Source organism: Thamnophis elegans, chromosome 7 (assembly GCF_009769535.1).
Source record: "Thamnophis elegans isolate rThaEle1 chromosome 7, rThaEle1.pri, whole genome shotgun sequence".
Lineage (NCBI taxonomy): Eukaryota > Metazoa > Chordata > Lepidosauria > Squamata > Colubridae > Thamnophis > Thamnophis elegans.
Genome location: NC_045547.1, coordinates 13,238,157 through 13,472,754, shown reverse-complemented (window position 1 = coordinate 13,472,754; position 234,598 = coordinate 13,238,157). Strand labels below are relative to the sequence as shown.

At 42.9% G+C, this 234,598-nt stretch overlaps 1 protein-coding gene across 1 annotated transcript; it reads right to left on the bottom strand.

Annotated features, from left to right (window-relative positions):
• Positions 1-6,953: 6,953 nt before the first annotated feature.
• On the bottom strand, positions 6,954-189,927 carry EPS8 (epidermal growth factor receptor pathway substrate 8). Its single transcript, XM_032220802.1, is given in 23 exon segments — positions 6,954-8,327; positions 13,645-13,670; positions 13,673-13,708; positions 13,711-13,772; positions 14,500-14,680; positions 16,252-16,465; positions 31,694-31,831; positions 33,240-33,348; positions 40,503-40,537; positions 44,461-44,644; positions 51,460-51,608; positions 53,601-53,675; positions 56,522-56,610; positions 58,353-58,479; positions 61,888-61,961; positions 64,347-64,483; positions 67,263-67,345; positions 79,106-79,255; positions 80,319-80,480; positions 80,710-80,777; positions 91,463-91,536; positions 95,953-96,031; positions 189,704-189,927. Coding segments are annotated over 22 exon segments (2,337 nt in total). The 5' UTR covers positions 96,015-96,031; positions 189,704-189,927; the 3' UTR covers positions 6,954-8,225.
• Positions 189,928-234,598: the final 44,671 nt, after the last annotated feature.

Here is a 234,598-nt window from a genome sequence, read left to right as displayed (position 1 = left end):
ACACATACACAATGCCCCATTAGACCATGAATGTTTATGTGGGTGTTCCAGGCAGACTGGAATTGAACAACAGGTAGACAAGTACGCACACATTTTTGATTGGCCCCAGCATGTCATGTGAACAAAGGCTATTTTAATCGTGTGCATAAATTGCAGTCGTGTCTTTGGAACAACTGGTATCCAGTGCAGTATCTTTGAAAGAGGGAAAGTCCATATGGGTCATTGGAGGCTTTGAGTGTGGAAACAAGTACAAGAGATCCTATTTTCATAGGCTACTAATCTAATGTGGGCAGGGCCCAAAGGTGATAACATGGTGTATAATCGTAACAACCCTTCAACTACTGTACAGTTTAGCAATCGAGAAATGCCTTCTCAATGAGTCATCCAGTTACACACTTAACAACACCAAGAAGTACATGGGTAGCAACCACCCCATAGATAAGAGAGAACTACTAGCTTATCAGTCACATAAATAATCTACCACCAGCAATATTCAGCTAGTTTAGTTTAATGAAAAGAAGGACTAAGGGAGACATGATAGCAGTCTTCCAATATATCAGGGGTTGCCACAAGAAGGGGGAGTCAAGCTATTCTCCAAAGCACCTGAGGGCAGGACAAGAAGCAATGGGTGGAAACGAATCAAGGAGAGAAGCAACTTAGAACTAAGGAGGAATTTCCTGACGGTTAGAACAATTAATCAGTGGAACAGCTTGCCCCAGAAGTTGTGAATGCCCCAAAACTGGAAGTCTTTAAGAAGATGTTGGATAGCCATTTGTCTGACGTGGGTGTAGGGTTTCCTGCCTAGGCAGGGGGTTGGACTTGAAGACCTCCAAGGTCCCTTCCAACTCTGTTATTCTATTCTAATATATCAAACCATTTTCAAGCAACTTCTGTATACAGGACTATCCCAGGTAACCACGTGCAAAGCAGGTAAGACTGGAGGATCTATAACCCCTGACTGTCCACAAACATTTGTTCCCCAAACTCCTGTGCTAAGGATTCCTGGCACCATCACACAATGCCTGCAATTCCAAAGCCAAGCTGGAGAATTTCAACACTGCTTGCCGGGACTGAAGCTTCAAAGCGGAGAAGTCTTATTGTCTCTGCAAAACTGATTTGTTTTTAATTTGTGCAAGCAGGAAATTAGAAGCAGTCTTGGGGGAATAAGTATACATACTTATTTGGAAAGATAATTTGCCACACATTCCCTTAACTGCTCCATGAAGCCTATTAAATACAGCCATACAGACACAGAAGCTATACAGGGAGTCCTTGTACTTACAATAGTTTGCTTAGTGACCATTCAAAGATACGAGGCACTGGAAAAAAGTGAGTTGTGAGCATTTTTCACACTCGTGACCTTTGCAGCATCCCGATAGCCACGTGATTTATATTCAGATGCTTGACAACTGATTCACATTTATGACGATCCCAGTGTCTGGGGTCATGTGATCCCCTTTTGCAACCTTCCGTCAAGCAAAGTCAATGGGGAGACCAGATTCACTTAGCAACCATGTAACTCATTTAACGGCTGCAGTGATTGTTTAATAAGCGTAGCCAGAAAAGTTGTAAAACGGGGTCAAAAGTAACAAATGCCTCACTTAGCAACATAAAATCTGGGCTCCGTTGTGTCCCTAAGTTGATCACTACCTGTACTAAAGCATAGCATTAAAAAAAAACAATAGATAAAGCAGGGCCATTAAAGATCCGTATCTATTATAAATGTACCCCGTTTCTCCTAAAAAAAAGACCTCTCTGGATAATTAGCCCAATTGGGCTTTTGAACTCATGCGCTAAAATAAGCCCTCCCCTAAAATATTTAAACGTATGTGCAGCCAGTCCCCACCATTTCCTGGGAGGACAAGGGGGGTAACATGCCCCACATACACACCCTCCACACGGAATGGCCTCACGGAGGCTGCTCCCGCAAATCCTAGTTACCGCGTCCCTTCTCTTAGTGGCGGCCGCAAAGAGCGGCAGTCCCAGCGATGCTAGGGCTGGCAAGAGTGTGCCAGAAACAGAGACAGAACATCCGGCCCTCTCTGGATCAGCTGATCCACAGGCTGAGGTTAAGGGGCCTCCTGCACCTCAAAAATAATAAGTCCTCCCTGAAAATAAGGCCAAGCACGTATTTCAGGCGTCAAAAGAATAGCAATAGCAATAGCAGTTAGACTTATATACCGCTTCATAGGGCTTTCAGCCCTCTCTAAGCGGTTTACAGAGTCAGCATATTGCCCCAACAACAATCCGGGTCCTCATTTTACCCACCTTGGAAGGATGGAAGGCTGAGTCAACCTTGAGCCGGTGAGATTTGAACTGCCGAACTGCAGAATAAGACCCTGTATTTTTGGGAAAACACGGGTACTGGTTTCTTTCCCTGATTCATAACACATTAACGTTTGAAATACAGGATTTTCTACTTCCAGGTTTTTGCATAATTAGCATTGATCCACTAACAGAAAACTTGCTGCAGAAACAGGTTTCCCCAGGACTATTCTGGAACATAAATGCAACACGGATGTGTTTCCTCCCCCCCCCGCATTCCTTTGAATGAACACAACACTGAAAAAATATATCCTCAGCAGGTGCACAAGTAGATGCTGAAGCAAGAAAAAAAAAAGGAAACTTGAGAAGTTAGCAAAATTATTTTCGGTGCATCTGGTTTGACAGATTTTTGGAGCCGCAAAACTGCACGCACTTCACATTATTGTGAAAAACACCCGTCAGATAGCTTCAGTGTTTTTGGAAGAAAAATCCTGAGGAGGAGGGGGAAAAGACGAATCAATTAAATGTAGGAGAAACGTGATCTCTTTTGTCAAAATCTGCTCAAGCCTTATCAAAGGCATTGTTCTTTATTTGGAGAATGTGATTGAGTAATGAGGAGAAGGGGAGAGGAGGCAGAACGATTAAGGAGAACAGCTATCACTTTCAAAAGTTGTGAAAAAAATTGTGGAAAAAATAGAACACAAATATGGAGTGAATCTTATATTGGGGTCCCTCAGAAATAGAACATAGAATAATAAGAGTTGGAAGGAACCTCGGAGGTCTTCTAGTCCAACCCTTCTCCAAGACTCCAAGACCCCTCTCACAGTCACTGCTATTAAGCCTGGTTTCGCACAGTTTATATGTGTATTTTGGGGTTTTTCTTTACCTAGTGTAGGACTTTACTTTTTTATTACATTGAATTTCATTTTGTTAGATAAGAGCCAGCGTTCTGTCCATCTGTCACGATCCATCTGGTTGTTCAAAAGAGTATCAATGTCAGGGGCCAATATTTCCTCAGGGATGGTATTCCACAGGGAGGGAGCCACCACAGAAAAGGCCCTTCTCCTTGGTCCCACTAGATGGACTGCCTTAAGAAGAGGGGCACATCTAAATAATTAGAAAAATCTACACAAAAATCTTCTGAATTGAAATGGGTTGCTCTTACTTATTGGAATTGCTCCAATCTGGATCTGGGTACTTGAGAGACCGCCTACTTCCAATTACCTCCACTAGGCCAATAAGATCCCATAGATTAGGCCTCCTCCGAATTCCATCAGCCGGCCAATGTCGACTGGCAACTACCCGGAGGAGAGCCTTCTCGGTGGCTGCTCCGACCCTCTGGAACGAACTCCCGTGGAGATTCGTACCATCACCACCCTCCAGACCTTCCGCGTAGCCCTTAAATCCTGGCTGTCCCGACAGGCCTGGGGCTAAAGACTCCAACCCCACTCGAATAGTATGACTGTTGTGCCTTTTTAATGATGTATTGTCTTCAGGTTTGTAACTTGTTTGTCCTTCCCTCCCCCTGAATTGTGAGCCGCCCTGAGTCCCTCAGGGAAAAGAGCGGCATACAAATAAAGTAAACTAAACTAAACTAAACTAAACAATGTGAATATGACAAGGTTGTCTGCAGGATTTGGGGTGGGGGGGATACAAATAATACAGACGGCCATTGTAACCGTTCAATTTTATATGTGTTAGTATCAAATGCATCCACAAAGGGGGCAAGGCCTTGGGGAGTCAAGATCGCTATTTTTTAAAAGTATTTTATTTATTAGGATTTTTTTAATCCGATAAAAGACACATCTAAAGAGAGAGAAAGAGGAAAAGAGTAAGGAAAAAAGAAAAGTGCAATAGATGGAAGAAAGCAAAACAAAATTCAAAACATATATCTATCTATATCTATCTATATCTATCTATCTATCTATCTATATCTATATATCTATCTATCTATCTATCATCTATATCTATCTATCTATCTATCTATCTATCTATCTATATCTATCTATCTATCTATCTATCTGGTTTGTGTGTGTTGTGTGTGTGTCCTCTGATCCTTTCAATAGATATTTAAAAGATGATTCAGTCCCTTCCATCCCTTATTTTGTCCACGTCTTTTTCAATCTTATCACTATCTCGACATCTTTGCTTCCCCGAGGGCTGGTTCTGACAAATGTGGAAGGGCTTTGGATTTGAAGCAGCTCCACTTTCAGCTTAAGATAAGACCATTTCAAGCTCAGTTCAGAATTAAATGGAATGGGTTCACCTCACCACTAAGCAGTGGTGGGATTCAATTGTTTTTTACTACCGGTTCTCTGGGTGTGGCTTTAGTGGGCATGGCACAGCTTTTGTGGGCGTGGCATGGCTCGTTGGGCATGGCAGGGGAAGGATACTGTAAAACCCCTATTGCCTCTCGATCAGCTGGGACTCAGGAGGCAAATAATAGGGGGGAGGGGCCAGTCAGAGGTGGTATTTACTGGTTCTCCAAACTAGTATGAGCCGAGGTGGCACAGTGGTTAGGGTGCAGTACTGCAGGCCACTTCAGCTGACTGTTATCTGCAGTTCAGCGGTTCAAATCTCACCAGCTCAAGGTTGACTCAGCCTTCCATCCTTCCGAGGTGGGTGAAATGAGGACCCAGACTGTGGGGGCAATATGCTGACTCTGTAAACCGCTTAGAGAAGGCTGAAAGCCCTATGAAGCGGTATATAAGTCTAACTGCTATTGCTACTCAAAATTTCCGCTACTGGTTCTCCATAACTGGTCAGAACCTGCTGAAGACCATCTCTGCCACTAAGGTGAGGTGAACCCTTCTCAAACGTAGAATAACTGTTTTGAGCTTGAAACAGGGCACTGAACTCAAGAATTTGGAGTGTGAAATGTTTTCCAAGTCCTCTCAAAGTCCTCTAAGTACAGTGCTTCTCCAATGCTAAGATGTGGGGACTTCAACTCCCAGAACTCCCTGGCCAGCATGCTAGGTGGGGAATTCTGGGAGTTAAAGTCCACATATGTTAAAATTGCCTAGTTTAAAGTCAGGATCCAAAAGGATCTTAGCAGACTTGAACAATAGGCCCTACCCAACAAAATAAAATCTAATGTGGAGAAAAGCAAGGTTTTGCACTTGGGCAGGAAAAACCAAAGGTACAAGTACAGATTAGGCTCAAAAAAACAGTAAGTGTGAGAGGGACCTTGGAGTCCTAGTGGATGATCACTTAAATAGGAGCCAGCAGCGTGCGGCAGCAGCCAAAAAAGCCAACATAATCCTTGGTTGTATAAAGAGTGGGATAGAATCAAAATCACATGAAGTATTAGTACCGCTTTATAAATTCTTAGCAACGCCACACCAGGAATACCGCATCCAGTTTTGGTCGCCACATTACAAAAACGATGTTGAGACTTTGTTGAAAAAGTGCATAGAAGAACAATTAAGATGATTAAAGGTTTGGAGAGTAAAACATGTGAAGAACAGTTGCAGAATTTGGATATGACTAGACTAGAGAAAAGAAGGACTAGGGGTGACATGATAGCAGCTGCCACAAAGAAGAAGGGGTCAACCTATTTTCCAAAGCACCAGAAGGCTTATTAGATGGAAACTAATCTTTTCTGGATGGATGGAAACTAAGGAAGGAGAGGAGCAACCTGGAATTAAGGAGAAACTTCCTAACAGTGAGGACAATTAACCAGTGGAACAGTTGTTGTTGGTCCATCACTGGAGGTTTTTAAGAAAAGACTGGACAGCTACCAGTCTGAAGTGGCATAGGGTCTCCTGCTTGAGCAGGGGGTTGGGCTAGAAGGCCTCCAAGGTCCCTTCCAGCTCTATTCTATTGTATTCTAAGTTGGAGAAACACTGATTTCTAGCAGGTGCATTAGAGGGATCCTTAAAAAAGAACCTTCTGAACTGGGATTGGGAAGATTTTGTACAAAGTACAAATAAGTTTTCAAACTTGTGGTAGAACTACCTTGGGATGATTCCATCACTTTCTGCTGATGGTTTATGATTATTATTATACAATTGTATCACAGCGGCCAGTTGTTTCGCTGGATTTGGCATTGGTTACTAGTCGGTCCCCACCCAGGGGCCTAGGACGTTGTAACGTATTTTTGTAATATGCGTGCAGATCCAAGCAGTGTGGCTTTTGCATTTGACTGATGGTGATTTTGTCAATTTTTAACTGTTTTAAATGTAATTCCAGTGCTTTTGGAATAGCACCCAGTGTGCCAATTACCACTGGAATTATCACTGCTGGTTTGTGCCATAGTCGTTGAATTTCGATTTTTAAGTCCTGGTATCTTGCAATTTTTTCATGTTCCTTCTCGGCGACCCTGCTATCACCTGGTATTGCGATGTCTATGATTGTGACCTTATTTTTCTCAACCAGTGTGATGTCTGGTGTATTATGCTCCAGTATTTTGTCGGTTTGTATACGGAAATCCCACAAGATCTTGATCATCTGATTTTCGGTGATTTTTTCAGGCTGATGTTCCCACCAGTTTGTTGCTGTTTTAATATTATAATTTTTGCACAAATTCCAATGGATCATTTGTGTTACTGAATTGTGCCGCAATTTATATATTATTATTATTATTGTTATTATTATATTTTAAAAAGACACCTGCTCTTTGGAACACAAAAGAAAAACTTGCATCCTCTTTCTCATAACAGACAATGCAACCACTTCACGTCCATCAGTTCATGTACATCGGTGTTTATTGCAGACTTTGAGGAGTCATGAAAAAAAAGGCACCATGAAAATCAATACATCTCATCTAGGTTGGTCAAAGGATGGAATCCCCCCCCCTTATTTTGCCTTGATGTGCCATGTGACAGAAAAGAACATTTTGCACAGAAAAAAAAGTATATTCCTGTATTTACTGGAATATTTTGGCTAATTTTAAAAAAGATTTAAATTAGAAATCAAGATGGGATTTTGTAGCTTTAAAAAAAACATTTATAAACACCTTCCCCCTTTTTTCCCTTTCCTTTCCATCAGGTGAAGTGAAATATATTTTTAAATTAAAAAAAATGCAATGCTATTAAGAAATAATACTGTGAACTACCACATGGATATCAAAATAAGATCTAAATGCCCCTACTTTTTAAAATTTGTGCTATTGTTTATCATATTAGTGTTTTCCTTGATTCGTACTTATCCCTCCTCCCCAAAAACAGACAGATAATTGAAATGCAGAATAAATTACATTGCTATGTACACTTCCATTAAGAAATCATGACATGATGCCGTTAGAAGAATTTAATCTGTGCTTATAAGATTAGCGTGGTCATTGATCATATAATTAAAAATACATCTGGGAATTGCTACATAAATGTGGAAATCTTAAGTGCTGGAGGATAAGAAAAGCCGCAGTCCGTAATTATGGCAACCATATGGATGGCATGAATTAAAAGGAATGTTGTGCCATCATAAAACCCTTTGAGGTCCTGTTGATTTCAATGGCAGAGCGTTTAAATATCGGTTTCACTTTTCGTTGTTGAAATCAATGGGGCCTAGACAAGAGAATCAACGCTGGCCCGGATCGCGCCTTTTGGACTTTCTGCTTGACTGCTTGATTTCAACACCTTTCGTCAGATGGCTCAGTCTGAGGGCAACTCAAAAAAACCGCAATGTGACTTTGCTAGGCTGTGGAAAAAAGATGAGCAAAGCATGAATTTCTCCCAGGGGGCCTGGTTTAAGGAACCCCTCCAGGGAAATTATTCTCTCTCTATATATTTTTTTTCCGTCAAGGGAGAGGCAAAACAGCAATTGTATCCTCCCTCTTGGCTCCCAACTGCATGCTCCCTTAATGGCATGATACCCTAGTTACATAAATAGAGACAATCCCCCGACATTTCCCCCTCATGGCTTCCTAAAACAAAGCATGATGGAACAATGCCAAGAACAACTGGTTTCCCCCCCTCGACAATAACCACAAAATATTTGTAGACGAGTCTTATTAGTGACTGCTACTCATCGAAAGATTCGACCCCTGAATCAGTGGCAGCTGCGTTGAGTTTCTCCTTCCGCCTTTTCATGATCTCTTGAAGTTCGGAACTTTCACTGGAATTCTGTAGGAAGAGACAAAACGTATATATATATATATTTTGCAGAAATATACTCTTGAGTTACATCCAGTATACAGTACAAAACCTGGAAATCCCAAAGGTGCTTTGCTTGGGTTTTTTTCCTTTGAAAACATTTCACTTCTCACCCAAGAAGCTTCTTCAGTTCTCAACCGAACTGAAGAAGTTTCTTGGAAGACAAGCGAAATGTTTTCAGAGAAAAAACAAACAGGAAAATCCAGCCGTGTTTTGAAAAAAACACCTTTGGGACAACAATGACCTGGATGATTGAGACTCTCCAAAGACATTAACACCTGGAAATTTAATTTTATCCAAAAGCAGGGGTGTCAAGCTCGATTTCACTGAGGGCCGCATCAGGGTTTTGTTTGACCTTGAGGGACCAAGGGGGGGGGGGAGCTTGGCCAGAGTGGGCATGGCCAGCTTGACATCACTCATCTAGCTCTGTTTTCAGCCTACCCAGGCTGTTTTCAGCCGCGATGGCTTCCTTCAGTCCTCCACCAGAAAAAACGGAGCTTGGAGAAGCCGCACACAATCTCCCGAAGTTCCATTTTCACTGACAGAAGGTTGCAGGAGGCCATGGTGGCCGAAAATGGAGCCCGGGAGGGCTACACGCTGGCAGAGGCACTGTGGGCCAGTCCTTCGCGCCCGCGGGTCAGATCTAAGCACCTTGAATTTGACACCCCTGCTCTAAAGCAAAAAGTATGATAGTTACGTGTATGACTCAATGGGCTGGTTTAGATGCAACATTAAACCATAGCTTACTACCATTGTACATAGAAAATTCATATTATACCCTGTTTCCGTGAAAAGAAGACCTTCCCAGATAATAAGTCTAACTGGGTTTTTGAGCGCACGCACTAAAATAAGCCCTCCCCCAAAATATTGCAACACAGCAGCAGCCATGAGGTGACCACGCTCGTTGCCTCCTGTACCTCAAAATAATAAGACCTTGACTTCCGGGGGGCGTGGCCTGTTGCCGAGGAGGGCTCCACCGAGCTCCTCAGAGATCTGGTCTGTATATCTAAATAAGATCATAGATAGCACCCCTTTCTGGCTAAGAAAGGGGCAGGGAGAATAGCCCCGTAGGTTAGGATCTAATCGTAAACCACAGCCTTTTTCTTTTTTGGCTGTGGAAAGAGATTAGTTCCGGCCGAAGCTCTTATCTCCAGCCATTTCTTCTCAGCTGCCTTTTTTTTTGGCAGCCCAGACAGGCTAGCCCCCCCCCAGGACAAGACAAAGTTTTTTTTTCAAGCTAGAATTGATACGGGCGGGTCCCACCCCTGTGAGATTTATGTTTTCAGTACTATCGTAAATACCAGCACCATTCGTCTTAGAGACTTCTTTGTCTAATTAGACCTCAAAATGGCGATTTCTCTCCGTGGATGATTGATATACTTAGCCGGTGTTATCTTCCTGCAGACTGCTCCTTAAGAAAATAAATTTTTTTTTTGGAAATAGAGGGGAGCGAAGCTCTGCTTACTTGCTTATTTATTATGCCATCCAAATCAAAGAAGCGTCTTGCTACAAAAGAATTTAAAGAATTTTCATTGGAAACACAGCCTTTGTCTCCTATGTCTTCTGTTGAGGAACTTTTAACACAGGAATATCTCCTTAAAATGCTTAACGCTTTTAAGAAAGAAATCAGGGAATTTGTATTGGAATTATTTGATGATTTACAATCTAAAGTTAATCAAATGAAGGCGAATACTTTTGCAGCTGTGTCTGCCCTGTCAGATTACTCTGCTGAAATAGAAAACAAATTGGAAAGTCTGGAGAAGGCTAATTTTAATTTGACTACCAATATTCAAATTTTACAAGAAAAAATTAGAAATAACGAAGAACAGCTTATGATACTAAATTTTAATAGGAAGGCATTTGCAATTAGAGTCAGAGGATTCCGTGAAAAGAAGCAAGAGAATTTAAAACAGACCTTTGCTGAAGCCTTCAGCCACGCGCTGGGAAGCCCGGGACTTAACTTTGATTGGCAGATTCGGAAAATCTATCGCCAGAACTCATTGATAGCGGAACAGCGACAGCTCCCGAGGGATATTATATATTTCTCTACAAAAGAATCTAGAAACGCGATTGTGCAAAATTTTTATAATAACAGGCTCCGAATTGATGACCAGGAGGATTGTCTTCAAAGAGATTCCTTTCCAGATATTGAGAGCAAGAAGGGACTACGCCTTTTTAACTAAAGAGCTTAGGAGTCAACAGATTCGATACGATGAGGGAGGCCCCTGCCGGCATCACGGTTACATTTGAGAATCAAAGATTTCGTCTTAACTCTATTTCGGAGGCTCAAGATTTCTATTGTAGGATTCTGAAGGCGGGACTTCCTGACGCGCTCGGAAGAGAGGAGAGACAGCGGAAGGAGAAAGCAAACGGCTGGCCATGCGGCTGCAAGATGGAGGGGGTAGCCCCTCCTCCCTCGGAGAAGCAGAAGAACGCAGATCGAGAATTTAGATACTTCAAAAGACTTCCTAAAGTTGAGGACTGAATGGGGGTTTGAGACCTCTCTCGGTAGAAAAAGTGGCTAATTTTTATCAGAAGGGAAAGCTGGACGAAACTACTTGAGCTAGATTCTAAAGTAACGTTAGTACAAATTTGATAGTGGTTAAAAGAATGCGGAATGATTTATGTTGTTTTAAACTTTGTTAGATGGGACTATTTTAAAATAGAAGGTTAACTGACTCTTGCTGAAAGTATTATTTGAAAATGATCCATGCCTATTTAACTTTTATTTGAAGGGAAAGTTGGTTGTTATAGTTATTTTTAAATAAACGCTAGTATAAATTTGATAGTGGTAAACATTAGACAAGCAAGAGATGAGGGTAAAATGTATGTGGAATGAATTATGTTATTTGTGGTAATACCAGACAAGCAAGGGAAGAGGGCAAAATTTACGTTGTTTAAAGCTTATTAGAACAGGAAGCCGCTTGGGGATTATCTTAAGATAACTGTAAAAAGAATGCGGAATGATTTATGTTGTTTAAACTTTGTTAGAAGCGACTACCTTAAAATAGAAGGTTAACTGACTCTTGTTGAAAGTATTACTGGAATATGTGGAATGATTCATGCCTACAAATCGCTCTGAGCTATATTTTAAACAAATGTTAGTATAAATTGATAGTGGTAAATATCAGACAAGTGGGGGATGAGAGTAAAATGCATGTGGAATGAACTAAGTTATTTAAATTCTACTAGAAGGGGAAGTCGGTTGGAATATCTTAAGATAGAAATTGATTCCTGTGTAAAGTAATATCTGATCTATGTTGCTTAACTTTACTAAGAAGGGGAAATCTGGTTAGATTATTTTGAATTACGGTTTGAAAAAGGTGGTTAAAGAAAGATCATTCACGTTGTTTAAATTTACTAGAGGTGAAAGTTTGATTACTTGTCTGTAAAAGTTATATTTGAAATATGGCAGGAACTATGCTGCTTAAATCTCATTGGAAGGATCATGAGGTTTAGGAAGGGAACGGGAGAGTCTACAGAAGATCGGGGTAAATAGCAAAGAAGTAAGAGACGAGAATAAATATAGATAGAATGATTTATACTATTAAGCATAGATAAAGATGGGGGCTGAGATCAACACAAAGAATGGTTTCTTCTTTTTTCTTTTTTATATATTACTTTATTTTTTAATCCATATGTATACAGATATTTTAGATAGAAGGTAGTGCAGGTTGGGCCCTGGGAAGCCGGGAGGATTAGGGATGGGGATTGTGGGGGGTGGGGTGGGGGGGGTAACATAATCTAATAAGAACAAGAATGTATTTATACGGTGGTTCTTTTTTTTTATTAATATTATTATCTTTTTTTTTCCTTGGTCATTTACATTTATTAGATCAAACAACACTCGAATAAAGGCATACACCAAGGAGGGAGGTGAGGGAAGGAAGAGGGAGGAGTAAGGAAGGAGTAAGGGGAATGTAAGGAGTATGTAAGGAGGGTGTCTGGGGAGTAAGGTGAGAAGGAAGGTTTGAGGGGAAAGGGAAGTAGGAGGGGAGTGTTAGAGGGAGAAAGGAAAGTTGGAGGGGGTAGATGGGGTGTATGGACTGATGCAAGGGTAGGTGGGGTATGGGCAATGATGAGTTGTGTTTCCTTTTTATTTGTTTCGTTTTATTCCTTTTTTTCCTTTTTTTTTTTCTTCTTTTTTTATAGTAAATACCCTGTGTATAATGATTGCAAATGGAATGTGAAAATTTGAAAATTGAATAAAATATTTTACAAAAAAAAAAAAAAAAAAAAAAAAAAATAATAAGACCTCCCCGAAAATAAGGGCCAAGTGCTTATTTTGAGGGTCAACGCGGTACATAGGCTAAAAATTGACATTTGCCAACTGTGGGCTCGCTGTCTCCAAAGTACCTCTAGCCCACCTCATGTTTTTCAGCCTTTGAAGTGGATGAAGGCAGCTTTAAAACCTCCAAGACTTCTAAAAGCGAGTGCTCTCTTGAGGCACTTTATGGGGTAACATGAGTGTCTCTCTGAAACTTAACGTACCTTCTTCAACCTTTATCCCTCCCCTAAAAAAATGGGAAGAAAATCCTGGCTTCTGTCGCACCAATATCATTAATTCCCCTAGAGCAGGGGTCTCCAACCTTGGCAACTTTAAGATTTGTGGACTTCCACAAATTCCTCAGCCAGCTTTTGCCTGAGGAATTCTGGGTTGCCAGCAGTGGTGAGCTCCGGGTGGTACGGCCCGGTACGGGCGTACTGGTGGTAGCTGGGAGCAGCGGCCACCATACCGGAATGGTGGCTCATTTGGCCCATCTTATCGCTTTTTGATGCAAACGGGCCAGTTGCGCATGTGCGCACAGCGTGTGGCGCCTGCGCAACCTCCACCAAGCAGCTGAAGGTCGCTTGGCGGTGGCATGCACATGCGTGCGCAGCATGTGTGCCCGACGAGGACTCCCAGTCCCATTGCAGCATACCGGTTGCGACAGGATCCAGAACCCACTGCTGTTGCCAAGGTTGGAAACCCCTGCCCTACAGCCGTTAAGCCAGCTTTGCTGGCTGAGGAATTCTGGTGTTGAAGTCCACAAGTCTTAAAGTTGCTAAGTTTGGAAACTCCTGCCCTAGAGCCCTTAAAGGCTAAAAATATGATGGGTTCCCACACGCAGAAGGCTTCTTGCTCCCTGGTCTAAGGTAGGCAAATGCCCATCTTATTTATCATTGAATTTAAATGCCACTCAATTGTCTATTGAGAGTGGACTTCCCTCCACAAGCCCTTCTTTGCACAGGATGACCATCTCCTGTGCCACAGCGTGGGTAGATAAGTAACATGTTCACCACTTACATCTAGTGCCGCCTTCTGAACAGTAATTGGCTGTAGACTCGCGCTCCTTCTGGGCACACAGATTAAGTTCATCTTTGTTGAGGGAAAAGAGTTGTGCACCAGTCAAAACTCCAAGGCTGTTTACGGTCCTGCATGAGTAGTAATAATGTATGAGCAATGACCCTTTTACATTTGAAAGAACAGACACGAATTAATCAACAGAAGCAGACGGAGGAAGGAACCTGTGATCTTTCAGATGTGATTGTGCTATAATTCGTTATTCCATGTCTTAACTAACCAAGCTAATTGGGGAACGACAAAAATGGGATTCGGACAGCATCTAGTTCACCTCACGTGAACTTCATCCCATATTTTGGAGGTTCCTAAAGGGGCAGGTCTAAGTGAGCTAATGGGCCTATCGTCCCTGTCACATTTTAGGTTTTTTTTCATTTTATTCATTTGAATGTGCAATTTTTGTTTGATGAATAAGTAACTAAATAAATGGGATGTCAAACACCGGGGAAATCAGGAGATTCGGGCACTTCAAATGAGTATAAAGATTTCTTTCAAGTTTAAGCTCTCTACAAGAATCTGAACTACTAACAGTCAACGGGAAATGAGCAGGAGATAAGAAAGGCACGCAGGGACTCATGACGGATGACATGTTTGACCACTCCCTCAGGCTCTGCCTGGTAATCTCCCACGTGACAATAACTTCCCAGTCATATTGTGAAACAACACAATTACACATTCATGTAACTTAAAATAAAATCATTTCCACATTATATCCCTCAGGTCCAAAGTCATTTGTCTAATCATACATACAGCTGTTTGAAGAGCTGTATTCAAAAGAGCTGGTTACTCCTTTGGACTTACACTGAGTTGAATCCTTTGGCCTCTAGCCAAACCTTAATGTCTTCCGGAGAGGATTCGTAGTTGATATTGACTACGGGGGCACTGGAGCGTGGCACTTGGAACTTCTTTTGGGCAGTATTCCGACCAATGGTGAGACGGTGAATGAGTTCATCTTGAACTTCCTCCATCTGAGATTTCCTTCCTGGGAAGGTGGGACAAAGCAAGAGAACTGGAGGAGATTGGCAGTTCAAGTCAATGAGTCACATTCAATACTCCGTGACAGACAGGGTCAGATCAATCCAAAGGAAAAGAAACACCTACAGCAGTGGTTTTAACAGATTAACAGAGTTGGAAGGGACTTTATAGGTCATCTAGTCCACCCCCATGCTCAAGCAGGAGACCCTACACCAGTGATGACTAACCTTTTTGGATCGCGTGCCAAAGCGGGGGGAGCGCAGGGGGGGGGTCGTGCGTAGGCATGTCCACACCCATAATGCTATGCTCTCTACCCGTGCAAGACCCACCCATGCGCATGCACGCGCGACCAGCGCTCCCCCCGTTTTTGACACAGGTTTTTTTTTGTCCTCCCCAGGCTCTAGAGGCTTTCTAGGAGCCTGGGGAAGGTGAAAACAGTGACCCCCATCCTCCTGTTGGCCCTCTGGAGGCTTCACGAGCTTTCCTGAAGGCTCTGGAAGGCGAAAAATGGCCCTACAGCCAAACCAGAAGTCACTTCTGGTTTGCTCGTAGGGCTGTTTTTCGCCCTCTGGAGCCTTCAGGAGGCTAGACCCGAGGTAGCGCAGTGGTTAGGGTGCAGTATTGCAGGCCACTTCAGCTGACTGTTATCTGCAGTTCAGCGGTTCTAATCTCACCAGCTCAAGGTTGACTCAGCCTTCCATCCTTCCGAGGTGGGTGAAATGAGGACCCAGACTGCGGGGGCGATATGCTGATTCTGTAAACCGCTTAGAGAGGGCTGAAAGCCCTATGAAGCGGTATATAAGTCTAACTGCTATTGCTATTGCTATTGCTATTCTTGTCAACCTTGATCTGGTGAGATTTAAACTGCCAAACTGCACCTAGCAGACAGCTAAAGTAGCCTGCAGTGCTGCACTCTAACCACTGCGCCACCTCGGCTCGAATAACCACGAAGTTCTGGAGTCGTGCAAATATCAAGAGTGGGAATAACAGTCTAGGCAATGGGTTTGTTTAAAAAAAAATTTTTTTAACGTAATCTTTCTGGCTTCCTTCTGTTGGTAAAAATTAATCATGCACCTAGCAGAAATCATCGCATTTTCTCCATTATTACAAGGATTAGGAATCTGGCTTTTAAACAAAGCGGACATCCTCTGAATGTCATTTTTTTAAGCAATTTTTTCTGGATGACATTCAGTTGGGGAGGGAGGGAGGGAGGGAAGGAAAGAAGGAAGGAAGGAAGGAGGGAAAGAAAGAAGGAAGGAAGGAAGGAAGGAAAGAAGGAAAGAAGGAAAGAAGGAAGGAGGGAAGGAAGGAAGGAGGGAGGGAGGGAGGAAGATATTTCCTGCTTGCAAGGCAAAGAATTTCCCTCTCCTCTGTCAGACCTCCCTCTGTGTTATCAATGGAACCAGAAGTTGTGGGTGCTTGAACAATTGAGGTTTTAAAGAAGAGATTGGATAACCCTTTGTCTGAAATGGCTTAAGGTTTCCTGCTTGAGCAGGGGGTTGGACTAGAAGGCCTCCAAGGTCCCTTCCAACTCTGTCATCCTGAAAGAAACAACGATGAACCTGGAGAGAAACTCACGGTCAACAGGTGGAAGCTTCTGCCTCTGGCCATCCCGGCCACCATCGCTTGATGTGCTGCTCTGGCGGCTGATGGCCCCGGGGACCTTTGGCAACGGAACGGGGACAGGAGCAGGGACACAGGGAGGGAGAGGGACCGGAAGCGGCATCTGTGGTGGGGAAGGAGCAGCAGGCGTGGGGTCTGGTTGCTTTGGAGGAAACTCCGTCCTTTGTTTCTGCACAACAGAAGGGAAGATTCATTTACCAAAGTGGGGGTGGAGGAAATTAATTCAAAATCTTTTTTGGGGAAAAAAATATCTGCATTTCCCCAAACAGATGTTTGCTGTGTCAACCATCTGAACCGACTCATCTCCAGAGAAATGCAATAAGGTCACAAAACACTCATTTCTACAAATTTCAGGGGAAGGCAAAGAAATGAAATCCAAGCTGCTCTATTATTATCTCTTAAACACCCCTTTTTTAAAAAAAGAAAAAAGAAAGAAAGAATAGGAACCCATTTACAAGGTTGTCCTCACAAACAAATCAGGCTATAACTCCAAGCACACAACAGTTTCAAATTTCTTTGCCATGAATAGAGAATAATTATGTAAGCATTCGGCAATTTCATATGTTCACTTCCATTGGGGACTCAAAGTCTGAAATTGGAAAAAAATGCTATAAAGGAAGCAGAGAATGGATGTGATTAAATACAAATTGTTGGGTAGGATAAAAAGCTGCGGAGAGGTACTGTGAATCGTGTGGGGTCCTTGGTGAGCTCTCTCTTTTTTTCTCGCAGACATTTCATTACCCAAATAGGTACCTTTATCAGTACTAGAAGGGATAGGGTGTGCCCTCTATCTATATACTGCCCTCCCTCCAAAGAAGAGGGAGTCAAGCTATTCTCCAAAGCACCTGAGGCAGGGGTGGGTTTCTTGCCCCATTCCAACCGGTTCGGTGCACGCATGCGTACTAGCGTCTGCACGACGCTCCAGCTGCTCCTGGAGGATTGCGCAGGCGCTGTATGCGTCCTGCGCATGCGTGGAAGTGCAGAACTCGTCAAAACCGGGTAAGGACCGCGGGCGGGCAGGCGCGCCCTTCACCGTTCCCGGAACAGGGACCGCCACGAACCGGTTGAAACCCACCCCTGACCTGAGGGCAGGACAAGAAGCAATGGGTGGAAACTAATCAAGGTAAGATACAACCTAGAACTAAGGAGGAATTTCCTGACATTGAGAACAATCAATCAGTGGAACAACTTGCCTCCAGAAGTTGCGAATGCTCCAACATTGGAAGTTTTTAAGAAGATGTTGGATAACCATTTGTCTGAAGTGGTGTAGGTTTCCTGCCTAAGCAAGGGGTTGGACTAGAAGACCTCCCCGGTCCCTTCCAACTCTGTTACTCTATTAATTTCCTTTAATCAATAATATGCAATTGTTTGTCCTGTCAATGTTGGTGGGGGGTGTTTTTGGTGGTTTCTTTGATTAAGCTCTTGGCAGTTCCTTAACAGGGGTATTTTTTTTACTGCTTGGCATTAAATGGTTGTTGACTGCTAGTCAGTAAGTGTTGTGGTCTCTTTGCTTTTTGATTACCTCTTTTGAATGGTATGTAGATGTTTATTTCTATGTGTCTGTGGATGGCTGATTTAGGTGAATTTCAGGCTTCCAGGAATTCTCTAATAATTTTGGACTTAGCTTTGCATGGTGGAGTATTCTCAGAGATAAAGAATATCTCAACCCGACTCCTTTCTAGCATTGACGGCTGGGTAATGAAACATCTGCAAGAAAACAACCTAGCTCAGAGAACACGAAGGACCCCACATCCCTGTGCTACAAATATTCTCTCCTTTTGAGAGAGTGAACAGTGTTGGGAGAATGGCCCACAGCCAACTTTTGCTGCATGACAATTTTAACAATTCTTCTTAATTATTTAAAGTAAATAAATAAAACATTTTAATTTTTGCCATTCACATTTCATTCTGTCCCTCCTTTTGCTCCCTTTCTTTGATGAGTCTATTCCACCATTTCTTTGATATTAGCGTAACTCTTGTCCTGCAGCAAGTAGTCCTGCACCGAATTGGCTGTGGTTAATTGTCCTGAAGCGAGTTGGTCATAGCAAGTTGGCCATGGTGTCATGGATGACCCTACTGTTGGGATAAATTAGTTTTAGCTGTGATTCATTTTCTTTGACTCATGTCATGAAGGGGTTGTTTTTGGGTTATGACTCTGTATTTCTTTTATGAGCTCTGCCTACCAATGCTCCCCCTGAAATGTAAGAATAGGATAGGTATCAGGGGTGGGTTCCTGCCAGTTCTAACATCTTCTATAGAAGAAGTTCCACAAATCTCCAGTGCCATTTAGAACCGGTTCCAGCTCCCTCCCCCCCGCCCGTCCGCACATCATCAAGATGAAGAGCGAGAGGGGGAATTCTGGGAGTTGAAGTCCACAAGTCTTAAAGCTGTCAAGTTTAAACACCCCTGGGGGCTTTTTTCTAACAGCTTTAAGACTTTCATGCTTCAAATGCCAGAGTTTCTGAGCCAACATTTTGGTTGCTAAGCAAGAGCGTTGTTAAGTGAGTTTCACCACATTTTACAAGTTGGTCACGCCCACCCAGTCACATGGCCGGCAAGCCACTCCCACAAAGCAGGCCACACCTCCAGAAGAGGTTCTAAAAAAATTTGAAACCCACCACTGATAGATATGAATGTAAGCTGTAAGAAGTTGATTTGAGTGGAGACAGGGGAAAAAAAGATATCAAGAAGTCCAGCACACTTAATTAACAATCTTCTCCAAATCTTTTAAACATTTATCATTTCAAGCATTACCTCAGAGAGTTCTCCTAGTAACTGCTATGAGGGAAACAAAGTCAATCAATGCAAATTAGTCTTAACTTTAGAAAAGTTCCAAAAACAAACTTAAAACTGCTATCATAATTCAAACCACCTTTTGGCATTTTAAGGGATATTCATTAGCTCTTGATCATGGCGATTGCTTAATTTTTTAAATAGCAGTAGAAGCAAAATGAAACCGATATTGCCTATATCCCATAAGACTAAGACACAAAAGTAGAATGAAATGTTATGGTATATTGAACTAGCAATAGCAATTGTACTTAGACTTATATACTGCTTCACAGTCCTTTACAGTCCTCTCTAAGGGGTTTACAGAGTCAGCCTATTGCCCCCAACAATCTGGGTCCTCATTTTACCCACCTCAGAAGACTGGGAGGCTGAGTCAACCTTGAGCCTGGTGAGATTCGATCTGCCAAACTGCTGTTAGACTGCGATCAGCAGAAGTAGCCTGCAGTACTGCACTCTAACCACTGCGCCACCACGGCTCAGAGAATACAACCCTACCACATCCTGAAGTAATAAAACACCCTTTTCCCAGCCAAGCAGTATTATGCGATGCTTGCAAAGACTGTCAGTTGGGCCAATGGAAATCAAAACATTTTCAAAACAGAAGTGTTGATTTTTAAAAGGGGATTCAAGCAGTCCATGTGCAATTATGAAGGACACACATTCTCCTTCTTTATTCAAGAAGAGAAGGAGATGAATGCGTAAGTTAGGAACGTGATGGGTGTTCACTACTTGGATCAGGGATGCCCAATCAGAAGAATCTGGTGGCGCTTTTTACCTTCTGGCATATTTTTATTAAAAGGCGCCAACACTTGTGCATTGCAAGTCGCATCCTTGGAACCATGAATCTGGGGGCGCAGAGACAAAATCTCAAATTTATTCTCTTGTGCCACTTGCTGCCTCTTGAAATCTGCCAAGGGGACAGCGTCCAATCCCTAATACAACATAAGTACCCTTCTCAAATTTCTCTATACCACAAGGCTATTTACACAACACGGTTAACTGTGGCCTTGTTCTTGGTGGGGGAAGATAAACTTTGGATCCACTTCTCTTTGTAAGGGAATGATGGGAGTTGTAATCTGTTAGATGGAGAAGGTGCCAATCCAAGGAAAGCTGATTTGGAGGTAGCCTTTTCCACAGAAGCAACTCTTATTTACCTGTTACCTTTGTTTGTTTGTTGTTGTTTTTAAATAGGGGAAATTAAGAGAAGCTACCAACTAGACTAGAAGGATACTGTCTTCATCAATCCCAAAGGTGCTTTTTTCAAGGGGCAACTGAACTTTTCGGTTTTTCTTTGAAGATATTTCCCTTCTCATCCAAGAAGTTTCTTCAGCTCTGACTGGATGATCTATCTATCTATCTATCTATCTATCTATCTATCTATCTATCTATCTATCTATCTATCTATCTATCCATCCATCCATCCATCCATCCATCCATCCATCCCCCATACATCTATTTCTAATCCTACCTACCTACCTACCTACCTACCTACCTACCTACCTACCTACCTATATGCCAATTCTCTCTATCATCTCTCTCTCTCTTATCTATCATCTATCAATCATCTATCCATCCCCCATACATCTATCTCTTTCTAATCTCTCATATCCATTATCTATCTCTTTCTAATCCTATCTATCTATCTATCTATCTATCTATCTATCTATCTATCTATCTATCTATCTATCTCTCATCCACCCACCCACCCACCCATCCATCCATCCATCCATCCATCTATCATTGTCTGTCTGTCTATCTAATCTATCCATCCATCCTTCCATCCATCCAACTATCCATCTATCATCTATCTATAGAACTTAGAATGATAGGGCTGGAAGGGACCTCTGAAGTCTTCTACTCCAAGCCCCTGCTCAAGGCAGCAGACTTTATACCCTCCTGGTAAATTGGTTGCCAATGATGGAGCACTCTCTGTGATCACTGTGATGGACAAGGGAGTACTGGATGGAGTGTTCCATCCAGTGATGGAGCACCTACCTATCTATTGTACTGTACTTATATAGCCACCCATCTCACAATCAAATGCCTGTGGGTGGTACACAATAGAGTTTAAGAAATATAAGAAATAATATCAATTTTTATTAAAAACATCCTTAAAAGTACAAAACTAAAACAGAATATTTTTTTAAAAAGAGACTGGGCAAAGAGCAGGTGTTAACTACTTGGGAGCCATCTCAATATCTACCAGTTCTTTGGGGTCTCCAGACCTACTGACACAACTACATCATTGGCAACGTCTTCGCAACTGCTGTGGCCAATGGAAATAAGCCTTGGGTAGTCTTTCAGGCTAACACATTTCCCAGGCAGCTGAGAAAGAGGAAGTGAAGAGGGCATTTGGCAGTTCATGGGACTGGAGATGAAGTGTCCTGGCAGGAGATGTGGGCAAAATGTGTGAAAGAAAAGACTGTGTACCCACCAAGAGAGATTTACTGAAGGCTCTAAAGAACTTCAGGAGAATGTAGTGTCTTGGAGAAAGAAGACTCAACTTGGCATTCGCTGTTTGCCTGGAAGGACTTGTGGCCAAGGGTATTTGAGAGACGAATGGAACCAGTGCAAATCACAATTGTAGTTAAAGGAAGCCAGCATTTAAAGGTTCTGAAATAGTTTGTTGAGTTTTACACTGAGGGCAGTTTATGGCCTGTATCATTTTAATGAGCCTCCCTCATCCATTTCTCCTATTCTGATTCTACGTTTACTGTATTTTTCGGACTATAAGATTTGTGAAAAATGGGACATGCGGAGAGTTTGAGAGGCCTGCAAAGTGCTCCTAGGGGCTGGGGGGGTTATGACCCATATTTGAAGTTCCAATGGTCAGTTTCCCCTCATGGTCATTTGACTAGACTTTAGCTGGGGAATTCTGGGAGTTGAAGTCCACAAGCCTTAAAGTTCCCAAGTTTGGACACCCCTTATGGCCATTTGACTGGACTTTGGCTGGAGAATTCTGGGAGTTGAAGTCCACAAGCCTTAAACGTCTCAAGTTTGGACACCCCTGGTTTAAAACTTTGGTTGCCCAGGTAGGGATGGACTGAAAATAGCTAAATCCTCCATTTCACTGGTTCAGGATCCCGTCAGTCACAGCTCCTGGTAAAATGTCAGATTTCAGAGAACTATATCTGCACAACACTTGCTTGCAAACTATGCAAAGGGTCCGGAACAGACTACAATAGCTCTCTTTTTATCTAGCTCACATTAATTAAACAGCCATGCAGCCTGTTCATTCATTAGAATCCTTTGTAAAGGCTTGGTCAATAGGGAATGCCAATCTTACGGGGCTTAAAGGAAGAACATAAACTTTCTCCGCCCCCCCCCCCGCCTCCCATTCGCTTCCAATCTCTAATGACCCGTCAACGGGAAAGATGTAGAGCAAAGCGGGGGAGGGAGGGGAGAATGGGAGCATTTCACTGTAACTTTGGCACCTGATCCTTGTTTCTGGATTCGGGGGGGGGGGGGGGGCAAGAAGAAAGGAACTCAGCTCCTGCTGCTTCCCTGGCAGCATCCAGCGAATGGCGTTGACTGGGGAGAAGGCAGATTGTGATGGAATGAGAGGAAGTGTGCATCTGTGAAATTCTTCCCTTTCTGAGGAATACTCTGTGGTAGGCTGGGAAATGACAGATGGCTCCCCAGCCAGTTCTTGGTAAAGAATTTCAGGTAAAGTTAAAGGTTCCCCCTGCACATGGGAGCTAGTTGTTGCCAACTCTAGGGGTCGGTGCTCATCTCCGTTTCTAAGCCCAAGAGCCGGCGCTGTCCAAAGACGTCCCCGTGGTCAATGCCAAAGGTGCACAGATCACTGTTACCTTCCCAACAAAGGTGGTTCCTGTTCTACTTGCACTTTTATGTGCTTTTGAACTACTAGGTTGGCAGAAGCTGGGACAAGTAACAAGAGCTCACTCCGTTATGCGGCACTAGGGATTCGAACCGCCGAACTTCTGATCAAGCTCAGTGTCTTAGCCACTGAGCCATTGCGTCAATTCTTGACTCTAATTGTTAAAGTCAACCTCAAGAACAGCAGTCCCCCAACCCTTTGGGTACCAGGGACCAGTTCCGTGGAGAAAGGGTTTTCTCCCTTTCTGGAAGGGATGTGGTTTGGCATGCTGCCTGCATCCCGTGGATGGGGCTTCGCTTCTTTACGTGGCCTTGTGCCAGTCCATGGACAGGAAATTAGGGACCCATGCTTTAGAATGTGCCTTCCTAAAATAATAGATATTTCAGGTTATTTGTCATATATTTTAATAGCAATAGCACTTAGACTTATATACCGCTTCACAGTGCTTTACAGCTCTCTCTAAGCAATTTACAGAGTCAGCCTCTTGCCCTCAACAATTTGGATCCTCATTTTACCCACCTCGGAAGGACGGAAGGCTGAGTTAACCTTGAGCCTGGTGAGGTTTAAACTGCCAAATTGCAGGCAGCTGGCAGTCTGCAGAAGTAGCCTGCAGTACTGCACTCTAACCACTGCATTACCGTGGCTCATTAAGATCAGTGCAACGATTTTAGCAAGTTTTAACTCTGAATATATATTATTTGCAAATTATAATTAAAATACTGGTGTGGGGAGTGGGCGATGACTCAATGATTAAAGACACTGACAACCTGGGTTTGAGACCCAAGCCCGGCGTGTGAGCTCTTGTTTTTGTCCCAGTTCCCTGCCAACCTAGGAATTCCAAAGCATGCATATGCGAGTAGATAAATAGGTATCACTTCAGTGGGATGATAATGGCTTTCTGTGCACCTCGGCCACCTGATCATAGAAATGTCTTCGGACAATGCTAGCTCCCTTGACTAAGTAAAGGAGATGAGCGCATGCGCGCGCGCGCGCGCACACACACACACACACACACACACGAATCAGACACGACTGGACAGGGGAAAGCTTTACTTCTACTTTTATAAAAATACTAGTGAACAGTATTTCTCGGGAATAAACCAGCAAGATTTAGATGACATTGTTTTTCACAATAAGGTTTTGAGTCTTTTCCAGCGAGAATCTCTCATGCAAATCCCAATTCATAATTATGGCTGTGCAAGGAAGGCAAGAAAGAGAGTACCAAAATGTGACAAACGAAAGGAGAAAGCATCCAAGTTAAACAGATCAACACTGCCGAGATCTGACAGCCTTCCAACCATGTGCCTCATTTCACACATCAAATCAGGCACACAGAACAAGGGAAGTGCAAGCTGGTTCTCAGCTTCAGACAATGAATTTGTGACTTGCTTTAATTTATGGATCACAGTATGAGGATTGCTGACCTGGTTTTTTTTTTTAAATCATTCCTGCATAAATCTTCTGAATGTACTTTCTAATTTTCTGTTTTTTTAAATAGATAGTTAGCACTGCCTGGAAATAGTGAGGAAGGAGACAAAAAGTGGGGCTTTCTATCTACTGTTTAATGCTGTGCCCTGTAACAATGTACTTTATAGCTTAATCCCAGCCAATTTTTCACCGTAGCCTTATTAGGTTTAAAAAGCTTATTCTCACCCACACAAAATCACCAACCTTTATTATAACCCATCAATAGGCTCCCGCTTTCACTGTGTCCCATAAACTGGGTTTAAAAATAGTAACAGGTAGTCTTTAACTTATGGCCACAATTGAACCCAATTGACAGTTGTTAAATGAACTTTGTTTCCTTTTACGACCTTTCCTGCCACAGTTGCTAAGTGAATCACTGCAGTTGTTCAGTTAGCAACACGGTTGTTAAGTGAATCTGACTCCCCCATTGGCTTGTCAGAAGGTCACAAAAGGTGATCACATGACCCCGGGACACTGCAACCGTCATACATTTGAGCCAGTTGCCAAGCGCCCGAATTTTGATCACATGATCAGGGGAATGCTGCATTGTGTGTAAGTGTGAAAAACAGTCATTCTTTTCAGCGCTGTTCTAACGTCCAACGATCACTAAATGAAAGGTTATAAGTGGAGGACTACCTATACGCCTGCAAGAAGAAATTAAAAGTCCAGGACACTGGAACCAACCTAAATATGAATCCATTTCCAAGCATCTGGATTTTGACCATGGGGATGTTGCAACTGTCTGAAAAATGGTCATATGTTGCTTTTTTCAGTGCCATTATAATTTCCAACCGTCACTAAATGAAAAGTTGTAAGTTGAGGTCTACCTGTAATCATTTTAATACAATAGCAGAGTTGGAAGGGACCTTGGAGGTCTTCTAGTCCAACCCCCTGCCTAGGCAGGAAACCCTACACCACTTCAAACAAATGGTTATCCAACATCTTCTTAAAAACTTCCAGTGTTGGAGCATTCACAATTTCTGGAGGCAAGTTGTTCCACTGATTAATTGTTCTAAGTATCAGGAAATTTCTCCTTAGTTCTAGGTTGCTTCTCTCCTTTATTAGTTTCCATCCATTACTTCTTGTCCTGCCCTCAGGTGCATTGGAGAATAGTTTGAGTCCTCTTCTTTGTGGCAACCCCTGAGATATCGGAACCTTGCTATCATGTCTCCCCTAGTCCTTCTTTCCATACCCAGTTCCTGCAACCGTTCTTCATCTGTTTTAGCCTCCAGTCCCCTCATCATCTTTGTTGCTCTTCTCTGCACTCTTTCCAGAGTCTCCACATCTTTTCTACATCGTGGCGAAGTATGTCTGAGACCATTTTCTCAGACATGCTTCGGAGCATTGAGATATTTTTGATACAGAAAGTCCAAGATGTGAACTAAAGTGTACAGCATCCTCTAGCATGGTGGCCTGGAGAGGGGGGGGGAGAGAGGGGATGGTTTTGTGGGAGGGAGGGATGTGTGTGTGTGTGTGTGTGTGTGTGTGTGCAGGAGCACCAGCTGCTCATGTAAATGGGGCCAAGGGTGCCCGTGACGCGCATGCGACCGAGGCCCCAGGTGCCTGTGACGCTTGTGCGAGTGGGACCGAGAGTGTCCGCGAAGCTCATGCAGATGGGGCTCCAAGCGCCTGCGATACTTGTGCGACTGAGGACCTGAGCATCCCCAATGTCACATGAGTGAGTCAAGAGTCCCACGGACATCCAATTCACTGAAAAAAATAGAAACCAAAGCTGAGGAAATTCCGTTTGTTTCTCCTCGCAGGAAGAAAAACAGCTGAGGGAAAGAGATGTCTCTTTGGGAGACATGCACCATCTTGCCACAGCAGAATCTGAGAAAAACAGCCGCCTACAACAGGCAGACACCATTAAGTGTTACTTCCTGCAAGATGTGTCTATCGGAAGCAACCAACGCAGGACCTACTTCTCTACTCTGCAATGCCTTTTGTCTTCCCATAGTACGAAACTTTGTAAATCTTCTCTATTGGAAGGTTGCTTTAGCTGTGGCTTTTCTTGGTGACCACAAGGCCCAGGAAGACCGTTTCTCCAAAGCCACACGGACTCTGATGATAAGGATGCTAAGGATTGGATGGAATCCTTATTTATCCTTTTAATTATCTAGAAAGAGGACAAACCTTTCCTAAGTTTTAAGACTCCATCCAAACAAGAACAATGTTCTTAAGATATTGTCAGAATTTGTTGCGGCAATCACACACCCAGAAAGGACACACAGGTAACTGATTCAGCAGGATTCATTAACTTCTCTTTATATATAATATAAGGCATGAAATAAATATACAATACTAAAAACTAGTTCTTCCAACGTGGTACAAGCAAACACAGGCAGAGGAGAGAACAGTTTCAGTTTTAGAGCAGCAGACCAGTTTTTGAGCTCAGCACAGACTCAGAGCTATAGTACAGAAGTTAATCTAAGCCACGCCCAGGCTCCTTGCTGTCTCCTTGTTGCTCACACAGCAAATACTGTTTCTGTTTCCAAACAGCCCTCATTGGCTGACTTAGTTGCTACGCCTATCCATTGGCTGACCTTGTTACCATGCCTCTGCCAAGTCATGAACTCTCATGCACTGACAGATACGTCTACCCTATAGAAGTAGTCCTTGAAATACAACTGTAATCGAGGCCAGAACTATGGTCCTTAGTTGTGGTGGTCATTAAAAAGGTCGCCATATGACCACATTTGACTTTATGACCTTTTTTCCCCCTGTGGTTAAGCAATCGCTGCGGTCATTAAGCAAACCCCTTTTCACCAATGGACGCTTTTTGACAGAAATCAAAACAAAATGCCAGAAACTGGGGAAAAAATGTTGAAAATTGCAGTCATGTGACTGCGGGACGCTGCAAACGGCTGTGAGCCATTTGCCAAGCACCCACAATGCGATCACATGGCCGCAGGGTGGGTGTTGTGTGCAGCTGTCAGAATTTTGAAAACAAATCATAAATAGTTCCGGGAGAGGTCTGCTGTAACTCTGAATGTTTGCTAAGTCACTGTCATTAAACGAGGACTACATGTAAATAATCCTGTCACATCAAGAAGGATCAGAATGAAGGAAATTCCTGGGCTCAATGAACAAGACAATTTAATCTGCTTTCCGGAATAAAAGAAAGGTCGCATCTAAGTACAATCTGAACATTGTAGAAAATACATAACTTGGAAACCGAAGAACTTCCCGCAGTCCTAATATCTGCTTGGTAGATATTATAGCTATTAAGAAAAATATTCTCTTAAGAGGGTCATGGAGGTGCAGTGAAATAAGAGACACCTGGTGCGAGTAACCTTTGGCAAGGGAAATTTATTGGGTAAACTGGAGCCAGTCAGCCAAGACTTCCCCATAGAGGTCTTTGGAATAAAACTTGGGTAGGCTGAGAGGGACGCGGTGGTTCAGCGGCTAAGATGCTGAGCTAGTCGATCAGAAGATCAGCAGTTCAGCGGTTCGAATCCCGAGTGCTGCGTAATGGAATGAGCTCCTGTTACTTGTCCCAGCTTCTGCCAACCTAGCAGTTCAAAAGCATGCACAAATGCAAGTAGAAAAATAGGGACCACATTGGTGGGAAGGTATCAGTGTTCCGTGCGCCTTCGGTGTTTAGTCATGCCAGCCACGGAGACATCTTTGGACAGCGCTGGCTCTTCGGCTTTGAAACGGAGATGAGCATCGCCCCCTAGAGCTGGAAATGACTAGCACGCATGTGCGGGGGAACCTTTATGTTTACCTTAGGCTGAGAGAGGAGAGCAATAGGTCCAAAATCACCTAATGGGCTTCTATGATTGACAGTGGACTTGAATGGAAGTCTTTCAGGTAATGGTGCAATTCTTGAACCATTAGATCGGAAAGGGTCTTCTCTTTATTTAGATCCTGCTTCCAGTTTGGTACTTTGTGGAGGACCCACCCTTCCTTCCTTCCTTCCTTCCTTTCCTTCCTTCCTTGCCTCCCTCCCTCTTTCCTTCCTTCACTCTCTGTGTCCTGCCTGCCTGCTGCCTGTATGAATGTTCAATGCAGCAAATCAGTTCCAAACAATCAATTTGTTGATTTAAATGACTTACATGGTCATCTGTATTCAAACAATTTTAAATATTCAGCAATTCTGGGTGGCTCGCAACATCAATAAAACAATAAAGCAGAGCTGTCAAACTTGGGCCGAATGCGTCACATGCTGACCACGCCCTGTGGTGGGATTCAGCCAGTTCACACCTATCCGGGAGAACCGGTTGTTAACTTTCTAAGCAGTTTGGAAACTGGTTATTGGAAGAAATCTCTTTTTGTTTTTCCCCACTTTACAGGGCTAATCCTGTAAGGAAGGCAGGAAGGAAACATTCTGGTGTTGTTTCTAGCCTAATCCTTATTGCCCTGCTTACAGAAACTGCCTCTTTAACCCTTGCTACATTGTAACAGCTAAGGCAAAATCACCCATTGACGTGAGCGATGTTGAGTTGGCCTCACCCACCCAGTCACATGACCACTGAGCCACGCTTACCCAGCTGGTCATTAAGGCAGAGAACCGGTTGTTAAATTATTTGAATCCCACCACTGGCTACACCCACACCTGCTTTAGCAAAGGGGGAAAAAGTTGTGATACATCATGTGATGCCACCATGACAACAGGAGTTTAACACCCCTGCAATAAAGCAATAAAAGCCATTTTTTTCAAAAGAGCCCAATGCCTCAGCCATCCTCCTTCTCTGCACAGATACTATTTTAAAAGGCCAAATCAAGGCCTCACCAAACCAGCTCTGGTGTTCCAGTAAAACCAGCTTGATTTTGCTAATTGATCTGAACATTTAAAAAGGACTGATCTTTCAAGTGACTCAAAAGTTGGAACTGACCTGAATTCATACAATCCCTCTTTCTGTTCTAATAGTGATGATTTACTTCTGTTCAGAATATTCTGCCACTTCATTTCAACGCACCAAAGAATTAAAAAAACAAAAACCTGGTCATAATATGCGCCTTTTGATGGTACTCAAAACCTGCATATTATTACGAACCTTTGATTCAAAAGATCAAAAATTCTACAATCCTTTGTAGAGAATTCCACACCAATAGAAAAGCCAGCAACCTCACACCCATGCAAAGTGCAAGCGGAATCCACTTTACACACCCAAAAAGAAATTTGGGGAAATTGAATAGGGACAGTTTGGATGAAAAGGGGGAAAAAAAAACACCCTACCTTAAATAATTCAAATTCCTTCTTTGACATCAATAACTATCAAGACATGACAAGCATTTAAATGAAAAAAAAAAAAGGCATAAGCTGAATTAAAACCCAAAGCGTGGTAACAAAACTACAAATGTCAGCAGTAAAAAGGAGACATCGAAAGAGCAGAGACTCTGCTTCACGTTGCCAGAGAAACAATGCTGGGATTATTAATAATTAAATGAATTTATTTTGTATGCTATAAGATGCCTTTTAATAGAAGATCTACTTAGGTGCTCAAGCCCCTTGACTTTTCTGATATTTCTCTTGCTCATCATTTGGCCGTTACCTGATTGAACAGAAAGGCTCTTTAACAAGCTTCTTGGGAATCCTTAGAAACCCTTAGCACGAAGCTCAGATTGGATTCAGGCAATGCATCAGTTTCATCAATAAATAAACAAGTTAAATTAATAAAAGCGGCGCTTCTGAAAAATGGGCAAGAGGTTAATGCAGGCACGGAGAACGCGTGGTTCTTGCATTTGGGGAGCTTCCCATCAGCTAAATTCAGCCTAGCTGGTGGTAATAGCAGTAGTTGTGATCCAACTTTTGCTGAACTACAGGTTCTTACAATCCTCTTTTAGAGCTTCCATGTTGGGGCCCTCCCCTGCTTCACTTCCACCAAAGCGTCCATCTGATTTGACCTCATTTGTATCCTTGTCATGCAGAATTCAAACTCAAGACCAGCAGGCTATCTGGAATCCCAATTGGTTGTCTTTGCCTGCATTTCTTAGGCCAGTGTTTCTCAACCTTGGCGACTTTAAGTCCTGTGGACTTCAACTCCCAGAATTCCCCAGCGAGCTATGCTGGCTGGGGGATTCTGGGAGTTAAAGTCCATAGGACTTAAAGTCACCAAGGTAGAGAAACACTGTCTTAGGCTATCCTTCTGCAGAGCTGGATATCTAGATTCTCTTAGGTATCTCATAGGCCAGGGGCAGAGGTGGGTTCCTACCAGTTCGCACCTATTCGGTAGAACCGGTTCGTCAAATCTACCGAACCGGTTAGAAGAGGTTCCACCAGTGGACCCGGAAAGCAGGCCACACCTACAGAAGAGGTTCCAAATTTTTTTGAAACCCACCACTGGTCCTTGGATATGATTATTCTACACTATCATGCTCATATTTATAAAACTCAGTGCCTCTGTGAAAGGTAAGGATGACTACTGCGTTTGTGGTGCAGTCAGAACATTGCGTGTGTTGGAGTTGTTTTAATGCAAACCAAAGATGCCTTTTAAAAAACAAGTTTACATCCTATTCTTATGCATGCCAGTGCTGTGTGTGAGGTAATTTAAGGGGGTTCTGACAAGTGTCGTCGGCATCTTCATATCCGGTCACATGGGCGGCAAGCCACTCCCATCCGGTCACATGGGTGGTGAGCCACTCCCACAAAGGAGGCCACACCCACAGAGCAGGTTCGAACAATTTTTGAAACCCACCACTGTCCAGGGGTATCAAACTCAATTTCATTGAGGGCTTCATCAGGATCGTGTTTGACCTCAGGCGGGCATGGCTGGGGTGGGCGTGGCCAGCTCAATGCCATGCATGTCGTAGGCACCTGTGGTGGCCAAGTGCTAAGGTAGGACTTCCCTCAAACCGTCCCTCACTCTCATTATAATCTCCTTCCTTCCTTCCTTCCTTCCTTCCTTCCTTCCTTCCTTCCTCTTTCTTCCATCTTCAGTCTCCTTTCTTCTTCCTTCCCATTTTTCCTTCTTTGCTGTCTTCCCATCTTCCCTTCTTTTTCTTTGTCTTTCCCTTTTTCCCTTTCTCCTTTCATGTCCCTTCTTACATGGTCAAATGCAAAAGGGCAAACATTTCTCCTTTTGTTTTGTTTTTAGTTTGTTTTGCTAGCCCTCTGCCAGGGAAAATGGAGCTCAGGGCCCCCTCCCAAGCTCCATTTTGGCTGGCAGAGGCATTGCGGGCCGGTCTTTGTGGTTTCCAGAGTGGGCCTGCAGGCCAGATCTAAGCACCCCGTGGGCCGGATCTAGCCTGCATGCCTTGAGTTTGACACCCTTGTCATAGGCTATTCAATCTCTGAGGACAAAGTCCTGTCAACATGGTGCCTCATATTCTTTGCTTTAAAAGAACTGGAGATACCTGTATGGTGTGCATATATGCTGGCTCTGTACAGACACCTTCAGGAGTTCTGAGAGGTTCCAAGATGTTATTTGGCACAAATCCAGTCAATCCATTTGCATTCTGGACTTTCCACCATTGCTTTCTGTCATCAAGAATCTGGAAAAACAAACAAATCTTGTCACAACGAACCGGTCTGACTCCATAGTCCCATTTAAATAAAAGGTCACCGAAACTAAATAGTCACCTAAACTAAAAGGGATTCTGATACAGATGTTTTACTTCCAGAATGACTATGATCTGCATAGAAGAAACGTCTCAGGGAAGGAAGACCCACCTCCAAAGGAAAGGGAAGTGATCCTGTCAGAAGGATCCATCCTTTCATGGATATGTTGGCTTCCTTTTGCACAAATAATATACTTTCAGCAGAGGTGGGTTGCTAACCAGTTTACTACCGGTTCACTCGCACGTGTGCAACACTTCTGCGCATGCACAGAAGTGCCCAGGAAGAGCCTCCCGCCACCGCTACTACCGGTTCAGCTGAACCGGGCCAAACTGGCAGCAACCCACCTCTGACCCTTTCAGGGCAGAAAGCTCTTGCTAATAGTTCGATGCAAGTAGAGATGGATAATGTTATTATCCAGGCTATTCAGTGAATGGCCCTCCTGATATCAAAGTTACAGATTTCACGCGTGGCTTGAATTCAACCAGTTTTCTGAGTTATAACACGGGATGCTCAGCTGTTGGAATCACTATGATTATTCAACATAATTCATGGTTTAGTCTAGAGAAGCTCATCCAAAGCTCGACAGCAGAGGCGTAAGTCTACAGATAGCCCTTGACTTACACCCATTCATTTAGTGACCAAAATTACAATGGATTGAAAAAAGTGACTTACAAGCGTTTCCCACACTTTATGACCATTGCAGAATCTCCATGATCGTGCGATCAAAATTCAAACGCTTGGCAACCAATTCATATTTATCACGCTTCCTTGTGACCTTCTGACAAGCAAAGTCAATGGGGGAAGCCAGATTCACTCAACAACTCTGTTACTGATTTAACAAGTGTGGCGATTCACTTAACAACAATAGCAAAAGTCCGAAACCTTAACAACAGTCACACTTAGGAACAGAAATTTTGGGTTCAATTATTGTCGTAAGTCAAGGACTACCTTTCTCTGTCTGTCTGTCTGTCTGTCTGTCTGTCTGTCTCTCTCTCTCTCTGTGTCAGTGGTGGAATTTCAAATCTTTTCCTATCGGCTCTACGAGAGCGCACTTTGCACGAGCATGCATGCTTTGAATGCAGGCGTAGCACTCAAAGACCGCCCTCAGTGTCAGCGCTGGTGAGCTGAACTGTTTTTTAGCTCAGCTGAGGAGCGGCAATTCACTCTGCCGCGCAAATCAACTGAGCTAAAAAACAAGGGAATATAGGAACGGCAGGGGCGGGGCCAGCCAGAGGTGGTATTTGCCAGTTCTCCGAACTGCTCAAAATTTCTGCTACCGGTTCGCCCGACCGGCTGAATACCACCTCTGGTGTGTGTGTGTGTTTAAAGAAGCATTGTTACCTCTAAAATTTCATCCTTCAGAACAGAAAGTTCACTCTGGTTTCTTCCCACAAAGTCATACTTGGTTTTGGCGTATTTCTTGGTTGGGGTTTTATGCGCTTCATAATTTCTACAAAAACAAATAAGCCAAAACGTTATCCAGCTCTCCTGTTAGATTAGCATAGCCAAAAAGAGAAGAGAAGCCAGCTCTGCCTGTCATTGGTTATAATTAGCTCAGGATTGACTACCAGGCAAAAACTATTAGAGATCTATCACAATAGCAGATGGCTGCCCCGGCCAGCAGCCCTATTCCTCCATCCAGGCAGTTGCAAATATCAATTGGCCTGCTCACATCTTTGATGACATGCTTGATTTATTTATTCGATTTCTGTAGCTGCCCATCTCATGCGCGTGACTCTAGGCCACTATCATAAATATATAAATGCTTTTCTACAAAGCACGGAGTGCAATAGGAGTAGGTCTCAACTTGGTGTGGGCTGATTATATCACGGAACCTGTGGGAAATGATATGGCATCTAATTCAAGTATTTAAGGAAGCATAAAGAAATTACCTCGGAAGGATTTGCAGATGTGCCCCATTATCTAGAAGAGAAGCATACCCTTGTCACGATTTTGATTTCTTAGCTTTGAAAGCCGTAAGCCTGATCTTCTCATTTAAAAATTTAGGTGAAAGGAGGTGGTGATTCTTGGTGATAATTTGCCATTTATTGCAGAGAACAGGGTGTTAAAATTTGCAAAACGGTGGCCATGGTGCAGGAATGGGTTGCTCCTGGCATTACTGCCGGTTTGGTGCGCACAAAAAAAATTGCACGTGCACACCAGATGCATGCGCATGTGAGCATTTACACAAAAATAGGTCTGTGCATGCGTAAAATGTTTAAAAGGGGGGGAATTAAATTTGTGCAATTAAAATTGTTCCACGCATGTGCAGAACCAAAAATCAAGATGGCGGCCCATAGGAAAACTGGTTCGGGGATGTGTCGGCCTGGGTCACTGCCGGTTCCAGCGACCCAGGCTGCCAAACCATTACTGGTTTGGCCAAACCAATCCAAACTGGTAAGAACCGACCTCTGCCGTGGTGTCATGAGTGAAAATGTCCTCTTTTGTGTGTGCATTGTTGCACATAAAATAGCGGTAAACAGAGGAGTCTTTAAAACTCTCTGAGCTTGGTGATTTTCTGGCAGACATTTCATTACCCAGCTAGGTAATGTCATCAGTATTAGAAAGGAATGGAGTTTGCTCTCTGCTTATATACAAGTGGCTTGCCTTGTCAGTGTTGGTAGTGAAGCTTTAACTATGAAACCAACCTCATCATTGACAATATCTTTAGCTATTAGTAGCTGTGTTTACTCAACATAATCAGGCCACTAAAGGCTTAGCAGTTAAGATTCCTCCTTAGTACTACATTTGGATTTAATCGTGTGTAGGATTTTTTAAAGTCAGCATAAACCATGCCTGCTCTGTGAGTTTATAATTAATGGAGAATCCAGATTAAGTGTATCTTCCCAAACATGGTTCCTTTCAAGGGCATACATGTGAAATATATCCAGATATTCTATCAAACCAAAATATCCAGAAAGGATGCTTTGGTTTCATAGAGTTTTGATCCTCACTCAATCCAGGGGTAAAGCCAAAATCCAGCTTCTCAACATCACTAGATGTTCCTGTCCAAACAAGCTAGCAAAATTTCTGATTTTTTAGCAGCCCAATTCTCCTTTTATTAACACAATAAAAAGAAGAGTGGAAATGGAAGGCATCTGAGAAGGAAATTGCATCCATTTCCACCCTGAATTTATCTCACTCACCCCCCCCCCCAAAAGTGACTCAAATCCTGCCACTGAAATTCAGTCAACTTCTAGAGGTGAAAATGGGGTCCTTTCCTGTTCTTATTTCCCTCCTAAAATCCTGTCTTGGTCCCCAAATATCCTAAAAATGACCCATCCCAATGACATCATTAGCCTTTTGAGTAATGCCATCTGTATCCCCACAGGGGACAAAATTGTGGCTCCTTATCCACAATTGTCTTCCTTTTATGTGCATTCAGATTCAGATGGTTCAGACCGGTTTGGGCGAACTGTATGTTAATTTTACATCTGGTTCGCTGAACCAGTAGTTCCAAGGACTGGCTGGCCCCACCCACCCCACTCTGCCCTTCCAAGGAGTCTGCACGCAGCCTGTTTTGGATGCCAGTTAAGTTAAGGGCCCATGTGGAGGCTCTGGGAGAGCAAAAAACGGCTCCCCCAGAAGTTCCGTAAGTCCGGAAATGGACCCATTTCTGGCCTCCAGAGGGCCTCCGGGCTCCAGGGGAGGCCATTTTCACCCTCCCGGAGGCTCGAGAAACACCTTCTTAGACTGGGGAGGGTGAAAATCTGCCAAGTAGGCCACGCCCACCCAGCAATTTGGCAGAGAACCGGTTGCTAAAAATTTTCAATCCCACCCCTGCACAACACTCTATCATAGTGATGGTGAACCTTTTTGACACCAAGTGCCCAAATTGGAATGCGTGTGATTGCCAGAAACCCAAGACCAGGTGGCCGGTGTGCGCATGCGCACCGGCCAGCTGGTCTTCAGGTTCCCGGCAGACCAATGCGCGCGAACACCAGGTGGCTGGTGCGCCAGAAACCCAAAGACCAGGTCCCAAAGACCAGCTGATCTTCGGGTTTCCGGCACTTGCGAAGACCAGCTGGCTGGCGCATGTGTGCATGCTTGAAACCAGAGGAACAGCTGCCAACGGCACACAGGTTCACCATCACACCTCTATCAAATACAACTCTTTAATATCTAGATCACATGGTACCTAGATAACTTGCAAATTATACTGTTTTGCAATATAGTTTCCCACAGATTCAGTCAATCCTCGTGCACACATGATGAGATGTATCTTATATACTAGCAAAGGACACATTTTCACCAAGGAGAAAGCAAACACATTCTGAAAGCAGGCCAATGACCCATTAGCTCACTGTTGTCCTCTCTCTTTCCAGCTCCCGAGGTAAGCTTTTCTCAGCCAAGGATTGAACCCAAAATCTCCCGCTTGCAAAAGCACATGTTCTACCAAGAGTTACATCTTTTGATCCAGATCACAGAAGTAAGCTGAGGATTCTTTTCCCGCAACAGATTTTTGACGTCAGGGAAGGAGATTAGTTAGAAATTTAAAAAAATAGCCTGGGGCATTTTAGATACACTTGGCCTCATAAAGCTTTAGATGTGGCCCAGAAAGTCCCTTTAAAGAGTTGTTGCCAATTTATATTTTGTAATATGATAAGAGAGAAAAGGATGACAAATACATGGGAAGCAATCCTTAATTGCAATTAGTTCCACTTTTATTAGAACCTTGGCTTGGGAATTTTTTTTTTAAATCTTTTTATTTTCCAAGTTTAGCACACTCCATTTTGATTCATAGCCTTAGCTGTAAATGACTTTAGATTTGAAATTTTATTGACTGGGGCTATTGAAAAGCTGAAAATGATAAGCTATGCCAGGGGTGGGTTTCTCGCCCCGTTCCAACTGGTTCGGTTGGAACGGGGCCGGCGGCGTCCTCGTGCACACACACGGTGCACGCATGCGTACTAGCGTCTGCGCGATGCTCCAGCTGCTCCTGGACGATCGCGCAGGCGCTGTATGCATCCTGCGCATGCGTGGAAACGCAGAACTCGTCAAAACCGGGTAAGGACTGCGGGCGGGCGCGCCCTTCGCCATTCCCGGAAGTTACTTACTTCCGGGTTCGGCCACCAACCGGTTCGCAGGGACCGCCGCGAACCGGTTGAAACCCACCCCTGAGCTATGCCCTTGAAACTAGACTACAAAATGACCATGAAGCTGCTACATGATTATAAGCAGAATACAACAATATAAGCAATCACATTACAAAGACAACTTGTAGACTCTTGTTTTCTGTTTTGTATTTAAATATTTCAAACCAATTATACATTTCCCCCTTTTAGGTGCTTGAGTAACTAGCTAGTTGATTAGCTGTGGAGAACTGTCACAACTTAAAGAGAAGAGAAAAAGGGACACCACAGAATTACCACTGACCAACCACCAATTGATTATCCAAAATGCATGATTCAGCTCCAAAGCAATGGCTCATATAATCTATGCAGTTCCATCACTGTTTTCCCAACCTTTTTGGCTATTTATATACTCTGCGTTCTTGATCCTAAGCCATTTAGATAAATGAGGTTGAAATCACTGAGATTTAAGAAGACATAGCTGAGGATACAGAGATGCTGAAAGGGAAAAGCACATTTTGATGAGACAAGAAGGACAGGCACTATGTGCCCAAGGACTCAACCGATCAGAAATCCTGGAACATTTTACATGTTCACTGTTGCGCTCCAATAAAAATCGTTTATTTTACACATTGCTTTTGGAACTCACGTGATGTGATCCCTGGACAACTTTGCTCACAACTCATGAATATTTGCTTTTGCCAAAGGAGAGATTGGCCATGTCAGTTTAGAGGCCACCTAAACCCAAGATACATTGTGTCTTTTGGTTATGTTAGGACTACAATTTCCAAAATTTCAAGGTATTGAAAGCATATAAGATTGGAGAAAGCTACATGATTATCTGGATAGAACTCAGTGGAAAAAGAGGGTTGCATAAAATAAAATAAAAATCCAATGTAGTTTTCACAAGGTTGCTGTGATGTATACATGTATAACATTGCATTATAATGCAGAATGTAATTTAACCAATGCTCTAGTTTGCAAACTCCCAGTGATTCAAGAAGTGAAATTTACCCAAGGAGGTGCTTTATTAAACAAAACTTCAAAAGAAGGACAATCGATAATAATGAATTCTAATTGTTTCTGTGCCTTTGACTACCTCAGCAAGTCCCTGCAGTTTTCTTGAGAAGATTTCAAAGCCTTGCTATTGTCTTGTTCCTGGGGCTGACAGTGAGTGATTGACTGAAGTTTCCCCAGCTAGCTTTGTGCATAAGGCAAGATTAGAACTCACAACCTCTGGGTTTCTAGCCTGAGATCTTAAACACTACACGAAACTGGCTTTCAATGAATTATAATACCTGTTTACAGGAATGTTTATTTTCATGTAATCTGTCCCAGATTCACACATCTGAAACAAGCTGCTTTTATAATTATTAGGAGAGGCATTTTAAAGTTAACATTTATTGTTTTCATTTTTAAGGTTTTCTATTTGTTATTTGCGGAAAAGTATTTTTGTAGTTTGCTTTTTGCCTTAACCTGGGCAGCACCTAACTCCAATGGACTCTGGGTGACTCAGAGTGTAAACAACAAATATAAAAGGGCATATGAAAATAACTAGATGGTCGAAGCAGTCAACAACTCAAACATATCACACACACCAAAGGAGGTCCACCCATCCTAGGCCAACATCTGGGGGAAGAAACTAGAACTCAAGATGAACATGCTACAGAGAAGGCAAACTTCTATGTTCTCATAACAGTGAGAACAACATAACAGTGTTTAATTATGTTTATCTTCTACGTTTCCCAGAACTGTTAAGGCACTGCATTACATATGAAACCTCTAAACAACCATCCATCTATACATCCAACCAACCAACCAACCAACCAGCCAGCCAGCCAACCAACCAACCAACCAACCAACCAACCAACCAACCAACATTAAAAAGTCCATGTTGTTAAAATGGAAAGTTAAATCTAATACAGATATCTGCAGTTTATTTGACGTTGCTCGCTAATTGGGCATTGCTACATTTCATTTTTTAAAAGTGTAATTTCTCCCTGATTCCAATTCCCCAACAAATTACTTTCCTGGTCTAGAATTAGGAAAATACAGTCATGTATTTTCTAGGCCCATTGGTTCTAGGTGAACCAATGGCATGCATGCCGGAAGTGGCACAAAGAGCCTTCTCTCTGGGCATTCAAGCTGTCGCCCGTTGCTCTTCCGGGTTCCGGCATGCTGGCCAGTTGGTCTTCACGCACGTGGGAGTGCCGGAAACTAAAAGAGCAGCCGCCGGATGTGCATGCATGTGCCAGAAATATTATCTTCTGGTTTCCAGCGTGCACATATGCACCGGCCATCTGGTCTTCACTCACGCATGCATGCCACAAACCAGAAACCCAAGTGGCTGGTGCATATGTGCGTGCCGGAAACCAGAATATCATCTTCCCGGGGCACACCTGCTAACCCGGCGGCTGCTCTTACAGTTTCTGGCCTGCATGCACGCTTCCTTTTCAGCACTCGGTGCCAAAAAGGTTCACCAACACTGTTCTAGGCTTTTAAAGCAGTGGGGCACAGATGCTGAAGATGGGAGATGTGATAGAGTATAGCAAAACCATGTAATATATTCATGCACCATCAGGCAACAAGAAATGTGTTGTTTCTAGATGATATCTGAGTTCAGTTGTTTTCCTAAAGATGTTTCATTATCAAACTAGGTGACATCATTGGTGAGGGAGAATGCAGATTGCTGGTTGCTTATATATAGTAATTTATTTTGCCAATCTTGATGGTTCCTTCTCTATCTTCTTCCTTGATTGTCTGATACTGTTTCCTGTTTCTGGTAAATGGTATGTTGACGGGTTGATATATCTACAGGAAAACAGTCAAGCTCAAGAACACAAGGAACCCAACAGTTTGACACTAAGCTACATAAATTCTTACTATTAGACTCAGAAACGTACTGTCTATTAATAAGGCAGAGAAGAATCTTCTTGTTGGGGGTTATAAGACCATGGAAAATCCATGGACCTTAATCCTCTCTCCATTTGGTTTAACAGCATGGAAGCTGATTTTGTATGGAAAGCTACAGGGAGCATCTCTCTTCTGTGTCTCCTTTGGCAAAAGTGAACAGTTAAACCCACAGAGAAAATGGCCACCTCATGTTGACCTTGGCCAAGAACAAGGCAACTCCTTGTTTGTAAGTAGGAAAAGATTCCAAGCTCCAATTCAGACTTTACAATCCATTTCTGTTATCTCTCTTTATTTATAATAGCATGTTTAAACAGAACTTGTCAGCAGCACTTAGAGAAAGCAGAGTAAAAAAAAAGGAAGGGGTGGGGGAAGAAGTTTTAGTTTCAGCACAGAGAAGGATCTCTACTTCTATGGCCAGTGAAGAGTAACAGATGTATAAAGATAATGCCACCTTCATCCTAGAAGCCACCAGCTGGGACAGTTCTCCATAACTGTACACATGACATCCACGTAAAGTTACCTATCTACATGTCGGCTAACACTTTGCTTAAAAGCAGCCACAGCTGCCCCCTGGTCCGGCAGAGGCCCTCTTTTGTAAGCTGTGTTACTGAATGCATACCCTTCAGATGGAGGATAATCAGAGATGCTGGGATGCTGGAAGAAAGAAAAACAAACGAGATTAGTTGTCAATTACATAAAGTCTGCCAGAGATCTTTCATTGCATACTATGCATAGCCATTCTCTACACATCTTCCACAGAACTGTCATTGCATTGTTGCAACCTGAAAAGTTGAGTCCATACCATTTTTCAACATGGAATGGCCTGGATATTTTAACAAGGAAAAGCTATTGGGCAGATGCTCTGACTGGTACATGGAATGCAGTGGTGGGCGGGTTTCCATTTTTTTTTACTACTGGTTTGCTCGTGCATGCGATGCTTTTGTGCATGTTCAGAAGCGCCCGGGTGAGTGGGTGGAGCCTCTCACTGCCGCCACTACCTGTTCGCCCAATCCGGGCCGAGCCAGGAGCAACCCACCTCTGATGGAATGATATTCCCAGCTCCTTGCATCCCAAGAAATCTGAGCTAGAAATTGATGAATTATAAATTCATAAAAGCTTACAAACAACTGGGCAATACCACATTCAATCATCATTCCTTATAAAGAAGGAAATGTGTCCTACAGATCAAAATTGTGTGTGTGTGTGTGTGTGTGTGTGTGTGTGTGTATGTGTGTGTTGTGTGTGTGTGTGTGTGTGTGTTTTCCAGCATAACTCTGGAATGCCTCGAGCAATTTCAACCACATTTGGTACCGATGACTTACACTCTGGAAAAGAAATACTGTGGGGGTAAGGCACCCCTAATACCCCTTGGGGTGTGTGCTCTGTTAAGATGCAGCTTGTTGTGCCTTTCAATGGATTCTGCTGTACAACACATGGAGTTGTCATGGTAACGGCTTCCCAGTACTCCACAAGGGGGCTCCCTCTGGTAAGGGGGAAGATCCAACATTAGAAATTACGTTTGGTCTGGGCATTTTCTCCCTATAAATAAATACCCCTGCAACGCCGGGTTATCAGCTAGTCATCTATAAGTCTGGAAATCTTGAGTTTTTGAAGGCTACCCTTAGTAGTTTCATATGGGCTCAGATCTTCTGCAAGTAAAGCAGGGGAAGATCTGAAAAGGGAAGAGGGGGTGCCAATTGTTTTAGAAAGGGGGTTTGGGGTGTGAAAAAAACAGAACAAGCAACTCCTAAAAACAATTGTCCTTCGTACAGTTTCATACAGGAACTGATAAATAAGTCCCGCTATTTGCAATAGCAATAATAGCAGTAGACTTATATATAGGGCTTTCAGCCCTCTCTAAGTGGTTTACAGAGAGTCAGCATATTGCTCCCAACAATCTGGGTCCTCATTTTACCCACCTCGGAAGGATGGAAGGCTGAGTCAACCCTGAGCCGGTGATATTTGAACCGCTGAACTGCTGATCTAGCAGTAGCCTGCAGTGCTGCATTTAACCACTGCGCCACCTTGGCTCTTATTTGTATATGAGAACACTAGAATCTCCAGTCCATTTAGCTCTGAACGAAGTTTGTAATCTACTACAGTACAAAAATATAAATCTGTTTTTCTTTCCCAAAATGACAGAGTAGGCAAGAAAGGGAGGAGGAGGAGGGGGAGGAGGAAGTAGAAGTGAATTGGAAAGAAGAAGAAGAAGAAGAAGAAGAAGAAGAAGAAGAAGAAGAAGAAGAAGAAGAAGAAGAAGAGGAGGAAAAAGAAGCAAAAAAAGGGGATGAAGAGGAGGAGGAGGAGGAAGAAGAAGAACCACCACCTGGTGGGGCTTGTGATGCACCCACTTAAGGATATCTTTCCCATGATACTTCTTTACTCTAGCAGTATTGTTTTGAACCTGGAGTCTTTTGAATGTTTTAGCACTGAGCTATGATTTCCTTTAGAAGGGGAATTCAGAACCTGTCAAATTATTGGTCCCATTGGATCAAATGTCACACAGGTTGTTATAGTTACATAAACTAATTAGCCAGCCTTGTCAATGGAGGAATGGACATCACTCCAAAGACCGCAAACCACAAAATGATCTTAAATCATTGCAATAGGATTTAATACAATATACAATACAATACAATACAATAGCAGAGTTGGAAGGGACCTTGGAGGTCTTCTAGTCCAACCCCCTGCCTAGGCAGAAAACCCTAAACCATTCCAGACAAATGGCTATCCAACATCTTCTTAAAGACTTCCAGTGTTGGGGCCTTCACAACTTCTGGAGGCAAGCTGTTCCACTGATTAATTGGTCTAACTGTCAGGAAATTTCTCCTCAGTTCTAAGTTGCTTCTCTCCTTGATTAGTTTCCACCCATTGCTTTTTGTTCTACCCTCAGGTGCCTTCTCAAGCCCAGTTTATATTTTGATATGGCAAGGCTCAAATAAAACCTGCTCAGAAGACAGGGAAAAGGCACACAATGGAGCTCAACAGAGATTAAGCTAGGACTAATGTTCAAGAAACAGAATTTCCTAGATTTGAAGTCAACGCTTAGCTCTGCGCATTAAGCTGTGTAACCATGGCAGCAGTATGCATGCTGTTAATTCATTCAAAGATGCTTTTTTTCCAAAATAAAAAGAGAAAAGAATCTGTTTTCTTAGTAAGAACAAGGCATTTTTAGGAAATACCTAGAGTTAGAATACATTGATATTTTTCCACCATTCAATCACAGTACTCATGAGACTTCAGTCAAAGAATACCAAAGGAAGGCTAGAAAGCTTTTGTGTTGGCATTTTTCTGGTATTATTGATCACAAAGACAGGTTACAATCAGTTATCATAGACTACTAGTGCGGTATGATTAAGAAAATGTATGCTTATTTGTTTCTCCCATCCAAGATTCTCATGGGATGGAATGGAATAGAATAGAATATGGAATGCAATAGAATAGAATATGGAGTGAAATGAAATGGAATGGAACATAATATGAAATAGAATTAGGAAATGGAATCGAAAGTAGAATAGAATAGAATATGGAATGGAATGGAATAGAATATGGAGTGGAATGAAATGGAGTGGAACGGAGAATGGAATGGAATAGAATATGGAATGGAATAGAACATGGAATGGAATGGAATAGAATATGGAATGGAATGGAATAGGAAATGGAGTGGAATGGAATAGGAAATGGAATAAAAAGTAAAATAGAATAGAATACAATAGAATAGAACAGAATAGTCAGATCAGAACAGAAAAAATGTATTTGCCTTATTGGGAATATTTTTCCCCCACTACCCAATTCATTTTACAGTCCTGCATTTCAGATCCCCTCCATCCCACTCATTCCATCCAAGTGCCAATCAAGCAAGCTGCAGGGATTTTCAGACCGACCAAGGTTGCTTAACTGACCTTAATGCACAAATAAATAAATAAACAAAGGGGGAAGAAATAAGGAAGGCAGGGAGATGATAAAGCGTGCTGCTCTTCCTTGTCAGGTTGAATTTAATTTTCCTTTTCCAGCCCTGTCAAAAATGATTGCCCTATTGACTCTGAAGGACGCAAACATACTTATTTTTGATTTTAATCATAAACTAGGCTTCTCCGCTGAGTGCCTCCAGACACACCACGCTTGTTAACTCTCAAATTCTCAGCGTTCTCAGAACTCCAGTCCCATCTAAAAGGTGTCAGGCTGCAGAAGACACATACACACACCCCAAAAACATCACACAATGGTTTCAAGGGATTCACAAGTCAAGCCACACATTGGCATATTGTCACTTTTCAGGTGGCAGGTGCCATGGCACAAAAGCATGTGCTGGAGTGAGATGCTGAACTCCGAAAAGTAGCTTGTTTGTTTGTTTCTAATGAACCCAAACCTCATGACAGTTGAGCCTTCTTGCCAGAAACCTTGTGAAGGCTTGCAAAGGTTTGGTGGCCTTTTGAGATTTTATTTAATTCTGGGATGCCATAAATGCCACCCAAGGGTTATGTAAGCACCACACACTGTTGCTAAACTGCCCAGGCCTTGACATAAACCCTTTCTGCAGTTGGGCTATTGAGAATAAAATATATGGTTTTCCGTACCTCGATTGACAATCTTTTCATCTCTTGCTTCCTCTGTTGTTCGGCCACATTGGCCACCGACTCAGCCAACTGGTTGAGTTCTTGCTCATTTGGGGCCCCCATGAAGCTCGGCAAAGGAGGCTCCCAGCCGTTCCTGAATCGGGGCACATAGGGTGGGATGAAGTGCTCTTTGGGCCACTCAGCTCTGCATTTAAGACAAAGGAAAGTAACATCATAATTTAAAACCTTTACACCAGTGGGAGTAAAGTGACAATTGGATTACAAAACAGCAAGTCACACACACACACATTACGTTATACAAAGGAATGTTCTTTTTTCATGACGACAATCTTCCCTTACCTGATGCTCTCTATAAATATGTTGGGATGACAATCCCTGTTACTTTCAGCCATTAGTGATCATGACGGTTGGGTGTGGAGGGAGCATTAACCCAAAAGATCAGAAGACCATCCAGCTCAGGGGTCTCCAACCTTGGCAACTTTAAGACCTGTGGAGTTCAACTCCCAGAATTCCTCAGCTGAGGAATTCTGGGAGTTGAACTCCACAGGTCTTAAAGTTGCCAAGGTTGGAGACCCCCTGATCTAGCTGGAGAAAGCAACTCCACTCATTCTATTTCCTACAGAGGCTTCTGCCCAAGAGGTAAGGGAATTCTGAACTCAAGCTCTCTTACATACACAAAGGGCTACAGACATGAATTCCAGCATATCTGTAGCTCCAAATAGTATTTTTGGAAGCAAGAAAGAGGACCTTAAGGAAGCTGGCTCCAATTTCTTGTTACAACTGTATGGGTAGTCCCCAACTTACAATCTTTCATTTAGTGACCATTTGAAGTCACAACGGCACTGAAAAAAATGATTTACGGCTGTTTTTAACACTGATGAGCACTGCAAAATCCAGCCATTTGGCAAATGATTCATATTTATGACAGTTCAACATCCTGGGATCATGTGATCACCTTTTATGACCTTCTGACAAGCGAAGACAATGAAGAAGCCAGGTTCATTTTACAACTGTGCTACTAACTTAACAACTGCAGTGATTCATTTAAGAGCTGTGGCCAGAAAGTTCGTAAAATGGGGCAAAATTCACTTAACAACTTTCTCACTTAGCAACAGACATTTTGGGCTGAATTGTGGTTGTAAGTCAAGGACTACATAGAATAGACAACAATTTCCCTTAAGATCCCAAAAGTCTTTTACAACCTAAGATAGATTAGATAGATAGATAGATAGATAGATAGATAGATAGATAGATAGATAGATAGATAGACAGACAGACAGACAGACAGACAGACAGACAGACAGACAGACAGACAGACAGACGAGATAGATAGATAGATAGATAGATAGATAGATAGATAGATAGATAGATAGATAGATAGATAGATGATGTAGATAGATAGATAGATAGATAGATAGATAGATAGATAGATAGATGATGTAGATAGATAGATAGATATAGATAGATATTAGATATAGATGAGATAGATAGATGAGATAGATAGATAGATAGATAGATAGATAGATAGATAGATAGATAGATAAAAAGATAGATAGACAGATAGATGATATAGATAGATGAGATAGATAGATGATATATATGAGATAGATAGATAGATAGATAGATAGATAGATAGATAGATAGATAGATAGATAGATAGATAGGATAGATAGATAGACAGACAGACAGACAGACAGACAGATGATATAGATAGATATATGATATTAGATAGATATAGATGATATAGACAGATAGATAGATAGATAGATAGATAGATAGATAGATAGATAGATAGATAGAGATAGATAGATAGATAGATAGATAGATAGATAGATAGATAGATAGATAGAAAACTGATAGATTAGATAGATACAGATAGATAGACAGATAGACAGAGATAGAGATATGAGATTATCTAGCCTCATGATGGTAAAGCTACGGCAGGAGTGCCAGAAGTGGCACACAGAGCCATCTCTCTATTGCCTGTTGTTCTTCCGGTTCCAGCAGGTCTTCAGATACACAGGAGTGCCGAAAACCAGAAGAGCAGCCGCCCGGTGCACATGTGTGCATAGGGAAGATGATCTTCCGGTTTCCGGTGCATGCATGCTCACTATTCACCAGGTCTTCTAGTTTCTGGCATGCATGCGCTTGAGAAGACCAGCTGGCCGGTGCGCATGCCAGAAACCAGAAGATCATCTTCCCAGTGTGGGCATGCGCACTGGGTGGCTGCTCTTCCGGTTTCCGGCACGTGTGTGCGTTCCCATTTCGGCGCTTGGAGCCGAAAAGGTTCACCAACACTGATCTAGCCTTATATTCCCATTGAGAATACTGGGATCAGAAGGTTGAATACTGATAGAGAAAGAAATTCAGCAAGGACATTTTTGTGACTAAAGTCTGCCAATATTAGAGTACTCTAAGCATCTTCGGTCTACTACATCATTAGATATTTTGGAATGGAATGGGACTTGAATGCATTGGAGCAATAAATAAATAAATACAGGATGAGTTGAGAATGTATGCTGATGTTTGCGCTCAATTTATGGGAAAATAAAGACTGTACAGCCAAATGAAAAATGTGGCAATACTTCCACGTTTCTTATACTCGTGAGATGAGATTTCAACAGCTTCCAACTAGACAATTATTTCAGGAATCGGTGAAAAATATTCCATTGAGATCTACCCGCTCTTCCTACTCGAGGTTGTGCATTAGAAAGCCCAATTTTTTTTCCCTGATCAGAGGCCCTGCACAAAAATGCCATGGCATTAATTTATCCCCATCTTCAGATATGCAGAGCACTATTCTCAAAAATGAATCAAAAAGACAAATGCCAATTAGGCTTAAGGAAAAGCCCAAATTAATTGCATGCCGGCATGGCTTCTGTTCTTTTACAAGCGTGGATGGGAAGTTTGAGAAGACATTTTTAACTGTGGTGATTGCGTTTGATGGCAACGGGGGAGATGCCCTCTGGCCTCCAAGTTCATTCAAACGAATACAATTTCTTCAATAAAACTTTCATCCTCTCCTTATTCAAGGTAGTATGAAACTTCTCCCAGCAAGCTTAGAACCCTGGGGGCTAAACACACTCTGAAACTCTTCTTGAAATGGATTGAAATGGAAGCAACGCCTGGGAGAAGAACATCTCCCATCACCTCCGTACAGGAGAATATTGTTACCAAGTATGTGACAACCAAGGACAACAAAGAGATAGGGTGGGGGGAATCTTCTGTGTTCTAAAGTTCATTCCTGGCACATTTCAAAATCAGTATGTCAGCAGGAACTAAGAGGAAGTAGAACATTTTTCTTTCTATATATATAAAAATGACTCCCTGTGTGTGTATGTTCCAGTAATATTCAAGAATGCTTTGAGCAATTTCAACCAAGCTTGGTACACAGATGACTTACTCTCTGGAAACAAATACTGTGGGGGTAAGATACCCCTAACACCTCCCGGGAGTGTTTTCTGTTAAAGATACAGCCTGTTGTGCCTTAAAATAGCTTCTACTGTACTGCCATAAAATGGCTTCTATTGCACAGTGCAGTGAGTTGTCATCGTAACAGATTCACAGTACTCCACAAGGGGTCTCCCTCTGGTAAGGGGGAAAATCCAACATTAGAAATTATGTTTGGTCCGGACATTTTCCCCCTATAAATAAATACCTGGGTAACGCCAGGTTATCAGCTAGTAGAATATAAAATAAGAGAGTTGGAAAGAATCTCAGAAATCTTCTAGCCCCATCACCTGCTCAAAAAGGAGACCCTATATCAGAACATAGAATATGGAAGGGACCTCAGAAGTCTTATAGTCCAACCCCCTGTTCGAGCAGGAAACCCTATACTGTTTCAAACAAATGGTTGTCCAGTCTCTTTTTGAAAGTCTTCAGGGATGGAGCACTCACAACTTCTGAAGGTAAGCTATTCCATTGGTTCCATTGGAACAGAGCGGAGGTGGTGCAGTGGTTAAATGCAGCACTGCAGGCTACTTCAGCTGACTGCAGTTCTGCAGTTCGGCTGTTCAAATCTCACCGGCTCAGGGTTGACTCAGCCTTCCATCCTTCCGAGGTGGGTAAAATGAGGACCCGGATTGTTGTTGGGGGCAATATGCTGACTCTGTAAACCGCTTAGAGAGGGCTGAAAGCCCTATGAAGCGGTATATAAGTCTAACTGCTATTGCTATTGATTGCTCTCACCGTTAGGAAATTTCTCCTTAGTTCTAGGTTGCTTCTCTCCTTGGTTCTTCTTGACTACTATGAGGGACAAGAAAAGACTAGGAGATAAGATCTTCTCTCCGCTTTTTAAGTGGTCTCCTTAAAATGAACTTTCAATTTGAAGGGGAGTAAAAGCCTCAAAACACTGAGAACTTTCAATGCTATTCATATTCCTCTCTCAATAACCACAGCTCTGTGGGGATCCCTCAGCAAAAACCTCCCCAACAGATGGGCTTTGATTGCAACTCCCCAGGTGCCATACTAGCTTGGCATTCTGGAACATTCCAGATCAATAAATCCAGGGAGTAGAATTTGGGGCAGTTTGCCTATCCTCCCCCAATGAGGATTTCTACAGGATATCTCTGTATCAAGGACAGTTTTCTGGGTAGACAACATTAGGTAAAGGTAAAGCTTCCCCTTGCACATATGTGCTAGTCACTCCCGACTCTAGGGGGCGGTGTTCATCTCTGTTTCAAAGCCGAAGAGCCAGCGTTGTCCAAAGATGTTCTCCAAGGTCATGTGGCTGACATGACTAAAAGCTGAAGGGACACCCAACACGATTACCTTCCCACCAAAGTGGTCCCTATTTTAATGCTTGCATTTTTACATGCTTTCTAACTACCAGGTTGGCAGAAGCTGGGAAAAGCAATGGGAGCTCACTCAGTTATGTGGCACTAGGGATTCAAACAGGGGTGGGTTTCTCGCCCCGTTCCAACCGGTTCGGTTGGAACGAGGCCGGTGGTGTCCTCGCGCGCGCGCAGCGCACGCATGCGTACTAGCGTCTGTGCGATGCTCCAGCTGCTTCTGGAGGATCGCGCAGGCACTGTATGCGTCCTGCGCATGCGTGGAAGCGCAGAATTCGGCAAAACCGGGTAAGGAGCGGGCGTGGGTGCGCGGGCGCGGGGGGGGGGAGGCTTCGCCGTTCCCGGAAGTTACTTACTTCCGGGTTCGGCGACCAACCGGATCGCAGGGACCGCCACGAACCGGTTGAAACCCACCCCTGGATTCAAACCACCAAACTGCAGACCTTTCTGATCGACAAGCTCAGCATCTTAGCTACTGAGCCACCGCGTCCCTAAATATTACAGTGGAGTAAATAAAAAGAGGAAGCATCACAGGTAGTCCTCGTCTTACAGCGGTTCATTAAATGACTATTTGAAGTTGCAATAGCACTGAAAAAAGTGACATGACCATTTTTCACACTTACAACCGTTGCAGCACCCCTATAAATTACATGATCAAAATTCAGATGCTTGACAACGGTTTCAATTTATGACAGTTGCCGTGTCCCAGGGTCATGTGATCCCCTTTTGCAACCTTCTGACCAGCAATGTCAAAGGGGGAAGCAAGATTCACTTAACAACCGTGTCACTAAATTAAGAACTGGTGTGATTCACTTAGCAACTGTGGCAAGAAAGGTCATAAATAGGAGCAAAATTCACTTATCAAATGTCTCGTTTGGCAACAGAAATTTGGGGCTGATCGTGGTCATATGTCGAGGACTACCTGTATGCTGAAACGGCATGCCTACTGCACGAATTAAGAATTATGGTGGAAATTCTGTCTTATCTCATGCTTTTGGCTTTCCTCTTTTTTTTTTCCTGTACAGAAAACATTTCATTCCTTTTTGCCTGTGTTTCTTGCAATCATCAGTGTCAAGAATGGATCTATTTACAATAACCCTCAATCATTTCAAAATTTATTAATGGCTGTAATTACACACGCATAATTATCTATGTATGGGCCTGTTTTAATGCATGCTGACAATCATGTAATTATGATCACTGATTTGTGTCACTCTCCAGCCAACCGGATTCAGTCTTCATTATAAAAGCTGTGAGCATCTGCTCAAAAATGTCTATTGATTTGTGTGATCAATTAGCCGATAATGGCTCATTGATGTATAAGGAACCTCTTCATATCGAGAGGCTTTGCCAAGAGGCTTCTGAATTCTTGCATCGGGAAGAAAAAACAAGGAAACTGAAACATTAATAATTGAATTAAAAAAAAAAACCCCAACAATATAGTTTTTTTTTTCTTGAACTTATTTCATGATGGAAACTAATCAAGGAGAGAAGCATTTCATTTCATTTCATTTCCCTTTATTTGTATGCCGCCCTTTTCCCTGGGGGGACTCAGGGCGGCTCACAGTTCAAAAAGGGGGGGGGGGGAAGGACAAACAATTTTCCAACATGAAGACAATACAACATATTAAAAAGAAAACACAACAGTCACACAATTCGGGTGGGGTTAGAATCTTAACCCCAGGCCAGCCGGGACAGCCAGATCTTTAAAGCGGCGCGGAAGGACTGGAGGGTGGTGAGGGTCCGAATCTCCACGGGGAGTTCGTTCCAGAGGGTCGGAGCAGCCACCAAGAAGGCTCTCCTCCAGGTAGTTGCCAGTCTGCACTGGCTGGATGATGGAATTCGGAGGAGGCCTAATCGATGCGATCGTATCGGTCTAGTGGAGGTAAGCAAGCTAGAACTAAGGAGAAATTTCCCGACAGTTAAGACAATTAATCAATGAAATTACTTGCCTCCAGAAATTGTGAATGCTCCAACACTGGCTGTTTTTAAGAAGATATTGAACAACTATTTGGCTGAAATAATATAGGGATTCCTGCCTAATCAGGGGGTTGGACTAGAAGATCACCAAAGGTCCCTTCCAGCTCTGTTATTCTGTTCTATTCTAATATGAAGGATGTACAGATTGGTGGGAAAAAAACCCCAAAATGGAAGATACGCCCATGAAGTTTTACACAGTTCAAATATATGAATTCAACTCAATTGTTACCTGGCTTTGGTCCATGCATTCCCTAGAGATACCCAGAGTTGTCCTTCTTCACTTGTGACAATGCAACGTAAAAACTCGATGGTGTCTTTCGTCAGAAGGGGACTGAGCACTGTGCTAGCAAGCTCAGGTCCTCCTGTTGTCTGTACCACCTACAAGAAATAATAAACGTACATTGAGATAATGTTAATACCACTTTATAATGCCTTAGTAAGGCCACACTTGGAATACTGCATTCAGTTTTGGTCGCCACGGTGTAGAAAAGATGTGGAGATTCTAGAAAGAGTGCAGAGAAGAGCAAAGATGATTAGGGGACTGGAGGCTAAAACATATGAAGAACGGTTGCAGGAACTGGGTATGTCTAGTTTAATGAAAGAAGGACTAGGGGAGACATGATAGCAGTGTTCCAATATCTCAGGGGTTGCCACAAAGAAGAGGGAGTCAAGCTATTCTCCAAAGCACCCGAGGGTAGAACAAGAAGCAATGGGTGGAAACTAATCAAGGAGAGAAGCAACTTAGAACTGAGGAGAAATTTCCTGACAGTTGGAACAATTAATCAGTGGAACAGAAGTTGTCTCCAGAAGTTGTGAATGCCCTAACACTGGAAGTCTTTAAGAAGAAGATGGATAGCCATTTGTCTGAAATGGTATAGGGTTTCCTGCCTAGACAGGGGGTTGGACTAGAAGACCTCCAAGGTCCCTTCCAACTCTGCTATTGTATAAGTAATGTGGTTGCTTACAGAATAAAGCCAGTAGTGGGTATGCCCTGTTATTTAGCAGAAGTAGTTGGGTAATTAAGACCATCTCCTCCCACTAATGACTGTATGACTGTAACTTTGTGCTTGTATCCTTACGATTTATATTGATTGTTTTCTAATATGATTAAGTGTTGTACCTTATGATTCTTGACAAATGTATCTTGTCTTTTTATGTACATTGAGAGCATCTGCACCAAAGAGAAATTCCTTGTGTGTCCAATCATACTTGGCCAATAAATTTTTTTATTCTATTCTATTCCTGGTTTTCCTTTCAAAATCTATGTATATGAGGATTGGAGTTTTTGTTTTTGTGTATCTTAAAAGGGACAAGATCCTTTGCCTTGCATACAGGTTTTCCCAAATGTGTTTTTGCAAAAAGCAACTGGACTTTCTCTGTTTTTCTTTGAAGACTTTGGCTTCTCATCCAAGAAGCTTCTTCAGAAATGAAGAAGAACCTGAAGAAGCTTCTTGCCATGAGAAGCCAAAGTCTTCAAAGAAAAAACAGAAAGTCCAGTTGCCTCTTGAAAAAGCCCTTTGGGGACAACCATGACCTGGATGACTGAGAATCTCCATAGACATGCATACAGGTAATTCTCAATTTATGACTGGTCATTCAATGGACTGTTCAAAGTTAGGACAAAGTAAAAAAAAAAGTTTTATTTACAGCAGGTCCTCAAAGTTACAACTGCCACACAAACCCTGTGGTCGGGTGATTGCATTTCAAACACTTAGCAACCTATTTGCATGCATGACTAGTATGAATCCTGTGATCAGGTGATTGCATTTTACACTTTTTTGCTGTTTTCTGACAAAAAATACCGATTGGATGTTAGATTTCGACTTACCACCATAGGATTTAATTAACAACCACATGATTTGCTTAAAGACCAAAGCAACTTGCTTAAAGACCAATGTAAAAATGGTTGTGAAATTGAATGCGACCATGTGGTGACTTGACTTACCACTACGACCCATGACCAAAATTCCAGGCGTATGGAATGTTTTGATTTAGGATTAAAATTCTAAAAATTGAGGACTACTTGTACTTGGTAGATTAAACTCTGTAGATTAAATGTGAGTTTTAAGTTTTGAAATGTAAGCTCAAAATGTTGAACTCTTTCTTGATTCTGGGCCAAAGAAAACCCTTGGAATTGGTAAAATTGACTAAAATACCATCGAGGTGTTTAAAAACAGATGAGTCTTTTTTTTATTTCAATGTGGAGTAAGCTAGCTTTAAGGAAGCCAATAAAAAAAAATAAGGTTTTTATTTCCATGATATACACCCTACCCTCTGCATTCAACACTGCAAATTCATCATGGATTAGGCTGTGATGCACTCAGAGAAATAAACTGAGTCCCTAGATATTAAATAATATTTCAGACTTACCATATTTAGAGGAGTAAACAGAAAGTGAATCAGTTCAGGTGCACTGGGATTCTGGATGTGTGACTTTAATTTAGCCTGTGAAAGGTAAAAAGGGAGAGTTATGGAAGAGAGCTTAGGAGAACAAAGTTCAGCAATTCAAAAGGGCATTTGAAATATTTCAAACACAGTTCATGCCATAACTCAGTTATTGATAAAAGGTAATTTAAATTTTTATAATGATACGCCAGCTAAAATCTCAAAAGTTTATATATTGATACATATTCAATGTTGTTATAAATAAGTAAATAAATAAATAAGAGATAGATAGATAGATAGATAGATAGATAGATAGATAGATAGATAGATAGATAGATAGATAGATGATACATACATAGGTGATAGATACATAGATATATATGATAGACATATATAGTTAGATGATAGACAGACAGATAGATAGATATAGAGAGGTAGATAGGGAGAGATAGGTAGATAAGGAGAGAGAGAGAACTGAGATATAGATAGATAGATAGATAGATAGATAGATAGATAGATGACAGACAGACAGACAGATGATAGATAAGACTAATCTTCTGATCAATCTAATCTACTCAATCTAATCAAAAATTTCTTAAACTAAATAAGGATGTATTTAAGCCATAGTTTTCTGAATAAACCAAAGGAAATCTTTTAAATCAGCAATGCAGTCATGACTTGTTTATTGCTGATATTCTTTCTCTCTTTATTTTACCATTATAAAGAAAAAAGATGAGTGAATAAAAAGAACTAGGTGTAAACCACAAATAAATACGAATTCTTGACTTAGATATTGGAAAATGAATGGTTTATGCAAAGAAACTTTCAGAAACTAACAAAGGCTGGTTGGGTTATATCATTCTGATGCAGTACGTATGTTTTTAGGGTCAATTCCTTAATAAATATTATTTCAAGGTTTATTTATTAAAGGCAATATTTTCAAGAAAAAATTCAAGACTTTTTTTTTAAGAGTTAGCCCTGGCTGTCTCTCTTAATGTTTCAGTTCTTTGCTATCCACCCTGCAAATTTTAAATTAGGCATTGATACACAAATGAAAAGCAACAGGGATCTAAGGCAATTCAATCATTATGATGTATATTACTACTAAAATAGTCCTCTTTCTATGCTCTAGAACAGGGGTGTCAAATTCACGTTGTCACGTCATCACATGACATATTGCGACTTTCCCCCATTAGCTAAACCGGGGGTGGGGGTGGCCACTGTGTGAGGCATTCAGCCCATGGGCCATGAGTTTGACATCCCTGCTCTAGGATCAGTAACAGTGATAGTTTAAATCAGTGGTGGGATTCAAACAAAATTTACTACTGGTTCTGTGGACGTGGCTTGGTGGGTGTGGCATGGCACAGCTTGGTGGGCATGGGAGGGGAAGGATACTGCAAAATCCCCATTCCCTCCTGATCAGATGGGACTCAGGAGGCAGAGAATCAGAGGTGGGTTCCTACCAGTTCGCACCTATTCGGTAGAACCGGTTAGTCAAATCTACCGAACCGGTTAGAAGAGGTCCCACCAGTGGACCCGGAAAGCAGGCCACACCTACAGAAGAGGTTCCAAATTTTTTTGAAACCCACCACTGGTCCTTGGATATGATTATTCTACACTCTCATGCTCATATTTATAAAACTCAGGGCCTCTGTGAAAGGTAAGGATGACTACTGCATTTGTGGTGCAATCAGAACATTGCGTGTGTTGAAGTTGTTTTAATGCAAACCAAAGATGCCTTTTAAAAAACAAGTTTACATCCTATTCTTATGCATGCCAGTGCTGTGTGTGAGGTAATTTAAGATGGTTCTGACAAGTGTCGTCGGCATCTTCATATCCGGTCACATGGGCGGCAAGCCACTCTCTCAAAGGAGGCCACACCCACAGAGTAGGTTCGAACAATTTTTGAAACCCTCCACTGCAGAGAATAGATGGGGGCGGGGGCAGTCAGAGGTGGTATTTACTGGTTCTCCCAACTACTCAAAATTTCCGCTATTGGTTCTCCAGAACTGCTGAATACCACCTCTGATGTGCGTGCCAGAACACGGAAGAGAGCAGCTGGTGATGGCATTCTTGCCCACAGAGAGGGTTCGGCATGCCAGCTCTGGCCTGCATGTCATACATTTGCAATCCTGGGATTAGAAAAATGATGATCAAAAAGAGAAAGAATGCAGAGAACATTAGAACACCAGCAAGGAGGAGAGTTAGCTTAACAGTTTTAAATAGGATATTCTGCCTTAGAATCCATCGTGATTTTGTTCTTGTGCACCTCAAGAGTTATTCAGATGTGGGATGGTGCCCATCTGAATCAGTGAAGGAACTGTCAAATCATCAATGTGGTAGGGGAGCCTTCCTCTCTGATTTCCGATTATGAATGAGAACTTAGCAGTGGAAAAATAGAATGTTTATGGAGTGTATTTTTTAAAAGTTTTATTTACAAATTACAAATCACAAAATGAAGTTATTGTTTGCAGCAAAAGGAAGAAGAGGGTGAAAGTAGGAATATCGCAACTTATTTTTCATACTCTCTGAAGCATCCTAGAAAGATTCTTGTGTTGTAGCTTGAAAAACAATCCTACAAAAAGTCCTGGAAGCAATACTTTAGCTGAGTGTGATGAAATTTTTTAAAAACATATTTCTAAAGAAAGTGAGCTCTAATACCACTATATGATCACCCCTTTAGATCGTTTCCCTTTTGTTCTAAAACAAACAATTCAGAAACAGTTTGTACAATTGCCAAGAAAGTATGTTCCGTTAAGGAAATCTGAGTTGCAATTTACAGGAAAGCTGGTGAAATTCACGGTGGCAGATTGTAGCAACAGATTTAAAAAACAAATTGACTATTGCTATCAAGGCTTCAACAAAAACCTGGAATTGCTTGGTGTAGCCAGCTCATAGTCACTTACCAAAAGGTTGAAACCATGCTTAAATTTTTGCAAACAGTCCACAAATTCATCTGGAGATGGAGGCTTTGCACGGAGAGTTAAGACCCCCTCTGGTGAAAAATAAATAGAAAAATGAAAGCAAAATGACTTAGAGGAGTACCTATAGAAATATTTTCATCATTGGCAAAACAGGAGGATCAGATTCGAGACTGAATGGGATGCATAAACGGACTGTGTAGCTGCGAGTATCATTTTGCATGTCCTCAATAAACTATAGAAGCAATGGAGTCCTAGCTCAGTCCTTTGGCTAATGAGAGAAAGTGTTATCAGCAAGAAGCTTTTAAAAGTTGGCAGCCCGTTCTTCATATACATTTATTCTCCTGCAACTCACTCTGTAGAATGGTAATAACCAACCTGCCCCCAAGTTAGTATCCTCTAGGTGCATCTCCCAACTCCCATGACTTTTACATTCCCCAGTCAACACATATCCATCCTTAAGACACGAGAGGGGGGGATGGATGGAAAGACAGGAAGAGAGGCAAGAGAGAGAGAGAGAGAGAGAGAGAGGGAGAGAGAGGAAGGGAGGGAGGGAGAGATGGAAAGAGAGGGAGAGATAGCGATGGAGAAAGAGAGGGCGATGGAGAGAGAGAGATGGAGAAGGAGGGGGAGAGAGGGAGGGTGGGTGGGGGAGAGAGAGAATAAGAATCAGCTCAAGTCAATCCACCAAAGGATGAAGACTTTTTCATTGAAGATTATGGATGTAATCCACTACAACATCAGCAACTTTAACATGGACTTCAACTCCCAGAACTCTCCATGTGTCCTTCAACTCCCAAAATTCCACAGTCAGCATGCTGGGCTGGGGATTCTGGGAGTTGAAGTCTACATAGCATACTGGGGTTGAGAAAAACTGGACTATTGTGGAATAGTAAATCAATAATTTTCCACTTTGACCTATGGCTGAGAATGAATAACTGGCAGCTAGCACCTGTGCATGAATCTCCTCATTCCTGTACCTTTGCAATAGCAATAACAACAGTGTTTAGAATTATGTATCGCCCCTTAGTGCTTTTCAGAACTCTCTGGGTGGTTTACAATGTCATCATATTACCCCCATCATATTGCCCCCAACAATCTGGATCTTCACTTTACTGACCTCAGAAGGATGGAAAGATGAGACATCCTTGAGCCCGGTCAAGATCAAACTCCAGGCTGTGGGCAGAGTTTGCCTGCAATACTGCATTTTAACCCTTGCACAGATGCAAATTATTTTGTTCTGAAAAAATTTGCAAATCCCACTTCAAGAGCGGGGAACTCCAGCATGAGATTGACTGTTTGAAACATTTTTTTGAAAATGTAGGGCTTGAAAGAGATCATCTCTGTTCCCGGATGAAAAAAAACCCACTTCCAAAACACTTGAAAGAGCCCATTTTGCACTTGAAATGGAACATTTCACAAGATTTCATACTCCAAACTAACACACCCTGAATCCAGACAAAAGAGTTAATTGACTCAAGATGGATGGCTTACGGAAATTCCATTTTCTTTGTTCTGCTGAGTATGTATGCAAACGAACGACAGAATAGAGAATAGATCATCTGCCTCTTCTTTTCAACATTAGTCAAACATTAAGCATCAATCTGACCCCAAACACAACAGGAGTGTTACACTCCTGTCGTGTTTGGGGTCAGATTGATGCTTAATGTTTGACAGATAATGATTGAAGGGTAAGGTCTGTTGAACTCTGCCCAATGCTACTACTTATCTAACTAAACAGAGGAACTCTGAACAGTTCAGCCAAGTGAAATGTGATCAGAAAACTACTGAAAGAAGAAACAATTTTCTTCCTTACCACCTGGTCCTTTCTTCTTATTTTTCTTGCTTTTCTTCCGCTTTGAGAGTTCCGTAAAAGCTTCTGCTGCTTTTTGAAGCTTGGTGACAAAATATTCAATGTCATCCAGAATGTGATTCAGGATTTGCTAAGGAAAATAGACAGTTTATGAATGGAAGGAACGTCATCCAAAACGTTGCAGTGTTGAGTTGGGAAGAATGAGAAATCATTGCAGAGAACCTGCACATTTATCTACAGAAAGGGACACCTTGTAAAGTGGAGATGACCAGATATTACCATATCGCTGGAGTCTAGATTCTCTCCTTTGTTCTAAAGCTGGCATCAATAAAAGCTCTGTGCTTGGTTAAGATTAGAGAGTAATTATTTGAGATCTTCCCACGCACAATCTTGACTTAACTGTATTCTTTCTGGGGTGCTAGGGCAGAGATGGCTAACCTTTTTGTTGCCACGTGCCGAATGCGAGCACACCCATAATGCAATGCATGAGCAACCCCCTCTGCATGCGCCCCCTGTGCACAATCCCTGTGTATGAGCACAGCCCCACACATGCGCACGTCTCATGCATGCGCAGCAAAGACCTGAAAACCAGCTGGCTGGTGGGAGGCGCGCGCGCATACGCAGTGGAGCTGAGCTGGGGCGACAGCTCACATTCGTGCAGAGAGGGCTCTGCATGCAACCTGTAGCACGCATACCATAGGTTTGCCATCATAGTGCTAGGAAACCTTTTTTTAGCCTTATCTCAAGGCAAGCAATTATGAACTTACAGTATAAAACTATTTCTGCTCTAGTTAACAGTTGGGGTTTTTTTCCCCCCTACATGGTTATGAAATGAGAATCTGGATTTACTTAAAGTATTTTTAGCTCTCAGTACAAAGAGCAATTGAAGGCCAAGGCACATGCAAATATAGTTCTACTCCGCCTCCTTTCTTTTCATTCGGTCCTGAATTAAGTTTCTATAGCAGTGATGGCTAACTTTTTTGCCATTGCGTGCCAAAAGTGGGGGGGGGAGCGTGGGGGGGTTGTGCACACGCACGCGCACACCCATAATTCTATGCGCCCTCCCCCATTTGGAAATTGGTGGTTCGAATCCCTAGCACTGCATAATGGAGTGAGCTCCCATTACTTGTCCCAGCTTTTGCCAACCTAGCAGTTCAAAAGCATGTAAAAATGCAGGTAGAAAAATAATAAGCGTTCCAGGGAAGGTAACAGTGCTCCATGCACCTTCAGCATTTAGTCATGCCAGCCACATGACCACGGAGACGCCTTCAGACAGCTCTGGTTCTTTGGCTTTGAAATGGAGATGAGCACCGCTCCCTGGACCCAGGAACAACTAGCACATATGTGCGAGGGGAACTGTTACCAGCCAACTTTCCCCGCCCCCACCTGTATCGATCTTTCTCTGAAATCCACATCTGGAAAAGGAAATTGTTATAAATCATAGACTGCATTCCGAGTTTGTGTGGCAGCACCCTAAGTACACAAAGATTCCCAGTTCTTTCTTAAGTACAAGGAAAAGAACATGCTCTCAGGATTATCAGCAACATAAAAAAAAAAAAGACTTCCGGGGCAGATGCTGGAGAAGCTTCCTTCTGATAAGCTCTGATATGAAAACCGCTGTTCAAGGAAGAAAGTTCTTGGTTTTAAAGAACCTAAGCAAATTCACCTTCCTTTTTTCCCCAATATACCTTCAAATTGTTTTCATGCTACAAGACCAGCTCCATTACTTGGCCTACAGTAAGTAGCATTAGATGCTATATTAGCTACTTGTCCAATTGTTGTTGTTAGTTGCGAAGTCATGTCCGACGCATTGTGACCCCACGGACAACATTCCTCCAGGCCTTCCTGTATTTTGCCATCCTCTGGAGTTCATTTAAGCTCACGCCTACTTCTTCGGTGACTCCATCCATCCACCTCATTCTCTCTCGTCCCCTTCTTCTTTGGCCCTCAGTCTTTCCCAGCAGGAGGCTCTTCTCCAGGGAGTCCTTCCTTCTCATTAGGTGGCCAAAGTATTTGAGTTTCATCTTCAGGATCTGGCCTTCTAAAGAGCAGTCAGGGTTGATCTCCTCTAGGACTGACCGGTTTGATCTCCTTGCAGTCCAAGGGACTCGCAGGAATCTTGTTCAGCACCATAGTTCAAAGGCCTCAATTCTTTGGCGCTCAGCCTTCCTTATGGTCCAAATTTGACAGCCATACATTGTAACCGTACTTGTCCAGTAGGAAGCACTATGCTACACCTACTTATTGTGTGAACTGGAACTCTTCAGACATAGAAGAGTTCTTCTAACAGGGGCATTTAATGGTCATGTGATGCCTCCTACTGTTCAGTAGTTAATATAGCATCTGGGTCTTTCCACATCCTCTATACATCCTTATCAGGCGTACAGTCCTCCACCTCACTCTTCCTTACCTCAACTAACACCCTCCATGTAGTCATTCCTTAGTTCCAAGAGGGTGCCAGACAATCACACTGCAGTTGCTAGGCAACTGAAGGATGTCTTTTTCATCTGACTCCCAGGGTGGCTTCACACTTTTAAGAAGAAATTGTGGCAGGAGCAGGCAGCCTAGTAAACATAAAGCATGGAAAAACAGACCCGTTTCCCCCAAACTTAGCCAGAAATTATGCAGATCAGGATTCTTCACCTTCCTTTTTTTTTTTACACTCTTGACTGCTGAAAAAAACCTCAGTTTTAATCCAAATCAACACAAATCACAATATTGCCTGCTGTTGGACTTTTCTTGCAATCTGGGAAGATACCGGTTGCTTCCCACTGCTGGCCAGACCGGTAACGAAACAGAATCGGAGCCTAAAAATACTCAAGGGAGCAATCAATGCTGGGACTTGATTGAGAAATAAAATTAAAAGTCTCTGAAATAAAGCATGTTGCTCATTAGGGAAGAGGCAGGGAAGCACCTGAGACTATTAAATACTGAGCAGAAGCCAGCATGAAGAAAAGGAGGTAGTGGCAGGTGGTTATTTAAGCTCCTCTCCATAACTGAAGTATTGGGCAGCTTCTAGATGGAATTTTGGAATAAATGACCTTAAAGGTAAGGGTTCCTCTCACACATATGTGCCAGTCGTTCCCGATTCTAGGGGATGGTGCTCATCTCCGTTTCTAAGCCGATGAGCCAGCATTGTCCGAAGATGTCTCTGTGGTCATGTGGCTGGTATGACTAAATGCCAAATGTGCATGGAACACTGTTACCTTCCCACCAAGGGTGGTTCCTATTTTTCTACTTGCATTTTTTACCTGCTTTTGAACTGCTAGGTTGGCAGAAGCTGGGACAAGTAACGGGAGCTACGCAGCGCTAGGGATTCGAACCGCTGAACTGCCAACCTTTCTAATTGACAAGCTCAGCGTCTTAGCCACTGAGCCACCAGGAATAAATGAGTTTAGGAACCAGTAAATGACTTCCTATTTCACAGCCCTGAACTTTACTGTTGGGAGGAAAAAAATTGTGAATGGACAATATCTACAGCCCCACCCAATTTGAGGAACATCAAAACATCTTGCAAGCAATCTCTTTGGCCACTTACAACATCTCGGTCAATCTTGGCTGCCATCATTTCAGCTGATTCTTCATGCTCATGGTATTGCTTTGGTTTTTCACCTGAAGAAACAAAGAGATGAAGAGAAGCTTCCTCCAGGGGAGAGAAACTGTGGCTGTGATTGCCCCCAACAATTTTAACAAAGTTACTGAAAAATGTAGTGTTTGCACAACATACTAAGATTGATTGGCTTTTCTCTGAATGAAATAAGAAAGTCTACACCATTCAACAGATAACAAATGTGACTTGGAAGGTATTTTTTCTTCACTGGTATTGTGATTTGCAGCTTCTTCCAATCAACATCCAACTCAATGGATATCATGGAAGTTTTTGTCCTTGCATATTTTAAGGCCATTGCTTTGAACACAAATTTGGCCACCAATGTCAATTGTAAAAAAAAATGTGATGATTGTGGCTTAGGGTCTTGTGAGAACCTAGGTGATCGGATAAGCTTATCATTCAATCTCTCATGTGACCTGGAAAATATATTAATTCAGTAATGAATGAATCTGGCCTATGAAAGCTGAAATAGAACATCAATGGTTACATATTTGGAAAATGTAAATGGAATTGGAAGAAGAGAGCAGGGTCAAGTGCCCTACCCAAAATGCATACCCCATATTTAAAGAAGTATCGTAATAGAAGCCCTTGACCCTATTATACATCCTAGAGATTTCAGTTATTGGGGGAATACAGGAAGCAGGACCTTGTAGTCATCTTGAGAACATAACAGTTGCCTATCGTCAATAAAGAAATATGCACTCAGCTTGCTAAAGCCACAAAGCATAATTTTGCTTACTATTCTTGCAAAAAAAATCCACAAATTTCTATCTTTTAAGCCTGAATTGAAGCAATGGTCCCATTATTTTTGCTAGAAATCCAATTTCAATCTCCTTATTTAGGTCATCCAAATATGATGCTTGCAAAGAAGATTTTTGCTGCAGGCTTTGTCTAGCGCAGGGGTCTCCAACCTTGGCAACTTTAAGACTTGTGGACTTCAAGAGTCCACTGGCTGAGGAACTCTTAAAGTCCACAAGTCTTAAAGTTCCAAGGTTGGAGACCTGCTTTAGCCTTGATGCCTAAGATGGTTGAGATGGAGACAACTAGAAAGGAATGTAGACTTCCTGTGCTGTAAAGTATGAAATCCACACAAGGGACTGAGATTTGGGAAACAACATTTGGCCAAAGTCCAGCCAAGCTCAATGCCAACATCTATGGGTACATACTCAACAACATGATGGTTGCATCCACATGATATACTGAACCACGAAGTATCCAGCATTCATCTGAATCCTGCCTAGGTTTATGATTTAGCAAAATGTGAAATCCCATAAAATAGGTGTCTTAAGAGTAGATATCAAGACTACGGTGCTATTCAGGAATGAAAGTCTAATTAGAAAAAAAATTCTAAATCTAGTAAAAGCAAACTTGAAACGCTTGGTGATGCCCAATCAAAATTTGTCAAATTTTAAGTCTAACAGAGCTAGTGTTAGAAGTGCTATGTCAGTAAAGATTTGTTGTTTATTTTTTCTCCCATCGAACCCTGGTTTTACATTTTTAAAGTTGCCCTGATCACCATTTATGGCACTTTGACTGGTTCTGATATCTTATTTTATGCTCAAATATCGTAAAAATACCTTGGCATGGCTCTTTAGTCTTCATGTCAATTGCTATCTTTCTCCATACCTGATTTGACTAACAGCCGGCTTGTTCAAGAGTCTAGTCATACTCAAGACTAGACACCATGGAGTGACCTCCCATAGGTGGGTCAAAATATTTCTTTAAAAAGTAAACTAAAACAATAGTTGAAACATAAGCTAAATGAGAGTAGAATACCTTCAATTTATTCTACTAGGACAGTGATGGCGAAGCTTTTTCCCATTGCGTGCCAAAAGCACAGGGGGGGGTCATGCACCTATAATGCTACGCATGCGACACTCCACCCCTGCATGCACGCATGCACGTGCGACCCCTACTCTCCCCCCCCCCCGTGCTTTTGGCACGCAATGGACCCAATTTCTGCCCTCCTCAGGCTCCAGAGGCTTTCTAGTTGCCTGAGGAGGGTGAAAACAGCCCCCCCCCCAGCTTCCCTGAAGCCTCCGAAGAGCAAAAAACGGCCTTACGGGCAAACCGGAAGTTCGGGAATGGACTTCCGATTTGCCCATAGGGCTGTTTTTCACCCTCCGAAGGCTTCTGGAAGCCTCCTGAAGGCTCCAGAGGGCAAAAAACGGCCCTATGGGGACCCAGATGTGCGTTGGAGCTGACAGGGAAATTCCTCTTGTGCCCTAACAAATGGCTCCGCATGCCGCCTGTGGCACATGTGCCATAGGTTTGCCGTCATGGTACTAGGTCATTTACTGTATGAGAACGAGTCATATCACCCTAAGGCAGGGCTCCATAATGTCCAGAGCAGAACACCCACATCTCAAAGTCTTAGCAACACTCACTATCTCCCTGTTCAGCTGCCCACGCAGACCAAGCCGCCACCCGGCTGCGGACATCCACCTGTGTAACAGTCCCTGGGGGGACAGGAGCTGGGGCTCTGGGAGGTGGAGGAATGGCACTCTCTGATCTGGAAATCATCCTAGATAGGAAACAAAATAATGATATAACATTGAAACAACAAGAAAACAAGATCTCCTCTTTCAGATGTTGGTTAAGAGCTGTGGTGATGCAGTGGCTAGAATGCAGTACTGCAGGCTACTTCTGCTGGCTACAGTTCAATTCTCACCGGCTCAAGGTTGACTCAGCTTTTCATCCTTCCGAGGTCAGTAAACTGAGGACTCAGAGGTTGGGGGCAATAGGCTGACTCTGTAAACCGCTTAGAGAGGCCTGTAAAGCACTGTGAAGCGATATATAAGTCTAAATGCTGTTGCTATTGTTATTGGCCAATTTGTATTGCCATGACTGTCTGCCAGAAGCGGCATATAGCAACAGAGATCAATTGTCAGTATGTCCATCTGTCTGTCTGTTCATCCACCCACCTTTTGGTGAAGCTGAGTTTTAGCAATAGCACTTACTGCTCCATAGCATTTTACAGCACACTCTGGGTGGTTTACAATGTCAGCTTATTGCCCCACCCCCCCAAAAAATCTGGGTCTTCATTTTACCAAATTCTGTAGGATGGAAGGCTGAGACAACCTTGAGCCCCGCCAGGATCAAACTCCAGGCTGTGGACAGAGTTTGCCAGCAATACTGCACTTTAATCACTGCACCATTAGAGTTTTATATCCTTCCATTGCAGAACTGCCTTCTATTTAGAACAAAATAGCGTAAAAAAACAGAAGCTGCTTAATTGGATTTGACTAGGTGGCCATTCTTTGTGACCACATAAACAAACTTTCTTTGACATTAACACAACCAGTACAAGGAAAATAAAGAAAAATGTTTACCTTTCTCTTGACTATTTTAAATATTGAAATTTTCCTTCCCTCTTATGCTAGAGCAGGGGTGTTAAACTCACAGCCTGTGGGCTGGATGTGTCATGCTGGAGAGCCAAGGTGGCGCAGTGGTTAAATGCAGCACTGCAGGCTACTTCAGCTGACTGCAATTCGGCAGTTCAGCTGTTCAAATCTCACTGGCTCAGGGTTGACTCAGCCTTCCATCCTTCCGAGGTGGGTAAAGTGAGGACCCGGATTGTTGTTGGGGGCAATATGCTGACTCTGTAAACCGCTTAGAGAGGGCTGAAAGCCCTATGAAGCGGTATATAAGTCTAACTGCTATTGCTATTGCTATGCTCTGACCACGCCCAGGCCCAGTTTAGTGAAGGGGAAAAAGTCACGATACGTCATGTAACGACATGACAACGTGGGTTTGACACCCCTGTGCTAGAGGTATTAGTTACTGAAGTTCAGATTTCAATAACAGATGAGAAAGGCAGAGGCAATGTTTCAACAATGGGATTTCAGTTTACGCTTGTTGGTTTTAAAGAGCTCGTGGCCAAAACAGAGAAAGTGTCCACACAGCGTTTCAAAAGGCCCACGGAAGGACAATTCTGAAATTGTGCTGGTTTACTAAGCCAAGCAGAAACTGCACCAAAATGTTCGAATGCATTCTTAAGCATGACAAGAACTGTTGTTTCAAGGCATTTATGCAGATAACCATTTTTGCCTCTGCAATAACACAAGCTGTGTAGAGCTGGAAACAATGCATTTTAGAAAAAGGTAAACGTTCCCCTCGCATGTATATACTAGTCGTTCCTGACTCTAGGGGACAGTATTCATCTCTGTTTCAAAGCCGAAGAGCCAGCGCTGTCCGAAGATGTTTCCGTGGTCATGTGGCCGGCATGATTAAACGCTGAAGACGCATGGAACGCTGTTACCTTCCCACCAAAGGTGGTTTCTATTTTTCTACTTGCATTTTTACATGCTTTCCAACTGCTAGGTTGGCAGAACCTGGGACAAGTAATGGGAACTCACTCTGTTACGCGGTGCTAGGGATTCGAACCGCCGAACTACCGACCTTTCTGATGGACACATTCAGCATCTTAGCCACTGAGCCACCATGCCCCTATGCATTTTACAACTACCTTATTTCACTGGATTGCATAGGGGGGGGGGGGGTTGTTTAGTTTTACTTTGGCAGAAAAAGAGAGGGAGAGGCATAGAATAATTTTATAAACCTCTGGGTTCTCCCCAAGTGTGTTTCTTAATTAGTTACTTTTGGATCTGCTAGAATATAAGAAGAACCATCACAAGTCAGACCAAAAAGAAATCTGTTCGTTTTCAGCATTCTGTTTGTACTGTGACCAGCCCAGGCACCGGTAGGAAAGTGTAATGCAATGCCTGAGGACAATATATTCTTTTATTGAAGTGGTTAGCAAGAAATATGAAAGAGCTGCAGCTTCTGTTATTGGAGGTTTAACATACAGCAGGATTGTACGAACCTCTGAAGAGATGCCAGGTTTTGATGAAACTTTGGACTAAATGCTGTTCAAAGCTCCTTCAGCACTGGCTGAACGGCTCTCTCCTGCTGAGTTGCTTCAGCAAATGCTCAGCGGCTTCAGTGTGCCCAGCTGTGTGGCGTTGGCACACATTGCTACGTGCCGTCCCAAAGCTTATGTGCTGCTTTGGAAGCACTTCAGCCAATGAACTGGGAAGAGCGCTGAAGCCAGCTGCCTGCTCCCACACCACAGATCTGAAATAATTCGAGGCCACTTGATTTCCTTTGTGGAGAGAAGTGGGCTGATCTCTTTGCTTCATCAGAGTGAATCGTGTTCCCTTCACAGCCCCAATCACTTCATCAAAGTGAATCTATGTCACTTTCCACAGCCCAAAATATATTGCCTGCATGACCAGCTTTCTTAATGTACCCCTTGCCGGAAAGCGCTAGGAAAGATTTGCAAGGCAAGGCTTTGGTTTTACCTGAGTGTTTCAAGTCGCTGCTTTGCTTTCCCTCCTTTGCTATCGCCGATTGCGCTTTCGATGTCATCGTGGATAAAGTTGGCCTGAGCAGAAGCAGAAGCAATTAATTTGATGCACTGCTGAACGCTTGAGCAAGCAGTCAATTGAACGCACTGAGGCTTTAGAGGCAGAGTGGCCACCATATCTTATACCCGCAAATTCTGTAATGTTCGCTTTCCGCTTGTACTCTCTTCATCCATCCAGAAACAGTGGCCAATCAACTTCATTAGGTGACTAGCTGGATAAATCGACACTTATAGCTTGAAAACTAATGAGTAGTTACAATTGGCCTCTCCTCTCTCTCCCTGAGGCTTGCCCCACAGAAGTCTCTCCTCTCCTATCCCCCTTCTCTCCCTCAGGCTGGCCCCATTGATCCTTTCCTATGTCTAAACTCCCAGCCCGCAGGCCAGATGAGTCACGGGGTGGCCATGCCCATACCCAAGTGGCAGTTGGAACAGAATTCGTTTCAGGTGGGGAGGAGGAGTAGAACGTCTAACTCCTTGGCATCAGAGCGTGTTAATAATAATCTAAGAAATACTAATGATCTGATGTCATTTTGAAAAATCCTTTCTTAGCAAGCACCTGGAAGCCAAGAGGAACATACATGCCAAATTTCAAGTATGTAGGCTTTACGCATCTGGAGATTTTATGATGATGCATGAGTGGTATTTCACATATATAGATAGATAGATTTGGGATTTTAAATAACATGAGATGCAGCAAAGACCTTTCCTTTCATATTTTAGACACTTACGTGATGGCCACCCTAAGTATTTTTTTCTGTCCATGTTGAGTTAATACTATATTATATTAATAATATATTATATTATTTTTTTTTAATTATTTTTATTTTTTATTACACAGACAACAATGGGAAAGGGAGAGGATGGAATAAAAAAAAAGGGGGGGGGAACCCATCTTCACATACAATATGTATTTTAATCACAGGTGCATCCCTACTAAGTTTATACATCCCGTATCTCTCTATTGTATATTTAATAAGCACCACAATAAGCTAGGGTTTAAAAAACAAAAAACAACAAAATAAAACAAGGGAGAGAGGGGAAAAAAAGGTAGGGGGAGGGGGGGAGGCCAAAAAGGACAAAAAAAAAGTCCAAGAAGGAAAGGGGGGGGGGGAAAGAAAAAAAAACCCATCATCACATGCAGCATGTCGTTTGATTACGGTTGTTTTAACATCTACATCTTCAAATAATGTTTAGCATCTCAGATATTTCCTCTAATGTAACTATAGGTCTCATTTTCCTTCTACAATATATATTCAGTTAACATTAGCATTATTTTCCCCCAGAGAATATACTTCTATTCATTGTTAATCTTGCATTTCATACCTTCAAACAGAGATCTTATTCCTTCATTGTTCAACAAGGCATCGCTGCCTATATATACCAGTTTTCATTTGTTCCCCTATTGGAATTGCCTTATCAGCAGCGAAATATCATTATAATAAGTTCTTAACCTTATACATTATATCACCAGACCTTATATTAGTACTTCCTTATATCATTGTTGAATTATTTCACATCATAATTATATCATCATTTACTTTTTCCAATTAAGGCATAAGTGTATCATTTTTCATTTCCAAAATTTTGTTTTTTTTCCCCTTAGCCATTGATAAAACAAGTCCCATATCTTATAAAATTGTTCATCCTCTTGCTCTCTAATTTCAAATGTCAATTTACTCATTTCGGCACAGTCCATTATTTTTCGAATGATTTCTTCCTCTTTTGGTATTGTTTCATTTTTCCAGTTTTTTGCAAATACAATTCTGGCTGCTGTTAACACATTTACAATCAAATATTTTAAGTCTTTGTTGTAGGTTTCTGGTAAAATTCCCAATAAAAAGACCTCTGGTTTAAAGTCTATTTGTTTGTGTATCATTTTCTCCAACCACATGTGGATTTTAGTCCAGTATCTTTTGGCTTCAGTGCAAGTCCACCACATGTGGTAGTATGAGCCAGGTATCTGGTGACATTTCCAACACTTTTCTGATTTATTCTTAAACATTCTTGCGATTCTGGTCGGGGGTAGATGCCACCTGTAAAACATCTTATACAAGTTTTCTCTATATGCAGTAGACATTGTCATTTTATAATTTTGAGACCACAATTTCTGCCAATTCTCTAAATCAATCCCATACTTAAAATTTTTCCCCCAAGCAATCATAGTTTCTTTAACTTGTTCTTCATGCAATTTAAACTCCAATAAATATCCATATAGTTTTTAAATTACTTTTTCATCGGTACCTGTTAGAATTTTGTCTAGCTCAGTCATTTTATTATAGAGACCTTTAGTTTTTCTATCTTCATTATATCTAGATTGTATCTGTACATATGAATACCAGTTCATTTCCATCCCTTCTTGCTTCAACTCTTGACTAGATTTGAGCTCACCCTCTGTATTCAATAATTCTATATATCTAACTGTTTGTTCCTTTTTATGTATTATCGGATATGAGAATGCTTCAATTGTTGATGTCCAGACTGGAATTTTTAAATAATGTAATTTTTTAATCTTTTCCCAATTTAACAACAACGCCTCCCTTATATAATGTCTTCTAAAATAACCATGTGGTTTAGTTCCCTTATACCATAAGAGAGCATGCCATCCCAACAGCAAATCGTGACCTTCTACGTTCAATAATCTAGAGTTTTTTAATGATATCCACTCCTTAATCCACATCAGGTTTGCTGCCTGATAGTATAGCTCCCAATCGGGTAAACCAAAACCTCCTCTTGATCTAACATCTTGTAGTAATTTAAGCTTTATTCTAGCTTTTTTCCCTTGCCAAATAAATTTCAAAACTATTTTATTTAAGTCTAGAAAAAAATCCTTACCCAGTCTAATTGGGATTGTCTGAAACAGATATAGAATTATAGGTAGAATGTTCATTTTAATTGTGGAAATTCTTCCCATCATTGATAAATGCAAGTTTTCCCATTTCTCCAAATCGATTGCTATTTGTCGTTTTAATCTGGTATAATTATCCTCTTTAAGAGTGCTACATCTAGGTGATAAATGTATCCCCAAATATTTAATCTTACTTGTGTTTTGAATCTGCAACATTTCTGACAACTGATCCTTTTGTGTAGCTGGGATATTCTTTGTCATGATCTTTGTTTTATCTTTGTTTATTTTCAAGCCTGCTACTTCTCCATATTCCTCTATTCTTTCTAAGAATTTGGGTGCGGTTTCTAATGGATCTTCAAGAATGAAAACTAAGTCGTCTGCGAACGCTTGCAGTTTATACTCTTCTCTCTTAATTTTCATTCCTCTTATTTCTTCTTCTTCTCTGATCTTTCTATTTAAGACCTCTAGTGTTAGGACAAAGAGTAGCGGTGATAGTGGGCAGCCTTGTCTTGTACCTCTCTTTATTTCAATCGGTTCTGTTAGTTCTCCATTTACCATTATCTTTGCTGCTTGTTTCTGGTATATCGTTCGTATACTTTGAGTGAATTTCTTGCCAAAGTTCATCTGCTCCAGTTGCAAAAACATAAACTGCCAATTCACATTATCAAAGGCCTTCTGCGCATCGAGGAACATCAGTGCCAATTGTTTTTCTGGGTGGGCCTCATAGTATTCCAAGGTATTCAAAATTATTCTCATATTGTCTTTGATTTGTCTTTTAGGTAAAAAGCCATTTTGATCTGAATGGATGAAGCCATTTAAGTATTTTTTAAGTCTCTCAGCTAGTATAGATGCAAATAGCTTGTAGTCTGAGTTTAATAAAGAAATTGGTCTATAATTCTTGATTTGTGTTAAATCAGTCTCTTCCTTGGGTAGTAATGTGATATACGCTTCTGACCATGACTTCGGCATTTGGTTCTCAGTCATCACTTCATTCATGACTTGTAGAAGTGGGAGGGTCAATATTTCTTCAAATGTTCTGTAGAATTCCACGGGTAGGCCATCTGGTCCTGGGGCTTTCCCATTGTTTTGTTTTTTAAGAGCCTCTGTTAGTTCCATCATTGTTATTTTTCTTTCTAACATTGTTCTAGTTTCATCTGGTACCTGGGGGAGGTTAGCATCTTGTAAATACTTTTTGACTCGTCCCTCCTCCACCTTCTCTTGTTCATAGAGTTTAACGTAGTAGTCATGTATAATATTTTTTTTTTGGTATTTCCATATTGAATTTCTCCTTGCTTATCTCTTAGTTGAGGTATTTTCTTTGTTTCTCTCTCTTTTTTCATCTTATATGCTAACCACCTGCCTGGTTTGTTCGCATTTTCAAAATAATTCTGTTTGGCACCTCTAATTTTTTGTGCCAGTTCTTCCTTTTCTAATAGGTCCATTTTGTGTTTAATTATGTCCATTTTTATTTTAACATCTTTTTTTTGTGGTGCTCTCTGTAGGTCTCTTTCAAGTATTTTATAGTCATTGTCTAAAGCTTTATGCATTTGTCTTTTTTTTGAGTTTCTCTTCCTTGTGTAATCTATTGTCAAACCTCTGATAACAGCCTTCATTGTGTCCCAGAGATTCTGCAACGACGTATCTTCTTTCCTATTTTCTTTAAAAAAAAGGACTAGATCTTTTTCCATTTTTTGTACAAACTCTTTTTCTTTCAATATGGTGTTATTTAGTGTTCATCTAGATCTTGCCCTTTGGCCTTTCCATTTAATTAAAATTGGATTGTGGTCCGCCCAGGTACTTGCTTCAATCTCAATTTCTTTTATGTTGGAGCTCAACTCCGCTGAAACCCATATCATATCTATTCTAGAGAATGAAGAATGTCTATTTGAGTAGAAAGTATATTGTTCTTTTTTAGCATTTCTTTCTCTCCATATATCTTTTAAATTTAGTTCATCTGTCATCCTAAAAAAAGATTTCGGCAGAGGCTTCCTATTTAACTTTTTTGTTTTATGTGTTTTATAGTCCATATTTTGATTCACAATGCCATTAAAGTCTCCCATCATACAAATATCAACATAGTCTAGTTCCAAAACTTTTTTGTGTAGTTTTTTGTAGAATTCATCTTGTTTTTCATTGGGGGCGTAGATTCCAATTAGGAGTGTCTTTTTGGTATCCATAATTTCCACCATCAAAATTCTTCCCTCTTCCTCTGCGTATACTACTTTTGTTGGGATGTTGCCTTTAATATAGAAGACCACTCCTCTTTTCTTACAATTTGCCAATGATGAAAACATTTTCCCAAGCTTTGGTTGAGTTAGTAAATGTTCATATTTCTTTTGAATATGTACTTCTTGCAGACAGATTATGTCAAGTTGTAATTTCTCTAATTTATGGAATACTTTCTTCCTTTTAGTTACCGAATTGAGTCCATTAATGTTAATTGTAATCATTTTTCTTTCTTCCATGTTTATGCTTTATATACAGGGTTTATCGCTCTAGTGGATCTAGGTTCTCGTTTTTCTTTGCGGCTCCCATTCCCTGTCTTCCCTTCTTTCTCACTTCCACCTACTGCTCCTTCTATTTTTTCGGTCGCGGTTACAGGTGGTTCCAGTATTTGTATCACTGCATCGTCTTTCCCAGCTTTCTCCGCCGTTTCTCTAAAGTATTCTTCGTAGAAAGCTTCTGCCTTCTCAGTTGTATCTATCCTGTGTCTTTGTCCTTTTATTATAATATTATTATATTATATAGAAGACACACCTTTTTCCCTCAAAAAAAGAGGGTGAAAATCTGGGTGCATCTATACAATGAATACAGCATTTTTGGCCTCCCGAAACAACGCATCTTTGCAAAAATAGCCGTGCATAGCTTTTAGGAGGCTTCCAGAATGCTCCTGGGGGCTGGGGAGGGCAAAAATGAGCAAAAAACGGGCCATCCTCCCCCCCAGTCCCCCAGTCCCCAGGAGCACTCTACAAGCTTCCTAAAGGCTATGCTTGCCCTGTTTTTGACAAAAAATGGACCCGTTTTCATGAAAAATGGGCCGTTTTGGGGAGGTCTGCAGAGTGCAACAATTTTTTAAAAAATTTGCCTCTTCAAAATCTTAGTGCATTTTATACTCTGGTGCATCTTATACTCTGAAAAATATGGTAGTTATAGTGGAATTATGTGGCTTGTAAACAGAATGTAGCAATTGAGCACCCAGCATGCAGCAAGGTGTGATTCCAATACAGAGGAACGTAGTCAAATGATGAAACAGATGTCAGTCTAAAATTTTGGGGATCAAATCAGGGCAAACAGTAAGAAGCTAAATGGAGACATGTTCCCTGTTAAGGCAAATGTCTATGCTAGCTAATTGGAAGAAATGTGCTAGAAGTCTTAAAATATGGAGATGCAAGGAAGCCTTACTGAAGCTAACCCACAGCTACCTGCCCCATAATTTTGTGTCATACAGTGTCCATATTAATGCATTCAACAAACAGGAGCATGACTTATCTTCTCCCACCATGGTTGTTTAGGAACTGGTGTTTAAAACAAGCTGCCCATGTTTCCAGAGGAAACACAACATTCAGCTATAAAAAATAGCAATCTTGAATCTCTAGGTTCTCTGTGAATTCATCCTGGCTTCCTATGAGGTTGCTTTGCTATTTTAAATCAGGAAGAGATGCATTCCGAATACAGGAAGTCCTTAATTTATGAACGCAGTTGAGCCCAGAATAATGTCATAAGTCATAGCAGTTTAAGTCGAGGCATCACGTGTCTCGGCCTGATTTTTTTGGGGGGGGCACTTTGCAGTAATCATTCAGTGAATGCCACGATCATTAAGCAAGCACCACGGTTCTTAATAAAATCCATTTTATCCAATAGGCTTTTTTGGGGGGTCAGGAACTGCAAATAAATGCCAGAAATTGTCAAAAAAAAAACCTTCAAAAACCATAATCATATGAACATGGGCCCACGGGTGTCAAAGTGAGGTGATTGACAAGCACCCAACGTTTGACTCCGTGGCCATGGGGGTGCACGTGTGCATGCAGCCATGAGTTCAAAATCGATTCAGATTTTTTTGGGGGGGGGGGAGGAGTGTCAGTCGTAACTTTGAATGATCGCTAAGAGACTTGTTGAGGACTAGCTGCATGTTCTGCTGCCACATGATCAGCAATCTAATATGTAGAAGAGGTCCTTCTCCTGCCTGGCTCCCCTGAAGGACATACACTGGTACTTCTAGATCAGAGGTGTCAAACTCGATTATATTGAGGGTCGCATCAGGGTTGGGTTTGACCTTGGGGGCGTGGTGTGGCCAGGATGGGTGTGGCCAGCTTGATGTCACTCATGTTGGGGACACCTATAGCAGCCTGAATGACTCCTGAGCCACATTTTCACTGGCAGAGGGTTGCAGGAGGCTGCCACAGCTGGAAACAGAGATCAGGAGCCCATTTTCATTGGTAGAGGCACTCACTGTTTACAGACTGGCCCTGCAGGCCAGATCTAAGCACCCTGCGGGCCTTGAGTTTGACACCCTTGCTCTAGACTTATGACCAGGGGTGGACTTCAAAAATTTTAGCAAGGGATTCTCTGGGTAGATGTGGCAAGAAAACATCCTGCTGTTGTTTCTAGCCTAATCTTTGTTGCCCTGCTTACAGAAACTGCCTCTCCGGTTAACCCTTATTACATTGTAACAGCTTAGGTGAAGAGCCCATCGATGAGAGTGACGGTGAGTTGGCCACACCCACTCAATCACATGACCACCGAGCTACGCCTACCCAGCTAGTCATTAGGGCAGAGAACCAGTTGTTAAATTATTTAAATCCCACCACTGCCCAGGACATTGAAACGGTCATAAATATTAGTCAGTTGCCAAGGGCTGAATTTTGATCAGGTGATCATGGGAAGGCTGCAATGGTCATAAATGTGAAAAATGGCCATAAGTCCCTTTTTTCAGTGCTGTTATAAGTTTGAGCGGTCACGAAATGAACAGTTTTAAGTGGAGGACTACCTGTATTTTATTGGAGACTCTGTTAGGCAAACCAACAGCTATGGTCTTCAATAAAAGGTTATCACCCAAACAAAATAAACCCTCCTTGCTAATCCTATTATTTAACATGGAATTATGCATTTTAGTTTGGGTAACGGGGCACATACGTTTGGGATAAATTACAAATTGTGTTTTGGGAAAGAGAACTCTATGAGCCTGTTGCCAAGCATTTGAATTTTGATCTTATGACTCAGGGGAGGCTTCCATGGTCTACACAGTTCTATATATATTTATATATATTGTTTTTTGGCTTAATTAATTTTGTTCCTGTTTTGCAGCCATTTGTACCAATTGTTCCAAATTTCATAATATTCCGACTTTTCTTTATCTTTTAATTTCAGTGTTAATTTGTCCATCTCTGCACAATCCAAAGTTATTTTTATCACTAATTCATCCGAGGGAGTATTATTTTGTTTCCAGCATTGGGCAAACGCTATTCTAGCTGTAGTTAGCAGATGTGTTAATATGTACTTAATTTTCTTTGTATATTTCCCTTTGATTATTCCCAGTAAACAGATTTTGGGTTTGTATTTTATCTGTTCTCCTGTAATTTCTTGCACCCATTTCCAAATTTTTGTCCAATATTTTTGTGTTTCCAGGCAGGTCCACCATATGTGATAATAGGTCCCTTGTACTTTTTTACACTTCCAGCAGGTCGGCTTCATGTTTGGGTACATTTTAGCCAATCTTGTTGGTGATAAATGCCAATGATAAAACATTTTGTATATATTTTCTTTAAGTGCTGCTGATCGTGTTAGTTTATAATTTGGTTGCTCCTCTTTTTTAGATACTCTTTTCACCCACTATGAAATCCTTTGGGGAGTGAAGCCTCACCACAGATTTATATAAAAGCACTTAGAGGTGTTGTTTTTAATTAACTTTCTAATGATTCACTGCATAGAATTTGCCTTGTTTACAGTTGTGGCATGCTAGGTTGATCCTTTTGCCAAGATTTCCATCCAGAGTCCCTGATCCTTTTCTGATCAGTCGCATTACTGTGATTCATTATCTTTTATTTCGATATCAAAATGGACTTCTGGGAAAAGTAATTGCTGACCCAAGCTTTTAAGGAATTCCTCCACACTGGTTTGGCAGGGGTCCACTTTGCTTCTAAAGATCTGCTTATTTAATATTTGTGCTTCTTTATACAGAGCTCAATTATACTCCAAAATGCCACTAATTGCTCCAATTCATTTATACACTAAGTATCACAGGGGGATTATTATGGCGAGAAATCCATAATATTTATGGATACTGGTTGGCAGGAAGTCAAATACTGTTCAGGGTTATTGGCGATAAGCAACAACGCAGGCATTTGTATCTCCAAATAAATGCAGAATAACTATCCTTTTTTAAAAAAAATAAGAATCTGAATATTAAGTCTCTTTAGGAGCTGAAATTATTACATCGCCAACTAGGTCTTTAGCATCTCAGCAAGCAAGTCATGTTCTAAAAGCCAAATCTATATATCATTATGTTCTGTCTGGAAAAGAAATCACTGAAACAGGCCTTTGATTCCAGCATCTTTTATCGATTCCCTACTGTTGTTTAATCAGCCTTTTATTTATGTGTCAATGAGTGAGCCATCCTAAGCAGTCTCAGGATAGCTTTTCTCAAAACGTTCCTGAAGTGTCACACAGCAAGCTGATTTAAGGTACGCTAATGCTATGAAAATCACATGACTTATACAAGAATATTCATAAATGCTGCTATCAGTTTCCTGCAAATGCAATTACTGTGAAGGGTTGATGGTGATAATATAATATAGTGTAGTGTAGTGTAGTGTAGTGTAGTGAAAAGGAATGGGGTGGGATGGGATAGAATAGAATAGAGAACCGGGATGGCGAATTAATGGCATGTGTGCCATCGCCCCAGGTCAGATCTCCGTGGCGTTTCTTTCGCGAGCTTCCATTTCCCTGCAAACGATGAAACAGAAGCTCATGAAAGAAAAAGATCTTATGTCTTGCCATGCCAGGTGGTCTTCAGATCTCTGCTGTGCATGCATGCGTTTGCATGCGCATATACCTTTCAGTTTGGGCATGTGTGCGCACAGTTTGGGCACTTGGTGTCTAAAAGATTTGCTATCACTGATGTAGAATGACAGAGTTGGAAGGGACCTTTAGAGGTCTTCTAGTCCAACCCCCTGCTTAGGCAGGAAAGCCTATACCATTTCAGACAAATGGCTATCCATCTTCTTCTTTAAAACTTTCAGTTGGTTTGTTTGCATTTATTTATTTCAAACTTATCTGCCACCCATCTTGTGGTTCGGGTGACTCTGAGCAGTTTCCGTCAGGATAAATGACATGTAACGACGATTGTAAATGTAAAAGTGAATTAAAATTACAAAAACTACAAGCTAAAAAAAAAGCAGGGGTTTGGAGGAGAGAGATGGGTTGTCTCCTCAATTAGTGCGTCCTCTATTAGTGTATCAATCACCTCCAGACGGCACCTTTCAGGACCCCATGCCCCCTGGCATGTGAACTGAAGAAGCTTCTGGGATGAGAAGCTAAATGTTTTCAAAGGAAAAACAAAACAAAACAAGAAAGCCCAGTTGCCCTGTGGAAAAAGCACCTTTGGGACAACCATGACCTGGATGATTGAGAACCTCCATAAATAGGTTTAAAAGACTTTCTTGAAGGCTAAAAGACACGGGGCAGATGAGACCTTCTGTAGTCAGATATTCTACAGCAGCCCACAGGTCATGGCCCACATCCAGGCCATGGCCAATTTGGAAGTGGGCCACGCAAGTGGGGGGTCAGAACACATGCAGGCAGCTTGACTCACAAAGGTGATAGGCCGTTACACATGTGCACACACTCACATCGGACTGTTGCTTGCATGGGCCAATTTCCCGGTTCCACCACAAAACCGCGCTCGACTAAACCGCGCCCGACTAAACCGCGTCGCTGATGTCATCAACAGGGCGACAACAGCGCAGAGACAGAAGCACGCTGTAAACCCTAAACCTAAAATTAACCCCTAAACCTAAACCTAACCCCCCTAAACCTAATCCTAAACCTAACCCTAAACCTAACCCTTAACCTAACCCTAAACCTAACCCTAACCCTTAACCTAACCCTAAACCTAACCCTTAACCTAACCCTAACCCTAACCCTAACCCTAAACCTAACCCTAACCCTTAACCTAACCCTAAACCTAACCCTAAACCTAACCCTTACCTTAAGTTGAATCGGCTTGCTTTCAAAGCGTTATTTAAAGCGCCCTTCTTTCTCCGCGCTGGCTGTTGTCGCCCTGTTGATGACGTCAGTAACGCGGTTTAATCGGGCGCGGTTTAGTCGAGCGCAGTTTTGACGGGTCACGCAATTTCCCTCTCCCCCCGCCCCATAAAGAGTTGGGGACCGCTGTTCTAGAGTGCAGGAACCCTCATAGCCAAACTTTACATGCTAGGGACATACTTAACAGTCATTAAAGCAGGACACTAAATAATCCCTAATGGTTAGAACTCTGTAGTAGATGAGGAGACAAACATACCAACAGAAGAGAATATTTGTATCTTGGGGTCGAAATGGGGAATCCTTGCTGATCTCTGAGAGTTGTTTATTTGCAGATGTTTTATTACCCAACTAGGTAGCATCATCAGTGCTTGGCATTGGTTAAAGTAGATCTAATGGGTCTTGTTCAGACCCAAGGTATGAACAAGATCAGTTCAGTTCTTAAGTATGAAGGGAATATTTAAGTTTCCCATAGCCTACCATCTTCCTGGTGCATTGATGCTACAGCGCCTAGAATTTCCTGCTAATTCAGAATTTAAGATCCAACAAGTTTAGAAGACGATAGCTTGAAGACAGCAGGATAAGGTTATGGAACAAAATAAATAAGCAAGCAAATTTGAAAAAAACTAATATATTCTAGCTTCCATGTGTTCAACTGCAGCATTTTGCCCTACCTTGACTTCATCACACTGGAAAAGATGGAGGTCTGCTTTGCTTTGCGATGGCTCTTTGCACACCAGAGCAAGGATGGAGTCATAGTTGCATGAATTCATCACAGCCTGGCAATGCTGTATTGTGTTCAGAGGGAAGTTCTCAAGTTCATTCTGAAATGCATATGGGAGGAAGAAGTGAGACATACAAAATTCTTCAACATGGTTAAAATCCTTTCCCTCGTCTTCCCAATATATTGGTACCTCCAAAATAGCAATAGCACTTAGACTGATATATCGCTTCATAGACTTATATACCGCTTCACAGTGCTTTACAGCCCGCTCTAAGCAGTTTACAGAGTCAGCCTATTGCCCGCAACAATCTGGGCCCTCATTTTACCCACCTCAGAAGGATGGAAAGCTTGAGTCAACCTTGAGTCGGTGAGATATACTATGACTCAAGATATGACAACAGGAAAGAAGCGAGGGAAAAAATAATATAAATCTAGACCAGAAAGATGGATTCTCTGATTTCCCCTCCCCTCACCACTATTTCTGAGAGTATTTCATGAATGAGAATGAGCTTTTGACATTTTTCAAAGAAGAAAACATCAGTGAAATTTTCACGGCTGGAGAATTTCTTCTTCCCTGGCAAAATTGAGAAAAAATGTCCATAAATCCAACTTCTCTGCTCACAAATTGGTTGGATAATTTCCATCCGTTAATGTCTGCCAAGCTCTAATCAAAACTCTGAAAATGTTTTCCATTTCCTCTACACCAGGGGTGTCAAACTCAAAGTCAAGGGGCCGGTTCCGGCCCGCAAGATGCTTAGATCTGGCCCATGGGACCACTCTAGAAACAGCAAAGGACTGGCCTGTGGTGCCTCTGCCAGCAGAAACAGAGCTCGGGAGGGCCAGGTGCAGCCCTCCTAGGCTCCTTTTCAGCCACGATGGCCTCCTACCACCCTCTGCCAGTGAAAACAGAGCTCAGGAGTGTGGGCCCAGAGGGTGGCAGAAGGCCGTCGTGGCTGAAAATAGAGCTTAGGACTCCATTTTTGCTGGCAGAGCAATAGGGCCACCACAGACATCAAGCTGGCCACACCCACCCAAGTCCCCCGAGGTCAAACACAACCCTGATGCGTCCCTCAATGAAATCGAGTTTAGACACCCCTGCTCTAACCTTGCTTAAGATCTTCACCCAACTCTGCCAACACATCAACCTTATTCTTGAGTCTTACCTTGGATTCTAAGTCCACCAGACTGACAGCTTTGTCATCAACTTGAAGAATCATGTCTTGTGTCCAGACCTTGCCTTTGGCATCCAGGAGTTTCAGCTTCCTTATTCCATCATCCACTGTGATCATGGCTTCTTTCCGATCCAGAACAAAAGTGGTCAGGTGCTGACAGGTTGGCAAAAGAGAAGAAGGAGATGTAGGTTTACAAAAGGATCAGCGGAGCAGATACTTAAAACTTTTGGAGAGATTCTTTTTGGAAAAGCAAAACACATTGCTTACAAAATAAAATGGAGAAAGAACCAAACCCCACCCCCCCCAGCTATTTCTATCTATGGATATATCTGATGTGCATAAATAAAATAAGATAAAATAAAAATAATTTAAAAACTCTTACCTCCACATGGTATTGTGTTATCTCTGAAATGCTGCTGATGCTGTCTCGTGCATAATTCTTCCTTTGCTCTGGTTTTTATCAAAAAAAATGTAAAAAGATGATATTAGAATACTACATTTATTTAAAAATATCGATGGATGAAGAGCTGTGATGGCACCAGTTGCTTATCCTTGAATTAAGATTATAAAAATAATAAATATCATTCAATAGGCTTTTAATCTATTGCTTCAAATTTAAATCTCAGACGATGGATTGATTCACCAGCTGACCGTATTTTTCAGACTATAAGACACACCGGTGTATAAGATGCACCAAGATTTCGAAGCGGTAAATAAGAAAAAAAAGTTTCTGTCCTCCCCGGCCCCCAGGAGTACTCTGCATTGCTTCTGGGGGGTAGGGGAAGGCAAAACACCCCCATTTTTGTGAAAAATGGCCCGTTTTTTGTGGGGATGGGGCTTCGGGAGGCCAAAAATGGCTGTATTCAGTGTATAAGATGCACCAACATTCCCACGCTTTTGGGGGGGGGAGGTGCATCTTATGCTCTGAAAAATACGGTAAGCCACAGGATAGTTACTTTACTTTTGGCTTCATAGAGTAAGCAAAATGTGCCATGATGACTTGTAAACTTTTAAAACTTAGCACGTTGGATGAAACCGATAAATTGGGGCTTATTCAAAAAGTCATAATTAAATAAGCCACAGCTTAGCCAGGTGTGTGAACTAGATCGCCGTGGTTACCTGTTAACGTTCCTGATTGTCTTAAAGTGATAAATCAAATCACTGGCTACACTCCACAGACTGTCTGCATATTTCAGTTTGCTTGTCATGGACTAAAGTTGGAGATGTCTACTGTGGCATGCAATCAGTTACATTCATGATGAAGTTCTCCCACTTTAAATTTCACCATGCTATTGCAATATTCCCAATAGAGGTAGTCCTCGACTTACAACCATTCATTTAGTGGCCGTTCAAAGTTACAACAGCACTGGGGAAAAAAAGTGAGCGATGGCCAGTTTTCACATCATCGTTGCAGCATCTCCATGGTCACATGATCAAAATTTGGGCAGCTGGCATGTATTTATGGCAGCTGCACTGTCCCTGGGTCACGCAATCACCATTTATAACCTTTCCAGCCAGATTCTGACAAGCCAAGACAATGGGAGAAGCTAGATTCGCTTAATGTCCATATGCTTCCCTTAGCAACTGCATGATTTGCTTTAACAGCCATAGTTTTTTTTTTAAAAAGTCACAAAATGAGGAGCAACTGATTTAACAACTGCCTCGCTTAGCAATAGGAAGTTTGGGTTCATTTGTTGTTGTAAATCCAGGACGATGTAAAATATTGTTTTGAAGAGGAAATGATAATTAAAACCTATCTGCGAAATTTTCCACCAGATTGTAAAGTATTTTTTCATCTGGTTTCCAGGCACTGCCTGATTAAAGCAGCTTATAATGATATCTTTACATTTAAATTTTTAAATTTAACAGAATTGGAAGGGACTTTGGAGGTCTTCTAGTCCAACCCCCTACTTAGGAAGGAAACACTACACCACTGCTTTGCTTTAGCAGCAAAATCACGCCATCATGCACCTTCAGAAACTCTCTGGACTGCTTCATATACAGAAGCTCTAAAGTGATTTAAAAGGGCCAATTTACCAGATCTTCTCTTGCCAACAGCAAGAGCCAACTGCTCTCCAAATTCAGAGATGGGTAAACTCAACCCTCCCAAGATGCCTGGCTGTGAATCCATCACTGCCTTTTCATAAGCAATGAAAATAGCAGTCTTCACACACACAACACATAACTTGTGAAGAAACACGCCATGTGGGAGGGAGGGGGAAATCAAACAAAAGAGAAGCAAATGACACCACAAGCCAATCACTTTTACTATTTTATTTAATATCACACTTAATCCTGAACCTGAATTAACAAAGCACAGTTGCTGGGCCTGCATAATAAATTATGCCCAAATGAATACAAGCAAAGCATACCTCACTGCTTAATTAATGATTCAATAACAGTAAGAGAGTTGGAAGGGACATTGGAAGTCATCTAGTCCAACCCCCTGCTCACACAGGAGACCTATACTAGGGATTCAAACCGCCGAACTGCCGACCTTCCTGATTGACAAGTTCAGCATCTTAGCCACTGAGCCACCTAGCCAGGATTCACACAGCTTGCCAATAGCATTTCTCTTAACATGCTGAATCACAAACCATCACCCCCTCATTTTAATTCAGTATACTATGAGAAGGAAGCCTTGACATTATGGCCAAGGTTGCAAATTGAAAAGTTTAATGTTTTGCTTGTTACAGTGGGAAAAGAGTTTGGGGCCTGTTTTCATTACCCACTATCCAGGATGAGAAATCTAACCCTACTGCAAACCTATTTTCTATATGTTTTATTTATATATATATAAATAACAACTAGAGAAAAATTTTAAGCAAAGGATACTGCAATATAAATTATATATTCATTGTGTGTATCTGAATATATGTGTATATGTATCTGTACATCTATACTGTGTATGTATATGTATGCACATACACAAACACACACATGTATCTATGTGGATGGATGGATGGATGGATGGATGGATGGATAGTATAAGTATAATCTTTATTGTCATTGCACTTAAATACAATGGAATTGGTTAGCTAGATAACTAGGTAGGTAGGTAGGTAGGTAGGTAGGTAGGTAGGTAGGTAGGTAGGTAGGTAGGTAGATAGATAGATAGATAGATAGATAGATAGATAGATAGATAGATAGATAGATAGATAGATAGATAGATAGATAGATAGATAGATAGAGAGATAACTAGGTATAGACAGACAGACACATGAATCCTTATATATAAAGGGTTTCCCTGTCTAGTCATGTAAAATTTTAGGAGGTGATGCTCTTCATTTCTTAGCCAAGGGAGCCAGAGCTGTCCGAAGACAATTTCCATGGTCTCGTGGCCAGCATGACTATAAGCCAAGGCATATGGAACACTGTTACCTACTCACCGAAGTGGTACCTATTTATCTACTCGTATTTGCATGTTTTTGAACTGCTAGGTGGGAGGGAGCTGAGGCAAGTAATGGGAGCTCACCTCAGTGCACACAGCTCAGGTCTCAAACCTGGAATGTCAGCTTTCCAGCTGACAAGCTCAGCATCTTTAACCACTGAGCCATCGTGCCCCTACTCTGTGTGTCTGTCTGTGTGTGTGTGTGTGTGTGTGTCTGTCTGTCTGTCTGTGTATTATATACATGCACACAGTATGTGTTTGTGTATGCATGAAAGCTCCTACATAAAGCCTTATAGTGAACAGCAGCCACATTTCATTTCATGATCCATAGCTGGTCAAAGTTAATAAACGATTCTTTCATCAGTTGCTATAGCATCAATGCTGCAGGCTTTAATCCTAACCCTTAGTCTGTTATTCCTGATCCATTTATTAAATTTATCACTTCTTTTCACCATGGCACTCATAGCAATTAATAAAAAAACCCAGTCAATAGTGGAGGATACGTTCACGTAGACAAAAGGCAGGGCTTTCCTAGATATTTTCAAATTAAGTTTGCCGTAATCGAAATGGAAAGTACTAAACAATACTCCGAGAAACAATGGATGATGACAGTCCTGTCCTCAGTGTCCTAGATTCCTCTCAGCATATTAGAAGGCAACGACAGGATCCCGTCAACAATTCTATTGACATGTGAATTTTACCACATCCAATATTTTTCACATCTTCATTTTCCTCCTTTAATGCGGGCAAATAATGTGACTGAGGCACATCTTTCTAGGAAATAGGTATCTATTTTCCAAAAACAGCCCAATGAAAATAATTTCATCACAAAAATTGAATATAGAGTTTAAACATCCATTACTAGAGGTGGTATAATCATTTTCTAAAAACAACGCCCTGCCCAACGTTTCTTGAGGAGTAAATATAAGCAGGCAGGCATCAGTTGGTGACAATGAGATACAGGTAATCTTCAACTTACAACTATTCATTTAGCTACTATTCAAAATTAAAAACATATTGGAAAAAACGTGATTTACAACTGGTCGTTGCCGTTACAATCATTGCAGCACCCCCACAGCGACATGATCAAAATTCAGGCGCTTGCAACCAGCATATATTTTTGAGGGTTGCAATGTTCTGGACTTAGTCGATTGCCATTTGTGGCCTTCCCCAGCTAACCAAAAAGAAAAGTCAATGGGAGAAGCCAGATCCACTTAACAACACCCTGGCTCACTGAACAACTGCCTTGAAATTAGCAATCAACATTCAAATGCCAGTTGCAGTTGTAAATCAAGGAATAACTGTATGTAAAGCCAGTTTTCTATTATTCCAGGGCAGTGATGGTTAACCTTTTTGTCGTCGTGTGCCCGAAGCGCTCGTGTACAGCACATGTGAGTGTGCCCACCCCATAACGCAATGCGCACGTGACATCCCCCCGCCCCCTGCACATGCAAATGCGACACCCACCTCCCGCATGCTCCGTTTTGGACCTAGCAGGCCTCCCTGCAGCCGCGTGGGGGCACGCATCCCCCCTGTGCCCCAGTGGTGGGAATTCAAATAATTTACCAACCAGTTCTCTGCCCTAATGTCCAGCTGGGTAGGCGGGGCTCAGGGTCATGTGATCATGTGGGCATGGCCAAATCAATGTCACTCAAGTTGATGGGCACTTCACCTTAGCTGTTACAATGGTAATAAGGATTAACCGGAGGGGCAGTTTCTGTAAGCAGGACAATAAAGATTAGGCTAGAAACAATACCAGAATGTTTACTTCCTGCCTTCCTTAAAGGATTAGCCCTGAAAGTGGGAAAAAACAAAATAAGATTTCTTCCAACAACCGGTTCTCCGAACTGCTTAGAAAGTTACCAACCGGTTCTCCCGAATAGGTGCGAACTGGCTGAATCCCACCATTGCTGTGCCCACTTTTGGGCCTAGTAGGCCTCCTTGTAGCCTTGTGAGACCAAAAACGTGGCACGGGGAGGGCTCAACCCCCCCATCCCTCACATATGTGCATGTGCCCCCCATGCATGCGCATGGGTCTCCCACATGCACCCCACACATGCGGGGCAGAGACCCCAAAATCAGCGGGTTGCCGGGAGGCCCACGTGCATGCGCGGTGCAGCTGAGCTGGGCCAACAGCTCGCGTGCCCGCAGGGAGGCTTACCATCATGGTTCTAGGGAAATTGTGAATAGAAGAGGCAACAGAATTGAACTCAAGAGTGTATGTAAGGTGGACCTTCAGCCTTAACTGGCCAAGACAATCAAATATTGTAATATCAAAGGGTTTCAGATCTGATAGTACAAAAAAAAAAAAAAAAAGTTCTGCTCAAGCCATGCTGGTTACAATGAGAAGGTTAAGCCAGACAAGGACACTGCCATGTTCAGTCAAGTATTTGTGACTATAAATCACAAATCTATAGTGATTGATGTAATGACAAATCTATAGTGATTTATGTCCAGTTTAGTTTTTGTTTGAGAACTATGAATTAAATAAATATGTGCTTTTCAGTTGCATTTTACCTGAATATTGCATTCTTTATTTCATTCGATCAGAAATTATTTTTAAGAGTATTTTTCAACTCAGTTCTTCAGGAGGGCTATGTTGCTGTCTCCCCATATCTTCAATTAGGCATCCCCACCAAAATGGCACTTATGCCAAATGATGCCCACAGGGCCTCCAAATTAAAGCAGCAGATTTCAACTGTCAGGAAATAATTCAGGTCTCCCATGTTTGATGGTAGTCACATTTTCTCGGCAATTTTGTCACACAGCTGACAATATGTTATGAGCTTCCTATATTTTATTGGGGCCTTTTTTGTGAGATCACACCATGGGGCCTGGCGGAAAAAGAGCTGTCAATGTCTGTTTATTTATGTACTTCTTACGTGAGATACAGTATATAAATCCTATGCACATAATATTTATCTTCTCCACTGTGGAGCTTGGGAAAAAAGGTTGCAGGGGTCCAGCTCCTGAGTTTTATGCTACAGCAGTGCTTTTCAAATTGGAAACTTTAAGCTATGTGGAATTCAAGTCCCAGAACTCCCCTGCTGGCTGGGGAATTCTGGGAATTGAAGTCCACGTGCCGTAAGGTTGCTTCCTTTTGAGAAGCACTGTTTCATAATTTAGGACCCTAGACTTCTTTAGCTATAATTCTTATGCTCTTCTCCAGTATGGGTATATGACAGGAGCTCCGAAACGTTTGGGCACCAAGAAGCAGTTCCGTGCAGGGCAGTTTGTCAACAGATCAGAGTGAACGTGGTTTCACGCCTTCCCTGGATCTTGTGTGTGCATGGATGGGGCTTCGCTTGCTTGTCTGGCCCGGTTCCTAGCAGGCCACAGACTGGTGCTGGTCTGAGGCCCTGTAATACGGAATGTGATAGCAACTGTATATTCAGAAGATCACAGAGTCTGATCTGGGCAGAATGCCTACAATTATTATTTTCTGAAAAGTACAGTAAGCCAAGGATTTAGTCCTAAAGGTGCTTCTTCGGGGGGGGGGGGGGAACTGATTAATACAATACAATAGCAGAGTTGGAAGGGACCTTGGAGGTCTTCTAGCCAAGGTGAGCCAAGGTGGCGCAGTGGTTAAATGCAGCACTGCAGGCTGACTGCTAGATCAGCAGTTCAGTGGTTCAAATCTCACCGGCTCAGGGTTGACTCAGCCTTCCATCCTTCCGAGGTGGGTAAAATGAGGACCCGGATTGTTGTTGGGGGCAATATGCTGACTCTGTAAACCGCTCAGAGAGGGCTGAAAGCCCTATGAAGCGGCATATAAGTCTACTGTTATTGCTATTATTGCTATTGCTATTCTAGTCCAACCCCCTGCCTAGGCAGGAAACCCTAAACCGTTCCAGACAAATGGCTATCCAACATCTTCTTAAAGATTTCCAGTGTTGGGGTATTCACAACTTCTAGAGGTAAGCTGTTCCACTGATTTATTGTTCTAACTGTCAGGAAATTTCTCCCCAGTTCTAAGTTGCTTCTCTCCTTGATTAATTTCCACCCATTGCTTCTTGTTCTGCCCTCAAGTGCTTTGGAGAATAGCTTGACTCCCTCTTCTTTGTGGCATCCCCTGAGATATTGCAACACTGCTATCATGTCTCCCCTAGTTCTTCTTTTCATTAAACTAGACTGGACTTTCTTGTTTTTTCTTTTGAAGATGTTTTGCTTCTCATCCAAGAAGCTTCTTCAGCTCTGACAGGATAGTGGGGAATGGAAGGATTTATATTCCTTGCAGAGAGCTGGTCATTTGCATCCTTTTAGAATATAAATCCTTCTATTCCCCACTATCCTGCCAGAGCTGAAGAAGCTTCTTGGATGAGAAGCGAAACGTTTTCAAAAGAAAAAAAAAACATTGTCCAGTTGACTCCTTAAAAAGCACCTTTGGGACAATGATGACTTCGATGACTGAGAATCCCCACAGACATGAAAGATTTAGTATGACCTCCCCCTCCCTATTCATTGATGCTTTACAAGGGCTTCACTATCAATGCCCTTCCATGTCTCGCACATATATTTAGGAAGCTCAAACTTGCCCCATCGGAAAATTCCTCAGTCATTTTGGTGTCTAACAATCCATTATCAAAACATTAGAAGCATTTGATTGGGTCAACATGTTGAAATATTATCATTTGAGTGGACTCCCCCCCCCAAAAAAAGATCCGTACTGAAAATGCGCATGCATAGACGCACATGCGCACATACCCACACATACCCACCCACACAAACAGAGCAACAAAGCCTGTTGTCGTCTGCTACCTTTCTTGGTTTTTTGCTTGGATGACGATCTGAAGAAATAAAACCCCATCTGCTCCCGAGAATTATTATTTTTCAAAAGAAAGGAGGAAAAGAAGGAACATTTAAGATCCGTCCTATCCCCAGTGATTATTTCCATTTGGGAAGATGTCAAGGCAATAGCGTTGACATACAGACTGGCAATGAAAAATTGGGTTGTCACACAAAGCTCTAAAGAACAAAGAAAAGAAAGAAGAGCTTTATTAAATGCAACATGCAGACACAGGCTTTTAATAAGGAACAGTTTGCAGATCAAATGGAAATCAACCTGTTGGCTAAAAACTGTGCAGGCAAGAAAAGCAGGCTCCCACGACGGATTTGACATTTCCTGTTTTATGATTCATTACTTTATTATTCTTTATCTGTCCTTTACAAAATGTTGCTTATTCTGAAAGGGAATGGTGTCACACCTACATACACATACAGTAATATTATTGTCGGTGTTGATCTTGAACCAATCCACCCTACAACTAGAGAAACTTCTTCCTCCTTAAAACCCTACAACTGTCCCCCTTGATATCTGCCTGTAAATCCAATTGTCCAACTACAAGCAAGACTGCTTAGCAGTTTTCTACCAATGTACAAAAGATCCCCAGTTCAGTTCCTTTGTTCCGTTTCTGTCTAGATTTCTGAAGGTAGGGAAATAAAAGGCAGCCTTTGAACTTTCATCTACCGTATTTTTTGGAGTATAAGATGCATTTCTCCCTCAAGAAAGAAGGTAAAAATCTGGGTGCGTCTTATACACTGAATACAGCATTTTTGGTCTCCCGAAATCCCGTCCCCTTTGCAAAAATGGCCGTGCATAGCTTTTAGGAGGCTTCCAGAGTGCTCCTGGGGGCTGGGGAGGGCAAAAATGAGTGAAAAACAGGCTGTTTTTTGCTCATTTTTGCCCCCCTCCCAGCAACACTCTATAAGCCTCCTAAAGGCTATGCATGCCCTATTTTTTGGCAAAAAACGAGCCCGTTTTTGCAAAAAACGGGCCATTTTGGGGAAGTCTGCAGAGTGCAAAAACTTTTTTAAAAAAATTGTCTCTTCAAAATCTTGGTGTGTCTTATACTACAGTACACTGAGGCAAAGTTATGTACTTATAAGAAGTCTTCCAGGATCAATTCAAGCCCTGTTGTTAATTACAAAACCCTATATGGCTTCAGTGTATATCAGATACTCTCTGGCCAAAATTAAATTCATCTGTCTAGTCTCATTCATCTTCAGAAGACCTGCTGAGAATTATCTTCCCATCCAAGAAGTACGTGGGGTGTGGGCTAGATCAGGGGTCTGCAGCCTTAAACGCTCAGAGCCATTTGGACCCGTTTCCCACAGAAAAGAAAAAACCGGAAACCACAAAATCTGGCTGGGTGTGGCCAATTCAATGTCACTCCCACCTAGTCATATGATCCCCCCAGCCATGCCTACCGATTTTGTGGCTCCTGGTATTTTCGTTTTTGTGGGAAATGGGTCTCTCTCTCTCTCTATCTATCTCCTCTCCCTCTCTTCTCTCCCTCTCTCTTCTCTATCTCTTTCTCTCTATGTGTCTCTTCTCTCTGTGTGTCTTCTCTCTCTCACTCTCACTCTCTCTCTCTCTCTCTCTCTCTCTCTCTCTGTGTCACTTCTCTGTGTGTGTATCTTCTCTGTGTGTGTCTTCTGTGTGTGTGTGTGTCTTCTGTGTGTGTGTGTGTCTTCTCTCTCTATCTCTGTATCTTCTCTCTCTATCTCTGTGTCTTCTCTCTCTCTCTTTCTGTCTTCTCTCTCCCTCCCTCTCTCTCGCTGGAGCAGAGGGGCAAAAGAGCCACATGCGGCTCTGGAGCCGCGAGTTGACGACATCAGGCCTACAACCAATTTCGTTGTATTAAAGTACAATGACAATAAAGATTATACTTATACATGGCAAACTACTTTGTGAGGCCCGATGTACCTTCAGATCTAATTAATTGTTGGGTGAACACTCATCTTGTGAAAGGGAGGAGAAAAGAGATTGATTAGTCTATATATGATTTTTATATTTGCTGTACAGGTAATCCTTGATTTACAACCACAATTGGGAACAAAATTTCCACTGCTAAGAAAGGTCGTGATTAAGAGAGCCGCTCCCGATTTTACAATCTTTTTTTTTGCCACGGTTGTTAAGCGAATCACTGCCATTGTTAAATGAATCTTGCCATCGTTAAAAGAGACTCTAGCTTTCCCCAATGATTGCTCATTGGAAGCTGTCTGGGAAGGTCACAAAAATAATCCCAAATATTGACAGTAATAAATACATGTGGTTGCCAAGTTCAGATTTTGAACATGTGACTGTGGAAATAGTTGTAAGTGTGAGGACCGGTCTTAAGCCACTTTTTTCAATGCCGTTGTAACTTCAAACAATAGTAAATGAATGGTTGTAAGTTTAGTACCACCTGTACACAGTGTAGACTCTTTAAAATGGGATGGGTTAAATAGATAAATGAATAGCAATTTAATTTCTAGGGCACACACACACATACAGATGCTATAGAATGCAATGCCTGATGACTCTAAATCAGGGGTGGCAAACTCAAGGCCCGGGGGCTGGATCCAGCCCGCGGGGTACTTATATCTGGCCCACGGGGCTGCCATGGAAACAGTGAAAGACCGGCCCGTGGTGTTTCTGCCACCAAAAACGGGCTCCCGAATCCTGATTTCCCTGGCAGATTGTTGCAGGAGGCCGTGGCAGTCGAAAACAGAGCTCGGGAGCCTGTTTTCATTGGCAGAGCGCTCGGGCCACCACAGGAGTGACGTCAAGCTGGCCATGCCCACCCTGGCCACACCTCCCCTGCCCCCTGAGGTCAAACAGAACCCTGATGTGGCCCTCAATGAAATCGAGTTTGACACCCCTGCTCTAAATCATTTTTCTATAACTTCAGCCCACCTAGCTTAATTAAGACTTTGCATTCATGATCCAATTATAAGCTCAGCATTGGCTAGTGAATCTTACCGTACAAAGCTTTTGCGCTTGTCTTTGAACTCTGATCCTTGTCCCTTGAAGAAAATGTTGGTGATCCATATCCACTGCAAGGCAAGAAAGAGGTCGGATGTTTAGGTGTGCCTTTTTTCTGGAACAGTCAATCAATATACAACCAAGCGAAAATTCAAAGACTAACTGCACTGAGTGCAGATTTCAATAATATAAGGATTTTGGCTTTCATGCTTCCGGTTCATATGGATCAGCTTAGCCAGGGTGAAAAAATACACATAAAGTGTTCTAACCCAGGCTTCCTTAGAAAGCAAGAAGCAAAGACTTGGTCCCGACAAAATCTCTTTTATTTATACAAGTGGGAATTCCTTTAATTCAGTCAGCAAGGCTTTAGCAGTCTTTCAGAGGAATGTTTATCCACACGTACCTTATCTTGTTTACAGCGCTGCCAGGTAACTAGTTTCCAAACACAGGACAAAGCAAAACTTGGCACAGAGTTTCTTGTAATCACAAACAGAACTTTCCAGACCGAATGAACAAATTGTTTCCTGCAAAAGGCTCACTCCCCATTCGTTCCTCTTTCGTTTCCTCTGGGAGGGGCCAATCACCTCCAAAGTGTGGCTTTACTCTTAAGTCGACCCTGCTTTCTTAGTTGTTTTCTGGCAGCACTGTACATGTGCACACTGGGAACAGGCTCCAGCTGTTCCTCTGCTTCACGGCTGTTTAGCTCCCTCTCTGCCTCCGACGCAGAGCCCTTGTCTGAGCTTTCCTCAACTCCCAGGACTGGCCCATGTTTCTCCCCAACCTCCTCACTGTCTTACTTTGCTGCCATCGGTGAGCCACAACTGAAAGTGGTTGCTGAGCAGAAATTCTAAAAACTAGGAATTATATCTCGCCATTCAGCTATTTAAAAGATTTAATTTTTTTTGTGTGCAAATGAATGGGTATGCCTACTCAATCACCAGACAATTTAAGAATCAACTTAACTTCAAAGAGATGGAGTCATAATGTGCCCTAAAACTATGTTACAAGATTACTTTGGATCTGGACCTGGAAAAAAAAACCTAAATAAGGACAGTGAGGTATAATTCCTCTGATATAATCTAAAATAAACTATATTTTCTAAATGGCTCAAAGCCAACTAGGAAGAAGAGTTGGGGAGCAACCAGAAATTCTTAGAGAACACTAAGTTAGGGACAGCCACCTTATATGCTAAATGATTTTTTAGAATTTACATGGCCAGTTTTAGAGCTAGTGGCCTATCTGTCTTCCATTCTGCCTTTGAAAAACATGTATCAGATAACCAGAGAACCTTGAAATGCTCTTTATACAACTTCTTTTCATAGAGCATAGAATCAAGGGGCTGGAAGGAATCTCATCTTCTAGTCCAACCCCATGCTTAAGAAGACCCTATGCCATCCTGGTCAAGTGGTTGTCCAGTCTATTTTTGAAAAGCTCCAGGGATGGAGCATTCACAACTCTGGGAGATGAATTGTTCTATTGGTTAATTGTTCTCACTGTCAGAAAATTTATTCTTACTTCTAGGTTGGATCTCTCTTTAACAAACTTTCACCCATTACTTCTTGTCTTGCCCTCTGATGCTTTGGAGAATAAGTCAATCCCCTCTTCTCTCTGACAGCCCCTCAAGTACTGCATTAGAAGACAATTGTCATGCTCCCTCCTAATCTTTCTTTTTGATAGATTCTTCTTCTTGTGCCATATCCGTCATTGGATGTTGGTGATCCTATTTTTATCAACAGCCGCAGGAAAAAGTGCTGTTGAATTTTGTCCAAACCAATCCCTTAGATTTTGATTTGATAGATTAGACATGCCTAATTCATTCATCATATGATTTGGCCTCCAACAATAGCTTTGCAGATTTTGAACCTATTAATAGAATCACTCCTCAAACACATGATCATGAAAATAGAGACCATGCTTTGTCATTTTTCACATACACAAATAACTGTTTCTGGTTATTCAAGCTAAGATCAAATAAATGTTGTGTGAGTATGCTTCTAAGAGGCTTGGAAATGTGTTTAAGATCAGACAATATGAAGTTCTTCTTTCAAAAACCAATTAATACATACAGATAAACCATAATTACTACAGCAGAATTCTAAAGTTTAGCATGAGCCACCCACATACGCCCATCTGTTCTTGTTTTCTGTGTATAAGGAAAGCTTCTAACAATTATGGCTGTTGTTCAGGGGGAAAAAAATTCAAAAGCCAAGGAGTTTGTAATGTTAAATGCATAGAAACAATATGTGTAATAATCATACACCTGAAGGAAAAAGAACCTCAGCTTTCTTTTTTTATTTTTTATTTGTAAACAACTTTTTCTCTGCTTCATGAAACACACAAATAAATTACATATGGCTTTGGCTTCAACAAATGCCACCAGTCTCATCTGTTCAGATGCCAGAAATCACCAGCTCTCCCCCATTTAATGAAAGGGAGAAAAATAATTCTGTTGTCTAAATAGTAGGAAGTTGCCACCAGCAACTGATATCATATGATGTTATCAATTGCTATCCATCTAAGTGTACATAAACCCGTAAGGGAATTGTTTCTTTTTATCTATCAATCAGAATAGAGCTGGAAGGGACCTTGGAGGTCTTCTAGTCCAACCCCTGCTCAAGCCATATAGCATTTCAGACAGGTGGCTGTCCAGTCTTTTTTTTAAAACCTCCAGTAATGAAGCATCTACAACATCTGAAGGCAAGCTGTTCCACTGGTCAACTGTTCTCTCTGTTAGGAAGCTCCAATTCCAGGTTGATTTCTCCTTGATTAGTTTCCAAACATTGTTTCTTGTCTTTGCCTCCTGATGCTTTGGAAAATAAGTTGACCCCCTCTTTTTTGTAATTTTAGAAGAGGAACTTTTTCTTATTCTGGAGAAAGCATAACCCAGATCCTGGTATAAACTACTGTTTCTCCTCCTGCTTTGAACTCGGCTGCTAGAATTCAAAGCCGCCACCGCAAATGATGATCACTCCCAATCTTATCTGATCCCTCGGCTTCTTGAAAACCACAAAAGACTTAAACAGCTGGGTCACATGACCAAATCTATAGCAGGGACATGAAAAAAAACAGTGGGTCTCTAAGACTTGTCAGATGATTAAAGTAGCCGGGGGCCCATCTGGTATGTATCAGTTGTGTTGTGGCTACAAGAGTCACAATGAACATTCTGAAAATGTTGTTCCTAACAAAGCTGGAGGCCACGAACTGGCAAAGCTGGGTTAAAGCAACAGTGTACCTCTGGATCTGTGATATATTGTGATATCTGCATACAGAGTTTGTGGAATAAAGAAGGAAATATTTGATTAAATATCTGAGATATAGAATAGAGTCGAATGGAATGGAGTGGAGTGGAGTGGAGTGGAGTGGAGTGGAGTGGAGTGGAGTGGAGTGGAGTGGAGTGGAGTAGAGTAGAGTAGAGTAGAGTAGAGTAGAGTAGAGTAGAGTAGAATAGAATAGAATAGAATAGAATAGAATAGAATAGAATAGAATAGAATAGAATAGAATAGAATAGAATTCTTTACTGGCCAAGTGTGATTGGACACACAAGCAATTTGTCTTTGGTGCAGATGCTCTCAGTGTACATAAAGAAAAATAAAATAGAATACGTACATTCATCAAGAATCATAAGATACAACACTTAGTGATAGTCATAGGATAATAATAAGCTATCAAATTGTACTAGGAAACAAATAAAAACAACAGAAATTGAAAGATACAAGCAACATGCTTATAGCATGTGGAACCACACCCCTTCCAGTCTGCTTAAAAACCTTTCTCCACAGAACCGGTCCCTGGTGCCCAAATGTTTGGGGGCTGTGCCCCTAAGCCAACTGGCAGAGCCAGATCTTTAGGCTCTTAAGAAAGGTCAGGAGGGTTGGGGCCTGCTTCTGACATTGGGGGTGGGGGGGGGGCAAGATGTTCCATAGGGCACTGCAACAGCAGAGAAGGCCCTTCTCCTGGACTCTGTTGGTCAGAATGATCATGCCCCCTCTGCTGGCATGAGTGGGATGGGCCAATCCCAAACTGAAAGGGGTCAACAGCATTCTCTCTTCAGCCAAGGCTTCATGGAGCCTTGGCTGAAGAGAGAATTTTCTTGCTTCACTTCAAAAATCAAGTCTTTGTGGGATGTATTTTTTTTAAAATTAAGAATAAAGAAGTGTTTCCTCTCCCTCTCGCCCCAGGTGGGTTGCTGCCAGTTTTACTACTGGTTCGCAACCTGCACACCAGACATGCACTGTGCTCACGTGCACTGTTCAATGTAAATTGTTCAATTTACAGTCACTGCGCAGTCACTGAAATCCAAAATGGCGGTGGCCCAACTGGGAACTGGTTCAGGGGGCGTAGGAGGCCTGGGTCGCTGCCCATTCTGTGACCCAGGCCTGACTTCCACTACCGGTTTGGCTGAACCGGGCCGAACCGGCAGCAACCCACCTCTGCCCCCCACCATTTTATTTTTGCAAAATGCAGGACAGAAGGGATCCAATACTTACTTGACTTGAGAAGGATAATTTCCATATACGTTGGGATGGGTGTTTGAAATATGCCCATTCATTCTGATCACCTCTTCCTCTGTGGGAATAAAAATAGGGAAAGGATGGGAAAATGAGAGATTCGCTTAAGACACTTATGAAAGTCTACAGAATTAGCCAATTATGACTGTGGGAAAACAGAGACCTTTTCAAAATAATGGTTTGCAAGTAATTTTCCACAGTATACACACACAGAGGCATGCATGTAGACACACACACACACACACACACACACAGAGCCAGATAGCATTTATTTAATTATTTTATCTCAAGGAATAACAGTTCCCCCAGCCAAGTGTGTTTGTCAGAGTGGAAAACAATGGTGAACATCAAATCTTCCTGAATTCTCCTTTATTTTACTACCTATTGTTTATTATTAGTTTAGTTTAGTTTAGTTTAATAAGATTTGTATGCCGCCCACTCCCTTGGGACTCTGTGCGGCTTACAGGCAAGTAAAAAGAAACATTTAAAAATAAAAAATACGATTATTAAAATTCCACATCATGCATTCCGTCTAAGTGGAGCTGGATATTGATCAACAGCCCCAGGCCTGCCGGAACAGCCAGGTCTTGGTGGCTTTACGGAAGGCCGGGAGGGTGGTAAGGGTCCGGATCTCTACAGGTAGATCGTTCCAGAGGGCCAGCGCAGCTACAGAGAAGGCCCTCCCCCTTCTGTAGTATTCCCACTACAATCACATTTTTACAACCAGACAACATAGCTGAGTTTACAAAAGTCCTTCCCAGGTACAGGTAATCCTCGGTTTACAACCAGAACTGAGCCCAAAGTTTCTATTCCCAAGTGAGACAATTGTTAAGTGAATTTTGCCCCACATTTTACGACCTTTCTTGCCACCGTTGTTAAGTGAATCTCTGCAGTTGTTAAATTAGCCATAGGGTTCTTAAGTGAATCTGGCTCTCCCACTGAGTTTGTCAGAAGGTCGGAAAAGGGGATCATATAACCCTGGGACACTGCAATAGTCATAAATACGAATCAGTTCCCAAGGGCCCAAATTTTGATCAAGTGACCATAGGGATGCTGCAATGGTCATAAGTGTGAAAAACAGTCATTTCTGCCAGTTCGGTGCATGCACGATTTGCGCACTCGCGTGCATGCGCAGTTGCCTATAAATAGGTCTGCGCATGCGCACTACATTAACAATGTTTTTAAAAGATGTCGCAGAGACTGGGGAACCGGTTCAGGGGCGTGGTGAGCCGGCCGTCCCTACTGGTTCGGCGACCCAGTCACCATTTCCACTACCGGTTCCATCGAACCGGTGCGAACCGATAGGAACCCACCTCTGGTCATAACTCCCTTTTTTCCTGTGTTGCTGTAACTTGAATGATCACTAAATGAATTGTTGTAAGTTATACGTAAGAAGCATCTCTCCGGAAGATCTTTGATTTCATCAAGTTGCTGGACTGAAATTCACTCTCTTAATTAACTGCTAAAGTTGTATACAGTCAAAGCTCATCTACAGGTTATTTATTTTCCTGTACCAAAAAGTCAGGCGTTTTCCATTTTGGCAGAAGCGTTTGTGTGTCTACTAATCATCCTTTGTATTCTGGGAGAATAAAAACCAAACATCGTTGATCGTTCAAGGAGGGTTAAGGAGGACAAACTGAATTTCTATCTTTCCTGGCTTGTTTCCTTTTCTTTCCTGTTCTGAACCTCAGGGGAAGGTTGCCCTAAGACGTTTCGCTTCCTTTCAACTCCAAAAACTGTTTGATATGGGGGGTGAGGATAGCAAACCAAACGGTATATTTATGACCAAACAGCTAATTAAGTGGTCTGTGGCCGTGATGGCAAACCTATGGCACACGTTCCACACAAAGCAGGGGTGGGTTTCAACCAGTTCGCGGCGGTCCCTGCGAACCGGTTGGTCGGCAAACCCGGAAGTAAGTAACTTCCGGGAACGGCGAAGGGCCCACCCGCGCTCCTTACCCGGTTTTGATGAGTTCTGTGCTTCCACGCATGTGCAGGACGCATACAGCGCCTGCGCGATCCTCCAGGAGCAGCTGGAGCAGCGCACAGACGCTAGTACGCATGCGTGCACCGTGCGCGTGCACGTGCGCGCCACACGCGTGCACGAGGATGCCACCGGCCTCGTTCCAACCGAACCGGTTGGAACGGGGCGAGAAACCCACCCCTGACACAAAGCTATACTTGGTGGCACACCAGCCGTCAGCTCTGTTGTGCATGCCAGCCAACTGATTTTTCGCCCTTCCAGAGGGCCAGGGAAGGCTATTTTCACCCTCCCCAGGCTTCAGGAAAGCTTCCGGAGCCTGGGGAGGGGACGTGCGGGCATGCATGGGGGGGGGGACCACGCGCACATGCAAATGTTGGTGGGGAGGGTTAAGTGGGCACACGGGCATGTGCGATAGCATGCACGCGCACAATTTTGGCACGCTGTAAGAAAAAGGTTCACCATCACTGGTCTATAGCATACCCCAAGGTCAATGTTACAGCACCTCAGCTTATATTGCTTGTGGAGACTGCCTCACTCTGCCTCGGGGTTTCTCAACATTGGCAGCTTTAAGCTGTCTGGACTTCCATTCCCAGAATTCCCCCAGGCACAGAATTCCCCACATCTTAGCTTGGTTAATAATAGGGTTTTGGTCCTGAGCTTGAGAAGAAGCTACTCGAGAAATATTTATTCCAGGAGGATCTGTCCATCTGCTCAACAGCTAAGAGTCTCCATATTAATTTTAACAAGATGGATTAATCCGTTGGTTTTAGTTCTGTTTCTGGCTGATGCCTTAACTCCTGATTTTACTGCTGTTCCTTTATATAAAAGAGCTCAGCCATCAAATTTATTCACAGTGCTACACTAATTTACGTTATGATGTAAATAATAAACTGCCCAGAGTCCCTGGGAGTTGGGCAGCCTATAAATTTAATAAATAAATAATAAGGGCCCTCCTTGTGTGCCAACGAAGATGAAAAATTGCCACCGTTTAAAAAAAAAAAAAAGCAATGAGCAAAAACAACTGTCACATAGATTTTTTATTTTCTGTGAGTAAATCAGGGGAAGCAGCCTGGGAGATATGACAGGATCCCCTCAGGAATAACTAAGTCTTTAAAGTCTTGTTAGCTGTGTGTGGCCCATAGGAACTGTTAAAAATTTATAAATACTGATCTATCAGTCCTGTTAGTTTAATATTGTCTACTGTGCTTAGCAGAGATCCCTGAGGAATTTGACAAAAAATCCTTTACATTGTTCTTAATACCCAGCGACGTTTCAATGTCATGGCACTTCAAATATGAGTAACTGTATATAGTATATAAACTAAAACAGGGTGAATTCACATATCAGGTTTAAAAACAAACAAACACGATGGCTTAATCTATCACATGAAGGAGATCATTATCTTTTTCACTAAACAAACCAGTTTGGGGCTTAAGACCTGCTCGTATTCGAAGGGTCAACTTATTCAATACCACCTATTTTCCTTTTAATTAATATTTTAAACATCATGTAATTTAAAAAACAACAATTAGCTTTCATGAATGCTTGCAGAAGAGCGAAATGATAGAAATCAAAACGACCCTCACTCAGTCAAAAACCTTGGAGTACTCAACTCAAACAATCTAAGCCCCAGAGCTCACTGTAGCAGCATTGCCAAAAAGGCATTAAGAGTTGTTAACCTAATTTTGCGAAGCTTCTTCTCCGGTAATATTGCACTGCTAACAAGGGCATACAAAACCTTTGCCAGACCAATGCTCGAATACAGCTCGTCTGCCTGGAATCCACAGTGTTTATTGGACATTAATACAATTGAGTGGGTCCAGAAGTATTTCATGAGAAGAGTCCTCCACTCCTCTGCTCACAATAGAATCCCTTATGCCACCAGGCTCAAAATTTTGGGCTTGGACAACCTGGAACTACACTGCCTATGGTCTGACCTAAGCATAGTACACAAAATTGTCTGCTACAATGTCCCACCTGTCAATGACTACTTCAGCTTCAACCTCAATAATACATGGGCAAACAATAGATACAAACTCAAGGTAAATCACTCCAAATTCGATTGCAGAAAATACGACTTCAGCAACAGAGTGGTCAACGCCTGGAATGCTCTACCTGACTCCGTTGTTACAGCTTCAAACCCCCACAGCTTCAACCTCAAACTGTCTACCGTGGCCATTCCTAAGAGGTCCAAAATAGGGCATGCATAAGCTCACCAGTGTACCTACCGTCCCTCTCCTACCGTCCCCATTTATTTGTACTCCTTTCCTTTGTTCATGTCCACGTTTTTACTTATACCTGTTACCTTGTACATGTTTGACAAACTAAATAAATAAATAAAATAAATAAAACTGTTGCTGATGCATTAAGTCTCAGCCCTGACTAACATGCCTCTTAAATCCACCATAGTCCCAAAAACTATTGATCTATTCTAGATAATGTCCAAGTTGGAGGTGGTATCGCCATAGAATATCAGCAGATCTTTTACTGCATGCAATCGGCTCAAATAATTATGGGGCAACAGAGTGCAACATAGATGAATGTAAGGACAAGTTCCTTTACTGAAACTGGGCTGCCATACAGATAATTTGGAGCCCATGGAATAGGGAAGAAGACGTAGGGGAAGGAGTGGCGGAACCTGTGGGCGGAGTTAAAAGAGGGATCAATCTAGAATCCCTACATAGTCACAAGCGAACTAAATCCAACCCCCTTGAATTCCATTGACTCTTATCTAGCTCTTAGCAGGTGCTGAACGTTAATTGGGAATATTCCTGTGCATAGGCATGAATGGCAATAAATCAGTTTAATTGGACCTTCTTCACAGGTGGATCTGATCTTTCCAGCCTGTCAGAAGGTAGTAATTTTGAAGGCTGCTATTTTTTTCAGAGGGGGAAGGAAATTGTGCTAATATAGAAGGTCCTCCAAACGAGACAAGATTCTGACAGCCCAGAATTCTTACCCGAATTCTTCTTAAAGCTGCCGTTGAATAATGTCTAATAGTCTAATGTAAAACTCCAGAAGGAGGTAGCGATAGTGCAAATTTTAGCGGGGAATATAAATCAGTCAACATGTCCGTAAATAAAATTGAAATAATACTGCTAATGTCATTTGATGAATTGCATGTGATTTGATTTTCAGTTTCAATTAAGAGAGAGAGAGAGGGAGGGAGAGAGGGAGGGAGAGGGAGAGGGAAGGAGAGATATCCAAAGACACCCAGAGAGAGAGCATGCGCAGGAAAGATCTCTCTCTCTCTCTCTCTCTCTCTCTCTCTCTCTCTCTCTCTCTCTCTCTCTCTCTCCCTCCCTCCCTCCCTCCCTCCCTCCCTCTCCCCCAACCCACCTTACAGGGTTGTTGTGGGGAAAATGTTTGCAACCTTGAATAAGTTTTAAAGATAATAAAGGCGGGATAAAAATGATCTAAACAATACAGTTAATAGAATGCATTAATGAATCTTAAAGATGAGGTGCTGATCTTTGTTCTTGTTTGGGTTGTTGGCCTAGGTAACTACAAAAGGGCCACATGCACGTCCAAATAAGGTTATACTTACTGTACGTAGTGTTTTCAAAGTTTCTCAAGGATTAACTTGCCTACTCTCAACCCTGTTACTATGTACACATTTCATCACAAAATAAAGCAAATAGGATCCTTTTAGGAATTTGTATAGTGCCTCACGGAACATTAAGTGACACGTCCCATTCAAGCAAGCAAATAAGGCAGCATTTATTAACTATTCAATAAAACCGCAAGAAACATAATTCACAGTGCAGACTGAAATTTCAGTGTTGTCTCAAACAACACAACAGCCCATGCAATCCAACTGGGGTGCCTTTTTATGACTCCTAGAAATTTCCAAGACAACTAACTCATTGCATACTTGAGTTTTCATAACATCATTGATGCTTCATTGGTGGCCATGCCTACACTGTGTCCTTTATGTGTTATGGTTCACAGGGCATCACAATGTGTCCTTCCCATGCTCTTTCGCTGGGGAATTTTCCTCTGTGCCAAAGTTTCTCAACTTTGGCAGTTTGAAAAATGTGTGGACTTCAATGCCCATAGCTGGCTAGGGGATTCTGGGAGCTGAAGTCCCCGCATCTTCAAACTGCCAAGGTTGAGATATACCGTTCTATGCCATAATTTAGTAAAGATTGATCTATCAAAATTTTTCCCTCTAATTTCCCCAAGTCTTCCTTCATTGCCAAAAAAAAATTTCTATGACCTGTTCCTCTTGGATTTCTTTAGGGGATGTATAAGAGCTACTTTAATGGCAGAAAGTGAAGAGGAACTAAAGACTCTTGATGCGAGTGAAGAAGGAGAGTGCAAAAGTTGGCTTGAAACTCAACATTAAGAAAACTAAGATCATAGCAATAGCAGTTAGACTTATATACCGCTTCATAGGGCTTTCAGCCCTCTCTAAGCGGTTTACAGAGTCAGCATATTGCCCTCAACAACAATCCGGGTCCTCATTTTACCCACCTCGGAAGGATGGAAGGCTGAGTCAACCTTGAGCCAGTGAGATTTGAACAGCCGAACTGCAGAACTGCAGTCAGCTGAAGTAGCCTGCAGTGCTGCATTTAACCACTGCGCCACCTCGGCTCCTCATGGCGTCTGGCCCTCTCAATTCTTGGCAAATAGATGTGGAAGAAATGGAAGTAGTGGCAAATTTTATTTTCCTGGGCTCCAAGATCACCACAGATGGGGACTGCAGCCAAGAAATTAAAAGACACTTGCTCCTGGGGAGGAAAGTGATGGCAAATCTAGACAGCATACTAAATAGCAGAGATATTACCCTGCCAACAAAAGTGCGTATGGTTAAGGCTATGGTTTGTCCAGTTGCAATGTATGGCTATGAAAGTTGGACCATAAGAAAGGCTGAGTGCCAAAAAATTGAGGACTTTGGACTATGGTGCTGGAGAAGACTCCTGTGAGTTCCTTGGACTGTAAGGTGATCCAATTGGTCAGTCCTAGAGGAGATCAACACTGACTGCTCTTTAGAAGGCCAGATCCTGAAGAGGAAACTCAAATACTTTTTGAGTCCACCTAATGAGAAGGAAGGACTCACTGGAGAAGAGCATAATGCTGGGAATAATTAAGGGCAAAAGAAGAATGGGACAACAGAGAATGAGGTGGCTAGATAAAGTTACCGAAGCAGTAGGCGTGAGCTTGAATGGACTCAAGAGGATGGTACAGGAAGGCCTGGAAGAACATTGTCCATGGAGTTGCAATGGGTCCTACACGACTTCGAACAACATGAGCTACTTTATTAACTAGCCCTACAGGTAGTCTTTGAGTTATAACTGGTTGCTTAGCAACCATTAAGAGAGCCGAGGTGGTGCAGTTGTTAGAGGGCAGCACTGCAGGCTACTTCAGCTGACTGCAGTTCTACTGTTCAAATCTCACCGGCTCAAGGTTGACTCAGTCTTCCATTCTTCCGAGGTGGGTAAAATGAGGACCTGGATTGTTGGGGGCAGTACGCTGACTCTGTAAACCGCTTAGAGAGGGCTGAAATCCCTATGAAGCGGTATATAAGTCTAACCGCTATTGCTATTGCTATTAAAAGTTCAAACGAACTGACTTTGGAGCTACTTACAATCCCGACTTGAAGTTCCAACAATCTATCCCCTCCATGATAAATACTGTTGTAGGACTACCTATGGAGTTTTCAGTTTAGCCCTCCATTGATTTTTGGGATGGGGAGGGGGATGCTGTCAGGTCAGTTTTTGGCTCCTGGCAAATGCTTAGTCAGATTCCTTCAGTTTTCTTGGCAAGATTTCAAAAATGGTTTGTCATTGCTTTCTTTTTAGCACCGTGGAGGAGTGACTTGCCCAAGGTCACCCAACTGGCTTTGTTCCTAAGGTAGAACTAGAATCACGGCCTCCCAGTTTTTAGCATGCTGCCTTAACTACTGCACCAAACTGGCTATTCTGACCTAGGCTTCCCAAGAGCATGAAGCAAACTCCTTGTCCTGACAAAAATCCCTTTTATTAATTTACTGTGAATTCTGCTCATTCACATCCAGCAAAGTTTTTCGAGGGAGGATTTATAGTCACAGACCTTATCTGGCTTGGAGAGCTGAAAGGCTTGCAAAACTTGGCAAGGAGTCTTGGAGAGTCACGAATCAATTAAGCGAACGAATTGTCTCCTGCAAACTCCACTCCCCTGTCACTCTTCTTTTATTTCCTCTGGGAAGAGCCATTCATTGTCCACCTGTGGTCTTACTCCCAAGTTGACCCCTGTTCTTTAGCTGTTCCTTTTGTCTGGCAACTCTGCGCATGCGCACACTGGGAACAGGCTCCAGCTGTTCATCTGCCTCACTGATGTCTGACTCTGAAGGCAGCTGATAACTGGCATACGGCTCTGGCCCCCTCTCTGCCTCTGACACAGAGCCCTCATCAGAGCCTTCCCCAGACTCCAGGACTGGCCCATGTTCTTCCCCAACCACCTCACTGTCCGAATCTGCTGCCAGCTCTGCTTGGCGGACCATAACATTGGCTCTCTAACCCTTGATTGTCAATCTTTTAAAAGTAGCCAGCTTCTTATTTAAACAAGGTTACGGGTAAAAAGTGCAGAAGTTCTAGAAAAATCCTTCTTTTTAATGGATTTTAGCTATTCATCCCAACATACATCTGGTATTAGGGCAGAGCAGCTGAACTGCAGAATGGGTTTTAAAAAAAATGTTTTTTTAAAAAGGGAAGATAAAAACTGATATCAATTAATTTAAATAAGAAAAAGAAAGAAAGAAAGAGAAAGCTAAAAGTGAAAGAAGAGGGGAAGTAAAAGTAAAAAAGCAAAAAAGAAAGGTGTAAAGAATTATAGCATTATAATTATAATAATAATTATCACTTTACCTTTTACTCTATGGTTACACTATAACGCTTCTTTCTATAATCCAGTTTGTCTAATCATCACAACCATAAATCATAAAATCATGTTATTTTTCACACACACACACACACAAACAAGGAATATCCACTCAGAAATAAATATAGATGTTGTCTTTTCTCTGAATAAAAAAATAATAATTTAGCCCCTCAGCTAAGTTCTGTCTTCTTCCCCAACCATTCCTCCATTCTGGGTAATGCTGAATCTTTCCATCTTTGTGCATACAATAATCTAGCTACAGTTATCGTGTTGAACTGAAAAAATGAGGATTGACCTAAAATGTCTTTTGTTATTTGCATGACTGGTAACAACCGTCAAAGAGCATTTTATGGCTCAGCTCCTGGGCACAACGCCAAGGCTGTTGGCTCTCGTTCAAATCAAAATGTACTCTTTCCTCGAGTAATTAAAAATCATTGGCTAAATAAGGCCGTAAACATTCTGGAATAGAAATCCAGCAGGCCTTGGAGTTCCCATAATAGCACATTAAGTCAGAAAATTACAGCCATTTAGTTTGTCATCTCTCTATCCAGGGCAAGAAGAAATTACAGGGATGGGCTAAACAAAGAGACCACAAATAATTTCAAAATGTAAATCTGTAGTACAAGGTTCGGATCCCAACCAAGCTCGAAAATTTTCAAAAGAGAAATATCTATAAGCTGTTACGGGTTTGCCCGGGTTCAGGAGAACCTGTAGCTGACGTTATGGTTGGTTCAGAGAACCTCCAAATCCCACCCCTGGCTGGCCCCTCCCCTCCCAGGAGACTCCACGTGGTCCGTTTTGGATGAGAGGTAAATGCAAGGCCCGTGCGGAGGCTCGGGGAAGGGGAAAAATGGGCCTCCTGGAAGTTCGGGGAAGTCAGAAACGGGCCCGTTTCCAGCCTCCGGAGCCCAGGGGAAGCAATTTTTACCTTCCCAGAGGCTTGAGGAAGGCCTCTGGAGTCTGAGGAAGGCCTCTGGAGTCTGGGGAAGGCGAAAATGCCCCCCTCCTCACCGTGGTGTTGTTGTTGTTGTTGTTGTTGTAAGCCTATGGAATAAGAACACATCCTACCTTACTTCATACTATGAAAAATTAAACAGCATCTTCAATGCAATGCTAATGTTAGAAGAACGAGAGAATGGCAGATCCTTGGAAATATACAGCCCAATGAGTAGGCAACAAACTAATTACTTAAATACATTAATGACAGCCATGATGCTTCTTTGAGTGATAATATTGGTGAAATGGAATTATTCATCTATCCCCCTTTCAACTCTGCAAGAAAGCAAGGAATAACTTCTCTCTCCTCCAGTTCTATTGTACTTCATTCCAGCTTAGCAGGATGTCAAATGACTTGTCCCAACTCTTTGAAAAGGAAGGCAGATAATAAGAGCAAAATCAGGCTTTATACCTTTGATTTGCTAAGATTTGTTGATTCTTAAGGATTGATTGAAAAGCCCTGTCTACTGATGAACCAGTGTAAATGAAGCTCCTTTCTGGCTGCTCTTCTATCTAACTAACTATAAAGGTAAAGGTTCCCCTCGCACATATGTGCTAGTCGTTCCTGACTCTTGGGGGCGATGCTCATCTCCGTTTCAAAGCTGAAGAGCCACAGCTGTCCGAAGACGTCTCCATGGTCATGTGGCCGTCCTGACTAAACACCAAAGGCACACAGAACACTGTTACCTTCCCACAAAACGTAGTTCTTATTTTTCTACTTGCATTTTTACATGTTTTCGAACTGCTAGGTTGGCGGAAGCTGGGACAAGTAACGGGCGCTCACTCCATTACGCAGCGCATGGGATTCGAACCGCCAAACTGCCGCCCTGTTTGATCGACGAGCTCAGTGTCTTAGCCACTGAGCCACCGCGTCCCACTTAACTAACTATAAGAATGCTCAAAAGATCTTGCATTGTAGCTGTAGCAGCATGATGGAGAAGACCAAAGTGCACTGAGAACAAGCTTTTGAAGAATCTGGAACACATGAGTGCTTTCCACTCCTTCAGAGATTTCTTTATTCCCTTCCTTACTTGGCACAATACATTGCTTACCATTCAATAAAAGGTGGTATTTCCTAAAATTATGAGCAAGATAGTTGGAGTGCGCATGAGAAGAAAAGAATCCAGAAGCCCATAGCTCTCTGAATATTATTTATCCTGCTTGGCATTCACATCTAGTTTAATGAAAAGGAAGACAGGAGAGACATGATAGAAGGGTTCCAATATCTAAGGGGATGCTACAAAGAAGAGGGAGTCACCTATTCTCCAAAGCACCTGAAGGCAGAACAAGAAGCAATGAATGGAAAACTAATCCAGGAGAGATCCAACCTAGAACTAAGAAGAAATTTCCTGACTTTGAGAACAATTAATCGGTAGAATGACTTGCCTTCAGAAGTTGTGGGTTTGGGGCTGAGGTGATATTTACTGGTTCTCCAAACTACTCAAATTTTCCGCTACCGGTTCTCCAGAATTGGTCAGAACCTGCTGAAGACCACCTCTGCACTGCAGGCCAGTTCTTTGCTATTTCCAGGAAGGCCCAGTGGGCCAGATCTAAGCACCCTATGGGCCGGATCCGGCCTGAGGCCTTGAGTTTGACATCCCTGCTGTAGTCCGTTGCTGTGTTTAGAAGTGTACCCAAGAGCCGAGGTGGCGCAGTGGTTAGGGTGCAGTACTGCAGGCCACTTCAGCTGACTGTTATCTGCAGTTATCTGCAGTGGTTCTAATCTCACCGGCTCAAGGTTGACTCAGCCTTCCATCCTTCCGAGGTGGATGAAATGAGGACCCAGACTGTGGGGGCGATATGCTGACTCTGTAAACCGCTTAGAGAGGGCTGAAAGCCCTATGAAGCGGTATATAAGTCTAACTGCTATTGCTAAATGAACAGAGGTAACTTAGGTCCATAAAAGGATAATGTTTAGACTGTAGGAACTAGCAAGTCACTTTGTGATAAATAAGTATTTTGTAAATCAGTATTACTTTTTGTGTGAGTCCCTCAGTGGCAATTTTTGGCAAGGATGTCTACAAATGGATGATTGTTCCAATATTTGAATAGGTTAACCCCCACAAAGAAGAGGTGGTCAACCTATTCTCCAAAGCACCTGAAGGCAGAACAAGAAGCAATGGATGGAAGCTATTTAAGGAGGGAACCAACCTAGAATTAAGGTGAAATTTCTTGACAGAGAGAACAATTAATCAGTGGAACAACTTGCCTTCAGAAGTTGTGGGTGCTCCATCCATCACTGGAGGTTTTTAAGAAGAGACTGGACAGCCACTTGTCTGAAGTGGGATCTCCTGCTTGAGTGGGGTTGTGTTTGTGTGTGTGTGGATTAGACAATCTCTAAGCTCTCTTCCAACTCTGTTATTCTATTATACATCTAAACTTGCCCATGTATGAAGGTTACTTAAAATGGACTGAGAGAGCCACAGTTGAGATTTCTTACAATGCTGTTTGCAGGATCAGGATTATAAAAATCTTGGCAATGGAGGCACAGAAGAATTATACATTATTCTACTGGTAGCAGTACATAAACCTTAGTAAATTAAACAATAGCCAAGAAAACAAACATTGAAGAAATCAATCAGAATTCCAGTTTGAGGCACAGACATGCAATAGACTCAAACAATCCTATTTTGAAAACATTATGCAAAGACTTAGAATTAAAGGCATCTCTAGAGAGATAAGAATGATGGTAGGATAGAGATGAAAAATTACCAACAGCAGCAAGGAGAATGGACTCATTTACAGCAATGAGGGTCCTCCTGTAGAACACCTGAAAGACTTAGGTTAGGCATAGATTCCTGCTGGAGAAATATCTCTCTCTTGAGGAGACCGTAATCAATCAAATCAAAGAAAGAAAGAATGAATTCCTTCATGTATATGGACTAAAATGTCAACATTGCACTCCCTTGGCACAATCTTTAGTTTGCACATCTTGTGCTTGAGGTATTTATTTTACAATTCTGGTTTAAACTAATAAAACACAATAGAATGCCCAGCTCCCTTCGTTTTAAAGATTCTGGCTTGCCCAATACAGCAAAGCAATGATACCTTTATTCCTAAAACATGTCCTTGAATTCAGGAAGCACCAAGCAAGCCAGCAATTTATGGCTAAAGGCAGTATTTTCCTGCTCATAAATCTGCCTTCAGGTATTTCGTGTCCTGCGTTCTTCAGAGGTGAAGTTATCCTTGAAGTTCCTTGTTTGTTGTTTAAATTCACTGGACAGAAGTGCAAATCGTTTAAACTGGCCAGGTAAGTCTGTAGGATCTAGAACAGGCTGGGTTTTTTCAGCTCCTTTCCAAGCTGAGGAATGCTTTGTTCACAGCACAAGAGAGGCAACTGGATTAATAAGATGCCATATTTAGCACTCTGTACTAATTAAAGAACATTACTGTGAAATTTCCTATGCGCTGGATGAGTAATAATCCCTGAAACTCAAAGTGACTGTTAGGTAAATGTGAAATGTTGGGGTAGACTTAAGGGCACATTAAATCCCAAAACAGGCCTTCATTGGTGTTCTTAATGGCACAAGCAAATGCATGCACATGCCCAACACATGCACACACATAGAGAGAGAGAGAGCAAAACAAAGACACAGCTGCAATTCATGCTAACAAAACACAGCTTCCTAGAAAACCGTCTTCCCCCTAAACCCACATATAAGTGCACTTTCTGCATAAATGTCTCTCTACTGAACCAGATAATATACAGATGGGAACCTAATTATACACACATAAAGTCTCTCGCCGTTCACCATTTGTCTAATTTTCTCCCTCTCTGGATCCTGGGTATCCTCCTACCAAGAGGAGATACCAGGGGTGGGCTTCAAAAATTTTAGCAATGGGTTCTCTGCCCGGTTGCTGGGTGGGCATGGCCATGGTGGGGTATGGCCTAGTCAGCCTCCTGCACCACAGTGGTTTGTGTGTATGTTTTTGCCCTACCTGGGGTCCGGAGGCTTTCCTCGAGCCTATGGGAAGGCGAAAACGGCCTCTTCCAGGCTCCCGGAACTTCCGGGAGACCCATTTTTTGCCTTCCCTGAGCCTCCGCATGGGTCCTGTACTTACCTGGCATCCCAAATTGGCCATGTGGGGACTGCCAATTACCTCCACTAGGCCGATACGATCCCATAGATTAGGCCTCCTCCGAATTCCATCAGCCGGCCAATGTCGGCTGGCAACTACCTGGAGGAGAGCCTTCTCGGTGGCTGCTCCGACCCTCTGGAACGAACTCCCCGTGGGGATTTGTACCCTCACCACCCTCCAGACCTTCCGCGTAGCCCTTAAGTCCTGGCTGTCCCAACAGGCCTGGGGCTAAAGATTACAACCCCACTCGAATTGTATGACTGTTGTGTTTTTAATGATGTATCGTTTTTATGTCTGTGACTTGTTTGTCCTCCCTCCCCTTGAGTTGTGAGCCGCCCTGAGTCCCCCCAGGGAAAAGGGCGGCATACAAATAAAGCATCTCAATCTCAATCCTGTGAGGAGAGGGGCAGGCCAGCCAAGGGTGGGATTTGTGGGTTCTCCAAACTGGGCAGATTCTTAGTGAGGGGTTCTCCCGAACTCTGGGAGATACCCAGGAACAAACTACAAGGAACTCTGTGAGATCTTGTAAAGTCTCATTACTTGGGTCGGAAAACAATGTTGTATATACTCAGTAGTTGGGTTCTCCAGACTTTGAGAGAGTAATATATTTTCTACGCGCAATTTGCCCAGGGTTCCTGAGGCTTCCCCAGTGCAAGTGGGACAGTGTTGGCAATTTGTGTGAGATTTGACTTTAAAATCAGGTGCAAAAGAGCAGGGACACAAGTTATGTTCCAGTTAAACTGATTTATTGTTCATGCCTATGCACAGGAATCTAGTCAACTAATGGTTAGCACTATTTTGATGCTAATGGAAATCAAGTGGGGTTGGACTTAAGACCCCTTGTGGGAACATAAATACAGGCAGTCCTCGAGTTACAATTGAGCCCAAAATGTATGTTGCTAAGTGAGACCATTGTTAACCACGTTTGCTCCCATTTGATGACTTTTCTTGCCACATTTGTTAAGTGAATCATTGCATTTGTTAAGTTAGTAACATGGTTGTTAAATGAATCTGGATGTCCCATTGACTTTGCTTGTCAGGTCGCAAAAGGGGATCACTTGATCTCCGGACAATGCAACCGTCATAAATATGAACCAATGGTCAGGTATCTGAATTTGGGTCATGTGACCATAGGGATGGTGCAATGATCATTAAGTGTGAAAAAATGGTCATAAGTCACTCTTTTCAGAGCCGTCTTAACTTTGGACGGTCACTAAATGAACTGTTGTAAATTGAGGACTATCTGTACTCTACGCTGATTCCTCTTTTGACTCCACCTCCCAGCTCTACCACTCCTCCTCCGACATGTATACATCAATGTAGTTTTTACAGTTCTCTTCCAGTCAAACATATGGAATCCAAAATGGAACAATGTGAATGTTGTTCCTTTTTTGAGATCACATTCACGACAGCCATCACATGTTTAGAAAGGTAGAGTTGTGATTTTTTCAAATGAATAATATTCCCTACACCAAGATGCTCATTCATGATTCTTCACTATTTTTAATAGTTCTAAGAAGTACCAGCTGTATCCCTGAATTTCAGTTTTTGGTGGCTGCCAAAAAAAACCCAAAATTGGCTTAAGGCCACCCTCTGTTGAATAGTCGATGTAGGAAGTGTGTTATCTCAGTAAAATATAAAAAGCCTTGCAAAAATTTGAGAAATCATTTGTAAAAGCTCCGGTTTCATCTTACTCTCTACATTTATAAATAAAAATAAAACAAAGCACGCAATTCTGCATACGGTACTTATTTTTTTACTCAACAGATTGAGATTCAAAGGGAAATCTGGAACTCCTTCAAACATGTAAACTATGTTCTTCAGTGCATTTTAAGTGAGAAGTTTCCTCAAATTAGCGTGGTCATGTGGCCGGATGACTAAACGCTGTTACTTTCCCACCAAAGGTGGTTCCTATTTTTCTACTTGCATTTTTACATGCTTTCGTTAGGTTGGCAGAAGCTGGGACAAGTAACGGGAGCTCACTCCTTTACGCGGTGCTAGAGATTCGAACTGCCAAACTGCCAACCTTTCTGATCAACAAGCTCAGTGTACTAGCCACTGAGCCACCGTGTCATAACATACTGACATATGTCATGATATATGACATACTGACATATCTTTTAACATTTCAGAAAGTAAATGTACAGTTGCAAGAAAATGTGAGCCCCTAGCCTAATGACTTCTCCAAGAGCTAATTGGAGCCAGGAGTGAACCAACCTTGACTTTAATCAGTGTGATGATATTGGATGTGTTGCTGACAGCTGTCCTGTCCTTTAAAAACACACACTGTTTTGGGTTTACTGGTTTCAAGAAGCACTGTCTGATGTGAACCATGCCTCGCAGAAAAGATCGTTGTGCAGGTCTGATCTGCAACTACAGGAAACATTTGGTTGAGGTTATTGCTGCCAAAGGAGGGTCAACCAGTTATTAAGTCCAACGGTTCCCATACTTTTTCCTCCCTGCACTGTGAATGTTTACATGTTGTGTTCAATTAAACCATCTAATGTTTGTGTAGCATTATTTTCAGCAGACTGTGTTTGTCTATTGTTGTGCCTTAGATGAAGTTCAGAGCACATTTTATGACCAATTCATGCAAAACTCCACGTAATCTCAAGGGGTTCACATACTTTTTCTTGCAACTGTAGTAGGTATTCAATAATTTGGAAAAACCTCCCTCCAGATCCTCAGAATGATGCCAACACCATCATGCCATTTTTAAAATCATTTTAACATTTAATCACTGCTTTAGCATTACAGTTAATATCCAGTGTTTGCCCCCCCCCCCAAGCAGCACTGAAAGTATGTTCACCTAGGAAGAGGTGAGTTTGAGAGTTATTTTATAGCCCTGTGGTTCAGTTTATCTGAGAATTGGAATTGTAGTCTCAGCAACACTGTATGTGGAAGGCACTTCAGTTTAGCTGGGAATTGGAAGATTCCTAGTCTCAGCATATCTGGAAAGCCCAAGGTTGGTAAGTTACTGTAGACAAATTCATTAAAGAACATCCTCTCAACATCTGTTCCGTTGCCACGGCAGATAAACTGAACCCACATGTTTAGAAAGAGAAGAGCAGAGCTGATTATGGAGTTAAAACACCAAAATACCATTGTCTATGTGCTTCCATGACAACCTGATGGAGAGAGTTGAGCCTTGATTTAAATAATCAAGGCAGTTCTTAGAACAGGGGTATCAATCTCAATTTCATTGAGGGCCACATCAGAGTTGTGCTTGACCTCGGGGGGAGGGGCAGAATGGGCCTGGCCAGCTTAACATGTTGGAGGTGCCTGTGTTGGCCAGGGTACTCTGCCAGCAAAAACAGACTCCCGAGCTTCGTTTCCGGCTGTGATGGCCTCTTGCAACAATCTGCCAGTGACAATGGAGCTCGTAAGTGCCACCTGTGGCCATCCTGAGCTCAATTTTCACTGGCAGAGGCACTGCGGGCTGGTCCTTTGCTGTTTCCAGGATGGGCCCATGGGCCAGATTTAAGCAGCCCACAGGCCGTATCCAGCCCACAGGCCTTGAGTTTGACACCCCTGTCTTAGAATGTTTGGCATTATTTGTAAGCCTTGAAAAAAAAATCAGGGGAGGGAGAATCTGATTGGGATGTCAATGATTGGGAGATTCACTATAGGCCAAAAGAGGCTGACAATCAAGCAGGTAAAAGAATAACACAACCAGCTATCAGGTTTAAATCAGGCTGGCCAGAGGCTACCCATGAAGTTTTTGGAGGACAAAGAGATGCAGAGGCAAGGTTGATGGCCTGCAGAATAACCAGGGGGCATGAAATTTGTGGAAGAGAGGTGGTATGGTCCAGTGGTTAAGGCACCAGGCTAAAAAGCAAGAGACCGTGAGTTCAAGTCTCGCTTTAGCCACGGAAGCCAACTTGGTGACTTTTGGGCTAGTCACACTCTCTCAGCCCAACCAATCTCCCAGGCTTGTTGTTATGGGGAAAAGAGGAAGAGGAGGGCATGTTGGATATGGCTGTTGCCTTCATCAGTAAAATAATGAAGGCAGGTTGCAAAGAGATAAATAAGAAGTAGACTGTCCTGGTTCTGGGGTAGAGGGGGCTCTTGCTTGTTTTACAAGCCACTGTTAAACCTATGACCTAAGTGTAGTACACAAAATTATCTGCTACAATGTCCTACCTGTCAAGAACTACTTCAGCTTCAACTTCAATAATACATGATCAAACAATAGATACAAACTCAAGGCAAATGGTTCCAAACTGGATTGCAGAAAATACAACTTAGTACTCGTGGTCAATGCCTGGAATGGGTTCACCGACAAATGCGCACTCAACAAAAGCGCACCGACGAAACCACGGCGAGAAAACCGCAAGGTCGAAATCGCGCCAACGAATGCACACAGAAACACGCCAACAACAGCGTGCCGACAAAAGCGCACCTTCAACAAACAACTAATAACAACCTAATAATCCTAACCCTAACCCTATCCCTAACCCTATCCCTAAACCTAACCCTAAACCTAGCCCTAAACATAACCCTAAACATAACCCTAAACATAACCCTAAACATAACCCTAAACATAACCCTAAACCTAACCCTGAACCCAACCCTAAACCTAACCCTAAACCTAACCTTAAACCTAACCCTAAACCTAACCCTTACCTTAACTTAAATCACGCTTTTGTGGGTGCGGTTTTGTCAGCGCGTTGTTGTGGGCGCGTTTATGATGTCGCGGTTTTCTCACCGCGGTTTCGTCGGCGCGCTTTTGTCATGCGCGCATTTGTCGGGTCACGCCAGGAATGCACTACCTGACTCATGAATTAATTAGGGCATCTTTCGGAAATCTGACAATCTTTGTGTTTAAAAATCGCAGGAAATCATTGCCGATCTTGTCTGGTAGCCTGATTCTGGGAGCAGTGGTTGTCCACTTTTGCTATCAGTGCATTGTACTCATATGTACCTCACAAATAATGTCTCTTATAACTATGTATGTATGTTTCATCCTCAAACCCCCATAAGTTTAACCTAAGACTGTCTACTATTGACCTCACCCCATTCCTAAGAGGTCTGTAAGGGAGGCGTGCATAAGCGCACCAGCATGCCTACCATCCCTGTCCTAATATTCCCTTTATTCGTATCCATTTCTTGTATTCATAATCATGTTTATACTTATATCTGTTATCTTTTACATGTTTGACAAACTAAACAAACAAATAATGAAATATTTTAGGCTGCCGTGTCTTTCAAAATGTCAGACAATCAACCCATAGGGGAGAAAGGTCCTCAGACCATCCAATGGGAGCTGCAAAAAAGCCTTGAGAGCTGTAAGCAGAGAATTGGGGGGGGGGGGGGAGAGAATCCTTCAATCACCACGGTAAGTGTTGCGTCTTTCAAGGCATCCGTTTCTCATGCTGTAGCATCCATTGGCGAGATCACGAAGCGCAAGTCTGTTTATCCTTGTCACCGTGATTATCTCGAATTCGCAACCAACACTGAACAGAGGCTGCTCCAGGATGGGGAGCAAACAGTAATTTCCTGTAGCTGTTCAAACGGATACCCCTGTGACGGCTGTTGACGGCTGTTGGTATTTGGCTTAGAAGTAATTTATTTGTCCCTCAAATCCAGCTCCACAGCTTCAACCCAGAAGGAAGATTTGTTAATATTTTCTTCACATCTAAATAGAGGCTTTGTGTTTTCTTTTTTAAAAGTCCATTTTCTCAGCTACTCTCCGCGTAGATTTTTCCCCTTGATCCAACTAGGGATGTTAAGCAGCTAGGCCCTGTCGACATGTTGCGTTATCTGATTGCATAAGCCTTCTTTTTTCCTTGGTTTGTTTTTTTTTTACTTTGATTTCTTCTGCTCCCCAAGTGCTTCCAACTGCCATTTCCTAAGGCTCGGTTTTTAAACATTCATCGGAAGACAGGAAATAAATAGGCTTCCCCCACATATCGTTTCACTCAAAATAGCAAAGGAAAAAAAAGCCAACTTAAATCTCGTGCATTTATATCCATAATGAAATTGCTATAATGAAATGCTTTTGAGATTTCTCTGCAAAGGAATGGCAGAGCTTTGATGATGAAGAGGTCCTGAGGCTGGGAAGCGAGAGAAGAAAGGTGAGATGGGAAAAGATTTGGGACAGATGTTACATGGATGCCCTTAAAATAAATGCTAATTGGTCATCATTATAGGATTTTTTCACAGACTTCAACATAAGCGTTAGATCTCCAATGCTTCACAAGTACAGGTCTAAAACACATCAAGAGGTAGTAATCAGTGGTGGGATTCAGCAAGTTTGCACCTATTCGGGAGAACTGGTTGTTAACTTTCTAAGCAGTTAGGAGAACCGGTTGTTGGAAGAAATCTCATTTTGTGTTTTTTTCCACTTTGCAGGGCTAATCCTGTAAGGAAGGCAGGAAGGACACATTCTGGCGTTGTTTCTAGCCTAATCTTTGTTGCCCTGCTACAGAAACTGCCTCTCCGGTTAACCCTTATGACATTGTCACAGCTAAGGCGAAGCGCCCATCAATCTGAGTGACATTGAGTTGGCCACACCCACACGGTCACATGACCACCGAGCCACGCCTACCCAGCTAGTCATTAGGGCAGAGAACCAGTTGTTAAATTATTTGAATCCTACCACTGGTAGTAATGTACATATAGTATGCCTTAGCAATAGCAGTTAGCAATAGCAGTTAGACTTATATACCGCTTCATAGGGCTTTCAGCCCTCTCTAAGCGGTTTACAGAGTCAGCATATTGCCCCCACCGTCTGGGTCCTCATTTCACCCACCTCGGAAGGATGGAAGGCTGAGTCAACCTTGAGCCGGTGAGATTAGAACTGCCGAACTGCAGATAGCAGTCAGCTGAAGTGGCCTGCAGTACTGCACCCTAACCACTGCGCCACCTCGGCTCTACCTCGGCCTTCAAAAAAAAAAATCATTAAAAAAAACCCAAAAGTCACAGAAAAGTTCCATTCAGAAATGAATGTATTTAGTCAACTTATATAAAACGCTAAGCCCATCGAAACACAGTGTCATTGAAAGGCAGGGCGGAAAATAAAATAAAAGAGAGCTTAATTATTTGTTCACATGTCAACAGATTCGTTCATAAATCTGGAAAACCCATTTGGCTTCAGACCAGATTTCATGCAATTCACTGAAGATCGAGCAAGTTTATGGAAAAAGCTTTGCTATACTAGAACTCTATACATCACATAGATTGGAATTATGGGATTGCCCCAACACAACTTGAAGATACCAGCAAGTCTTTTTAGTTTCCCCATAAAAGCCAAAGGTTCTATTAACTTAAAGCACTTCTGTGACCCAACATCAGGAATAGAGAGCCGAGGTGGCGCAGTGGTTAAATGCAGCTCTGCAGGCTACTTCAGCTGACTGCAGTTCTGCAGTTCGGCTGTTCAAATCTCACCGGCTCAAGGTTGACTCAGCCTTCCATCCTTCCGAGGTGGGTAAAATGAGGACCCGGATTGTTGGGGGCAATATGCTGACTCTGTAAACCGCTTAGAGAGGGCTGAAAGCCCTATGAAGCGGTATATAAGTCTAACTGCTATTGCTATTGCTACTAACTACCATGTTTCCCTGAAAATAAGACCTCCCCGGATAATAAGCCCAATCGGGCTTTTGAACGCATGTGCTAAAATAAGCCCTCCCCTGAAAATAAGGCCTCCCTGAAAATATTGCAACACAGCAGCAACCATGAGATGACCTCGCTCACCACCTCCTGCACCTTAAAAATAATAAGACCTCCCTGAAAATAAGGCCAAGCGCTTATTTCGGGGGTCAAAAGAAAATAAGACCCTGTCTTATTTTCAGGGAAACATGGTAATAACACCTTTGGTCAAATGTTCTGGCTTGCCAATGTTCCCCCAGAAGATAGGATCAACCACAATCTTGTATCTACGTTCCAGGTTATTTCCTAAAAAGAGTAAAATGTATGACTGGCTCAGTTTATTATTTTCTCGAGGCAATGGAGGCTGCCCTGACATTTGTTTCCTCTGCTTCATTCTCTTTCTGTGGGCTTTTCCTGGTTTATTTGTTTTGCATGCTATTCCTTTTCCTCCAGCTCTGAAAAATTATTGTGCTTGCTAAGCTAAGACCGCAGGGCAAAACGGATCGAGCTACCAAGATGCGCCTGCAGAAATCTTGTCAGCACTTTCAACACCTGCTCTCAGCTTCTCCAGAGGACAAGCAGAAGGCCTGTGCATGGTTAGGCTTGTTGGGGGGCACCAGACAGAATGACAATATATAAGGCTGCGTAGGCAGTGGTTGGAAAACATGTAGTAGTGATTGTAACAAGACAAAAAAAAAAAAGAGTAGGCGTGGATATGCCAACATCCATTCGGCACAATTGGTAGCTTTGTGCCAAGTAGAAAGAAGAAGATAGCAATGGAAAGCTCTTGGGGTGAATATGGTGTGTGGGGTGCATTTCCATGGGGCATGTCATGAGAGATGCAATGTGGGGTGATGACAAAATTGTTCCAGCAGATGGAGGATCTGCAATTTGGTAGCATGGCACTTATGTCAGAATCACTGAGGTTCTTTCTGGGTTGAAAGGATTAGCCGGTGACATCACTGCTGCCTAGGAGATGCCCGGTTGAGGGCTCCTTTCATGTCCCTGGCAGGAGCTGGAGTGAAGAACGGGAACTCAACGCCAGCCAGTGGTGGGTTTCAAAAATTGTTGGAACCTACTCTGTGGGTGTGGCCTCCTTTGTGGGAGTGGCTTGCCGCCCATGTGGCTGGATATGAAATTATGAATTAGTACTTAGGTCGGTCCTATTCAGAAACTCTGGCATTGAAGCATGCAAGTCTTAAAGCTGTCAAGTTACAAGATCCTTGCCAGTGGTGGGTTTCAAAAAATTTTGGAACCTCTTCTGTAGGTGTGGCCTGCTCTCCGGGTCCACTGGTGGAACCTCTTCTAACCGGTTCGGTAGATTTGACGAACCGGTTCTACCGAATAGGTGAGAACTGTTAGGAACCCACCTCTGACGCCACCCCACTCCAGCACTCGAACGCAGGATCACTAACTTCCAACCCAGGATCTCGAACGCAGGATCACTAACCTCCAACCAAGCATCCTAACCATGCGAGCCGCCATGCTCCTTTTGCAATTTTGATAAGGTCCCCCTTTCTATGGTAACCCACAGTCTCAATCTGTAGGATAAGGTACAGGATTGCTGTTTCCCTTTGCCTCAAACTCCTCACCAGGACCTCAGCCTTCACAGAGTCCTTAATCAGTAAGATCTTGTTCCTCCATGATATGGAATAAGCGGATGTGATTTGAATCAGGGAGGTTTCATTGGGCAAGGAAAGGGATGCAGTCTTTGCTCAGTTTTCCCATCAGGACTTTGATGATCCAGCGGCCTTGATGTCAGGGTTAGGGTGATGGACTACTTGTCAGACTCTGGCTGTGGACACAAGAGCTACCCTGAAGATGACTGGAGGGTGTGACTGGCTTTGTGTTGTGCTAGGCTTTTGAGACAGGATGGGATTGCTGCTAGTACTGACTGCAGCAGGTCTTCCTGAACTCCTGGATGTCATCAAAACATTGGTGGTGAATCCCTTATGTCTTAGTCGCCTAACCATAGTAGTTGGGATCTGGATGGTCTTGGGAGCTTGTAGTAGCCATTGTGGCCATGTTGACTGACCCAGATCTCAGAAACATTACATGTCAGACCTGGCATTTACTCCAGGTAATAGAGGTCATCCTACTCAGGAGTTCTTTGTGGTGGTAAGAGTGGAAATAGTCTGTGTATTTCTCTCAGAGCTGCAGTGACACTGTGGTTAGAAGGCAGTACTGCAGGCTACTTCTGCTGACTGCCGGTAGCCTGCAATTTGGCAGTTCGAGTCTCACCCAAGGTTGACTCAGCCTTCCATCCTTCCGAGGTGGGTAAAATGAGGACCCAGATTGTTGGGGGCAAGAGGCTGACTGTAAACTGCTTCGAAAGGGCTTTAAAGCACTGTAAAGTGGTATATAAGTCTAAGTGCTATTGCTTGCGGTATCTGCAAACTTGTATCCAGCAGCTTTGTTCAAAGCACTGTATTTGCTTCTGGGGACGAATAAGTGTTAAGTTTCTCCTGCAGGTTCCATATCGCAACTGCAAACTTCCTTGCAGATAAAACCTTTGGCATTTTTTCAATATTGGATACTGCATTGTTTACTGACATGAGTCAGGCCATGGTTACTCACGATTCTATTGAGCATGTGGAGACTGGAGACATGGTTCAGGCTCTCCATGACAAGAACTCTGCCAACTGTAAGCTCAATGCATGCCACACCTTGCACACGTGGACAGGGTATCCATGGGTAGACTCAAGGAAATGAATAATACCTGTTTCAGGTGTTAATCATTTCCTTGATTAAGGAAATCTGAGCCACGCTGACCTCTGCAGGGAACACCTCTTGATGCAGCCACCTTAAGGCAACTACTGGCTAATTTCCACCCTTTCTTCTTTGGGGGAAGATTTTGGAGAAGATCTTGGAGGAAAGAGAATGTCTAGATCCCTTAAAATCAGGAATCAGACCTGGTCATCAGATGGAAAGATGAACGGTTGCTCTGGGTTACTACCTCTGCCGCAAGCAGGATGGAAGATATATTTCTTTACTAGTTCCCACCAGCGTTTGACACCATGGGCTATGAAGTCTTTCTGAGTTTTCTGTTAAAATTGGGCATGGGGGAAGTCTGCAATGATTGTGCTCTTAAATAGGAGCATTCACATACTTTACATTCCATCCAGGGGTGGGTTTCTTGCCCCGTTCCAACCGGTTCGGTTGGAACGGGGCCGGCGGCGTCCTCGTGCACGCGCGTGGTGCACGCATGCGTACTAGCGTCTGTGCGATGCTCCAGCTGCTCCTGGAGGATCGCGCAGGCGCTGTATGCATCCTGCGCATGCGTGGAAGCGCAGAACTCGTCAAAACCGGGTAAGGAGCGCGGGCGGGCGGATGGGCCCTTTCGCCGTTCCCGGAAGTTACTTACTTCCGGGTTCGCCGACCAACCGGTTCGCAGGGACCGCCGCGAACCGGTTGAAACCCACCCCTGATTCCATCCTATGTATTCCCACGGGGAAGGCCTACGGAGGAATTGCACCCTGCACATGGTGAAAAAACAGGGGGGTGGGCATGTCTTCTCTGTAGCTGTAGGTACATTTTTGCAACACCTTATCTCTCGTAATATGGAATGCACATAACTACGTGACCTTTAAAACAGGGCAATTCCACAAAGGAAGCAGATATTACTATTATTCTTCTCTTCCTTCCTAGTATCTCTCTCTCTCCCCACTTATGACTATAACCATGTTGCTTATATTGTTTTATTGTTTCCTAGTACGACCTGATAGCTTATTAGTAACCTTGCCTATCACTAAGGGTTGTATCTTTTTATTCTTGATGAATTTATTTTTTATTCTCCTTATGTACACTGAGAGCATCTGCACCAAAGACAAATTCCTTGTGTATCCAATCACACTTGGCCAGTAAAGAATTCTATTCTACTCTATTCTATTCTATTTGTTTTGTTTGATTGTAAGCTTCTTTTAGTCCGAAGAAGTAGAAAATATATTTTAAAAACCAATAAAAAAGACACTGAACTGAAAACGAGAGCTTCTTTTTGTTCTTCTTTCCAAAACAGGAACTTGGTTCTATCTAATTCCTAATTAATTCTAAAATAATCCCTCCTTCTCTCAGAACATTCTAGCCTTTTCCTACCAATCTATCAACATTTGATATTTTCCCATTTAATGTAGCAATGGTCTAACTGCATATATAAAGCCCTTTAAGCTCTTAAAAGAGAGCACTGGTGGCGCAGTGGTTAGAATGCAGTATTGCAGGCTAACTTTGCTGACTGCCAGCAGTTCGATCCTGATGGGACTCAAGGTTGACTCAGCCTTCCATCCTTCCGAGGTCGGTCAAATGAAGACCAAGATTATTGGGGCCATAAACTGACTCTGTAAATCACTTAGAGAGGGTTTTAAAGCACTGTGAAGCGGTATATAAGTCTAAGTGCTTTTGCTAATTGCCTGTCTCATTTGTTTAAATGATAAAATTCCTTTCAAGAGAAGGATTTTTTTTTAGTACTTTTAATCTGAGTGACTTCAGTCCCCCATGCAAAGGATCAAAATAAAATTCAGTTTGCAACCTGAAAACATTCCAGAAATGGAATGGCGTATTTTCTTATCAGCTGTCACCAACATCAGTTAATACAGCGGTTTTATTATGCAAAGCTTTTCAGCGTCTATCCCACAGTCAGTCTCCAAACACGAGGCCACCATGTGTCTTCCACTCGTGAACTAAGATCTCTGCTCTTTTCAAATCCTACATTCAAGCTCTGGAAGCAATTTAAAACAACTCAGGTGGAGCTGTGTTGCTGTATTGTCAGTAGTAAGAACAAGGCATTACACATAATTTTAAATGTCAAATTTCTGTGTGTGTGTGTGTGTGTGTGTGTGTGAGAGAGAGAGAGAGAGAGAGAGAGAGAGAGAGGTAGGTAGGTAGGTAGGTAGGTAGGTAGGTAGGTAGGTAGGTAGGTAGGTGGTATTCAGCAGGTTCTGACCAGTTCTGGAGAACCGGAAGTGGAAATTTTGAGTAGTTCGGAGAACCGGTAAATACCACCTTGGACTGGCCCCGCCCCCATTTTTCTCTGCCTCCCGAGTCCCAGCTGATCGGAAGCAAATGAAGATTTTGCAGTATCCTTCCCCTGCCATGCTCGCCAAGCCATGCCCACCAAGCCAAGCCAAGCTTAGATCTGGTCCACTGGGCCTTTCTGGAAACAGCAAAGAACTGGCCTGTAGTGCAGAGGTGGTTTTCAGCAGGTTCTGACCAGTTCTGGAGAACCGGTAGAAAGATGTTGAGTAGTTCGGAGAACCGATAAATACCATTTCTGACTGGCCCCTCCCCCTCTATTCTCCCGAGTCCCAGCTGATTGGGAGGGAATGGAGATTTTACAGTATCCTTCCCCTTGAGTAGGAAGGGATTGGGGATTTTACAGTATCCCTCCCCTGCCATGCCCACCAAGCCACACCCACCAAGCTACACCACCCCCACCAAGCCACACCCACAGAACTAGTAGTTAAAATTTTTGAATCCCACCACGGCTGCAGTGCCTCTGCCAGCGAAAATGGAGCTCAATGGGGCCGTGCATGCCTCCCTTGGGCTCCATTTTCACTGGCTGAGGGTTGCGGGAAGCTGTTGCGGCCAAAAACAGGGCCCCGGGGTGGCGTGGGCTAGCAAAACAAACTAAAAACAAAACAAAAGGAGAAATGTTTTCCCTTTTGCATTTGGAAGAAAGGAGAAAGGGAAAGAGGCAAGACAAAGAAAAAGAAGGGAAGAGAGGAAGGAAGGAAGGAAGAGAGGAAGGAAGGAAGGAAGGAAGGAAGGAAGGAAGGAAGGAAGGAAGGAAGGTTATAATGAGTGAGGGACCACTCTGAGGGAAGTCCTGACTTAGCACCTGGCCACCACAGGTGCCCCTCAACATGAGTGATGTCGAGCTGGCTACGTCCACCCTGGCCACACCCCCCTTTTTTCCTCCCCAGGTCAAACATGACCCTGATGCGGCCCTCAATGAAATTGAGTTTGATCAATAATTTTAATAAGGGAATAATTGAAAACTGGTATATATATGTAGTGACGTTTTATTGAAAAATGAAGGAATAAGATCTCTGTTTGAAAGTATGAAGTACAAGGATAATAATGAACATAAGTATATTTTCTGGGAAAAAATAATACTAATGGTAACTGAATATATATTGTAGAATGAAAGTGAGGTATTTAGTTATACTAGATGAAAAGTTTGATATGGTAAATATTATTTGAGGATGTGGATGTTAAAACACCTGTAACCAAACGACATGCTATATGTAATGATGGTTTTTTCTTTTGTGTGTGTGTGTGTGTGTGTGTTTTGTTTGTTTTTTGTTTTATTGTTGTGTGTATTATATATATGTATGTATGTATGTATGTATGTATATAACAGAGAGATATGGTGTGTGTGTGTGTGTGTGTGTGGAGGGAAATGTAGTTGGGATGGATTGCCACAGGTAGGAGAATAAGAAATGATACTAAATTATAACCTATTAAATGAAATAATAAATGTATAAGAATGATAAATGTTAAAACACCTGTAACCAAACGACATGCTGTATGTGAGGATGGGTTTTTTTTCTTTTTTGTGTTTTTTTTCCTCTTTTTTTCTTTTTTCTTTTTGTTTTTCCATTGTTGTGTGTATATGTTGTCTATGTAATAAAAAAAAATCTTATTTAAAATAAAAATAAAAAAAAAAGAAATTGAGTTTGATACCTCTGGACTACAAGCAGTCCTCATTCTTCCCATCTAAGAAAGCTTTGAGAGATACATTTCCTTTGTAGCCTATCAGCTTCTCACTTTAAAAAATAATAATAATTGTAAAAAAACTCAGGTAGTCCAGCAGCCTGGTAGTTGCCATGGTTACTTTGACATCCCTCAATATCACATTTGGGGCCTCTGGATTATAAAGTGAAAGCTGATTAGTGGTCTAAGACAGCAGAATAAGTTTTCTGGCTGGGTGAGGAATTGAATTTAGACTACAGTCCTAAATATAGAATAGAGGTAGCCCTCAATGTACAACAGTTCATTGAGTGACCATTCAGAGTTACGACGACACTGAAAAAAAAAACTTTCATGCTTACAACCATTGCAGCATCCTCTTAGTTATGTGACCAAAATTCAAACGCTTGGCAGTTGACTCATATTTATGACGGCTGCAGTGTGCTGGGATCACGTGATCACCTTTTGCAACCTTCTGACAAGCAAAGTCAATGGGGAAGCCAGATTCCCTTAGCAACCAAGCTTAACAACTGTGACAAGAAAGGTCATAAAATGGGGAAAAGAAACAGAAATGTTGCATAAGCTGAGGACCAGCTGTAGTCCTCAGGGAGTAAGTCAGGGGTCTCCAACTTTGGAGATTTTTTTCTGGCTGGGGAATTCTGGGAGTTGAAGTCCACCAGGCTTAAAATCGCCAAGGCTGGAGAGTCCTGGTTTAAGTGGTCCAGAAAAGGTCACACTGACTAAAAATTAGCCAGTTGCAGTATCCAGTATCATTTTGAGGTTAGCAAATGGGAAACGGCATCCCTATATGTTTCCAGATGTCCAGTTTGAGTGACGTCATGATGTTGCACTCATGGAATAAAGGTTGACAATGGCATTTTCATAGTTTTAGGGAATGGATCTGATCCCAGTGATGAATCAATTGAAAAGACGCAGTAAAGGAAAAACAGAAGTGACAAAAAGAAAGTGGAAGGAGAGATTTTAAAAAAACGAGTCTGGAAAAATTCACTCATGCACCTTTTAAAAATGTGCTAAATGGAGAATAAGCATCAAGGGGTTAAGTTAAAGAACTGGTGGGAAAACGTCTTAGGAAGGGGTTTGAGGGAGAAAAACGCTGCTAGATACATATCCAAGAAGTGTGTTCTTAGAAGGGCCAGGGGGGGAAAAAAACTCTTTTTTTCCTTGGGATTGAGAAAAAGCATCTGTTGGACAGCTGTGGACAGCAGTGAAATGGAGGATGCAAGCAATGACAGATGAGGAAGGAAAGGACAGAAAATAACAAGGAAAGGAAAGTGAAGAGCGTGAACAATAAGAGACCAGCAACACCCCTCGGGTCAAGCTGAATCTTTGCAGTTTTCTTGGCAATATTATGGGAAGCAACTTCCTGGTCTCTCCATCCAGCAACCAGGTGGACGAATAGAAATACGATTCAAGCGCTAACCAAAACCAACCACCATGCTTAGTTCAGAGATCAGCCAGGGCCAGCTAAGAACCGAGGCAGATTTATGCGTTAAGAGGAAGTTTTCAAATTGGTAATCCTCAAAATTCAAATTCAAATTCAAATTTAATGAATTTATATGCCGCCTAATCCCAAAGGACTCCGGGTGGCTTACAGAAATAAAATACTAAAACAATAAAAATTAAAAATAGAGAAGAAAAGCAGATTTAAAAAGAAACACTTCATGCACTCAATCTAGGCGGGGCTGGACCTCATTTATGAGGTCAACAGCCCCAGGCCTGCCAGAATAGCCAAGTTTTAGTGGCCTTTCGGAAGGCCGAGAGAGTGGGAAGGGTCCGGCTCTCTAGGGGTAGATTGTTCCATAGGGTCGGAGCAGCTACAGAGAAGGCCCTCCCCCGGGGAGTCGCCAGACGACATTGTCTGGTCGACGGCACCTGGAGAAGGCCCATCCTGTGTGATCTTATAGGCTGTTGGAAGGTATGTGGCAGGAGGCGGTCTCGCAGATATCTGGGTCCTAGGCCATGTAGGGCTTTAAAGGTGATAACCAGCACCTTGAAGCACGTTCGGAGACCAATAGGGAGCCAGTGCAGCTCGCAGAGGATAGGTAGCATCTCAGGCCAGCAGAAGGGTGAATGGTAAAAGCTGAACCTAATCTGAAACTGACAGCAGGATGAAATGGCCAAAACAGGGCCCCTTTTATGGACTTAGAATTATCGTAATACGTTAACTACATAACTACTTAGAAGATTTATAGCAGGTGTGGTTCTCTGATTTCACCCTGCTTAATTTACATTGTTTTCCTGTTTACTTCATAAAATTTTTACTAATAAGTCTTAGTGGACAACCAGCTAAATATGAGCCAGCAGTGTGCAGCGGCAGCCAAAAAAGCCAATGCAATCCTAAATTGCATTAACAGAGGGATACAATCAAGATCAAGTGAGGTACTAATACCACTCTATAAAGCGCTAGTAAGACGACACCTAGAGTACTGCATCCAGTTTTGGTCACCACACTATAAAAAAAATGTTGAGACTCTAGAAAAGGTGCAGAGAAGAGCAACCAGGCTGATTGGCTAGCCCCAGAGTGGGGAGGGAATGTGAATTTTGCAGTATCCTTCCCCCAGGAGTTGGGACGGAATGGTATTTTGCAGTATCCTTCCCCCAGGAGATGGGAGGGAATGGGGATTTTGCAGTATCCTTCCCCCAGGAGTTGGGGGGGAAATGGGGATTTTGCAGAATCCTTTCCTAAGGAGTTGGGAGGGAATGGGGATATGGTATCCTTTCCACAGGAGTGGAGAGGGAATGAAGATTTTGCAGTATCCTTCCCCCAGGAGTGGAGGGGAATGGTATTTTGCAGTATCCTTCCCCCAGGAGTGGAGGGGAATGGTATTTTGCAGTATCCTTCCCCCAGGAGATGGGAAGGAATGGGGATTTTGCAGTATCCTTCCCCCAGGAGATGGGAGGGAATGGGGATTTTGCAGTATCCTTCCCCCAGGAGTTGGGGGGGAATGGGGATTTTGCAGAATCCTTTCCCCAGGAGTTGGGAGGGAATGGGGATACGGTATCCTTTCCACAGGAGTGGAGAGGGAATGAAGACTTTGCAGTATCCTTCTCCCAGGAGTGGAGGGGAATGGAGATTTTGCAGTATCCTTCCCCTGCCATGCCCACAGAACGGTAGTAAAAAAAAATTGAATTTCACCACTGCTCAAAAGGAAGAAAAAGGAAGAAAAACCAACACATCAATTGCTATGTTTGCTAGATTATGGGGACCTCGGAGGTCTTCTAGTCTAACCCTCTGCTCAAGGCAGGAGCAGTCCAGTCAAATGGTTGTCCAGGCAATCATTTGTAGACCATTTGAAAGCAAGCCAAGTTTCCGGAATAAATCAGAACTGTAAAGAAATGAAAGCACGATGAGATTACTGGATAACAAAAAGAATAATTAAGGAGGGAGTTACCTACATACCTGTAAACAGATAAGATCATAAACTGTAAATAATATGATAAGGTTGCTGCATTCTGTGGGTGAAGAGATCGTATGGCTCCTTCAGAAATGTGGATGTCTTTTGTAGAAAAATAATAACTGGGCTCATACAAAAATGTATGTAGAGTAACTTTCTTTGCTAACTGGAGTTCAATGATATGCTACATCCTAAAGGAGGTGATAGAGTTTGGGGATCAGTATGTGATTGGGTATGTGATTGGTTCGAATCCCCAGTACGGCGTAACGGAGTGAGCTCCCGTTACTTGTCCCAGCTTCTGCCAACCTAGCAGTTCGAAAGCATGTAAAAATGCAAGTAGAAAAATAGGGACCACCTTTGGTGGGAAGGTAACAGCATTCCATGCGCCTTCAGCATTTAGTCATGCCGGCCACATGGCCATGGAGATGTCTTCGGACAGTGCTGGCTCTTCGGGTTTGAAATAGATGAGCACCAGAGTCGGGAATGACTAGCACATATGTGCAAGGGGAACTTTTACCTATGTGATTGGGAAGGCCTGATTTTGCTATGACAAGGATGTCAACATTAAACCACAATTAATTAAGTTTCCCATTAAGCCATAGTTGAGAACTGTGGTCCTTGCAATGAATCCTTCATTAAATTTCAAACATGTGGGGGGTGGGGGTGGGGTTGAAGGCATAATTAGATATGAGGACAGGGACTTACCTGATGGTATTGCGTGTCTCCTAAATTATTGATACCATAAACCTACATTTTGTGTCACGTCTGACTTAAATCTGATTTATAGGACAAATGTAAGCCACAGAGTACTGGCTCGTAAGCAGTGGAAAATTATGTTTGCAGTAAACATGAAAAAAATCTAATTGAGTGGAGCATGCTGTGGGATGAAACTCATGTTGATCTGAAGCTTGATTGCATAACTCCTTCATTTAATTTAGTACTGGATACAAACTAATCCATTAAGTTGAATGATATATTGTTAAAAAACAGGGAGATAGCAGAAATCACAAATGGCTAAGGACCACTTGCAATGCTTAAACAGAAGGGGGTTTTTTTGGGGGGGGAGCCTGATCCACATATCCAGCAGAATAACAGAATAGTCGGAAGGGACCTTGGAGATCTTCTAGTCCAACCCCCTGCTTAGGCAGGAAACCCTATACCACTTCAGACAAATGGATATCCAACCTCTTCTTAACACCCCCCCCCCCCGTGTTGGAGCATTCACAATTTTTGGAGACAAATCATTTCACTCGTTAATTGTTCTCAATGTGAGGATATTTCTCCTTAGTATTAGGTTGCTTCCCTCCTTGATTAGTTTCCATCCATTGCTTCTTCTCCTACCTTTCAGGTGCTTTGGAGAATAGGTTGGCCTATTCTCCAAAGTCTGCAAGGCACAATATTGCAGATGAGTTTTTTTCAATACTCCCCTATAGGACTACTTTCAACAACAACAATAATAAAAGCGTGCAGACAATAACTAGGATAGGATTTCCTCTAGATATTTCTCTTTATAAGGCTTGGTTGATATGGAGAAATACTGAAAGTCAGAAACATGCCGACTATGGACCGAACACCTTTTTATTCCCAATTCCTACTTGCTTAGCTCAAGTCCAAAATCTGATATAATAGATTTAATACGTTGTAGCATGTTAAATAGTACCAGGATGGTTATTACATAGACTTCAAATGACAAAACCCAAATATTACAGAAAGAATTTCAACTCAAAGGAAAACAAGTTAAGGGTTTGGGATTTAATAAATGCCTTTGCTTCTACTTCTTCAGATTTTCACTTCTTTGAAAGTAAAAGCAAGCACACTATCCTCGTTGAAATTCACTGTGTCGGGGTCTTAGTCCAATTTTCGGGCCAGCAAAAAGTGAGGAAGAGTCTTCCCCTCCTATGGATTTACAATTTTCAGCCTTCCTTATTGATAGTAGCTTGACATTTCAAATCCTACCTCCTACGAGGTTGCACATTGATAAAACACCCTGCCTGCCTACTAATAGCCGTTTTAAGGTTTCTTCGCACTGGTGCTTGGAGGGTATGTTAACAGGTTTTGGAAGCACCTGGCGTTTGGTAATCAAATGTTATAATTGCCAGAGTGCCTCTCTATAATAATTTGAAAAAAGGTGAATCAAGCAAGTTGCAGTTGTTAGTGGAGGTTCACCAAGACGAATAACCTCGTAGAAATAGATTGAGAAATGAATATGTCATATACTCCGCTGCTCAGCCTCTGGAAGAAATAGCATCTAAGTGCAAAGGCATCCTAAAGTTAAGGAGTTTTGACTAAGGTTACTACTTCGGTACAAGATCTCCAGAAAATCCCTGAGAATAGACTGAGAATCGGTAAAGTATTTCAGAAGAAATCCATTAGCAAATTAATTCCAGACTATTACCCAAAAAACTCGATGGAGGCATTTATGTAGTCAGTGAGACTTAAATTCAGGATTCAATCTGGGTTGGTCACTAGGATTAAAAGGTTTATTCTTCCGAGCTTTTGAACTCATGCTGGAGACCATGCTCAGGGAAATTCTCTCTAGCACAGGGGTGTCAAACTCAATTTCATTGAGGGCTGCATCAGGGTTGTGTTTGACCTTGGGGGGCTGGGGTAGGTGTGGCCAGCTCAACATCACTTGTGTCGGGGGCAACTTGTGGTGGCCCAAGCGCTCTGCCAGCGAAAACGGGCTCCTGAGCTCCATTTTCGGCTGCCACGGTCTCCTGCCACCCTCTGCCAGTGAAAACGGCAGAGTTTTCACTGGCAGAGAGTTGCAGGAGGCCGTGGCAGCCGAAAACGGAGCTCAGGAGCCCGTTTTCGCTGGCAGAAGCACTACAGGCTGATACTTTGCTGTTTCCAGGGCAGCTCCGCAGGCCAGATCTAAGTACCCCGTAAGCCGCACCCAGCCCCTGGGCCTTGAGTTTGACACCCCTGCTCTAGCAGAATATGTTACCTGTATTCTGGAATGGGTAACACACATTCTGGTAGGGAACGTTCCCTGAGAATGGGCTCCAGCACAAGTACGGAAGCTCGGAAGATTCAGATTGGATCCTGCAACATTATTCTGGGAACACATACATTTGCCTTCATTTGTGAGGCTTAAATTCAGTTTGAAGGAGATACGATCCTCTCTTTTTATGGTTACAAAAACCTGAGCAGGGAGCCTGTGAAATTCCACATTGGGTTAACAGCAAACATACATAGGAAGGCTCTACAGGTAGTATTCGATTTACGATTGTTCATTTACCAATGGTTTAAAGTTACCTCCGAAAAAGTGACTTAAAAGCTGTCCTCAAAGCTATAGCCCTTGCACTTCCTCCAGTCACGTGATTACAATTCGGACGCTTGACAACCAGCTAACATTTATGACAATTAAACTGTCACGTGTGGTCACGTGATCTCCATTTGCTGGTTTCCTCCGCTGACAAAATTCAGACAATCAAGGAAGCTGGATTTTTTTTTAAACAAGCATGTAATTCACTGAACGACTATGGTAAAAAAGGTGGTAAAAACTGTGGTGGTGCTGTGGTTAGAATGCAGCATTGCAGGCGCACTCTGCCCACAGCCAGGAGTTCGATCCTGACCGGCTCAAGGCTGACTCAGCATTCCATCTTCCCGAGGTCGATAAAATGAGGACCCATATAGTTGGGGGCGATAGGCTGACTCTATAAAGCGCTTAGAGAGGGCAGCAAAGCACTATGAAGCGATATATAAGTCTAAATGCTATTGCTGTTGCTAAAAATGGTTGTAAAAATCAGGTTCATTCGCGTGGCGGCTTGCTTAATAATCGCATCACTTAGTGACTGAAATTTGGGTTGTAATTCTGGCTGTAAGTCGAGGACTACCTATATGTAGGGTCTTATCCCAATCTTGCAGCAGGATTTCTCACTGACTGTAAAATGGTCAAAGCGGAGATACAAGGAGAATTCACTGTTCCTGTAATGAAAATACAGGAAACACACAATTTCCACTGTTTCAAGCTGACTGATTTATGTAGAAAATTATACTTGTACAGGCAGATCATTCAAGGACACCTTCCCAGAAGAGAGGAGGGATCCTGTGAGACTTTGGGAGATTGTTTTCTCTCTTTGTCAATGAGACTAAACCTTTTTTTTATAAATGCTAATTATTTTTTCCGTGGCGAACTGTCACTCAACCACTATTCTATTACCCATTCGTATTTTAAATAATCGCGTTACTATAGTAATGGCATCGAAAACAAGCCACAGTCCTGGTATCAACTTGGGGTAAATGCAAAACTTGCAATTCTCTTGGCTTCCAGCTGTATTCTCTCCCACCCACAATTAAATTTTATACAGGAAAACGGCAATTTCCTGTGATGGAAATTAATTAAAGTACATAAGGAACACGCTTTAGCCAGGGTTTCCTCTGCCGCTTCCTGCGTTATTGATATATTTAGGCTACACATTGCTCTTATGGTCAACTAAATCCTGCTTTTGGATGTGTGATGAGCAATGTTGTATTTTTATTTTTATTTTATTTTTTTTAAAAAAACCCTAGATAATAAACAGGGCTGGGCTTTGAAGAGCTGCTCCCATCTGACAGTGTTTTGAGGAAAACATCCCTTTGAAGTGGTTTTTGCAAAGCAAGGCAGACTCCTCTCTGGAAAGCAAAGCTAAACTAAACTCACAGCAGCCTTGAAATATTGGGAAAGTCTTCAGAAGGCATTCAAAAGTCTCCAGGGAGCTAAATCACATCACTGCCGTGGCTTGCAAGTACCCGCTAGAATAAATGTTCACATTGACACATCGGGTGGGCTTCCATTTGTCGGCGGAAATCAAACATCGCAATAGCAATTAGCACTTATATACCGCTTCATAGTGCTTTTTACAGCCCTCTCTAAGCCGTTTGCAGAGTCAGCCTATTGTTCCCAACAATCTGGGTCCTCATTTTACCCATCCTCGGAAGGATGGAAGGCTGAGTCGACCTTGAGCCTGGTGAGATCTGAACTGCCGAACTGCAACTGCAGCTAGCAGTCAACTGAAGTAGCAATAGCAATAGCAATAGCAATAGCAGTTAGACTTATATACCACTTCATAGGGCTTTCAGCCCTCTCTAAGCGGTTTACAGAGTCAGCATATCGCCCCCACAGTCTGGGTCCTCATTTCACCCACCTTGGAAGGATGGAAGGCTGAGTCAACCTTGAGCCGGTGAGATTAGAACCGCTGAACTGCAGATAACAGATAATAGTTAGGCCTGCAGTACTGCACCCTATCTACTGCACCATCTCGGCTCTTGCAGTGCTGCCCTCTAACCACTGTGCCACCTCGGCTCTCGAAACAGTTTAATTCATAGAGAAAAACTGGGGATGTGGGTGCTGAATCTGAGGTCAAAGTCAAGAAAATGTCGTTTAAAATCTTAACTAAGTCACTGATCCCAAGACAAGCTATGATGGGGATAAAGAACAGAAGAAGTGGTAAGCTCAAGTAGGGCACTGTTCCAGCATGATGTGTACATTCAGTGGCCAATCAAATGTACTTCAGAAGCTCACTAAGGTTTTCCACTGTCAATCATCCAGGAAACATGTACTGAAACGTGTGTCCATGGGAGGAGGGGCTAAGGACACAAGTGCCACCATGTGCATCATGGTGTCATCATTCAAATGGTATGGATTATGTATGTATTCATTCCATTTGTAATTTACAATAAGTGTTACATAATTCGGATCATCAAGTGTTAGTTACACAATTGCTGTTGAATTAGGATATGATGTCCATCATGTCTTCTAATGGGTGCTGGTGTATATCTAAGATATTTGTATATTAGAGAGACCGCCTCCTGCCAATTACCTCCCAAAGACCCATTAGATCCCACAGATTAGGCCTCCTCCGAATTCCATCTGCCGGCCAATGCCGGCTGTCGACCATCCGGAGGAGGGCCTTCTCTGTGGCTGCTCCGGCCCTTTGGAACGAGCTCCCCGTGGAGATTCGGACCCTCGCCACCCTTCAGGCCTTCCGGACAGCCGTTAAGACCTGGCTGTCCCAGCAAGCCTGGGTATTGAGTTTCCCCCCTACTCGAATTTGCTGTGCTTGTTGTGTTTTTTAAATTGTTTGTATCACTGTCCTGATTTTGTGTCTTACTTTTCTGTATTTATTCCCCTTCCCTTGGCTTTTGTTCAGCCGCCCTGAGTCCCTTCGGGGAATAGGGCGGCTTACAAATCGAATAAATACCAAATACCAAGATACACAGCCTACAAATTTAAGAAGTAGCAGACAGCCATCAAGAATAACAACCATTAATCACTCGGCTCCTTTTCGAAATCAACTGAAATTGGCACTAGAATAGAATAGACTATCCCATAGTATAGGATAAATGGTATTATTGGTTAGAGAACAGGAATAAGGAATAAAGTAGAGTATGTATGTATGTATGTATGTATGTATGTATGTATGTATGTATTATGTATGTATGTATGTATGTAAGTAACATTAGGTTATAGCAATTATAAATGTAAAAAGGAAATAGCAAATGTAAAAAGAATGGGATGTATGTATGTATGATGATAAACAAAATGGGATATACCAATGTGTTCAGAATGGGAAGAATGGATGTAGAATGTGGTTTTTAATGTTTTGTTTTGTAAAAAGCTCAATAAAAATTATTTATTAAAAATAGAATAGAATAGAATAGAATTCTTTATTGGCCAAGTGTGATTGCACACAAGGAATTTGTCTTTGGTGCCTATGCTCTCAGTGTATATAAAGAAAAATAAAATAGAAAACATTCATCAAGAATCATATGATACAACACTTAGTGACAGTCATAGGTTATGCCAATTTAATGACAGCAATGGTTTATGGCTTAGCCAAATGCATTACTCAAGCTACTGTGGGTTATCCAATGAATCATGATCAAAGCAAACTAAGTTTACTACGTAGTATAAACCCAGCTATAATCTTGCTTGCCATTGAAAAATGAAACACGAAGAAAACCCACTGACATCTTAGAATTCAAGATAGGATACAAAGGCCCACAATAATATCACAAATCTCAGTTCTCCGTTCCTACACTGTCCCTTTTTCCCTGCTGCCAGAAACTCCCAACTATTCCATCTTACAAAAACAATTTCCAGAGCCCTAAGCTCTCCTGCAATTAGTTTTAGGTAAGTAACGATCCAAACTCCAACTTGGTTCTTCTTTAGCATCCTAGAAAAGTTCTAGGAGAAAACACCCCAAGCACTTTGAGTGGTGCCCGAGGTTGCGTAACAGCTCATTGTTGTTAAAAGCTCACCTTTTGTTCAGCAGGACCACCTCTGCCCAAGAGTCAACTCTGGCAACTTCTTTGCCAAGGAAACTCTCAGACAATTGTGCCGAGAGAAAACAAGTCCCTTGAGAAGATATACAGCGAGGTAGGCACTGTGAACCAGAAAAAGGACCGGCTTAATAGATGGCAGAGAGGCGTGTCAATCCAGATTCTGACATCATTTCTCATCCCATACCCACATCATCATCATCATCATCAAGAGTCTGGAACTTGCACCTCTCTCTCGCACAGAAGTCCTACCTGAAGAGGGATTTTGGTCTTCTAAATAGCTCAGATGGAGGAAGTCTTCGCATCAATTTTTTCCCCTACTTCCGTTTAAAAAACCTGGCTGCTGCTGATGAGGAAGAGTCCCGCTGAAGACTGAAGAGCGACTACTGCACAATGCCGGACTTGATGGATAAATCAATAACAGTAAACTAAAGAGGTAAATTATCTGATAAGCCTTAAAGCTGATAGGCATAGTATACTTAGCCCTGGATCCCATCAAGTATAACTTACTGGAAGCTGGATTCCATAACATGCGCAATTCAAAATCTACCCTCTAGTTTCCTGAAACATTTCTAGCTCCACGAAAGAGGCTTAAGTATTTCTATTTTGGTCTTAGGTCCTCTTGACTAAGTGCAAAAACTCATTCTTGGGGCTTGGAATGTACCATTTTCCTTCCAGAACAAACCACATGACAGGTAAGAGTTTTACGCAGTCCTATTCTTGAGTGTCTCTAGAATTTCCTTGGGTGGTACTATTTGAATTTACTTTTTTTAATTTCACCGCTGTGTTTCCTATTACATATCCTTCTCCCAACTTTACATTTCACCTGGACTGACCCTGCTTTCTGATCTGGAAAAAAACTAAAACAAAACCCCAGGGGAGGAGCTCCTATCAGATTTACCAAGGTAGCAAGTCCAGGAGGTTAAGAATGCCAGAGAAATGATTGTACAAGGAAAACATTCTCACAAAACTCTATGCATTATGGTCAATGCATGTGGTTGCAAGCTATTTTCACAACAATAAACCGATTAATTGTTGCTACGGTCAACGCACCCCCATCTACGAATGCTTGACTTAAAGCGTACTTCCCCTTTAAAAATGAAAATTCAGAAGCCATTTATTTTTCAGCACACTGAATGGGATCAGTGAACCATGGCAAAGCAACATTCAATCCAGCAGTAAGGAAGTTGCTGCATGTGCTTTGATTTTAGCCTTCTCTCTGCCATTGGCTGCTAAAACAGGAGAGAAGCAAAATGCCCATCTGAATCACAACACTCTTTCCTACTTTTAAACATTCAAAACCCAACTTCAAACCTCTTTGGATTGGGGTCGTAATATTTGTGGAAATCCACAGCAGTACAACTGCACGTTAGAGCAACAGGGTGTGTTAATGTATTAGGCCGGTAACCCTTAGCCGTGACCCGACAAATGTGCGATAGACATATGCGCACCAACAAAACCGCAGTGACAAAACCGCTACGTCAAAATCACGCCCACAAATTCACGACGTCAAATTCGCGACATCAAAATCGCGCCGGCAATAAAATCGAAAAAAAATTAGGGTTAGGGTTAGGGTTATAACGTACGTATGCACGATTTTGTCGTCGCGCATTTGTCGTCGCACTATTGTCAAAAATCAATTAGCGATTTTGACATCACGGTTTTGTCGTCGCAGTTTTGTCGGCGCGCATATGTCTATCGCGCATTTGTCGGTGAACCACCCTTAGCTAATGGTTGCAAATTGGATGAGCATTCACCTGTTTTTCAGACTGTCATTATATGGATGCCATGGTTTAGCACCCCCCAGTTCAATTCTGGAACCCACCGGAAGTCCAGTTTCCCCACCATAGAGTCTCCTCTTAGCGTGGCATCCTTTTTCCTTTACCTGTCCTAACCGAAAGCGCTATCAATTGTGGAGCTGACCAGAAAACCCATCCCTTGCTGCAGATTCTCCTCCTGGCGTGTCCTGCTTCCCCCCACCCAAACCGGAAGCTCCTCTCAAAATTACGACTGGCAACAGGGAGCCGCAGCAGAGAGATGAAAGGGCCACATGCGTCTCCAGAGCCGCTGGTTGCTGACCCCTAGTTTGTCGTATTTTCAAGCAGTTAATCCAGAATAAGGGTCATGAGTCCCTAAAGCTTGTGCAGGCTTTAGTGCTCTTTCAAATGTCACTCCCCCTTTGTCATGACGGATGGCTACGTCTGCATTCCCTCTTTGCAAGTCTGCACAGACCAACTTTCTGAAACGGGCTTGTAAAGTAGTTGAGAGCCATCGACCGGAGTGCAAACTAAGACAATCTCATCCAAGGCGTGGCAAATGGGAAGCTGATACACCATGCCCAAGGGCCATTTCATAACAGCTTTCCATGTCAGATCAAAGAATTCTTATTTTACAAGCTTCTTTGGCTCCATAATTTATTAAGTAGGGATTGTTTCGGCAGATCACACTGAGGCGGTAAACACAGCTCCCGTTCAAAACATTTGAAGGAACCAAAGTTAATGAACATTGATAAGATTTACCTCTGATATAGTATTTCTGGCACCTATATTCCACCACCAGCTGCAACATCTTCTATGCTTTGGACTAACTGTCTTGGTGTTAAGTCTTATAACTCAGCAGATCTTCTCTTTAAGCAGCATTTGAAATTAAATGCCTTGGAAGTATTAATATTTAATTAACTTAATTTGCTCCTTTGATTGAGCCAGAAGCAAGATGAGGCATCTCCTGAAGGTTAACTACGTGGTAGAGAGAAATGCCTAATGAATTGTTTGAGCTTTTTCTCCAATGGCTAATTGTCTAGAAATTTCCAACCTGCAGCAGGATATTTCTTTTGAAGGAATCAACACATAACAAATGCTTCAACCTGTATCTGAGTTATGCAACAGAAAATAGGGGCAGCCAATAGCAGCAAGAATATGACAATGGTCATCATTGTCATCTAACAAAAAAATTACCTAATAAAAGTCTTGAGTCTAGGAGAGAGCAATAGAAAACCACTTGGATACTGTTATCAAGAAAATGAAATAAATTGAAAGAATAAGAAGCCAGCAGGAATCAAACTCAGCTTGTGGGGAAAAAAACCTCTTTTTTTTTACAATCTATTGCAATGACTGCCTTTGGTTCTTATGGAAAATGTGACATTTCTAATATTTGACTGTTTTCATTCACTTTTCTAGGATTTTAAAAGTTTGGAGTCTACTTAAGATCAATGTTTGGAGTCTACTTAAAGAACTACTTGAGATCAATCATCAGATATGCAGATGATACCACTCGAATGGCAGAAAGTGAACTAAAGAGCCTCTTGATGCAGGTGAAGAAGGAGAGTGCAAAAGATGGCTTGAAACTCAACATTAAGAAAACTAAGATCATGGCATCCAGCCCTCCCAATTCCTGGCAAATAGATGGGGAAGAAATGGAGGCAGTGACAGATTTTATTTTCCTGGGCTCCAAGATCACTGCAGATGGGGACTGCAGCCAAGAAATCAAAAGACGCTTGCTCCTGGGGAGGAAAGCTATGGCAAATCTAGACAGCATTCTAAAAAGCAGATACATCCACCCTGCCAACAAAAGTGTGTATAGTTAAGGCTATGGATTGTCCAGTTGCAATGTATGGCTATGAAAGTTGGACTATAAGAAATGCTGAGTGCCAAAGAATGGAGGCCTTTAAACTCTGGTGCTGGAGAAGACTCCTATGAGTCCCTTGGACTGCAAGGCAATCAAACCGGTCAGTCCTAGAGGAGATCAACCCTGATTGCTCTTTAGGAGGCCAGTTCCTGAAGATGAAATTCAAGTACTTTGGCCACCTAATGAGAAGGAAGGACTCACTGGAGAAGAGTCTCATGCTGGGAACGACTGAGGACAAAAGAAGAAGGGAATGACAGAGAAGGAGGTGGCTAGATGGAGTCACTGAAACAGAAGGTGTGAGCTTAAATGGATTCGAGAGGATGGTAGAGGACAGGAAGCCCTGGAGGAACGTTGTCCATGGGGTCGTGATGGGTCAGACACAACTTCTCAACTAACAACAACTAAGATCAATGAGCTTCAAAGGACGTCTCATATTTAAAGTACTGCAGCTGAAAGCCACAATGGGATGTGTTTCAAGGTCTCCAATTATACAGTAGACCTTGGTTAGTCTTGTTCGTCACTCAAGGATCTCCGTCACAAACTGCGGTTGACTCAGCTATTCCAACACTATACAACCTGTTACAATAGAAGAGAAGATGAATCAGAGGGCTAGTTGCTTTAGAAGCCATGGAGAAGGCACATCCTTTATACTGTAGATAATACGAAGAGAAGGGCAGAAGAACGGATTTGATTTATTTGCACCAATAGCCTCTGGATTTCATCAGACAGCAATTGGAATGGGAGCAGGTATGTACGTATGGTGAGTACACTTTCTACCCACAGCAAGCTCAGTTTGAAGCACAGTAGTTATAATAGAGACGCACAACATTTTCCAAGCCAAAGGCCAACCCAAGCTACGATGAGTAGCATTCCAAGTGCTGCACCCCAAGAATAAGGCAAAGAGAAGACAAATATTAGACCGAGCTGTCTGGTTGTCCAATAGTCAACTGGACTTTGTTGGGTTTTTGCGTGAAAATGTTTCACTTCTCATCCAAGAAACGTCTTCAGTTTGGAAAACTGTTCGACGTTCTTTCAGTTGGAAGAAAATCATCGTGTTAACGATGTTAATAAATGGAATTTATTCATCAGGAATGATAGAATATCGAGCATAAGGGGAGGTGGTTAAAAAATTACATTGAGAAGTTGGAAAAGCAAAATTAGTTCCAGATGTTAAGGAATAGTTTTCAGAAGTATACGATCTATCCGTTTGGAAAAAGGCAATGGTCTAACAGTTTTCCTCTGCATTCTTTCTCTTTTTGATAATCATTCTTCTAATCCCGTGATGGCGAACCTATGAAACACGTGCCAGAGGTGGCATGCAGAGCCCTCTCCGTGGGCATGCACGTCATCGCCAGCTGCTCTTCCGGGTTCCATTGGGCGCGTGCGTATTGGCCACCTGCTCTCTTCCAGGTTGCAGCGCTCCGGCGCGCATGCACACTCTAGTTTCGGCACTCGGTGCTGAAAAGTTTCACCATCACTGTTCTAATCCATCCTGGTATATTCTTCGTGTCTCCACTCTCCACACACATCACAATGTATACTGTTGTATTGAAGCAGAGACCTGTAATGGTCTGTGGGGATGTTCTTAAAGAGACAGGAGAAAGAAGAGGAGGAACTGCGGGCTGCATCAGAGACAGATAACAGGTAAGTTAGCCCACAGAAGAAATGGGCACAAATAGCAATAGCAATAGCAGTTTGACATATACCGCTTCATAGGGCTTTCAGCCTTCTCTAAGTGGTTTACAGAGTCAGCATATTGCCCCCACAGTCTGGGTCCTCATTTTACCCACCTCGGAAGGATGGAAGGCTGAGTCAACCTTTGAGCCGGTGAGATTTGAACCGCCGAACTGCAGCTTAGCAGTCAGCTGAAGTGGCTGCAGTACTGCACTCTAACCACTGTGCCACCTCGGCAAAGCAAACATCTCAGAAGAGATCCTCCCTACGGGGGAGTTAGTCTCTGACAGAAAAATCACTTGAAGAGACTAGAAGCATTTGAAATGTGGATTTGCAGGCGGCTGTTACGTACAAGTTGGGTTGACAAAATCAGAAATGAGCAGGTGATCAGCCACCTGGGAAAGCCAAGAAAAACCATCAAAACCATAAAACAGCGAAAGTTAGAATATTTTGGACTTGTGATGCCACACCCGGGAAAAATATGCCATACTTCACTTAATCCCCCAGGGAAAGATTGAAGGCAAACGAGGTCCAGGCAGAAGAAGAACATCATGGCTTCCAAATCTAAGGGACTGGTTTGGACAAAACTCAACAGCATTTTTTCATGCGGCTTTTGATAAAAATAGGATCGGCAACATGATCGCCGAGGTCCGATGACGGATATGGCACAAGAAGAAGATAAAAGAGAGCGAAAGAGACACTGCAATTTGAGACCTGCAAGACTCATATCAGTCCTTTGAAGTAGTTAAGATGCACCAACCATGAGAGTAACACTACTTTTATTGTAAGAATAAAATAACAGAATCTCGCAAGTCTGAAAGTACATTAGTGGGCTAAACTGGCTTTTATCTGTCTGTGGCCCAATCTGCTTTTTCTCCTCCTCCTCCTCCTCCTCCTCCTCCTCTTCCTCCTGTCTACCAAGGACCTTCTCACAGACCATGACCAGATTTTTCTGTTGTTCAATACATATGGACAAGATAGATGACATCACGGTGCACTAATCTTATCCATACCCTTTAATTATACATTAAGAGAAGGATATCAGCCATTTACAGTATAATAATAGAAGGTTGTTTTTTATTCTTCTTGAACTCCCTAGGCGCTTTCGTAAAACAAAAGTTTCCATCTAGGTGTTGTGGCCTGCCAGCAGGGCCGGATTTAGATGAAAAGAGGCCCTAGGCTATTCCACTTATGAGGCCCTTTCACCTCCCATTTTTAAGTTTGTAAATTACATGAGAGACAATAAAATACATCATTACTGTGATATATATCAATATATATCAATATATAGAGCCGGCCTCCCGACGGAGGGCGGCTCTGCTCTGCGGCAAAGGCAGCGAGGCCAGCCGCCTCCCCTGCTGCGCTTAGCTGCCCGGCTCGGCCCCCTCGCCCTCACCTGCCTGGCCGCTGGTGGGCTCCGCGTCGACGGGGCGGCTACTGGGAGCAGCCGCGCCTCTCGCCCGACCGCTGGTGCCGGAAACGTGGGCGGGCTCCCCAACTGCCGCGGCGCTGGAACGATCTTAACCAATACATTTTTATGTTTGTTTATTAGTCATATGCGTAGAATTTCTCCTTATTTTCGGTTCAGTGTTTTAGTGTTCACTGTTTTTAGAATAGTGTAATTTTAATTTTGCTAACAATTTGAATGTAGGCCCCTCTTGATCTTGAGGCCCTAGGCTGAAGCCTAGTTAGCCTATAGGAAAATCCGGCCCTGCCAGTGGCCAGAGTAGCTGGTGGCAGACTCAGACAGTGAGGAGGTTGGGGAGGAACACGGGCCAGTCCTCGAGTCAGGGGAAGGCTCTGATGAGGGCTCTGCGTTGGAGGCAGAGATGGGGTCAGGGTTCTTCAACAGTTATCAGCTGCCTTCGGATTCGGAGACCAGTAAGGCAGAAGAACAGCTGGAGCCTGTTCCTGATGTGCATATGTGCAGAGGTGCCAGGAGAAGGGAACAGTTCAGGAACAAGGGCCAACATGGGAGTAAAGGCACGGGTGGACGGTGAATGACCCCTTCCATAGTGAATAAAGAGGAGCAAAAGGGGAATGGAGTTTGCAGGAGAAAATTTCTTTGTTTAATTAGTGTGAAGATTTGTTTGTGATTCTCAGAGACTCCTGGCCAAGTATTTTCTTGTACAGTATTGCATTTGGAAGATATCATCCTGGCATCTCTCCAAGCCTGATAAGGTCTGTGGTTGTAAATTCACTCTTGAAAGACTGTTTGCCGGGACTTTGCTGGATGTGAATGAGAGGAATTCACATTAGCTTAATAAGAAGGGTTTTTTTCAGGACAAGGAGTCTGCTTCGTGATTTTGGGAAGCCTAGGTCAAAACACTAGGTATTCAACAGTATTAACCACTTACAAATGTTTTAGCTCCCACGTGGGGCTTCCATAAGAAATATCTAATTTTGGCAGCAACAACTGTTACAGCTTCACAGCTTAAACACTCTTTTTGATTGATGTAGACAAGGTGAAATCACAGTATTTACAGATTTAAGAACAGATGAGCAGCTTCGTGCCGATCTGATATTTAAGGCCAAGACTTCTGGAGCCCCAGAGATCAATGTGCCAAAATTCAGTGGCAAACTAGCTAATGTTTAACAGTGTAATTTTTGGAGTCAAGAATGATAAAATAAAGATGGAAACGAGAGTAGGATTTAGGTACGTATATACAGTACATATATTAAATTACCAAACTTACCTCTTTCTCAAATATCCACCTCTAAAAATTCTGATGATCTCACTGGAAGCTTTCTTGAGGATTGGCAGCTATGAGGAAGGCAAGTCATTCCTCTAGCTGAGAAAATCTGTGCTTCTGTTTCAAACTATGGCTCCAAGACAGACACAGACCTCAGAGGATAATCAGAACTGCAGGAAAAAACAATTACTGCCAACCTGCCTTCCATTGAGGACCTGTAGGCTGCAAGTCTAAAAGAGGACTGTGAAAATATTTACAGACCCCTCACATCCTGGCCATAAATTGTTTCAACTCCTACCCTCAAAACGATGCTATGGAGCACTGTACACCAAGACAACTAGACACAAGGACAGTTTTTCCCCCCTAACGCCATCACTCTGCTAAACAAATAATTCTCACAACACTGTCAAACCATTCACTAAGGCTACATTACTATTACTATTAGCCTTCTCATCATTCCTATCACCCATCTCCTCCCACTTATGCCTGCAGGACTGTAACTTTGTTGCTTGTATCCTCACAATTTATATTGATATTGTTTGCTTATTTGTACCTTATGACTATCATTAAGTGTTGTATCTTATGATTCTTGACGAATGTATCTTGTGTTTTTATGTACACTGAAAGCATATGCACCAAAGACAAATTCCTTGTGTGTCCAATCACACTTAGCTAATAAAGAATTCTACTCTACGCTACTCTATTCTACTCTACTCTACCCTACCCTACCCTACCCGGTTCACCCACAAAACCGCGCTCGACTAAACCGCGCCCGACTAAACTGCGTCGCTGACGTAATCAACAGGGCGACATCAGCGCAGAGACAGAAGCACGCTGTAAACCCTAAACCTAAAATTAATCCCTAAACCTAAACCTAACCCCCCCTAAACCTAACCCTAAACCTAACCCCCCCTAAACCTAACCCTAAACCTAACCCTAAACCTAACCCTTAACCTAACCCTAAACCTAACCCTAACCCTAAACCTTAACCTAACCCTAAACCTAATTCTAACCCTTAACCTAACCCTAAACCTAACCCTAACCCTAAACCTAACCCTAAACCTAACCCTAAACCTAACCCTAACCCTAACTCTTAACCTAACCCTAAAGCTAACCCTAAAGCTAACCCTAAAGCTAACCCTTACCTTAAGTTGAATCGGCTTGCTTTCAAAGCGCTATTTAAAGCGCCCTTCTTTCTCCGCGCTGGCTGTTGTCGCCCTGTTTAATCGGGCGCGGTTTAGTCGAGCACGGTTTTGACGGGTCACGCCCTACCCTACCCTACCCTACTCTATTCATTATCTCTGACCCAATGGCAAGGTCTTTGGGGGCTCATGAGAGTTTTAGTCAAAATAAGTTGACTTCCCTTGGACAATAGCAGTGTTTTCAACTATGACCACTAGAAGATGTGTGGACTTCAAGTCTCAAGATGCCCAGCCACCACATATTTTGGTAAAGTTTAAATGATTTGTGTTTGTTTCTTACAGAAAACTATTTAGGATGAAGGAAGCCAAAGAAGAGGAACATCATAGATAAGATAGACAGGTGAGATAAAAGGAATTACTGGAATGTCCTTGAAAAAAAAATCATGTTGCTACTAGAAATGGTTTACAACACCATGTGGGTGATTGATTGACTGTGTGCTGTCAAGTTCGCGCCGGCATTTAGTAATCAAACAGACAGATGCATGCAGTTCTCAGGAGTCAAATCTAACTCATTGATACCTGCCTGCAAAGCATAGAGTAACAATAACCATCTGTCTCAGAACTGATCTGTTAAAGTATACACTCCCTGAACCTAGATTAGCTAAAAGTTTTGGGTCAACTTCGCAAGAGGGATTTGAAATAAAAGTTCTACATCTACAGGTAGAAATCAAGGCACCAAAACAGCAGCATAGCATGGGGTTTGCACACAGCTTATCCAAAGTTCACTTCTCAGCATTTCCAAAGAGGATTTGGAATGTAATTAGTTACGGCCTACATTTTTATCGATAATACCAAATCTTCAGTCTTAGAGATATATAAATCACTTTCTTTCTTTTTTTTATTTTTTTTATTTTATCAATTTCATATATACATTCACAATTATATGATCTCATAACTGTTATTAATAATATGTATTTATAACAATTTTTCCCTACAGTTGACAATATACTTGAAGATTGCTTTCTTAACATCCCATAGATCCATCTTATCTTACAACGGTCCTACTTCTTCTTCCCTCCCTCCCTCTTTCCTTCCCTCGTTTCTTCTCTCCTACTCCCCTTCCTTCCCTCCTTCCTTCCCTCCCTCCTTCCCCTTCCCTCCTTCTCTCCTTCCCTCCTTCCTTCCCTCCTTCCTTCCTTCCCTCCTTTCTTTTCTCCTTCTCTCCTTCCTTTCCCCCTTCCTTTCCTCCTTCCTTCCCCCCTTCCTTCTCTCCTACATTCCCTCCTTCCTTCCCTCCTTTCTTCTCTCCTTCTCTCCTTCCTTCCCTCCTTCCCTCCCTCCTTTCTCTCCTTCTCTCCTTCCTTTCCTCCTTCCTTCCCTCCCTCCTTCCTACCCCCCTTTCTTCTCTTTCTTCTCTCCTTCCTTCCTCCTCTCCTTTCCCTTCTCTCCTTCCCCTTCCTCCCCTTTACCCTTCCCCTCTTCTTCCCATTCCTCCCCTCTTTCCTACTCTTACATTCCCTCCCATTCTTCCTCTGCCTTTCCCTTTCTCCTATTCCTCTCCTTTCTCCTCTCATAAATCACTTTCAAAAGGAAGAAATTATATGGATCGAGAGTAGACCAATTCTCCTAGCCAACCAGGGAATCCTAGGAAATATATATACCTTAAATCTACCAAGATTGAAAAACACTATCCTATGACCCACGATTCATAGACTTACCAACTTCCAGATATATGGATTAATTCTCAGCTAAGAATTCTGGGAGTTAGTCTCCTCTCTGGAAATTGCTCAGGTTGGGACATAGGAACACAAGCAAGCTAGATCACAGCTTGGCCCATCTGCTCCAGCAATCAGTTCTCCCAATAGTTGCTGATCCCCATGGCCTCCATGAATTGAGTCAAAGCTTTTTTTGAAGCCAGAAAAGCTGATATCCGGGACACTCAAGCCGGTAGAAATGGTAATAGATTGTAGGAGAAACCCTCCCATACTACCACCTCTTACAATACTAGACAACACAGTATCAACAGTAGAGATCTTCAAGTACCTAGGTTCTATCGTATCTCAAGATTTAAAATGGACACCTAGCATCAAAAATGTCATTTAAAAAGCACATGTTCTTTCTGCACCAACTCAGAAAGCTCGAGCTGCCCAAAGAGCTGCTGATTCAGAGGAATTATTGAGTCTGTCATCTGCACCTCTATAACTGTCTGGTTTGGCTCTGCAACCCAACAAGTAGACACAGACTTCAACAGATAATTAGATCGGCAGAAAAAATTACTACCATCCTGCCTTCCATTGAGGACCTGCATACTGCACAAGTCAAAAAGGGGGCTGTGAAAATATCTACGGACCCCTCACATCCTGGACATAAATTGTTTTAACTTCTACCATTAAAACAACACTATAGGGCACTGCACACCAGAACAACTAGACCCAAGGACAGTTTTTCCCCATATGCCATCATTCCACTAAACAACTAATTCCCACAACATCATCAAATTGTGTTACTAAGACTGTATTACTATTATCCTTCTCATCCTTATTACCTATCTCCTCCCACTTATGACTATAACCATGTTGCTTGTATCTTTACAATTTATATTGTTGTTTTTTAGTATGATTTGATTACTTATGAGTAACCTATGACTATCACTAAGTGTTGTATCTTATGATTCTTGATGAATGTATTCTATTTTATTTTTCTTTATGTACACTGAGAGCATCTGCACCAAAGACAAATTCCTTGTGTGTCCAATCACACTTGGCCAATAAAGAATTCTATTCTATTCTATTCTATTCTATTGCAAAAACTTACAGGTTGTCTTGGGAACAGGTAGCCTTATTTTAGGTTTTTAAAGCTCTGTAAATGAGCTGGCTATGAATACCAATGTAAAAATCGATTCAGTTCTGAAAGATGTATCTGTATATAGACACAAACAGTTTTCCTCTCATTAAAAATGCTTTTAAAACCCAAAATGTAAATCTATTGATTCAAGGCCCTGATACTTGAATACAAAACATCACACTGGAAATTATGCTGATATAATCTTGTTGTGTTTAGGTCTTGAACATTCATTTGCAGGCTGCTAAAGGTACATAAACCATTGTACCAGCAGGAGACCTGGTGGTTGGAATGCAGTACTGCAGGCAAACTCTGCCCATTGCCAGGTGTTTGATCCTAATGGGGCTCAAGGTTGTCTCAGTCTTCCATCCTTCTGAGGTCAGTAAAATGAGGACCCAGAGTGTCGAGGGAGGAGGGAGAACATGCTGATGTTGTAAACCACCCAGAGGGTACTGTAAAGCACTTTGGGGTGGCATATAAGTCTAAGTGCTATTACTATTGCTATAAACATCACAATATACTTATAATTTAATTAAGATTACAATACCCTGGAACATCACTGTTGCTAGGGTTATCTTTTAAGCATGGACAACATTCAGAAGGCCAACTCCTATAGTAGCTCATCTCAAAAAAGATCCAAACCACTACTCTGGAGATTATAATTAATGCAGCACAAAGTTCCATTTCTGTCAATCCTTTTATTATTTGCCCAGTTGTGGCTATTATTATTATTATTATTCCCACTTCCCTGATCAGGAGGGCTAGAAGAAAGAGGCGCCAATACCTTGCTAGAACAGCAGGTATTTCTGTTTGCATAAAAACCAAGGTTAATCAGTTCGGCTTTTCTACTCAGGGGAATGAAGACGTCACACGTACAGGAGCAGCCCATTCAACCCCATGGCAACCACACCAAACAAAAGGAGAAATCAATTCAAGGAGCCCTCTTCTTTCCGATGAAAAGGACAGGAGGAGGAGGAAGTCTGTCTCTTCCAACCCCATCCTGTCCAGCGCTGGCTGCCCTCCCGTAAGGCTGGATATCTTCGCCAGCCTGTTTGGGGGAGAGGGGAAGTTAATGTAACGGGATCCCTGAGCTGTAATTGTCGCCGTCAAGCATTTGCTACTTGCCAAACGCACGTTTATTCAGTCGAAGGAAGGAGATATAGCCCCCTATTAAGATGCTGGCTTAATGGGCTGCTACTGTTTTACACTGATCTGATTTGCAAGTCAGAGGGTGGTTAAGGCCCACAGCGGTGTCTAAAACCAGGCTGTGGGTCCAAGTGTGTGGTTAACACTTGAGGCCTGTGGTCTGTGGCACGTTAACTCGCCTACATCACAGTCCTCCCAATTCAGAGGGTCAAGTAACTTCCCCTTCCGGTTTCCTAACTGAGAAATGGGGAGGGGTGAAACTGAACGCTGCATTTATTTCTTATTTTGGATGCCACGATGTAAAAAAGATGTTGAGTCTCTGGCAAGAGTGTAGAGAAGAAGAACAAAGATGATTAGGGGACTGGAGGCTAAAACATATAAAGAACAGTTGCTGAAATTTATGTCCAGTTTAATGAAAAGAAGGACTAGGGGAGACATGATAGCAGTGTTCTGATATCTCAGGGGTTTCCACGAGGAAGAGGGAGTTAAGCTATTCTCCAAAGCAGTGGTCCCCAACCCCCGGTCCGCGGACCGGTGCCGGGCCGTGGAGTACCTGGCACCGGGCCGCGCAGCGGCCGGGGGCCATGATCGCTGCAGCGGCCGGGGGACATGATCGCTGCAGCGCAAAGGCTCCTGGGCCGTGCGCAAAAGCTCCTGGGCCGTGCGCAAAGGCTCCAGGGAAGAGAGCCCCGTGCAGGTACGCAATCAATGTGTCGTCGCGAACAACGCCCCCCCACCCCTGCGCGCGCTCAGCGGGCCACGGTAAAATTATCAAAGGCTGACTGGTCCACGGCGATAAAAAGGTTGGGGACCACTGCTCCAAAGCACCTGAAGGCAGGACAAGAAGCAATGGGTGGAAACTAATCAAGGAGAGATGCAACATAGAAGTAAGGAGAAATTTCCTGACAGAACAATTAAGCAGTGGAACAACTTGCCTCCAGAGGTTGTGAAGGCTCCAACAATGAAAGTTTTTAAGAAGAGATTGGATAACCATTTGTCTGAAGTGGTATAGGGTTTCTTGCCTAAGCAGAGGGTTGGACTAGAAGACCTCCAAGGTCCCTTCCAACTCTGCTATTCTATTCTACTCTATTATTCTATTCTATTCTATTCTATTCTTCTTATTCTTATATTGTTAGAGTTGCATTCTACATTTTCTCCAGAAAGTTAAGAAAGCATACATGATCTTACTTTGCTCTATTGCATGAATCCTGTGAGGTCAGCTTTGCTGAGAGTGACTAGCCCAAAGTGATCTGGACTTGGAACTTGGATGATCCCAAGGCGTAGGTCCAAACCTTCGCTGCTATATTACAATGGTTCTTGATGACACCATCCAGCTGCAGGATGGCTGCTCTCCCTTGATATTTACTTCCTCATCATCACAGCCTCCACAAGTGTGTTGAGAGTGAAATTTCCAAAATGTCCAAATAGCCCATCCCCTGATCATAGGTGAACATTAGGCACCATAATGAACGGTGGCGCAGTGGTTAGAATGCAGTATTGCAGGCTAATTCTGCCGACTGCCAGAAGTTCAAATCTCACCAGGCTCAAGGTTGCCTCAGCCTTCCATCCTTCCAAGGTGGGTAAAATGAGGACCCAGATTATTGGGAGGCAATTGGCTAACTGTGCAAACCGCTTAGAGGGGACTGTAAAGCACTGAGAAGCCGTATATAAGTCTATGTGCTATTGCTATTGGGCGTTGTGGTACCAACATATGGAGATGGTGTTGGGTTAATTCTTAACTCTGGTTAAACCTGGTTAGTTTGATCATTGCTTCACAGGTATTGTCGGAGACTGTGATTAAAAAATAAATAAAAATAAAGATGAGGTAGAATCTTGGCTAAAGCCAGAAAAGAAAGGTGCAGATTTAGGTTGGGAAAGTAAGGGCGCATAGTATTTTATGACTGCTACTTGCAACAGACCTTAATAAATTATTGTTCCCTCCTCTATGCAAATCAAAGTTTATTTGCCTTTAAAAAAAAACCATTTCTTGCAGCAGATCAGCTTCCTCTGATTGTAATGATGGAGAGCCTGAAGTTACGGTATTTTTTGGAGTATAAGATGCACTGGAGTATAAGACGCACCAAGGTTATGAAGAAGCAAATTAAAAAAAAAGTTTCTGCACTCTGCAGACTTCCCAAAAACGGCCTGTTTTTTGTGGAAGCAGGCCCATTTGTAGAGGGCTGGGGGGCGGCAAAAATGAGCAAAAAACGGCCCATTTGTCTCTCATTTCTGCCCTCCCCAACCCCCAGGAGCACTCTGGAATCCTCCTGAAGGCTATGCATGGCATTTTGGTGAAGGGTACAGGGTTTCAGGAGACCAAAAATCCTGTATCCAGTGTATAAGACGCACCCAGTTTTCAGCCTCTTTTTTTGAGGGAAAAAGGTGCGTCTTATACTCCGAAAAATACGGTAGTGAGTTACAGGATTTGCTGAAAAAAATCTCACCTTCTAGAACGGAACTGCACACCCAAGGCCCTAAAAGTGTTGCTCTACTAAGCAGATACGTTAGCTGCAACTTATCCCTGGTACGTAACCTACAAACTGATGGCAAAACTTCCCCTTTTCCTCCTCTAAGCGAGGCAGCACTTTATCATGTCTCCTTATATCGCAAAAACGTTGGGAGCTTGTTTGTGTTTGCCAACAGAAGATGCCTGAAAGCACAACTGTGTACAGAAGAAAAAAAGATGAAGGGGAATAGCTAATGATGGCAATCAACCACAACAGGCAGCGTAGGATCATCTGGCCATAAGCCAATGTTGCACTAAGTGCAAAACGGAGTAGGGGAATCTTTGATTTGGGAAATAACACAACTTTAGTGCACATCCGCCTGTGTGAAAACTTTATAGCTGTTAATTATGTGTGTACAACATACTAGAAGCCCCAAGATCTTCCCCTGGTGTTTTTATAGCTTTAGAAGTTGTATTTGCTACTACACGTGGCAAATAGAACAAGATTTAACAACATTTCCCCTTATGAATGTGTGTGCCTTGGAGTGATAAGAATATTCTCTCTCTTTTATTCAGACAAGTGCTACCCAGTGTTTTATAAATAGACTGGTATTTAGCTTTGTTTGTTTATGGAAGAAAAAATAATAATCCAGCCGCTGAATTCTTTCATGGTACTGAATGCGGAAGAAGAATTCTTTAGAAACCTGTTATTCAATCAGAAAAATTATTCTTCCTCATTCAGTAGCCGGAAAGAATTTGGCTGCTGGATTTTTTTTCCTTCTTCCATAAACAAACATAGGGGACATGGTGGCTCAGTGGCTAAGATGCTGAGCTTGTCGATCAGAAAGGTTGACAGTTTGGCGGTTCAAATCCCTAGCACCGCGTAACGGGGTGAGCTCCCATTACTTGTCCCAGCTTCTGCCAACCTAGCAGTTCGAAAGCATGTAAAAAATGCAAGTAGAAAAATAGAAATCACCTATGGTGGGAAGGTAACAGCGTTCCGTGCGCCTTCGGCGTTGAGTCATGCTAGCCACATGACCTCGGAGACGTCTTCGGACAGCGCTGGCTCTTTGGCTTTGAAATGGAGATGAACACTGCCCCCTAGAGCAGGAACGACTAGCACATATGTGCGAGAGGAACCTTTACCTTTTCAACAAACATAAATAGGACTCTATCTGTGCTCACAGGTTGAGGACTACCTGTAGCTCAGGGTAAGGCAAAGTAAATCCAAGAGTCAGACAGATAAATTGCCCAGGTGTGTCTGTGACACAGATTCAGGTGGAGAAAGTCTCCGACCAAAAGGAAGGCAAAGAGGCAGCTTTGACATTTGTTTTCAGAAATCCAGAGTTTCACGGAGAACCTGTTAACTCTCTAGAGACCAATTAAGCCAATCCCAAATCACGTCCAACAGGACTGGTGTTTGTTTATACACCAGCAGTTTGCTCTTCCGCGTGTGAAAACAAACACCTTTCCTGGCTGCTCGATTTTGCTAAAGTGATTGACAGAGTGGTCCTTAAAAATGCACATATTTCTGGGGACATTCTCTGCATATCAGAGAGGAAAAACTGAAAAACTGACTGTTACTTTATACTGTTCTGCTTTTCATATGTTCAGATCAGAGGTGGGTTCCTACCAGTTCGCACCTATTCGGTACAACCGGTTCGTCAAATCTACCGAACTGGTTAGAAGAGGTTCCACCAGTGGACTCGGAAAGCAGGCCACACCTACAGAAGAGGTTCCAAAAAATTTTGAAACCCACCACTAGTCCTTGGATAGGATTATTCTACACTATCATGCTCATATTTATAAAACTCAGTGCCTCTGTGAAAGGTAAGGATGACTACTGCATTTGTGGTGCAATCAGAACATTGCGTGTGTTGAAGTTGTTTTAACGCAAACCAAAGATGCCTTTTAAAAAACAAGTTTACATCATATTCTCATGCATGCCAGTGTTGTGTGTGAGATAATTTAAGGTGGTTCCGACAAGTGTCGTCGGCATCTTCATATCCGGTCACATGAGCGGCAAGCCGCTCCCATCCGGTCACATGGGCAGCAAGCCACTCCCACAAAGGAGGCCACACCTACAGAGTAGGTTCGAACAATTTTTGAAACCCACCACTGGTTCAGATATGCCTAAAAGTTAAAGGTTCCCCTCGCGCATATGTGCTAATCATTCCCGACTCTAGAGGGCAGTGCTCATCTCCGTTTCAAAGTCAAAGAGCCAGAGCTGTTCGAAGACATCTCCGTGGTCATGTGGCCGGCATGACTAAATGCCAAAGGCGCACGGAACGAATGACTAGCACATATGTGCAAGGAGAACTTTTACCTTTAGGTTTAATATGTTTAAGTGCTGTTGCTAAAGCTGTCATAAGTTTCCCGCCTCAAAAGGACAGGAAAATATGCTGTCATATTTTAACAATCATGGGGCTCAGAGTGGAAATCTAGGGGTTTATGTGCTTAAAAACTGTCCATGATTCTGGGGACTCAGGTTATCTGCCAAGCCTTAAATCAATTCATTACAAAGCCCAAATTTTAAACCTGCTGAGAGGGAATATCAGAGCTTAAGCAATTCTGGACTGTTATTGAACCCATGCCTAAAAAAAATGAAGCACCGTGCTGGTTAAGCATTGCCCTGCAGTCAAATTATTATACATTAACCTGGGATCAGATAGGCAATTGTCCTGCTGGTTTTTCAAAGTTCAGTAAGGTCACAATCAATGCTTTCTGTAGGAAGAATGCCCCCGTGTCCAGTTTCCAAATAGCACTATAGAGTTATATACCGCTTCACAATGCTTTGCAGCCCTCTCTAAGCGGTTTACAGGGTCAACCTTTTGGCCCCAACAATCTGGGTCCTCATTTTACCCACCTCAGAAGGATGGAAAGCTGAGTCAACCTTGAGTCGGTGAGATATACTATGACTCAAGATATGACAACAGGAAAGAAGTGAGGGGAAAATAATATAAATCTAGCAGCCAGAAAGATGGATTCTCTGATTCCACCACCACCCCCATCAGCTCATCTACTACAGAGTTCTATTTCTGAGAGTATTTCATGAATGAGAATGAGCTTTTGACATTTTTCAAAGAAGAAAACATCAGTGAAATTCTCACGGCTGGAGAATTTCTTCCTCCCTGGCAAAACTGAGAAAAAATGTCCATAAATCCAACTTCTCTGGTCACAAATTGGCTGGATAATTTCCATCCGTTAATGTCTGGCAAGCTCTAATCAAAACTCTGAAAATGTTTTCCATTTCCTCTCATTTTACCCACCTCAGAAGAATGGAAGGCTGAGTCAACCTTGAGCCTGGTGAAATTTGAACTGCCAAAATGCAGGTAACAGGTAGCCCTTCCCTCTGGTACCCAAGCCTGTTTTGGAAGGATGGAGGGGATGAAGATTTAGTGCTGGTGCAGTGGAACACAGAGGAATAAGGGGTCAGGCTTCGTTTTTGAGTGTGGGACAGAGTACACATTTTTCTTGATTTCCTTGCCAGTTGCTCTGGGTGTGGAAGACATTAACGTGCAAGGATTTGCATGAGCAAATCACCAGACAGCAACAAGGGAAAAGGGATAAAACTGTGTGGGTTGCTTGGCTTAAACACGGTCTCCTTCTGGAACATTGCTAACTTGCATTACATAATGAGAAACAGGATATTCCCAGAAAGAAGAAGGCAAAGATCATCCTGTTTCATTCAACTCAGCGGGAGCAAGGCACCCGCAGAAACTTCCAAAACTGTGGCTTCTAGAATACAGGGTCACACAAAAGGGGCATTTTTGCATTTCAGGGTTGATTCAGCCTTCCATCCTTCCGAGGTGGGTAAAATGAGGACGCGGATTGTTGTTGGGAGCAATATGCTGACTCTGTAAACCGCTTAGAGAGGGCTGAAAGCCCTATGAAGCAGTATATAAGTCTAACTGCTATTGCTATTTGGGGGCATGGGGATAGCAAGTCAGGCCACGGGCAAGTACAGCAGTATTATTCAAACTTGGGGACTTTAAAATTGGTGAATTTCAACTCCCAGAAATCTGGGAGCCTCAGGCCGTGATGGCAAACCTACGGCATGCATGCCACAGGTGGCACACCGAGCCCTCTCTGCAGGCATGCCAGCCGTCACCCCAGCCCAGCTCCACCATGCATGTGCGCGTGCCTCCCACCGGCCAGCTAGTCTTCAGGTCTCTGCTGCACATACGCAGGGACAAGGCGCATGTGGGAGATGTGTGCATGTATGCACAGGCGGAGGGGTGCATGCACGGGGAGGCGCTTGCATTGAATTTGGGGGGCTCGCGCAGCCCTGCTTTGGCTTCCAGGTTGATGCAGGAGGCCTTCCAGGCCAAAAATGTGGCACGGGGAAGTCACGCATGCATGCACAGAGGGGCATGCAGGAAGGGGGGTAGTCACACGTGCATTACTTTCAGCACGCAATAACAAAAAGGTTAGCCATCACCGGCCCAGGGCATTCTGGGTTTTAACATCCGTACGTATTAAAGTTGTGCACGGATAGAGTGGATGGAGGGAGAAGTAGAAGGAAAGATAGGAAGGTGAGGAGAAAGGAGAGGAATAGGAGAGAGGGAAAAGCAGAGGAAGAATTGGAGGGAATGTAAGAGTAGGAGAGAGGGGAGGAAAGGGAAGAAGAGGGGAAGGGTAAAGGGGAGGAAGGGGAAGGAGAGAAGGGAAAGGAGAGGAGGAAGGAAGGAAGGAGAGAAGAAAGGGAAGAAAGGGGGGAAGGAGGGAAGGAAGGAGGGAGGGAAGGAGAGAAGAAAGAAGGGAAGGAAGGAGGGAATGTAGGAGAGAAGGAGAGAAGAAAGAAGGGAAGGAAGGAGGGAAGGAAGGAGGGAGGGAAGCAAGGAGGGAAGGAAGGAGAGAAGGAGAGAAGAAAGGAGGGAAGGAAGGAGGGAAGGAAGGAGAGAAGGAGAGAAGGAAGAAGGGAAGGAAGGAGGGAATGTAGGAGAGAAGGAAGGGGGGAAGGAAGGAGGAAAGGAAGGGGGAAAGGAAGGAGGGAAGGAGAGAAGAAAGGAGGGAAGGAAGGAGGGAAGGAAGGAAGGAGAGAAGGAGAGAAGGAGAGAAGAAAGGAGGGAGGGAAGGGAGAAGGAGGGAGGGAAGGAAGGAGGGAAGGAAGGAGAGTAGGAGAGAAGAAAGGAGGGAAGGAAGGAGGGAAGGAAGGAAGAAGAGGTAGGATTGTTGTAAGATAAGATGGATTTATGGGATGGTAAGAAAGCAATTTTAAGTATATTGTCAACTGTAGGGGGAAAATTGTTATAAATACAAATTATTAATAACAGCTATGAGATCATATAATTGTGAATGTATATATGAAATTAATAAAAATAAAATAAAAAGAAGTTGCGCATTTTGATAAACCTGGTTCTTAGAGGTGAGTGAAGTTAAAGTTCACATATCTTAAGATTGCCAGTTTTTTTTTAAAAAAAAAAAACACTAGAGATACCAAGTATGTGAACAGATAAAGGAGGATGTGGGCAAAGGGAAGAGAAAGGAGAATACATGAACTTTTAAAACTTTCTGAAGAGCTGCGACAAAAATATAGTGCTAAACTGCAAAAAACACCCACCCCAAAAAACCCCAGTATTTAGGCCAGTGTTTCTCAACGAGACTTGGCGACTTTAGGTCCTATAGACTTCAACTCCCAGAATCACCCAGCCAGCTGGCTGGGGAATTCTGGGAGTTGAAGTCCACAGGAGGTAAAGTCGCCAAGGTTGAGAAACACTGATTTAGGCCAATGTGTATAGGAAATTCCTTCTCCCACCATCCAGAAGGACTGGTTTTTCAATCACACTATTTCTCCGGCGAGTCTTTAGTTTTATGGTAGCAATAATATAGGCTCAATGACAGTGTGCTTTTCACATTTCACCCTAGAAACGTACGATGAGTCACGGGATCTATAGATGATAGGGCCGGTATCTTGGAAGGGGCTGGATTGAAGCCGATTGCTGAAGTGAGGGGATAAATTAACTCATGTCAATGCTGGCTTTCGTGTCTGCTGAGAGTTAGGGGAAAGAAGGAAGCAGGCGAAGATCGCATATGTAAAAGTTTGACTCCCTCTGAAAACAGTCCAAATAAACTGCAAGATCCTCTCGGAGAGAAGGCAAAACGTCGTTAAGTTTGCCAGATGGAAGACACGAGGATAAAACAGGGGACATGTCCTCCTTTTGCCAAACATCTGGTAACTCGATTTGGAGACATCTCACCCACACACCTCCCATTTCTCGAGGGTCTTCCCCAGCCCCTCCCTCATTCTCATGGACTTCGTCTCCACTTCGCTTTTCTTCCTAGTCATGCTGGAACATTTTCTCTACAGTTAAACATTTCAGGGTGTGTTAAAAGTGCACAGCATCTTCGTCTCTTGAAAGGTGCCCCTTAGGGAGGGAGGGCGTGAAAAGAAATGGACATTTCAAAAAATAAAAATAAAAAAAACCAAGGCAAACTTGAATGCCTTCTGGGCAGCCAGACTCTGAGGCATCACTTTTGAAATGAATTACTGAGAGGGCTCTGAGTATTTCTTTTCATTGGAGATAACAAAAGTGGAGCAAATTACCAGTAGTAGCAGTGGTGAAATTCCTTTTTTTTTTACTATCAGTTCTGAGGGCGTGGCTTTGTGGGCATGGCAGGGGAAGGATACTGCAAAGTTTCCATTCCCACCCCACTCTGGGTGCCAGCCAGAGGTGGTATTTGGCGGTTCTCCGAACTACTCAAAATTTCCGCTATCGGTTCTCCAGAACCTGTCAGAACCTGCCGAATTTCACCCCTGAGTAAGTAATCTTTGCATGCTTTGGATCCTACAAGGCAGTGGTGTCAAAGTCGATTTCATTGAGGGCCACATCACAGTGGCGGGAGTCAAAAAATGTTACTACCAGTTCTATGGGTGTGGCTTTGTGGACGTGGCTGGGGAAGGATACTGCAAAATCCCCATTTCCTCCCCACTCCTAGGGGAAGGTTACTGCAAAATCTCCATTCCCTCTCCATCCCACTAACCTGTTTTCCAGCTCCATTCTCCTGTTCAGGGCAGCAAAAGAAGATCAGAGGCTGGGAGGCAGCATGAGCGTGGCCAGCCTATTTGCCGGTTCTCCAAACTACTCAAAATTTCCGCTACCGGTTCTCCAGAACCTGTCACAACTGGCTGAATACTACCTCTGCTGCATCAGGGTTGTGTTTGACCTCAGGGGACTGAAGTGGGCGTGGCCAGCTCAACATCACTCGTGTCTGGTGGGCCTATGGGGGACCGAACGCTCTGCCAGAGAAAACGGAGCTCCATTTTTACTGGCAGAGGGTGGAAGGAGGCCATCACAGCCAAAAACAGAGCTCGGGAGCCCATTTTCACTGGCAGAGGCACCGTAGGCCGGTCATTCTTTGATTCCAGGGCACCCTTGCAGGGCAGATCTAAGCACCCCACAGGCCAGATGTAGCCCATGGACCTTGAGTTTAACATCCCTGCTATAAGGCATCATTTAAATGCGCAAGATTTATTGCACAGAAAAGGAGACATACACTGGTTCCTAAGCAAAAGAACGTAAAACAGCTTACAAATGTCAATGCCAGGATTTTAAAATGCACTTTACATTCAAAACAAGATGCAACTGAATTTGAATGAAAGATTAAGAACCCGAGAACTGCAGTTTGCTATCACCAGAGGCTGAAGTTTTGGGGTTTGGGTGAGAGTCAACAAAAGCCCAATGCAGTCTGAACACATTTACATGAAGGTTTATTTTTGCAAACATTACAGAAAGTTTGAATATGGGTGCTTTGCTGCCAAATTTCCTTAAAGCAACCTTGTAGGATTCCAGAATTCATGGAAATAAAGCTATGTGTATATAATAAGTAGCCCAAACAGACATTAGTGCTAAGGGTGCAAGCAAGAATAAGAAACGGAATCAATTCTTACGCTCCTTTAAGCATCTACAGGTATTTCTTGACTTACGACCTCAATTGGGACCATTGTAAGTCATTGTGGTCATAAGTCAAATCAGACTTAACTTTACCACAATTTTTACAGTACTCATTAAATGTAGCATGATCATTAAGCAAATTACACAAGTTAAGTGAATCACATGTTTCTTAAGCAAATCCAGTGGGTAGTGTTTGCCAGAAATCAGCAAAAAAAAAAAAAGGTTACAAATTGTTAACATGTGACCAAACTTTAACTAGTCCCCCCCCCCAATCAGAATAGAGCTGGAAAGGACCTTGAAGGACTTCTAGTCCAACCCCATATTCAAGCAGGAGACCTTGCTTATACCATTTCAGGTGGTGCAGTGGGGTTAGAGTGCAGCACTGCAGGCTACTTCAGCTGACTGCAGTTCTGCAGTTCGGCTGTTCAAATCTCACCGGCTCAGGGTTGACTCAGCCTTCCATCCTTCCGAGGTGGGTAAAATGAGGACCCGGATTGTTGTTGGGGGCAATATGCTGACTCTGTAAACCACTTAGAGAGGGCTGAAAGCCCTATGAAGCGGTATATAAGTCTAACTGCTATTGCTATTGAAAGCCTCCAGTGATGGAGCACCCAGAACTTCTGGAGGCAAGTTGTTCCACTGCTTAATTGTTATCCCTGTTAGGAAGTTTCTCCTTAGTTCTAAGTTGCTTCTCTCCGTGGTTAGTTTCCATCTGTTGCTTCTTGCCCTGCCTTCTGCTGCTTTGGAGAATAGCTTGACCCCCCCATCTTCTTTCTGGCAGCCCCTCGAACATTGATTTCATTGTTTGCAAATGCAAGGCAGTTGCTAAGGGTCTGAATTGTAATCACATGACTAAGGGAACTAATATGACAGTCGCGAAGTGTGAGTATACATATATTGTAAGTCACTCTTTCCAAGGTCAGTGTAACTTTGAACTGCTATTAAACATATGGTTGTACATCAAGGGCCACCTATATACATGCTTATGCTCTAGGAACCATGGACAGTAAAGCAGTTGCAGGTTCATTATGAAATACCATTGGCGTCTTTAAGACTTCAATCTTATTTAGAAAAGATCCGAGCCTGTTGTTGCTTCTTTTTGAGAGAGAAATATATACTCTGTGTGTGCGTGTGTGCGTGCGTGTGTGCGTGCGTGCGTGCGTGTGTGTGTGTGTGCGCGCGCACATATCTATTTCCACCCTTGGTACACAGTCACAATATAATAACTTGGAACACTTGATGATAACACTTAGAACACGTAATCCAGGTATGTTTGCCTTCTTCCAAGTAATAATCAACTCTCTTTATTTGGTTTATTGTTCCAAATTAACCATCCTTTCATCTTGCCCTATTGGGGCATGTATTTATTGTATTTGGCACTTCATCTCCATTTACCACCTATCTGTTTGTTTGCTTGCTTGCTTGTGTTTGTTCATTCATTCATTCATTCCATTGGTATATCCTGAATTTTCCAAGGACTCCTGCTATTTATAGCCATGTCTCAACCATAAATCATCCACAGCAAGTAATAAAACAACAATAGGCTACTTAAGATACTGTAAGTATGACAACACTCATAATGCAAAAACTTAATATCATAACAATCAGGTCATCATCAGGTTGCGAGAGCAATCATTAACCAACATAATGAAAGGATTAACAATGCGAGCAATATGTTACTGAGGACGGGTTTTATTTTCCCAGCCACAAATCCCATCTCTATCAATTTCTGTATTTACAGGAGGAAACGTAGGAGCGCCCGTCAAGAAAAGAGCTACTGAGAAGCTCAAAGAAAAGGAAAGCTCAAAGGCAACAGAATAAAACAATCAACTTTTTGTTTCTGTAGTGTAACTCAGGATGCGGATTCAAGAGGCATCCATTTGCATTCCAACTGGAAGCAGAGGAAATAAAAATTTCAAAGTGTATAATCTTTTCTCCCTCTCTCTCTCTGTCTCTCCCAGGCAATTTGAAATGTAGGTCCTGAGGATTGCTTAATTAGCCTTTTACTTTTGGACATCACGGCATGTCAGTAAATTTTCAGTGGCCTCTTGCTAAATCCCATAATCACAGCCAGTGCTTTAAACGCATTGATTCCTGTGCAGCTACAACTGGGTTTATCTATTTCGCAAAGGACAGATTAAGGTCAAAATACATTTTGCCAGCTCCGCTTATTAATTCGCTGCTCGGATGCTAAAATCAATAAGAGCCCTGGTTTTTATTTTATTTTATTTTAAATGTTTTAGTTTGTTTTTTAGTTAAAAGATGGATCTAACCAGCTTAAAAGAAGAGCATTTATCAGATTGGGAATCTAATCCAATATTAGTATAAGCGAGAGTCTTGATAGTATAGTGGTCATGGTTGATATGTGTAGAGAAGAGCAGGAAAGATATTAGGAGGCTAAACTATATAAAGAACGGTTGCTAGAATTGGGCACATCTAGTTTAATGAATGAAGGACATGATAGCAGTGTTCCAATATTTGAGGGACTGCCACAAAGATGGATCAACCTAATCTCCAAAGCACCTGAAGGCAGGACAAGAAGCATTGGTGGAAACTAATCAAGAAGAGAAGCAACATAGAACTTTCCTGACAGTTAGAACAATTAATCAGTGGAACAACTTTCCTCCAGAGGTTGTGGATACTCCAACACTGGAAGAGATTGGACAACCATTTCTCTGAAATGATATAGGGCAGGGGTCAGCAACTTGCTGTTCTGGAGCCACATGTGGCTCTTTCATCCTCCTGCTGCGGCTCCCTGTCGCTGGTCAGCTCCACAATTGTTAGGACAGGTAGAGGAAAAGGGAGGCCGTGCTAGGAGGAGACTCTATGATGGGGAGGAGACTGTACTTCCAGGCGGCAAAGGAAAAAAGGATGCTGCACTAGGAGACACTATGGTTGGAGGAACCAGACTCCAGAATTGAACGGGGGGCTTCCGGTTAGGACCTTTGTGGCTCTTTGAGTGTTTAAGGTTGTTGACCCCTGGTCTAGGGTTTCATGCCTGAGCAGGGGGCTGGAATAGAAGACCTCCAAGGACCCTTCCAATTCGGTCATTATGTTATTCTGTTATCTTTGGATAGACATCAATTGAGGAAAGGAAGTGTGCTCCAGCAATTAGCAGGGATTACACAGTGCACTTAAACACATTATATTAGTGCCTCTCTCTAGTTCTATTTCCGTGTAACAGAAAAACAGCAGGCTCATCACATGTTGTATATTTTCTTTGCAGATGTCATCAGAGTGACATTGGGGAGGGAAGAAGAATCATTTGAGACTGGCTCACATCTCTGGATTCTGGTGGCATATTAATATAAGGAAAACATTCGGAAATAAAACAAGTGTATTGCAGAACACTGCATCAAACTGAGCTCATGTGATATGTCAATCTCAAAACAACAAAGAGAAGGACTAGGACTGGCAAGATAGTGGCCTTCCAATATTTGAGAGGTTGTTCACAAAGAAGCGGGAGACAACCCATTCTCCAAAGCTCCTGAGGTAAAGACAAGAAGTAATGGATGGAAATTTATCAAAGAGAGATTCAACTGGGAATTAAGAAGAAATTTCCTGACAGCGAGAACAATTATTCAGTGGAAAGGTTTGTCTCCATAAGTTGGGGGAGCTCCATCACTGGAGGTATTTAAAATGAGATTGACAGCCATTTGTCTGGAAAGATATAGGACAGGACCTTTTTGTTGTTGTGTGCCGAGTGGTGCACATGTGCCTATGTCCGTACCCATAATGCAAAGCGCGCACAACCCCCTTCCCTTCCCTGTGCATGCACGTGTGACCCCCTCCATGCCCCATTCTTAGCCTAGAAGGTCTCCCTGCAGCCTTCTGGCACCAAAAATGGGCCACCAGGGGGGGATGCCGCATACCCCGCACTCCCCCAGCCCCCCGCATGTGTGTTCCCCCCACCCCACGCATGCGCAATGTCTCCCGCATGCGTCCCGCCCCCCACGCATGGATGGCAGAGACCCGAAAATCAGCTGGCTGGCGGGAGGTGCCTGCGCATACGCGGTGCAGCTGAGTTGGGGTGACATAGGTTTGCCATCATGGATATAGGATCTCCTGCCCGAGCAAGGGATTGGACTAGAAGACCTCCAAGATCCCTTCCAAATCTGTTATTCTATATTCTGTAAAAGACTTCTGTACAAAATCTGCATTGGTATAAAGTTACCAACAGGGCTGTTTTGAAAGAGCCCTTCAGTTCCGTGACACTTTGACCGAATCTCCTTCCTTGAAGGATATTTGGAAACCAAAGTTGGGACCTGCGTCAAAGCAACAAATTGAATTAGTTTATTTTGGAGTTTTGCAGATGCAATGGCTTTTTCTGGGACCCTTCCAAGCAAATATGTCATGCTGCAGCTTCCATTCCATATTTGGAGAAAAAGCTTTTTGGCCATGAAATTCTCTGCCTTCCAGAGTCTTTACGGCAAGGGGTTTGCATTCACTTTCTCAACTCTAAACTTTAAGAAATGTTAACATAATGGTACATGTTGGTGCTGGTTTTGACAACACAACGTCTTCCGTTCAGCTGAATATGAATTCTGAATATGGCCTCAATCCAATGTCTGCTCTATCTGCTTTGAACCTTATTTTCAAATTTTGTGTAACTGGGACAAGATTAAACCCTTCAACAGTCAGTGGTCAAACTCTGGCTAATGCTTACAAGAGCTAATCCTGCTTTAAAAATAGGAGTAGTGAGTGGCAAAATTCCAAATGACTTTTGCTCTGTCACCTGGCTATTTATGACACTGGTCCATCCTGATTCTGCTAGCTAATAGAATATGGCCAGCAAGGCACTAATCCTGACCACAAACCAACTCCTGCCAGTGGTGACATGACCATTTCCAAGATGGACCAACCTTGTAAGCAACCTAGAACTAAGGAGAAATTTCCTGGCAGTTAAAACAATTAATCAGTGGAACAACTTGCCTCCAGAAGTTGTGAACGCTCCAACACTGGACGTTTTTAAGATGTGATGTTGGATATCCATTTGTCTGAAGTGGTGTAGGGTTTCCTGCCTAAGCAGGGGGTTGGACTAGAAGACCTCCAAGGTCCCTTCCAACTCTGTTATTCTAAGGAACTCCCAGAATTCCCCAGCCAGCTATGAGCTGGGGAATTCTGGGAGTTGAAATCTACCCAAGGATGGGTAGTCTTAAAAGTTCCCAAGGATGACAAACATTGCTCAGGGCACTTCAAAAACCCCAGTGATCAGAGGAAGTAAAGTTACACTTCCTCACCAGGGCAAGCGAATGAGCTTTTTTTTTTTCCAAATCCTGCTCAGAACAGACCAAGTTTTGCAATGGATTCCGGCAAGCTCAAGTCATTCCTGGCAGGTACCTATTTCAATGCAAAACGCCTTGGATTCAATTCATTACATTTTAGCCTGACATCATACTCCTTACATAGCTTACATCCTCTAGTTCTATTTCGCCATGGGGATATGCTCACAAGGTCATGTGCGCCTCGCTTTGCATGGATATGCTAGAATTCAATTGCTAATCCCAATGGAATCTTAAGAGAGGAACTTTTCAATATACAAATGGAAAAAAAAACTAGGTTGATTATTTGTGCAATGAAACAAGAGGACAACAGAAGAAGGTGTGTGTGTGTGTGTGTGTGTGTGTGTGTGTGTGTAATAGGCAGGTTTTCTCTTTGCCTAACAGACAAAAAAATAAGACTTTTAAATTATTTCTGAGATGCTTTTGAAAAGACTTCAAGGCTGGCTCTGGGTTATAAGGCATAGGAACACCTTTGTAGGTGCACAAAATACATTTTCATCCATATGTATTAGCTATATCCAGTGCTCATAAATTGGAATTTAGCAGCCAGGGGAATTTCCATGAAAGCTGAGGGCCCCCTCCCATTTTACCTTTAAACATGTCCTATGTACATCAGAACTTTGCACAAAGCACTGCATTCAAGACTTTTCCTTGTTTGCTTTCTTTTAAAATAAGGAAGAAAGGGAAGAAAAGTTGCCAGGAGTGGCTGAGAAACGAAAGCACAAAACACATTTGTTGGGCAAAATGTAAAAACAGACTTCCAAAGAATAGCTCAGCTGTTCTATCAGGTTTCACCTGGTCCCGTGATTGTTATGCAAACTAACTTTGTGGCAAAGGGGATTGATGCATTTGAGGAAGTTTACACAAGTCATGTGTTTCTCACACACAGCGGAATGAAGAATCTAAGTTCAAGTACAGAGGCTTCTGGGAAATCAGAGTGCATTTTTACGTGCAAGTACTCAAGGGGCGGTGAAATCAAGTCCTTGTGGGGTTTTTTTTTTAAGGAGAAAGACTTTTTCTAATATCTGAACAACTTCCTTCTCACTAAGGTGCATATATTGTATTATCACCTGGACCAAGGCTGGGAGAGAGAATGTTCCTTTGAAATATTCATACCTGGGCTCAGCACTACATCACCTGTCTTCATTCTTCCAAGCCTAAATTCAATCCTTGATAACTTCAGCACTCAAATACGATACCCACTAGGTTGAAAACATGCTTACCCACAAGAATGAGATTTCAAACACAGTGGTTTATAGAACCCCCGACAGTGATGAACTCAAGAGGTTTTATATACAACTATGTTCTACGGCAGGGGTCTCTAAATCTTAAGACTTGTCTCCCAAAGGTGCGTTTTCAAGGGGCAATCGGAGTTTCTGGTTTTTCTTTGAAGGGGTTTTGCTTCTCATCCAAGAAGCGAAATGTCTTCAGAGAAGAATCAGAAAGTCCAGTTGCCTCTTGAAAAGACACCTTTGGGACAACCATGACCTGGATGACTGAGACTCTTCATAGCCATGTTAAGACTTCTGGACTTCAACTCCCAGAATTCCTCAACTAGACATGCTGGCTGGGGAATTCTGGGAGTTGAAGTCCACAAGTCTTAAAGTTGCCATGTCTGGAGACTTCTGTTCTAGGAAGTAAAACTCTAGGCTTCTTCTTCCCACCCTTCCAAATTAAGTTCCTTTGCAATTTGCTCGAAGGCCTTGAAAGATGATGGCTGAGAGATCTTTCTGTAACAGCTTCATCTAGTTCAGAAACCATTGGTTTCCACCTTACCAGTCTCAACCTTTATCACATTCATATCTGAGCTAATAGTTATCAGCTCAACTACGGAGAGATACAACATTTTGGGCAGGTGGACAAGCTGGAATTTTAGCAGCGTTTTGTGGTTGCAGTCACAAGATGGATACCATTGAAGGCCATTATAAAACATCCGTTGACCAGAAAGAAAATTAGCAAGTTAATTTTTGTCAGCTACTATCTTCCCAGTTTATTTTTTCCAGTTTTGTTGTTGATGACACAAAGAGAAATCTAAGATGTAGCAACCACAACTTTTATTACCTATCTCTACTTGCTGTTTGTTCATCACCAGAACATAAAGCAAATATACATTTTCCACTGATCACTTAACGCTTCCTCCTCTGAACTGTAGGATGAAATTGCCACTGAATTAGTTAAAAAAAATTCCTTCAGCACTCCGGAGCTTTCATTCCCCAGATACTCTGAATGTGCAAATGTTTCATTTTTTGCTCGCTCACTTTAACTGACCTCACACTTCCAAGAAAGTCCACCCGTTGGCCATCGTCACCAGGACGTATAAACCACAAACACATTTTGCAAATAGGGATGAAACAGTTATTGTAAGAAAACATGGAATGACTCAGATGAAGCATAAGGAGACCAGCGTAGGTCATCACCAGCATGGCAAAGACGCCAAAAATGGAAGGACATCTGTGAGGCCTGCTCTCTATCATGGATTCCCATGATCTCTAGTGACCCAATACCAAGGTGATGAGGTAATAAGTGTCACAATGTTCCAAGAGATTCATAAAATTTCCTCTCCGACTGTTCAGCGTCTCAGAGGATTGCGTCAAATTGGAATGAACGAAAGGGCATAAAAACAATGTAGCCAGAATACTTGGTCCCTCTGTCCTTTCCGTCAACAAATATAAGTTAATTCAAGGCCAGGTCCTAAGAGAGAGAGAGAGAAATAAATCCTGAGGCTACCACCAAGGTTTTCAGAATGAACTTTGCTAACCCAGAAAACCACTCCAAGCTGATATATGAGCCTGTCACCATTTGAATGTCAAACAAGGAACATTTCTAACAGTGGATGGCCAGTTTGGTCTAGTGGTTAAGGCGGACACTGTGCGTTCTAGTCTGTCCTTATGCATGAAAGCCATCTAGATGACTTTGAGCCAGTCGCCCGCTAACACACCTTACAGGGTTATTATGGGGGAAACAGGAGAATGAAGGAGGAAAGGTGTGTTCCCTGCCTTGAGTTACTTATACAAAGCAATGAAGGTGGAATAAAGGTCTAATAAATAAATAAAATACTGTCTCCAAGATACATGCCCATCAGTGGATATGTACAAATGGCAACAAGTTCAGAACTTGGTTAAGGAAGAGAGACCATGGTTCAATGTCTAAGATGTCAGACTATAATTCTGGGGAGACCCAGATTCATCAACCCTTAACCCCGGCAGTTCATTAGGTGACCTGGGCCAATCAATCTTTCTCAACCCAATTAACCCACAGGGTGGGTTACTGAAATAAAATGTAGGTAGGTAGGTGGGTACGTAGGTAGATAGACAGACAGACAGACAGACAGAATGTTCCCCCAAAAATAAGACAGGGTCTTATTTTCTTTTGACCCCCCCCCAAATAAGCACTTGTTCTTATTTTTGGGGAGGTCTTATTATTTTTGAGGTGCAGGAAGCAACAAGCATGGTCACTTCATGGCTGCTGCTGTGTTGCAATATTTTTGGGGAGGGCTTATTTTAGCGCATGCGCTCAAAAGTCTGATTGGGCTTATTATCCGGGGATGACTTATTTTTAGGGAAACAGGATGGATGGATGGATGGATGGATGAATAGATAGATAGATAGATAGAGAGAGAGAGAGAGAGAGAGAGAGAGAGAGAGAGATGATAGAGAGACAGACAGACAGACATGTCAATGCATATTCGATTAAAATCTGTTTATTTTTCAAAATTGTCCATAATGTTAGGAATATAATCTAACGGTTGGGTTGGCAATATATAAATCATATAGCAATGTTGTACCTGTTTCTTTAAATCATACTGTAAAATGTGATTGGTTGCTGTTTTCCTCAATCGGCCATAAGAGGGCGCCAGAACGACTATTAGCTCTCTCTGTTCCTTAGATGCTGGGCTGATCTGATCTGAGTGCCGTGAGCTGTTGTAGGTTTTGCAACTGTTAGCAAACTTTGAGTACTGAACTGATTATATGTTACTGGACTATGTTATTTGGATTATCCCTTAACTGAAAGACGTTGATGACTGACTGTCTTATCCGTGTATGACTTGGATTGTTTGATGGACTCTGATACCTCTATTTTCCATGAAAGTAAAAGCTTATTTAAACTGCAGTGTCTCTGTATGCTGGTTTGTGTGTTCTACAACACAACTCTCACAACGCTTCTCTGAACGTACTCGCTCTCCCAACGGGGAGCTTACCTAACACACACCTTTGCAATATACTGTTCAAAATTGTGCTCCTTGATTGCATGACAGCCATTAAAGGTCAAATCAGAACATGAATCGGATTTCCAGCCATTGCCCACTTGGACTAGGTAGAGGGCCAAAAAAAATCCCTTCAGGTGGATTATTTCCAGGTGCTTTAACAGGAGACTGAAAGGGAAAAAAATTTTGTGTGCATACTGTTGTGTGCATATCCTTCCCACCCAGAATGCAGTGCACGCAAATTCCCCCACGCCCCCTGTCCCGTGCATGTGCCAGCATGTCTCCTGCATGCGCCCTACACATGCGTGCCAGAGCCCCGAAAACGAACTGGCTAGCGGGAGGCACAGTGGAGCTGAGCTGGGGCGACGGTTCGGGTGAACCAGAGAGGGTTCTGCATGCCACCTGTGGCATACGTGCCATAGGTTTGCCATCCCTGCTTGAACAGTCCACTCATGCCCTCGTCCTTTCTCGCCTGAACTACTGCAACGCTCTCTACATGGGGCTGCCCTTGAAGAGCACCCAGAGGCTTCAGCTGGTCCAGAATGCGGCTGCGCAGGTTATCATGGGGGTACCTAGGTGCTCCCATGTTACGCCCCTTTTAGGCGGCCTGTACTGGTTGCCGGTTGTTTTCCGGGTGCGATTCAAGGTACTACTTATGACCTTTAAAGCGGTCCATGGCTTAGGCCCAGGGTACCTGCGAGACCACCTACTGCCACCAGTAGCCTCCCACCGTCCAGTGCGATCCCACAGAGTTGGCTTCCTCAGGGTGCCATCGGCCAGAGAGTGTCAGCTAGCGACCCCCAGGGGGAGACCCTTCTCTGTGGGAGCGCCTTCCCTCTGGAATGAGCTGCCCCCGGAGCTTCATATAATCCCCAACCTCCAGTCCTTCCGACGCGCCCTAAAAAGTTGGCTTTTCCAGCAAGACGGCCTGGCCTGAACAAAATAAAATATAGGATTGATTTAATTGTTAATTTTAATCTAATTTTTAAAATGTTATTAATATTAATTGGGTTTGTTTTTGGCTACTCTATCTAATTTTCTTTTTAACTTTTGCAATATGTGTTTTTTTAATGTTGTACGCCGCCCTGAGTCCTTTGGGAGAAGGGCGGCATATAAATCCAATAAACAAACAAACAAACAAACAAACAGTGGATTGTAGTTGAAGACCTCCAAGGTCCCTTTCCAACTTTGTTATTCTGCATTCTGTTTGGTGTTTGCTTTGGCGGTACATATATCAGTTGTCTTTCCTACAGGACATCCACTCTGCGCCTGCATTGGAAGAGAAGCATCAAATATCTCTGAATCTTTTCTTTTTTCTTTTTGGCTTAACATTTTAACCTCCTGAAAAGTGTGTCATTTCCCCCCCCTCCTCCCTCCATATGTTCCATTGCCGTTCTGTTCCATGATGTGATTGCCAGGCCTATATTTAGAGGAATGGATTAAAGAGTGGTGCATTCAGCCAGGTAATCCCTTGTGTGATAAGAGATATTTTAATAATTTCCCCAGGCTGAATTTATGGCTTTAAAAATCTTGGTGCTATAAGGGAAAACCTTAATATTTCACCATACCAAATTAATGGCTTTAAAAAAAAAATCCTTGAAGTTATAGGGAAAATGCTTTAGTGCAGGATTACAGAATTTCCATTCCCACCCCATTCTGGGTGCCAGCCAGAGGTGGCATTTGCCAGTTCTGCAAACTACTCAAAATTTGCGCTACCGGTTCTCCAGAACCTGTCCCAACCTGCTGAATTTCACCCCTGCTCCATTCCCCTAATCATCTTTGTTACTCTAAGAATGATCATTTAATTTCAATTAAAGAATTCCGCCCTGCCTTTGATGGCTATGTGCAGTAAGGCAGACAGGTGAATGGAAAACTAGGCGAGGCACTAAAAAGACGAAAGTGCAGATAATGACTGAGTAAGACCCAGAAAGTCTGCAGGTACTGGAAAGTTCAACAGAACTGGAGTAAATTAAGGGGAAGAGAAAGCAAAATTGGTTTCAGTCCCCCCCCATTCCATCCCGCCCCCCAGCAACTGTGGACACTAGAGAAGAACAGCCAAACAATTCCTTCCAGGCTCCAGATTAATACAATTTATTAGGAAAACATCACAAATCAAGTAACTTTGCTTTCAGATATCGAACTGTTATCAAAGTCCCCAACTTCTGGCTCTCTTCCTCCTGTGCCCTTCTGCTGCAGAGAGAGTCTCTCCTGGGAAGGTGGGTCAATCTGCACTCGGGAGTTGCTTATGTAACGGCTTCATAATCGATGTGAAAACCCTCTTCTAAATACTCTCAGCAAAGCAGACTTTGCCCTTGGAAGAAAGGCCTGGCAGAAACAACATGCTACTCAAAGCAGAATTAATTAGAAATTAATACCACTAGGAAGGTAGCTCCATTCTGCTCCATTAGTGAGGCTTCATGTCCCGGGAAGCTTTCTTTGCATTGAAAAAATGGCAAAGCCCTTCTTTCCAATTCCCTTCCACTTCCCTCCTTCCTTCCTCCTTCCCTTCCCCTCTAATTCCACTTCCCTCCTTCCTTCCTCCTTCCCTTCCCCACTTCCTTCCTCCTCTCCTCCTTCCTTCCTTCCTCCTTCCCTTCCTTCCCCTTCCCTTCCCCTTCCCTCCCCCTTCCTTCCTTCCTGCCTTCCTTCCCTTGGGAAAAAAACCTCAGTAATAAAGAGAACAAATAAGGGTGTGTGACATTGTCAATGAACTTAAGCAGGTCACCAATTGCACAGGTGTTCTTCTTCACTCCACCCCAATCACTCCACCCTACAGTTACACTTAACAGGTAGACACACGCTTGAGTAGAATGCATTTGCCTTCTTCATGTTCATTTCCACCATTTCCACCTTGTTTACTACTCTAAGTACAATATCAGTGAAAGGGGGTCTCTCTCTCTCTCTCTCTCCCTCTCCTCTCCCCCTCCCTCCCTCTCTCTCCCCTGCCCCATTTCCCTTGGCCTTCTTAACCAGGGAGCAGCTTTTGACAGGAATGCCAACTGACAACCTACCCAGAAACAGGGATGCGTTGTGGATTAAAGATCCTCTTACAATTGCCACTGTCTTTCTAAATGTAACAAATGTGAATGCAAGGTGCTCAACATTCGGTTCCACCACAAAATCGCGAAGGACAAAATCGCGCTCGACGAAAGCGCGCATTTGACGTCATCACAGCACGACGAAAACATCGCGCTGTGATCGAAAAATGTAAAAATAAAGCTAAAACCTTACCCTAACCCCCCCAAACCTACCCCTAAACCTAACCCTAAACCTAACCCTTAACCTAACCCTAAATCTAACCCTAAACCTAACCATTAACGTAACGCTAAACCTAACGCTAACCCTTAACCTAATGCTAAACCTAACGCTAACGCTCTAAACCTAACCTAACCCTTAACCTAACCCTAACCCTAACCCTAACCCTAACGCTTACCTTTATGTGAATCGGCTTGCTTTAATTTTAATTTTATTTCAATTTTTAATTTTTTTCATCGCGCTGTGATGACGTCACATGCGCGCTTTCGTCGAGCGCGATTTTGTCCTCCGCGCTTTTGACGGGTCACGCAACATTCATCTTTCCACAGGCACAACAGGAGTCTATAATGCAATACAAGTCAGTAATGCAATAGTTCGGGGGGGTCTCCAACCTTGGCAACTTTACGACTTGTGGACTTCAACTCCCAGAATTCCTCAGCCACTTCAACTCCCAGAATTCCTCAACCAATCCCTACATCCCTAATGGTAGCATCCAAACCAGAAATTAAGCAAACCATACACCCTGCCATTCCCTTGGAAAAACATCACTACCTCTAGGATTTATAAGACATACAGGCATTTTCCACTACAATCACCAGACAAATAACACAAAAAACAACCCATCTGCAAGTGCGTGCGTGCATTCATCATTGCTTTTAACCCACATTTCATCCAGAGGCTGCGCATCGTGGTGCAGGTGCCAGATGCTATGCATGCCTCTAAGCTAGAATTTCCCCTTGCAAAATTAATTTATATACAAGCTGGAGAAACTGGCAAATTAACATGCATTTGGTTATTGGAGCTAATGCTGTTGCATTCTTTCCAGAGAGCCCTGAGCTTAACGGGCCTCTAATCTCCCTGGCTGTTGTGTTCTAACACAGAGTTAAATTAGCTTTATAAAACAGCCCGTCACATTTACTCTTCCACCCCGTGACTTAGCTAAGGCTGGAGGTATACTACTCTCCTGCAGCATTCTTTGCTGGGCGAAAGGAAGACCCGGGATGTCTATTTGAATTAAATAAAGTCTTTTATTGTCAGCCCCTTTGCATAAATGCCGTGCGTTTTGCCTGCGTGCCGCTTCAGACCACGCTAAGGCTTAAACCTAGCAATGGCGTTAAATGTTTTAACGCGTCAGTCTTGCAGTGTCTCCCTTCCACCACCACCACCACCTCCCCTCCTCTGAAATTTCCACTATGAGAGGATTAAAGGCTAAGCCCACAACTTGCTGAGCCTGGAAAACAACTGGCAACCAGCATGGAACTTTCAATATTAAGAATGACATGTAAGATAGAATAGAGTCGACTAAGCCAGTAACTCAAAAGAAGCACAATGTGGGCACTCCCCCATTAAGATTGGAGGGTAGCCCACCCACCCCTCAAACCCATTAAAGAATTATCACCAATTATAAGTTTTGAGATGACAGGGCAGAGAAATAATTAACTCCATGGGGAGCTAGAATATCAATGGTAGGATCATGAAGCCAGTTTTAATTCAGCTTTTAAAATAAAAAAAGTTTTTCTTCCTCTCTTGCTGGCCCCACCCATTGCCAAAGCACAGTCCGCTCACAAATGTTGCACTTCCTTATTTAAAAAAAAGATTTTCCTTGTTGCTACAGGCAGACAACACCTATTGGTATCAGGCACACACCATCTAGAGCCTCTGAGATTTGGGTGTCAACTCAGAGCAAACTGAAGCAGATGCTAAGGCACGGGTGTCAAACTCAAGCACCCAGGGCTGGATCCGGCCCACGGGGAACTTAGATCTGGCCCGTGGGACTCCCCGGGAAACAGCAAAGGACTGGCCTGTGATGCTTCTATCAGCAAAAATGGGCTCCTGAGCTCCGTTTTCAGCTGCTGCAGCCTCCTGCAATCCCTCTGCCAATGAAAATGGAGCTCCGTTTTCACTGGCAGAAGGCTGTGAGAGGCCGCGGCAGCTGAAAACAGAGCTCGGAAACCCATTTTCCGCTGGCAGAGCACTCAGACCACCACAGGCGCTGACAGTGTTGAGGACTCGGAAAGTCCTCGACTTACGACCTGGCAGCCACCGGTTTTGTAGATCGACAGAAGGACGAGACGGGAGCCAGGACTTCCAGAACACAGGTTTATTCAAAGATAACTAATGTACAGGCGATTCAGCACTCTCCCTGCTTGACAGCTATTTAAACGGAGCTGTCAAGTAGGGATAGCCAATGAGTGCGCCCCTAGCGGCTAGCAACAAGGGACGCCGCGCCTCAGCCAATCAGGGCGCCGCCTGGCTTGTTGCTAGCCGCCAGGCCGTAAGTCGAGGACTTTCCGAGTCCTCAACAGACAGGAGTGATGTCAAGCTGGCCACGCCCACCCTGGCCACGCCCCCCGCCCCCTCTGAGGTCAAAGACAACCCTGATGCGGCCCTCAACGAAATCGAGTTTGACAACCCTGTGCTAAGGGATCCCTGTTAGTTTTCCATTCTAGATTACAGAAGTAAAAAAGAGAACTTCGCAAGGCTACAAACCCATTTTGTAGCCCTCACAAAACTACAAACACATCCTCACTTCTGCATGCTTGATCCTTTCCTGTTCCCCAGTTTGAGTTTTATTTATTTAGTCCATGGTTGGGGCTGCCCGACTCTTTGATAACTCTGGGTAGCTTACATATCAGGGGGTTGGGGGGGGGAATCATAGATGTATCATATGTAGGAAAAAAAGCAGGCCGAAAACAATACACACCAGCCCTAGGAAAACATAACTAAATACAACTAAACGGGGCTCCTTATTCTAAAGCCTGGGAGAACAAGGAGGTCTGTGATGGCAAACCAGAGGTGGGTTCCTGCCAGTTCGCACCTATTCGGTAGAACCGGTTCGTCAAATCTACCGAACCGGTTAGAAGAGATTCCACCAGTGGACCCGGAAAGCATGCCACACCTAAAGAAGAGGTTCCAAAAATTTTTGAAACCCACCACTGCCACACACACACACACACACACACACACACACACGCACACACATACACACAAACTGACAGAGAGAGAGAGAGAGAGAAAGAGAAAGAAAGGAACAAATAAAGAAAGAAAGAAAAAAGAAAGAAAAAGAGGGAGAGATGAAAGAAAAAAGAAAAAAGGGACAGAGAGACAAAAAGAAGGAGAGAGAGAGAGAGAGAGAGAGAGAGAGAGAGAGAGAGAGAGAGAGAGAGAAAGAAAGAAAGAAAGAAAGAAAGAAAGAAAGAAAGAAAGAAAGAAAACACATGGCCGGCAAGCCACTCCCACCAGGTCACATGGCTGGCAAGCCACTACCACAAAGGAGGCCACACCCACAGAGTAGGTTCCAAAAATTTTGAAACCCACCACTGTGGCAAACCTATGGCATGCAGAGCCTTCTCTGTGGGCCCGTGTACTGTCACCAGAAGCTGCTCTTCTGGTTTATGGCCATTACATGTGTGCTGGTCAGCTAGTCTTCGTGGGCACTGGAAAACGGTCTGAAAATGGCCAAAAAAATGCCCCCAAACAGGCCATTTGGAGGCCATTTTCCAGGCTGTTTCCAGGCCATTTTTTAGCCATTTTGGGGCTGTTTTAGGCCATTTTTGGCTGGGTTTTTTTTTTTGTCAATAACGGACAGGAAAGTGGCTTAAAATGGCCCAAAAAACCAGCCTGAAAACAGCTCGATAAATCCCCCAAACAGCCAAAAAACAGGCATGTGTGCACCGGCCAGCTGGTTTTCAAGTTTCTGGAGCTCCAGCACACACATATACACACATTCAGGTTTGGGTACTACGTGCCCCAAAGGTTTGCCATCACTGAACTAGGTTTTTCAAAAGCTTCCTAAATGTCGTAAGAGTGGGAAAAGGCACAGATCTCTTGATAGATATATCAAGTAGGGCCAGCACAGAATCACCGCAGGGTGACACTGTTTGTTTGATTGACAGGACTTGGGAGTACGCCCCACCCTGTTGGATCATCCTTGGATGGGCAGAAGTAAGTGGACATTGACCTGAGAGTTCCAGCTGTGCAGTTTTAATTTGTTCTGATTGAAAGGTTTCATAAGGGAAGGGCTGAGAAAGACCTTGTTTGAACAACCTTGTTGGCAATGAGTGGGTTTGATGGGTCAAAGACCTAACTTTGTGTTGATCTTAAACCATGGCTTGCTTCATCAGATTTATTGGCTCAATCACAATTAACTCAGTTAATCTGATTTACTAACCTATGGGGAGGCACAGTAGGTTGTGGCCTTCAGGCATGCAAAACATCTCCTAGCATTTTACATGCATTTCTGCTTCTAGAGAACCTGGGCATTGCATTACAGCAGTGTTTCTCAACCTTGGCGACTTTTAAGTCTTGTGGACTTCAACTGCCAGAATCCCCCCAGTCGCCAAGGTTGAGAAACACTACATTACAGCATCAGCGGAAGGATGGCTGGTTGCCCGTCTCTGTACTAAGCATATTAGCGCTTAACATGTTATCAGAATGTAGGAAGACAGCAGTCACCCCTCTCCTAGAAAAATGAAATGTTTTAGGAAATATTAAAAGGGCAGAATATTTCTCCTAAAAGGAAATATGGGAAACAGGGAGGCAGAAACTCACACACACACCCCTTTGTCAATGGGCCATTAAGACCTGAGCCAGTCTATTCTACATAACAAAGATCTACCTCCTTCAAGCAGAGCCATAGGAGGAATTGCCCAAAACCCTTACATCATCACCCAGCAAGGCTCAACCAAGCCTGGGACACAGACAACCTACAAAGTTACCCCTGCATGGCCCCATGGGAGTCTGACAACCAATCACAATACAAGCTCAAATTCAAAAGCCCAGAGAGGGCATAAAACCCAGGACACTCTCAGCATCTCATCCCTTTTTGTCCAGGACTTCAAACCCATGTGACCCTGTTCATCAATAAGCCTTCTTTCCAAGCAACTTCCGTGAATCCAGTGCAGTGGTGAACTTAAAAAAAAATAAATACTACCGGTTCTGTGGGCATGGCAGGAGAAGGATACTGCAAAATCCCAATTTCCTCCCCACTCCTGGGGGAAGGATACTGCAAAATTTCCATTCCCACCCCACTCTGGGGCCAGCCAGAGGTGGTATTTGCCGGTTCTCCGAACTACTCAAAATTTCTGCTAACGGTTCTCCAGAACTTGTCAGAACCAGCTGAACTTCACCCCTGATCCAATATCTTTTTCCCCACTTGGAACTGAATCCAGAAGGATATTTCTTCCGTCAAGAACCTGTTAGATATAAACCAGCTTTCAGAGAAGTGAAACAAAGATGATTAGGGGACTGGAGGCTAAAACATATGAAGAATGGCTGCAGGAACTGGGTATATCTAGTTTAATGAAAAGAAGGACTAGGGGAGACATGATAGCAGTGTTCCAATATCTCAGAGGCTGCCACAAATAAGAGGGAGTCAAACTATTCTCCAAAGCACCAGAGGGCAGGACAAGATGTAATGGGTGGAAACTAATCAAGGAGAGAAGCAACCTAGAACTAAGGAGGAATTTCCTAACATTGTGAACAATTAACCAGTGGAACAACTTGCCTCCAGAAGTTGTGAATGCTCCAACACTGGAAGTTTTTAAGAAGAGATTGGATAACCACTTGTTAGTATAGGGTTTCCTGCCCTAGCAGGGGGTTGGACTAGAAGACCTCCAAGGTCCCTTCCAGTTCTGCTATTCTGATTATGCCCAAGCTTTTTAGAACATTAAATGGCTTGCACAGGTATCGCAAAACAAAAGCATCGCAGAGCAAAAGCATGCTTAGAGATGCCAAAATGCTGAGGGACAATGACCACATCACAGATAAATTTTATAACACCAGGGAGGAAGGAAAAACTGTCTGCTTGAGTCAAAAGAGCAAAATTAACATGGTAGCCAGCAGGTTGAAAGAGGATAAATAGATCCAAATTCAAATCCCAACCTCGATTGAAAGCTTAGTGACAGATTTTGGGGTCTTCTCCCCTCTTGCAAAATAGTTATAAGGCTCAAAGGAGTACAAAGAACTGCACACTATCAAAAGGAACCACATCTGCAGGAGGAAGGCAGAGTAAACAAGGCTAAGATGGTGGAAACCACATCTGGATGCATTCCCTCACCCTTTTGTATATACATGGAGAAAAGGAACAGGGTTAGACATGCATCGCAATGCCGATCTTGACCTTTTTTATGCCTTCCTGTGGTTCCAACTCTTTGAAAAAACAGAAATTCAGAGCCAAGGTGGCGCAGTGGTTGGAGTGCTGTACTGCAGCCACTTCAGCTGACTGTTATCTGCAGTTCGGCGGTTCAAATCTCACCGGCTCAGGGTTGACTCAGCCTTCCATCCTTCCGAGGTGGGTAAAATGAGGACCCAGACTGTGGGGGCAATATGCTGACTCTGTAAACCGCTTAGAGAGGGCTGAAAGCCCTATGAAGCGGTATATAAGTCTAACTGCTATTGCTATTGCTATAAATAAAATCAGAATCTGTAAAAATGAATTGCATTTCTACAGCTAAGTCAGCCCCCTCAAGGCTGAGCCAGATACTGTTTTGGCTAAGGATGATTGAAATCGAAGTCCACCATATTTTTTTTAATCTATCTGGTTGGGGGAAGGGGCGATATAAATGAATAGGCCCTATTATTCTCAGGAAGTAACCTTCTCTATAGAACAGTATCCATAAAGAAGATATTTACTGCTCGGTCACAATTGGTCACTGACAGATTATAATAGAAAGCCCCCTTAAGCTGGCTCTGTAATCACGACTTCTGGAGCATCGATTTAAGTATCTTGTGCTTTACAGTTAACGTTATGCCTCTCATCCAGATGTTCAAAACAGCTCTAAATTAGAAAGAGAGAGTTTTCAGCCCTTTTTAATATACTGTGTGTTAGCGCGTGCTTTCTCAGATATCAAACCTTTGGAAATACGATAGTTGAAATCAGTCACATGCTTGTCTATTCTTTTGGCATCTTCCATTTCTTCCTGCTGTAAATCTAACATGGAGGTAGATGACTGAAGCTTTGTCGTTCTCCCCACAAAGACACCCATGCTACTGATTTTGGAGTTACTGTTAATCCTTGACTTACAATCATTCGTTTAGCAACCGTTAAAAGTTTCAACGGTATAGGGCAATGCATGTGCGGTCCCTGTACATGTGACCTGCCCCCCGCAAACATTTGTGCGTCCCCCGCATGTGCCCCACCGCCTGAACATGCACACACGGCCCCCCCACATGGGGCCCACCCACCCGCGCAAGCACGGCAGAGACCCCAAAGACCAGCTGGCTGGCGGGAGGCGCATGTGCATGCGCGGCAAAGGTGAACTGGGGCGACAGCTCACGTGCCCACAGAGAGGGTGCTGCAGGCCACCTATGGCACGTGTGCCATAGATTCGCCATCACAGGTATAACGCCAGCAGAGGGCATAACATGGCAGAATCTTCTGCAATACGGGAAAATTATTCTCATGTAAGAACTTATCAAGAGAAATTGGCTGAGGTAAAAAAATTCTCCCCAACGTATAATTTTCTCAAAAGATCCTTTCCCAGAGAGGTTTAATTCATGCCAGATCTCATTTCCAGTTCAATGAACGAGAGCAAAAGTATGTGATGGGACTCACAGTGTGTGCTAATATGTAATTATTATTTTTTAAATCATTGAATATAAAGTATCGGTTGGGTTTATACATCTGTGTTAAGTCAACAGTCACGTTATGGTTCAATTTATTATACCAGCCAAGCCACTGTGGCCTAGATCAGTGGTCTCCAACCTTGGCAACTTTAAGACTTGTGGACTTCAACTCCTAGAGTTCCTCAGCCAGCTTTGCTGGCTGAGGAACTCTGGGAGTTGAAGTCCACAGGTCTTAAAGTTGCCAAGGCTGGAGATCAGTGGCCTAGATGACCAACAATGACCAACAATTTTAAGTAAAGACTAATCTATACATACAACATGCTTAAAGCAACCACAAGTTAACACATTGTCATAGAGTGATATGTTAAAGTGGGTGAGTTCACACATTAAACTGAGTCATAAATCGTGATTTACAAACCATAATAGGTAGCTCATAGACTAGTGTTCTGATTTGCATCCTGCACCAACCCATGATTTTCAGGGTCACCTTTTATTGTAAGCTGACCTCAACTCTTTTCTTCCTGGTTCCTCTCTATTTAATATTTCTGATGACTTCAGAAACACAAATAAACCAGTTCAGAAAAATCAACTCATCATAATTGTTGACCATTGTTTGTAAGTCAACAGTGACAACTGTTCCAAAGACATAACTTGTATTTGATGTCTATCTTCTTTTCTACTTGTTTCATGTCCAGGCGTTCAAGCCAGGGGTCAGCAACCTGCGGCCCTGAAGCTGCATGTGACTCTTTTATCCCTCTGCTGTGGCTCCCTGTCGCAGGTGGGCGCCAAAATTTTGAGAGGAGCTTCCGATTGGGAGGGAGGAGGCACAGCACACCGGGAGGAGACTCTATGGCAAGGAGTGGGTTTTCTGGGCAACTCCACAATTGATAAAGCTTTCGGTTAGGACAGGTAGAGGGAAAAGGATGCTGTGGTAGGAAGAGACTCTATGGTGGGGTGTTCTGTCCCCACTTCTCCGCTCATTCAGGCAGACAAACTTAAAAGGAGAACTTTATCAGTCCTCCGCTCAGACTGGCTGCGAGCCCAAAAATAAACATAAATAAAGTCTCTGACAAGAAGATAACAGAATGCAAAACAAAACTCTCTTACGGCAAAACCAGGTGTCCAAAAAGAAAGCAAAGCACTTCTCCAAGTGTCTCTTTGAATCAGGGTTACAGAAAGCAAATCACTTCTCCAAGTGTCTCTCACAAACAAACCACGACCGATGAACTGAATGATGAACGTTTACTCCTGCCACCAGGGCGTGGCACCGTCCACGCTCAGACTGGCTGCGAGCCCAAAAATAAACATAAATAAAGTCTCTGACAAGAAGATAACAGAATGCAAAACAAAACTCTCTTACGGCAAAACCAGGTGTCCAAAAAGAAAGCAAAGCACTTCTCCAAGTGTCTCTTTGAATCAGGGTTACAGAAAGCAAATCACTTCTCCAAGTGTCTCTCACAAACAAACCATGACCGATGAACTGAATGATGAACGTTTACTCCTGCCACCAGGGCGTGGCACCGTCCATCCTTTTATCACCAGAAGACGACACTAACGAGCCCCAGCTGCATTGTTAATCTTACATCCCGACTCAACTCACAGCAAACTTCTGCTGAGTCACAACAGTGGGGGAACCACCCCCACCCCACCGTTCAATTCTGGAGCCAACTGGAAATCTGGTTCCCCCACTGTTGTGACTCAGCAGAAGTTTGCTGTGAGTTGAGTCGGGATGCAAGATTAACAATGCAGCTGGCTCTTTGAGTGTTTAAGGTTGCCGACCCCTGTTTTAGGGTGAGAAGGGGAGAGCACTCAACAATGTGAGCTACGCCAGGCTAAGCAAATGGCTTGGCACAGAACCAAAGCCAAACTTGGATTTATGTTTTATCTAAATATACGCACATTGAATATGGAGAACGTGACTACCTCCCCATCTATTTAACTATTTTCTCCTCCTGTTACTTGAACATTGCACTTCACCAGTCGGTTTTAAGAGGGGCTTTAAAAGCCACTTTCAAAGCTTGTATATGGGAATGGCATGCAAAGCAGGGTTTGAGGTTGAGCATCAGTGTTAAAGATGGTTTAACCACAGTCAAATTTCCGCCCTATCTCTTGATTTGCATCACTGAAGTGCAGGTTGTTCCAGCCAACGAGTCTTTTGGATTAGATCTCTGCAATTGTAATAGAAATAGATTGGAGGAACAAGTGAATGCACGACAGCACACAAAGTGATCAGTACTATTCCCCATCACACACACACAAAAAATCTATTTCCAAACTAAGAAAAACATTCATTTGCCGCATAGAAAACAGGGGAACAAAAGTGCTATTTATGGCCACTGACCAACTCATCTCCGTGCTTTTTCGGACCAGCCACATTCATCCAATGCTGCTGTGCAAGGCTGATAGGGAGGCTGGTTGCGTGAAAAGGCCCAGTTGCATTCAGAGTCTGGTATCTGCCAGGGCTGTATGCTTTGTTGATAAGACAGGACTGCCCTCTTCTCAGGCCTCCTCTGCCCTGGAGAGTTGATCGCTTTATTTCTCAGAATTGCAAATGACTTTGTTGTGCTTTATGCTCATAGTAGACTCTAGAATGTTTCCAGTACAATGTACTTGGAAGGTTAGAGCTGTCAGCAAAAAAACAATTATATTCCAATAGAAGAGAATATTTGCAGCTTAGGGTGGAAGTGTGAAGTTCTTGAGGCTCTCAGAGATGGTGGCTGTTGTTGTTTTTTTGCAGATGTTTTGTTACCCAACTATTTAACACCATCAGTATAACTATGGGATTTGTTCAGTGGTGAAATTCAAAAATTTTCCCTACCGGGTCTGTGGGCGTGGCTTGGTGGTCATGTGACCAGCCGGGCACCGAGCAGGAACCTCAGAGTGTCACAGAGAGCTCAAAAAAACAACTATCACATTTTACACAAAAATAACACAAAAGCTACACAACTCACACGGAATGCAAAAGCAGCTGGACTTCACGCACACAAAAAGTTTCTGACAATCTGCGTTGCACAGCTGATTATCACAGCTGATCATCGGAACCTTTTTTTTAAACTTTTTTTTAGCATTTTGCCTGAACTGGTAGCAAAAAAATGGTAAAAAAAAGTTTTAAAATGAGTTCCAACGATCAGCTGTGCAACAATCAGCTGTGCCATGTGAACGTTGGAACTTTTTTTTTTACTTTTTGAAGCATTTTTTACTAACCTGTTTGGGTGAACCAGTAGCATTTTTACTACCAGTTCTGGCGAACCGGCCCAAACCAGTAGCATTTCCTGCCCTGGATTTGTTGCACTTCAACATTCACGCATACAGATGTTAATTAATTGGGTAAAGAAACATCTGCAGGTAAAACAACTGAGCTCAGAACAAACCAAGAACTTCACAACTTGCTATGTACATACCACACAATCTTCAGGGCTTTTCCTGCATGAAGAATTTCGAATGAAAATGGAATTACTCTTGCAGAAAAGTCTGTTTTGGTCCCTTTAAAATAACCCCAAAGCCTGATACTGTCAAATTCAGAGGACCCCAAAACAGCTCAAAACATTACCCAAAGATCAGTTGGGTAGGTAAAGGGTTATGGACTCCACCAGAGGATGGTGGAGGACAGGAAGGCCTGGACATGTTGTCCATGGGATCACGATGGGTCAGACACGACTTCGCAACTAACAACAACAGTTGGGTGGAGAAGCTGCTAAGTGTAATCCACTCTTTTCCAACTACAAAAGTGTAGACCAATGTTTCTTAATCTTGGCAACTTTAAAATGTGTCAATGTACGCACATCTTAAGGTTGCCAAGGTTGAGAAAGACTGGTCTGAACAGATGTACCATGGACTACACTGTTTCCAATAAAACAAGAAGTCACCCTGAGCCATCAACAGAGGGGTTGAGAAAGTGTTGAGGACCTACAGTCATATTTGGGTTTACATGAGCAGTTGGGACTTTCTGGGAACTTTCTACACCTAGATTATTTTACACTTAATGATAGTTGGTTGAATGAAACACACTGGATGAGGTGACACAGCATGCTGGGTCTCAAGATATGGTCTACAAATAACAATAGTCCAGTTTGTTCCTCTCCTCTCCTCTCCACTGACCATCAGCTAAAGGAGGTTTTCGGCCTTCTGAGAGATTCAAATTTGAACTGGGTTTGTATTTCATAACTATAGTATGTTTACATTTATTAAACAAGCTACAATTGGCTAGACTCTTAGAATGCAGCAATGCAAAACTAAAATAACTACGGTATTTTTCGGACTATAAGACACTCCGGACTATAAGATGCATCTAGCTTTTGGGAGGAAAAGAAGAAAAAAGAAATCTGTCTCTGCCTCCCAGCAATTTGCCTCCTTGCAGCAAGCAGCAAACAGCCTGGTCAGCTTCAGCACAGCCTGATTTAACACAAGCAGCTGCCTGGTGGTTGGAACTGCCTCCCAGAATACTGCCTATCAGCTGTTCCAGGCTGCGGGGATCGCCGCCACCTATTGCCGCCGAACGGGATGCACAGAAAAAAGGAGCCCATTTTTGGCCTCCATGCATCCCATTTTTAGCCCGTTCCAGGCGGCAAGGATTGCTGCCACTGCCTATCACGAATGGGACAAACAGGAAACAGGACCCGCGGAGGCCAAAAATGGAGTGCACAGGGGTGGCGATAGGTGGCGGTGTTCCGTGCAGCCTGGAACAGCCAATCATTGGTATTCTGGGAAGGCCAATCCAACCACCAATCAGCTGTTTGTGCTAAATAGGCTGTGCTGAAGCTGACCAGGTTATTTGCTGTTTGCTGCAAGAAGGCAAATTGCTGGGAGGCAGAGGCCGGCGGGTTAGAGCTGGCGGGTGAGCGGGGCTTCATCAACATTCGCTCAGTAGGATGCACAGACATTTCCATCCACTTTTTTGAGGGGGGGAGGTGCATCTTATAGTTTGAAAAATACGGCCCTTTATAGATTTGTACCACGTGTGAACTAGTCCTAACGAAGTGGGGTAGTAATTTGGACGCTGAACTTGAACAACAGTGATATGGACCGGGGAGTTCACCGACAAATGCGCGCTCGACAAAACCGCACCGACAAAACTGCGGGGAGAAAACCGCAAGGTCGAAAACGAATGCGCGCAGAAACGCACCGACAAATGCGCGCCGACGAAAGCGCGCCATTAAAAAAGCAACAAAAACAACGTAACCCTAACCCTAACCCTAACCCTAAACCTAAACCTAACCCTAAACCTAACCTTTACCTTAACCCTAATAGCGCTTTTGTGGGCGTGGTTTTGTCGGCGCTCTTTTGTGGGAGCACTTTCGACCTCGTGGTTTTCTCGCCACGGTTTGGTCGGGTGCGCATTTGATGGGTCACGGGACCAGGGTCACATATAAAATTAAGCCATGATTGGTTTAATCATCTTTTGTGGAACTGAATGCAATAGGCCAGGTTTATACAACACTGCTAGCAACTGATCTATAAACTCAGCGGCTGTGTGTGCACAGTATACTGAGCTGAAACCAAAACCAATTATGTGACTGTTTATTTTGGCAGGAGAGTCAGGGTTTGTTGTTTTCATTCATATGGAAACACTGTGTTTATGGACACTCAGATAGACCCACACTTAGCCTCTACTTCTCCTTCCTCCCAGAGAAGTCGGCATGAATGTCAGAAATACTGAATTTCCAAAAGGCCAGGTGAAGGCTTTGATAAGGGCAGACCTGGTTGAGACAATGCAACCTAATTGCCTCTGAAAATAAATCCGTTTCCTTCACATGTGTGACCGTAGCTCAGATTTGTTTTATTTTTTTTAAAAGCTACAGTCAATGCCACTTAAAAGTAGATATTCATTTCTCTGACCCTGATGGGGAAGCCTGCAGGCTCTAGAGATATTAGTGGGGTGCTCCCTTGAAACTGCAGGAAGATCCAGGAGGGACGGAAATACTTTTTCAACCACAGTGTAAATTAAACGGTCACTTTGGCTTCCAGGAATTGTAAGGGTTTGCAGGATCAGGCTAACGCATAATTAAGGTCTGTTTTCTATCGCTGCAAATACAGGTGGTCTTCGACTTACGACCACAACTAGGCCAACATTTCAGTTGTTAAGCAAGACATTTGTTAAGTGAATTTTGCCCCGTTTTACGACATTTCTCACCATGGTTGTTAAGTGAATCACGGCAGTTGATAAGTTAGTAAACCTGGTTGTCAAGGGCTTCCCCATTGGCTTGGCTCTTCAGAAGGTCGCAAAATGTGACTGTGCGGCCCTGGGACGCTGCAATGGTCATAAGTATGAACCAGTTGCCAAGCGTCTGTACTTTGATCGCATGATAATGGGGATGCTGCAGAGGTGGCAACTGTGAAAAACAGTCATAAGTCACTCAGGGTGGATGAAAATCCATGTTTTCTTTCTTTAAAAAAAATAAAAAATTGGATTTTTACCATTTAAATTGGATTTTTTTTTATTTTTATCAAATGTATTTAAAATGCTTTTGGAGTAAAAATCTATCTAGAGATAGTTTTCTATTTAAGATACAATGGTGAAAAGAGTAAGGTTCTACATTTAGGCAAGAAAAACGAAATGCACAGGTACAGTATAGGTGGTACCTTGCTCAACAGTAGTAACTGTGAAAGGGATCTTGGAGTCCTAGTGGACAACCATTTAAATATGAACCAGCTGTGTGCAGCAGCTGCCAAAAAAGCCAACACAGTTCTAGGCTGCATAAACAGAGGGATAGAATCAAGATCACGTGAAGTGTTAATACCACTTTATAATGCCTTGGTAAGGCCACACTTGGAATACTGCATTCAGTTTTGGTCACCACAATGTAAAAAAGATGTGGAGACTCTAGAAAGAGTGCAGAGAAGAGCAACAAAGAGGATTAGGGGACTGGAGACTAAAACATATGAAGAATGGTTGCAGGAACTGGGTACATCTAGTTTAATGAAAAGAAGGACTAGGGGAGACACGATAGCATTGTTCCAATATCTCAGGTGCAGCCACAAAGAAGAGGGAGTCAAACTCTTCTCCAAGGCACCTGAGTGTAGAACAAGAAGCAATGGGTGGAAACTAATCAAAGAGAGAAGCAACTTAGAACTGAGGAGAAATTTCCTGACAGTTAGGACAATTAATCAGTGGAACAACTTGCCTCCAGAAGTTGTGAATGCCCAACACTGGAAATCTTTAAGAAGATTTTGGATAGCCATTTGTCTGAAGTGGTGTAGGGTTTCCTGCCTAGGCAGGGGGTTGGACTAGAACAGTGTTTTTCAACCACTGTGCCGTGGCACACTAGTGTGCCGTGACATAGTGTAAGGTGTGCCGTGGGAAAAACACTTTATATATAGTCAATATAGGCACAGAGTTAAAAAAATTTAACATTTTCTAATGGTGGTGTGCCTCGTGATTTTTTTCATGAAAAAAGTGTGCCTTTGCACAAAAAGGTTGAAAAACACTGGACTAGAAGACCTCCAAGGTCCCTTCCAACTCTGCTACTGTATTGTAAAATACATTGATAATTGAGTTTATTCAGCATGAAATGGAGCTTAGTTATGTAGCATGAGGCTGTATATTCTGCAATATTGAGACTGTCGGTGAGTCAACAGCGGGTCAGAGGAAGAGGGACTGAGATGACAGTTGCTCTTTAAAAATCACGATTCAAATCAAGTTGATTTAAATCAAGTCTTTTTACTAGTAATTTTAAATCTTGATTTAAATCACGACTTGATTTAAATCAAATCCACCCTGATGCCACTGTAACTTCAAACGGTCACTAAATGGATTGTTGTAAGTGGAGGACTAACTGTACCTTAAATACAGACCATTGAGAAGCCCATAATTGAAAGGGGCTACTTCATTCCAATCCAGGCAGCTACAGAGGTTGGTTACAGAGTGAGCCAGCAAAGAACTCCCTCAGATTTTGTAAATTTCCAGACATCCCAAAAATGCCACCCAATCTGAATTCCCATAAGATGGGATAATAAGACCATCTCAGTTAAAGAGCTGAATGGGGTGGAAGTAACATAGAAGAGGACCATACTTTTAGGGCAGTGTTTCTCAACCTTGACTATTGTAAGATGGGTGGACTTCAACAACTCCCAGAATTCCTTAGCCAGCAGGATTGGCTCGGGCAGTGATGGGTAACTTTTTCCGGATCGAGTGCCCAAAGCACATGCGTGTGCATGCGCCGGAACCCCCAAAATATGTGCCACGCCACCTGTGTATGTGCGGTAGAGACCCGAAGACCAGCTGGCTGGTGGGAGGCGCATACGCGGCGGAGCTGAACTGGGGCGACGGCTCGCATACCATATGTTCGCCATCACGGGGCTAGGGAATTGAAGCCCACAAATCTTACAGTTGCTAAGGCTGAGAAACATTACTTTAGGACACTGTGCAATTTCAGCAATTGTGATAGACAACATGGTGCTTTAAGAGAGGAGTTTAACTACACCCTACATACAATTGTCCAACCAATTATCTGTACACACCAATTATTGTTCATACAATTGTCAGTTGAAGTTTTTCTTTTCTTTCCTAATCACAAGCCCTTAACACAGGAGACAAAACACAAAAACCTCACCCATAAACAGGGGCCAAAAGTATTAGCAGGAGATGGACAAATCTCCAGGCCCTGTTTCCATTCAAAGCATATCTGCACAATACTACCCATTTTTCTGAATCTATACAACCCACCAAAGCATCACCTAATTATACAGAGGGAGTTCACATTGGGCAAAGCTTTGGCTAGCTTGTAGTTCTGTGTGCTGTAAATACACAACCAGCATCAGTTTTGTGGCACACTGGCTGAATGACGTGGGACTTGCCATTCAGAATCGCTCGACAGAAAGATGGGTGTCATATAAATTTAATACAGTCAGATGTATGCTTCTGAATTGGGAGAGGTTCTCATATTTAGCCATACAGGTGTACCGAGATCCAGTTTATATGGTTGCAGAAACCACACGATGGGCCCATCCTTAATTTTAATAAACCACGGTCGGCAACACCTTAAGCTGTAAAACAGGGTTGGCAAACTGTAATGACAAGAGTTCACCCCAAACCCCAAACTAAAGAGAAGCCTATGGAAAACTTCACCTGTTTGGGGAGGGGGTGGATTCCAACCTTGTTCCTCGCTTCTAACCCAGATTAGTTGTGCATCAACCATGCCAGGAAAAAATTAGGGAAACTGAAATCCATTAGCAGGAGTGTCAAGGGCCAGTGGATCAAAGAAAAGGGAAAGTCACGCAAACCCACACCACAAAGCCAAGCCTGTCTTGAAAATCATCATCATCATCATCATCATCATCATCATCATCATCAAAAACCACTGGGAACACCAGGTTGAGAAGATTCTAGAGAATGAAAAAGTCAAGATCTTGTGGGACTTCAGAATTCAGACTGACAGGCACTTGGCCTACAACACACCTGACATAACAATAGTTGAAAAGAAAAAAAATTGGTTCGTTGACATTGCAATACCTGGAGATGCACGAATTGAAGATAAACAGCAAGAAAAAAATCACAAAGTACTGGGACTTGCAAATTGAAGTTGAGCGTGGAAGTTGACTGTGGAAAAAGAAATTGTGTGTTGTCCCGATTGTAATTGGAGCCCTTGGAGCAATACCTAAAGGGCTACCTCGCTATTTGGAAATTCTAAATTTATCGGACTTGAATATTCTGGTTCTACCAAAAGCCCACCCTACGTGGAACAGCTTATATCCTCCGACGTTACCTTAACCGTTCCCAGGTCCTTGGTTAGGACTCGAGCTGTTGAGCTACCCACCAGCCCCAAAGGCTGTGAATCTCACCAAAGATTAACCAAATAATAATAATAATAATAATAATAATAATAATAATAATAATAATAATAATGAGGAGGAGGAGGAGGAGAAGGGAGGAGGAGGAAGAGGAGAAGGGAGGAGGAGGAGGAGAAGAGAGGAGGAGGAGGAGGAGGAGGAGGAATAATCAAGAAATATCGCAACCTGGCCATCGAAACTACACAGCTATGGATGAAACATGTAACAGTGATACCCATTGTCATCGGGGCACTTAGTACCATGTCCAAGAGTTTTATAAGATACATCAACAAATTGCACTTCCTGCAATAACACCAGTGGAACTGCAAAAAACTGTGCTACTCGGAACATCATACATCTTTAAAAAGTACTTAGTTGATACCTAGGACACTGGCAGCAACCCGTATCAACCATTAGCACCAGTCAATGGTATTTGCGACACATCTTTAAATGTTGAGTTGACTTGAGTTTCAGGTTTAATGAATAAAAGAAATAATAATTTTAAAAAACAGTGATACCCATTGTCATCAGGACACTTGGTACCATGACCAAGAATTTTATAAAACACATCAAGAAATTGCAGCTTCCTGCAATAACGCCAGAGGAACTCCAAAAAACTGTGCTACTTGGAACATCTTAAGAAGATACTTGGTTGATACCTAGGTCACTGGCAGCAACCCGTATCAACCATTAGCACCAGTCAATGGTATTTGTGATGCGTTTTTGAATGTTGAGTTGATTGAGTTTCATGTTTAATAAATAAAGTAGATGATGATGATGATGATGATGATGATGATGATGATGATGATGATGATGATGATGAAGAAGAAGAAGAAGAAGAAAATCGAGCCTGGGAGGACCAGCAACAGGAGTGGCTAGTGAATGCTCAGGTTATAGAACAGAAAAGCCACAGGTAGCAAACCCCAGATTCTGGCTTAACACACACACACACACACACAAACACAAATACACACACACAAATACACACACACACACACACACACAAATACACATAATCACACCTTTCCCACCCTTAAATCCCGAAAGCCCAGGTGAGAAACACCAACAAACGCCTCCCATTTTCACCCGTGAGAGTTCACCATTCCCCCACACCCACCCAGCAGCCTTCGTCCGGGGAAATCGGAGACGGGATCTAAATGGGATCATAGGATTCAGCGCAGCTTTCCCCCACCCCATACCTCGCGCGGGCGGGCGCAGAAGCCAGCCTTCAACCCGCGCGGGGGCCCGTCTCGCGTGGGGGCCGTGGGGAGCGGGGAAAGGCTTAGGGGGCGAGGACCCCCGAGCCGCGCCGCCGCCTACCTTTCTCGGGTCCCCCGTTCCGCTTCTGCTCATCCACAAGGCTTTTTTTTTCCTTCTCCCCGTGATAGGGATGGGATGGGGGGACTTCCAAACCGGAGGAAGGCTACCAAACCCGGCCGCTTCTGGCCCGGGAACTGCGGCTGGTGAGCCTCCGCTTTCCGCAGGTCATCGGAGCCAAGCGGAAAAAGCCGCCGCCGCCGCCGCGCAGGGTAAAGCAAAGTGCAGCCTTCGCCTTCCAAAGTGCCCGCCTCTGCCTCGGTGACGGCGGCTCGGGCGCTTTCGGTGGCGCCGGTCTCCCTCTAGCGACCCACCTGGGCTTTGCTCGAGCGGGAATAAGCCGGCGGAGACCCCGTTCCCACGTGCCGCTTTGACCCGTCTTAGGCATTCCCCCCACTCCTGCGCGCGGCGCTGCTGGGTTCGGAGTCCCTTGGCTGAGCCGCAAAAGCGAGGCTGTCGTTTGGCGAAAAGGGAGGGGGGCGTGATCCCTGCCTTCGTGGTTTAGAGACATTGTGGCTTAGTGAATTGGGCTGTTGTGGGTTTTCAAGCAGCTGGGATCATGGTTTAGCATGATGGGTTATTCCGGTCGACCTAAGCCAGAACTGACCACTCACCTGTAGCTTAAAGTCAACGTTAAAGCCCTTGTTCCCATTCAGTTTCCTTCTGAACCTGGCCTTCTGATTTCATCAGGCCTTGTTTGTTTAACCACATTTGGCTTAAAAATCACAGTGTACTAATAAGCCATCATTCACTGGCAAAGCATAAGGGATTGGGCCCATATCTATGGTTTTCAAAGCTAGCCAGTTACTCTTCCTGCTTTTTTTTTTTTTTTTTTTTGCAAAATGGTGGTTTTGACCAACGTGATAAATTAAAAACAAGGAAGCTGCTTGACAGCTGTGGCATCGGGCATTTAGTAAATCTGATTATTGTAATTTATTTATCAGCAGGTGCAAACTCAACCTGGTATCTTGTGTGTTTATTTAAGTGTGTGTGTGTGTTATATAAGGGCAACACTATCCTTTTGTACCCTACCCAGATTTGGGGAGCAACATGAGTGAAGTTATATGTACGGCACACACACACACACACACATGCACAACACACAACACATACATACACACACACATATATATACTGTTTCCCCCAAAATAAGACTGCCCCGAATAATAAGCCCAATCGGGCTTTTTGAGCATATGCGCTAAAATAAGCGCTCCCCGAAAATATTGCAACACAGCAGCAGCCATGAGGTGACCATCCTCGCCACCTCCTGCACCTCAAAAATAATAAGACCTCTCCGAAAATAAGGCCAAGCACTTATTACAGGGATCAAAAGAAAATAAGACCCTGTCTTATTTTCGGGAAAACACAGTACACACACATATATGTGCCTTAGCTCCAGAAACTGGATTATTTTCCTTCTTTGTGGTAAGTTTAAAGGACAATATGATCAGCTGTGACACCACCCTCTCCACAAGAGCAAAAATATTAGCCTCACCCATTTTGGTGACATATTTTTGGCCACACCTCCAATTGCCATCACAGGCAAATACATTAGAAGTGAAAATTGCCCCTCCCATTTCCCAGGAGTATAAATCATTTGAAACCAGTGGTGAGATTCAATTTTTTTTACTACCGGTTCTGTGGGCATGGCTTGGTGGGTGTGGTGTTGCTTGGTGGGCGTGACAAGGGAAGGATACTGTAAAATCTCCATGATGTCCAATCAGGTTACATCAACGGTGGGATTCAATTTTTCTTACAACTGGTTCTGTGGGCGTGGCTTGGTAGGCATGGCAGGGGAAGGATACTGCAAAATCCTCATTTCCTCCCAATCAGCTGAGACTCGGGAGGCAGAGAATAGATGGGGGCGGGGCCAGCCAGAATTGGTATTTACCGCTTCTCTGAACTGCTCAAAATTTCCGCTACTGGTTCTCCAGAACTGGTCAGAATCTGCTGAATACTACCTCTGTATGAAACCCATACATAAGAGATCAAAACTAAAACATAGTGACTCTCCTAAATTCAGCATGAGAAAAGTAGACTGCGGTGTGCACAGAGAAAGGTTTTTAAAAAGCCAAAATAATAAAATAGGGAAAAAGAGAGAGGTCTTGGATTACATTGTTACAGCTGACATCTTTGCGAATTTCTTATTCAATTTTAATTTAATACAAAACACAAGTTGTACCTTACATTATTGGAGAACGGCAGTATTTATAGTGTTGGCTGGAGATTAACACCCTGATGTTTAGATAATTTAAATCCTTAAAGGTAAAGAAAAACATTTGTAAATATTAACTAAGATTTCTAAAATTGAGTGTTGATAAACGTAAAGTGGCTTAAATTTAATATCTAAATGTAAATGTGACAATGAGAAACAAATGCAGAATACATTAAATTATTTTTTATATAAAAAGGTTCCAATGTTTCCACTATATTGCTATTGTTGTTTATGCATGGTAAGAAAGTATAATGGCAATAACAAAGTTTTAAAAGCTCATTTGATTTCTTAACATCTCCTCTTGGTTTATTTTTTTTCTTTGTTTTGTGATGGCTTTGTTATTTGCATTGTTCTCCGTGTTTTAAACATTTTAACAACTGTGAACCACTGAGTCACTGGGATTCAGGTGGCATAAAATTGAATAAATTATTATTATTATTAAGGTCTGTCTCTCACAACAACATGACAGTTAGAACAGTTAATCAGTGGAACAGAAGTTGCCTCTAGAACAGTGTTTCTCAACCTTGGCCACTTGAAGATGTCTGGACATTCGCTGACTGGGGAATTCTGGGAGTTGAAGTCCAGACATCTTCAAATGGCCAAGGTTGAGAAACACTGCTCTAGAAGTTGTGAATGCCCCAACACCGCAAGTCTTTAAGAAGATTTTGGATAGCCACCTGTCTGAAACGGTATATAAGGTTTCCTGCCTAGACAGGGGGTTGGACTAGAAGACCTCGAAGGTCCCTTCCAACTCTGCTATTGTATCGTATGAAGTCACGGCTGCCAGTTCTTTAACTGGTATTGACCTACATTTGCATTGAGGTCTTCTTCCCAAGAACCTAGGCTATCATAATGTGTTAGCATAATATATGTGTGAATACAAGCAGTGTCGCCTTTTACGACGGACTGAAGGCCATTTTGTCAATCAATGCGCAGATTTGCCATCCAAGTTATTTTGTTTGTTACAGTTCGTCGCACAGTCAGTCAGATGTTCAGACTGGATTTGGCATTTTTGTCTGCCTATCGAGTCCTTCCCTAAGACCTGGGATAGACAGATGCAGATGTTTTATGGAGTCACAGGATGTAAGCCATTCCAAGTAAGGCTGCCTTTTGCAATTGACCGATGGTGAATTAGTCAATGCGGATGGTTATTATTTAGCTATTTATTTCTTGGGACTTGAGCAGTTTGCAGTGTTTATAGCATTTAGGCTCCTTTGCACACCATATCGTAAGTGTTTATATGTCAAATATAAACCCTATTGGCTTTTTTTAAAACCTCTCTTAGGGATACTTCCCTCAGTTGAGTTAAATATTACAACTGGCTCTGGTTTAGAGCTAGTAATATTTTGTCCCTATCTATTTTAAGCACATACCATGTACGATCTCTTGATCACCAAGGGCCCATAAAAGCTTTGAGCGAAGGTACCCGAAGAACTTTTAATCATTGCCAAACTGTACTGATTAATGAGATAAATGGAGGGAAATCATGTAATTCAGTACAAAGAGAACAACTATGGTAACTCCGTGTCTTTATTTAGTTTGATTCTCATTGATCTGAAATTCCATCCTTTTTTGACCTCATTCCATCCTTTTCTTGTTTAGCCATGACCACATTAGTGTGTGTGTGTGTGTGAGTGTGTGAATCCTCCATGCACTGAATGGCTTAGGGCCATAATGGCTAACCTCGTGGCCCGACAAAACCGCGCTCGTCAAAATAGCGGCGACAAAACCGCGTCGCTAAAACCGCGACGTCATCACCGCGACGTGATCAGCGCGGCGACAACAGCGCGGCAACAGAAGGGCGCTTTAAAACAGCGCGCCTTCAGAAAGCCGATTTAAATTAAGGTAAGGGTTAGGATTAGGTTTAGGGGTTTGGTTTAGGGTTTGGTTTAGGGTTAGGGTTAGGTTTAGGGTGAGGTTTAGGGTTAGGTTTAGGGTGAGGTTTAGGGTTAGGGTTAGGGTTAGGGTTGGGTTTAGGGTTAGGTTTAGGGTTAGGTTTAGGGTTGGGTTTAGGGTTAAGTTTAGGGTGCTGAGTGCTTCAAAAGGCGCGGATTTGGCCTCCGCGCTTATGTCATCGCGCTAGGGTCGCCTTTTTCCTTAGTGCTTCGGACGGCGTGGATTTGCCCTCCGCGCTTATGTCAGCGTGGATAAGGGCTTCGCGGTTTTGTCGGTGAACCGGCTAACCTATGGCACATCTCTGATGGCACACGACCCATCACCCCAGTTCAGCTGCGCCGTGCATGCAAGCGGGCCTCTCACCAGCCAGCTTCGGGTCTCTGCTGCACATGCACAGGTGGTGAAGCACATTTGTGGGGAGGGCCACATTGCATTCTGGGGGTTCCGGCACATACACGTGCATTCCCACGCATGCACACACTTTGGGCACTCGATCTGGAAAAGGTTGGCTACCCTGGCTTAGGGCAACCCTGGCAGAAAACAGTTGTGCCCCCTCTGATCTAACGCTAGGTTGTCTATAGAGAATTTTAAAAAATGAACCTGAGATATAGATAGTCCTCAACTTACAACAATTCACTTAGTGACCGTTCAAAGTTACATCATCACTGAAAAAAGTAACTTATGACCATTTTTCAAACTTATGACCATTGCAGCATCCGTAATCACATAATCAAAATTTGGATGCTGGGCACTTGGTTCCTATTTATGATGGTTGCAAAGTCCCAGGGTCGTGTGATCCCCTTTTGCGACCTTTTGACAAGCAGAGACAATGGGGGAAGCCAGACTCATTTAACAACCCTGATACTAATTTAACGGTTCCACCACAAAATCGCGGAGGACAAAATCGCGCTCGACGAAAGCGCGCATTTGACGTCATCACAGCGCGACGAAAACATCGCGCTGTGATTGAAAAATGTAAAAATAAAGCTAAAACCTTCCCCTAACCCCCCCAAACCTACCCCTAAACCTAACCCTAAACCTAACCCTTAACCTAACCCTAAATCTAAGCCTAAACCTAACCGTTAACGTAACGCTAAACCTAATGCTAACCCTTAACCTAACGCTAAACCTAACGCTAATGCTCTAACCCTAACCTAACCCTTAACCTAACCCTAACCCTAACCCTAACCCTAACGCTTACCTTTATGTGAATCGGCTTGGTTTAATTTTAATTTTATTTCAATTTTTAATTTTTTTCGTCGCTGTGATGACGTCACATGCGCGCTTTCGTCGAGCGCGATTTTGTCCTCTGCGCTTTTGACGGGTCACGAATTTAACAACTGCAGTCATTCACTGTAGCAAGAAAGGTTGTAAAATCGGGCAAAATTTACTTAACGGCTGTTTCGCTTAGCCACAGAAATGTTGGGCTCAAGTGTGGCTGTAGGTTGAACGCTACCTGTGCACTGTATTACGAAATGCATTCCTCAAAATCGATGCAACTTTTCTCTGCTGTGTTTATAGGTAAAGGTAAACTCATCTCCGTTTCAAAGCCGAAGAGCCAGCGCTGTCCGAAGACGTTTCTGTGGTCATGTGGCCGGCATGACTAAATGCCACAGGTGCACGGAACGCTGTTACCTTCTATTCTGACCCCGCCCCCCCCCCCCCGTTCCACACCAAAGTACACTTCGAGCCAAAGATGAGTTACGGCATTTAATTAACAGACAGACAGGTCCTTGGCAGCAAACCGGCACAGACAAGCTTGGGCAGCAATAAACACAGATAAGGCTTGGCAGCAATCCAGCCTGCCAAGCTCACAGTAATGTCCTCTGACATTCAATCCTGCGTTGACTTCTGCAAAGAGGAGCATGTGCACAAGGAGTCTTTTTATAGTCTGGAGAGGAGCCTAATGACCACCAGCTGAATGCAATTATGTCTTGTAACTGCACAACTGTTCCTGACGCCTATTAGCTCTTCGATCGCGTGAATCCAGGAACAACTCACTACTGGCTTCCGGCTCACTCTCCCTTGTCTCCTCCCCACTGGTCAAAGGCTCAGGTGCCTCCTGGTAGCCAACCAGCCTCTTTGCGCCCTGCTCAGAGTTGGAACCCTGTCCAGAGTCCTCCACATCCTCCAGAGCCGACTCATAGGGCCCCTCGCTGTCGGAGTCTGGTGGCAGCTCCGATGGCTCCTGCTGGGCCACAACACCTTCCTACCAAAGGTGGTTCCTATTTTCCTACTTGCATTTTTACATGCTTTTGAACTGCTAGGTTGGCAGAAGCCGGGAGAAGTCACGGGAGCTCACTCCTTTACCCGGGGCTAGGGATTCGAACTGTCAAACTGCCGACCTTTCTGATCAACAAGCTCAGCATCTTAGCCACTGAGCCACCGCGTCCTTGCTAAGTTTATAAAAAGATTGTTATTGTGGAGCATTAAAGAAAAGATGTTTGTTCCCCCCAACGAGGTTAGCCAAGATGTTCCCTGGGTTATCTCCATTGTGTTGGAAATGTGGAAGAAAGGATGGCACATTCTACCATATTTGGTGGTCCTGTACTGAGGCCACGAAATATTGGAAAAGGATTAAAAAATGGTTAAAAGAGGTTACCGGGGCAAACATGGAATGGAGACCCGAGAACCTTTTACTAAGCATTAAACCAGAAAACATAAGCAGTTCAATATGGCATTTGAGCCTATATATAATTGTGGCCGCAAGAATAACCTATGCACAATTTTGGAAATCCACTACCATACCGTCGGAAGATGCTATAATTAAAAAGATCTATGAATGTGCAGAAATGGACAGAATGACGGGTTGGCTGAGGGACAAAGGAGAAACGGAACATTATCTTAGCTGGAACCTATGGTATATGTGGGCGACAAGGAGAACAGCAGGGACTTAAAATGGGGAAAGTTAACATGGGTACTGTAATAGATCCCTGAACTTTGCAATGAGAAGATGTGGCTTAGAGACCTAACAATGAGGAAGGAAAGAAAAAGTTGGGCTGTGAATGACTGTCACCATGGGGGGGGGAGGGGGGTTGTATGTTTAAAACGGTATTTGTATCTGTATGTTTTATGCTTAAAAAAAAAATGTATAACTAATGAATGCCGATACAAAAGGCTGTATATTTACTTTATATTGTTATGTATGATTTGTCTTTCTTATGTTGTTGTATTTTTCTTTCTGTTTTTTAAAGGTAATAATGTTTAATAAAAATTATATTTTTTAAAAGAAAAGATGTTTGTGAAACACACACTTATTTTTTAATGTCGCCATGAAAAGCCTCTTGGACACAATCCAGTCTTTCCACTTCTTCCCCTTCTGAAATGTACACAAAGTTCCAGCATTGCAGAGTGAATGTATATATAAAACAGTTTTTAATTTTTTTACTTAAAAACCCAGAATGCAAGATTGCTCAACAGCAACAGAAATATAACACAGTGTCTTCTTGAAGGCACACACACTTCCCTCTCCCAAAATGCCCCCAAGAGTCTCAAAGTCTCTCAGTGATCCAGTTCCTGCCAGGAAAGCATATTTTATGACTTCACATAATTGGTGTTGTACTCGCTGTGTTTTTCTGGGTTAAAATAAACTTGACTCTTATGCCTGCAGCAGGGGTGGGTTTCTCGCCCCGTTCCAACCGGATCGGTTGGAACGAGGCTGGCGGCGTCCTCACGCACGCACGCGGCGCGCGCATGCGTACTAGCGTCTGCGCGATGCTCCAGCTGCTCCTGGAGGATTGCGCAGGCGTTCTGCGCATGTGTGGAAAGCGCGAAATTCGAAAAAACCGGGTAAGGAGCAGGCGCGGGTGTGCGGGCGCGCGCGGGCGCGGGGGGGGGGCTTCGCCGTTCCCGGAAGTTACTTACTTCCGGGTTTGGCGACCAACCGGATCGCAGGGACCGGTGCGAACCGGTCGAAACCCACCCCTGGCCTGCAGCCTCTTTCAACTTTTAAAATTTAGTGCTTGGTGAATTATCCTCTCATGGGGCTCAATACATTCATCACCGTCTTTTAATGACCCCACAATCCAGAGGTGGGTTCCTACCGGGTCACACCAGTTCGGTACAACCGGTTGGTCAAATCTACCGAACCATTAAGAGGAAGTTCCACCGGTGGACCCAGAAGTAAGTTCCGGAACTCCTGTAGAGGGGAAGGAAAGGATGACATTGACTAGTGAAATATGTAATGGTCCATGCATATTCTATATAATCCCCCATTAGTGTATATGGGTTACGGTGAGTTTTTTCAGAATAATAAAAAAATGAATAAATTGTAAAGGAAATCTCACTAAGCCTTTATCTATCCCAAAAGATGTAAAGGAAAGCTACAGTCTAGCAAATAAGACTGTAAATATAGCACCCCACCTACAACTCTTTAAAGTAGATATTTCATTTATCCAGGAAAAAGGTGCCGCTGCTTTAAAAAGTACCAAGTAGATGCTGTGGGCTTTACATTCCTATAAACAGTGCATAGCCCTAACAAACATTATTATTTAATGAATTTAAGTTGTTGCCACTGCTTTGAAGTTAAATTCAGATGTATGGATGCCTCTTTCTTTTCTGTGTAATTTATACCTCTATCTTGACTGGGAATGCTGACATCATCTTGGCCACTCCCACCCGGTCACATGGCCAGCAAGCCGCTCCCACCCAGTCACATGGCTGGCAAGCCACTCCCACAAAGCAGGCCACACCCACAGAGTAGGTTCCAAAACATTTTGAAACCCACCACAACCCCTTGCAGGGTGTAGTCTGAGAGTTTACTGGCCGGATACCCTTCCTGTCGCCAATGCGGTGTGATATTCAGTAGATATAATCTCAACCAGTGGTGAAATTCAATTTTTTTTTTACTACCGGCTCTATGGGTGTGGCTTGGTGGGCATGGCAGGGGAAGGATACAAAGGTGGGTTCCTACCAGTTCAGATCAGTTCGGTTGAGTAGGTAGAAACTCGGCTGGCCAGGCCCCCAAACCGATTCTATCGGCAGCGCCATAGGCGGCACCATCTTGCTTTTTTGCTTCTGCGCATGCGCAGAAATATTTATTATTGCTGTGCATGCGTGCATAGTGTGCATCAAGCACGTGCATGCCCACAAGATGCATCCCTGAGCAAACCGGCAGTAACAGAAGCCAGAACCCACCCCTGAAAGGATGCTGCAAAATCTCCATTCCCACCATACTCTATTTGCCGGTTCTCCGAACTACTCATAATTTCCGCTACCGGTTCTCCAGAACCTGCTGAATTTCACCCAATCTCAATGTGCTCAACGTGAGAAAGAAATAGCTGCCTCTACCTAGAATTGAACTCACAGCCTTCTGATTGCGAGGCTCCACCTCTAGGCCACCGCACCACGTGTGGGACTCAACACATTGCGTCGTTTGAATTCCCTATAATGCCACAGTAATGAACTACAAAGGGGCATTGTGGGAAGTGTTCTGATGCTTCCAGCAAAAGTTAAGAGTGGATATTTTTGTGGCTAGATTTGTACCAAATCTAGAAGGTGCAAAGGTTTATAAAAGGCCTTGATTTTATTTCTTTTTATTTTTCAGTCCTGCAATTGAGGAAGGAGAAATATTTTTTTACTAAAAGGACCATCTAGTGATCAATTTATAGTTTTCCTTCACATCTTCAAGAACCACACTGCCGTGCTTAAGATCTGAAATGCAATTTAATGCATTTAGACTCTGTTAGAGTGCAGGAAGAGAGAGATTAGTTGGCAATGGCTATTGTTCCTTCATTTCCCTTCAAATATAATCAGCCAACCTCACTGCGGTGGTAGAAGATTCACCTTTTGAGTGGGTCCTTGGCTGCCTGCACCACAGCATTTTCTGATGTTACCATGTATGGGTGACACAATTACATTCAAGATGTTTTCTGTTTCCCAATATTCTACTTATTACCATAGTTTCCGGAGTATTAGACGCACCAGAGTATAAGACGCACCAAGATTCTGCAGACCTCCCAAAAATGGGATGAATAGCCTTTAGGAGGCTTGTAGAGTGCTCCTGGGGGGGGGGTAGAGGCCCCCCAAAACAAGCAAAAAAGGCCCATTTGCAAAAATGGGCCCGTTCTTTTTTTAAAAAAAGCATGCATAGCCTTTAGGAGGCGTATAGAGTGCTTCTGGGGGCTGGGGGAGCAAAATTGAGCAAAAAAGGGGGCTGTTTTTCACTCATTTCTGCCCTCCCTAGCCCCCAGGAGCACACTGAAAGCTTTCTACAAGCTCTGCATGGCCATTTTGTTGAAGGGGGTGGGGTTTCGGAAGGCAAAAAGTGCTGTATTCAATGTATAAGACGCACCCAGATTTTCAACCTTTGAGGGAAAAAGGTGCATCTTATACTCCGAAAAATATGGTAATGCAGAAGGCAGTCCGAAATGGTCCTACAATCTTTAGTCAAAGTTTGCTGATGCCTTCCTTAGATAGGAGAAAACATCCTGTGCTGCAAGGGTGATCCATTGCGATATTCTCATTCTTAGCTCCAGTGCAATGCTCTTTGGACCTGTGAAAGTCCAAACAAATTATGGTGATCATCATCCAAACTTTGGGTGGGGGGAGGGACAAAGCTTGGCTTGGTTTGCCCTCATGCCTTCTTCTGGATCCTGATATTGGCCCTAAGAACAACTGGATTTTGTTCGTAAGAAATTGATTGCCATGTTATTTAACATATTTAAAGTAGTTTTCCTGGAGATATTTGTATAGGCTGAATTGGTGAAATTGAGCTGAACATGTCCTCTACATACAGCCCTTGTGGCTTACAGCATGTTCTGAAGAGCCTGGAATATGTTCTTTCTTTATTATTTATGAAACAAATTCATATCACCGCACAACTCCCACACAAGTGACTCCAAGCAGTTTACAATCTCAAAACTCCACAACCTTAAAAATCCATAAAACCCTACCCTCATCTAGGGGTTTGCACAGGTTCAGCCGATCTTCTAGCTAGGTTTCTGCCTAGTTCAGCGAACCGGCAAATCCCACCCCTGGCTGGTATGTCAGGTGGATATGATAAGGGAGAGACAGTCCTTCATTAGCTTGTCCTCCAATCATGCAGATCTTTAAAGGTGATAATCAGCACCTTGAATTGTACCTGCCAGTGCAGCTCCTGCAAAAGGGGGTGACACATCAGAGGTGATATTCCAGTTCCTCCGAACCGGTAGCGGAATTCACGGCTGGCCCTGCCCACCTACCCCAGCTCTATGGCATCCCATTTAGGGCCTTTTTTTAGCCAAAGCACATGCACAGAAGGTAGAGTGCATGCACAGATTTGTGAACTGGTAGAGAAGGTACCACCTCGTGACGTATGTAAAAGTCTAGCAGGTATCATAAAAAATAGTCTGGTTGAATGAAACCGTGACCCATCAAAACCGCACTCGACTAAACCGCGCCCGATTAAACCGCGTCGCTGACGTCATCAACAGGGCGACAACAGCCAGCACGGAGAAAGAAGGGCGCTTTAAATAGCGCTTTGAAAGCAAGCCGATTCAACTTAAGGTAAGGGTTAGGTTTAGGGTTAGGTTTAGGGTTAGGTTTAGGGTTAGGTTTAGGGTTAGGTTTAGGGTTAGGTTTAGGGTTAGGTTTAGGGTTAGGTTAAGGGTTAGGTTTAGGGTTAGGATTAGGTTTAGGGTTAGGTTAAGGGTTAGGTTTAGGGTTAGGTTAAGGGTTAGGTTTAGGGTTAGGTTAAGGGTTAGGTTTAGGGTTAGGTTTAGGGTTAGGTTAAGGGTTAGGTTTAGGTTTAGGGGGGTTAGGTTTAGGTTTAGGTGTTAATTTTAGGTTTAGGGTTTACAGCGTGCTTTTGTCTCTGCGCTGTTGTCGCCTTGTTGATGACATCAGCGATGCGGTTTAGTCGGGCGTGGTTTAGTCGAGCGCGGTTTTGTGGTGGAACCGAATGAAACACCGCCAGCTGAATTGTGTCCCTTTTCTCCTGCAATTGCTGGAAAGCCCCAACAGATAAATCCACAAATGTTGATTGAAGCACCAGGTAGCTATCAGAATCGGCATCTCCATTGTCTATTTGCTATAATAGATCTGTTCACAGCTCAATGGGAAACCATTTCCTTGGCCTGCAGAAATCCCCAGGGTGAATTCCTAGCTGCCTAAATAGGATATTGTATCTTCATAATAAGGAGAGATGCCAGGCCTGGTTCAGGTAAAGCAATAGTATCTTATTTTTATTTGGTAAATATTTACAACTACGTGCGGTACAAGCAAACAAAACAGGGATCACAGTTTAAACCAGTTATAAAACTATAAAGCAGCGGTCACCAACTGGTGGTCTCTGGACCACTGGTGGCCCGCAAGAAAATTTTGGTGGTCCGCAGAAAAATTATTTGCATTTTTTATATTGCACTAAATCAGGAGTCCTCAAACTACGGCCCTGGGCTGGATACGTGCAATGAACGCTTGTGTTGCTAAAGAGTCTTTCCCCCTCAGGGTCTTTTTGTGTGGGTCAAAGGGGGGGAAGAAATTCCGACTTGGGGTCTGCTTCAGCCTCCTGGTGCAGGACTTTGAAGTGCTACTGCTGGTGAAGAGCGGGAGGGCCTTGTTCCAGTGGGACTGCATCATGGCCTGGAACTGGTTGACCATCTCAGCCCACTGAGCTTCCAGGCACCAGTAGCTGGCCTTGCACTCCCGCAGGTCTTCCCTCTGCTTGGAAAGCCTATGCTCGTAGTCCTCAGTGTGGTGCTTCTGCTGAGCCTCCTTCTCGGTCAGATCCAATTTGAACTGAGCTGTTTTGCCAACTCTTTCTCGTGGTGGCTGCTTAGCTCCAGCAACTGCTTCCTGTTGGGGCCCTAAGGAGCCCGGGCGGGGAGGCGAACAGTAGCTGGGAGGTGAGGGGCGAGTAGAGACTGGCGAGGTGCCCCTCAGTGTGAGTAACATCAAGTTGGCCACACCCATGCAGTCACGTGACCACCTAGCCACACTTACCCAGCCAGTCATTAGGCAGATCATATTAGTAGTCCGTGGTATTGAAAATTATGAATTCAGTGGTCCCTGAGGTCCAAAAGGTTGGTGATCCCTACTAGAAAACACACTAGACCGGGGAAGAAGGCGGGGCTTAGCAGTGAGAAAATGGAGTTTCAGGCTACTCCTGAAATTCCTCTACACCGAAGGATTTTTGGACGGGTTCTTTGAACTCTAGCTGTCCCGGAGATGACAGTGAAGGTGAGGAGAGACCCAGGACCTCAGAGATACCCGCAAATCTCTGGGGGGGGGGTATTAACTCCTCGTGTCAATTCCTTTCTGGATTAGCTGCGTGCTAACTGAAACTGCAGGTTGCCCCTAAGAATGGTAGAAGTGATGTCATCTGGTAAGCTGATTTTATTATCCAAGAGAGACTGTTCGCGTTAAAAACTTAAGATAACTGAAACCAAAGAACAGGGAAATTTAGCGGCGAATTGGCTTTTTTTTAATGGATTTATGGCTGGTGGTTACTTTACTTCTTAAATGCTTCAAGAAACTCCTCGACACCCTCCCCCCTCTGAATCTCCCTAAGTGGATCGTAAAATTTATTTGCTACTAATCAGCCCGTCACGATTCGACACTTATTACTTTACTACTTGACTTTGTTTACGATTAGATAAGATTGCACAGCCTGTAAGAGACCAAGAAGTCCGTGGAAAAAAAAAAAAAAAAAAAAGAGCTTGCAATTTTTAAATACGACACATCATGGCGTCCCCAAAATACCTCTAAGATTTCATTTCAGATTCTTTTTTCCGCATGCAGAGGACTATTTGACTCTTATCAAAGGCTCGAAAGAAAACTGGATCATCTGATTTTAAAATATGAAGTAAAAACTGAGATCGTTGAATGTTTAAATGCTCCTGAAATACAAACGGAAAATGTGAGAAATGGTGTCTGGTCTATCTCAGAGGAAGAAAGGAGGGGGGAAGCTATAAAGAAGACTCATTTAAAGAGACAGAGTGCAGAAGGAATGGAAAATCCACCCTTGAGAATTAAAGTTAATTTGGAAAATTTTACAAGCCCAGGACAACATTATTATTTCATCAATGGCATTCAGAGTCCAAAGGTGCCAAAATATATTTGTCTGGATTTGATTATGAAAACATTTGGTAAATTTATCCAACGCGTGGCAATTGGCTGGAGAAGATCTTGCTATTGGAGAGACACTGGCTGATAGATGGAAGAACGTAATTTAAAATCTAGCTAAATCTGATTACCTTAATGTGTAATAGATATAGCTGAATAATGACTGATATGGATAGTAATATATATAATTTGGAACTGGCTGATAGATTGAAGAATACAATTGAAAACTAGTTAAATCTAATTGCTTTTTCTTGTAACAGATATAGTTGAATAATAATTGATATTGATAGTAATGTATATAATGTGGAGTTGATATGATAACTAAAAATTGGAAGATTATACATAAAGAGTATTAACTACAATAATTATCACTATTAAAAAACTAAATAAAATACATACAATCAAATGTTAATCAATACTGGGAAAATGTTATGATATATGATATAATTAAATATTATGGATGTCCAGCTAAAATAGGATATGAGGATTTGATGATAATAGAGGATTTTACAAATAAGTAAATGAAATGTCAGCATGTGTTATGGATTAATTATGTAATGCATAGCTAAGGATGAGGGATGTTTAAATAACCATAGGTAATTAAAACTGGAGGTATAATGACGTTGATATGGTAAATATTCGAGTTGAGATATTTGAATTAATTTGAGTTAATGGAAGAGAAGCACCAAAGCATGTTGTAACTGGTTGATATACTTCTTTTTTTTTTCTTATGATAGACACCTGTGTTCTGTTTTGTTTTCCTGCCTTGTCTCTTGTCGTTTTTGTCTTTTTTTGTATTATTTTTATTTTTTATTTTTATTTTTATTTTTTATCTGTCCTTTTTCTTTTTCTTTTTTTTTTTTGATTTTTTCCTCTCCCACCGGTGTGGGCAGGGATTGTTCAAGATTATTACTTTCATCAATATTCCTAAATAATAATTACAGTTAAATGAAAATGGATATATAATAATGCTTTAGTTAATATGAGTTATGTTGATTGACTGTGGAGGAGATGTACCAAAACTTATCTGTAATTGATTGATACATTTTCTACAGATGTAAAGAAAGATGTGTACCTGTTTTAAACTAAAATTAAAAAACATTTATTAAAAAAAAAAAACACACTAGACCACCATGCCCCCTAACCATGAATTAGCCCAGTGTCTTTTTTTTAATATTTTTTTTTTAATTTTCCATTTTCATAGCATATAATCACATGTATACTATTACATAGTCGATATCTTGTTGTATTATTAAGTAATTACATCAATTCATCTTGCCATCAACTACCAAAAAAAAAAAAAAACCCCAGTTATTGGCTCTTCTGCTCTCCATACACCATATTTATACCTTATCCGACACTTTCTTCCCCCTCTCTCCTCCCCCTCTCTACCTCCTTTCTTCCCTCCATCATCTTTTCTACTCTACTTCCCCTTCCTTTCTCCTTCTCCTCTCTTCCCTTACCACTCCTCCATATATACCTCATCTACCCCCCCTCACCCTCTCTCCTGTCCCTCTCCTCCTATCTTTCTTCTCTCCTTTGCTCCCCACTCTTCCTCTAATTCACTTGGTGTATTTCAGCTTCTGAGCAAACTCCCTTTTGTGTTGATGATATTTATAATTCCATTTCAATATACATAAAAAAGAAAAAAATAGCAGTATACATATACAATCATATTACCTTAAAATCCAAGACCACTCCTCCAACCTAGTATACTCCCCTCCCTCCCACCCTCACCCCCAACCCCCCCCAACCTTCCCCCCCCCCACGACTTCCCAGAACCAATACAAGGTATAAATCTTTAACAAAAACAGTTTAAAATATACTTAAAGAGAAAGTAGAAAATTAATAACGTCTTTAAATTGAGCTTAGCTCCTCCTTGTTGGGCTGTGTTGGCCATGCCACCCAGTCACGTGACCACCTAGCCACGCTTACCCAGCCAGTCATTAGGCAGATCATATTAGTAGTCCGTGGGATTGAAAATTATGAATTCAGTGGTCCCTGAGGTCCAAAAGGTTGGTGACCCCCACTATAAAACACACTAGACCACCGTGCCCCCTAACCATGAATTAGCCCAGTGTCTTAGCCACTTGGCCACTGTGGCCCCTAACCATGCATTAGCCCACTGTCTTATAATGTTGTGGGAGCTTCATCACTGGAAACTTTCAAGAAGAGACTGCACTGCCATGTCAGAAATGGTTAGGGTCTCCTGCTTGGGTTGGACTAGATGACCTACAAGGTCCTTTCCAACTCTGTTAATCTGATCTAATCTGAACCAGTAGGCCACCGTGCCCCCAAACTATGCATTAGCCCAATGTCTTAACCATTAGGCCATCGTGCTCCCAAACCATGCATTAACAACTGTTTATAAACATGACTTGTGTTTTAGAAAATTCTGTGGTCCAGTAATTGTGTGCCAATTTTGCCCACCTAAAAAGGCATCTCTGGAGGATGCTGAAAGTTTAGCCCAACATTGCTAAGTGTTCCTATTTGCCCATTGTCTGGAATCCCCCTAACTTCCTTAAAAGAGAGCCTTTAAAATGCTCCGAGAGAAGATGGGACAGACAGATTGCAAGGGAGTTTCTACCAGTCTTATTCAAACCAAACACATTCAGGACCATTCCTCTTTTTCATATGCGTTTTGCTTCAATGGGCAATGTAAGAAGGCATCACCAGTTGTTTCTCTGTGTCTCTTGCCTGGGCTAAACTAAAAAAGGCTGTTGAATTATCTGTCACGTCCCTTCCTTGGTCCTGAAAGAGAATTTTCTGGTTTGCAAGAAGCATTTGGCATTCCTTTCCAAATCAGTATGGCAACTCTGAAATCATCAAATGAGAAGAGTTAATTGAAAATTGTTTTTGTCGTGCAAAGAACTCCAAGTCAAGAGAAGGCAAAACCTCTTTCACATTCCCACTCCATGGTTTGATTGAGGTTCTGTCACATTTAATCTCTATTAAGTTCCTGCTTCATGCTTCCCTCCTCTCTTATGGTCAGAGAATGCAGCCTCTTGCTTCTGATTTGTTTTTAATCATCTCAGCTGTCATTCTGAAGGTATCTGTATAGTGGTGAATTGCCAGGTGTAAAACACAAAACCATCTTTAGTGAAGAAGCAACTGTAAAATATGAAACAGAACCCCCCAGAGATTAGGAAGTCGAAGAATGCACGAGGAGGAAATGAATAACAGTTTAGGCAGAAAAAAATTCCAGAGTGCTTTGTGTTGTTATGCAAACATTTCTGTTAAAAATAAGTCTTGTCAAATTCAGAGGGATCTGAATTCAGAAGCTCTGATTTTACAGGATGCAAATGGATTGCTCTGTTTTTCTTCTATGCTTGGGGCATCGTCACCATTTCTAATCATACTTTTCCATAAACTTGAAATATTCCTGTTGGGATTTTACCAGAGACTTATAGTAAAGAAAATGTATTATTTGATTATTCATGTTGTAACAGCAGCTAGGATTATATTTACACAAAATTGGAAAAGCGAAGAGATTCCTACAGAGGAGAATGTGGTTAGGAAAATATTGGAATGTGCAGAAATGAACTGATTTAACACTGGCAATTAAAGAGAAAGAACAGATTATATGGGAATCATTTTATCGATGGGTAGAAAATAAACATAAGAATTAGAAATAAATTCTAATTGGTGTAAAATATGGACAATGTATTAATAGAGTTAATATAATTACTAGAGTTAAATAAATCAAGAAGAGGATTGTTACAGTATTAGATATTTAAGGTTTAGGTGTTAAGCTACCAGGAATAGATCAAATAATGAATATGATTGTAGATTTGATTGTTAGTGCACAAAATATTTGTACCCAGATGACACACTATTTAATGGAAGATGGATTGTTTATGCTAAAATAAAATAAAAACGTATAAAATCTCCAGACTGGAATACTGCAATGGGCTCTACATGGGGCTGCCCCTGAAGTGCATCCGGCGACTACAGCTAGTCCAAAATGCAGCCGCGCGAGTGATAGTGGGCGCACCTCGGTTCGCCCACGTTACACCTGTCCTCCGCGAGCTGCACTGGCTGCCTGTTGGTCTCCGGGTGCGCTTCAGGATACTAATGACCACCTTTAAAGCACTCCATGGTAGTGGATCTGGGTACTTGAGAGACCGCCTTCTGCCGATTACCTCCCTAAACCGACCAATTAGATCGCACAGACTAGGCCTCCTCCGAATTCCATCAGCTGGTCAATGCCGACTGGCGACCACACGGAGGAGAGCCTTCTCTGTTGCTGCCCCGACCCTATGGAACGAGCTCCCCATGGAGATCCGCACCCTCACCACGATCCAGACCTTCCGCGCAGCCCTCAAGATCTGGCTCTCCCAGCAGGCCTGGGAATAGGTTTCCAATCACCCGCCCGAGTGTTTGATTGCTGAATGAAAGTTGTGTTTTATCATTTTTCTTTTGTTCACTAATTGTTTGTTTTGACCTTGCACTTCCCCTCCCCTGTGGTTGTAAGCCGCCCTGAGTCCCCTCAGGGAAAAGGGCGGCATATAAATCCCAATAAACCTCAAACCTCAAAATATACTTTCCCATACTTAACTTTACAAAATTAACCCCTTTTTGTATAACCCGTGGTTCATATTACCCAGAGAACCATAAACTAAGATCATTGGGTGGATTTACACTTAACATAATAAGCTAAATATCTTTGGCTGGTTTGTGGCTCAGTGGATCTTAGGAATGCTGCTTACCATATTTTTCAGACTATAAGACGCACCAGAGTATAAGACGCACCAAGCTTTTGAAGAGGCAAACTAAAAAAAAAAGTTTTTGCACTCTGCAGACCACCCAAAAACGGCCCCATTTTTTATCCAAAAAGTGGCATGCATAGCCTTTAGGAGATGTATAGAGTGCTCCTGGGGGCTGGGAGGGGGCAAAAATGAGCCAAAAATGGTCCATTTTTCACTCATTGTTGCCCTCAGGAGCACTCCGGAAGCCTGCTATAGGCTATGCATGGCCATTTTTGCAAAGGGGGGGTTTCATGAGGCTAAAAATGCTGTGTTCAGTGTATAAGACGCACCCAGATTTTCACCCTCTTTTTTGGGGGGGGAAAGGCGCGTCTTATACTCCAAAAAATACAGTAACTGCAGGAAGCATGTCAGAACAGTTTCACAGATCATACCCAGGCCATGATTTGCTTAATCACATTTTACTGAACAAACCGAAACTGAGTTGTCATATCATATACCAGCAAGTCACAAACTATGCTTTACAAACCACTGCTGATTGAATTTAGATATCCCACTAAGTCTCAACAGACGAGCAAAGCGAATGGTGGCATAAGTATATGCCCAATGTTTAATTCCCCATAACAGAAAAATGGATAGCAGTAGTCATCTACAGCAGATTTGTCCCAAAGGTGAAGAAGCTTCTTGGATGAGAAGCGAAACGTCTTCAAAGAAAAACCAGAAAGTCCAGTTGCCTCTTGAAAAAGCACCTTTGGGACAACCATGACCTGGATGACTGAGAATCTCCATAGGTATAACAGAGGAGGGTGAGAGTGACAAATTGAAACCTTGATCCAAACTATTCTGTCGGTGATTGAGTAATTTTTTTTTAAAAGAAAATATTATCAATGTAAGAGGCATATATTCACAAGTTACTGTATTTACCCAATGGCAACTTTTTTTTTTGACTAAAAGGCAAGCAACCCAAACATAGTGATAAACTCAACTTGCAGCAGCAGAAGTTCAACATGCCAATTCTCTGTTCCTCAAAACTGACCCACCTTTGTTCTTGCCCTTTATTTTTTGCCTTGTCTATGGAGATTCTCAGTCATGGTTGTCCCAAGGATACTGTCAGCACCTCTTCATTGAATAATTAGGAAAGAAAACCACGAGAGTCCATTGATAGAAATCAAGTGTACTTTTACTAATTATAAATGAATAGAAGCGTAGCAAAGCGAAGGCTGATTATTTAGGCGCGAAAGCGAATGATATATGAAATAACCCATTCCCCACCCCTTGGCATCCCAGTTACAGTCCAATCATAATTCTCCTAAGTGTCAGGTGTGAGATAACTTCGAAAGGCATCACCAAGATGGAATGCCGGTGCCATTGGCCTTGGCGGGAACCTCCTCCGCATGCGCAATCCGACAGGCAGCAGAACTCCAGAATCTTTCTCCAGCACAATTAGTAAACCCCTCCCAAATACCATGCCCTCCCTCCCCGTTTCAATGGCAGCCGAAGCAGCAGCAAAGCAGAGGCTGACAGATGCTTTCCCCCACCCCCCAAGAGGCAACTGGACTTTCTTGTTTTTCCTTTGAAGACCATTTGCTGCTCACCCAAGAAGAGTCAGAACTGAAGAAGCTTCTTGGATGAGAAGTGAAATGTCTTTATAAAAAAAATAGCAAGAAGCCCAGTTGCCTCTTGAAAAAAAAAAGCACCTTTGGGATTACCTTTTGCCTAAGTCAGAGATCAGCAACCTGTGGCTCTTTCATCCCTCTGCTGCGGCTTCCTGTCACTCAAAATATGCGTCACAACTGCCAATGTGTGATACTTGCCAGTACGGGATTTATTGAGCTTTTTGACACACACCACGGATAAACCCAAGAAAAGAAAAGTTTCAGAAGAAAACAGAATGTTTATTTCAACTACATATGCTAGTTTGGTGGCCACTCAGGAAATAGACAGGGACAGGAAGGGTTTTATGGCTCCCGGTGTTTTCTTTTCTATGGGGAACGGGTCCAAATGGCTCCTTGAGTGTTTAAGGTTGCCGACCCCTGGCCTAAGTGTTTTCACCACATTACAAAGTGGGAGGACATCAGGACCTTGGACAGCTCCAATAACTTTCCTTCTCTCCAATGGGCCAGATATCCTTTCTTGGCTCCACCCTTTTTTCAGAACAATGGAGACTCAGCCTTAAAGGGACAGTTCTCCAGTCTGAAAGCCTCCACTCTTCCATTTTGCATTGAATCCCTGAGAAGAACAGTCCAATGAATTCTGATGTTAAACATTGCAGAGGAACCTGGGTAAGCTGGATCTGACTGAAAAGTAGAGCCAAGGTGGCGCAGTGGTTAAATGCAGCACTGCAGGCTACTGCTAGATCAGCAGGTCAGCGGTTCAAATCTCACCGGCTCAGGGTTGACTCAGCCTTCCATCCTTCCGAGGTGGGTAAAATGAGGACCCAGATTGTTGGGGGCAATATGCTGACTCTCTGTAAACCGCTTAGAGAGGCCTGAAAGGCCTATGAAGCGGTATATAAGTCTACTGCTATTATATACTATTGAAAGTATTTCATGGTAAGAGAGACAACCCCCAGGTTGATCAGTCACCTCATCAGCAGGTCTTTGGACCAATAGCTTCTTCACCTTTTATAGCTGAAGAGGCTTCTGTTCTGACCTAGGCTCCTCCAAAAAGCACGAGGCAAAGTCCTGGTCTCGACAAAATGCCTTTTATTAAATGAATGTGAATTCCTCTCATTCACATTCAACAAAGGTAAACAGTCTTTCAAAGGTGAATTTATGACCACAGACCTTATCTAGCTTGGAAAGCTGCCATGTAAATATTTTCCAAACGCAGTGCTGTGCAAGGAAAGACTTGGCACAGAGTCTCTGAGATTCACGGACAGATCTTCACACTCCTGAAATGAAGGAATGAATGAATGAACAAACGAATTGTTTCCTGCAAAAGCCCACTCTCTTTTCGCTCCTCTTTTATTTCCTATGGGAGAGGCCATTCATCGTCCATCTGTGGCTTTACTCCCAATTCGACCCTGATTTCTTAGCTGTTCTTCTGGCAGCTCTGCGCATGCGCACTTTGGGAACAGCCTCCATCTGTTCCTCTGCCTCACTGCTGTCTAGCTCTGAAGGCAGCTGAGAACTGCCAGACAGCCTTGGGCCCGTGACCCAACAAATGCGCACCCGACAACAGTGTGCCCACAAAGGCGCGCCGACAAAAGAGCGGCGACAGAAGCGCAATTACGGTTAAGGTAAGGGTTAGGGTAAGGGTTAGGTTCAGGGTTAGGTTCAGGGTTAGGTTCAGGGCTAGGTTCAGGGTTACCTTTAGGGTTACCTTTAGGGTTATCTTTAGGGTTACCTTTAGGGTTAGGTTTAGAGCGTGCTGTTTTCGGCGCACTGTTGTTGGCGCGTTTCTTCGCTCATTCGTCAGTGCGATTTTGAACTTGCAGTTTTTTTCCCGCGGTTTCATTGGCGTGTTTTTGTCGAGCGCGCATTTGTCAGTGAACCCCTTGGGCCCATCTTTGCCTCCAATGCAGAGCCCTCATCTGAGCCTTCCCCAGCCTCCAGGACTGGCTCATGTTCCTCCCCAATCACCTCACTGTCCGACTCTGCTGGTGGACCACAACAGCTTCTCGGATGAGAAGCGAAACATTTCGAAAGAAAAAAAACCCAGAAAGTCTAGTTGCCTCTTGAAAAAGCACCTATGGGTTAATCTCTTATAGTACATCACAGTCCTGACAGCTGCTCAAAATCAGATGGCAGCATCTTTCTGGCAGGAAAAATGCTTGATTACAGCAATCCGTGATTGTCTGAAAACTCTTAGATTATCACAGATACTTGCAAGAAAACTGTTTTCAGCTAGGACAGGCCTTGATTGCTCTTATATCCATTCCAGGCCTATGGGTTTTCAAACTCTTGTGACACTAAGATCATGGGAAACTATTTTAATTCCCTGAAAATTCATTACCAAACACTGGTATCCATCAAAATGAAAAACAACAAGGGCGAAAAATGCCAAGTACCGAAAATGGACAGTCTCTAGAGATGTTTTTGGAACGGTTTAGTTTTTTTCTAATTTATCAGTTTTAGGGAATCTGGCTATTCAACAGATTGGCTTAGCCAGATTTCGACATCGTAATTACAATGTGTTCTTTCCATGGACCCAAATAGTTTTAACTAAAGAAAGGAAGCAGCTAATGGGACTAAGAAATTCCAGATAGTTTATAACTGAAGAAACAAGGAATGATATAATCTGTTTAGAGTTAGCCTAGCAAAGAGGAGTTAAAGCTCAAATGAAAGATGATACTAACTATCTTTAAGTTTATTTTAGAACATCTTTGTTAAAGATTTATACTCTGTATTTGTTCTGGGGAGTCGGGGGGGGAGGTGGGGGGGGGGGGTCAGGTGGGGAGGTAAACATTTGTAAAAGTTTTTTTTTTCTAAAATTTTCAATAAAAAAAAGGAAAGGAAACAGCTCTTAAATCCTTAAGAAACCAGTCTGAAAATCTAATGTTGCATAGATAACATGGATATATTGCTTTTCTGTTCCTCGCCCATCTCTTTTTTAAAATAAAAAGCACTCGGAGGAAAAATACGTGAAACAGAGTAACAAAAACATAATCACTGTTACAGCATAGGAGGAAAAAAAACAGCACATGGCTGGATATTATCCTAAAATCTGCCGTGGAACCAAGAGAAAGAAAAGAATAGAAGGAGCCAAAACTTGATTTGGATGTAATTAAAATTAAAAATAGCCTCTATTGGTGGCAGTACTTAACTGACCTCAAAAAAAAAAAAAAAAAACTAAGCAAAGTTGGACCTGATTAATATTGAGGAAAACAGGCCACTAGGAAAACTGGACAATTGGCTGGACTAGGAAATTGGGAAACATTTAAAAACATAATATTAAAAAAAAAAACCCTCTAATGCAATAAAATCATTTAAATGTCAAACTTATGAAAAATGAGATTGGGATTTGGGAGGATTTGCTAAATATAAAGGAAATAGGGAGCAAATAAGTCTGAGGGAATGCTCTGTGTGTGTGTGTATGTGTGCGTATGTGCGTGTGTGTCTGTGTGTGTGTGTGTGTGTAGAAGGGACACTGTGGCTCAGAGGCTAACACACTGAGCTTGTCGATCAGAAAGGTCAGCAGTTTGGTGGTTTGAATCCCTAGCATTGCATAATGGAGTGAGCTTCCGTTACTTGTCCCAGTTTCTGCCAACCTAGCAGTTAGAAAACACGTGAAAATGCAAGTAGGAAAATAGGGACCACCTTGGTGGGAAGGTAACAGCGTTCCATGCATCGTTGGCGTTTAGTCATGCCAGCCACATCACCACAGAAACGTCTTCGGACAGCGCTGGCTCTTTGGTTTTGAAACAGAGATGAGAACCACCCCCTAGAGTCAGGAATGACTAGCACATATGTGCGAGGGGAACTTTACTTTAACTATGTATGTATATTCCAGCAAGATGACATTCTGGTACTCGGGGAGCATCTTCAGGAGGGTCTCACTTGCAGATCTTCATGGCTGGGGCAGTTCATAATGTGAGAGGCTATCCTTCAAATAGGCTTTAACCTGTTTAGGGCTTTCGAGATCAGGAAGAAAGTCTCCTTTAAGTTGAATTCAACTGCTGGTTACTTCCGTCTCATGTAAGTTTGGTTTGGTTCTACCATCATATAACACTAGTTTTCCCCAAACCTTCCTCTGGGTTTTTTTTTCTACTTCCCAATCTCACTCACAATTCTCTATTTTAAGTATCTTGTTTTTTAAATTTTTAGATCAGCCAAGGTTAGCGCAATGCTGCCATCTAGCAGTACTTAAACCTCAATGCCAATGCTTTAAATTCTTCTCCGGAATACAACTGGCGATCAGTATGGATCTTTCATGATAGACATCAGGGGATCTCTGAACCTTGCACCCATGTGTTTGCACTGCCACTCCATTGCTTAAAAGCAGAACTTACATATTTATTAATGTGGAAGTATAGCTCCGCCCTAAGTGTATATAGGCCCCTCCCTGATTTAAGGTTTCTCCGTCTTTGCATTACTAAGAATTCAGGATATAACCGGATATAGATCAGAGGTGTCAAACTCGATTTCATTGAAGGCCACATCAGGGTTGTGTTTGATCTTGGGGGGAGGGGCATGGCATGCCTAGGGTGTGTGGCCAGCTTGACATCACTTGTGTTGAGGCGCCTGTGGTGGCCTGAGCATTCTGCCAGTGAAAACAAGTTCCCGAGCTCCGTTTTTTGTTGTGACAGCCTCCTGCAACACTCCGCAAGCAAAAACGGAGCTCAGGAGAATTGCACGTGCCGGTCCTTCACTTGCCAGTCCTTTGACACCCCTGATATAAGCAGTCATACTTATGACCTCTTGCCGTGTCCAAGGGGTCATGTGATCCCCTTTTGCAACCTTCTGACAAGCAAAATCCATGGAGAAGCCAGGTTCACTTAACAACTGTGGCAAGAAAGTGGGGCAAAATTCCCTTAAGAACTGTCTCACTTAGCATCAGAAATTTGGGGCTCGGTGGTGGTCCTGAGAGGCTGAGAAGAGAAAGAAAATTGCTCTGCGCAATTGACTGGCGCCCCAGAATGCATGCACTGGTGAATGGATGCATTAAGTAAATCTGTTAAGTGGTGAAGGAGCAACCCGGATCAGCTGCAACAGAGAGAATTGTTTCTTTTAAAAAAAGGCCAGTCTTTCTCACACTTTCTTCATTGACTTCAGCCTACCACTAGTCCTGAGACCCTAAAAGACCGGATCCCTTTCTATCTGCTAAATCTACCATTCTTCAGCTTGGTACAATGTGCTGGATTCCAACCCTTGTCATTCTCAACATAATTTTGGCTGAGCATTAAAGGGATTGCAATGAATCACAACTGAAGAGTTGAGTTAGATCGAAGAAAGTAAAGTTCTGAATGCTTGAGTTGAGTTTATTTAAGTTTCTTTACTTTACTTTACTTTAACTAACCTTACCTTACCTTACCTTACCTTACCTTACCTTACTTTAATGATTAGCCCTTGGGCCATATCAAAGTACAGAGTTCCAGACACAAATTATTACTAAAATCTGATAAAAAACAATTTAAAATGGAATTGCATCAAATACAATTTAAAATGAAATTGGAATAAAATACAATAATTTAATATATAGATAAATAAAATATGATAAAATTATATTTCAGTGTCACCCCTACAGTCTACCCCAATCAGTCCCACGTACACCGATCTCAACCAAACCATTTTGTTCAAGTACTGTGCTGTGTTAAATGTTATTTTCAGATTCTGGCCACACATAAGGTAAATTGTTTTTTATATGGGGATCCCAATGGGTCATTCATTTAGTGTGCTCTAGAAATCATCACGTTCTCATTAACTCTGTGACTGTTTTTTTTATAACATTGTTTATATACTCTTTCTTCCCCCCACACCCCTAAGTCCATGGTGAAAGATAAACAAAGCTGCACTGATGATTAATTGTTTCAATCTGTTTTACTTACTTTTTGGTTCTCTAGCTCCTTCTTGTGCAATCTTATACTCATGCCACAAGTCCCAGAATGATTACTATTCCTTGTGGATCTCTCTAGATTTGTCACAAGAGTGGACTTATATTGTTTCCCCAGCTACTTAACTTTCCACATCATATTTTAATAATGTGTGCTTATGAATGAAACAGATTTTCCACTCTTCCCCTAAACCAGAGTAACTAGGAAGCAAAGCCTGAAAAAATATATATACTTTACCCTAAGCGTACTGTAAGTGTACACTTAGCTGTACAATTAACTGTACCATAGAAATTGAGGCCTTTGAACTCTGGTGCTGGAGAAGATTCCTGTGAGTCCCTTGGAGTGCAAGGCCATCCAACTGGTCAGTTCTAGAGGAGATCAACCCTGACTGCTCTTTAGAAGGCCAGATCCTGAAGATGAAACTGAAATACTTTGGCCATATAATGAGAAGGAAGGACTCACTAGAGCCTAATGCTGGGAAAGATTGAGGGCAAAAGAAGAAGAGGACAACAGAGAATGAGGTGGCTGGATGGAGTTACTGAAGCAGTAGGCGTGAGCTTAAATTGACTCCAGAGGATGGTAGAGGACAGGAAGGCCTGGAGGAACATTGTCCATGGGGTCATGATGGGTTAATCATGGCACAACTTCACAACTAACAACAACAACAACAACCATAAGTGATATGCATTTAGAGACTCTATGAGCTATTACAATAGTCTTATCACATTTCTTTTGACTTTGTTTGAAATTCGTTTTGCCCAGGTATGTTTTTACTTCAATATTTTGCAATAAAATATTCATCGGGCTAGGATGAGAACTTGTGATCTTTCAGATATTATTGTAGTCATTCCAGACATATGCTAGCATTTGTTATCTAGCTTGAGACTACAAATATCTAGAGCAGAGGTGGGTTCTTACTAGTTCGCACCAGTTCGGTGGAACCGGTAGTGGAAATGGCAACTGGGTCACCAAACCAGTAGGGACAGCATGCTCGCCACGCCCCCGAAATGATTCCACAGTCGCTGTGATATCTTTTTTTTTTGACCTTTTAAAATATTATGCGCCTGTCCTAACCTATTTATAACCAACTGCGCACATGCGCAGAGCCACATCAGGCACCTGCACACAAAATTGTGCATGCACCGAACTGGCAGTAATCCCAACAGAAACCCACCCCTGATCTAGAGAACTACTAAGGCAGCTGTGCTGGCTGGGGGATTCTGGGAGTTGAAGTCCACAGGACTTAAAGTCCCCAAGGTTGCGAAACACGGCACTAAGGTGACAAGACTAGTAGAGTTTTTGATGACTCTTTGCTTAGATATGTTACAGTCCAGATTTCTCTTAGTTGCCCTTTGGTGGAATTTATGGATTTATGAAACCCATTAAACACATCGCATGGTGGTTTGGCATCCTTTGTGAATCAGTCTTCACTCCAACTGAAAATTTGTTATTGATACCAGCTTTCAATGGGATGGATGACATAGAGCTCTCTATTTCAAATATTGCTACCCTGTTTCCCTGAAAATAAGACCTCCCCGGATAATAAGCCCAATTGGTCTTTTGAGCGCATGTGCTAAAATTAAGCCCTCCCCTAAAAATAAGCCCTCCCTGAAAATATTGCAACACAACAGCAGCCATGAGGTGACCACGGTCACTGCCTCCTGCACCTCAAAATTAATGAGACCTCCCCAAAAATAAAGCCAAGTGCTCATTTGGGGGGGTCAAAAGAAAATAAGACCCTGTCTTATTTTCAGGGAAACACAGTAATGGAACAGTTATTTAGATCTCGTGGCAATGTAGTTTAAACATTACCTTAAGAAAGGAAATTCTTACTAAAGTTGTTAAGGCAATCTTTAGTAGTTAAAAATGGATCTTAGAATTGTAGCCACTTGTCATTGCTCATATGATGTCATTAAGCCGTTAACCAAATAAATCTTGTTATGGTTTTAGTGCAAATCTAGCCACAGGTTTGGAAGGGACCTTGGAAATCATCTGGTCCAAATTTCTTTATGTCATTATGAAAACAATCAAACCAAACCTTTAAAACCAATCAACAAATATTGAGCTTTTCCTGAGATAAGCATATTAGAACTCTCAGAGGTGGATGGAATATCTTTTCATTTTTATTTTGTTATTTTATTTATATCCTGCCTTTATTGTTTTTATAAATAATTAGCTGATAACCGGTGTTGCCTGGGTATTTATTAATAGGGGGGAAATGTCCGTACCAAACTTAATTTCTAATGTTGGATTTTCCCCCTTAACAGAGGAAGCCCCCTTGTGGAGTACTGTGATGTCGTTACCATGGCAACTCCACTGTGTTGCACAGTAGAAGCCAATTTAGAGCAGTACAGTAGAAGCCATTTTAAGGCGCAACAGGCTGCATCTTAACAGAACACCCCCCCAAGGGGTGTTAGGGGTGTCTTACCCCCACTGTATATTTTTTTCCAGAGAGTCATCTGTGTACCAAGTTTGTTTGAAATTGCTCAAGTTGTTCCAAAGTTATGGTGGAACACACACACACACACACACACACACAGAGCCATTCTTATATATACAGATTGAAGTCAGTGAACATATCTATCACTCCTTTCTCCTCCTATTTCCCCCCCAACAATAACTCTGTGTCAGGTGAGCTGGGCTAAGAGAGAATGAAAGTGGCCCAAAGACACCTAGCCAACTTTCATGCCTAAAGTGGGACTAGAACTCATAGCCTCCTGGCAATTGGTCCAACACCCAGCCAGCTTTCATGCCTAAGGCAGAACTCAAGAGTCTCCTGGTTTCTAGCCTGGTGCCTTAACCACTTTGTCCAGATATTTTGATGAATAGAAGTTTCCTTTCATTGAGGAACAAGTACTGTACCCTCTAATACAGGGATCTCCAACCTTGGCAACTTCAAGACTTGTGGACTTCAACTCCCAGAATTCCTCAGCCAGCAAAGCTGAAGTTGAAGTCCACGAGTCTTAAAGTTGCCAAGGTTGGTGTCCCCTGCTCTAATATATGGAACTTTACTCTCAAAATTTCCAGGAAAGACCATGCAGGCTGGGTGGGTACTAGAAGGAATCCACATCTATGGTGCATGTCAGGTAGGAGAAGGTATACCAAGCTATAAATCATTTCTCAAACCATGGTGGCAAGATTCACATAGTATACTAAAATGAAAACAGGAAGCTACATTATGCACTTATGTAGTAGTGGAAAACAGATAGAAGATACATCATTTTTTGATAGTGCTTGTAGCTGAGAATGGAGCCAACTGTCAGGTACAAAGGTTCAGGATCATATGCTGTTGCAGTTTATTTATTGCTCAAGAATTTAGTTAACTACAGTTCAATACTAGGCTGGCGCCAGATAAGAGTCATCAGAATTCAGGAGCTGAACTTGGACCATTTGTGGCAATGTAACAATTCTAAGCTGATGACTCACTTAACTCTGCCCCCAGCTCTCCCTGCTGTTCACCTACATCAGCTGATGGAAACCCCTAGCACATACTGTATGCCTGCCTAAAGTAGGCAAGCAAATGAAATGAACTCCAGTCTTAAAAAAACTGGAGGAATGTAAAACAAATTAGTATGCCCTGAATAATTTTTATTCTACCTACAAAATCTTGATAGTCAAGAAGAAGAGCAAGTGTATGACTTTACCCTGTAGAGAAACTACCTCCCTACCATCCTGGCTGAATGAAGAATTATCTGCATGCAAGACACCACGATGAAAGTCTCCTTGTCTTCTCTCCTACTCCAGTTTTCTCTGCATAGGAACGTGCTTTGCAAAGAGGTGCAATCAGGCAAAACTCAAGATGCTCTTGTATCACCTTACGTATAGGTTGCTATCGGTGAGGCAAAAGGACCATATGCTTGCTAATGGTTCTTGCTACACCAGCTGCCCTGACCCATTACAGAGATTAATGATGCAGAATCTCTGAAGCAATAGCTCAGGTTTTTTTTTTCTAGTGCAATTATCTTGTGATTATCCAGTGCTGATCACCATTGGAAAGACTTAAGACAGGTCCTAAGACAGACATGGTTGTAGGGAGTGTCTTTTATAGCATGTAACCCAGAGGTGGTATTCAGCAGGTTCTGACCAGTTCTGGAGAATCGGCAGTGGAAATTTTGAGTAGTATGGAGAACCAGTAAATACTGCCGCTGACTGGCCCCAGCCCCATTTATTCTCTGCCTCCCGAGTCCAAGCTGATCAGGAGGAAATGGGGATTTTACAGTATCCTTCCCCTGGAGTGGGGTGGAAATGGAGATTTTATAGCATCCTTCTCCTGGAGTGGGGAGGGAATGGAGATTTTTACAGCATCCCTTCCCTGGAGTGGGGTGAAATGGAGATTTTACAGTATCCTTTCCCTGGAGTGGGGTGAAATGGAGATTTTTACAGCATCCTTCACCTGGGGTGGAAATGGAGATTTTACACTATCCTTCCTCTGGAGTGGGGTGAAATGGCGATTTTTACAGTATCCTTCCCCTGGAGTGGGATGAAATGGAGTATCCTTCCCCTGGAGTGGGGTGAAATGGAGATTTTTACATCATCCTTCACCTGGGGTGGAAATGGAGATTTTACACTATCCTTCCCCTGGAGTAGGGTGAAATGGAGATTTTTACATCATCCTTCACCTGGGGTGGAAATGGAGATTTTACAGTATCCTTCCCCTGGAGTGGGGTGAAATGGAGATTTTTACATCATCCTTCACCTGGGGTGGAAATGGAGATTTTGCACTATCCTTCCCCTGGAGTGGGATGAAATGGAGATTTTTACAGCATCTTTCACCTGGGGTGGAAATGGAAATTTTACACTATCCTTCCCCCAGTATCATTCCCCAGCCACACACCCCAAGCCACACCCACAGAACTGGTAGAAAATTTTTTTGAATCCCACAACTGCCCCAAATGCTTCTTTGCAGTTTTGCAGAATGGTAATTTCCATATAAACAAAATATGATAAAACAGACACTGGCTGTGGCTATAGGGAAGCTTTGGGATTGGTGAAGATTGGCGGCAGATGGACTGGTGGGCTGTGCTACCTTGGGACCTTACAGACGAGGGAATTAATGGGACTAAAGTGAAGAAGCGAAAGACTTGGAAGATTATGGGAGATATGAGCAAGAGAGCTACTTGGATATTCCATACTGTGAATTTTTAAGTTGGAGGAAGAGAGGGGGCAGTGCATACTAGCTTTGCTTTTTGCTCATTGCTGCTGTTAAGGTAACAGATGCACATTTTCCACTTGAGTCTATTAAAAATGAGAGTTTCAGCTATTTGAAAAGCTCGGTTGAAGGAGACAGGAGTCCTTAGAATGAATACATAGAGATTTCAATTTACTGGGAAATAAAGGCAGTGTTTCGCAGACAAAACTCACAGAAGACAAAACAGTAACTATCCATTGGGAGGATAGTCCATTGATTAAAGCAGAAGGAAGGTTAGCTTCACCAAGGATAATTCTAACAGGAACAAACTATTTACATGAATACTGTGTTTCTCCAAAAATAAGACAGGGTCTTATTTTCTTTTGATACCCCCCTGAAATAAGCGCTTGGCCTTATATTTGGGGAGGTCTTATTATTTTTGAGGTGCAAGAGGCGATGAGCGTGGTCACCTCATGGCAGCTGCTGTGTTGCAATATTTTAAGGGAGGGCTTATTTTCAGGGGAGAGTGCATTTTAGCACATGCGCTCAAAAGCCCGATTGGGTCTATTATCCAAGGAGGTCTTATTTTGGGGGAAATGGGTAGAGATAACCTCTGGCCATAGGTGGCAAGAGATAGCTCTGCTTTTAAATAGTTTGAGGTGTAAATCCACATGATGGATCTGCTCAGTGATGAAATTCAGATTTTTTTGACTACCGGTTCTGTGGGCGAGGCTTGGTAGGCGTGGTAGGGGAAGGATACTGCAAAATCTCCATTTCCTCCCCACTCCTGGGGGAAGGATATTGCAAAATCTCCATTCCCACCCCACTCTAGGGCCAGTCAGAGGCGGTATTTGCCAGTTGTCTGAACTACTCAAAATTTCCGCTACTGGTTCTCCAGAACCTGTTGAATTTCACCCCTGAATCTGCTATAGGATGACCTTTGTTAAGTTCCAGGACTCTGGTCAAGAAACCTCGACACCCCTTGACAATTCTTGATGGGATTCAAAGGATTGGATTGGGAAGAGCTGAAAATGATAGAAAGTCATAAGTTTCATCATTTCAGTGTTTTTGCTGTCCCTGGCTCCCAAATTTCGTGCCTGGGTGAAACACCACATGAAACAGAAGGGGAATTTTTAAGGCTATACGGGTATGCTATTTCTGCAGGAAACCCACATAACAAAAAACTCATGTCAAATGATTAGCATTAAGATAGTTGCGTTTGAGGATACCTAGAATCTTAGATTCATCATTGAGGTATGCATAAAATCTGCATTACATCAGAATTCTACAAAATATCTGCCATGCTTTTATCAGCTGAAGCTAAGAGCAAGTAGATCATGGAATAAGACAGTGATCCAGGCAAGTATATAAGAAACCAGATGAAGAGAAAGCTCATTGTTTTAGAATGGCCTACTCAAAATCTAAACCTAAAATCTCTCTCTATATATAAAGTATCTGTGTGTGTGTGTTTGTGTGTGTGTGTGTGTTTGTTCATGTGTGTGTGTGTGTTCCAGCATAACTCTGGAACACCTCAAGCAATTTCAACCAAACTTGGTATACGGGTGATTTACTCTCTGGAAACAAATACTGTGGGGGTAAAACGCCCCTAAAACCCCTGGGGGGTGTTTTCTGTTCAGATACAGCCTGTTGTGCCTTAAAATGGCTTCTACTGTACTGCTGCAAAATGGCTTCTGCTGTGCAGTGTAGTGGAGTTGCCATGGTAACGGCTTCACAGTACTCCACAAGGGGGCTCCCTCTGGTAAGGGGAAAAATCCAACATTAGAAATTATGTTTGATTTGGACATTTTCCCCCTATAAATAAATATCTGGGCAACGGCGGATTATTGGCTAGTACTATCTAAACAAGCAATTTATACTAGCAAACCATCAAATATTGCAGACTTGAACTATATTGCAATGGACAATTGGCCAAAACTCTCTCACAGTAATACCAGAAGCAGATTATTTTATAAGAAGTGTTTGATATATAACCCATTACTGAAATGATAGAGGCAATTACTTTTTCACTCTGGTACATAAGATGTTGGATGACTATTTATGAATAAAATAAGAGAAGAAGATAAGCTTTAGTGTTCTTTATTCCCTCGTGTATGTGCGTGAGTGTGCCTTTCAGTGAGCCCTGGTAACTGTTTGCAACAAATCCTCACAATTTTCTTGGCAAGATTTTCAGAAGTGGTTTGCCATTACCTTCGTCGTGACTAGCTGGAGATCACCAAGCTGTCTTTGTGCCTAAGATGGGACTAGATCTCACGGTTTGTAGCCTATTGCCTTAATTATTAAACCCAACTGGCTCTCTTCTTTATATACTGTACTTAGCTTCTCTTTGTATATTAATAGATCCCACATGAAGCTCTAATACACAATATCAAAGATGCCACCAAAATTCAGAAAATTCCCAAAGGAGGTAAATAACTTTTCATAGAATGGGATATGACAATATATAAATTATGTATGTATGTGTATATTTATTTATCATCACAAATACAACACAAATGTAACAAAGGCAACAGTAAAAATATTGGGTTTCTGTCTGGATGGTCTCTTGTCTCTTGTGAGAGAATGGAAGCAGTGAACTTCCCATATTTGGGCATACCAGAGAAAGACGGCAGCTCTGATCACACTTTAAGCCCAAAACCCAGCCTGAAGATGGTGAGTGAGAACTCGCCGAAACATTGCCAAGACAATCTCAATCTTACACGGGAAAAGATCCAAATACAACAAGACCAGCATACCTAAATCCGTGAAAATCTACAAAAACACACACACAATATATTTGTTTCCCGTGCAAGATTGAGATTGTCTTGGCAACGTTTCAGCGAGGTCTCATGAATAAACGTGACAATACCTCCTGCCTACCAGACATCTGGAAACCAGCCCTGGTAAACAAACGAGCCCCACCCACCACCCAGGCCGTTATAACACAAAACAACAACGGACCCACAGCCAGCACCAATCAGCACCAATCTACCAATCATGATACAGCCACACATCCAATCAAGCCACTTACTGAAACAAAGCCAGCACTCCACACCCACCCACCAAGATTTATAGAAAGACGGCAGCTCCGACCACGCTTTAAGCCAAAAACACCAGCCTGAGGATGGCGAAACGTTGCCAAGACAATCTCAATCTTACATGGGAAAAGACCCGAATAAAGCTTCTTTTCCGGTAACATTGCATTACTAACTAGGCTAACAAAGGCATATAAAACCTTTGCCAGATCGAATCTCGAATGCAGCTCGTCTGCCTGGAATCCACACTGTATATCGGACATTAATATGATGGAGTGTGTCCAGAGGTATTTCACGAGAAGAGTACTCCACTCCTCTACTCACAATAGAATTCCCTATGCCACTAGGCTTGAAATTTTGGGCTTGGACAATCTGGAACTGCACTATTTACAGTACGATCTAAGCACAGTACACAAAATTGTCTGCTACATCTTACTTGTCAATGACTTCTTCAGCTTTAACCTCAATAATACACGGGCAAACAATCGATAGAAACTCAAGGTAAACCGTTCCAAACTCGATTGCAGAAAACACGACTTCAGCAACAAAGTGGTCAACGCCTGAAATGCTCTACCTGACTCCGTTGTTACAGCTTCAAACCCCCACAGCTTCAACCGCAAACTGTCTACCGTGGACCTCACCTCATTCCTAAGAAGTCCGTAAAAGGGGTGTGCATAAGCGCACCAGCGTGCCTACCGTCCCTGTCCTACTGTCCCCTTTTATTTGTATTCATTTCTTTCGTTCATGTCCATGTTATATTTATACCTGCTATCTTGTACATGTTTGACAAACTAACAAATACAAATATGAATTCTAATTGCTGCAGTAAGGCCTCCATTCCGTATTATAAATCTGGACAGATTACTCTGGGACTCCACACATTATCTGCCCATACCAGCCTCTACTCTTAATGCTCTCTCCCTGCCTCCATCTTACCAGCAGAATTTCCTTTTTTTTTATATCAGCACGGATGCACTGTAGAGGAAACTTAGAATTGCACCTCAAGACTTGACTACTGTAATGCGCTCTACATGGGGCTGCCCCTGAAAAGTGTTTGGAGACTACAATTGGTCCAGAATGCAGCCGCGCGAGCGATACTGGGTATACCTAGATACACCCATGTTATACCTATCCTCCGTGAGCTGCACTGGCTCCCTATTGGTCTCCGAACACGCTTCAAGGTGCTGGTTATCACCTTTAAAGCCCTACATGGCCTAGGACCTGGATATCTCTGTGATCGCCTCCTGCAACATACCTCCCAACGCCCTATAAGATCTCACAGGGTGGGCCTTCTCTGGGTGCCATCGACTACACAATGTCGCCTGGCGGCACCTCGGGGGAGAACCTTCTCTGTAGCTGCCCCGGCCCTATGGAACGAGCTACCCCCTGAGATCCGGACCCTCCCCACTCTGTCGGCCTTCCGAAAGTCTATTAAGACCTGCCTGTTCCGGCAGGCCTGGGCCTGCTAATCTTTGATTGAGCTTCAGCCCCACTAAGATTGGGTGCATGTTGTGTCCTTTTTAATTCGCTTGTCTTGTATTTTTAACTTTTTTAATTTTTTTAAAATTGTTTTTGATGTGAGCCGCCCGGAGTCCTTCGTGGCATACAAATCCATTAAAGCCTTAAACCTTAAACCTTTTGTTTTTCCAAAGAAGAAAGAGGAGGAAGAGAGGAAACTTGGGAGGTCTTTCATACTGTGGATTCTAGACCTTGCTCAATAGTCCAACTCTAGAACTTACTTCCAAGTAAGCGTAGGACTGAAGCCAAAGTGTAGGTCCAGCTCTTAAAGAGCAATATAGCAATAGCAATAGCAGTAGACTTATATACCGCTTCATAGGCCTTTCAGGCCTCTCTAAGCGGTTTACAGAGAGTCAGCATATTGCCCCCAACAATCTGGGTCCTCATTTTACCCACCTCGGAAGGATGGAAGGCTGAGTCAACCCTGAGCCGGTGAGATTTGAACCGCTGACCTGCTGATCTAGCAGTAGCCTGCAGTGCTGCATTTAACCACTGCGCCACCTTGGCTCAAAGAATCAAGAAAGAATCAAGTCATTTGCTGCATGGTCTCTGCCAAATTAGATCCAAGTCTTGACAGCTGTTTGCAAAATTGCAAAGAGGAATCCTATCAAATTAAGCAATAATAGCATCATTTTAATAGGCTGAAATTAGCTAAATAGGTGTGGGGTTTGCGGCATAGCTCAATGTTAATAGCTTGGCTCTCTCAGGGGATTTTTGCCAGCTTTAGATTTCCAAAGTCTTTATGGTATTTATGGCTTTCCTTTAACCATTAGAATGTTTATGTCTCCCCAACTGGATATCAACTGGATTTGCTTTGCATAAAGGGCAACTTATAGGCCAATTGAATAAAAAAATTAAATTAAAAACGGAGAGCGGGGAACAATAAAGCGAAACGCTCCTCAAGAGCACAGCTTGTCTGTACATTTCCACGGCTGTTCAAGCTGTATAGATATCATTTCATTAAACACGGTCCAAGTTGTTTCTACAAAGCCAACTTTCTTCCAAGGTTTTCTACAAAGTCAACTCTGGTAACCTTGGATTTTATTTGTCTTCATCGTGGGCTGTACCACGCCGTCTTTCCTTCACAATCAACTCAGGATCCTTTCAAAAGATTTTTTTTTTAAAGTTGTCTTAATTAAGTCAGATGAGATGGTCCTTCAAATCAAGAAAAATAGATTACATTTGCTCAAGAGGGCACTGGAAAGAAAATGCTTCCCACGTGTACGCAATAAATAATAGGCGGTAATGGAAAGAAAGGCTTAAATGCATTTCTTACAGCAGACTGCCACTCACGTCTATTCAGAAATAAATCATAATGAATTAATTGATTCCAGAGAAATAGGCAGTGGACAATAGCTTCTTAAAGTTACAATTCCAAAATGACTAAAACAAAAAATATTTACAATACCATCTTGCACAAAAATCTGGTAAGGAGGTCAACATTTTAAATGGATAAAAAGATAAAAGACTTTGAAAGTTAGATATACTCATTGCCAGAGATGGGATTCACTTCCCTTCCCTACCGATTCGCAAATGTGAGCTTGCTTCTGCACATGTGCAGCGGCCCATGCATTAAGTGGGAGTGGGAGGCGGAGCCTCCTGAAGCCACCACTACTGGTTCGCCCGAACTGGAGAGAACCAGCTGAATACCACCTCTGCTCCTTGCCTTTGTTAGGATTGTTCTCTGAAGATATACAAGTGCTCTCAACTAATAATAATTAGAATAAATAGAACTATTTCATAAAATGAAATGTTGTAGTAGATGTCAACGTTCCAATGTACCCATTGAAAGCAGAACTCCGAGGCAGGTAGATCCCTCAGGGAATAATTTATTGGACACATCCATTAGTACAACTGGTGAAAACCAACTCTGAAAATTCCCATGGTTTTCACCTAATTAAAAAAATGAAAGTTCTCCCTTTCTCCCCCAAGTCATCAGTCACATTGTCCAATAAAACTGCTGGCTGGTTGCTTGATTACTCTCCTCCTCCTCTTTCCACCCAACTGTTGAAATGTCCTTGGTTCCCACAGGAAAACTTTGTTTGGACTCCAAAACCCCAGCTATATATTCCCCCCCACTCCCTGTCTTGTGGCAACTCTCAAGCCGTAAAGATGCCCTCAGCCAGGTTCGCTTCAGAGTTAACAGTAGACATGTTTAACTCTATTCCATCTGGCGTCTAATAATGAGGGTGACTGATTCCAAGGTACTGTATGGATCAGCTCTCTTCACATTTTCTAATCTTGTATAGTTTATTTCAATTATTTTATATTTTAGCTAGTGTCAGCTTTGATGATGCAGCTTTTACTGCTGGCCATTCTGAGAATAATGGCCTTTTCCAGTGAATTTGATCACACAATATGGCAGAAATAATGCAGAATTTCAAAATAATGTGTTCATCCTTGCTTGGACAGACTTTTTCTATGTCTAATAGATAAATTCAAAGTCTACTCTGAAATAAACCAAGTAACTCTCAATAAACGATAAATTCAGCTTTACAACTAATTGTTTCTAGATAATATGCAAATGAAATGTATATAAAACAGTTTTACTAGAAAACAATCAGTCAAAGCTATGAGGTGAGATATTTCCTGGAGGTTATAACGTGAGTTATTTTCTTTAATCTAGGACTACCATAATTTACAAAATCCAGTGCACCAATAGATGTACAGAATCTCTCTTTCCTGATGACTTTGAGTTATTTAAATGATCTAGGAAATGTGTCTTCTTTTTTAGAGCATCTGTCCTTTGCAGTAGCACCCCTTCAAAGATCCACAGGACTCCCTCCCTGATGATATTCCCAAGGTGTTTTGAAAACCTGGCTTTGAAGCAGGGTGCTTGAGCAGCCTCTTAAATAAAGACAAATTGTTGTTGGTTGTGAAGTCGTGTCTGACCCATCGCAACCCCATGGACCACGTTCCTCCAGGCCTTCCTATCCTCCTCCATCGTCTGGAGTCCATTTAAGCTCACACCTACTGCTTCAGGGACTCCATCCAGCCACCTTATTCTCTGTCGTCTCCTTCTTCTTTTGCCCTCAGTCTTTCCCAGCATTAGGCTCTTCTCATTAGGTGGACTCAAAAAGTATTTGAGTTTCATCTTCAGGATCTGTCCTTCTAAAGAGAAGTCAGGGTTGATCTCCTCTAGGACTGGCCGGTTGGATCGCCTTGCAGTCCAAGGGATTCACAGGAGTCTTCTCCAGCACCAAAATTCAAAGGCCTCAATTCTTTGACGCTCAGCCTTTCTTATGGTTCAACTTTCACAGCCATCCATTGCAACTGGGAAAACCAAGCCTTGACTACACACACTTTTGTTGGCAGGGTGATGTCTTTAGTATGCTGTCTAAAGACAATTCGGCAGCCTATTATTCTATGTTCTATTAGACTTAATTTCCTATATCACCATTATTGGCAAAATGTTATATTGTTGCTGTTGTCATTATTAGCTTCAATCTGCAAGATGGCCTCTTCATGGAAAGTTATGAACTATTATTTACCCTGCTGGTCCAGCTGGGGTAGACAGATAAATGTTTTTCAACTTTTTAGTCTAGGGCAGTGATGGCGAATCTTTTGTGGCTCGCGTGCCAAAAAGGGGAGGGAGCGCAGGGGCGTTGTGCGCGGGCATGCCACACCCATACTATGCCCACGACCCCAGCCTGTATGCACGCACAACCAGAGCTCCTCCCCCCATTTTTGATGAGCTTTTTTCGCCTTCCCAGGGTCCAGAGGCTTTATGGAGCCTGGGGAGGGCGAAAACAGCCTCCCCCGCCCCCCGGAGGCTTCAGGAGCTTCCCTGAAGCCTCCGGAGAAGGAAAAACCGGCCCTACAGGCAAACTGGAAGTTTGGGAATGGATTTCCGGTTTGCTCGTAGGATCAATTTTAGTCCTCCCTTTAGGCTTCCCTGAAGGTTCCGGGAGGCTAAAACCGGCCCCACGAGCAAACTGGAAATACGTTCCCAAACTTCTGGTTTGCTCATAGGGCTGGTTTTTCGTGCTCTGGAGGCTTCAGGGAAGCTCCTGAAGCCTCCAGAGGTTGAAAAATGGCCTCAAAAGAAGGCCAAAGTCAGCTGGCCAGCTGACAGAGAAACGCCTCCTGTACCTGCTCGGTTTCGGTCGGACTTGGACTCCATCCCTGCAGTTCCAGCCGAGGCACAAGAGGATCAAGTAGACCATCCCTGGGTTGAGTTTCAGGATGTTGCCCCAGGGGAAGTGGACAAGGCCATGAGGGCTGTAAGTGCCTCCACCTGTGTACTGGACCCGTGTCCCTCATGGCTGGTTACTAACAGCAGTGGGGTGACACGAGGCTGGATCCAGGCGGTTGTTACCGCCTCTCTTCGGGAGGGGAACTTCCCCGCCGCACTGAAAGCGGCGGTGGTGAGACCCCTCCTAAAGAAGCCATCTCTGGATCCAGCTGTTCTTAATAACTATCGCCCAGTCTCCAACCTTCCCTTCCTTGGGAAGGTTGTTGAGAAGGTGGTGGCCTTCCAGCTCCAGCGGTCCTTGGAGGAAGCAAACTATCTCGACCCCTTCCAGTCAGGCTTCAGACCCGGTTACAGCACAGAAACCGCTTTGGTCGCATTGACCGATGATCTTTGGAGAGCCAGAGATGGAGGACATCCCTCCATCCTGGTTCTCCTTGACCTCTCAGCGGCGTTCGATACCATCGACCATGGTATCCTTCTGCGACGACTGCGGGAGGTGGGAGTGGGAGGCACCGTGTTGCGGTGGTTCTCCTCCTACCTCTCGGACAGGTCGCAGTCGGTGTTAGTGGGGGGGCAGAGATCGTCCCCTAGGCCCCTAACATATGGGGTGCCTCAGGGTTCGGTCTTATCCCCCCTACTATTCAACATCTACATGAAACCGCTGGGAGAGATCATCCGAAGGCACGGGATAAGATACCATCAATATGCGGACGATACCCAGTTGTATCTGTCCGCCCCGTGCCAACTCAATGAAGCGGCAGACGTGATGAACCGAGGCCTTGAGGCCGTTATGGACTGGATGAGGGCTAACAAGCTTGTACTCAACCCAGAAAAGACCGAGTGGCTGTTGTGCTTCCCTCCCAAAGATTCGACCAATATTCCATCACTCAGGCTGGGGGGTCAAATTTTACACCCCTCAGAGAGGGTTCGCAACTTGGGAGTCCTCCTGGATCCACAGCTATCTTTTGACCACCACCTGACGGCTGTGACCAGGGGGGCTTTCGCCCAGGTTCGCCTGGTGCGCCAGTTGCGACCCTACCTGAATCGGGAGGCTCTCACAACAGTCACTCGGGCCCTTGTGACCTCTAGGCTGGAATACTGCAATGTGCTCTACATGGGGCTGCCCTTGAAGAGCATCCGGCGACTTCAGCTAGTCCAGAACGCGGCCGCGCGAGTGATTGTGGGTGCACCTCGGTTCACCCACATAACACCTATCCTCCGCGAGCTGCGCTGGCTACCTGTCGATCTCCGGATGCGCTTCAAGGTGCTACTAGTCACCCATAAAGCCCTGCATGGTAGTGGATCTGCGTACTTGAGAGACCGCCTTCTGCCAATTACCTCCCTGCGACCAATTAGATCTCATAGATTGGGCCTCCTCCGAATTCCATCGGCCAGCCAGTGCCGGCTGGCAACTACAAGGAGGAGGGCCTTCTCAGTAGTAGCCCCGACTCTTTGGAACGAGCTCCCCGTGGAGATTCGTACCCTCACCACCGTCCAGGCCTTCCGCACAGCCCTTAAGAACTGGCTAGCCCGTCAGGCCTGGGGACAAAGATAGCCGCCCCTCCCGAATGATGAATGAATGTTGCTTATTATTTTTTACTATATGTGTCTACGTCATTGTTTGTATTCCCCCTTCCTGATTTTTATGTGAGCCGCCCTGAGTCCCCTCAGGGAAAAGGGCGGCCTATAAATGTTAATAAACAAACAAACAAACAAACAAACCTGGACAAATGGCTCCGTGTGCCACCTGTGGCACGCGTGCCATAGGTTCGCCATCACAGGTGTAGGGCTAAGAGAAAAGGATTGGCCCAAAGGCACCCAGGTAGCTTCCATGCCTAAGGGAAGACTAAAACCTGGGTCTCCCTTTACCAACTAATTGAAATTCCAGCATTGGTGATATTCTATTTTGTCTAACTTCAGTTTGCAAGTTCTAGATCGCATTTGAAAGTAATTAGAGAAATTAGCAATAGCGTTTAGGCTTATATACCACTTCATAGTATTTTACAGCCCTCTCTAAGCGGTTTACAGAATCAGCTTATTGTCCTCAACAATCTGGGTCCTCAATTTACCGACCTTGGAAGGATGGAAGGCTGAGCCTGGTGAAATTCAATCTGCCAAACTGCTGGTAGCCAGTGATCAGCAGAAGTAGCCTGCAGTACTGCACTCTAACCACTGTGCCACTGTAAATATTAAGAGGCAAATGTTCCTTTCATGATGTACTTATTAATTAGAAGTTTGGAATGGATAACTATCATTTTGGGTTTGTGTCCTATTCTCTAAAACAGTGGTCTCCAACCTTGGCAACTTGAAGACTTGTGGACTTCAACTCCCAGAGCAAAGCTGGCTGAGGAACTCTGGGAGTTGAAGTCCACAGGTCTTCAAGTTGCCAAGGTTGGAGACCACTGGCCTAGATGACCAACAATGACCAACAATTTTAAGTAAAGACTATTCTATACATACAACATGCTTAAAGCAACCACAAGTTAACACATTGTCATAGAGCGATATGTTAAAGTGGGTGAGTTCACACATTAAACTGAGTCATAAATTGTGATTTACAAAGCATAATAGGTAGCTCATAGACTAGTGTTCTGATTTGCATCCTGCACCAACCCATGATTTTCAGGGTCACCTTTCATTGAAAGCTGACCTCAACTCTTTTCTTCCTGGTTCCTCTCAAGGGAGGGAAGAAGGAAGGGAAAGGAGAGGAGGGTGGAAGGGAGAGAAAGAGAAGGAGAGATAGTAGGAAGGGAAGAGGAAGAGTGGAGGAGAGGCAAGGGAAGAAGGAAGAGGTAAGAAGAGGTGGGTGGAAGGGAGAGAAAGAGAAGGAGAGAGGGCAGGAAGGAGAAGAGAGAGGGTAGGAGTAGGGGAGAGGTAAGGGAAGAAAGAAGGAGAGGGAGAGGAGGAAGGAAGGAAGTAGAGAAGAAAGGGAGGGAGAAAAGAAAGGGAAAATAAGGTGGTGTTACAACAGGCGCTAGGGATGTAAACAAAACAACTCAAACTGTATATTATAACCTTTTAAATGGAATAACAAAAGTATAAGAATGGCAAAGAAAAAGAATAACTATGTGAATGTATACCTATAACTGTATGTAAGAGAATAAATGACAGTAAGAATATAAAACACAATATAGGTAAACAATATTTTGTTATAAATAGCTAAGTATAAATAAATATAGAATTGTACATAAAAATGGATAACGAATAAGGAGACCATGAATGCAAGATAAAAATGTATAGAAAGGAAAACACTAACTGTAAAGAAACCGATACGTAACTGCTGTATGATATATGATGGAACTTCTTGTTCCTATGTTGTTTTAAGTCACGTGTTTGTTTTTGTTGATGTGTTTAAATTTTTTTTTTTAAAAAAAGAAATTTCCTGAGTATGATTTTGTACCAGCCATTCTCTCTGCCCAACCCACCTACCTTACAATAGGCACCATGGGATTAAAGGGAAATCCCCCAATGTAATTTGTCTAACAAGGTGGTGGTCATACTCCTGTTATATTAAAATGTCTGTATTTCTCTTTAAGAACACACATATACTTCCAGGGAGCCAGTTTAGTTCAGTCCTTAGAGCAGAAACTAGAAGACTGAATTCTAGTCCCATCTTAGCTACCAAGCCTTCGGCCAGCTGCAAAGCCTTGGGCCAGTCAGATCTTCTCAACTCTAGGAACTCCAAACTACTTTTTTCTTTCCATATATTAAGTGTGTGTATCTCTGTGTTTTCATATATATACAAATATTGTATATAAATATTTATAGTAAAATATGTGTTTGTGTGTATAATATATATTTTTGTAGATTTTCACAGGTGTGTGTAGGTATGCTGGTCTTGTTGTATTCGGGTTTTTTTCCATGTAAGATTGAGATTGTCTTGGCAACGTTTCAGCGAGGTCCCACTCGCCATCCTCAGGCTGGTGTTTTCGGCTTAAAGCGTGGTCGGAGCTGCTGTCTTTCTATAAATCTTGGTGGATGGGTGTGGAGTGCTGGCTTTGTTTCAGTAAGTGGATTGATTGGATGTGTGGCTGTATCATGATTGGTAGATTGGTGCTGATTGGTGCTGGCTGTGGGTCCAGCCCTAGTCAACAAACGAGCCCCACCCACCATCCAGGTCATTACAACACAAAAGAACAACGGACACACAGCCAGCACCTCAGCCACACAGGATGATACGAAACAGCCAATCAATCTACAAACATCAACTACCATCTACCAATCAGGATGCAATTACACAGCCAATCAACCCACTTACAGCAACAAAGCCAGCACTACACAAACTCCCACCAAGATTTATACAGAGACGGCAGCTCCGACCACACTTTACTCGCACAAGCAGAAAGCCGAAAACACCAGCCTGAAGATAGCGAGTGGATCTTGCCGAAACATTGCCAAGACAATCTCAATCTTTCTTTCTTTCTTTCTCTCTCTCTCTATATATATACACACACACACATACATACATACACACACATAACACACACACAGATGTGTTCACACATACATGCATACATGTATGTATATACACATGTATGTATATACACTTGTATACAATGTATGTATGTATGTATGTATGTATGTATGTATGTATGTATGTATGTATGTAAAACTAGCTTGGGCAGCATATAAATTAATTAAATAATAAATAATCATCTTGTATGAATAAAAC